This window comes from Elephas maximus, chromosome 4 (genome assembly GCF_024166365.1).
Source record: "Elephas maximus indicus isolate mEleMax1 chromosome 4, mEleMax1 primary haplotype, whole genome shotgun sequence".
Lineage (NCBI taxonomy): Eukaryota > Metazoa > Chordata > Mammalia > Proboscidea > Elephantidae > Elephas > Elephas maximus.
In genome coordinates this window covers 168,769,138-169,057,495 of record NC_064822.1, presented here as the reverse complement: position 1 = coordinate 169,057,495, position 288,358 = coordinate 168,769,138, and the positions used below count along the sequence as shown (strand labels likewise).

Sequence of the window (288,358 nt, the reverse complement as noted above, 5' to 3'; positions counted from 1 at the left end):
CAAATTCTCTAAACTTGTGTTTGTCTGTAAATATCTTAATTTCGCCTTCATATTTCAGAGAGAGTTTTTCTGGATATATGATCCTTGGCTGGCAGTTTTTCTCCTTCAGTGTTCTGTATATGTCGTCCCATTCCCTTCTTGCCTGCATGGTTTCTGCTGAGTAGTCAGAACATATTCTTATTGATTCTCCCTTGAAGGAAACCTTTCTTTTCTCCCTGGCTCCTTTTAAAATTTTCTGTTTATCTTTGGTTTTGGTGAGTTTGATGATAATATGTCTTGGTGTTTTTCTTTTTGGATCAATCTTAAATGGGGTTCGATGAGCATCTTGGATAGATATCCTTTCGTCTTTCATGATGTCAGGGAAGTTTTCTGTCAGGAGTTCTTCAACTATTTTCTCTGTGTTTTCTGTCCCCCCTCCCTGTTCTGGGACTCCAATCACCCGCAGGTTATCCTTCTTGATAGAGTCCCACATAATTCTTAGGGTTTCTTCATTTTTTTAAATTCTTTTATCTGATTTTTTTTCAGCTATGTTGGTGTTGATTCCCTGGTCCTCCAGATGTCCCAGTCTACATTCTAATTGCTCGAGTCTGCTCCTCTGACTTCCTAGTGCATTGTCTAATTCTGTTATTTTATTGTTAATCTTTTGGATTTCTACATGTTGTCTCTCTATGGATTCTTGCAACTTATTAATTTTTCCACTATGTTCTTGAATAATCTTTTTGAGTTCTTCAACAGTTTTATCAGTGTGTTCCTTGGCTTTTTCTGCAGTTATCCTAATTTCATTTGTGATATCATTAAGCATTCTGTAAATTAGTTTTTTATATTCTGTATCTGATAATTCCAAGATTGTATCTTCATTTGGGGAAGATTTTGATTCTTTTGTTTGGGGGGTTGGAGAAGCTGTCACGGTCTGCTTCTTTAAGTGGTTTGATATGGATTGTTGTCTCCGAGCCATCACTGGGAAACTAGTTTTTCCAGAAAATCCTCTAAAAAAAAAATGCAGTCAGATCCCTATCAGAGTTCTCCCTCTGGCTCAGGCTATTCAGATGTTAATGAAGCCGCCTGGGGAGGGTGGGGAAGGGATCAGAGAGATAGGAGAGTAGCACCTCAGAATATAGCCAGAGTTGCTTGTCTTGCTTGTAATGACTATTATATCTGAGATTCCCGAGGGTGCCTCGCCTACGTGTGCTGGCTGTGTGGAGATTGCCCCCGGGGGCTCTGGCCCGCTGGAGTCACGGTCAGATCCTCCGCTTCCAGCCCCACGCCCAGCGTCAAGGCTCCCCTACTGGGACGGTGCACTCTCGACTCCAAAGTCAGTCGCTGCCTCCCAGGGACTTCTTGTCCCTCCAGCCACGTGGCCGTGCCGCTCCCGAGAACCAGTTGGGCCTCCTCCCGGGGTTAGTTCAGATGGGTGGAGCAGCTCCCCGTGCTTGTGCCGTGACCGAGTGTCCTGGCTGGGACGCTGTTCTCCCCGCTCCAATACCAGTCGCTGCCTCCCGGGGACTTCTCCTACCGACTGCGTCCAACGCCGCCCGCGCGACCCGGCTGGGCCCCTTCCCGGGGTTAGTTCAGGGGGGTGGAGCAACTCTCCGTGTTTATGCCATACCTGCGTCCAGTCCAAATCCCTGCAGGACGGTTCCCCGGCTCGGACACTGCTCTTTCTGCTCCAAGACCAGTCACTGCCTCCCGGGGACTTCTCCTACCGGCTGCGTCCCACGCCGCCCATGGAACCGGCTGGTCCCCCTCCCGGGGTTAGTTCAGGGGGTGGAGCAGCTCTCTGTGCTTGTGCCGTACCTGACTGGTACGCTGGCTCCAGGCTCTGAAAACAATCGCTGCTTCCCCGTATTAGTTCGTTCTCCGTCTCTAAATCTGTGTTTGTTGTTCAGGGTTCGTAGATTGTTATGTATGTGATCGATTCACTTGTTTTTCCGAGTCTTTGTTGTAAGAGGGATCCGAGGTAGCGTCTGCCTAGTCCGCCATCTTGGCTCCGCCTCTGCATCCCACTTTGAAATGTGGCGTCTGGGGTCTTAAATGCTAACAAGCGGCCATCTAAGATGCAGCAATTGGTCTCAACCCACCTGGAGCAAAGGAAAATGAAGAACACCAAGGCCACACGACAACTAAGAGCCCAAGAGACAGAAAGGGCCACATGAACCAGAGACCTACATCATCCTGAGACCAGAAGAACTAGTTGGTGCCCGGCCACAATCGATGACTGCCCTGTCAGCACAACAGAGAACCCCTGAGGGAGCAGGAGATCAGTGGGATACAGACCCCAAATTCTCATAAAAAGACCAAACTTAATGGTCTGACTGAGACTGGAGGAATCCCGGCGGCCATGCTCCCCAGACCTTCAGTTGACACAGGACAGGAACCATCCCCGAAGACAACTCATCAGAAATGAAAGGGACTGGTTAGCGGGTGGGAGAGAGACGCTGATGAAGAGTGAGCTAATTATATCAGGTGGACACTTGAGAGTGTGTTGGCAACTCTTGTCTGGAGGGGGGATGGGAGGATAGAGAGAGAGGGAAGCCGGCAAAATTGTCAAGAAAGGAGAGACTGAAAGGGCTGACTCAAGAGGGGGAGAGCAAGTGGGAGTAGGGAGTGAGATGTATGTAAACTTATATGTGACAGACTGATTGGATTTGTAAACGTTCACTTGAAGCTTAATAAAAGTTATTAAAAAAAAAAAAGATACAGGGAATGCATTTTCCCCATGGGGATCAGTAAAAATATCAAAGTAAATCTTGGCTTTTTGATTCTGTTTTCACTGAAATTCTTTGATTTTAACATTCAATTGCCCAGCTTTCCTATAAAACATTTTAGGACATGGATATGATGTATTTAGGGAACTGTCAAAATGTAAATTGATGCCGTCATAGGTTTTTAGCAGTCAGTCCCTGTGAAGCAGTAAAAGCCATGTCCATGGCTTAGCTGTCAGAAACACCAACCAATACTCTGTTGTGTGCCTTGTAAACCTTAAAAGGCCTTGCAGCAGCTTTAAACATAACCCTATGGTCTTATAAAGTTCCTATATGATCTCCAAAGAAGTCAGGAGAATGGCGAGCTTCATCTCTACCCTCTAGGATTATCACAGAGCTTTCCCTTAGCGCTAGTCCTTATAAGGGTCCCAGAGCTGTTTATTGTTCCCTTATGTCCCCATCCACATTGGAAGAGTGTCTGGAGATCACCCACAATCTAGACAAGAGACATTTCCATATTTGGAGTTGGGGGGAACAATCTGAACATGGGTTTTAATTTGAAGAAATCTTCCCAATTGTGTACTTTCAATCTCATTCACAACTTGAACGTTGAAAGGAATTAATAGAAAAAGCAGTTCATGAGAATATGAAATGAATTAAGCTGTGTAAAGTGATCAGCAGAATGTCCAGTGTAGTCATACTAAGTGTTCATAAATGGCAGCAATTAGATATGATTGTATCATATCTCTATCATGCCACTTATTCCATGGTATTAAAATCTGACTGTGTCTCTCCCACTACCATACGTGAAGTTTGAGGTCAGAGAATTGATTTCTGTAGCATCGAAAATTAGTAAAGTGCCTAAAGCATATTAGTCACTCAGTTTATGCTTCCTGACTTGACCTGGTTCAGAAGACAGAACATTAGCTTCTGGTTCCCACTCTATCACTAGTTAGCTGTGAAATATTGTGCAACTTTGCTTAGCCTTACCAAGCCTCACTTGTGAGAAGAAGAAGTTGAATTTTATAGTCTCTAAAGGCCTGTTCCAGCTCTAAGATTCCATGGCTGTACTAAAGTAGTTTTGTTAAATTAAGGAAGATTATTCGGAACTGTTGGAGCCAAATTCCATTTCCCTTTGCCTGTCCTGACATTGTTCTCTACAATGATGAATTATCCAAGCTGATTTCCAACCAATCTAAACGATTGTTTTGCCATGATTAAGATTCCACCCCAGACTCTCAGTGTTTATTCCAACCCAGAAAATAGGTTAGAAGGTGGAGGTGGTTATGAATCAAATGTTACCTCTGTCATTTCTCCCTACTCTGCTTCCTAACAGACATGTATGGATCATGGAGGCTCAGGGCCTCAGTTCAGCAAATAATTGTTTAATTCAATCCAGCAACTAATTGTGGAGTGCCTACTGCTTACCAGGTACTGGTTAGATTCTACAAATACAGAGAAAAGTGAGAAAAATCAAAACCTATTATGAATGAGGAATGCTATCTGCAAGACTGATTCTTATTCACAGCCAAGTTGAACTTTTTTTTTTTTCCTTTTTTACAGATAAAGACAACTAGATGCAGAGATCCAGGGTCAGACTAGTTAAGTTATAAAATGAGTGCAACATCAGCAATACAGGTCTCCTGGGTTCCACATGAGCACATAGGTAAATAATTACCCCAGAGCCTGGAATTCAATAAATGTGATTTTCCTTTCCACCTTTGTTCAAGTTGACACCTAGAAGTCATTTTGGATTTCTCTCAAATTATCAAATCTGTCTTATTTACATTGCTAGAATTTAGCTGTTCTTTTCATTCCAGCATGAAACAATGGTAAAGTTTCTACTGTCTCTTTCCTTGTATTAACCTCTTAACTTTTTCCTATTGCCAGTCCTCCCTCACCAACCCATTCTCCTCACTGAAGCTAGAGAGGTGCTCCTAAAGCTCAGATTTGGCCATTCCCATTTCCACTGCCTTAAAGCAGAGATGGTGAGGAGATCACAGAGTCCAGAAATATTTTTAAAAAAGAAAAATTTTTTTGAGATACAGAATTCAGTAACTGGTGATTGAGTGCATCTAGAATGCAGGGGCACCAGTGATGGAGAAGAATGATTCAGTAATGATTTCCCATTTACTTCATTAAATGAATGGATGGTGGGGCCACCAAATGAAAAAAATAATAAAGAAGCAGGAGCAGGTTTGGTGGGAATGATGGTGTACTGAGTACCAGGCCTCACTTCCCAGACATTAGGATCTCATTCCCCTAGCTACTGGGAGTGTGGCTGCTGGGCTGCTGACGGCTCACAACTGAGACTTTCTCCAGGAATTGCCCTCAGCGATTGCACCAGTTCCTCTGCCTCAGCTCACACCTCTTCACAAATTAATGGAGAAGGAGGAGGAAAATGACAAACTAGGTCCATCGAAGGGCCAACTTAATTTGTAGGTGCAAGCCAAAAATGGCTTCTGCTGCATTATAGCCCCACCCAGAGATGGTCTTTTAAGATAGTGTAAAGGGAACATCTCTCAATAGAAAGAACTTCAGGTGGTGCATCTGTTCGTCTACTTTGTGTAGAAAGAGAGGTGGGTTGAGGAAAGGTTATTTATGGATTCAAGGACAGTGGTAAATGGTTTGTCTGGTTGGTCCAAAGTCTAGAAAGAGAAAATCTGGGAGATAAGGACAAGGGGGTCTGGATAAGAGGTATATCGATTAATGCATAAGAGTGAGCACAAAATGTGAATAATTTTGTATCATACCTTAAGGCCTACAGAGAGTACCCAAAGTAGAGGAGATACTAAACAACCAAGTAGACAGAATGACTCAAGCAGATGACAGCAGTTGTTGGCCATTCCAGTCATGGCACAATAGGCACAAGAAGAGAGCAGCCATGGTGGCAATATAGAAGCTAGGCGTAGGCCAATGTCATGGGCTTCCACTCTTCTAGGCTGATCTACCATCATTGCCAAATGTCCAACTACCTGTCAACAACAGAGACCAAACACTAAAGTTCAGTGTGGCACTATACCCTGAGGACAAGTTAGCCTTTTGGTGGCAGGTCAACTATACTGGAGTTCTTTCACATTGGAAGGGGAAGAAATTCATTTTGACTAGATTTGACACATATGCTAAGTATGGGTTTGTTTACTCCTCACCTCAGCCAGCACTGCTATCAAAGCGCTTAAAGAGTATTTGATCCAAGAACATGAGTTCTTCCTAACACCATATTGACCAAAATATCCCCTGTACAGTAGAGGAAGTGTGGCAGTGGGCACATGACCAGAGGATCCACTGGTTCTGTCACATACTGCACCACTCAGAAACCTCCAGTCTGATAAAGCAATTTTTTGAAAGGTGCAGCTGCGATACCATCTTGGAGATGATAATCTGTGATAACGAATCATCATTTTTCAGAACATAATGTCTACCCTAAATCAAAACAATTATATGGTCCTGGGTTTCCAATAGGTAGAATACATGGGTCTAGGAAACAAGAAGTGGAAGAAGGTAAAGTTACACTTAACATTATTCCTAATGACTTGCTTCAGGAATTTGTGCTTTCCAACCCTCCAATTCTAGACTCTTCAGATCTAGAGGTATTTGTTTCCGGAAGAAGAAAGCTCTCACCAGGGAACCTAGCATGAAACTCATTAAATGTTAAGTTATGGCTGCCTTCCAGTCACTTTAGGATCCTCATGCCAAGAGAATTTCAGGCAAGGAAAAGACTGTAGATAGGGAGAGCAGCCAAAGCCTGAGAAGGACATTATGACCAGAAGATCAGCCCCCTCAAAGAAGATGGTCTAAGTTACCCTACCAGGTAAAATTGGTAGACCAGCAAAATTGCTAAGGGAGGTGAATCCAGAATGGATAGTAGAGGAAGGGGGTAATAAATATCAGTTGTTGCCCCAAGACCAGTAGAATTGTGGGACTAGAAACAAATGTATGGTGAGCCAAGGAATGAATTAGAGGTGGGGAGATGGAGGTGGTGAATAAATATCAGGGATCAAAGATTCAAATGCTCACAGAGGCCACGTAGGCAAAGTCAATTAGCAAATTTGGATAGTTCATTCAATGAAAAATGTCCAGACCTACATGTGCCGGGCACTGTAAAAAACACTGAAATTTTCAGTAGTGATGTGAGAGGAGACAAACAAAAAATTAGAATTAAGAAAATCGAACAGAAATGGAACAAAGACTAAGTAGAAAAGTAGGGAAATTGATAGGGTGGTCAGGGAAGACTTCTATGAGGAGATAAAATGTAAACTAGTTACTGAATGATAAGAAGTCAACTATGGGAATATTTGGAGAAAGCATATTCCTGGCTTATCAGTCAGGATTCAACCAAAGAAACAGAACAGGTGGGATATATGTATTTTAAGAGATTTATTGGAAGGAATTGGCTTATGTGATTGCAGGTGCTGGCTAGGCAAGTTCAAAATCTGTAGGGCAGGCCATCAGGAAGGGCAGGCTAGAAACTCTCCAGAAGAAGCTGATGCTGCAGTCCACAGGCAGAATGTCGTGCTGCTTAGGGAAATCTCAGTTGTGTTCTTAAAGCCTTTCAACTGATTGGATCAGGCACATCCGATAATCCAGAATAGTCATCAACACTTAAAGTCAGCTTATTTTAGATGTTAATTGTATCTACAAAATATTTTCACAGTAATACCTAAACTCGTGTTTGGTTGAATAGAGGATACTATAGGCTAGCCACACTGACATATCAAACTGACTGTCACATAGGCCAAGGGAAAATAGCAAATGCGAACACTCTGAAGCAGGAATGATCTTGATGTATTTGAGTAACATATGACTGGAACAAAATTAATGAAGAAAAGGGTGGTAGAAGATGGCGTAGAAGAGCTAGACAGGATCTACTTGAGCTTTGGGCTAGTTGGCCAAGGTAAAGACCATGAGAAAGTACATCTTGAAAGCCAACTTTTCAGAAGACCACAGGGAAAGCACAAGAATAAATCATGCCGAAGATGATGGGAAGTGTTAATTACTGTAGCCAACTGAAGAGGACTTGTCTGACTGAAAGTGGACAGTTGCTGGTTAACATTAATTACTAATCTCCGCTTGAGAAAATGGTCCAATTTTCTCAATCTCCCCATTTCAAAAAAGGTAGAAATCTGGATTCTTAAATGAAATCTCCCAATTTCTAAGCAATGTCATTAAATTCTATTCTTGTTTTTTAAAATACTGTGGTGAAACACTGTGCTGGTCAAGCAACACATCTGAGGTTTCCAGTTTTCAACTCCTTGTTCTCAAGACTGCTCTGCCAGATTTACATGAAAAGGGGAGACCAGGTCTAGGAGCAGCTAGCAGAATGGGGCCTAGAAGGGTTTACTTTAGAAGGAGACAGGTTTGAGCATGTTTTCACACAAAGAAGAAGCCAGTAGAGAAAAGGACAGAAAGGAATAGGAAGCCAGGTTTAGCAAGGTCTCCGAAGGGGCAGGAAGGGATAGATCATGGGATTGAATAGGAACATTCACCTTAAATATGAGGAATCCCCACCCTCTAGAACAGGGATAGAGTCTCTGGTCGGTTCAAATACTTAATGTGCTGGACTGCTAACAGAAAAATTAGAGGTTTGAGTGCACCCAGAGGTGCTCAGGGAAAAGCCTGAAGACCTACTTCCAAAAAGTCATCCACTGAACATCCTATGGAGCACAGTTCTACTCTGACACACATGGAGTCGCCATGATTCTGAGTCAACTCAATAACAACTGGTTTGGTTTAGAACAGGGGTGGACAAACTACTGGTCCCAGGCCAAATCCAGCCCATTGCCTGATTTTGTATGCCCCAGAGCTAAGAATGGTCTTTACATGTTTTAATGGTTGAAAATGATCAAGAAGGAATAATACTTTGTGACACATGAAAATTATATAAAATTCAAGTTTCAGAATCCATAAATAATGTTTTATTTTGACACAGCCACAACCACTCATTTATGTATTGTCTGTGGCTACTTTCCTACAACAGCAGCAGAGTTGTGTCCCACAAAGCCTAAAGTGTTTACTATCTGGTTCTTTACAGAAAAGTTTGCCAACCTCTGCTGTAGAACAAAGGAAAGGAGATTAGGAAAGGTGTGGTCATATGTATTTGTTGATAGTATATAGAAACAAACAAGCAAACAGTTGGTGCCCAGTAGATTCAGACTCATGGCGACCTCATATGTGTCAGAATAGAACTGCGCTTCTTGGGGTTTCAATGACTGTTATCTTTCGGAAGTAGATTGCCAGACATTTCTTCCAAGGTCTTCTGCATGGATTCAAACCACCAACCTTTCAGTTAGTAGCGAAGCACTCAACCATTTGCATTACCCAGGGCTCCTAGAGTATGTAGAGTAGGAGAGAAATGGTAAATATGCACCTTGGTTGGGTTGCAGCAGCTGAGCCTTCTGAGAATCTCACAAACAAAAGTGTGTGAGGAAGGGGGTTCCCAGGAGGTCTGAAGGCAGCAGCAAGTCTCACATTACACAATAGCAGTGAAGGCCTCTTACTGCAGGGAAATGTGTGAAGGGGTTTGTGAAACAGTTATATGGGCCCAGAAGAAGCATAAATTTCTCAGAAATGTATCAGAAGGAAGCCTCAAAAAAAAAAAAAAGAAAAAAGCCTCCAGTTCACAAGCACTCTCTTTAGTTGTTTATACATCATGCCAGAAAAAAAAAACAAGGAGAAAACTATGATCTGGTCTCTTGATGAAGATCATGAGAAACAGTGTTTCTCAAGTGCTGCCCGAAGACTATAGGGATCAGAGTTTCTCAGGGGTGAGTGTTTAAAACGCACGTTCCTGTAATCCCTCCCAGGTTTACTGAATTGGGACTTCTGGGGCAGAGGACAGGAACATGTATTTTTAAGAAGTGCTTTGGGTGATTTTGATGTACATTAAGATTTGAGATTGACTTGTAGACCAACAAACAAAACAACAAATGGCAACGTTCAATCTTAATAAATTCTAATCAAACCTATTTGAATGTGTATATATGAGTTGAAAAATCCACTGATTAGGGGTATGTAGTACACTATGTTGTTGTTAGGTGCCATCAAGTCAGTTCCGGCTCATAGCAACCCTATGTACAACAGAATGAAACACTGCCCAGTCCTACACCAGCCTCACAATAATTGTTAGGCTTGAGCCCATTGTTGCAGCCACTGTGTCAATCCATCTTGTTGACAGTCTTCCTCTTTTTCTCTGACCCTCTACATAGTACACTGTAGCACTGTTTTAAAAGCTCTAGCCCACACTTCGGCAATCACTATATAGTTTGGTAGGGGTGGAAATGAATGCAGATGGAACAGCTGACCTGATTTAATTCATTAAAACAATCAAAAGGGTAGAACTACATCAGATGTATAGGAGCTATGAAATGTGAAATATTTTATTCCTTCATGAATGCCTACCAATATTTTTTTATTCTAAAATTCCATTCAAAACCATTTCATATATCTTAACTGTAAATACGTTTAAAAGCCCCCCAAAGATTCACTTTCAAATTGGCTACTCAATCTCCACACATGACAGAAATAGCTTTCTAATTATTCCATAATTACAATGATTCTTTGATGACAACTTTAAGATGGGGAAGGAAAGAAATGGTTATTTCTGCTTCTAAGTACATTGTTACTGTGATATCTAAGACGCAAAAGACATGACAATGCTCCTTTAAGTTGCTTAGAATTACAAAATGATTTCATGGTCAAATACAGTCCTGAAATTGTATATCTTTTGGTCAAAGTGTACAAAGTGTGCATGAAGGTATTAGGGCTTTGAACACTTTAAGGGGAAGTACAGTGTAAAAACAATACATTAATCTTCGGCCTCAGTGCAATTAACATTTTCTACTCAGTGAAGTCTTATTTTGCTCCATTAGACAGACAGTTGTTTTTAGTGGATGGTACAGAATAAAAAGTGATAGAAACCAGAGAATTGGCAAAGATAGGGCCAGGGGCAAAGAGTCTACAATGATTGATTAAAAGATATACTAAAAGAAACTAAAACTGACCTTCCTAATTTGATGAGCTTGGGTAAGTAGGACTTCTTAGTTGCACAACACTGGTTAGAATTTGACCTTAGCTAGGCAGTGGTTCTCAGAAAATGCTGTGACAAAGTCAATAGTCAAAGGTAAAAAGAAAGCATGTGCTGTGGACTGAGATTACAAAGGACAATTAAAGGCTGGCTGGTTGATTACTTTGGGTTAGCTGTGTTTACCTTGGTCATACTGAATCTCTGGTAAAAAAAAAAAAAAAGAAATAAAAGAATGAAATTTGTCTTTTCATGTATGGCCATAAAACTAATTGATGACAATAACAGGTAACCTCTATAACTTGCTTTGTGTGTGCCAGGCTCTGTGCTAAGGACTTTACATGGCCTGTGTTACTTATTTCTGCCTGAAATCTATGAGGTTAGTATTATTATTATATATCCTTTTTTTAATTTTTTTTATTTTCTGTCAGGTAAGAAATCAGAAGCTTAGAAAATTTAAGGAACTTGCCCAAAGTCATACTGGTGAATAATAGAAGAACTTAACTTTAAACTCATGTCTGTCTGACTCTAGAACTTGTTGGCCAGTGACTAGGCCAAGTGAGCATTGGGATACCTTGGAAATTCTCCGAAAGTTCTGAGAGTTAACATGAATCTTTTAACATTTAAGTCCTTCCCTCCAGTTTCCCATTCTATACTCCCACTAAATATCTACCAGAAGTTTCCTCTGATTTCCTGTTTAATAACTATAGGAAAATCTCACGTAACCAATATTCTTTTAGCCAGAACTATATTGATTTGCACCTCTGTGCTTCTCTAGATCTCTATAGTTCAGCACTGAGGATCTATCGATTCCCTTGAGTAATATAAAAGTATAATATCTTCCTTTAAGAATCTCACAAATGGCCATCTAAGGTGCATCAATTGGTCTCAACCCACCTGGATCAAAGGAGAATGAAGAACACCAAGGACACAAGGTAATTATGAGCCCAAGAAACAGAAAGAGCCACATAAACCAGAGACTACATCAACCTGAGACCAGAAGAACTAGATGGTGCCTGGCTACAACCCATGACTGCCCTGACAGGGAACACAACAGAGAACCCCTAAGGGAGCATGAGAGCAGTCAGGCAGACCCCAAATTCTCATTAAAAAAAAAAACAGGCTTAAGGGTTTGACTGAGACTAGAAGGACTCCAGTGGTCATGGACCCCAGACCTTCTGTTGGCCCAGGACAGGAACCACTCCCAAAGCCAACTCTTCAGACATGGATTGGACTGGACAATGGGATGGAGAGGGGTGCTGGTGAGGAGTGAGCTTCTTGAATCAGATGGACACTTGAGACTATGTTGGCATCTCCTGTCTGGAGGGGAGATGAGAGAGTAGAGGGGGTTACAGGCTGGCAGAATGGGCACAAAAAGAGAGAGTGGAGGGAGGGAGCAGGCTGTCTCATTAGGGAGAGAACAATTGGGAATATGCAGCAAGGTGTATATAAGTTTTTGCGTGAGAGACTGTCTTGATTTGTGAACTTCCACTTAAAGCACAATAAAAATTTTAAAAAATTAAAAAAAAAGAATCTCACAAATGTATTAGGAAGATAATTCCACAAGCAAAAAAAAAAAAAATGGAGAACAATATAAAAGAATTGTGCTCAGGAATTGAATTAATATATGGGTTGGTTAGTTCATGCATTGACACAACACATAGACATCCTAGTCAAAATGTAAGAGGAGACATCAAAAAGATATAGGTGAAATTTTAAAAAGAGAGAAATTTCAGTGGAACGGAAACACTAAGTAATAAACAGGCATATTGAGCTCAGGGGCTAGGAACAGGTAACAGAGGCCAGAAGTTAGGCTCCTGCTGGCTAATGGGGAGAAAAGAGGTCCATGTGAAATGAGGGACCTAAATCAGTCTTTCCTTTGTAAGAATAGTTTTAAATATATTGCTGATAACTGCTACTTAGTGCTGTAGTTTACAGGACACTGAGGTACAAAGGATGAGGGAGGACATAGACACAGCTTTACTGCCAGAAATGAACTAAGCCACTTAAGTTTGGTGACTGGATAGGTGAAGACCCTGATAACACCACAGAATAGAAACTCTGTACCTTTGCTATCAGACCTGCTTCTTAAAATTAGGGGCTGGGAAACAGATTGAGGCCACTCATAGGAAATGAACACATAGGGAGAGAAAGAGAAAGATAAAACATTCCCCACTCAAAATGATCCTGAAAATTAACATTTTAAAACACTTGAAATCTAATGATATGCAAGACAGCTTAGAAAAAGATTATAGGTTGACTTACTCAACATGCATTCCCAGCTTCTCTTTTACTTACCTTCTTCTACTATAGATGTTAGAAAAATAAATACTATCTTAGCCTCCCTTGCAGCTAGGGAAGGCCATTTGACACATCCCTGGACAAGGAGATAAAAGCAGAAGTTCTTGTGAAAGACTCCCTCATTTTCTAAATAAAAAGACAAATCCTCACTGGCAGAAAGTCCTTTTGACCTTAACCCTTTTTCATGTCTGGAGATACACATGATGTCTGGGGATACAAGGGTCTATCTTGTGAAAATGAGGGCAAAAGATGGTGCAGCAGAAAGACATAATGGAGCTGAGTTTTGGTGACATTATTGAGTAGCTGCATCCACCCTGTATTGCCTGCCTGGAAATCTCTTGGTATGAGAATAAAAATTCCTGTTGGTGAAAGCTGGAATTGATGAGGTTTTCTGTTACTTGAATTATTGGAACATGAATTGACTAAAGATAAAATGATTTTACAAATAAATCTGATAAAGCCTTTAAAATAATTATTTTAAGATGTATAAGGAGATAAATGAAAGAATAGCAATCATAAAAATAACAATAATTTATAAAACAGGATGAGCATAAATGAAATAAGAAAGGTGGATATGAAAAAAAAACAAATAGCTTGAAGATTAAAAAAACATTGAAATGAAATATTAAATAAATAGAAAGACAACTAGATCGGGCATAAGTGAAAAGAAGAAATAGTGAATAAAAGGACAATACAATGAATTTCCCCATAATGCAACACAAAAAAAGGTTTGTTTTTGTTTTTTAATGAAAGAGTACTTAAGAGGCATGGGTGAGAGATGGAGCTGCTCCCACAAACTTCTAAAGAGAGTTCTGGAATTTAAAAACTATGGAAATAACACAAAAAGCAACACATAAAATTTAAGAGCTGACAATTTTCTAGAACTGAACAACAATTGGCTAATTTTGTGAAAGGATTGAAAAGATCAAAGTATTGCCTCACAAAGAGGATTCTTTGAAGAGATTGTGTGGTTTATGGATCAACTCTTGGCAGAAATAGAGATGGGACTATTCAGGAAAGATCCGTGAAGAAGTCTCTTGTCTAATAGTCTGAATATCCATAATACACATGGGAGATCCATAATGGTTTTGAGAATGCGATATCAGTCAAAATATTGCCAGCTTGGACTGAAAGGGGTAGAAAGAAGATTAAAAGAAACAAGTCTGTCAGACTCTAAAAATTCTACACACAGAAAACAGGCTGATAAAACTACTCAGCTGCAAACATGTACTACTCTTCAAGAAAAAGGAAGGAAAATTCTGAGGACAGAGCCTTGGTACCAGAGGATGGAGCTGTGGGATAAGAGCAAGGGGCCATTGTACAGGCCCAGAGGGCAGAGCCATAAGCCACAGAGGACTATTCCAGACCTTGAAACCTAATGGAATGTACCCTGCTGGATTTCAAAATTGCTAGGGACTGATGTTCCCTTTGGAAACCCTGGTGGCATAGTGGTTAAGTGCTATGGCTGCTAACCAAGAGGTCGGCAGTTCAAATCTGCCAGGCTTTCCTTGAAAACTCTATGGGGCAGTTCTACTCTGTCCTATAGGGTAGCTATGAGTCAGAATAGACTCGACGGCAGTGGGTTTGGTTTGGTTTTGGATGTTCCCTTTATTGTCTCTATTTTTCACCCTTTTGAAATGGGAATGCCTAAAACTATTATTCTATAACTGTCCCACTGTTGCATTTGGGGAACAAATAACTTATTTTCTAGTTTTAAAGGTCCAAAGATGAAGTGGAATTTTGCTACAGGATGGATCATACCTAGAGTCCCACCCATACCTGATTTAGATGTCTTGTATCTACGGCCTTTCTTTAGCTTTGAGATTTTCTTTTTCCTGTACACTCTGCTGCATTAGCACAGACTTTAGATATACCACTTGGTATGTACTCAGCATGCAACATCACCATTTTTAGGAGGGGAGCTGAGAAATCTGCAGAGCTAACAAAAAGAATGCTGGGACTGTGCAGTACTTGAAAAGTATAAATGTTTGGTCAAAATATCAATATTCTCATTCATAATTTTCATATTCTAATTCTTTATTCTTATGTAAACAGAAAAAGCACAAACTATAGAAGAGAAAAATTGGTAAGTTGGACTCCATCTGAATTGAAAACTACTACTCCTCGAAAGACACCTTTAGGAAAATGAAAAGGCAAGCCACAGACTTGGAGAAAATATTTGTAAATCACATACACTACCAAAATCTGTTGGAAAAATATAAAGAACTCTTACAATTAATAATAAAAAAATAAACAATCCAATTAAGAATGGACAAAGGATTTTTAACAAACATTTCACAAAAGATGATGTATAAATGGCCAATAAGCAAATTAAAATATGCTCAATACTATTAGCCATTAAAGTAATGCAAATTAAAACCACAACAAAACGTACCAAAATAAAATTTAAAAGGCTAACAAACTTTTGGCAGGGATATGAAACAACTGGAACTTTCACAAATTACTGGAGGGAATGCAAAATGGTACGGCCACTTCTGAAAATAGTTTGGCAGACTCCTATAAAGTTAAAGTTACACTTACCTATAACCCAAGCTTCCACTTTTAGACATGAATCTCAAGCTATTATGCTGTGTGATAGAAGTCAGACACAAAAGAGAATATATTGTATGATTTCATTTTCATGAATCTTAGAGCAGGGATCAACAAACATTTTGATAATGGCTGAAAATTTTCTAGAATTGAAAGACATAAAATAAAATACATATCTCAATACATCTTGGGAACCTATAGACTTTCAAAAGCAAAGCAAATATATTAAAAGGTAAGAAAAGCAAGAAGATAGATTTTCTACAGATGAATGTGTTCTATAAGTAAGCTGAAAGAAAACTCATGAACACCAAAACTTTCTGAAGACAATAAAATAATGCTTTCAAGGTGATGTAGAAAATGAACTGTGAGGCTACAGATTTATGTTTAGCTAGTTTTATCAACAGTGTGGGTAAAATAAAGATATTTTTTATTTGTGAAAATTTAGAATATTTACTATTCACAGACCTTAACAGAAGTATTTACGTACTTTACCAAGCATGATGTCCTTCTACAGGAACTGATCCCTCCTGATAACATGTCCAAAGTGTGTGAGACGTAGCCTCGCTATCCTTGCTTCTAAGGAGCGTTCTGGTTGTACTTCTTCCAAGATAGATTTGTTCGTTCTTTGGGCAGTCCATGGTATATTCAATATTTGCCAACACCATAATTCAAAGGTGACTATTCTCCTTTGGTCTTCCTTATTCATTGTCCTGCTTTCAAATGTATATATATAAAAAAATTTAAGGCAGTTGAAAACACCATGGCTTAAGTCAGGCGCACCTTAGTCTTCAAGGTGACATCTTTGCTTTCCAACACTTTAAAAAGGTCTTTTGCAGCAGATTTGCCCAATGCAATGCATCTTTTGATTTCTCGACTGCTGTTTTTGTGGGTGTTGATTATGGATCCAAGTAAAATGAAATCTCTGATAACTTTAATCTTTTCTCCATTTATCATGTTGTTTGTTTATTGGTCCAGTTGTGAGAATTTTTGTTTTCTTTATGTTGAGGTGTAATTCATACTGAAGACTATAAAAAAAAATAGTCTTTGATATTCATTGGTAAGTGGTTCAAGTCTTCTTCACTTTCAGCAAGCAAGGCTGTGTCATCTGCATAACGCAGGTTGTTAATGAGTCTTCCTCCAATCTTGCTGCCCCATTCTTTTTCATATAGTCAAGCTTCTTGGATTACTTGCCCCAGCATACAGACTGAGTAAGTATGGTGAAAGGATACAAAGCTGACACACACCTTTTTGACTTTAAGCCAGGCAGCATCCTCTTGTTCTGTTCAAAAGACTGTCTCTTGATTTATGTACAGGTTCCTCATAAGCACAATTAAGTGTTCTCTAATTCCCACTCTTCACGATGTTATCCACCATTCATTACGATCCACAGTGTTGAATGCTTTGCATAGTCAATAAAACACAGGTAAACATCTTTCTGGTATTCTCTGCTTTCAGCCAGGATCCATCTGAATGAAATCCGTGTCCGCTTCTGAATCCGGCTTGAATATCTGGCAGTTTCCTGTCTATGCACTGCTGCAACCACTTTTGTACGATCTTCAGCAAAATTTTACTTACATGTAATAATAATGATATTGTTTGATAATTTTTGCATTCGGTTGGATCACTTTTATTTGAAACATGCATAAATACACATTTCTTCCAGTCAGTTGGCCAGGTAGCTGTCATCTAAATTTCTTGGTATAGACAACTGAGCACTTCCAGCACTGCATCCATTTGTTGAAACATCTCAATTGGTATTCTGTCAATTCCTGGAGCCTTGTTTTTCGCCAAAGTCTTGTGTTGTGCCGTGTTGTATTGTGGGATAAAGTAAGTGTTAAAAAATCTAGTAGAAATATTTTCTTCCAAATGGATAGCTATTTTTTTCCAGCACTGTACCTGCCGCTCCTTGGAAACCTTATGGGGAAGTTCTACTCTCTCCTATAGGTTGGCTAGGAGTCAGAATCAACTCAATGGCAACAGGTTTTTTTTTTTTTTTTCTGGTTTATTGAATAAATTATTATGTTTCACGTAAAACAAATATATGACCTTCATCAAATATTGAATTCCTATATAAGCTATTTATTTTGGACTCTCTACTATCTTCCCAGTAACCTATTTGCCTTTTCCTGAACCAGCACCATAATATTTTGATTGCAGTACCTCTATAATATGTTTTAAAATCTGTTTGGAAAATCCACACTTTTCTGTTTTTTTTTCCCAAAATTTTCATCGTCACTTTTACTGTTAAGCTCTGAACTGGGGCAACCTTTTCCTGTATTATTAAATATTTTAGGATTTTGGGCTTTGAGGGCCTTGTAATTTCAGTTACAATTATTCAACTCTGCCTTTGTATTGGAAAAAGTCATGGACAATACATAAATGAATGGGTGTTTTGTGTTCCAATAAAATTTTATTTATTAAAAAACAGGCAGTTGGCTGGATTTAGTTATCAGGTAGTAGTTTGCTTTCTCTAAATCATGCCTTATTTTCAATACTAACCTGGATTTGCCTTATTCCTTTTGGGTTCTGCCTTCTGGCTTTGTTACCGTAATTCCCTAAGTGTTCATTTTCCATATCTTTTCAAAATATCTCCCCACAGACTGGACAGCAACAACTTTGAAAGTCTGTGTATGGGACTTTCCTCTCCAGTTGAAAACAGGGACAGTCCCTCCTTTACCTTTATCATTCCAAATCTAATAAAAGTGTTTAGCACTAAGTAAACCAAAACCAAACCAAACTCATTGCTGTTGAGTAGATTCCAACTTACAGAGGCCCTATAGGACAGAGTAGAACTGCCCCATAGGTTTTCCTAGGAGTGGCTGGTGGATATAAATTGCTGATATTTTGGTTAGCAGTCAAACATTTAACCACTACACCACCAGGGCTCCTAGAACAGAGTAGGGCCTCAATGAACACTGTCAGAGAAAGATGGAAAGAGAAGAATCCAGAATCTGTTCTAACCCTCTTTTTGATACCATGGAAACATGTGGCTGAGATTTACATAGTAGGTTAGTGACAAAACACAGAGTCAGGTAAAAAGACAATTGCAGTGCAGAGAAATAAATGCTGGGTTGGAGTTAACACAGGAATTCTATGGAAGCTTTTGATTGGCTGGTGGAAGTTACAGAGAAGGTCATGCTTAAGCAGAGACCTAATGAATGAGCAGATATTAGCCATGCAAAGGGGAAATGGAGAAGGGAAAATGCTCCAGAGAGAAGGAAGGATTAGGGTTAGGCATGCATAAAGGTCTAGACATGAAAGAGCACATGGCAGTTACTGCAATAGTACAGTACTCCAGTAACCAAAAAAAAAAACCCAAACCTGTTGCCATCGAGTCGATTCTAATTCACAGCGACCCTATAGGACAGAGTTAAACTGCCCATAGGGTTTCCAAGGAGCGCCTGGTCGATTTGAACTGCTGACCTTTTGGTTAGCAGCCACAGCTTTTAACCACTATGCCACCAGAGTTTCCCAGTACTCCGGTAGGGGCTGGAATTTGGAGTGAGAGGCGGGATGAGATAGAAACAAGGGGTGTGGGGAGGGGGTAGATCAGGTGAGGAGAAAGGTAGGGAGCAATCTGTAACTTTAGTCTAGGATTGGGGGCAAAATCCTTTGAAACAGAAATTTTCCAGGCTAAGCATGAAAACCCTGGATGTAGTAATAAAGATGGTTGTATCTGAATGATACTAGAGCCTTGAGCAAAACGCGATTTACCTGAAGCAGGCGGATAGGAAGAAGTATTGGTGTTTGGAGCCAGAGGCAGAATGACCAGTCAGCCAGTCAAGAACATCTGCTCACAGCTGTAATGGGAACAAATGGAGGGAGGGACACACACACCCAGAAGCTAGCCTGCCAAACAGTCGTCAGTTTGGGATTCTCTTGTTCCTGCTCGTACTCTCCTGATCAAACACACAGCAGCAACACAATGTGCTCTTTGGGGCAGGGAAAGGTTTCAGCAGTTGGAAGGAGGGGCTGAACTGGAACATCTGCTCTGTAAAGCCACTTGAAAAGTAATCTTCTAATTGCTTGGGGAAAACATCTGGGCCGCATACCCCAGACCACCAGTGGTGCAGTAAGTGGAGAAAGATTGGGGGAAACAATGAGGAAGGAGGAAGAGTAGATGCAGGGTGAGCCCTAAGCTAGAGAGGAACAGTGTGTTTGGGGAGAGTGGTGTGGCCTCTCTGGAGAGGTCATGACCTTGGGGACTCTCTCACACAAGGACACAAGGCAGATGGAATTTTCAGAGCTTACTGAAAAAGCAAGGCTTTTGGAGTTTGGCATGTTTCTCACGTCTTATCGTCCATCTCCAAGTCCTTGGTGGTGCAAATGGTTAATGCACTTGGCTGCTAACCAAAAGATCGGAAGTTCAAGCCTACCCAGAGGTGCGTTTGAAGAAAGGCATGGCAATTTACTTATGAAAAATCAGCTATTGAAACCCCTATAGAGCACAGTTCTACTCTGACACACATGGGGTTGGTAGAGAGGTGTGAGGGGTGCAGTGTGAGGTGTGAGGGGTGCAGACCACACCAGGTGACACTGCCTGAGGGGTTGAAACCAAAATGACTGACTATAAAACATCCCTGCAGTTAGTTATAACAACAAAGACGTTTTTCGTAAGCCCAGCTTAAAAAAACATGTATCACTACCTACAAAGCTAAAACTCTATGCTAGTTTACTTTTTGAACCTTCTAATACGCTCTGGTCAGAGCTGTCATTATTATACAATTACAGTGATGCTTTCAATCACATGCTACAATCATGCACTGTTGTTTTCGTTTTTGCTGGTGTTTTTACAGTCATTGATTTTGTCAAATTTTCTGGTATTTTAGTTACAATATTGTGCTAATTCATATTTGTGGACCTATATCAATAACTTCTTTGAGAATGAAGTAGAAATTAAAGGAAAAGAAGGAGTGATATGCAAATATTATGATTTGTTTGTAATGTTAGTACAAAAAAACATTACTAAGGATTCTTTGTGGTCTGGTATGGGAGGAGGCCCATGGGGGGATGACATGAGTTACTGGGAGACACCAATCCTAGTGACGCCACTGCGTGGGGTTGCTGTGAGTCAGAATTCACTTGAAAGCAACTGGTATGGTGTGCTATTGTATCTTCTGTCTCCAGTCAAGCCATTCTTTTGGGGAAGTCAAGTTGCAATTACTCATGTTGAATTAGAACATTATAAGTTTTCTTCAATTCATCTACCAACAAGTATTTATTGAGTTTTTATCCTGCCTAAGACTCTGAGATTCTGAAGCAAATTAAGAGAAATAACTCTTAATAATTAAGAGTAGTAAAGAGTTTTTCAACCCTCAAAGAGCTGAGAGTTGAGGAAAGTAGCATATGAAGAAATATACTTACTTCATAGGATCATGTGACTAGTAAGGAGTCAATCCTGGGCTGGGCTATATTTTCTGGTTTTAACTCTGGCATTCTTTTTATTAGTTTGTGTCTTCTTCCCTACATAGAAGGGCAAACAACAACAAAAAAAGGCATTTCTTGTTGGACAGGTAAAACCACTATGCAGGGAATAACTAGGAAGACATGGCAAAGCTAAGTCTGGAACAAAGTGTTTGCTTCAAACAATGTGACCAACAGACAGTGAGAAAATAGAGAAGCCAATATGGAGAAGAAAAGGGAGGAAAGGTTCTTCTTAGGGAAAGGAACGTGGATGAAGGGGAGACAGGGCTGGTCTTTCCCTACATCTGAATAAGTTTTAGTTCAATCACATCTTTGTGCTCCCGTGTCTCATTCCTGGAGCTCCATGGTGAAACAACAAGGCACCTCTACGCATCTAAGGCCTCTTGCAATTGTAAGAAGTGAAGGCTATACCTGGGTGGTGCAAAAGGTTAAAGCTGCTAACCAAAAGGTTGGAGGTTCTAGTCCACTCACAGGCACAATCGACCGTTCGAAACCTTATGGAGCATAGCTCTACTCTGACACACATGGGGATGCCATTAGTCAGAATCGACTCCAGGATGAATGGTGGTTTTGTCTTCAGGGAGGGTTGGGAAATGCAATAGTCTAGCTGGACCCGATATTCCTCCTAACCAAATAGGATTTAGTGAGTAAAGAAGAGGGGAGGCGGTCATCTAAGTTATATCTATTGTTTCCATCCCATTTGGAACAAAGGAGAATGAAGAAAACCAAAGACACAGGGAAAAACATTAGCCCAAAGGACTAACGGACAACATGAACCACAGCCTCCACCAGCCTGAGCCCAGAAGAACTAGATGGTGCATGGCTACCACTACCGACTGCTCTGACAGGGATCACAATAGAGGGTCCCAGACACAGGAGGAGGAAAATATAGAACAAAATTCAAATTCACAAAAAAAGATCAGACTTACTGGTCTGACAGAGACTGGTGGAACCCCCTGAGACTATTGCCCCTGGACACCCTGCTAACTCAGAACTGAAGTCACTCCTGAAGCCCACTTTTGAGACAGACTAGACAGGCCTATAAAACAAACAATAACACACGTAAGGAACGCGATCCTTAGTTCAATCAAGTACACGAGACCAAATGCGCAACTCCTGCCCCAAAACAAGACAAGAAGGCAGGAAGGGACAGGAAAAATGGACAAATGGACACAGAGAACCCAGTGGAAAAGGGGAGGGTGCTGTCACATTGCAGGGATCACTACCAATGTCACAAAACAATTTATGTATAAATTTTTGAATGAGGAATTAATTTGTGATGTAAACTTTCACCTAAATCACAATAAAATTATTTTTTAAAAAATGAAGTAAGAGAAGAAGGGCTGTAAAAGAAAACCCTGGGGCAGGGAAAGGCAAAGAGATACGTTGTTGTTAGGTGCCATCCAGTCAGTTCTGACTCATAGCAACCCTATGTACAACAGAACAAAACTCTGCCTGGTCCAATGCCAACCTCACAACCATTGCTATGCTTGAGCCCATTGTTGTAGTCACTGTGTCCATCCATCTCATCAAGGGTCTTTCTCTTTTTCCCTGACCTTCTATTTTACCAAGTATGATGTTCTTCTCTAGGGACTGATCCCTCCTGATTACATGCCCAAAGTACATGAGACAAAGTCTCACCATCTTCACTCCTAAGTAGCATTCTGGCTGTACTTCCAAGACATGTTTTGTTCATTCTTTTGGCAGTTCATGTTGTATTCAATATCCTTCATGAACACCATAATTCAAAGGCATCAATTCTTCTTCAGTCTTCCTTATTCATTGTCCAGCTTTCCCATGCATATGAGGTGATTGAAAATACCATGGCTTGGGTCAGGCACACCTTAATCTTCAAAGTGCTATCTTTGCTTTTTAACACTTTAAAGAGGTCTTTTGCAACAGATTTGCCCAGAATGACACAACCTTTAATTTCTTGACTGCTGCTTCCATAGGCATTGATTATGGATTCAAGTAAAATGAAATCCTTGATAATTTCAATATTTTCTCCTTTTATTATGATGTTGCTTATTGCTCTAGTTGTAAGGATTTTTCTTTTACGTTGAGTTGTAATCCACACTGAAGGCTGTAGTCTTTGATATTCACCAATAAGTGCTCCAAGTCCTCTGTACATTCAGCAAGCATGATTGTATCATCTGCATATCGCAGGTTGTTATTGAGTCCTTCTCCAATCCTGATGCACCATTCTTCTTCATATAGTCCAGCTTCTTGGATTATTTGCTCAGCATACAGATTGAATAAGTGTGCTGAAAGGATACAACCTTGATGCACATCCTTTCTGATTTTAAACCCCTTTATTCTGTTCAAACAACTCCCTCTTGGTCTATGTACACGTTCCACAGGAGCACAGTTAAGTGTTCTGGAATTCCCAGTCTTTGCAATGTTATCCATAATTTGTTATGATTCACACAGTTGAATATTTTGCATGGTCAATAAAATACAGGTAAACATCTCTCTGGTATCCTCTGCTTTCAGCCAAGATCCATCTGACATCAGCAATGATATTCCTCATTCCACCTTCTCTTCTGAATCCAGCTTGAATTTCTGTCAGTTCCTATCGATGTACTGCTTCAATCGTTTTTGAGTTACATTCAGCATAATTTTACTTGCATATGATATTAATGATGTTGTTGTTAGGTGCCATCTAGTCGGTTCCAACTCATAGCAACTCTATGTATAACAAACCAAATCGTTGTTATGCTTGAATCCTTTGTTGCAGCCTTGGGTATTCAAGCTGCTTCGCTAGCCCAAAAACCCCTACCACACCCCTGGACCTATCAGCTCAGAGTCAATTCTACCTTCTCCATGGAGGCTTTTTAATTACACCAGGTATCCATGAATGCCCCTTACTTATAACCTGATAGGAAGACACATTGTTTGGTGCTGTCAAGTCAGTTCCAACTCATAGTGACCCTGTAACAACTGAACTAAATATTCTCTGATCCTGCGCCACCCTCATGATCGTTGTTATGCTTGAGCCCGTTGTTGCCTCCACAGTGTCAATGTATCTTGTTGAAGGTTTTCCTCTTTTTCTCTGACGCTCTACTTTACCAAGCATTATGTCTTTTTCTAGGGACAGGTCCCCCCTGATAACATGTCCAAAGTGTGTGAAACAAAGTCTCACCACCCTTGCTTCTAAGGGGCATTCTGGCTGTACTTCTTCCAAGATACATTTGTTTGTTCTTCTGGCAGTCCATGGTATATTCGATATTCTTCACCAAGCCCACAGTTTAAAGGCATCAATTCCTCAGTTGTCCTTATTCATTGTTCAGCTTTCTCATGCATGAGACGATTGAAAACATCATGGCTTGGGTCAGGCGCACCTTAGTCTTCAAGGTGACGTCTTTGCTTTCCAACACTTTAAAGAGGTCTTTTGCAGCAGATCTGCCCAGTGCCATGAGTCGTTTGATTTCTTGGCTGCTGCTTCCATGGGTGTTGATTGTGAATCCAAGTAAAATGAAATCCTCGACAACTTCAATCTTTTCTCCATTTATCATTTATGTTGCTTATTGGTACAGTTGTGAGGATTTTTGTTTTCCTTATGTTGAGGTGAAAGCCCTACGAAGGCTGTGGTCTTTGATCTTCATCAGTAAGTGCTTCAAGTCCTCTTCACTTCTAGCAAACAAGATTGTGTCATCTGCATAACACAGGTTGTTAATGAGTCTTCCTCCAATCCTGATGCCCTGTTCTTCTTCATATAGTCTGCATGGCACTTACTCATGCAGAGTCTTTTATGTGTTTTGTATTTCAATAACTAGACTGTAAATTCTAAAAAGACAGCACATTATATTTTTGTATCACCCGCTCTTGCTCCTTAGGACCAACAACAATACAATTCACATTAACGTTGCTCAGGGAAAACTTGTCGATCAATTCATTGATGTTAAGTGGAAAAGCACAGTTAAGATTCTCGACTGAAGAATTTTTAAACTACCTTTGACAGAACCAGAAATTAGCTTATTGAACAACTGTTCCAATTTTCTTTTCCCTTGTCTTCCTTTATAGCAAAGGCTGTAGCACATCCCAAATTCCCTCGAAGCTAGGGGAAGTCAAGTGAAAACTGTAGCCCATGAGATATAAGCAGAGGTCGATTTGAGATTCATGGGGAAGACTTTGATACAGATCTTTCCTCCTTTCTTCCTCTCTCCCCCTATCCTTGGCACCTTGGGAACATGAGTGCAACAGCTAGGCCATCTCGTAACCATGAAGAAAAGGCCAAGAGATTTGCAGAATCCTCAGCCTTGACAACTGGCTAGCAACCACCTACTTTGGATTTATTATGCAAGAAAAAAAATAATCACCAACTTGGTCAAGACACTGTTAACTGACTTTTCTGTTACAAACAAGCAACAGAGAGCAGGTGGTGGGTCAGTAAAATAATGGGCACCAGAGAGGTCCAAGGCAAAGCACAGCATGTTCTGGCCCATGAAAGGAACACATTGAAAGGGAATGTTGGGAACAGGCAAGCATGCATACTTGAACTTGTCTGACTAAAGGGTGGGACTTCTGCCTAGGCATGCACAGCTTCAAATAAGACACATTTGTAGCAGAGAGGGAGAAAAATTAGCAGAATTCAAGAGCAGGCTATGCCACGACCCAGGAAAACAGGCAGAGGCAGCTGGCACCTAGGGAGCAGAGGCCCACCACCAGAGATCAAGATTCTAGTTCTTGGGAGGCAATTGGCAAAAACCATACAAGGCCTACAGCAGTAGACAGGTTAGCAAGGGAGAGGCCCATACACAGGAACAAGATATGAATTCAGTTCTCAAGAGGATAGCACAAGCATGCCTCTTTACCTGAATTTAAATGAAACCAAAAAACCTGTTGCTATCAAGTTGATTCTGGCTCATAGTGACCCTATAGGACAGAGGAGAACTGCCCCACAGAGTTTCCAAGGAGCATCTGGTGGATTTAAACTGCCGACTTTTTGATTAGCAGCTGTAGCTCTTAACCACTACGCCACCAGGATTTCCTACCTGAATTTAACCCAATCCTAAAAACCTGTTGGATAGTTAATTCTTGAATAGTCCGTTATCATGAAAAATGGAGAAAAGTTTGAAGTTGTCAAAGAGTTCTTTTTACTTGGATCCACAATCAATGCCCATGGAAGCAGCAGTCAAGGAATCAAACGACATATTCCATTGGGCAAATCTGCTGCAAAAGACCTCTTATAAAGTGTTTTTTTAAAGAAAGCAAAGATGTCACCTTAAATACAAAGGTGCACTTGACACGAGCCATGGTATTTTCAACCACCTCATATGCATGTAAAAGCTGGACAATGAATAAGAAAGATTGAAGAAGAATTGATACCTTCAAGTTATGGTGTTTGCAAAGAATGTTGAATATGCCATGGACTGCTAGAGGAAAGAACAAAAGTGTCTTGGAAGAAGTACAGCCAGAATGTTCCTTAGAAGCAGGGATGGTGAGACTTCATCTCACATACTTTGGACAGACATGTTATCAGGAGGGATCAGTCCCTGGAGAAGGGCATCATGCTTGGTAAAGTAAATGGTCAGGGAAAAAGAGGAAAACATTCAATCAGATGGACCGACCCAGTGGCTTCAACAATGAGCTCAAGCATAACGATCGTGAACATGGTGCAGGACTAGGCAGTATTTTGTTCTGTTGTACATAGGATGACTATGAGTCAGAACCTACTCGACAGCGCTTAACAAAAACAGCCTTTCCTTCAGGGGTTCCTGGTAGTCCAATGGCTAAATGCCCGGCTGCAAACTGAAAGGTTAGCAGTTCAAACTCACCTACAGACCCCTCAGGGAAAGATCTGAGGATCTGCTTTGATAAAGATTACAGCCTAGGAAACCCTATGGGGCAATTCTACTTGTCACATTGGGTTGCTATGAGTCAAAATCAACTCTGCGGCACCTAACAACAATATCCCTTTCTTAAATAACATCCCCAAGCAATATCCCCAACTGTTACTAAACAACGGTATTGTAATCTATTAAGGATTTCTGTATAATATAAAGCAACTGGAATTTAATGATTTTTATTTCCTCACGCATCCAAAAAAATGTATGCATAGTAGATGAGGACAAACTTATGGCAAACGTATACACCTTTTTTGCATTCAGTCTCTCTCAAGATGCTTTATAACCTCCTTGCTTTCCTGAGTGAATTTTCCCTAGGCGTCTCAAGTTCACCGATTTTCTTTAGAGGCTTTTCTACTTTCTTAGTAGGCGTTAACACTTAATATGGGGAAGATGGCAGTGATAATGCATAACATGTTTGGATAATGGGATACAATTTTATAAGAAGAGCTGACACACAATTTCAACAAATTTGCTAGAGTCGCCGTAACCAAAAAAATACCATGAGTGTGTGGCTTTGAAGAACAAGAATTTATTCTCTCACAGTTTTATAGGCTGGAAGTTCAAATCAGAACATGGGCTGTAAGGGAGGAAACTTTCTTGTTGGTAGCCCCAGGGCATTCCTTGGCATTCTTTGCCTTCTAGAAGGATCTTCACATGGAGTCTGTCTCCCCCTGTATATATGTGTCTCTGTGTCTGTACTCCTTTTATAGAAGAAATTACATTTAGGGCCCACCCTATGCCAGTATGACCTCATTAACATTACAAAAGAAAACCTCTATTGCTAAACAGGACCACATTCACAAGTACAGGGGTTAGGACTCCAACATATATTGGGGCGGGGGAGCCACAATTAATTCCATAACAGACATGCCTTCACTTGTTATCACATGCAACCTAACATTTTCACTGGCATACTGTGATGCAATTGATTACTTTTGTGTGGCCTTTCCAGCCATAATATTATAATTCCCATCCATGTGACTGGGTGGGACTCTGCAGATATGATAATTGTGGCCCACCAAAGGGATTGGTCAGTTTTGCCATCCTGCTGGGCTTGAAATAAGCCACCTCAGAGGCAGGAGGGAGAAGAGCCCACCACCACCAAGGAAGGAGAGACCACCAAGAGAGACCCTGTCCTAGTCATCTAGTGCTGATATAACAGAAATACCACAAGTGGATGCCTTTAACAAAGAGAAATTTATTTCTTCACAGTAAAGTAGGCTAAAAGTCCAAATTCAGGATGTTAGCTCCAGGGGAAGGCTTTCTCTATCAGCTCTGGAGGAAGCTCCTTGTCTTCAATCTTCGCCTGGCCAAGGAGCTTCTCAGGAGCAGGAACCCCAGACCCAAAGGACATGCTCTGCTTCTGGTGCTGCTTTCTTGGTGGTATGAGGTCCCCAACTCTCTGCTTACTTCCCTTTCCTTTTATCTCTTGAAAGATAAAAGGTGGTGCAGGCCACACCAAAGGGAAACTCCCTTTACCTTAGATCAGGGAGGTGACCCGAGTAAGGGTGGTGTTACAATCCCACCCTAATTCTCTCAACATAAAATTACAATCACAAAATGCAGGACAACCACACAAACCCGGGAATGATGGCCTAACCAACTTGACACGTGTTTTTGGGGGACACAATTCAATCTATGACAGACCCACAGGAAAGGCTCACAGGAGGTGACAAAGTGTGCTTCCTGACCCACACAGCGAGAAAGCTGAGCGCCTTTCAGCAGAGACTGAGGGCCAGGGAGAGGGGTGCCTGTGAGTATGGCTGGGAAGAAACTGTCCTGTTGGACGAACTATATTCTCAAGTGTTCCTGAGCCTGAATTGTAACCTGTTACTTCCATAATAAACCCCATAATCATGAGTATGGTCTGTGAGTTCTGTGTGGCCATTGCAATGAGCAGAGAAGTAGAGTGCCATGGGAGGGATGGTTGGTGTCAGAGCTGGTAAAAATGGTGGAGAGGGGAGGCATGTTTGACCCCCACCTCATCAGAATCAACCTTGGGCTGTCGATCTTCATTCTTGTTCCCCTCGTGAAGTTAGGGGAGGTCAGACACTGCCCCCATTCTGTGGTTACACATATACATGCTGATGCTTCTTTTTTTTTTGTAAATATTTGGAAAGTGAGAGTTCAAATAGTGAGGAATTCCTGTACAAAAGAGAAGTAAGTCTTGGGGCAACAAGCTATGACATTTACAACTGTGATTTACAAGTTTTGAGTCCTTTTTATGGGCGAGACACATTAAAAACAGCAAAATCCTGCCATGACGCAGAGTATGACGTAGGGTCAAAGAATTTGTGACATGCAGACTTGCTTTATTTCATGGTCAGAAAGAGCCTATGCAGCCAATGGGAACTCCTGGGTCTGGGAGCTAATCCCCAAATAATCAAATGTGCATTATCCAGAGGTGAGTAATCATGAGCTTTTACTATGATGTAAACAAACTTTATTACCTCCATTTTACAGGTGAGAAAACTGAGGTCAGATAGTTTATAAACGGCCAGACCCTGGGTTTAAATTAAGATCTTCCAGGCCCTAAGCCTGTGTACTTAATGCCAGATTCCCCCTTGAGATTCTACATAATTCTAACTCCAAAGAGTTGATAAGAATGTGGGGCCTGGAGCACTGTCACTGCCAAATAGTAAATATTATAGACTTTCTGGGCCATATGGTCTCTATTGCAAATATTCAACTCTACCTTTGTACCCCAAAGCAGCCACAGACAATACATAAACAAATGGGCATAAGTTTGCCCCCGTAACAATAAATTTTCAAAAATGAGTGGAGGGACAGATTTGACCTGTGGGCTATTTGTTTACCAGCTCTCCTTCTAAGGGAAAAAAATTCTCTCTCATACCAATAAACATGTTTCAGGATCCTCAGACTTGAGTTTCAAAAATTCTAACAAGGAAACTTACTTTTGATTTGTCACTGATATAATGATTTCTCTTTTTATAACTGGTAAAATAGTTGTTTTCAAGGTTATCCTTGAATAGTCAGTTGCTGTCAAGTCAACTCTGACTCATAATGACCTAATTCACGTCAAAGGATGCTCCATAGGCTTTTCAATGGCTGATTTTTTTGAAAGTAGATTTCCAGACCTTTCTTCTGAGGTGCCTCTGAGGGGACTTGGACTGCCAACCTTTCAGATAACAGTTAAGCACATAAAACATTTGCACCGTTCAGGGACTCCCATCCTTGAATGAACAGAGCAATTAAAAACTATCTGTAACTCAAGGATTCCCTGAGTCCAATCTTGTCTCTGGAGAAATAGGAGGAAGGTACTTGGGGACACAGAAGACACAAAACTTGTTTGCGTCACTCTTGGGAGACATAAAGCTTGAGATCTCTACCAGAGAGTACAGCGTACTCATGGGAGGATGAAAGAAATTTTCATTTATTGTTTATAGTTTTCTTACTGCCCTCTCCTGTCCCTCAGTAATCACAGATGAGGAGTTCTATTATCACCAGATATTATATGCTAAGAAGGTCCTTTTAAAAGGGCCAGAAATTTGCATCCGAGGCAGGGGTAGGGAGTAAAAATCAAAATCTTACAGTGGTCGAACCTCAGCCTCACTCTTTACAATTGCCCCCTTACACTTTTTGTGTGCTTCTTGTCATTTCTGCTTGACTGCTAACCAAAAGGTCTGCAGTTTGAATCCACCAGCTGCTCCTTGGAAACCCTATCGGGGCAGTTCTACTCTGTCCTATAGGGTCACTATGAGTCAGAATCAACTCAAAGGCAGTGGGTTTGGTTTTCGGTTTTGTCATTCCTGCTAACACATACACTCGCCACTCAAGAGAGTAATAATGATATTCCTGCACCACCCCCTTCTGCAAATAGCTTTCAGGTTGTGGGAATCAGGCTCTGCCTGATTCCGGGCCTCTTATGCTCTCCATTCATTATGGCTAGATCCGCTTAACTCGTATCTTCATACTTAACTCTGTCCCAGCTTAGAAAATTTATTGTTCAACAAATGATAACTATCATTATAGGAATGCCTCCAATGCATTTAAGACTTTAAAATCCTTGTCTAGTAAAACAAGACTATCTCAATCATACTTTTCACTCCTTTTGGACTTCAAATTACACCACTCCCTTCCCAACCCTTCTCTTCTTCACACTCCCAAGCAATTTTGTGCTTAAGGCATTATTAATGTCATATCTTTCTTTGATCACAGCAGAACTTTTCATCATTCTGTGCCCTTGAGCAGGCTGTTTCAGGATATAATGTCCCTCCCAGCCCTTCCAACATTCTTCACTTGATCAACCCCTATGTATTCTTCAAGATACAGCTCATGCCTTGCTTCCTCTCTTAGGTCTTCCCTAGCTCCCCAAGCCAGAGGTGGCTACCACTTTTGGTGTTTCCAAAGCACTATATTCATACTCATATCCTAGCACTTTTGTATCATCTGTTTACTGTGAATTGCAAAGAATAGTTGTTATTGTTCGTTGCCATTGAGTTGGCTCCAGCTCACGGAGCCTTTATGTATAACAGAACACAAATTTGCCCAGTCCTGCACCATCCTCATGATCTTTGATGTGTTTGAGGCCACTGTTGTCACTATTGTCAATGCATCTTATTGAGGGTTTCCCTCCTTTTTACTGACCCTCTCCCAAAAAAATAGAGATGTGTCTCATTTGTCTCTGTTTTCTCCAGCTCCAGAAATGTCTGTTAATAGTGGGCAGTCGTAAAGATTATTTAATTGAATGAATGGATATTTAGATCGCTGGAACAGTGCTGATGTGGGAACTTCGTTAAACCAGTTGCCATTGAGCAAATTCCAACTCACAGAGATTCCATTAAGGTCCCAGAGATATTCATTGTAGAACTGACTCCTCAGACCGTTATTCAGAAGAATCATTTTATGTGGAAAGACAATCCAGGAACTCCAAGATCTTTCTTCGTTCATCCGTACATCTTTCACCCCTTTGGAGCTCTGATTAGACTAGGGATGCTCAGGACATACAATCCTGTCCTCCAAGAAAAATATTTCCTCAGCCTTTCATAGATTCCTCAAAGGCTAGTTCTTAATCCTTCTCAAGGACATTAAAGTGCTCTGAAAACAGACATCACATCCTTAATTAGTCAATTAATGTGCTCAGTATACTCACCTGAGGGAGCCACCACTCAAGCTGTGCTGTTCACATTTTCTCCCCCTAGTCCTCACTGAAGGAGCCCCGGTGGGCAGGGGCTAAGTGCTCAGTTGCTAATTGAAAGGTTGGCAGTTCAAACGCACCAGCCACCCTGTTGGAGAAAGATGTGGCAGTCCATTTCGTTAAAGATTACAGTTTTGGAAATCCTACGGGACAGTCCTACTCTGTCCTATAGGTTAGCTATGAGTCAGAATCAACTCAATGTCAACGGGTTAATCCCCACTGCTACGAGTGTGTATGTGTGTGTGTGTGTGTGTGTGTTTTGTCATTTGATAGCAGCTCTAAATTTCTAACTCCATAGGTCAAAACACAAAGATGAACGCTATGTACTCGAAGTAGTTCAACCATTCCTAGAGAGTTAGTAATCCCCCGCCCACTACAAAATAAAGCATTACTACATGCTTTTATTTTTAAATGTTTCTAACTCCTTGGCCAATCTAGTCTACCTCTTATGTAACCCAGCATTTATGAGGTGCCTAGCACCTTGGTACTCCAGTCACTCACAGAAATATTATATTTCTTCTCTCTCTTGCCAAAGAAACTGTATATCTACTACTAGTTTGGCATCACATATCCAAAATAATGAGCTCTTTACAGTCAGGCATCTATTCACATACTATTTCTAATCTGAACTCTTGTCTTAGGCTGGGTTCTCTAGAGGGGCAAGATCAGTGAGGTATATATGTATATACAAATATATAGAGAGAGAAAGATTTATTTCAAGGAAATGGCTCACACAATTGTGGAGTCTGGTGAGTTGCAAATCTATGGGTCAGGCATTGGGCTGGAGGCTTCTCCTGACTTACTTTGTTGCAGGGGCTGATGAATCCAAAATCAGCAGGTCAGACAGCAGGCTGCTAGCTCATGGGGCTGTAGGAGCTTGCGAATCCCAAAATCTGCAGGACAGGCAGCAAGCCGCTGGCTCACATCCCAAGAACCAGAGGTCAGATGATGGCAAACCGAATGCAGGACTGAGAGAGGGCAAGCTTTGCCAGAACATCCATATATATTGCATGCAGGTCAAACCTCCAAGGAAACTCCTCTTTCAACTGATTGGCTACTTGGATCAGATTACAAAATGGAGTATGATTACATAATATCTGCCAAACCACTGATAATCATGGCCTAGCCAAGTTGACACATAATCTTAACCATCACAACTCTCAAAGCTGCTCCCACAGAAGTGTCAAAAACATATGAAGAGGACAGGAAATGATAATGAAAAACAGACAGTTATACTTCTCATCTCTAAAATCTCATGATTAAGAGTTGATTCCAAATCCTGAGGTTCCTTAACAATGAAAAACTCATTAGAATGTTAGATTAATCAATTTGTAAAATGCATTTTCATTTGGCAACTCTTTGTGTCAGGCATGCTAAGGGCACCAGAGATATAAATTAAATGAGACATGGTGAAATCCTTGAGGAGTTTCCAGTCCAGTGGGGATAAAAGCCAAGTAAAGAGGCAGTGGTACAAACTGTTAATGTCCTTAGCTGCTAACCAAAAGATTGGCAGTTCAAGTTCACCTTCTGGGTTGAGCCTTGGAAGAAAGGCTTCATGATCTACTTCTGAAAAATCAATCATTGAAAATACTGTGGACCACAGTTCTACTTTGACATGCACAGTGTTGCCAAGAGTCCAAATCAACTTCACAGCAACTGGCACTGCCAGAAGAATGAAAAATCTGTCTTGAAGGAAAAAAAAAATACAGTCAAAATGCTCCTTAGAACCCAAAATGGCAAAACTTCATCTTGCTTATTTTGAACATGTCACCAGGACAGAACAATCCCTGGAGAAGGGCATCATGCTTGGTAAAGTAGAGGGTCAATGAAAAAAAGGAAGACCCTCAACAATATGAACTGACACAGTGACTGCAACAATGGATTCAAACATACTTACTATTGTGAGAATGGCACAGGACCAGGCAGCATTTCGTTCTGTTATACATAAGGTCACTATGAGTCAGAGACAACTCAATGGCACCTAACAACATCTATAATGACTGATGATATTAAGCATCATTTCATGTATTTATTTGTTACCTCCATATCTTTTTAGTGAAGCGTTTGTTCAAATATTTTGCCAATTTTTGTTAATTGGGTTTTTTTTTTCTTATTGTTGAACTTTGAAAGTTCTTTACACATTCTGGGCACAAGTACTTGTCTGGTATTAATTTATAAATATTCTTTCCAAATTGTGGCTTATCTTTTCATTCTTTTAACAGAGTCTGTAGAAGAACAAGTTGTAGAACTCTTTGCCTAACACAAGGTCACAAAAAAAATTTTTTTCCCCATGTATGCCAAAACTTTTGTAGTTTGAGGTTTTATGTTTGGGCCCACTTGAATTAATTTTTGTGTAAAATCAAAAATCCAATTAACCATATTTGTGTAAATCTATTTCTGGGTACTTTATTCTGTTCCACTAATCTGTATATCAATCCTTTCACCAATACCACACTGTCTTAATGTAACTTCAGAGTAAGTCTTGAAATCAGGTCATGTGAGTCCTCCACGTTTTTGCTTCTTTTTTTAAAATTGTTTTGGCTGTTCTATTTCCTTTGCTTTTCATATATACTTTAGAATCAGCTTGTCCATACCTATAAAGTTATTTTTCTCTAAATTTTTATGGGATTGTGGTCAATCTATAAGTCTATTTGGGGAGAAATAACATCTTAACAATATTGAGTCTTTCAGTCCATGAACATAGTATATCTCTCCAAGTATTAATAAAATTGAATTTGACTCCACCATTTTGTTATTTGTTTTCTGTTTCCCCATTCTGGTTTTTCTGTCCTGGATTTTTTATTATTTGAATATTTTTTATTATTTCATTTTAATTTCTCTATTGATTTTCTGGATATAATTCATTGCATTTTCTTTCTTTCCTTTTTTGTGGTTGCTGTAGAAATCACAATATCCATGCCTAATCTTCCAGTTTACACACCAACCACTAAGGCCAAAGATGAAGAAACTGAAGATTTTTACCAACTTCTGCATTCTGAAATTGATCGAACATGCAATCAGGATACATTGATAAATACTGGTGATTGGAATTTGAAAGTTAGAAACAAAAAAGAAGGATTGGTAGTTGAAAAATATGGCCTTGGTGATAGAAACGATGCTGGAGATCACATAATTGAATTTTGCAAGACCAACAATTTCTTCACTGTAAATACCTTTTTTCATCAACATAAACAGTGACTATACACGTGGACCTTGCCAGATAGAATACACAGAAATCAAATGGACTGCATCTGTGGAAAGAGATGATGGAAAAGCTCAATATCATCAGTCAGAACAAGGCCAGGGGCTGACTACAGATAGGGCCATCAACTACTCATACGCAAGTTCAAGGTAAAACTGAGGAAAATTAGAACAAATCCACAAAAGCCAAAGTACGACCTTGAGTATATCCTACCTGAATTTAGAGACCATCTCAAGAACAGATTTGACACGTTCAACACTAATGACCAAAGACCAAAGGAGCTGTGAAATGACAACAAGGACATCATACATCAGGAAAGGAAGAGGACATTTAAAAGACAGGAGAAAAAGAAAAGACCAAAATAAATGTCAGAAGAGACTCTGAAACTTGCTCTTGAACATCGAGTAGCTAAAACAAAAGGAAAAAATGATGAAGTAAAAGAGCTGAACACAAGATTTCATAGGGCAGCTTGAGAAGACAATGTAAATTATTATGATGAGGTGTGCAAAGAGCTGGAGATAGAAAACAAAAGGGAAGAACATGCTCAGCGTTTTTCAAGCTGAAAGAACTGAAGAAAAAATTCAAGCCTCGAGTTGCAATACTGAAGGATTCTATGGGGAAAATATTAAACGATGCAGTAAACATCAAAAGAAAATGGAAGGAATACACAGAGCCACTACACCAAAAAGAACTGGTCGACATTCAACCATTTCAGGAGGTAACATATGATCAGAAACTGATGGTACTGGAAGAAGTCCAAGCTGCACTTAAGGCATTGGTGAAAAACAAGGCTCTGAGAATTGACGGAATACTAATTGAGATGTTTCTACAAACAGATGCAGCGCAGAAAGTGCTCACTCATCTATGCCAAGAAATATAGAAGAGAGCTACCTGGCCAACCAACTGGAAGAGATCCATGTTTATGCCTATTCACAAGAAAGGTGATCCAACTGAGTGCAGAAATTATCGAACAATATGATTGATATCACATGAAAGCAAAATTTTGCTTGACAATCATTCAAAAATAGCTGCAGCAGTATATCGACAGGGAACAGCCAGAAATTCAAGCCAGACTTAGAAAAGGATGTGGAACCAGGGATATCATTGCTGATGTCAGATGGATCCTGGCTGAAAGCAGAGAATACCAGAAAGATGTTTACCTGTGTTTTATTGACTATGCAAAGGCATTCGACTGTGTGGATCATAACAAATTATGTATAACTTTGTGGTGAGTGGGAATTCTGGAACACTTAATTGTGCTCATGAGGGACCTGTACCTAGATCAAGAGGCAGTCATTCAAACAGAACAAAAGGATACTGCAAGGTTTAAAGTAAGGAAAGGTGTGCATCAGGGTTGTATCATGTCACCATACCTATTCAATCTGTATGCTGAGCAAATAATCCGAGAAACTGGACTACACAAAGAAGAATGGGGCATCAGGATTGGAGGAAGACTCATTAACAACCTTATGTAGATGACACAACCTTGCTTGCTGAAAGTGAAGAGGACTTGAGGTACTTATTGATGAAGATCAAAGACTACAGCCTTCAGTGTGAATTGCACTCAACATAAAGAAAACAAAAATCCTCACAACTGGACCAATAAGCAACATAATGATAAATGGAGAGGAGATTGAGGTTGTCAGGCATGTCATTTTACTTGGGTCCACAATCGACACCCATGGACGCAGCAGTCAAGAAATCAAAAGACACATTGCATTGGGCAAATCTGCTGCAAAAGATCTCTTTAAAGTGTTGAAAAGCAAAGATGTCACCTTGAAGACTAGGGTGCTCCTGACTCAAGCCATGGTGTTTTCAATAGCCTCACATGCATGCAAAAGCTGGACAATGAATAAGGAATACTGAAAAAGAATTGATGCTTTTAAATTTTGATGTTGGTGAAGAATATTGAATATCCCATTGACTGTCAAAAGAATGAACAAATCTGTCTTGGAAGTACAACCAGAACATCCTTAGAAGAAAGGATGGTGAGACTACGTCTCACATACTTTGGACATGTTATCAGGAGGGATCAGTCCCTGGAGAAGGACATCATGCTTGGTAAAGTAGAGGGTCAGTGAAAAAGAGGAAGATCGTCAATGAGATGGATTGACACATTGGTTTCAACAATGGGCTCAAGCATAGCAACAATTGTGAGGATGGCGCAGGACTCGGCAGAGTTTTGTTCTGTTGTGCATAGGGTTACTATGAGCTGGAACCGACACAATGGCACCTAACAACAACAAGACAACAATCTTTCAATGTATACTTAGAGTTAATATTTTACAACTTCAAGTAAAATATGCAAGCCTTAGAAACCAGGGCTTTGAACAAGTTTGGATAGGTTCAGTCACGGCTGATAAAGCAAAACTGGAACAGACCCGAATTTTTTATGATTTGGGTGAACCAGAACCATAATGGAATGGGAAAAAGTACAGGTCAAAGACCTAGAATAGGATACTCGAAAGAGGTATAGTGAGCCCTTTCAGGAGCTGATGTGTAAGATTGGATTATTTGCAGGACTGTGGAAAGTGACACACATTCAAAGTGGCATAGTCAGCTGCCATCTTTGAGCAGGGTAGCATTGTTTCTGAATCTGCCCAAAATCCAGCTATGCGACGCATCTGCTCCCCTTGTTTTCTTAGATGAAGATTAGGTTTTTAGCAGGGCTTCGACCCATAATTTTTCCGATTCCAGTTACCATTTCAGTTCGCCCAAATTTTAAAAATTCAGTTCTGTTCTAGTTTCACTTCCTCAGCCATGACTGAACCAGGAAGAACCAATTCAAAGCCCTGTTAGAAATCTACAGATCCTTTTACTGTTTTCACTTCACATTACAGTTGTCATATGTATAACACCTGCATACATTTAAACCCCACCTGACAATTACAATTTTTCCTATCAACAGTCACACAAATTTTTTAAGAATTTTAGATAAGAAAATATTATATTTACTCAGCTACTTACCATTTTTGTTGCTCTTTCTTCTTTCTTAAACTTTCAGCTTCCCTCTAGTATTTACTACAGCCTAAAGAACTCCCTTTAACATTTCTTTTAAAGTAGGGCTGCTCATGACAAATTCTCTGTGTCCCTTCGTTTGAGAATGTTTTTATTTATCTTTCATTCCTGAAGGATATTTTGACTGGGTATAAAATCCTAGGTGAAGCATTTTTTTCTTTCAGCCCTTTCAAGATGTATTCTACTGTCCTCTGGTCTCTGTGGTTTCTGATGCAAAATCAGTTGCTTGAATTTTTGTTCTAACTTTTTTTTTTAGCCAGTGAATTTTTAGGTGGTTTGTTACCTAACTATAGATAACTGGGACACCCTCAAACTCTCTGTTCCAGTCACGTTGAGCTTCTTTCAGTTCTTTGTAAGTCATGCATTCATTCTCTTTCTTCTGAGAATTTGCTCGTGTTGTTCCCTCTGTTTCTAACTTACCAAGCTGTATTGTAATAGCCTTTATACTGTTCTGTATAGCCAACAAGAGCTAATATTTATAAAGAAAAGAACAATGTCTATCATGTTCATTTTTTTCCCCCTCTGCTTCTTCAACTCTTTCTCTTTGGTTTTCTAAAATTCGATTATGATAAGTCTAAGTGTAGTTTTTTGGTATTTATCCTGATTGGCATTTTCTGAGATTTCTGGATCTGTGGTTTGGTGTCAACAATTTGGGAAAATTCTCAACCATTATTACTTCTAATATTTCCTATGTTCTTTTCTCTCTTTCTTCTCCTTCTGGTATTCCCATGATGTGTGTGTTACACCTTTTATAATTGTCCCACTGTTCTTGAATACTCTGTCCCAGTAATTTTTTTTTTCTTTTTTTCCCCCAGTCTTTCTTTCCCTTTGCTTTTCAGAAGTTTTTACTGATACATTTTTAAGCTCACTAATTCTTTCCTTGGTTGTATCCAGTCTACTGACGAGCCCATTAAAGGTATTCTTTTCACCTTAGAGTATGTTTGATATCTAGCATTTCCTTGTGATTCTTTCTTAGAGTTTACCTGTCTCCGCTTATATTACCCATCTGTTCTTGCATGTTGCCCACTTTCCCAGTTATATCTGTTAGCATATTATTCATAGTTATTTTAAATTCCCAGTCTCATTAATTCCCAAATCTCTGCCATATCTAAGTCCAGTTTTGATGCTTGTCTTGTCTCTTCAGACTGTGTTTTTTGTTTTTCTTTTATCATGCCTTGCAATTTTTGTTGAAAACCAGACATGATGTATCAAGTAAAAGAAACTGAGGTTTTATTCTACTTTAATTCCCTATAAAAACCCTGTTGGTGTTGAGGTGGGGGTAAGATGTGGGGGTAGAAGAAATCTTCTCTAATACTATGACTAGGTCTCAGTCTTTTAGTGAGCCTGTGCCCTTGGATTGTGACCTTCACAAGTATTTCTTGTCTTTTTTCTCTCTCTCTCTCTCTCCTTAGGTGAAACAAGAAGGCAAGAGGGGCTAGAGTTGAGTATTTCCCTTCCCTCATATCAAAGGTTAGACAGGAGTTGGAGAAGAGCATTTTCCTTCCTCCATGTCAGTTAGTCTCTGGTAAAATCCACACTGGTTAGGCTCTGGTAAAGTAGTTTCACTTGAGGGAAGTCAGTTGTTAAGAACACAGCACTATTTCAAACTTTACTTTTTCCCTTTCCCTTCCAAAAGCAAGAGGGGATATTTCTCCAAGTGAGGACCTGGTGAGGCTCTTGCAGGTAAAATTCATGTAAGTGTGGGAGTCTCCATAAAGCTGGGAATCCAGGAAATTTTATCTCTCAAGCTAGTCCATGCTCAGTCTCCAACAATTAGTCAATTACCCTTTAAATATTCCTACTGATACTGAGCTCAGTGGCTACAGTTTCTGCTCCCAATAAGCACTGATTTTTCTCTATAAGCCTATCTGTCTTTCTGATTTTGGGACAGGAGTTTGCCCTATGACTTCAATTCACTGCTGGATATAAAAAGAGTTGCTGATTTTCAGTTTTTCAGCTTTTTTCATGTTGTGAGGATAAGAGTGATGACTTCTAAGCTCTTTACATTCCAGACTGGAAACCAGAAGTCTATCTTGTTTGTTTTTGGTATCTTTGATGCTTAACACAATCCATGCCACATTGGTGGCAGTCAGTATATATTTTCAACTGCATAGCACCAAAACACTGAATTTTATTTATCATTTGTGTGTGTGTATTTCCTCTATACAATAAGCTTCTAAAGGACAGAGACCTTCAGCTTTTATTGATTCATCTCTAGATTCAGAAGCCCAAAAAATGGCAGATTCTCAATAAATACCATTTGACTGTGTGATTGTTGAAAAGAAAATATGCAGTGCAGAGTGATAACATCTCAAAACAGGTGCAGAGACACTACTTAGGGATACCCAGAACTCAATATCAGTGGAACATAAATTAAGGTAAGTGCAGAGAAATAAGGGCCAGGACCTTCTGGAAGCACTTCTCTATCAAGTGTTACAAAACTCACTAGATTTTAAAACGGGATTCAAAACTATGAATATATATGTTTAGTCTACTAATTTATCAAAGTGAAATTAATAATATGCAATGCTAGAAAGAGTATAGTGAAACAGCACTAGCCTTGGCATATTTGTGGAGATTTAAATTGCTATGTTTGTATCAGTAGTCTTTAAAAATATTTATACAATGCAAACCATAATTCTTTTTATGGGAATTGACTTCTAAATAAATAATGAGAAATATGGACAAGATTTATGTGCCTATGTTAGTTAAAATGCTAAAAAATATCAGAATCAGCCAAAATTATACACTGTTAAATTTTTGTTTGGGAAGAGAGAGAAATGGAGATGTGTTCATTATGTATTTGTATAAAACAGAGCATGAAAGAAAATATTCCAAAGTATTAACAGTGAGTAACTCTGAGTTTTTTTTTAACTCTGAGTGATGGAATTATGAGTGATTTGAATTGTCTTTTTTATACTTCTCTATGTTTTTCAAATTTTCAACCATTGGCATGCACTTTTCTTTAATCAGATGAAAACAATAAATGTAAAAAAAAAAAAAAAAAAGAACTGCAAACTAAGTTTGCAGCTGACCACAAGACCCATTATAAATAAACAAGCTGGAGCAAGCCGTTTCAAGAAAACAGACGTAATAACTGACAGGGTGGTGGGAAAGCATTCAAGCCAAAGGTCCTTCTCCTTCAGCAAAGTAAAGATTATGTTGCTAAAGACACCCTGGGAAAAAAGTGCAAGCATCAAGGAACACAAGAGTCCAAGACTTGTTGGAAGAAGAACATATAGGTTTACATCTGACCATTAAAAATGTCTTGGAAGAAACTTTAAAGCAAACAAATCCCAGTTCTCCAGTGGTCTAAGTGAACTGCCAATCCACAGCCAGAGCCAATTCAAGCTTTGGACCTTTAACTTGAAGGCTCTTAGTGGGAAAGGAATTGGAGAGCTAAGAGCTTAATTCATAGCCCACACCTCTTCATGTGTACTCTGCTTGGCCTGCACTGCACCAACGTCCTGGTTGGTTGATAGTTTCAGGCTGTTGATCTCCTTTTCCTAAGCCCTAATTGTACCTAGTCATCAGGACATTTAGGAAATGATGCAAGAGCTCTATCTCTCCATCCTTGTCTTTAATGTGTCTGGGAGGAACTAACATTTCTATACATTAAAATCTGGTACATAAAAGTCAATATTTTATTTCTTCTTGAGTCTATCCTTCAGTCTGACTATACCATGGACATACTTATTTCCAGCTACACTGTAGAAACTATGTCTTATATTCATCTGTATTTTCCCATGGTACCAAGCCTGGTTCTGGACAATATTGTATCCAGGTGATAGATGATGGTCAACAAATATCAATTGCTAGATTGATTCACTGATTGATGGTTTTTAATTTTTGACAGATAGGATAGTAAATAAGTTCATTTCACTGGAGTTGCCATTTCTCCTCCAATGGCTATCAGTGGACATCAAAAATCATTCAGAGAACTTTTTCAGAGATCCAGAAGATACCTCACAAAACTCCCCCAAATAATGCTGCAAGCAGATACTACCAGTGTATTGGCATAGGCTATTTGCCATATTGTCTACAGAATAAAGTCCAAGCTTCTTAAACTCCAACAATCTGACCAAATTATATCTCCCATTAGAGCACCACATGTCTCTTGCCTCCCTGTCCTTCCCCAAGAAATACCTATACTTTCATGCCTCTCAACCCCTAAGTTAAATCACTTCTTCCTGTTTTCTTCAATCAGTGGTTTGATTTTAGTTGAGTTATAGCCTTTATTTAATTGAGCCTTGGAATCTCAGCCTTACCACAATAGCATTAAGCTTTGAGAATTAAGATTCCTTTCTTTAAAACCAAAAGATTTTATGGACTCTCTCATAATAAAAATGTCAAGGACTATGTCTGTCTTACTCACTCGGTTAACTCCAGGACCCAAAACAATGCCTGCCCACATAGTAGGTACTTGGTAAATATTTATTAATTAATAACAAAACTCATTGCTGTCAAGTTGATTCTGACTCATGGCTACCTTATAGGATGGAGTAGAACTGCCCCATAGGGTTTCCAAGAAGTGGCTGGTGGATTCAAACTGCCGACCTTTTGGTTAGCAGCCAAGCTTTTAACCACATAAAAAAAACCACATAGTACCCATAAATTGAGATGTACATAATAACCAAAAGTGACTATGAATTTGATATTTTCCAGTGAATTTGCATTTCAGTAGTTACATCGAAACCTACATAAATTTTAAAGAAAAATAACTGTGTTTGAAATTACAATAAACTTTCTGTTTAGGGAGTTATGTGGTTATTAAAATACTTACCATAGTTAAGTTTTGTATGTTATTCAGAGGTTGCTAACATCCAAAGACTTTGAAGACCATAAAACAAACTTAATACTAAGCTTAGACTAAGTATAATTTCAATTTACTTAGATGATTCAAAAGGTATTTCATGACTAAGCAATACCCTAGAGCCATCATTATGCATCAATTGCCCTTTCCCAGCAATAATTGTTAATAGAAGTTTCTGGTAGTTAAATGCCAGATTAACAAGCTGTTCTTGCCTTTGGAGCCCATGAGTACACAGACTGCCAGCCCCAGGCTGAATGAAGTATTTCCTGATTCTACTGCTTTTAGAGTTTTCCCAGTAGAGTAACTCAGAGTCTAATTGCAGCTAGGGGAATTTTAATCAGTCTCCAACATGGCCAGTGTCTCCCCCCTCCTCCAGATATCAAGATGTTACTGATTTAGCATATTATATCTGTGTTGGATAGCAATAGATTATAATTCCAGGCTCTACACTGTGTAACTATGTGTGACCTTAAGAAAGTCATTTAACTTTTCTCTTGGGTTAATCTATCTCTTGTTTTTTCAACATCATTAAATTGTTTATTATTGAAATTATGATTATCATCATCATTATTATCATCATTCTCTTATCTTTTAGTAAGGATAATCATAGTACCTGCCTCATAGTATTGTTGCAAGAATTACACATACTGAAAACACTTGTAAGATAATAGGTGCTCAGATAGAATAGAACTATTGTTATTGTTATGGTGTGGCTCATTCTCTGTGTATCAATGAATTAAACTCCTGACCAAAAACATCATTCCCTGCTTATCTAGTGATACTTTCTTATTCACTCAATGTATTCATCATTTATTTTGAGTGTCTACTGTGCTGCAGTCTCTGAGTCAGGTGTCAGAAAAATAAAGACAAAAGAGACTTGGTATCTGCCCTCAAGGAGCTCACAGTCCAATGGAGGGAGACAGACACATAACCAGACAGTTATAAAACAATTCAGCATGTGCACAGCCACCAACGAAGACAAGGCTTGGTTGACCAGGATCAGGGAGAAATTTCTGGGGGAAATGACACCTGTGCAGTGTCTTAACAATAAGACAAGGAGGAAGAAAGGGATGATTAGCAGTTCCTGGGAAGAGGGCATTTCAGGTAGAAGGAACACTTGAACAAAAACACAGAGACAAAAGCATGGGTTTGTTTGGGGTGGACAGGGGCTTCACATGGTTTGGAATTGATGAAAGATAAAGTGCAAGGTAAGGAGTGGCAAGAGATGAGACTCAAGTAGTAGGTAGGGGCTAGATCTGACAGGAACTTTTGGATCGTGAGCCCCTGAAGACTTTAAAAGAGAATAGTTCATGGAAGAGCTGTTGGTGCATCCCACTGCATCACTGTCAGAGTTCTCCTGTCCTTTAGTAGGGTTCTCAGAACAGGGTAAGGTTAAACCAAGGCAGTTGCCCAAGGCAGGGAACATAGAAACCAGTCTGCTCCTGAGCTAATGAATACCCAGCAGTAAGTCTTTGGGAGTGGATTGAGTTTGGGTCAAAACTCCCAAGATTGGAGGGTTCCAGAAATACTCATTTAGGCCTGAACTGCCTCCTTTTTACCTCAGTCTGTAATCCCCAAAACTGGTCAGAAGTCCAGAAGACACCCCTTGCTTCATTGAAGGCCTGACCTTAGTCTAGCTATCTCATTTGTACTTAAAGGCCACCAGAACCTTCTTTGGGTTTAGGGCATGGTCTGTGGAAACCCGGGCCTCGGTGTTTACCAACTAGCAAGGGTGTTATACTCACAGGTGCCTCATAGGCCGTCGACTCATGGCTTGTAGTCTTATATTCCAAGAAGTTCAGTTTCCCCAGAACTCAGCCAACTTTGAACATAAATGTCCCAAAATCAGCAAATAAACGCTGTACTGTGGCCAAGTCAACAGCAGCTGCTTCTGAGAATATAATGGGGGTAAATAAGGGACACAGAATTCCTCTTTCTACAGGAATCTGGAATAAAAATGAATTAAAAGTCCACCTTCTGGTTTTTTATGATTAATAACCCTTAACAAAAAATATATGCACTCTGTGTTTATGCAGAGTAATATAGAGAATTGAGTTCCTAATCTAAATGATTTCAGCCAAAATGTTTTTTTTTAACATATACACCTAAAGTATTTGAATAATTGAGGAGAAATATCATTTATACTGTGTGTTATCTGGAATTCTATACTTCACTGGATTGTATAGACATAGTTTTGAGTTATATCCATCCCCAAAGTAAATACCAGAAATGCTGCTTTGAGAGGAAAGATTGACATTAGAAATGGGCTTCCTCAGAGATGTCCAAGATTTTTTTTTTTTTTTAACAACCTCAGAAAAATCAACAGGAAAGAAAAGGACGATATGAACTGCTTTAACTTGATTGTCATGCTTGAGTACATACAGACCTCGCTCCCCTCCCCACCAATTTCCACGGAGTAGAAACACACTCCCTCAAATTCAAAGCAGACTACCTGAATGATCACATTTAAATCTCATTTCATCTGGAAGAATGTGAGCAATGCACCTGCCAGGACATCAATAATGAATTTGGTCACTCGGGCCTATAGTAAAAAAGTCATCCAAAATAAAAAAAGAATGCAGTCTTTGAAGGTGGTCGTGATGGAGGCCATCACAGTACATTAGGGATTTCAGATGCATTTCTGTAGAAGCCAAGGCACAAAGGGATTTGAATTTTCAGAAAACAGATAATCCAACAACTGAGTGACATCAGCTCAAAGACTGTAAGGATGAAAGCCAGGATGTTAACCAGTCTCCTCCTCCTTCCCGGCGCCCCAGGTTAGTCATCCATCTCAATATTTAAGTCAAATTTCAAAGCATCAAGAACATGCATCATCGATGGACAGTTTTTCAGGCACTGGGGAGGTATCATGATGCTCCAATTATTTGATCTTCTTGGTTCCTTTCCACACTTAAGCTGCCCAAGTAATATACTCACTCACCCACCCAAAAATATACACACCAGACAAGACAAACTGCTGTAATTCATTTGAAGCTTGTGTATGGATTATACCAAAGTATAACTCTTTGTTTTGTTTTTGTTTTAACTCAAAGTCTGTAAGGAAAGTCAGATTGGACCTTTAAAGCCTGGCAGCTCTGCAGTTCTCTTCACCCCAAACTTCAGTACTACACTAAATACCATTAACTGATATTGTAATTGCCACCTGTGGTTATGTAGCTCCAACCATACTAGACGTTCCTGGAAAGCAATGTTCTACCCTTTGCTTATTTCCTCCATAGCAAAGTACTGGTTATGAAACCGGCTCAGTGAAAATTATATGTGAATTGATTGGTACACACAGAAACATGTCTGTTGGTTTATGACTGACCTGACCAGACAAGTCAATTAAAAAAGACAAAGCATTTAACAAGGCGTTTGTAACTAAGAAATTGGCATTTTGGGGGTAATTTCACATCTTCATTGAAGAAGAGTCTTGGTCCGGGGTCATTGTAGTTTTGAGCTCTCAATATGGCTCGTGGCACACTCTTAGATCACTATAGGAAGACGTAGAGTTCAGGTCTCAACTTCTAGGAAGTGAAAACAGGGGCCCTCTCAGTTCTAAGGGGCCAATTTATGTTTTCCATCTTTCACTTTGGCACAGTTCACCATGAGAGCACAAGTTTTGAAATTCCAAAAGAGGTCCACAGATTACCAAGCTAATCAACAAAGCAGAACTGGCTTTGGTATATATAAGAGGATACATCCCGGAGAATTTTACAAAACTCAAATATATGGAGTAAGCAGCTCTAGTGATTTCAAAGAGGCCAAGGGAAACAAACGAGCCTTTATTTGGGGTTATATAAAATGAGACCATGTCAGAGCCATAAATCACGGACCGAAACATTTCAAATCCAAGGTAAACCATAGCTAAATGTTCTTTGTCTGGATGGCCTGCCCTCCAAGAGATTTGAATTTACCCAAAGTCAAATAGAGACCAAGTTCAGAAGCAGGACTTGGAATACACCTCCTAATTCTCAGCTGGCAAACTACAGGTCCAAACTCAGACTATTACACCCAAGGCTAAAACAAGCATTGTATCAGAAATCTGTCAGCCTTAAGTAAAATGAAACAAGTTCAAGTAAAATGAAACAAGTTCATCGAAATCATAGAAATAGCATCTTCGAGCACTTCGGTATTGAAGTACTTGGAACCCTCACTTGGAAATGTGTAAAAGTCCTTACATGGAAAGAGGTTGCCAACCCAACAATGATATTGAGAAGTGACAGAATGGATTTGTGTACCGCTTTGTGGTTTACAAAGTGCTTTCACTTGTGGTATCTCATTTGCTCTTCACAGTCATTCTGCAAAGCATACAGAGCAGGTAATATCACTGCCGTGTATGGAGAACACCACGGCCAGAAGAGGTTAAGGGAATTTCTAGAATTTAATGGCTCAAAAGAAGCAGTGCTAAGACTAAGCCTATATTGCTCCTTTCAATGAGTAAATGCATGAGCACTGCTTCCACTGATTGGTGTGGGCCAATACATATAAGACAAAAGGATATAAAGGAAGGGTAAGAGAAAACTCCTGACTTGAGCAAACTTACAGCCTGGGTGAGAAGACAGGGCTGATGGCTGATACTGTTTTTCATGAAATATAAAAAGCTCTCAATTCTAAGATGCAGTGGTTTTGTTTTTGTTTTTAAGATGTTAAAATGTGAAAAAAACATGACTGATGGTGACCTGTAAGATGCCAAGAATTAAAGATGCATCCCATTTTCTGAAATGTTGAAATATGCAAAAAAGCAATTATATATCTCAGAATCCATGAACACCAGTAACACAAGATAATATTTTATATATGTTCACCTGAGAGGTAGCAATGTCTTCTTATTCTTTCAGATAAGAAAATAGCCTCAGAGAGGAACATGGCAAACTAGCTGGCACGTGGCAAAGTCAGGTTTCCAACCCAACCCCATAGGATTACTTGATATGACCTACAGAATATGATGACCTGGAGTGGTGAAAATGGAAAGGGAAGGGTGTGTGACATCTTCTGAGGTGTCTCTCATAGCATTGCCAAGGAATAGGTAAACCACCTATGGGTATGATGGAAACCATAGCTTAAGATACTCTTCAGAGAACTTTAAGCCAGGCAGACCTTCATGCTGAGTTGATGCATGAACACTGAACATAATCAAATGAAAATGGATTTATGGTAATAAGAGGAAATTGGATTTAATGTTGTGCCCAGATATCTTGTAGATATTGCCTGAGCTAGAAATGACAACTGCTACTGAAAAATAGAACAGAATTAAAAAAAAAAAAAAAGACTTTGGAAATTGTTCTTTCAAATGAAGCTCGCTGGTCTAGACAGAGCCTCTCAGTTCTATGACCCTCTGGGCTTCTCAGAAGAATCTCTCTCTTCTTGATATTCACTTTACAGAAGAGTTAAAAGAAGGAAGATGGATTCCCTGACTTTGCAAAGCTTCGAGATGGTGTGATTAGGAAAGACATATAGTCTGAGTGAATAGGAAGGGGATGAAGAGAGATTCTTTCCAGATTGAAGACAACTGATAATTCAAGTTACTCCCTTATTTTCCCTTAAATATATATTATCTATAAAAGCAGGCTTTACAAGACTATGTTCCAAGGAACTCATTTCATGGTCAAGTTTGGGAAATAAGTGTAGTATTCTCTCCCCAAAGGCTCACAATGCACGTCAGCATATTAAATGCACTGAGAAGTACTGCTGTGAGGATATCTGCTCCACTTTAACAGCTTTTAAAATGGCAGAAGAGGGATCACACCCGGCCCGTCTTTGAAGCTCATGGTCTTAACCATTCTGCTGTCTTGCCCCATTCTAAATAAATATTTTTAATCTCTTTCTTAAATTCGAAAAGCTTAAATAATACATTCAAAAAGGGAAGTCATAAAACAAACACATTCATGTGTCCAATGTCAGAAATAAACAAATGTTAGCATTTTGTCAAGATGGTTTATTTTTACATAAAACTAAGAAAACTGAAGTCCCATTGCTCCCCTTGTCAGTCTCCTGCCTTTCCCTCTCCCCAGAAACAAACAAAAGAAACAATTGTAATTAATTAGATATGTATCCTTATAGTTCACATTTTCTATTTTCTAACAACCAAAAAAAAAAAATTTTTTTTTTAACAACCATATTTTTTATAAACAATATACAGCATTTCACTCTTAAAATTTTTGTATAGATGCTATCATGCTGTATAGATCATTCTAAAATTTCTTTTTTTTTTTTTCACTCAGTATCATGTTGCTGGGCAATAACTTTTTAACAGTCGTATAGCATTTCATCATATGAAGAGAGCACTGTTTATTTATTTATTCTCCTAGAGATGGACAATAAGTTGCTTCCAACTTTTGCTGTCGCCAAACAGTGCTGCAATAAACATCCTTGCTCACGTGTCCTGGTGCACTCGTAGAGAGATTCCCTAGGGTATATACCTAGAAGCAGAGTTTCTGAGTCAGGAAGTTCATACATTTTCCATCTTAGAGGATAAGGCCAAATTACTCTCAAATGACTTTCTTGTTCTTACTCTATATAGTGCACACACTCTCCCAAAACACAAGAAGCCATGAAAGAAAGAACAGGGTTTTGAAAAAAGAGTCAGAAAACTTGAGTTCTAATGTTCTGGTTGTGTCCTTAACACAGTCTCCAAAAATTTCCTCAATTGTAAAATAGGAATGATAATACTTATGTAACCTTATTCCTTGGCATTTGGTGAAGAAACAAATAAAACTGTGATTGTGAGTGTGCTTTGCAAACTAGGAAGTGCTGAAGCATGTTAATTATTCTGTTAGTGATCGCACATATACATAAATCAGTCACCTTCATTTGTGAAATATTTGAGTGTCTACTATGTAACAGGCTGAGATATATGACTCAGTTCCCACTCAAAAGAGCTAGTAAGTCAGTGAGTATGTTGGTCTTTTTTTTTTTCCAAATTTTTAAGTGCCATGATGCTGGGAACTTTATAGGCAACTCCTAGTTGTTTATGATTCTAAAATTCACTTGTCAATTGGTTATTTGAAATTCAAAACAGATTTTTCAAAGGGACAGTATGATTAGATAGTCTGGGTCCAAGCTTGCCTATAAATTGTTTAAGGGGAAGAAAACCAACATACATGGAGTACCTGTTATATAGTAGAAATTGTGCTAAGTTATTTTGCGTGTGTTACATAATATGCTATTGCTAGGTGTCATTGAGTCAGTTCCGACTCATAGCGACCCTACGCAAAACAGAACGAAACACTGCCTGGTCCTCCACCATCTTTACAATCGTTGTTATGCTTGAGCTCATTGTTGCAGCCACTGTGTCAATATACCTCGTTGAGGGTCTTACTCTTTTCTGCTGACCCTCTACTTTACCAAGCATGATGTCCTTCTCCAGGGACAGATCCCTTCTGACAACATGTCCAAAGTATGTAAGACACAGTCTCACCATCCTTGCTTCTTCTAAGGAGCATTCTGGTTGTCCTTCTTCTAAGACGGATTTGTTCATTCTTTTGGCAGTCCACGGTATATTCAATATTCTTCACCAACACCACAATTCAAAGGCGTCAATTCTTCTCCTTCGGTCTTCCTTATTCATTGCTCAGCTTTCACATGCATATGAAGCGATTGAAAATACCATGGTTTGGGTCAGACGCACCTTAGTCTTCAAGGTGACTTCTTTGCTCTTCAACACCTTAAAGAGGTCCTTTGCAGCAGATTTACCCAACGCAATGCATCTCTTGATTTCTTGACTGCTGCTTTCATGGCTGTTTATTGTGGATCCAAGTAAAATGAAATCCTTGACAACTTCAATCTTTTCTCCATTTATCATGATATTGCTCATTGGTCCATTTGTGAGGATTTTTGTTTTCTTTATGTTGAGGTGTAACCCACACTGAAGGCTGTGGTCTTTGATCTTCCTTAGTAAGTGCTTCAAGTCCTTTTCACTTTCAGCAAGCAAGGTCGTGTCATCTGCATAATGCAGGTTGTTAATGAGTCTTCCTCCAATGCTGATGCGCTGTTCTTCATATAGTCCAGCTTCTCGTATTATTTGCTCAGCATATACAATATATTCTTATATAATTTACTATAATATACTCTTCCTAAAAACACTGTGATGTAAAATATCAATAATCTCATTTCATAGTTAGGGAACTTCAGGTACAGAGAAGTTAATTAACCCACCTAAAGTCACACAGCTAGAAAACAGCAGAGCCAGGATTTGAATGTAAGTTCGTCTTGCTACATGCTCTTTTCGCCATATGATTTTACCTTACATGCACATGCAATACCGCTTCACAACTTGCAACACTGAGTCTATGAGATAGAAATGCCAATAAGTGGCATAAAAGGTGGTGGTGGTACTCAGAGAATGTGTGTCAGAGCCATCTCAGTCTGCCACAAACTTGAGAGAAATATATGTGGCAACTCAGGATTTAGTGCTTTTTCCACCAATGGCCCCAAGAGCAGAAAGAACGAACTAGAAAGAGGAAAGATGTTTCTCTTATTTCCTCTGTGGCTAAGAGTTTCAGCCAACTGAGAAGTCAGGGGACAAAATCTGTGTGAGATTACTCTCATGTACGACACCAACTGTGAGTATGGGGAGTTCAATAATTTGCTAGAAGGACTCACAGAACTGACTAAAATCTGTTATTTATAGTCATGGTTTTTAATTTTTTTTTTTCTATTGGGAAAGAATACAAATTATGGCCAGCCAAGGGCAGAGTCCAGGAAAAGTACCAAATGTGAAGGTTCTGTCGTCTTCTCCCTGTAGAGTCATGGATGGTGTGACTTTTCCAGTATCAGTGTGCAACAACATGCAGAGAATATTGCTAACCAGGGAAGCTCACTGAAATCATGGTGCCCTGAGTCTTTTGGGGGCACTTCCTGTAGTCATGACTGACTGCTCATGTGACTGATCTCAGTTTTCAGCTCCTGTCTAGGACCCAAAGCCCTCATCCTAAACCACGTTGCTGCTGTGGCCCTGAAACATTTCGTTACTATCTGATTGGCCCAAGTTTCCCAGACAAACAAAGACACTCCTCTCAGCCATGACATTCCAAGAATTTAGAGATTACCTGCCAGAGATGAAGCCAAAGTTCAGACTTCTTTGGGGGCAAGTTTAAATTCTTTTAAACACAGAAACAGGACTGTTCCTCGGTCCTGTCACAGCAGAGTGGCCATTACTGTAATGACCAACATCTGCATAGCTCTCCACAGCTTACACACACAAGATATCTGTAAGACGTAGAAAGATGGAAGGGAACCTTTATGTTGATGGATGGAACCTTACAAACTATTTTACTACCCTTTTTTTTTTTTCAAATAGAATGCTCACAATTCAGAGTGTATGTCTATACTATACAAATGATTATAAAAATGAAGCTATGAGAGAACTATTGAAATCAAGCAGGAGACTAAATAAATCCCTTCAAGGGCAAAGTCCGTTTCTATTATACCCTATTGTTGTTAAGTGCTGTCGAGTCAGTTCCAACTCATAGTGACCCTATGTACCACAGAATGAAACACTGCCCAGTCCTCCACCATGCTCACAATCATTGTTATGCTTAAGCCCATTGTTGCAGCCACTCTGTCAATCCATCTCATTGAGGGTCTTCCTCTTTTTCGCTGACCCTCTACTCTATCAAGCATGATATCCTTCTCCGGGGACTGATTCCTCCTGATAACATGTCCAAAGTATATAAGATGAAGTCTCACCATCCTTGCTTCTAAATAACATTCTGGTTGTACTTCTTCCAAGACAGATTTGTTCATTCTTTTGGCAGTCCATGGTATATTTAATATTCTTTGCCAACACCACAGTTTACAGGCATCGATTCTTCTTTGAGCTTCCTTATCTATCGTCCAGCTTTCACATGCATATGATGCAATTGAAAATACCATGGCTTGGGTCAGGGGCAGCTTAGTCTTCAAGGTGACATCTTTGCTTTTCACCACTTTAAAGAGGTCTTTCGCAGCAAATTTGCCCAAAGCGATGCATCTCTTGATTTCTTGACTGCTGCTTCCATGGGTGTTCATTGCAAATCCAAATGAAATGAAATTCTTGACAACTTCAATCTTTTCTCTGTTTATCATGATATTCCTTATTGGTCTAGTTCAGAGAATTTATGTTTTCTTTGTGTTGAGATGTAATCCATATTGAAGGCTGTGGTCTTTGATCTTCATCAGTAAGTGCTTCAGGTCTGCTTTCAGAAAGCAAAGTTGTGTCATCTGCATAAAGCAGGTTGTTAATGAGTTTTCCTCCAATCCTGATGCTCCATTCTTCTTCATACAGTCCAGCCTTTTGGATTATCTGCTCAGCATACAGATTGAACAAGTATGGCAAAAGGATACAACCCTACTTTAAATCACGTAGAATCCTCTTGTTCTGTTCAAACAACTGCCTCTTGATCTATGTACAGATTCCTCATGAGCACAATTAAGTGTTCTGGAATTCCCACTCTCTGCAATGTTATCCATAATTAGTTATCCACATAGTCGAAAGCCTTTGCATAGTCAATAAAACATAGGTAAACATCTTTCTGGTATTCTCTGCTTTCAGCCAGGATCCATCTGACATCAGCAATGATATCCCTGGTTCATAAAATCTGAGAAGAATTTTAAATAGTTAAAGTCTTATTCAAAGTAGCATTAACCAATTAGAACAAATAATAGGAATAAATTCCCAGTTGACTTTAGCAACAAAACTACCTAGGAATAAAATTAACAGAAAAAGAAAATCTTAGGCCAAATGTCATTTATGAATACAGTATAGTTTTGATATTGTTAAGTTCACATTACAAAATAAGTTGGGTGATTTCCTACCTTTTCAAATGGTTTGGAAAAATTTACTTGAGGTAGGAATTATCTGTTCCTTGAAGGTTTGCTGGAACTGAACCATAAAGTTATCTGGGCCTGGTGCCTTTTCTTGGGAAAAATCTTCAACTTCTGTTTCCATTTCTTTATGTTTATTGGTCTATGTTGTTGAGCCCATTTTGATTATTTACACTTTTCTTAAAATATTCTCTTTATTTAGGCTTTAAATTTCCTTTAATTTCTCAGGCATTTTTGTTTATGGCTCCATTTTCATTTACATTCTGTTTATTTGTTTTGTTTCTTTTCTTATTGATTGTATTTTTTTTTTCTCTCTCTCCCGGTTGTTCATTTTATTGGATTTTTCAAAGAACCAGCTTTTGGTTTTGTTAATTTACTGTTTGGTATTTGTGCATTTTTCTAATTTATTAAATTTGGTTTTAGATGGCAGTGGGTTTGGTTGTGGTCCATTCTCTTTGCGTTTATTTTTTCCCAGCTTCCTGAATGGAAATATCATTTTGTTTTTAATCTTTTTGTTTTCTGATTAGCCATGTAAGTTTATAGATTTCCCTTTAAGTACCACTTTGATTAATAGCCTACATTTTTAAATTTTAATTCAATTTTAAATACTTTTTTATTTCCATCTCAGTGCCCATATGATCCATAAATTAAACTGAATTATTTTTGTTTGTTTTAAGTACCAGATATCTGGTCTTTGGGGAAGCTATAATTTTATTATTAACTTTTAATATTCTTTTTTTGTAGTTAGTGAACATGGCTTATACAGTATCAACTTTGATGAGGTTTTCCATCTGGCATTGTATCAGTTTTTTTGCATCAGTTTGACTAAAAGGTATATTTTTTCTATTAATTGAGTTTAGGGTTCTCTATCTGGTATTGGTTCACTCTTGTTAATTGTGTAATTCAAGCTGACTATTTACTCTATTACTAATACTTTTACACTAATTCCTATAATCTTATTTTATGTATTTCTCTTACAATGTCATTGCTTTATTTCTCTTGAACATTTGATTGGATTAAGAAAAACTTTTTTGTTCTATTTTCTCTCTAGTGCTTTTAAGTTATGCATTCTGTTTGTCTTTCCCAAGTGTTTACCCTTATCATTCAGCCTTCAAATGTATTATTTCTTTTTCCAAAAAAGTATAAACTTAATCAGTATTTATATTCTTCCCCATCCCAAACAATACAAGAAACTTAGCATGCAGTTACTTCTCTTAGCTACCCCCATCTCTAAACTCTCTAATGTAGTTTTAGTCAACAAATTGTTAATAATTTTTTTAAACAGATCTTTTTCTTTTCAATAGTAGTATTTAGACAGTTTTCTTTGTTCATCCTTGATGATTCTTGTATTCTACTATTTCTTTGGATTCATTTTTCTTCATGCTGAACTATATTATCTAACAGTTTTCCCTTTCACCCCTAAGAAGGGCCTTAGTTGATAAGCTCCTTGTGTCCTTGCTTACTTGAAAATGTCTTTATTTTATCCTTACTATTGAATGAAAGTTTGCCTGGGTATAGAATTCCAGATTCAGTATTATTTTTCCTCAAGAATTTTAAAATATTTCTCCTTGTGTTCTTGTTTCCAATGTTGCTGATGAAAAGGTATTTTTAAATGATGTTCATCCTCTGCAGGTGGTCTGACCTTTCTGGCAGTTTTAAGGAATTTTTTTTTTTTTTCTATCTTTCAACTTCTAAAGTTTACAACAATCTTTCTAAGTATAGTTTTCTTTTCTCTGAGTTGTCACTCGGTGGGCTCTTGAAATATTCTCTCTCTACAATTTTAATTATTCTGTCTTTATGATACTTCCATGAGGTTAATGTTTGGACTTTTGGGTCTAGTCTTCATGTCTCTTAACTCTTCTTTCCTCTTTTCCACCTCTTTTTTATTTCGTGCTGTATTTTAAAGTGAATTTCTCATGTAAGGTTTTTGGCTTTGTTATGGCTTGTATTGTGTCCCTAGATATATGTGTAGAACTCCTGGTCCTTGTATCTGTGGATGTGATCCTATGGGAAATAGGGTTTTTCTTTTGTTTTGTTAGTGATGTCATACCAGTGTAGGGTGGATCTTAAACTTGATCACTTGTGAGTTATAAAAACACCAAAATACACTCACACAGGGGAAGACAGACCTCATGTGAGGATTGTCTATAAGCCAAGAAACCAAGGACACCTAGGGCTATCAAGGAGGAAGAAATGGACACATCCAAGACCCTAATTTGGACCTTTCACCTTCAGAACTCTGAGAAAGTGAAATTCTGTTCTTTAAAGCCATCCACTTGAGGTATTTCTGCTACAGCAGCACTGGAAAACTAAGACAGCTCAGCCCAGCATGTTATTTACTGCATCTTAAGAGTTATTTTCTTTGTATATACACACACGAACAGATATATATACATATACACATACACACATACTTCCTCCCAAACTCTCTAACGTGATTTCTTTTACGGCTACTTGTTCCTGCTTTATAAACTCCTATTCTCTTTTTTTTGAAGATTCTTTGCCTATTCTTTTTTTTAATTTTTATTGTGCTTTAAGTGAAAGTTTACAAACCAAGTCAGTCTCTCATACAAAAACCTATATACACCTTGCTATATACTCCTAGTTGCTCTTCCTCTAATGAGACAGCACACTCCTTCCTGCCACTCTCTATTTTCGTGTCCATTTGGCCAGCTTCTGCCGCCCTGTGCCCTCTCATCTCTTCTCCAGACAGGAGCTGCCTATATAGTATTATGTGTCTACTTGATCAAAGGAGCTCACTCTTCACCAGTATCATTTCCTATCCCATAGTCCAGTCCAATCCCTGTCTGAAGAGTTGGCCTTGGGAATAGTTCCTGTCTTGGGCTAGCAGAAGGTCTAGGGACCATAACCTCTGGGGTCCTTCCAGTCTCAGTTGGGCCATTAAGTCTGGTATTTTTGCATATAAACTATTCTTATTTATTATTTATTCTTCCTTTATCTCCTAAAGGGTCTTATTTTTTTCTTAAGCCCTTTACTGATTGGTTTATTAACTCTATTTTCTAAAAAGAAAGATTTTTGCTTGCTCAGCTTGGTGTTACTCTTTTAAGGCGACTTGTTTCTCAAGGATTTAGTGCTGTTTTGGTTGTGAATTCATCTTTTGCAGCAGAGTCCTTATGATTGTTTGCTGAGTTGCAGTGTCTTCCATATGACTTGTGGCTTTCTAGGTTGGGCTCCTGCCCCTCAGTAGCTTATTGCAAAGTCAGCTTTAACTAATAGCTGGGATCTCCACTCTTCTTCCCACCCCCCCTGCCCCCGCACACCTTGAGTTGCCCTGTTGACCAATAAAAATTCTCTTTCCTGTTTTAAAATATAATTTTTTATTTATTACTATTTAAATATATCTTTTATCTCACTTTTCTAGCTTTGGTCTAAAGAGATAAGATTTCAATTTTATTTGTATTTACAATCTTCATCAAATCTAGTTCAATGTAATAGTATTTAGCTAGAAAATGTTTCTGACAGCTATATCTTTATTGCACGTCAAAAAATAATTATTAGTCACATGTAATACTTTTCCCTTGAATTTTGCTTTGATATTAATATTATAATCTCTCCTTTTCTTATTGAATTTGTAACATCTACCACTGCTCCAAGTTTTGCTTTTAACCTTTCAAAGTGTGTTAAGCGTGTTGCTTATAAAAGAAATAATTAGATTTTGTTTCTTGGTCCAATTTGAGTCTGGAAGCCCTGGTGGCATAGTGGTTAAGTGCTACAGCTGCTAGCCAAGAGGTCGGCAATTCAAATCCACCAGGCACTCCTTGGAAACTCTATGGAGCAGTTCTACTCTGTCCTATAAGGTTGCTATAGGTTGGAATCAACTCAATGGCAGTGGGTTTGGTTTTGGGTTTTGGATAGACTCAAATAACATAAATTTACCCATGAATGTTCTTAGTTAAGACTGATATATGTGATCATTTGCCACCTTGTAATACTTTTTTTAATACTGTATTATTTTGAAGGTTTCTTGCTATTAATTCCACAAATGGCTGCTAGTAGGATTTTCAAAAACATGCTTTTTTAACCAAGCTTTGTTTTGCTTAGGAACAAGAAAATAGCTTCTTAATTTTTTTATTCAGCACTTTTACTTCCTGTATTTAACTTTCTCCCACCGTATCATCAAGTCATGGTCTTTGTTATAATAATCTTGGATTTGAAATCTAGGTTATTTATAATATTGTTGTCCATTTTATATTTTTTTAATTAAAAAAATGAAACTTATATTGAATTTTATAACCATTTTTACAGTAATTTAGCCTTATCTACTTTTTATATTCACGGCTTCAATTCTTATGCCCAAAGCTTTTATATTGTTACTTCACCAGTTGTGTTCATTTGTTTTGCTTTTTTATCATTAGTTTAGAAAAGGCCTTCAAATACAAATTTTCAGGAAGGGTATATGATTAGTCTATTTTCTTGGTTTATACACACTGTCTCATTTACCACTGTATCTAAAATTCCTGGAACATAACATGGAGATATTTGTAGAATAAATTAAGTCGAAGAAAGTTTGATATCTTTCAATATTAAAAAGATAACTGGATTGGATATAGAATTCTTGATTTACAATTTTTTTTTTCTCCTCAAAACTCTGCAAACATAGGATTTTTTCTACAAAGAAGGATGCAGCTATATTTTCCCATTATTGCTTTTTCTACCTGGCATTTTAACGTGCTGTCCCTTCTCCTCGTAGTCCAAAAATCTTGCTTGGGTATAAGTGGGGTTCTATTTTCATTAATTTTGTTCTGGTATTATAGAGTGAGTCCTTTAAATTTCCAACATGCCTCACTTTATCCCAGTTAAGATTGTTTTGTCTTATACCATTAATGGATGATTTGGTTTCCATTTGTGTTGTTCTTTTTTTTCAGGAGAATAAATGATCAATCTTTCAATTTTAGTTGTCTGTTTTGACATCCACATCTTCCATCTTCTCTTTCAATTTTTAAATTTCTGTGATATTTTTCTGCATCTTAGAAGAACAGCTCACATTTATGTTTTAAACCATTTATTAGAGTTTGTAAGGAGCCCTGGTAGTGCAATGGTTAAGTGCTCAGCTGCTAACCGAAAGGTTGGTGTTCAAAACCTCCCAGTGGCTCTGTGGGAGAACAGACTGGCAATCTGCTCCTAGAAAGATTATAGAAAAGAAAACCCTGTGGGGCATTTCTACTCTGTCACATGGCATTGCTGTGAGTTGGAATCAAGTGAACGGTGGCTAACAACAACCATAACACTAGTTTGTATAACACTGATTATGCTCTCTACTGACTACAATGCGGATTTTAAGTTTGTTCTTGAATTTTAGTTTCCTTTCTTTATTTCATTATTTCCTTTTACATCTCATTCTATTTTCTTTACTTCCTTTTTTTTTTTCTTCAATCATGTCCTCTAGTATTTCATTGCATCCTGTTAATTTCATATTGGTACACTTCAATTTCTACCTGCTCTTTCTGAAGGATTTTTTCATTTATATCTTTGCACAGAAATGAGAATAATTCACTGGGGCAGTGGTACTAAAGTGTGGTCCACAAATTGGTGCAATCTGCAAACTCTTTGTAGGTCAGCAGCAAAACAAGTACACTTACCTCTAACCTGTTTATCAGTCCACAATGAGATAAGATAAACACTTAATTTCTGGACTTGTCTGGTGACAGCACTGATCTGGCCCACACTTTAGTGGTACTGCCCAAGGTGACTGCAGAGTTATAAGAGAGAAGGGAGCTAGGTCCCTCAGAGCTGCTTTCCCAAATTGGACCATGCTACCTCTAGACCATTATATGAGAAAGGAATAAACCTCTCTCCTTCGGGGTATCTCTTTTACAGCAGCTTTGCCTATATTTTAACTAATACGCTGCAATAGATCATTTTTAGGAACAAGTTCTTCCTTTGACTCTTCCAGTATTTTTTCCTTTCTCTTATTCTACAGTCTTTCCCCCCTATAAACCCTGTAAGTTGTTTATTTTTCCATCTTTAATCATGGAAAAGTGTTTTCAAACAGAGTTTGTCCACAGGTGTGTGGGTTGCCCTTGGGCTCATACTCTGTCGTGTGATTAAAAAAAAAAAAAAATTTTCTTTTAGCTGTACTCAGGCATGGGAGGGAGGATGATAGGAACGAGGGTAGGTCAATGTGCTTCATTCCATTTCATTCCCCAGTTTCTCGCACAATTTCACATAACTCACCTCTTTCCCTACATTCATTACCTCATTCTCTGATACTCTGAACTTGTATTTATTTAAAATTAATTCCTATCACCCGCTGTTATTAGGATTCTTTACTTCTGCATCTGCCTCTCCCCACTACACATACACACACACACAAACACATACAGTGAGGCTTTGCCTTTTGCCAGGACCTGTGTTGGATGAGGGAGGGGAGTGAATCTGTCAGGACCGCCCAGGAGACAAACAGTGAACACTGGGAGGGAGATAAAGCTTAGGGGTTGTTGGCCCTAAGTCAAACATCATTGAGAGTCTTAGTTTCTTTTCTATGGTCTTCACAACAGGATTTGGTGACTGATTGGATATTTTGGAGAAGGGAGAAAGAACATTATAGAATAATTTCAGGTTTCTAGCTTAAACGACTAGGCACATAGAAAGGGTGTTATTTATTGGAGGAAGGGTAGCTTAGCTGGAAAGAGTATGAGTTTGGTTACATATGAGATACTGTTGCAACATCCAAGCAGAAATTTATAATAGACAAGTGTTTGTACACTCAAGATCTTTGAACTGCGCTTATAGATTTTAAAGCCATCAGCACATGGATAGTAACAGAAATCACGAGGGTGAGTGCAGTGGTGTCACGAGAGTTGGTGTCACCCCATGCAGTAATGGTCTCACCCACCCCTGCTAATTACCACAATATTGTAGCTAAAACACCAGAAAATTGGACAAAATCAGTGACAATAAAGACACCAGGAACAAGGAAAAAAACAGCACATGCTTGCAGTGCAGGCAGAGGAAACCACGTGGCTTGAAGCGCCACCATAGCGAAGGAATAATGACAGCTCTGACCCAAGCATATTAGAAGGTTCGAAAAGTAAATCAGCATAGAGTGTTGGCCTTGTGGGTATATTGATACATGTAAGCTGTATAGAGAGTTATCGAAAAAGAAGACCCTTGATGAGATGAACTGACACAGTGGCTGCAGCAATGGGCTCAAACATGGCAAAGATTGTGAGGATGGTGCAGGACTGGGCAGGGTTTCCTTCTGTTGCACATAGGGTCACTATGAGTCAGAACCAGCTCGATGGTACCAAACAACAACGAATGAACTTGGCTTATGAAAAATTATTTCTGTTGTTATAACAAACTACAGGGATATTTTTTATAAAAAAAATAATAAATTTCTGCTGAAATACTGCACAAAAATTTTAGACAGTCATTTTGGTGTTGTCTCCTTTGACAGTGTCATCCAGTGCAGTCTGTACCCCCACACCCCTTTAGTGACACCACTGGATGAGTGGGACCACCTTGAGGGAATGTGAAGACTGAGAAAGAAGGTAGCCCAGGAAGAACCCTGAGGAAACCATTAAAGAGTCAAGTAAGAAAGGAGGAACAGGGAAAATGGACAACCAGAGAGAAACAAAAGCTATCAGGAGACTTTAGAGACAGAGTAGCCAAAGAAAGACACTGCTTTAAGAAAGAGGGACTAGCCCACAATGGCAAATGCCATTCAAAGATTAAGTCAAATAAGAATTGAAAACCAATCCTTTTGATTCTGGTATTAGGTTGACTATCAGCCTCAACTTCCGGCATTATTGAGTTGTTTTTTAAATCCTTTAATTTATATGTGTTTTTGTGGGAAATCAAGAAATGCTACAGTAGAAGCTATTCTCCAGCTAACTTTGAAAACAGAAGTCTACACTACTACTGGGTTTTTTGTTTTGCTTTGTTTAGTTTTTAGTATTCTTGCAATTCTTCTTTTATGGTCAAGGACCGTTTTGTTTCAAACAATAGTATCCAATTCAAATTAGGGTAAGCCAAAAGTGGAATGTTTTTAAAATAATACAAGTCCAATTCATAGAACCCGAAGTCAGGCAGTCTAATGAGGTCTCCTGGGAGACTGGAATGAGAAACTGGAATGGTGTCAGGGACCAAGATAGCTACTTTCTCTCTGTGTCTCTTTCCAGACCCTGTGGTCTCTTGTCTATGTTTTTCTTTGTGTATCTTGTTAATTCACTCCTCTCTGCCATGCACATGTCTGTTTCTCCATGGACAAGAAAGAAAATGGCCCCCAAGGCAGCATTGCATTTTCCTCTTTCAGCACCATCCGATCGTGGGTAGAATTTCTGCATCCGTATTCCAGTTGTCTAGGAGAGAAAGACTGATTGGTCAAGTTTGGATTAGGTGTCTGTCCCTGGTCCATCAACTGTGAGCTGGGCAAATCACCTGTCTTTTTTTCATTCTGAGAAGGGAGAGTATGAGAGCAGATGCTGAGAAGGAGACCTGGCCGGGTAAACTAAACAGGCTGCTGTATCTTCCTTATCTCACACCCAGCTCCCTTTTCTGCTGAACTTATTGTCTTCACTTTTCATCCTGCTGTATTTTCATTTCGGAATGTTCTCTTACCATGATTCTCTGCTCCTGTCTTTAAAAACCCCAGGTCTACTTGTATCTTATTAAAAATTCTTCTAGTTCTCATTAAAAAAATCATTTTTGAAGATAATGATCTTCAGCTTTCAAGCCTCAGAAATTTGTGCCTTTTTTTCTGCCATAACTTTCCATAGGCCTAGGGGGTTTTTCTTTTACATAGTATGTTTTCATATCGCACGGAGGTTTTGCTTTTCTCTAATAAAAGAAGGAAAGAGAGCTCTATAATTGATGTTTGCTACTGGAAGGATATGGAGCTTGCACTTGGCCTCACCCACTGAGGTCTTGCAAAAAATCCTTTCTCAAAGCACTACTGGGGCATGGGGAGGTGAGTTGATGTGAATAAGCTCTTGCCCAAACAGCAGTGCTTATTGGGCCTTCATATGGTGTTGCTCTAATGGTCTGAGAGATGAGTTTCCCCTGCCTGGCACCTTTTCTTTTATTCTCTAAACTAATCAAGCACAGATAAATTTACAGTCCCCAACATACTATTACAAGTTCCAGAAGATCACGGTCCTTAAGATACTTTTTCTGTAATTCGTCAGTTTTGCACAGAGTATAAAGTAGGTATTAACAATGATTTGAATTTGAATTTTCCTAAAATACAAATTTGATCATAGCAATGCCTAAAATCCTTTAATGGGTCTTTTTTCCTATATAGAAAGAATTCAAGTTTCTAAGCCTGTAATTGTTGTTAGGTGCCATTGAGTCAGTTTTGACTCGTAGAGTCTGTCTTGGTTATCTAGTGTTGCTATAATAGAAATACCAAAAGTGGATAGCTTTAACATGAGAAAGTAATTCTCCCACAGCCTAGTAGGCTAGAAGTCCAAATTCAGGGCATCAGCTCAAGGAGAAGGCTTTCTCTCTCTGTTGGCTCTGGAGGAATGTCCCTCTCATCAATCTTCCCCTGGACTAGGAGCTTCTCAGTTCAGGAAACCCAAGTCTGAAGAACACAGTCTGCTCCTGGTGCTGATTTCTTGGTGGTTTGAGGTCCCCTACTCTCTGCTTGCTTCCTTTCTTTTTACCTCCTGTAAGATAGAAGGCAGTGCAGGCCACACCCCAAGGAAATTCCCGTTACATTGGATCAGGGATGTGACCTAAGCAAGAGTGTTACATCCCACTCTAATCCTCTTCAGTGTAGTAATCCAATCTTGCCCCATTAACCACAGGCAGAGATTAGGATTTACAACATAAAGGAAAATTATATCAATCACAAAATGGAGGACAACCACACAATACCAGGAATCATGGCCTAACCAAGTTGACACATATTTTTGGAGGACAGAATTCAATCCATGACAGTGCCCCATGTACAACGGAATGAAACACTGCCCAGTCCCACACTGTCTTCACAATTGTTATGCTTGAGCCCACTGTTGCAGACACTGTGTCAATCCATCTAGTCAAGGATCTTCCTCTTTTTTGATGACCTTCTACCTTACCAAGCATGATGCAATTATAAGTCCTTAATAAATTGGTCCCTCACTCTCCCACTCTTAGAAGAGAAGCTCTGGCTACATCTCTGCACACATTCCAACCAGTCACACCAATCTACCTGCAATTCCACTGTGTGCAATTCACTCTCGACCTTCGACATTCTCTCTGTCTCTGTGTCATTCTCTCTGCCTTGAATCTTTCCTGCCTCACCCTTCTGTCTGCATGGTGAACTTTCACTCAGCCTGGCTCCTAGGCTCCATCATCACCTCCAACATCCGGGCAACTGTCCCTGACACCCAGACAGAATTAGACCCCCTGTCTTCTCTGCACCCACAGCACCAGCACCTCTATATGTCTCTATTAATGCACTTAATATGCCTAGTTAGAATCTTTTTTTAATGGAATGCTTCACAAATTTGCGAGTCATCCTTGCACAGGAGCCATCTTAATCTTCTCTGTATTGCTCCAGTTTTAGTACATGCGCTGCCAAAGTGAGCACCACTTTTTTTTTTTTTAAAACTCGTCTTTTTCCCCACTAGACTGGGAGCTCCTTGGAGACAAGGACCATGTGTTTTTCATCTCTGTGTACTTAGCACCTACCTAGTACTACGTAAAAACTCCATAAATGTTTGATGAATGAATCAATAAATGTCTACATATTTAACTTGCACACACAAAAGTAAAAACACCTAGGTTGATAGCAAAACTAAAACCATTAGTTAAATATTAACCAACTGGCAAGACAACTATTCAGTGTTACGTGATCATAATAATACATCTGGATACATAAACACTTGGCCTCTCTTAATTATGTGTTCAGAGACAGGGAGGTAAATAAAATGTTTATTTCCCCCCTTTGCCACATGAACTAAGAGAGTGAGAGAAAAAAAAAAAAAAAAGATCATTCTAGTAGCTTACAAGGGAAATGCTAAGTTTAGCATTTATTTTCTGATATTTTGTAGCTTACAAGTTGTTCTCACATCCCATGTAATCCATAAAACAATCCTGTGAGTTAATTAGGGTATCATTAGACCCATTATACAGATGTGGAAATAAAGGCTCAAAAGGTAAAATGATTTGCACAAATATCACTCCTTTTTTTTACTCTACCAAAAGGTGACAAAAGCAGCACTCAGAGTCAAATCTCCTGACTCCTCTGCTTAGATGGGGTGTTTATTTCATTTAACAATTGGTAGAGAAACTCAAACAACATATAAAATCAACAATTTGGTTCCTAGACAGTAACAATAGCAACAATTTATTTTGGTTAATAATTTACGTACTATTCATAACATTTCACATCCTTTAATTTGATTCATATAAGAGCTCTGTAAAGTATATTGGATTATTATTCTTATGCCTGTTTGTTGTTATTATGTTGTTAGGCGTCATCAAGTCAATTTCAACTCTTAGAGACCCCATGTGATAGAGCAGAAATGCCTGCATTGGGTTTTCTAGGCTGTAGTCTTTATGGGGGAGCCCTGGAGGTGCAGTGGTTAAGAGCTCAGGTTGCTAACCAAAAGGTTGGCAGTTCGAATCCACCAGCTGCTCCCTGGAAACCCTGCGGGTCAGTTCTACACTGTGCTATAGGATCGCTATGAGTTGGAATTGACGTGATGGCAACAGGTTTAATCTTTACAGGAGGAGATCACCAGGTCTTTCTCCCATTGAGCTGTTGAGTGAGTTCGAACCACCAACCTTTCGGTTAGCAGCCTAGCACTTAACTGCTGTGCCACCAGGTTTCCATTATGCCAGTCCAATGAGAGTTGGTGACTCTCTCCAGGTTATACTAAGTTAGCCCATGATGGACTTTCTGATCTTTTGCTCCGTCCAGTCCTCTTGGCATCCAATACCTTGACCAACATATTAGGAAGTTATGAATTCATATATTTCCCTCAATTGAACTTTAAGCCTGGGATTTGTATATTTCTACCTTTTTGTGTAAGCACGCACTCTCCCAATTTACATGCTCACTTCTGTGCTTGCACACACATAAACCACATGCAAATATACACATGAGTATGCATAATCACCCCTCATACACACAAACTTTATTTGGACACACACACACACACAATCTTTTGGTTACATGCCCATTACCCAACAGCAAGACACTATGGACACACAAAATGTACACATATTTCCTTCAATAATGTCTCTTCCTCTGCCCACACCCTATCCCAGACTCCTTTAACTACACATACACATGCACATCTGCTTGCACATAAGATGTCATTTCACAATGATCAAAAGCCATGTCAATTTTCAGTGCTGAATGTGCCTGGTATATTCTTTGTGACCCTAGCGGCTGAGAGTGCTGCTTGGGCAAAAGGGGAAGGAGAAATTTTAGACTCTGGAGTAGGGAGAACAATCAAAATGTATGATGAGAGACTTCTCAGTCAATAAAATCAAAGTTCAGAAAATAGTCCCAATCAAAGGTACCTACCTACACATCACCCCACTCAGAAGTCACAGTACTTTGGAAAATTTCTCCAATGAACTGAGCTTAGACATCCTTAGTGACCTATTTCACTCCAGAGAAAGTCTGCATGGAGTATTGGAGAGTGAAGACCTAAGTCTGAAGCCCAGATCTGCCTCTTTAACTCTCCTAGCCTTAGTTTCCTCACGTGTGAAAAAGGAGATGATAATACTCACCACTTGATGTTGTAATGAGGATTGAATTAAATGTCATAACATATAGAAAGTGCCTATCACAGTCTCTGACACATAGTAGGTTCTCAATTAATGATAGAACTAATGTTATCTTATATGTTAAATGAGATGGTATAAAAAGCCTAGTTGTATATGGAATATACAGGGGTGCTTTTACAAAGAAAAGGATTTCAAGTGAGTTCCTTATTGCAACATTAACAAAATTAGGTAGAAAATACAAAATTTAGATTCTCCGATAAAAACTGGTCAAGGATTTAGGAATCCTTTGCCTGCGGCTTTGATTTCCAAACAGCTAGAAGAAAGGATTCTTGCTTTGCAGAGTGAAGTTCAACTTAACCATGTAAGCTTTGCAAGAAAATCTCTGACTTTTCAGCAAAGATGACAGATGAGAACCAAGAATCTGGAGTTCTGAGTTGTTTTCTAAAAAGTTAATGACATGGAGTAAGGAAAGGATGGGGAAGTATCCACAAGGCAAATCTGAGAGTAACAACAAATAGCAGTGTTACTATAATCTCAGAATGTATTCTCTCAATAGATTTTATGTTGCCTGTAGAAAAATAAGAAAAAGTTGTTTCCAAAATCGATTAATAACTTGAATGACCTACACATCAAACCACCAGGCAGTGAGGTCTCTGTGGTAGCAGCAGAAGTAAATTGGGCTTGGAGTCAGATGCTTAAGAAACTCATTTAAGCCTCAGTTTCCCCATCTATAAAGTGGAGTTCATATTAATAATAATTCCACAGCTTTATGGTGAGAATGAAGGAGCCCTGGGGCACAGCATTTGAGTGTTCAGCTGCTAACTGAAAGGTCAGTGGTTCAAACCCACCGGCTGCTGCTCTGTGGGAGAAAGATGGGGCAGCCTGCTTCTGTAAAGATTTACAGCCTTGGAAACCCTATGGGGCTGTTCTACTTCACCCTATAGGGTCACTGTGAGTCAGAAACAATGCAATGGCAACAGGTTTTAGTTTGGACAGTAAGAAGGAAATGAAACATTGCCTGTAAAGTGCTGAGAACAGGCTTGGAACACCTAGTAAAAGGTAGCTGTTACTATTTTTATCTATCTCATAGGTTTGTTTTAAGGGAAAACAAATACACTGTAAAATATTATTTTTAGTTTTATAAAGTATATTTCCTATAAGCTACATGTATTGTAAGTGGGGAAGGAATTCCTAATTCAAATGTTCACTTTCATCCAAAGGGAACCTCTATTTAAAAAAAAAATTGTTTTGCATCTAAAAAATTAGAATGTAAGACATGCTCCTCCTTCTATCAACTCCCTTCCCTCATCCTCATAATCACCCAGTTGTGCTGCGCTTCACTGAGGAGAACCGCTCCCACCCTCGCTCCCACAGAATGTCAGAGTGAAACACGATTTTACCCAGAAACTGCTTACCAGCAATCTTGGCAAAAACATTTGTGCTCATCTGTCAGGCTTCTAGGCCAAACATGACCATCTTCCAAAGCCGTAATAAAACATGAAATAAACCTTTCCATAAAATCTTTAATAAAGCTGTAAAAGTTAAATAGCTCCTAAGAAGCAACCATATAAAAGCCTGTAGCCCAGCTCTCAATCATTAACTTTCATTAGGACTTGGAGGAAAACCCAAGCCATCCTTCTAAGCTGCACAACTTACAGTGTGGAATTGAATCAAGGGTATTGTTCCCAGGACATTCTATACTTTGAAGCCAAAGGGATTTCACAATGGTTGCATTGTATTTCTATGATGATCAGATTCCTCTCACTGAGGTAAAATTAATTTGAGAAGAGACTTATTGAAACCCTTGGAATTTTTACATTTGGTTCGAGAAAAAAAAGGATTTTTTTTTTTTTTTTTTTTTTGCTTTTGCTTATTTCCCTAAGTGTGATGATATCAAGGGGTGCACATTTGATTTTGGCTATCCAGTATTCCCTTCTCCTTCCTAACAACACCCAATTTCCTTTCACGGGGATTCCATGCCATTGAATGTTGGGATAAGGAGGAGGTTATCCAAAAACAAAACAGGGTCTACCTTCCTCAAGGCGAGGATAGGGCATGTGACCAAATTAGACCAATCAGACTTTGCCTCCCAGGTCTGTGAATCTTGATCAGAGTGATAGATAACAACGGGGTGAAGTAGGGAGTAAACAGTTGGAGCTCACTTGTTCTCTCATTTCACAGTGACATCCTGTCAGGACTGTTGAATACTTCCTGTGGCCCACTCCCCTTCTTGTTGTCAGCTGCTGTCCAGTCGGCCCTTGACTCATGGCAACCCCATGCACAACAGAACGAAATGCTGCCTGGTCTGTGCCATCCCCCTGATCAGTTGCAAATCAGACTGTTGTGATCCACAGGGTTTTTGTTGGCTGATTTTCAGAAGTAGATCACCAGGTCTTTCTTTCTAGTCTGTCTTAGTCTGGAAATTCTGCTGAAACTTGTTTAGCATCACAGTAATACACAAGCCTCCACTGACCTAAGGGTGGTGTCTGGGTATAAGGGCATGGCTGAGACTCCAACCCAGGTTTCCCATATAATGGCAAGAATTCTACCACTGAACCACTTTTCCCCTAGATCTACTCTAATTCCTCTCCCCAACAGAGTCTAATTCTCTAGCCCTTTCTTTGATTTTCTAAGTACCCTATATCCTTCTAACAAATTCCTTTTCTGCTCAGTTTCTCTAGAGTTGTTAAGTATTGCTTGCGCCCAAGAATCCTAATTGCTGCCAAGTATCAAGTAATAACTGTCATTGATTCCTATGTATTTGCAAGAAAATAAACACACTTGGTGCAGAAAAATACCACCAAAAGTAACAATTACATAATGATAATTTGCCCAACTCTCTATTCCCTCCATCAAAAAAATAAAATCCATCCAGGATTTATTTATTAGAAATTAAGTGTACAAGAAATGAAATCCAATGGGTGTCAAAATTACAGAAAGTATTGAACAAAAGAAGAAGAAAAAAAAAAAACCTCATATAAAACATTTAACTAAGAAGGTATAGACAAGAAGTTTCTATTTCATATAAAATGATTTCAAATCCCCTAATAACTGAGAACTTCATATAAATATTTACCTAATGGCCTGAAAGGCACCAAGGAGAAATGAAATCCCTGTCAGTTGAAGCCTTATAGATTACAGTTGGTGGCTCCAAATTGTTTGAGGTTAAGAGAATTTATGATCTATAAAAGACTAGTATTGTTAGCCATTGCATAAAACAACTACATCTCACAGGCTCCTTTTTACTAGGAGTAGTTCTCTGGAGCCAAAATGATATACAAAATGGAATGCCAGCCTCTATACTTTGTTGAAATCCCTTCGCCTCTCAGGCCAAGTTATCTTAAGTGAAAAATCAGCTAGAAACTTGGGAAGTAAATTGGTATTTAATACAATTCCACCGATCCTTTCCCTCTTTCCCCTGAATTCCTCCTCACTGAAAGAAGAAATATTAATTAAGAAGAAGGAGGAGGATTGGTCTGAATACATGTGTGATGTATTCAATCCCTGACAGCCCATATGCTCTGTGGACCTCGCCACTGAGCCTGATGGAGCACCAGGCTGGAGAGCAGCTTGAAGCCATCACTGCTGGATAATGGCTCCTGTCTTTTTAAAACTCTCGGAGGTTCACATTGTCAATTTCCTTCCAGTTTCCAGTGGTATGAGAGACACCGCCAGTATAAATCTTGTTGTCACAAAAGAACAAGTTATAGTATATATTCAACCACACACACACAAAAACTTTCAAATAACATTAACTTAAACCCACAAAACCAAGGAGAGTCAGAAGCTGAAACCCTGTCCTTAAGTCACCCCCATTGTGTTTAGATCTTGAAGAATAGCAAACTTATAATAGGGTAGCACCAGGGCTGCCTCTACACAATATTAAGACAATAAGGCAAATTTTTAAAAAGCAAAAAAGTTAACAAACAAAAACCTCCAAGTTCAAGTCTGGTTTCAAAGAGAATACAAATCTGTCTCCTTCTGTGATTTTTCATCTCACTGTGTGGACCTGGACCAGACACACTGTTCCAATCCCCACAGAGTACCCAATGGTGGAAGAAATAGGAAGATAAAGCCTGGGGCCATCTGGAGGTTTCTTCTCCAGCATCATGAGGTCTAAGCTAAAGTTTATATAAAACGAGTGTTACTATTTTTTGGCTTAACCATGTATATCCTCTTGTGGTTCATTCAAGAGTCAAGTTTTCATTCTTTTCCAGGGTCACTTGATCTAAATTGTTAGGATGCCTGGCTCTCCTTGGAAATCCATTCTGAAGAACTACAGCCACTGTAAAATCTGAGACAGGAATGCAGCTTGTGAGGCAGGAAAGCTTAGTGGTTAAAGGCCTGGACTATAAAGTCAGAGAGACCTGGGTTTTAAACTCAAACCAGTAAGCACTTACCAAGTGTGTGAACATCCACCTCACAAGGCTGCCATGAGAATTAAATGAGATATTTGTGAATCCCTTAGCACTGTGCCTGGTGATTGGTAAACTCTCAATAAATGTCACTTATATCTGTAAGCATCAAACATTTCCAAAGAGGAAAATCAGACACGGCCTCTTTAAGAGCAACACTGAATGATGCTGAAGTTTTCTAGATATGTAAAGAATTTGTTTTCATTTTATGAAAGCTAACTTTCACACAGGTCAAAGTTTCAAAAGTGAATCATTCATTCCACAAATATGTCAACTCTGTGCCCAGGCACTGGGGATTCAAAGATGAACAAGATAGAAAGGGTGCCTGCCCTCTAAAACGTGACAGTCTCAGGGGATACAGACACAGGAACAGGCAATTACAGCAAGGAGCCTGGTCAGGGTCCCATCTCTCCCACACACATCCGAATGCTGTCCCACCCCCACCAGAAACCACACCGGATGCCCCTCCCCATGTTCACATTTCCACTTCCTGCCAACCCAGGGAGAGACTTGAAATCTTTGGCCCTAGCCTTCCTGGGACGTAAGGGCTTCAAGAAGAGCAAACAGCTTCTATTCAACAACTGAGCCTTAAACTGGACCTTTCTGTACCTCTTTCCTTAGTGAGGCAGGGATGTTGTAGAGAAACAGGAGCCTTTGTGCCTGAGAGGGGACAGAAGGTGTTTCATGAGTGATGGAGGATGTTGATGCTCATTTCCAAAGAGTATGATGCCCAGTGAAATGGGCCATTGCTCTCAAAAGGCTTGCCTGATAAGGATATTGCCCAACATCACTCTTACTCCCTCAAGCACCCAGCCACACAGAAATACCAGCAATTGATTCAACAGGATATTTTCTTGGTTAAGTGAGCCAGCCAGGAGACTTCAAAGAATAGTGCCAGGAGCAAGATAATAGTAGCTTATATGTTATTGAGCACATACTATGTAACAGCCACTGTTCTAAGCACTTTATTAATGGGTTTAATACTCATTGCAACATCATTTATTTGTTTGCTGGGGCTTTTATAACAAATTACCACAAACTGGATGGTTTAAACAACAGAAATTTATTATCTCACAGTTCTGGAGGCTAGAACTGTGAAATCAGGTGTTGGCAGGGCCAGGCACCCTCTGAAGCCTGTAGGGAAGATTGCTCCTTGCCTCTTCCAACTTCTGGTGGTTGCTGGCAATCCATGGCATTCCCTGGCTTGTGGTTGCTTCACTCTAATCTCTGACCTCTATCATCACATGGCACCCTCTCTGTGTATGTCTTCTTATAAGGACATCAGTCACTGGATTAGGTCCCACCCTACTCCAGTATGATCTCATCCTAACTAAGTACACCTGCAAAAACCCTATTTCTAAATAAGGTCCCGTTGAATTTTCTGGGACACTAGTAAACCCAGTACAGAACACAGGTCCTAGTATACAGAGGGACCTCAAAAAATAATAATAAATAATTGCTGAGTGGATGAAGAAATGATTGAGTAAAGGCTCAGAGCCGACCTATACTTCCAGCCTCAGCTCCTGCTGCTTCTCTGCCTCTCACCCACCCTTACCACTCACTTGCATTTAGTGTTTTTTTCACTCTTAATGATCATATCTTGAATCTATGCATCTCTGTGACTTTGTTTATGCTGTGCCCTGAGCCAGGTGTATCCTAACTGCCCTTTAGGGTCCAACTCGCCCCTCACCTCCCCATTAGGTTCATTTAGACAATACATACACACACACACCCCTCACACTCAGAGATTGCTCCCACTCACAAGGTCTATTAGTTGCCTAGGGCTGCTGTAACACACTATCACAGACTGGGTGGCTTAAAACAACAGAAGTTTATTTTCTCATAGTTCTTGGCTATAGATGTCCAAATTCAAAGTATGAGCAGGGGCATGTTCCCTCTGAAGACTCTAGGAGAGAATCCTTCTTTGCTTCTTCCTAACTTCTGGTGGTTCCTGGCAATTCTTGGCATTCCTTGGTTTGTAGATGCATCACTCCAATCTCTGCCTCTGTCTTCACCTTGCTGTCTTCCTTCTGTGCCTCTCTGTCTTGGTGTCTCTTCTTCTTTTATAAGGACACTAGTTATATTGGATTATGGTTCACCCTAGTCCAGTATGACCTCATGTTAGCTTAACTAATTACATCTGCAAAGATGATATTTCCAAATAAGTTCATAATCACAGGTACCAGGGGTTAGGACTTGAACATATCTTTTCGGGGTATGCAATTTAATTGATAACATAAGGGTACCGCAGAACTTTGCAATGTCCACCAACATTATATTTAGTTTGCTCTAGTTCTATAGGTTTCTCCATAGACCTTCTCTTAAGTCCTTGGGAAAAATGACTGTGTCTTCTTCATTTTATATCACCAGTATCTAATGAAGCACTTATCAGAATGGACACTCAATAAACGGTTGCTGGATAAATGATTGGATGAAGATGCTAATGTCAGTGTGCATGTAAACACAGTTTTATTTCTACTTCAACTAAGACTTGACTATGCATATACAAATCCAGTTCTCAAATGATGAGTCAATTACTTGGCTTTCAAACCACCAAGCACAGATGTCACACAGCTAAGTGAAGGCTGAAGCCAAAGTTCAAAAACAAGACATCCAAGGGGCAACATTATTAAAATGCAGTGGAGGTCCCTGCCACTCCCCAAATTCCTATTTGTCTGTGTGATGGGTAAGTGAGGTGAAGAGATGAAGAAATCAACAGCGTGATCTCAGCATTGAGGACTGCTATTTACATAACTGACATTGTCTTATAGCTTTGCTTCTATCATATCTGGAGTTCATTTCAAAATTAATAAACCTATTTATTCACTTTCCAATTGATTTAATTATGGGACATAGCATGGCAAAGAGGTTAAGAGCATGGGCTTTGGAATTAGAGAAATCATACATGCCCTAGTGTCTCCCGTCTTTAATGTGTACGTATGACATGTATGAGAGAGATATGCATAGGGTCACTGTGAGTTGGAACTGACTCAATGGCACCTAACAACAACAACAACATGACATGTATGTGTGTATATGTATGTGCATGCATGTATATTCTTACCTTTACCCCATACCCATTGCCATCAAGTTGGTTCTGACTCATAGCAACCCTATAGGACAGAGTAGAACTACCCCATAGGGTTTCCAAAGAGCAGCTGATGGATTCAAATTGTCAACCTTTTGGTTAGCAGCTACACTCTTAACCACTGTGTCACCAGGGCTCCCCTTTACCCCATTTCCTCCTCTTTTTACCATATTATTTCATTTCTATGATTGCCTTCATAGCAAGACCTCTCTAAAGATTTATTCACATACTTGCTCCACTTCTCACCTCACATTCTCTACAATTCGATACTGAACCCCAATTAGGTTTCTGTCCCTTCACATTGAATTGGGTTATGTCTAGCTCAACACTGTCTTCCATATTGTCATCTCCCTGTACTTATCTTACTTGACCAGCCAGTGACAACACATACACACACACACATAAAACCACCCTACTTTTTGAAGCACTTCTCTCTCCTCTCGGGTACTGTTAACCCCATTTTCTCTTAGTTCCACCTCTCCCCCTACCATCTCCCAGCCTCCTTCTAAGCCTCCTTTATTGATTCTTCTTCCTCTACTTGACCTTGAAATCCTGGTGTATCCCAGGACTCAGGCCTGGCTTTCCGTGCCTTTCTATCTGTCTCTATGTCATTGGGTCCCATCCCATAGTCTTAATGTCATATGTATGCTTATGATTCCCAAGTGTATATCTTCTTTCCTGACTTTGTCCCTGGACTTCTAATTTTTATAGCTAACAGCTCTCTTGCCAGAGAAAGACAGTCTAGAATAGAGGGTAAGCATGGGCCCTATAGAGCCAGAGTCCCTGGGTTTGAATTCAAGTTCTGCCACCTATTTGCTTTGGAACTTTGGCAAATTTATTTTTTCAATTTTCTCATCTATAAGATGGGAATAATGTCTCATAGGCTTCTTTTAAAGATTATATGTAAGAAGACATATGTAAGCACACAGTAGACATTACTAGAACTAGCAGTAGGACTATCTTCTCCTTGGTTGTCTAAGAGGCATCTCAAAATGTTTCAAAAACTCTGGAATGATTCTTCTACTAAAACTCATTTCAACTGTAATCATTTCACATCTATATCATATTGATTTTACTTTCTTCATAAAATTTATCACTATCTGAAATTTCTTCTGTTTAATTGTTCATTGTCTTTCCCACCCCTAGCTAGAATGTAAGCTTCATGAGGGCAGGGCCATGTTTGTCTTGTTCACTGCCATAATTCTACCACCTTGAACAGTGCCTTGTATTGACACATAGTAGGTGCTCAATACACAGCTACTGAATGAATGAATGAACAATATGACTTTGATTTGGTACCTACATCCTGCACTTACTAGTTATGGGACATTAGGAAAATACTTAACCTTTATGAGTCTCAGCTTTTTTCACCTTTTAAATTGGGTAGTATGCCTCTTTATAGGGTTATGTGACCATTAAATGTGCCTAACATGTTTCGTACAGTGTATGGCCCACAATAAGGTTTTATTGAATGGTTACAAAATAATGAAAACAATTATTACCATGAATTACAGAGAAATCTTTAAGAGTAATTGGGATTTTAAGAAATGGAAATCCAGACATAGCCGGAAAAAAAAAAAATGTAGTAGATAGGATCATGAGTTTCAGAACTGAAAGGAACCTTTAAGAAGAAACTTTTCTATTCCTTTCATCTAAAGCTTTTCTAGCCCTTTCATGTCCAAACTGATGCCTGGAGAACTTAGGTGTTTTGTCCAAGATCACAGAGGTGACTAGAGCTAAAATTAGATTCCAGGTCCCCTAACTCCAAGTCCATTAAACACCACATATAACTCTACTTTTTCCCCAATTATTTTGATATAATAACCCTACATATTTAAATGTACCTTATACATAAACTTCAGATTGAATTTATTTTTATATAAGATTATATCATCACCATTTAAAAGTATTTCTGTAGCTGGCAAGATGTAAGCCATGTAATATATATGTCTCATATTTCTCTTTCCCTTTTTTTCTTCATTCATTTGTTGACCACCCACTATGTGTTTGACACTGCTTGATGTGGAAGACAACAAGTGTAAGACACAGTCCCAACTCAAGTTATTCTGGGCATACCTAGTGGGGAAGATATTTATTCATGTATTTGGTCAGTAAACAAACATATTTTGATCCTCTACTCTATAGGGTCGCTATGAGTTGGAATCGACTTGATGGCAACAGGTTTGGCTTTTTTTTTTTTTCTTTTTCTTTTTTTGGTTTCCTCTATGTCAGAGACCTTGCTAGGTTTCAGAAATGCAGTGCCGAGTTAGGGTGAAGCTAGGCTGTTGTAACAAAGATGGCCAAAATAAGCTAGTGGTTTAATTCAGATTGACGTCTATTTCTTTCTCGTGTAACAATATGAGGCGAGTGTTCAGGTTGGCGGGTAGCTCTACTCCTCTTGATCATTTGGGGACCCAAGTCCCTCCCTTACCTCCTGCCATCTCCTAGGGCATGTTGATCCTCTGTATGGTGATAACTGGGTCACATTGGGTTCCAGCTGGCAGAAACAGGAAAGAGAATTAAAGGGGCACCTATTCTTTCTGTCCATATTGGATTTGTAGAAATTTAATCATACGGCCACACATAACCACAAAAGAGTCTGGGTAATGTATGTGGCTGAGCAGCCCTGTGCCTGGATACAAAAGAGGAGAATGGGAGGAGGAAGAGCCAACATAGCACCTAGACAGATGCACTATGCTGTCCCTTTGCAGAAAAGACCTGAAAAACTAAGTAAAACAGATACGATCATTAATCCTGGAACCAGTGAAAGGATAAAGAACTAGAACAAACACCAAATGAGAGAAGAAACTCATAGAAAACAGAGAACAAGGAGAGATATGGTGTGGAGGTCCCCTGCCAATTAACATGGCACAGTGTTGCCATCTTGAAACACAGTTAGCCATGAATCCAAAAAGGGAATACAGGAAGACAATTTCACTGAGCTCCCAACAGGAGACAGAGCACCCAGTAACCAGAGAAACATACTTTCCTATTACTTACCCTTCTAGAGAGTTGAAGCAAGAGCCCCACTAACACAGCAGACCCCACAACCAGTGTCCACAATACAAGCTCTCCCCCAACTCCCAGCATGACTCACCCCCCCCCCACCATGCAGATGATTTTCCTTTCCTTTTCTTTCTTTCTCTCTCTCACTGAGTCCTGTATGCCACCTCCCTTCCCCACCAGCCCCTGGGTCCACCCCACCCAACTCGCTGGACTCCACGGCGCCACTACCTTTTTTCTTTTTCTGTTTGTTCCTTTACTTCATTCCTCCTACCTAGCCCCATTCGCCACCTCCCCACTTCCCACCCGTCCCCATCGTGCCGCTGCAGCTAGAGATCCACCAGCCCACCACCACTTCCGGTCCTCTCCACCCACATCCACCGGCTCCCACCGCACTACCATTTTTTTTTTTGTTTCTTTTCTTACTACCTCCCACTTAGCCCCATACATGGCCTCCTGCCCTTCCCACCTCTCCCCGTTCACACTACCATTTTTTTTCCTTCTTTTCTTTCTCCCTCCCACCCAGCCTCTTATGCCACCTCCCCCTTCCCACCAGTTTCCACAGCACTGCTGCAGATAGAGTGCCACTGGCACACCAGCTCACTGCAGCCCTGGGTCACCCCACCCCCACTCACCCGCCCTCAACATGCTGCCATTTTTTTCTGTTCTTTTTTCTTTTCGTTTCCTTCTCCCTCCCACCTACCCCCCAAATGCCATCTCTTCCCCCTTTCTGCCAATCCCTAGGCCTGCCCCAACCCCACCCACTGGCTCACAACACTACCCTTTTTCCTCCTTTTTTCTTTCTTTTTCTCTCTTTTCTTTCTCCCTCTCACTTAGTCCCTTACTCATTCTTCCCCCCACCTCACCCCAGTGACCCCTGTTGTGCTGCCATGGCTAGAGTGACCCTGAGGCTCAGGCCCACCACCACACCCGGCCTGCCCTGCCCCTCCCATCCCGCCACTTAACCAGTTGTTCAACAGTGGGAAGCAAGCCACTATCACTCCCCTTCTGACACCCTAGCCCATCGGGCAAGAGACTGTGAATGCTCCCACACAGCTGAACCAACAGCAGGAGGCACATAATGCCTTACCTGTCCACCCTTAACCACCTTGCCAAATTAGTGTACAGCCAAGTGGGGTTTCCCTGCCTGCTGCTGCCCTGCCCACTTGGGTACGGTGATCATGTCCATAGATGAGTAAACAGCAAAGCATGTCTGGCCCACCTGCCTTAAAACAAAAAAGCAGGACAAAACAAATGAGCATACAATCAATAAATAAAGATACTTGAATGTCTCAGAGACAGCTGACAATATCAAAACGTATAAGAAAGCAAGACAAGATGGCTCCAGCAAGTGACCAAAATAAGGAACCAGATAACCTTGCAGTAGAAGAAAAGGTGTTGGAACTACCTGATATGGAATTTAAAAGACTATTTATGGATTTCCAAGAGATTAGGAAAGAGATCAAGGAAAACACAGACAAAACCAAGGAAAAAACAGACAAAATCAAGGAAATCAGACAAAACCAATGAAAACATAGCCAAAATTAAGGAAAACACAAAGTACCAGAAGAATTCAGAAAAATAATACAAGAACAAAATTTCGAAAGAAGTAATTAGAAATAATGTAAAAACAGCAATTAGAAATCTAAAAGATAAGAAAATTTCAGAAATGAACAACTCAATAGGTTTTAGGAGCAAATTTGAAACAATGGAAGATACAATCAGCGAGATTGAAGACAAATCCATAGATGCCATTTGTTTGAGGGAAAATTAGAATAAAAAATGGAGAAAACCTAAGAATTATGTGGGACACAATCAAGAACAAAAAATTTGCACATGATAGGAGTTCCAGAACAGAGGGAGAAAATGGAAAACATAAAGAAGGTTGTTGAAGATTTGATGGCAGAAAACTTCCCAAATACCGTCAAAGATGAAAAGCTGACCGTCCAAGAAGCTTAACAAGCCCCATATAAGATAGATCCCAAAAGAAAGTCACTAAGACATATAATCACACTGCCAAAACCAAAGACAAGGAACCCTGAGAGCAGCTCAAGAAGAATGAAAAGTCACTTAAAAAGGTGAAGCAATAAGACTAAATTCTGATTACTTGGCAGAAATTATGCATGCAAGAAGGCAATGGGATGACATATATAAAATATTGAAACAAAATAACAGCCAACCAAGAATAATACATACTGCAAAATTCTGTCTCAAATACAATGCTGAAATTATGACATTCCAAGATGAACAGAAATTAAGGAAATTTGTAAAAAAAAAAAAAAAAAACTAAATAAAATGAGTCCTTCAGTTAGAGAACCAACAGCAGATAGCAACTGGAGTCTAGGATACAGGACTGCATCAATCAGATACTAATCTAGATAAAGAACTCTCAATATTAAAATAAAGCTAAAAGACTTAAAACAGAAACAGAGATGTTAATCTGTAAATGACGACAATGTCAAACCAATAAAGGGGGAATAAATGGTGGAGGTACAGAACTTTCAAAGGGAGAGGAAATCAAGGTGATATCAAGTAATAAAAGACTGGTTCAAACTTAGGAAGATAAAGGTAAATTTCAAGGCAACTACAAAGAAAGTTCACAAACCTATTCATCAAAATAAAAAAAGAAAGAAAACTTACTAAACATAATACCTTTAATAACAAAAGAAATAAGAAGGAAATCCACAAACAAAAGGAACTCAGCACAGGAAAGCAAGGTGAACAAAGAAAACGTCAATACCACAATAAAAAGCACAACAGTAAGACAATAAACTCATTCCTATTGATAATCGCACTGAACATAAATGGCTTAAATGCACCCATAAGATACACAGAGTGGCAGAATGAATGAAAAACATGACCCATCAATATCCTGCCTACAAGAGACATACCTTAGACACAAAGACATAAATATATTAAAAATCAAAGGATGGAAAAAACATGTCAAGCAAACAGTAACCTAAAAAGAGCAGGAGTGGCAATACTAATCTCAGATACAATAGACTTTAAGGCAAAATCCACCATAAAAGACAAGGAAAGATATTATATAATGATTAAATGGACAATCCACCAAGAAAACATAACCTTAATATATTTCTATGCACCCAATGACAGGGCTCCAAAATACATAAAACAAACTCAAACAGCAATGAAAAGGGAAATTGACGGTTCCACAATAATCGTAGGAGACTTCAACACACCATTCTCAGTAAAAGACAAAACAAATAGAAAGAAACTTATCAAAGATGCAGAAGATCTGAAGGCCTTTCTTAGTTATCTATTGCTGCTGTGATAGGAATACCACAAATGGATTGCTTTAACAAAGAGAAATTTATTTCCTCACAGTACAGTAGGCTTAAAGTCCAAATTCAGGGTGTCAGCTCCAGGGGAAGACTTTTTCTCCGTCAGCTCTGGAGGACGATCCTTGTCCTCAATCTTCCCCTGGTCGAGGAGCTTCTCAGCTGCAGAGATCCCGGGTCCAAAGGATGCACTCTGCTCCCAATGCTGCTTTTTGGTGGTATGAGGTCCCCCCTCTCTACTAGCTTTCCATTCCTTTTATCTATTGAGAGATAGATAAAAGGTGGTGCAGACCACACCCCAGGGAAACTCCCTTTACATTGGATCAGGGATGTGACCTGCTAAGGGCCTTACAATCCCACCCTAATCCTCTTTAACATAAAATTACAATCACAAAATGGAGGACAACCACAGAATACTGGGAATTATGGCCTAACCAAGTTGATACACACATTGGGGCCGGGGGGGGGACATAATTTAATCCATGACAAGGCCACGATCAACCAACTTGACTTCATAGATATATATAGAACACTACACCAAACAGTAGCAAAGTATACATTCTTTTCCAACGCACATGGAACGTTCTGCAGAATAGACCACATTTTAGTCCACAAAGCAACCCTCAATAAAATCCAAAACATCAAAATAATACAAAGCATTATGTCTGATCACAACACCATAAACATACAAATCAGTAACAGGAAGAGCAAGGAAAAAAATCAAATACATGGAAACTTACTTAAGAACAACTGGGTAATAGAAGAAATCAAAGAGGAAATCAATAAATTCCTGGAATCTAAGAAGATTGAAAACACATCATACATCTTTGGGAAACAGCAAAGGCAGTCTTCAGAGGTCAATTTATACCAATAAACAAACACATCAAAAAAGAAGAATGTGCCAAAATAAAAACGTTAGCCCTAAACTCAAACAAATACAAAGAGAGGAGTTAAGAAGCCCACAGCCACCAGAAGAAAGGAAAAAATAAAGATTAGAGCAGAAATAAATGAAAAAGGGAACAGAAAAACAATAGAAAGAATAGACAAGACCCAAAATTGGTTCTTTGAAAAGATCAACAAAATTGAAAAACCATTGGCTAAACTGACACACACACACAAAAAAGACAGAAAGAAATAGAAGAGGAAGCAAATAACTCAAATTAGAAATGAGATGGGAGAACTTACAATAGGCCCAACTGAAATACTGAAATACCATAACAGAATACTGTGAAAAGTCGTACTCCAACAAATTTGAGAACCAGGAGGAAATGAACAAATTTCCAGAGACACACTATCTACCTAAACTAACAGAAACTAAGAAAATTTGAGCAGACCCATAACAAGAGAAGAGACTGAAGAAGTAATTTAAACAACTCCCAACAACAACAAAAGCTGTGGCACAAAACGCTTCACTGGAGAATTCTACCAAACACTCAGAAAAGAGCTCACACTAATACTACTCTATTTCAGAGCATAGAAAAGGAAGGAATACTCCTGAATTCATTCTATGAAGCCAGCATAACCCTGATAACAAAGCCAGGCAAAGACACCACCAAAAAAAAAAAAAAAGAAAAGAAAATTACAGACCAATATCTTTCATGAATATAGATGCAAAAATTCTAGTCAATAGAATTTAGCATTGCATAAAAATAAAATAAAAACACCAAGACCAAGTGGGATTCATACCAGGTATGCAAGGATGGTTCAACATTAGAAAATCAATCAATATAATCCACCACACAAATAGAAGAATCACCCGATCATCACAGTCGATGCAGAAAAGGCATTTGATAAACTCCAATGCCCATTCCTGATAAAAACTCTCAATAAAATAGGAATAGAAGGGGAAATCCTCAAAATAATAAATGGCATCAATGGCGCAGTGATTAAGCATTTGGCTGCTAACCAAAAGTTCAGCAATTCAAATCCACCAGCTGCTCCTTGGAAACCTTATGGGGCAGTTCTACTCTGTCCTGTAGGGTTGCTATGAGTTGCAATAGACTCAATGGCAACAGGTTTTCTTTTGTCTTTTTGGCTTTTTTTTGTACAAAAGCAACAGCAAACATTCTCAACAGAGAAAGGCTGAAAGCATTCCCCCTGAGAACAGGAACAAGACAAGTCCCTTATCACCACTCATATTTAACGTTGTGCTGGAAGTCCTAGCTAGAGCAATATATCAAGAAAAAGAAATAAAGGCCATCCAAATTGGAAAGGAAGAAGTAAAACTATCCCTATTCACAGATGATATGATACTATACATAGAAAGCCTCAAAGATCCCACAAGAACACTCCTGGAACTAATAGAAAGATTCAGCAGAGTAGCGGGATACAAGATCAACATAAAAAAATCATTTGGATTCCTATACACCAACAAGAGAACTTCGAAACGGAAAACAGAACCATTTATAATAGCCCCTAAAAAGATATAATACTTAGGAATGAATCTAACCATGGATGCAAAAGACCTATACAAAGAAAACTAAAAAGCACTATTGCAAGAAACTGAAAGAGTCCTACGTGTAGAAAAACATACCATGCTCGTGGATAGGAAGATGCAACATTGTAAAAATGTAGATAATATCTAAAGCAATCTGCAGATATAATGCAATCTTATTCAAATGCCAACAGCATTCTCTAAGGAGATGGAAAAACTAATCACTACCTTTATATGGAAAGTAAAGAGATCCTGGATAAGCAAAGAATTATTGAAGAAAAGGAACAAGTAGGAGTCCTCGTACTACCTGATCTCAGAACCTACTACACAGTCACAATAGTCCAAACAGCCTGGTACTGGTACAATGACAGACACATAGACCAATGGAACAGAATTAAGAACACAGGCGAAAATCCATCCACCTATGGTCAGCTGAAGCCCTGGTGGCACAGTGGTTAAGCGTTCGGCTCCTAACCAAAAGTTCAGCAGTTCAAATCCACCAATGGCTCCTTAGAAACCCTATGGGAGAAGTTTCTACTCTGTCCTATAGAGCCAGTATGAGTTAGGCAGTTCAAATCTACCAGTGGCTCCTTAGAAACCTTATATGGCAGTTTTACTCTGTCCTATAAGGTCAGTATGAGTCAGAATCAACTCAACAGCAATAAGCTTGGTTTTTTGGTTTATGGTCATCTGATCTTTGACAAAGGACCCAAGTCCATTAAATGAGGAAAAGACAGTCTTTATAACAGAAGGTTTTGCCCAAACTGGACGTTCATCTGTAAAAAAAAAAAAAAATGAAACAGGACCCATACCTCACACCATACACAAAAACTAACTCAAAATGGATCAGAAGCCTAAAACTAAAGCCAAAAATTATAAAGATTATGGAAGAAAAAATAGGGACAATGCCAGGGGCCCTAATACACGGCATAAATACAATACAAACCATAATTAACAATGCACAAATGTCAGAAGATAAACTAGATAACCAGGAGCTCCTAAAAATCAAACACTTATGCTCATCAAAAGACTTCACCAAAACAGTAAAAAGAGAACCTACAGACTGGGGAAAAAATTTTTGCTACGACATATCTGACAAAGGTCTAATCTCTAAAATCTGTTAAATACTTCAACAACAAAAAGACAAATTACCTAATAAAAAAATGGGCAAAGGATATGAAGACATACTTCACCAAAGAAGACATTCAAGCAGCTAAACAGACACATGAGGAAATGCTCATGATCATTAACCATTAAAGAAATGCAAATAAAAACTGCAATTAGATACCGTCTCACTCTGACATTACTGACACTAATTAAAAAGAGAGAGAGAGATGTTGGATAGGTCGTGGGGAGATTGAAACTCTTATGTATTGCTGGAGGGAATGTAAAATGATACAACCACTATGGAAAAAGAATCATGCCTCCTGGAAAAGCTAGAAATAGAAATGCCAGAGGATCCAGCTATCCCACCCCTAGGAATACACCGCAGAGAAATAAAAGCTGTCACATGAATAGACATATGCACACCCATGTTCACTGAAGCATTATTCACAAAAGAAAAAAATGGAAACAACCTAAGTGCCCATTGACAGATGGATGGATAAACAAATTATGGTACATACACACAATGGAATACTATGCAACAATAAAGAACAACGGTGAATCTATGAAACATCTCACAACATGGATGAATCTGGAGGGCATTACTCTGAGTGAACTTAGTCAATCACAAAGGGACAAATATTTTATAAGACCACTATTATAAAAACTCGAGAGGTGGTGCTAACATGGTGCTATATACAGAAGCACCACAGCAAAGACCCAAAAAATTAAGTAAAACAGAGACAGGTGCCAATTCTGGAACCCTAAGCATCAAATGTAGAGATAAAGAACTCAGCCAAGCACAGAATGGAATAAGAAACTGACAGAGAATGGGAGCGAGGAGAGATACATGAGGAGGTCCCCTATCAGCTAACACAGCCCAGATTCGCCACCTGGGGCTTCTGTCAGAGATTGGTAGACAGGAGATACAGGAAAGCAGCTTCACAGAGCTCCCAGCAGGAGACAGAGCATGCAGTAACCAGCGATATATGCTTTCTCAACCCCCACCCTTCTTTCCCCCTTTCGGCCTCCATCACTTCCCACCTACTGCAATCTCCTGGCTGAGAGGCACCGGCTCTGGCTCCATACCACTGGGATTCACCCTGTCCACACTGGCTGGCTCCGTCAGTGCTATTTCTTTGTTGCTGGCGTTGCTTTTTTTCCTTCTTCTGATTTCTTCCCTGGCTCTCACCTCCTCCCCCTCCTTTCTCTTGAACACCTGGCTCCAGGTGCCATCTTTGCTTCTTGAAAGGCTGTGAAGTGCCACTCAGATAGGGAACTGCTTCCCCGATTCACACCACCATGCTGGTGGGATCCCTGGGTCCTCTTATTGGTTTTGTTCTGTTTGTTTGTTTTCTTTCTTTCGCAGGTTGGGAATCCCTTCTAGCTGGGCTGTATTGCGTGGCTTGGGATTCACTTTCCCGGTCTGCGCAGCGCACTGGTGGGATCCCTGGGGATGTTTCTTTTTTATTTTTTTTTCTCTTTTTTCGTTTTTATCTCTCTTCATTTCTCAGTTTCTTGTCTCACTATACTTACCTTCTTTTCCCGTCTCCTGAATACTTGGTGTTGTGTGACATCTCTGCCCCTTCTAGGCAGGCTGTATTCTGTGGCCTGGGAACCACTCCCCAGTCTTCGCAGCTGCATGGTGGGATCTCTGGGGTTTTTTTTTTTTTTTTTCATTTCTTTTCAATTTTTATTTATTTATTTATTTATTCTTTTTCTTTTTTCCTTTTATATTTCTCTATTTCTTGGTTTCTTGACTCTACACTCCACTGGCAAGTTCTCTTAGGACCCTTATTGTTTGTTTGTTTTGGCTCCAGTTTCTTTCTGCTCTCTCTCTTCTTTCCCATACCCATCCTAGCTCCACACATCACAAATTTTCCCCTCCTTCCTGCCTACCTGCACTGTGTGCTGAACATCACATCCCCAAGCAGCACAGGCATGGCCAACCAGAACATGCCCTGAACTAACTCCTGGTCTGATCTGTTTGTCAGCATTACTATGTGCACAAAGAACCCATTCCATTTCCTCCCCTTCAACTGGACCTGCCCTCCTACACCATAGCTGAGCAACTGCCCTGCCCATTGGACAAGGAGGTGAGAACTATCATGTCCACAGAAAAGCAAACAACAAAGAACTCACAGCCCACTTGCTCAGGCATAACCAAATAAAACAAAAAAAAAAAAGGATGAAACAAATAAATCTACAATCAGTAAACAAATAAAATAACTACTGAATGTCCCAAAGACAGCAGATGACATCAAAACATATTTAAAAAAACAAGACAGGATGGCTCCAGTAGGAAACCAAAATAAAACAACAGATGACTTTCCAGTAGAAGAAAAGGCACTAGAACTACCTGATAGGGAATTCAAATCTTTAATATTCAGACATATTCAAAAGTTGAAGCAAAAAGCAGACAAAAATGAGGAAAAAATAGACAAATTTATGGAAAATACAGACAAAAAATGGAAGATTTCAGGAAAATAATACAGGAACAAAATGCCAAAATAAACTCACAACTAGAATTCTTACAAAAACAATAATTAGAGATCCAAGAGATAAACAACAAGATTTCAGAAATGGATAGTGTCATAGAAGGGCTGAGGAGCAGGTTTGAAACGATAGAAGACAGGACCAGTGAAATAGAAGACAAACACTTGGATACAACTTTGTTTGAGGAAAAATCAGAAAAAAAAGAATGAAGAAACCCTAAGAATTATGTGGGATCAAAAGCAAAAATTTGTGAGTGATCAGAGTTCCAGAACAGGGAGAGAAAATGGAAAACACAGAGAGGATCATTAGAGAATTGCTGACAGAAAACTTCCCTAATATCATGAATGATGAAAAACTGACCATTCAAGAAGCTCAACGAACCCCAAAAGAAAATCACCAAGGTATATCATAATCACATTCACTAAAACCAAAGACAAAGAAAGAATCCTGAGAGCAGCTCAAGAAAAATGAAAAGTCACATACAGAAAAGAAACAAGACTAAGCTCTGACTATTTGGCAGAAACTGTGCAGGCAAGAAGGTAATGGGATGATATATATAAAACCTTGGAAGAAAAAAAATGCCAACCAAGAATAATATATCCTGCAAAACTCTTGTTCAAATATAGTGGTGAAATTAGGACATTTCCAGATAAACAGAAATTAAGGGAATAAGTACAAACCAAACCAAATTTACAAGAATTATTAAAGGGAGTCTTTCAGTTTGAGAACAAACAACACCAGACCACAACCTGAAGCTAAGACATGAGATTGTATCAGCCGGATACTAACCTAGGAAATGAATTCTCAGGGACTATCTAAAACCAAAAAAATTACAACCAGGATTCAGAGAGGTTAATCTGTAAATGACAATAACATCACAACAATAAAAGAGGGGATAAACAGTGCAGGCATAGAACTTCCTAATGAAGAGGAAGGCGAGGCGATTCCAAGTAATAATAGACTGGTTCAAACATAGGAAGATAAGGGTAAATTTTGAGGTAACCACAAAGAAAGTTAACAAACCTACTCATCAAAATAGCGTCAGTAAGTCTCATTAAGAACAAAATCTACAAAAACAAAAGAAAAGAAAAAAAAAGTCACAAACAAAAGGAATTCAGCACAGGAGAGAAAGAGGAACAAAGAAAATGTCAGTACCACAATAAAAAGCACTACAAAATGACAGCAATAAACTCATACCTATCAATATTTACACAGAATGTAAATGGCCTAAATGCACCCATAAAGAGACAGAGAGTGACAGAATGGATTATAAAAAAACAGGACTCATCAATATTCTGTCTACAAGAGACACATCTTAGAAACAAAGATGTAAATTTATTGAAAATCAAAGGTAGAAAAAAATATACCAGGCAAATAGCAACTAAAAAAGAGCAGGAGTGGCAATACTACCCTCAGATAAAATAGATTTTAAAGCAAAATCCACCATAAAAGACAAAGGAGGTCACTATATAATGATTAAAGAGACAATCCACCTTGAACACATAACCATAATAAATAGCTACGCAGCCAATGACAGGGTTCCAAAATACATAAAACAAACTCTCACAGCACTGAAAAGAGAAATTGACAGTTTGACAATAATAGTAGGAGACTTTAATACATCACTCTTGGAAAAGGACAGAACACCTAGAATGAAACTCAGCAATGATACAGAAGAGCTAAAGGGCTCAATCAGTCAACTTGACCTCATAGACGTATATAGAACACTCCACCCAGCAGCAGCAAAGTACACATTCTTTTCCAATGCATATGAATCATTCTTCAGAATAGACCACATCTTAGGCCACAGAGCAACCCTCAACAAAATCCAAAACATTGAGGTAAAACAAAGTATCTTCTCTGACCACAATGCCATCAAGGTAGAAATTAACTACAGGAAAAGCAAGGGAAAAAAATTGATTACATGGAAACTGAATAATGCCCTGCATAAAAACTACTGGGTAATAGAAGAAATCAAAGAGAAAATCAGTAAATTCCTAGAATCAAAGAAGAGTGAAAATACATCATACCAAAACCTTTGGGAAAAAGCAAAGGCAGTCCTCAGAGGTCAATTTATAACAATAGATGCACACATCAAAAAAGAAGAAAGGGACAAAATAAAAGCATTAGCTGCACAACTCAAACAAAGAGAAAGAGAACAGCAAAAAAGCCCACAGCCACCAGAAGAAAGGAAATAATAAAGATCAGAGCAGAAATAAATGATATAGAGAATAGAAAAACAATAGAAATAAAAGGATCATAACAGAGTATTATGAAAAACTATACTTCAATAAATTTGAACACCTAGAGGAAATGGACAAATTTCTAGAAACACTCTACCTGCATAAACTAACACAAAATGATGTTGAAAATATGAACAGACCCATAACAAGAGAAGAGACTGAAAAGGTAGTAAAAGAACTCCCAACAAAATAAAAGCTCTGGCCCAGAGGCTTCACTGGAGAATTCTACCAAACATTCAGAGAAGAGCTTACACCAGTACTATTAAAATTGTCTCAGAACATAGAAAAGGAAGTGAACTAAATTCATTCTATGAAGCCAGCATAACCCTGATACCAACACCAGGCAAAGACACTACAAAAAAAGAAAATTACAGACCAATATCTCTCATGAGTATAGATGCAAAAATTCTCAACAAAATTCTAGCCAATAGAATTCAGCATCATATCAAAAAAATAATACATCACCATCAAGGAAGATTCATACTAGGTATGCAAGGATGGTTCAACATTAGAAAATCAATCAACATAATCCATCACATAAATTAAAGGAAAAGAATCACATGATCATCTCAATCAACAAAGAAAAGGCATTTGACAAAGTCCAACACCCATTCCTGATAAGAATTCTCAATAAAATATGTATAGAAGGGAAATTTCTCAGCATAATAAAGGGTATCTATGCAAAACCAACACCCAGTATCATTCTTAATGGAGAGAGGCAGAAAACATTCCCCTTGTAAACAGGGACAAGACAAGAATGACCTTTATCACAACTCCTATTTAACATTGTGCTGGAAGTCCTAGCTAGAGTAATAAGACAAGATAAAGAACTAAAGGGCATCCAAAATGGTAATGAAGAAGTTAAACTATCTCTATTTGTGGATGATATGATACTATACATAGAAAACCTAAAAGACTCCACGAGAAAACTGTGGAACTAACAGAAAGATTCAGTAGAGTAGCAGAAGACAAGATACACACACAAAAATCAGTTGGATTCCTATACACCGATAAAGGGAATGATGAAAAGGAAATCAGGAAAACCATACCATTTATAATAGCCCCTAAAAAAATAAAATACTCAGGAATAATTCTAACCAGGGATGTAAAAGACCTGTACAAAGAAAAATACAAAACACTACTGCAAGAAACCAAAAGAGATCTACATAATGGAAAAACATACCATGCTCATGAATAGCTAGACTCAACATTGTGAAAATGACAATTCTACCCAAAACAATTTACAAATACAATGCAAACCCAATCCAAACACCAACAACATTCTTTAAGGAGATGGAAAAACTAATCATTAACTTTATAAGGAAAGGAAAGAAGCCCAGGTTAAGTAAAGCACTATTGAAGAAGAATATAGTAGGAGGACTTACACTACCTGATCTCAGAACCTACTATACAGCTACAGTAGTCAAAACAGCCTGGTACTGGTACAACAACACATACATTTGACCAATGGAAGAGAATTGAGAACTCAGCTGTAAATCCATCCTCCTACGGTCACCTGATATTGGACAAGGGCCCAAAGTCCATCAAACTGGGAAAAGACAGTCTTTTCAACAAATGGTGCTGGCAAAACTGGATGTCCATCTGCAAAAAAAAAAAAAAAAAAATGAAACAGGACTGATACCTCACACCATATGCGAAAACAAATTCAAAATGGATCAAAGATCTAAATACAAAGCCAAAAAGGGTAAAGTTCATAGAAGAAAAAATAAGATCAATGCTAGAGGCCTAATACATGGCATTAACAGGATACGAACCATAACCAACAACACACAAACTCCAGAAGATAAGCTAGATAACTGAGATCTTCTAAAATTAAACATTTATGCTCATCAAAAGAATTCATCGAAAGAGTAAAAAAGAGGACCTACAGACTGGAAAAAAATTGGGGGCTATTACAAATCAGACAAAGGCCTAGTCTTTAAAATCTGTAGGAAAATCCAACACTTCTACAACAAAAAGACAATCCAATTAAAAAATGGGCAAAGGAAATGAACAGACCCTTCACCAAAGAAGACATTCACGCAGCCAACAGACACATGAGGAAATGCTCACGATCACTAACCATTAGAGAAATGCAAATCAAAACCACAGTGAGGTACCAACTCCTCACCCGGCATTACCGGCACAAAAAAGAAAAAAAGAACAGGAAATAAATGTTGGAGAGATTGCGGGGAGATCGGAACTCTTATGAACTGCTGGTGGGAATGCAAAATGATACGACCATTTTAGAAAATCATATGGTATTTCCTTAGAAACCTAGAAACAGAAATACCATATGATCCAGCAATCCCACTCCTAGGAATATACTCTACAGAAATAAGAGTTGTCAGATGAAAAGACATAGGTACATTTATGTTCTTTGCAGCATTGTTCACAACAGCAAAAGGATGGAAACAACCTAGATGCCCAACAACAGATGAATGGATAAACAAGCTATGGTGCATATACACAATAGAGTATTATGCAACAATAAAGAACAATGATGAATCTGTGAAGCATCTCATAGGTGAATCTGGAGGGCATTATGCTGAGTGAAATAAGTTAATCACGAAATGACAAATATTGTATGTGATCACTACTGTAAAAACTCATGAAAAGGTTTACACACAAATAGAAACAATCTTGACGGTTACGAGGGAGAGGAAGGGTGGGGATGGAACAACACTAAATAGACTATAGATAAGTGGTAACTTTGGTGTAAGACAGTACACAACACTGGGGAAGTCAGCACAGCCGTAGTGGAATAGACACATCCAAAGGCCCACCGAATTGCTGGGCTGAGGGCTGTGGGGACCATGGTCTCCAGGACCATCTAACTCAATTGGTATAACGTAATTTATAAAGAAAACGTCCTCTACTTAAGTGAGTAACGTCTGCGATCTTAAAAGCCTGTGAGAGGTCTTCTAATATACTCCACTGCTCTCACCCCTTCACAAGCAAAGGAGAATGAAGAAAACTAAAGATACAACTACGACCGCTTCCAAAAGATTCAGTCCAGTACAATTAGTTGGTGCCCAGCTACCACCACTGACTGCTCTGACAGGGATCACAATAGAGGGTCCTGGACAGAGCTGGAAAAAAATGTAGAACAAAATTCTAACTCACAAAAAAAGACCAGACTTACTGGCCTGACGGAGACTGGAGAAACCCTGAGAGTATGGCTCCTGGACACCCTTTTCGCTCAGTAATGGAGTCACTCCCTAGGTTCACTCTTCAGTCAAAGATTAGACAGGCCCATAAAACAAAATGAGACTAAAGGGTCACACCAGCCCAGGGGCAAGGGCTAGAAGGCAGGAGGGGAGAGAAAACCTGGTAATAGGGAACCCAAGATGGAGAAGGGAGAGTGTTGATGTCATGGGGTTGTTAACCAATGTCATAAAACAATATGTGTGCTAACTGTTTAATGAGAAATTAGTTTGTTCTGTAAACCACTGAAGGTACAATAGAAAAAAAAAGAAAAGGTTTATACACAGAAAAAAAGCAATCTTTAATGGTTATGAGGGAGGAGAGGGATGGAGAGGGAAAATTACTAACTAACTAGATAGTAAAAAGAGTGTTAACTTCAGTGAAGGGAAAGACAACATACAATATAGGGACAGTTGGCACAAATTAACCAAGGCAAAGTCACAGAAACTTCCTAGACACATCCAAACACCTTGAGCAACTGAGTTACTGCAGCAGAGGACTGGGGACCATGGTTTATGGGGACATGCAGGTCAACTGGAATAACATACTTCATAAAGAAAATGTTCTACATCCTACTTTGACGAGTAGCATCTGGAGTCTTAAAAGCTTGCACACAGCCAACGTCTTTTGGTCCCATCCCGTCCAGAGCAAAGGAGAATGAAAAAAAAACAAAGACACAAGGAAGATATTAGTCCAAAACACTAATGGACCACACGAACCACAGCCTTCACCAGCCTCAGCCCAGAAGAACTAGACAGTACTAGGTTATTGCCACTGACCACTCTGACAGGAATCACAATAGAGATTCCCAGACACAGTGGGAGAAAAATGTAGAACAAAATTCATAAAAAGATGACCAGACTTACTGGTCTGACAGAGACTGGAGGAACCTCCGAGACTATGGCCCCCAGGCACCCTGCTAACTCAGAACTGGAGCCACTCCCTAAGTTGACCTTTCAACCAAAGATTAGGCTTATAAAACAAACAGTAACACACATAAGGAACAAGCTTTTTAGTTCAGTCAAGTATACAAGACCAAATGGGTAACACCTGCCCAAAAGCAAAGATGAGAAGGCAGGAAGGGACAGGAAAACTGGACCAACGGACACAGGGAACCTAAGGTAGAAACGAGGAGAGTGATAACATACTGCAGGGATTGAAACCAATGTGACGAAATAATTTCTGTATAAATTTTTTAACAAGAAGATAATTTCCGCTGTAAACTTTCACCTAAAGCACAATAAAATTAAAAAACAAAACAAAACATATTCATCACTGTGCTAGGATGAGTCCAGACAATGCACAAGGCTGCACCAGGAGTGGGCACCCTGTTTGGGGCCCTGAAAGCACCTTGGACTGAAGCAGGTACTTCACTAGAAACTGTGCCAGCCAGGTGGGGAAATTATCAGAAAGCCTTAATGGACAAGGGTTGCATGCTCCAAGGCCCAGGTTAGTTCCATGTTAGTTGTCACCTCCAAGGATATCTATGACCTACCATTGATGGTCCTCTGCCAGTTGTTACTGCACAACGCCAAGGGAAGTGAGCATGGTCAAAGCCCTCAGGTCATTGGTCGGCAGGTGCATTTCCTCATCCCAGTTCTATCATGAACTTCATTCTTGAAACAAAGCAAACAAACAAATAAATAAAAGAGGAGAATGGGCTTGGATGAACAGGTAAAAGTCTTGGCCTCAGTGAAGAAAACCATACCATATCCCAGTCTTTATGCGCTCCCAATCTAGACGGAAAATTATCAAATCCTTTATGGTATATTTCATGGAGGAAAAGTACCTGGGTCCATGCAAGTGTAGAATGGGGAACCGAACTGGGCATGGCCAGAGCAACTGAGGCAGAAGCAACAGCCCACGGAAAGCCCTGGCAACAGACAGAAAGGGGCAGTTTAGGAGCTGAGGACCTGGAGCCAGGCTACTGTGTTTGAGTCTTAGTTCCAGCACTTGAAAAAACAAAATTGCTATCCAGTTGATTCTGACTCATGGTACCCCAAGTGAGTCAAAGTAGAATTGTGTTCCATAGGATTTTCGATGGCTGATTTTTCAGAATTAGATTACCAGGCCTTTCTTCCAAGGTGCCTCTGGGTAGACTAGAACCTCCAACCTTTTGGTTAGCAGCTGAGCGTGTTAACTGTTTGCACCACCCCGGGACTCCCAGCACACTAGTACGGCCCTGAAACCCAGGTCTGATGTTGGATAGATACCATTGTAATTGTAATGTTTTCTAACCATAGCGATAAGAAGAAAGTAACTATTTTATGAACTCATGTTTGAAGTACAGAAGTATTTGATTGACTGAAAGGGCATCTTTGTTTCAGGAAAGTGAGAGTGAGGACATTTCTTTAGGAAGTGAAAAATATTCCTACATGTTTAATACACGCATGAAGTGCCCAGGTCTAAGACTACAATTTAAGAGTAAGGTTGTCAGATAAGATAAGGGATACCAGCTAAGTGTGAATTTCTAATAAAAAAAAAAAAAGAAGAATTTTTTTTTTTTTACATGGGACATACTTACACTAAAAAAAAACTATTTGTCATTTTTTTAATTAAAATTTAACTGGGCCTCCTGTATTTTTATTTGCTAAATGCAGCCACCTTACTTAAAAGTCTATCAGAAAATAAATCTGTCTTCTTATTCATTTGTTTTACCTGTCTTGGTGCTGAGATATTTGAATTTGCAACCCTTGTGGAGGTGCAGGAAAAGGGAAAGAAAAAGCCTTAGAGACCAGGAACTGTCAGAGGGCATTTGGCAGAGGCTACAGAAAAGCCATCTCCTTAAATATAGATGGTAAAGGCTCTATTTATAATCTGGACACGGACATAGAGTAAGTGCAGAGGAAAAGAATGAGGATTCTTTTCAGTGGGGACCTGGATAGCCAGAGGGAATGATTTCTGCATGAAAACATCAGAGACCGTAAGTACGGGATCAGCAGAAGGTGGACAATTACAGGAAAAAACAAATCTGAACCAGAACAGGACAGAGGCAATTCCCTAAGCCACACCTGATGAAAGATTTCAGCAAATTCTTATGAGGAACAGTAAAAAATTAATACTGCAATGTAGTCTCTCTGGTTGCTTATGATTATATTTGTGCTCATTGTTAAGTAAACTAGTTATGATCCCCACTCCAAAGACCATGTTCATTGGTTCTCAATTAATCCTCAGTTAAAGAATCACTTTGGAAGAAGGATTCTAGATACGTATCTGGGCTGGATGTGTCTGGGTTCTACCTGAGGACTCTAGTCGAGACTTGGGCTCCCGGAGTAGGTAATATTTGAGAAGCAGTGCCCCGAACAGAACGCTGATTAAGAAGCTGATTTCTGTCTCGCATTAAGGAATGGGAATGTGAGGGTAAGAACAGGAGCATCCCTGCCATCCAGTGACCTACATTGAGTGGGTAAAGAAGGAAGCTTGAATAAATTGTTACAATACAGTGTGTTAAGTCTGTGATTCACTAGAAAAGGATACCGTGTTTGGTAGAGAGTCAGGAAAAGCTAGGGAAACCCTCAATGAGATGGATTGAAACAATTGCCACAACGATGGATTCAAATATACCAACGATCATGAAGATGGTGCAGTACCAGTACCAGACAACATTTCATTCAGTTATAACAAGGTCACCGTGAGTAGGAGCCGACCTGACTGCAACTAACGACAATAATAAGTCTGTGATCAAGGTGAGTGCTGGATGTTACAAGGAAGGGAAATCTGTTTGGGATTTTCTGGGAAGACTTCCTTAAACAAGTAACACCTGAACAGAGTCTTGATGGATAAATAGAAGTTAATCAAATGAGGAAGGGGTACATTCCAGGCAGGGAGGCTGTTATTAGCAAACCCAGAGACAGGGAGAGCCAGGGCACAGCCTAGAAGGCACTTAATTGGCTGCCAAGTGCCCAGCAGGGAGAGCTGAGAGATCAGGCTGGAGAAACAAATAAAAGCAGGTTACCAAGACCTTGTATGCAATGTTATAGAGCTCAGAATTTCTTATGTAACAAGAAGCCACCAAAGCATTTTAAGTATGAGAGTGAGTGATGAGGCTTAGTTTGAATTTTAACTGGACAGTAAGGAAGGAGTCCACCACCTGCCAGTTTATTCTACTGTGGCGACTTGCATGTTGCTATGAATGTAGAAACTATGCCACCAGCATTTCAAATACCAGCAGGGTCATCAGGAGCTTCTAGACTAAGACAGACTAGGAAGAAGGGCCTGGTGATCTGCTTCCAAAAATTATCCAATGAAAACTCTATGGACCACAACAGGATACTGTCCAACAAAGTGCTAGAAGATGATCCCCCGAGGTTGGAAGTTACTCAGCATACACAGTGGCCACAATGGACTTGAGTATATCAATGATTGTGAAGATGGCACAGGACTGGGCAACATTTTTTTATGTTGTACACGGGGACACCATGAGTCAGAGCTGACTCAAAGGAACTAACAACAACAAAGACAGAGTAGTGGTGCCAGGGAAACCATTTATGAGGTTATCACAAGGGTCAATGTGAGGGGTGACCAGGGCTCAAACCAGAACAGTGTGAAAAGGAAAGGGAAAGAATAGGTGGATTTAATACATAATTAGGAGATAAAACCAATAGGAAGTGATGACTGATTGAATGAGGGAATATGAGGAGTCTTGGATGAGATTAAGAAGCCAAGGATGACTTCCAGCTTGAATGATTAGGTAATGCCAACTAAAATAGGGAATACCAGAGAGGATAGAAGATGAATTTGGCCTTGGGCGTACCAAGTTTCAAATGCCTGTGGAATATCCAGATGGAGAGTATACAGGAGGCAGGGTTGTTTGAAAGGCCTTCAAACGCCGGGGCACTCTTATTTCTGGAAGCCCCATCCTACATCACAGCAAGCATACTAAAATTCACCCATATCCCACATTAAATATAGCTTTTTTTTCATAATAGAAAATTAAGAAGATTCTTATAATTTTGCTTTTTGAAATTATCTACAACTCATTTAATTTTTGATTGGTTATGATTTTTTCAATTGTCTGCAAAATTGACCTTTTTAAAATATGTTCACTTTTGTAATGAAATTGGCATAATATTATGTTTTTAATAGCATTTATTAATTTTGTTTTCACATATTGAAGTGAGAACCTTTTTTTATTTAGGTCTCAGAAGTGTTGCTAGGCCCTTGAGAAGCTCACAGGCCACAGGCACCAAGCCCATCATTCCTAATATAAACTGCCTTGAGAGCAGGCAGTCAGACATATAAGTCAGCTGCTTAGAAAAGACAGACTTTTGCAAGGTAAAAATAGATAAATTCTAGGTAAATCTACGAGTAAATTGCTTAGGGAAAACATAAATTTAAACGAGAACACCAACTTCTAAGGGGAGGTTGGAGGAAAGAGAATTTCACACAGGAAATGGTAAAGATGGCAAGAAAAGTAGGAAGAGAATGAGACCAGACAGCCAAGGGAGCAGGGAAGCTCACAAATTGGTAATTCAAGCAATATGTCCAATGAAGGCAAAAGCCCATCCAATAAAACAAGGACTGAATGTCTCTGAAAGATTGGGTTAGTGATCTCACTAGGTTGGGGAGGCTATAGTTGAGGTCAAAGGGAGCATCGCCAGGGACTAACTAAAAAAGGTCAAAGGGAGCATCGCCAGGGACTAACTAGTTGCTGTTAATTCTGACTCACGGCAATCCCACAAATGTCAGAGTAGAACTGTGCTCCATGGGGTTTTCAATAGCTGATTTTTCCAAAGTGTATCACCCGGCCTTTCTTCCAAGGCACTTCTGGGTAGACTAAAACTTTACTTCATCCTATCAGTTAGCAGCTAAACATGTTAACTGTTTGTACTACCCAGGAACTTATCACCAGGGACAGAGGTAAATACAGGCGGTTGAGGAACAACAGGGAGGTGAGAAAGTAGAAGCAGTGGCTGTAGAAATTTAAGTGCTATAGGACAAAGAGAGATAGGGCAATATTTGGGGCAAGACATAGCAGAAACGAAGGTGTTCATGAATAAGAAAGACCTGAGCACTTTTCTGAGAGAAGGAGAAATCTCCATGAGAGGTGTAAACATTAAAGTTAATAGATAAAAGGGTGAACTTGTTGGAATGATGGCCTGAAAGAGTAGAAAGGTATGGAGCAAGAGACCTGATCAGGGTCCCCCCTTAAATGGCTAGAAGGATGTCTTTTATCTTGGGAATATGGTGTAAAGATGTACTAATTTGTCTGGACTTTAGCATATGCTAAATCGTACCATTATTTCTCTATGTCTGAATGAATTCTGTTCAGCAACAGTACTGTACTGCCCAGAAAATACTCAGACCACAAAAAAAAAAAAAAAAATAGGACTTAACCTAGCACTTTGCACTTTGTTCCACTCCTAGTAGAAAACAGACCTTTTACAGTTAAGGGCCCTAAGAGATTTTGTGGAAAGTTCTCTATCTTTTTGTTTTAAAAGAACAAATTGCCAGTACCTATATTTCTGTTTTCCAAAGACATAATAATGGCACAGATTCTCCACATTCCAAGAGCAACAGCAGCTCTTTCCACTAATTCACACCGTTAGAAAAGAGAAGAGGTGGAAAAAGAGGAAGGGGTATCATCTAAAATAAATTGAATTCACCTTCCTAATCAGTTACGTATCAAGCATCTGAAAGTTTATCCAAACCCTGATTGGCCCTATTTATAGCATTCACTCATTCAACAAACATGCATGGAGTCACTTCCACTAGCCAGGAGCCATAATCAGCATTAATGCTTTAGGTTCCCATGGGAAGTAACAAATTTTGGATGAACACTATTCAATATATAAAACGGTTATCTCCTTTTTGCCCTTAAATGCTTCCTTGCAATCTCAAGGGGTGTCCCACTGGTCCACAGCTCTACAGTTTGATGAACAACTCTCAGCTGATCCTATTCCAAGTTTATCCTCCCAGCCTCAGAGCATATACAGGTAAAGTTCACTTTGAAAGACTCAGGTTGGCTCTGGGATGGGAGTGGTTTGGAATTGGTTCTGTGTTGTGAGCTGCAGAAGATAAGAAATGAGCAGACTGACATGATCTTATATCTGTTGTTATGTACCACAAAGTCGGGTTCAACTCATAGCAACCCTATGTACAACAGAAAAAACACTGTCCTGTCCTGCACTATCCTCATAATTGTTGCTATATTACAGTACATTGTTACAGCCACTGTGTCACTTCATCTCGTTGAGGGTCTTCCTCTTTTTTGCTGACACTCTACCAAGCTCCAGGGACTGGTCTCTCCTGACTACATGTTCAGAGTAAGTGAGTGGCAGTCTTGCCATCCTTGCTTCTAAGGAGCATTCTGGCATACTTCTTTCAAGACATTTGTTCATTCTTTGGCAGTCCATAGTATATTCAATATTCTTTGCCAACGCCATAATTCGAATGCATCAATTCTTCTTCAATCTTCCTTACTCATTGTCTGGCTTTTGCACGCGTATGAGGCAATTGAATACACCATGGCCTGGGGCAGGCACACCTTAGTCCTCAAAGTTACATCTTTGCTTTTTAACACTTTAAAGAGATATTTTACAGAAGTTTTGCCAAATGCAATGCGTCTTTTGATTTCTTGATGGTTGCTTCCATGCATGTTCATTGTGGATCCAAATAAAATGAAATCCTTGAAAATGTCAATCTTTTCTCCATTTATCATGATGTTGCTTATTGGTCCCCACTTGTGTCTGTCAGCTTGTCATCCTGTGGGGACTTATGTGTTGCTGTGATGCTAGAAGCTATGCCACCAGTATTCAGGTATCAGCAGGGTCACCATGGAGGACAGTTTTCAGTTGAGCTTCCAGACTAAGACAGACTAGGAAGAAGGACCTGGCAGTCTACTTCTGAAAAGAAATTAGCAAGTAAAAACCTTATGAATAGCAGCAGAACATTGTCTGATATAGTGCCAGAAGATGAGCCTCCCAGGTTGGAAGGCACTCAAAAGATGACTGAGGAAGAGCTGCCTTCTCAAAGTAGAGTCCACCTCAATGATGTGGATGGAGTAAAGCTTTCAGGACCATCATTTGCAGATGTGGCACAATTCAAAATGAGAAGAAATAGCTGCAAACATCCATTAATAATAGGAACATGAATGTATGAAGTATGAATCTAGGAAAATTGGAAATCATCAGAAATGAAATGGAACCCATAAACATTGATATCCCAGGCATTAGTGAGCTCAAATGGACTGGTATTGGCCATTTTGGTTTGGACAATCATATAGTCTACTACCCCGGGAATGACAACTCGAAAAGGAAGGGTGTTGCATTCATCATTAAAAAGAACGTTTCAAGATCTATCCTGAAGTACAACGCTGTCAGTGATAGGATAATATCCATACACCTATAAGGAAGACCAGTTAATACGACTATTATTCAAATTTATGCACCAACCACTAAGGCCAAAGATGAAGAAACTGAAGATTTTTATCAGCTTCTGCAGTCTGAAATTGATTGAACATGCAATCAGGATACATTGATAATTACTGGTAATTGGAATGTGAAAGTTGGAAACACAGAAGAAGGATCGGTAGTTGGAAAATATGGCCTGGGTGATAGAAACAACGCCAGAGATCGAATGATAGAATTTTACAAGACCGATGACTTCTTCATTGTAAATACCTTTTTTCGGTAACGTAAAGGGCAAACACACACATGGACCTCACCAGATGAAACACACAGGAATCAAATCAACTACATCTGCGGAAAGACAATGGAAAAGCTTAATATCATCATTCAGAATAAGGCCAGGGCCCGACTGTGGAACAGACCATGATATGAAAGTTCAACCCAAAACTGGAGAAAATCAGAGCAAGTCCATGAGAGCCAAAACGTGACCGTGAGTATATCCCACCTGAATTTAGAGATCATCTCAAGAATAGATTTTACGCGTTGAACACTAATGACAGAAGACCAGACAAGTTGTGGAATGACATCAGGACATCATACACGAAGAAAGCAAAAGGCCATTGAAAAGACAGGTAAGAAAGAAAAGACTGAGATGGATGTCAGAAGAGACTCTGAAACTTGCTTTTGAATGTTGAACTGCTAAAGCAAAAGGAAGAAACAACGAAATAAAGTAACTGAACAGAAGATTTCAAAGGGCAGCTCAAGAAGACAAAGCATTATGATGACATGTGCAAAGAGCTGGAGATAGAAAACCAAAAAGGAAGAACACATGTGACATTTCTCAAGCTGAAAGAACTGAAGAAAAAATTCAAGTCTTGAGTTGCAATAGTGAAGGATTCTATGGGGAAAATATTAAACGATGCAGGAAGCCTCAAAAGAAGATAGAAGGAATATACAGAGTCATTATACCAAAAATAATTAGTTGACGTTCAACCATTTCAAGAGGTAGCATATGATCAGGCACCGAAGGAAGTCCAAGCTGCACTGAAGGCATTGGCGGAAAACAAGTCTCCAGGAATTGATGGAATATCAATTGAGATGTTTCCACAAACAGATACAGCGCTGGAAGTGCTCACTCATCTATGCCAAGAAATATGGAAGACAGCTTCCTGGCCAATTGACTGGAAGAGATCCATATTTATGCCTATTCCCGAGAAAGGTGATCCAACCGAATGTGGAAATTATAGACAATATCATTAATATCACACGCAAGCAAAATTTTGCTGAAGATCATTCAAAAACGACTGCAGCAGTATATCGACAGGGAACTGCCAGAAATTCAGGCTGGATTCGGAAGAGGACTTGGAACCAGGAATATCATTGCTGATGTCAGATGGATCCTGGCTGAAATCAGAGAATACCAGCAAGATGCTTACCTGTGCTTTATTCACTATGCAAAGGCATTTGACTGTGTGGATCGTAACAAATCATGGATAACATTGCAAAGAATGGGAATTCCAGAACACTTAATTGTGCTCTTGAGGAACCTGACATACATCAAGAGGCAGTTGTCCCGACAGAACAAGGGGGGATACTGATTGGTTTAAATTCAGGAAAGGTGTGCATCAGGGTTGTGTTCTTTCACCATACCTATTCAATCGGTATGCTGAGCAGGTAATCCGAGAAGCTCTACTATATGAAGAAGAACAGGGCATCAGGATTGGAGGAAGACTCATTAATAACCTGCATTATGCAGATGACAAAACCTTGCTTTGCTAAAGTGAAGAGGACTTGAAGCACTTACTAATGAAGATCAAAGACCACAGCCTTCAGTGCAGATTACACCTCAACATAAAGATAACAAAAGTCCTCACAACCGGCCCAATAAGCAACGTCACGATAAAAGGAGAAAAGATTGAAGTTGTCAAGGATTTCATTTTACTTGGATCCACAATCAACAGCCATGGAAGCAGCAGTCAAGAAATCAAAAGACACATTGCATTGGGTAAATGTGCTGCAAAGGACCTCTTGAAAGTGTTGAAAAGCAAAGATGTCACCTTGAAGACTAAGGTGCGCCTGACCCAAGCCGTGGTATTTTCAATTGCATCATATGCATGTGAAAGCTAGACAATGAATAAGGAAGACTGAAGAAGAATTGATGCCTTTGAATTGTGGTGTTGGTGAAGAATATTGAATATACTACGGACTGCCAAAAGAACTAACAAATCTGTCTTGGAAGAATTATAACCAGAATGCTCCTTAGAAGCAAGGATGGCAAGACTGCATCTTACATACTTTGGACATGTCGTCAGGAGGGATCAGTCCCTGGAGAAGGACATCATTCTTGGTAAAGAGCAGGGTCAGTGGAAAAGAGGAAGATCCTCGACGAGGTGGATTGACACAGTAGCTGCAATGATGAGCTCAAGCATAACAATGATTGTAAGGCCGGCACAGAACTGGGCAGTGTTTCATTCTGTTGTGCATAGGGTCGCTGTGAGTTGGAACCGACTCAACAGCACCTAACAACAACAATAGTCCAGTTGTGAGGATTTTTGTTGTCTTTGTATTAATGTGTAATCCACACTGAAGGCTGTAGTTTTTGGTGTTTGTCAGTAAGTGCTTCAAGCCCTCTTCAGTTTCAGCAAGCAAGGTTGTGTCATCTGCATATCCCAGGTTGTTAGTCTTCCTCCAATCCTAATAGCCCATTCTTCTTCACACAGTCCAACTTCTCAGGTTATTTGCCCAGCATACAGATTGAAGAAGTTATGGTGAAAGGATACAACCCTGACACACACCGTTCCTGATTGTAAACCATGCAGTATCCCCTTGTTCTATTTGAACAATTGTCTCTTAGTCTATGCACAGGTTCTACATGAGCACTATTAAGAGTTCTGGAATTCCCATTCTTCGTAATGTTATCTGTAATTTGTTATGCTCCACACAGTCGAATGCCTTTGCATAGTGAATAAAGCACAGGTAAGCATCTTGCTGGTATTCTGTGCTTTAAGCCAAGATTCATCTGTCATCAGCAATGATATCCCTCATTCAATGTCCTCTTCTGAATCTGTCTAGAATTTCTGGTAGTTCCCTGTTGATGTACTGTTGCAATCGTTTTTGAGTTATCTTCACATAATTTTACTTACATGTGATATTAATGATATTGTTTGATAATTTCTGCATTCATTTAGGCCATCTTTCGTTGGGAGGGGCATAAATATGAATCTCTTTCAGTCGGTTGGCCAGGTAGCTGTCTTTCCAAATTTCTTGGCATAGACAAGTAAGCACTTCCAGAATTTTATCCGTTTGTTGAAACATCTCAGTATTTCAATTCCTGGAGCCTTATTTTTCACCAATGCCTTCAGTGCTGCTTTGACTTCTTCTTTCAATACCATCAGTTCTTGATAATATGCTACTGTGATGGTTAAGATAGTGTGTGAACTTTGCTGGGCCATGATTCTCAATGTTTATGTGTGATCACCCCACTCTTAGTCACCTAGTGCTGCTATAACAGAAATACCAAAAGTGGATGGCTTTAACAAAGAAAAATTTATTCTCTCACAGTCTAATAGGCTCCAAGTCCAATTTCAGTGCTTCAGCTCCAGGGGAAGGCTTTCTCTGTCAGCTCTGGAGGAAGATCCTTGTGAAGCATCAGTCTTCCCTTGGTCTGGAAACATCTCAGTGCAGGAACCTCAGGTCCAAAGGACCCTGCACTGCTTTCTTGTTGGTATGAGGTTCCCATGTCTCTCTGTTCACTTCTGTCTTTTCTATCTCAAAAGAGATTGGCTTAAGATACTACCTAATCTTGCAGACCTCATCGGTATAACTGCCACTAATCGATTTTATTACATCATAGTCATAGGATTTACAACATTTAGGGAAATCACATCAGAAGATAAAATGGTAGACAGTCATATAATCATACAAGGGAATTAAGACCTAGCGAAGTTATCTTAGCAGCTTATCTGCTAATCTTGGGATTCATCGATCTTCACAGCCTGTGAACAAGAGCCCTGCTCTCCAACCTACTGATCTTGGGTTCGCCAGCCCCTTCGGCTAGATGAATTAGGAGAAGCTTCTATCCCGACTCATGGACTTGGGACGTTCCAGCCTCTACAACTGCATGATTGATAAAAATCTCTCTCTCAATCTACCTACCTACCTACCTACCTACCTACCTACCTACCTACCTACCTACCTACCTACCTACCTACCTACCTACCTACCTATCTACCTATCTATCTATCTATCTAGCTATCTATCTAGCTATCTAGCTAGCTATCTAGCTAGCTATCTAGCTAGCTATCTAGCTAGCTATCTAGCTAGCTATCTAGCTAGCTATCTATATACATATATTTATGGTGGTATTGTCATTAGGTGCAGTTGAGTCAGTTCCAACTCAGTGACCCTATGTAAAAAGCCGGATCCCGCACCATTCTCATGATCTTTGTTATATTTGAGTCCCTTGTTGCAGCTACTGTGTCAATACATTTCCTTGAGGGCCTTCCTCTTTTTCTGTGACCCTCTATTTACCAAGGATGATGACTTTCTCCAGGAACTGGTCCTCCTAAAAGCATCTCCAAAGTATGTGACATGAAGTCTCACCATATTGCTTCAAAGGAGTATTCTGGCTGTATTTCTTCCAAGACAGATTTGTTCATTCTTTTGGCAGTCCATGGTATATTTCAATATTCTTCACCGGCACCATAACTGAAAGGCATCAATTCTTCTTCAGCCTTCCTTATTCACTGCCTAGCTCTCACATGCTTATGAGGCAATTGAAAACACCATGGCTTGGGTTAGGCACACCTTAGTCCTTAAAGTGACATCTTTGCTTTTTAATACTTTGAAGAGGTCTTTTACAGCAGATTTGTGAAATGCTGTGCGTCATTTGATTTCTCGACTGCTCCTTCCATGGGTGTTAATTGTGGATCCAAGTAAAATAAAATCCTTGACAACTTCAGTTTTTTCTCCATTTATCTTGATGTTGCTTATTAGGCCAGTAGTGAGATTTTTTTTTTTCCTTTATGTTGAGGTGTAACTCATACTGAAGGCTGTAGTCTTTGATCTTCATCAATAACAGCTTCAAGTCATCTTCACTTTCAGCAAGCAAGGTTGTGTCATGTGCATATACACAGGTTGTTAATGAATCTTCCTCCAGTCCTAATGCCCTGTTCTTATTCATATAGCCTAGATTCTCAGATTATTTGCTAAGCATACAGACTGAATAAATATGGTGAAATGATACAACTCTGACCCACAATTTTCCTAACCTTAAACCACACAGTATCCCCTTGTTCTGTTCGAAAGACTGCCTCTTGGTGTATGTACAGGTTCCTTGTGAGCACAATTAAGTGTTCTGGAATTCCCATTCTTCGAAATGTTATACATCATTTGTTATGATCCACACAGTTCAATGCCTTTGCATAGACAATAAAACACAGGTAAATATCTTTTGGGTATTCTCTGCTCTCAGCCAGGATGTATCTGGCATCAGCAATGACATCCCTAGTTCCACATCCTTTTCTGAATCTGGCTTGAATTTCCGGCAGTTTCCTGTTGATATGTTGCTGCAGCTGCTTTGAATGATCTTCAGCAAAATTTTACTTGCGTGAGATGTTAATGATATTGTTCTATAATTTCTGCATTCAGTTGGATCACCCTTCTTTGGATTAGGTGTAAATATGGATCTCTTCCAGTCAGCTGGCCCAGTAGCTGTCTTCCAAATTTCTTGGCATAGATGAGTGAGCACTTCCAGTGCTGCATCTCTTTGTGGAAGCATCTCAATTGGTATTCCGTCAATTCCTGAAGCCTTATTTTTCACTGATGTCTTCAGTGCAGCTTGTACTTCTTCCTTCAGTACCATCAGTTCCTGGTCATTTGCTACCTCCTGAAATGACTGAACATTGACCAGTTCTTTTTGGTACAGTGACTCTGTGTATTCCTTCCATCTTCTTTTGATGTTTCCTGCGTCGATCAGTATTTTGTGCATAAAATCCTTTAGTATTGCAACATGAGCATTGAATTTTTTCTTCAGTTCTTTCAGTTTGAGAAATGATGAGCATGTGCATCCTTTTTGGTTTTCTATCTGCAGCTCTGCACGTGTCGTTATAATATTTTACTTCATCTTCTCGAGCTGCCTTTTGAAATCTTCTGTTCAGCTCTTTTACTTTATCATTTCTTCTGTTCCCTTAAGCTACCTGACATTTAAAAAACAAGTTTCAGAGTCTCTTCTGACATCCGTTTTGGTCTTTCTATCTTTTTAATGACCTCTTGCTTTCTTCATATATTATGTCCTGGATGTCACTCCACGTTTCATCTGCCTTCAGCCATTAGTGTTCAATGCATCAAATCTATTCTTGAGATGGTCTCTAAATTCAGGTGCGATATACTCAAAGTTGTACTTTGGCTCTTGTAGACTTGTTCTAATTTTCTTCAGTTTCAACTTGAACTTGAGTATGAGCAATTGATGGTCTGTTCTGTAGTCGGCCCCTGGCCTTGTTCTGACTGATAATATTGAGCTTTTCCATCACTTCTGCTATCACTGACAGCATTGTATTTCAGGATAGATTTTGAAATGTTCTTTTGACGATGAATGTGATACGTCATTTTCAGCATAGTAGAACATATGATTGATTCAAAATCTTCTCACTAATGCCCAGAATATCAGTCTCCAAGCATTCCATTTCATTGTTGACAACTTCCAATTTTCCACCACTCATCTGTCAGTTTGTCATTGTTGTGGATTGAACTGTGTCCCCAAAAAATGTTTTGTAAATCCTAACCTCTATTCCTGTGTTTACAGTGCCCTTTAGGAGTGGGTTTTCTTTGTTATATTGAGTCAGCATTAGTGTAGGATGTATCTTGAGTCAATCTCTTTTGAGATATAAAAGAGATTAAACAAGGAAGCAGAGCAGAGACAGGGAAAGACAGATGCCAAGCCACATGAAGATCACCAAGAAGCAAAGGAACACTGGGCCTACAGACGCTGAAAAAAGACAAGGACCTTCCCCTAGAGCTGAGAAAAAGAAAGCCTTCCCCTAGAGCTGGCACCCTGAATTGTAACTTCTAGCCTCCTAGACTGTGAGAGGTGTGTGTCAAGGTTGTATCCTTTCACCATACTTATTCATTCTGTATGTTGAGCACATAACCTGAGAAGCTGAACTATATGAAGAGGAACACCACATCAGGATTGGTGGAAGACTCATTAACAATCTGCAACACGCAGACGACACAACCTTGCTTGCTGAAAGTGAAGAGAATTTGAAGCACTTACTGAGGAAGATCAAAGACTACAGCTTTCAGTATGGATTACACGTCAACATAAAGAAAACAAAAATCCTCACAACTGGACCAATAAACTACATCATGATAAATGGAGAAAAGGTTGAAGTTGTCAAGGATTTCATTTTACTTGGATCCACAATCAACACCTATAGAAGCATTAGTCAAGAAATCAAATAATGCATTGCATTCGGCAAATTTGCTGCAAAAGACCTTTAAATTGTTAAAAAGCAAAGATGTCACCTTGAAGACCAAAGCACACCTGACTCAAGCCAGGGTGTTTTCAATCGCTTCATACGCATGCGAAAGCTGGGCGATGAATAAGGAAGATGGAGGAAGGACTGATGCCTTTGAATTACCACGTCGATGAAGAATATTGAGTATGTCATGGGCTGCCAAAAGAATGTACAAATCTGTCTTGGAAGAAGTACAGCCAGATGGTCCTTAAAAGCAAGTATGACGAGACTACATCTCACCTACTTTGGACATGTTGTCAGGAGGGATCAATCCCTGTAAAAGGCCATAATGCTTAGTAAAGTAGAGGCTCAGTGAAAAAGAGGAAAAACCTCAACAAGTTGGGTTGACAGAGTAGCTGCAACAATGGACTCGAGCAAAGCAACAATCATGAAGAAGGCACAGGACTGCGCAGTCTTTCATTCTGTTGTACTTAGGGTCACTATGAGTCAGAACTGACTGGATGGCAGCTAATAGCAACAACAACAATACAGACTTTGAGAGACTAAATTTCTGTTTCTAAAAGCCATCCACTTGTGCTATTTCTGTTATAGCAGCGCTAGATAACTAAAACAGAATCTGGTACTGGAAGAGTTGGTGCTGCTCTAACAGACACCTAAAATGTGGAAGCAGTTTTGGAATTTGGAAATAGGTAGAGGCTGAAAGAGTTTTAAGGTGTCTAATAGTAAAAGCCTAGATTTCCTTGAAGAGACTATTGGTAGAGTTATGGACATCAAAGGCAATTCTGGTGAGGGCTCAGAAGGAAGTGAGGAGGGCGATAGAGATAGTCTCTACCATTTTAGGGAATACATATGGCACCAGCAACAGAATGTTGCTAGAAATGTGGGTGTTAAAATGATGAACATGTGACTGGACAATGCAGGGAGGGCAATGGTTTTTATGCAGTGGCAAAGAACTTATCTGAATTATGTTCAAATATTTGGTGGAAGATAGAACTTGCAAGTGATGAACTTGGATATCTGGTTGATAAGATTTCTAAGTAAGATCTTAAAGAGGCCCCCATGGTTTCGTCTGCTGTTCACAATAAAGTGCAAGAGGAAAGACATAGACTTAAAAATGAACTGTGCAAAATGAAAACAAAACTTAAAGATTTGAAAAATTCTATTGTACAAACTAAGGACACATGTCCTAGAATTTTCACCAAGGACATGGTTACACAATCTTTTGTTAAAGAGACTGATGGATCTAACCAAGTACCCCTGCAGGATACTCATCAGCTTAGACCGAAGGTGACAGAAAAAAACAGAAGGAAAGAAAGAATTCCTCTTGGAGTTCTACAGGAAGGAAATAGGCCAAAGGAGCTACACTTGTTGTCTTCCAAGAAAAGGTCCATCCCTGGAGCAGCTCAGAGATCAACAGAACTGTTAGAAGGAGCATGGCAAGCAAGGCCTTCTCAATTTCAAAGTGTGGGGCCACTTTCTCCTGGATCTTAAAGGGTGGGGCCACAGCCTCCTAAGTTTCAAGAGTCAGATCTTTGCTAACTCAGTTCTGGAGTGTGGGGCTACCATTACAGTGGGTTGGAGGGATGGGGCGACTTATCAAAGCAGGGGGTGGGGCATGAATGCCATGCCCAAGGGGCAGAACAACGGGACTTGCCAGAGCCAATGAGGTAGGAGTTGCCACTCAGATAGACCAAGAGAATGGGGCTGCCTAAAGCCAAGGGAGCTTCCACCCAGAATCAAGAAAGCATGTCCAACACCCAGTCTGGAGGGCAGGGCTATCATCCAGATGGTCCCAAAAAACAGAGGATTATTTTCAAGACTTGGGAGCTAATGTAATTTGTTCAGCTAGGTTTTGGACATGCTTGGTACCTGTTATCCCTTCTTTCCCTCTAATTTTTCCCATTTGTAATGGAAAACTCTACTTTGTGCCTGTTCCACCATTGTAATTTGGAAACAGATAACTTGTATTCTAGATTTTACAGGCTCACGGATTAAGAGGAATTTTGCCCCAAGATGGAATAAACCTAAAGTCTCATCCATATTTGATTTAGATGATTTAGAAGATGAGATTTCGGACTTAGAATTGATTTAAGACTTTTGGGACGATGTGATGGAGTGAATGTGTTTTGCAGGTAACAAGGACATGGATTTTTGGTAGTCAAAGCGTAGAATACTACAGACTGAATTGTGTCCCCCCAAAATATGTGTTGTAAATTCTAACCTCTATACCTGTGGTTATAATCCCATTTGAAAATGGTTGTCTTTGTTATGTTAATGAGGCAGATTTAATGTAGGGTGTATCTTTATTCAATCTCTTTTGAGATATAAAAGAGATTAAACAAGGGAGCAGAGCAGAGAGAGGGGAAGATTGATTCCAAGCCACATGAAGATCACCATGGAGCAAAGGGACACTGGGCCTACAGATGCTGAAAAGAGACAAGGTCCTTACCCAGAGCTGTCCAATGCAATACGTAGTTTGATTTCTTGACTGCTGCTTCCATGGGTGTTGATTGTGGATCCAAATAAAATGAAATACTTGACAACTTCAATCTTTTCTCTGTTTATCACTATGTCACTTATTAGTCCAGTTGTGAGGATTTTTGTTTTCTTTATGTTGAGGTGCAACACCTACTGAAGGCTGTAGTCTTTGATCTTCATCAGTAAACACTTCAAGTCCTCTTCATTTTCAGCAAGCAAGGTTGTCATCTGTATATAGCAGGTTATTAATGACTCCGTCCAATCCTGATGCCCCATTCTTCTTCATGCAGTCCAGCTTCTCACATTATTTGCTCAGCATACAGATTGAATAAATTATGGTGAAAGATACAACCCTGACACACACCTTTCCTGACTGTAAACCATGCATATTCCTTGTTCTAATATGATCTTATATTAGCTAGGAAAATTCTAAGTAACTATTCCCAAAGAGAAGTAGTAATAGTATTTTTTTTCTCCTCTATTGGACTTACATAACTTGTAAAATAACAGGCTGCCATTTTAGAATAGTTGGTATTGGCATGCTGTTATCCTGAAAATTACATGAAACTATTCTTTTTAGAAAACTTTACTTCAGGTTTTAGGTTAAAATTTGATGCCAAACACAGATGAGTAGTTGGTTTACACAATTATCGCCTTTTTCTCAGAAGTAAGGGCAAAACCTCAAAACATGTCACAGCAAAAAATCTATTTCTGTCACTGGCAAACAATTGAATGGCATCCATGAAACTCTGGAAATTAATATCCCCCAGGAAAGTCTATTTGACGAAAGTCACAAGGAAGTTATTAACTAGAGTTAAGTCACTGACTCACTGACAAGAGATATTATTAATGATCTCATCAAAATTTCAAGTTCATTTAACTATCACATTGCAAGCCTTATTATTGACGACTCAAAGAATATTAAATTATTCTGCAGTAGTTACTTGGCTAGAGATCAAATGAAAAAAGATGACAAGCTTAAGTTCTAGGTAATGCCGTAATTCTCTGGGCTTCACACAATTAAAAAAAGTTAGAATTATTGGCCTTTCTGTTTCTCCCCAAATCTAGTGATTGTTAATACAGTTGGTTTCTTTTAATTGTTAATTGTTCCCTGTTACTCTTCCAAATGCTGACGCAGGAAGGATAAAAGTCAGAAAAATCCTCCAAACTGTAGTTTTCCAAAGCAGTTCAGGAAGCTCAGTTTATTTTCAGATTGAAAGAGACACTTTCAAGTACACAGGGTCTTTAATTGCCATCCCTCAAAGACGTTTTCCATAAGGAAAAGAGGAATTCTCTGTCCTACTCAATTCTCTGTCTTTTAAGATCTTGATCCAACTTTCAGGTTTACATAAGTTTATCTGGTTACCTAGGACAAAGACTCTTCATTTCAAAGCCCCTAGTTTAACAAATATTTATTGCATTCCTATGATGCACTCAGCTAGGAGCTAGAGATACAAAGATAAATGTGAGATGGCCCTGACTTTTAAGGAGATCCATGAATAAAAACAGGCCATTCAGCACAATGTCTTGTGGATTGAATTGTGTCCCCCCAAAAGATATGTTGAAGTCCCAATTCCAGGTACCTGCAAATGCGACCTTATTTGGAAATAGGGTCTTTACAGATGTAATTAAGTTAAGATGATGTCAGATTGGATTAGGGTGGGTCCTAAATCCAATGACTGGTGTTCTGATAAATAAAGGAGAGGAGACAGAGAGAAGGCCTGTGAAGATGGAAGCAGAGATTAGAGTGATACAGCCATAAGCCAGGAATGCCAAGGATTGCTGACAACCAGCAAAAGCTAGGAAAAGGCAAGGACGGATCCTTCCCTAGAGCTTTCAGAGGGAGCATGGCCCTGCTGGCACCTTCATTTCAGACTTACAGCCTCCAGATAACTGTGAGACAATAAATTTCTCTTGTTTTAAGCTACCCCATTTGTAGTGCTTCGTTATGGCAATACTGGGAAATAAATACACTATGCAATAAGGATGATAAAAGTGGCATGCTAGGAAGCAGAGGGGAGAGGAGCACACAACCCAGCATGGAAGCTATGGAGGCACAGTGCAAGAAAGCTTCCTGAAGGCATGACACCTAGGCTGAGTCTTGAAGAATGTGTACAAATTAAGAAGGTAAGAAAGAAGGAAGGAAACTTGCATTCTCTCAATATGTACAACGGGCAGATGTTTTACACAAAGTTTTCCATGAAATGCATTCAACAACCCTGGGGAAAGGTATTATGATTCTCTATTTTTAGATGAGAAAACAGGCTGAAAGAAAATAAATAAAGTCAGACAACTTCCAAGTGGCAGACTTGAAAGTTCAAGTTTATGTCAGAATTGCTGTAGTTTACCATCTCTGTTGTTAAGTCCCCCGTACTTGCTCCCTGGGTCTGCTGTTCTAATCTATGAAGAACTTTTAGACAATCCCTCTACACATGCAGACCTGGAGAACCACTTACTCTAGTTTTGTCTCAACCACTGTTTGGCGGGACCACTGTGAATAGCCATTCCACATCAAGTGTTTTCTAAGACAGAAGACTCCCTACCCCTCTCTTCCATAATGTATGGCATTCAATGCACCTACCTCATCCTTTGCCACTTTATTTAATGCCTCCTTTGATAACTGAGTCATTAATTTGTGATGACATATAGGATTTTTTTCCCTTTGAGCAGCTGATGAGAGGATTCTTTTCAGAATATCCATCCTTAACAGTGAAAGCTCTTGAGAAGTCACCTTGAGATAGTTGAGTCCCTGTAGAACATACATATCAACTGAAACATCAGAGAATGAGGCTTCACAAATTCAAGTGAGACAAGGAGAATGGAAGAATGGAAGAGGAGAGGGAGAGGAAAATGAAGGGGAATGTAAGTGAGATAGGCAAGTGAAACACATCCAGTGATACGACTTTACTGTGACCCTCCAAATCTCCAGCAAATTCTCTTTCACACTAAACACTAGGTGAGGTTACTGGACTTCTTACAACCAGTGAAGACACAGCTTCTGTGTGCAGAAGCTGGAGCAGAAGGTAGTCCACCTACAATATCCTTGCAGCACATGTTCCCAAGAAAAAGAAAGAATACCTTTATTGAGCCTGGGTAGCTCAGTTGGTAGAGCATCATCAGACTTTTAATCTGAGTCTTCAGGGTCCAAGTCCCCGTTCAGGTGTTATCCTCATTTTGGAAACTCTGGTGGCATAGTGGTTAAGAGCTATGGCTGCTAACCAAAATGTCGGCAGTTCGAATCCACCAGGTGCTCCTTGGAAACCCTGTGGGGCAGTTGTACTCTGTGCTATAGGGTCGCTATAGGGTTGCTATGAGTCAGAATCGACTCGATGGCAATGGGTTTGGTTTGGTTTGACCTTTACTGGTATGACAATAAAAACACAGGGGAGATCTCTGATTGGTCTGTCTTGAGTCATGTGATCATCACTGGATGAATTAAAGTGATTGCAGTCCCACACTGTTTTAGTTTAAACATGCAGTAGCATCACACACATGAAGCCACAAATAAGTCACAATAGGTATTCTCACTCCTTTCCCTTCTCAATTAACTAGGATGTAAGTTAGAAACTTTTGAATATCTCATTTGGAAGTCAAAGGAGAGAGGAAGCACTGGGAGACAAGACTAGGTTTAAGAGCCCACCCCATGAAGAACAGGCTTACTGGTCCAGGTCCAGTCTCACCTCCCCAAGGAACTTTACAAGGACTTCTCAGTTGTCATTGATGCATCTTCGTCATCTTTGCATCTCCTAGAGAGCTTGCCATGGTAGCCTGTCTTTAGCAGACACTCCAAAAGCATTGGCTGAATTTCACTGGCAAATGTAGGAGAGAAGGGGCACAAAAGGGGAGAGAAGGAGAGGGGAGAAAGCCAGTAGGAAGTAGAGAAAGCAGAAAGAAAGAAAAGGAAGAAGGGGAGTACAGTGTGGTAGTTAAGAGCCCATACCCTGAAGTCAAATATCCAGATGTACAAATCCCAGGACTGCCATTATCTCTGAGAACACAGACTAGATACTGAACTCTCTAAACCTTAGTTTCCTCATCATGTAACAACATAACAATACTTTCCTTACCGAGTCTCGTGAATATTAAATGCAACAATGAGTGTTAAGCTCTTTAGCCCAGTTTCTCTTATGTGGCATTCATTTGTGAGTTGAAAATGACTCAATAGCACCTAATAACAGCAATAACATTTTATTTTACCCCCAATATTACTGTTGGGGATGAGTTTATAAGGAGGGGCAAAGCAAAGCCCCCACAAGAGCCTCAGAGGCTGTGAACAGCTAGCTCTCTGAAGACATTCAAAACGCGTACTGGAAAAAAAAGTCTACAACCAAAAAACTTAGGCCATTTCTAGAACGAAATCCAAACCAAACCTTCTTGAAGGTCATAACGTGTTCTGAGGTTTCATTCCACTATTTTTCACTTATACAGTCCTCAGTTCTGCCAGGGCTGAGCTAGGATTTGAGCTCAACATAGCCAAATACCACAAGGGGAAAAAAGCCCAAGCCCTTTGCCCTGAATGTATTTCCAGCCCAACAGAGAACTGAAAGCCTTGGAAAGTTCGAGATCATCAGCTCCCCCAGCAGCCACCACTGCAGAGTAGCTTGAGAACATCATACTGTGGGCCTCAGGATGCTGATCACAACCTTCAGCTTCCTCTGTTATCTCCATGGCCTCAGGTACAGGACAGATTCCCAGCAATCCCTGGGCTCCAGCTTCTCTCTGGTGACCCAACCACAAGCTTGGTGAGAAAGGAAGGCTGCCAGAAGTGGATAAATTGACAGATTTTTCCAGAGAGTATCTTCCCTTCGGCAGGGCCAGTGTAGTCAAAGAGCCAATCCATGTACACTTTGTTTATGGAAAAGAATTCCTCAGGATTCAGTACACCCTACACGCAATAATTTACTTCTTGTAAATGTAACTGTATGAAAGGTGAATGTGATGGGTCAGTTCAGAAACTAAGATACCTGCTTACAGAGAGAGGAGGCAGGGAGAGGAACATAGAGGGGAGAGGGAGAAAAGGTAGGAAGAGACAGAAACAGAGAGACAGAGGATGCTGAAATAGAGGAAAAGAGATACTGAGATCAGAATACTGACATCTATTGAAGTGAAATGGTATACAATGTGCTTGCATTCATTCCACTGACCCTCACAGGCTCCCTTGAAAATGTAGAGAGTGGCTGCAGAAGAATGGGCTTGGAAGACAGCCTTTCTGCACTCAAGATGAGAGAAAGGACAGATGAACTAGAGGCAGAAATCTCTCATTATGGGTAACAGCCATTGGTTAAATCAATGTTTGAATCACTAATGAAATCGTGTCAGTGAGAGAGAGAGAGAGAGAGAGAGAATTTTCCTGAGGGAGGGAGTCTAATGCTTCCCTTATGTGTTAGGCACTATAACTTAGTGGTTTAAGAGCACAGGTTCTTAACAAAAACAAATCTCAATTTAAATCCCAGCTCTATCACTTACTGGCTGTGTGATTTTGAGAAAGCTATGGAGTCCCTGGGTTGTACAAGTGGTTAATGCAACTGGTATTTAACCTCACTTTTCCAGAAGTGAATCTGGATAAACTAGAACCTACTGATAAGAGAAGGGACATCATGCTTGGTTGAGTAGAGGGTCAGCGAAAAGAGGAAGATCCTCAATGAGGTGAACTGACACAGTGGCTGCAACAACGGACTCAAACATAGCAAAGATTGTGAGGATGGCCCAGGACCGGACAGTGTTTCATTCTGTTGTGCATAGGGTCACTGTGAGTCAGGACTGACTTGACAACACCTAACAACAACAATACTGATAAGGATTAAATGCCATAACAGAGCATAACATGGTCCTTGTACATAGTAATCAAATAACCAAATCAAACCCACTGCCATCAAGTCGATTCCAACTCATAGCAACCTGTAGGACAGAGTAGAACAGCCCCGTAGGGTTTCCAAGGCTACAGACCTTTACACAAGCAGACTGCCACAGCTTTCTCCTGTGGAGTGGCTGGTGGGTTCGAACAGCTGACCTTTCAGTTAGCAGCTGAGTGCTTAACAACTGCCCCACCAGAGCTTCAATTATTCAATAAATAACTATAATGATGTAATTATTGACAATATTATTCTCAAAGAGTCTATGACTCTAAAAAAGTTATGAACTACTGATCTGGATAGTTGCAATGTAAATTCCAGTCCTAGTAGTGTGTGTATCTTTTTATCCCAAGTTCTCTACCTGCTCTAAGCACAGTGTATTTCCCACTAACTGAGGGGATGGAGAAGATAAAAACTGAATGCTCCTCCCCTCTCTCATCTTCCACATTCCACTCCCTACTCAATACCTCCACAAACATATGCATACCGTTGACCAAGTTCAGTGATTTCACAAAACATTTGTTGCATGTCCGTGCTAAGCTCTGGGAATTAAAAGGATAAGGAAGAACCCTAGAATGAGGTGGGATCAGGACAAGAGCATGACAGCTGTGGCCAAAGGAAGTGGTTCTCAAACTTCAACAGGCACTAAATTCATCGGGAGAGTTTGTTAAAACAGAGATCACTGGGACCAGTCCCCAGTGTCCCTGATCCAGTTGGTCTGAGTGGGCTTCCTAGATGTTGCTCCAGTTTGGGGACCACCCATGGAGAGCCAGTTGTCTAAGGAATAAGACAACTGTCTAAGGATTAAGATTAGTAATGGAACTGGGAGCCACCATAACAGATTTGGATAGGGCTGAGGTCAGAATCCTCTGCGATTCCATCCTAGATGATCGATTGTCCCTTGGGCTCTTGAAACACTAAGAAAGAAGGACAAAGCTAGCCAACATTTTTAATATGACTGTTTCTCTCAGCACTCAGCCTGGAAGCCCTTCCAGAGGACTGGACTGTCTTAAACTTCTTAAGGCCCTTCCCTGCTTCTAACATCAGATTTTTGCACACAGTTGATGTTCAGTTAATATTCATTGATTGAATCAGAGGAGCGACCTACCTACAAACAGAGTCCAAAAAAGCAAAATGCAATCCCTAAACAAATATTTATGGAACAGTAACTTTGTACAGAGTCCCTGGGTGGTGCAAATGGTCAGCATAAATGGTTAACGCACTTGGCTGCCAATCAAAAAGTTGGAGGTTCAAGACCATCCAGAGACATCTCAGAAGAAAGGCTTAGCAATCACCTTCCAAAAAATAGGCCATTGAAAACCCTAGGGAGCACAGTTCTACTCTGACACACATGGAGTTGCCATTAATCGGTGTTGACAACAACTGGTAACTTTGTATAGGCAATTTCAAAGGGATTTAACTTCAGCTATTATTTATCAGTCTTCAATTTCTTCATCTTTGGCCTTAGTGGATGGTGCTTAAATTTGAATAACAGTTGTATTAACTGGTCTTCCTTGTAGGCATATGGATATTATCCTATCACTTACAGCATTGGACTTCAGGATAGAACACGATATGTTCTTTTTAACAATGAACGCGACATCATTCCTCTTCTATTTGTCATCCCCAGAATAATACAGCATATATATGATTATCCAATTCAAAAAGGCTAATACCAGTTCATTTCAGTTCACTACTACCTAGGATATTGATCTTTAAGTATTCCATTTCATTTCTGACAACTTCCAATTTTCCCAGATTCATACTACTTATATTCCACATTCCAATTCTTAATGGATGTTTGAGTCATACCACATCAGGCATTGGAGTAAAACAAGGGTCAAGGAATTGACGGAATACCAATTAAGATGTTTCAACAAATGGATGTAACACTGGAAGTGCTCGTTCATCTCTGACAAGAAATTTGGAAGACAGCTACCTGGTCAACTGACTGGAAGAGATCCATATACATGCCTCTTCCAAAGAAAGGAGATCCTACAGATTGCAGAGATTATTGAGCAATATCATTATTATCACACTCAAGTAAAATTTTGCTGAAGATAATTCAAAAACAGTTGCAGCAATACATTGACAGGTAACTGCCAGAAATTCAAGCTGGATTCAGAAGAGGACATAGAATAAAGGATATCACTGATGATGTCAGAGGGATCTTGGCTGAAAGCAGAGAATACCAGAAAGATGTTTAACTGTGTTTTATTGACTCTGCAAAGGCATTCAGCTCTGTGGATAGTAACAAATTATGGATGACACTGTGAAGAATGGGAATTCCAGAACACTTAATTGGGCTCATGCAGAGCCTGTACATAGACCAAGAGGCAGTTATTCAGGAAAGGTGTGTGTCATGGTTTTTTCCTTTCACCATACTTATTCAATGTGTATGCTGAGCAAATAACCCAAGAAGCTGGACTATATGAACAATAATGGGGGCATCAGGATTGGAGGAAGACTCATTAACGACCTGCAATATGCAGATGACACAACCTGCTTGCTGAAAGTGAAGAAGACTTGAAGTATTTACTGATGAAGACCAAAGACTACAGCCTTCAGTATGGATTACACTTCAGCATAAAGAAAACAAAAATCCTTACAACTTCCTGTTGCCATCGAGTCGATTTCGACTCATAGCGACCCTGTAGGACAGGGTAGAACTGTCCCATAGGGCTTCCGAGGAGCCCCTGGTGGATTTGACTACAAAAATCAATAAGCAACATCATGATAAACAGAGAAAAGATTGAAGTTGTCAAGGATTTCATTTTACTTGAATCCACAATCAACACCCATGGAAGCAGCAGTCAAGAAATCAAAAGATGCGTTGCATTGGGCATATCTGCTGTAAAAGACCTCTTTAAAGTGTTAAAAAAAAAAAAAAAACCAAAGATGTCACTTTGAGGACTAAAGTGCACCTGACTCAAGCCACGGTATTTTCAATTGCCTTATATGCATGTGATAGCTGGACAATGAATAAGGAAGACCAAAGAAGAATTGATGCCTTTAAATTATGGTGTTGGTGGAGAATACTGCCAAAAGAATGAACAAATCTGTCTTGGAAGAAGTAAGCCAGAATGCTCCTTAGAGATGGGGATGTCAAGACTTCGTCTCACATACTTTGTACATGTTATTAGGAGGGACCAGTTCCTGGAGAAGGATATCATGCTTGGAAAAATAGAGAGCAGAAAAGAGTAAGTCTCTCAAGGGGATGGACTGACACAGTGGCTACAACAATGGGCTCAAACATAGCAATGATTGTGAGGATGGCACTGGACTGGTGTTTTCTTCTGTTCTACATAATGCCATTATGAGTTGGAACTGACTTGACAGCACCTAACAACATTATTTATCAATTATTATCATTACTACTGTGCATAAGAATGTAGCACAGTGTTTAACACATAATGAATTTTCAATGAATGTAACTCCCCTCCCACCACTCAAGCACTATTCCAACTTTCGTTGTCCTATTCCAGGCTCCTAGTCCTTTCCACCTCCTTGGGCAAATGACTTTTGTTACTCTTTTTAGAAATTATTATGAAAGTTCTCAGTTTTCTGCTCTCCCTCTCAAAACTACAAATGTACCCATATCTCTAAACATTCATATCTTCTTCCCTCCTGTTTTAATGGGAGAAATGTCCTTCTAAGGCTAATTCTTCTACCTGTTCTTTGTTTACCCCTCCCTTTGGTCGACACAGGGACTTAGGTCCATCAATCATGCCCCTCTTTCTTCTAATCTTTCGCCTCTTCCTCTCTTCTGTTCCCCTCAGTTCACAGAATAAGCCCATTCAAGTCTCTCCCGATCTTAAAAATTAAGCAAACGAGCCAACAAAATACTCTCTCTACCCTATCTATCCCTATCTAGTTCCTGCTCTACTTGTCTCCCTCCCTCCCAGGCAAATTCTTGGAAATCTAGGCCACCCCTTGCTGATTTCATTTCCTCCATTCCTCACCCACAGCAGTCTGGCTTCCAGCCACCTCTCCACTCACTCAGCTCTCGTCAAGGTCACGTCGACCTCTGTATTTACAGATCCAATGGTAGCCCCACAGACCTTACCTTACTTGACCTCCCTAATGCATTTGGCAAGTAAGGATGACTCCCTCCTTGAAACTCCCTCTTCCATTGGCTCTACCCCTGTTTCCAACTGTCTCCCACATATTTCTGCTCAATGTCCTATGAGTACTGCAAACTCAAAGTGCCAAAATGGAACTCTTTGTTTTTCTCTCCAAACTAAGCTATCCTCTTCTGTATCCTATTCTTGAAAATGGTACCACGGTTCACTAACTCACCCAAACCAGAAACTTTGAAATCATCCTCAACTTTTTCTTTCTTTGCCTTCCATATACAATCGTTCACTAAGTCCTATTGCCTGTCTTCCCTCAAATTCTTTGAAATTCATCTGTGTCTCTTCTTTTCCATCATTGCTACCTTTTTTTTTCAGGATACCACAACATTCACCTGATTATTTTCATGGTAGAAACATCTCTAGCCTCTCATCACACAAAGCAATCTGCCACAGAGAAGATAAAAATAAAGCACAGTGGTTAAGGGGACAGACAGCCTGGGTTCAAATTTAGGCCCAGCCCTTTAGCAACTGTGTGCCCTTTAGCAAGCTATTTGTTTTCTCTGTGCCTTAGTTTCCTGAGCTGTAAAGTGGGGACGATAACAATGGTAACCTCCCTCATAGGATTCGTGTGATATTGCATGACTCTGAAGTGCTTAGGATAGTGCCTGGCGAACAGTAGATGTTCATTAAGCGTTAGTTGTTTTGATGATGATGATGCCAAAGTAAATTTAAAATAACTAAACTAGATCACTCCCATCGTTAAAATAAATTCATTCTACAACATGGCAGACAAGGTCCTCTGTGGTATGTTCCATACTTGCTTATTCCAGCTTATCTTTTATGGCCCACCCTCCTCCCAAGTTCTAGACTCCAGTCATATAGTGCAAACCATGCACTCTTAAAACATTGTTTACTTTGTACATGATGTCTCTGTTCCCGGTGCACTCTTACCACTCTAATACACCACGTAAGCTCTTATTCATCCTTCAAATTCCCTTTATCACTGTGAAGTCTTTCCTGACTATTTTCTACCACCTTCAAACATAAAAAAAAATCACTGCTTTCTATATAATATTTTTTTCAGGATATCACAACATTCACCTGATTATTTCAATAGTAGAAATATCTCCAGCCTCTCACCACACCAAACAATCTGCCATAGAGAAGATGAAGATGTACCTTGCATATGTTTGTATGCAAAACACACACACTCACATTCAGCATGCCATAATGCATTTGTGTATTTATGTTTGTTTTTCCTTCTAGAATATAAATTATTAAGGACAAAAACTATCTTACTCATCTCATTGTAGACAGAACCTGGCAGGTAATGGGCACTTATACTGACAAGATTAACGCCTTATATTCCTGTGTGCCTTACAATTTTTTTTTAATGGGTTGGGTTATTTGTAGCAGATAGTTTCCAAAGATGACCACCATCGATTTCTTCCCTCCTTGCACGTGCATGCTGCTCTGTCTATCAAGAGGTGGAGATTATTTCCTCTTCTCTTGAATCTAGGCTGGTCTTTTGTCTGCTTTGACCAAAAGAATGTGGTTGAAGTGATCTTTTGGGACTTTCAAGCCTAGGCCTTAGGAGGACTAGCAACATCTTCTTCCTCCCTTTTAAAACTCAGCCATTATATAAGAAGTCCAACCACTATGAGACTACCATGCTTCAAGGAAGCCCAAGCTAGCCATATTAAGAGGTCATATGGGAGGCGGGTTGCGGGGAGGGGAAGGAATCATGCCCACCCAGTTCTTAGCTAATCCAGCTGTCCTCATTGAAGAATCAGACATGTTAGTAATGAAGCCATCTTGGGAGCTCCAACCCCAGCAGACATGATGTGGAGTAGAAGAATTACCCAGTGAACCCAGTTCGGACTGTAGAATCGTAAGAAATAATAAATTGTTCTTGCTTTAAGCCAGTCATTTTTGGAGTGCTTTGTTATGCAGCACTACACCACTAGAAAATATCATTACCCATTTGTAATGAAATAAATTTTGCCCCCCCAAAATATGTGTCAACTTGGTTAGGCCATGTATGGTTGTCCTCCGTTTTGTGATTTTCCTATGTGTTATAAATCATAATCTCTGCCTGTGGTTAAAAGAATTAGGGTGGGATGTAGCACTCTTGCTCAGGTCACCTCCCTGATGCAGTGTAAAGGGGGTTTCCCTGGGCTGTGGCCTGCACCACCTTTTATCTTACAAGAGATAAAAGGAAACGAAAGCAAGCAAAAAGTTGGAGAACTCATACCACGGAGAAAGCAGTGCCGGGAGCAGAGGGCATCCTTTGGACCTGAGGTTCCTGTGCTGAGCTGCACCCAGACCAAGGGAAGACTGATGCATCACAAGGACATTCCTCCAGAGTTGACAGGGAAAGAAAGCCTTCCCCTGGAGCTGATGCACTGAATTTGGACTTGTAGCCTACTCGACTGTGAGAAAATAAACTTCTCTTTGTTAAAGCCATCCACTTGTGGTATTTCTGTTACAGCAGCACTAGATGACTAAGACAATTTGGTACTGAGAGAGAGGCTGCTGCTCTAACAGATACCTAAAATGTGGAAGTGGTTTTGAAACTGTGAATGGACAGAGAACCAGCAGCAACAAAGAATCCATAGTGGCAGAGAAGCAGCAGCAGCAGAGAACCAGAAACAGCAGAACCAGGAGACCAGTGTGAGACAGCACTGGAGCCGATCCACAGAGCAAGAGAGCTGGGTACCTGTGCACAGGAGGTTTCCTGGCAGAGTGGGGTGCCTCCAGGTACCTATCGGTGGAGCTACAGAGCTTTGGAACACTTGCCCCAGCAGGGCAGGTGTGGGCATGAGACCCCAGAGCCAAGAGGCTAAGAAACCAGGAAACAGAAGCTGAAGAGACAAGGAACACAGGAAGGCCAGCTGCCACAGTTTCAAAAGGGGTAGCCATGACCTCAGGGGTTTCAAAGGGTGAAGCCATGGCCTCTGCTATTTCTAAGGGTGGAGCCACCACTCAGATGGACTAGAAGAATTTGCCCCTAAAGCCAAGGGAGCAGAGTTGCTGTCCCAGTGGGCCTGGAAGGTAGAGCTGAAGCCCAGGGCTGAGGGGCCTCCACTCCGAATCTGGAGAGTGTGGCTAACACCTAGAGGCTGGAGGGCAAGGCTATTATGTAAATGGTCTCAGAGAACGGAGGATTATTTTCAAAGTCTTGAGGGCTAATGTAATGTGTTCTGCTGACTTGCTTGGTGCCTGTTATGCCTTCTTTCCTTCCAGTTTCTCCCATTTGTAATGGAAATGTCTAGCTTCTGCCTGCCTGTTCTAACATTGTACTTTGGAAGCAGATAATTTATATTCTAGATTGCACAGATGAGGAGAAATTTTTTAATTTTGGACTTGGAGTTAAGATTTTTGCTATGATATGATGGGATGAATATGTTTTGCATATTGAAAGAATGTGATCTTTTGGGCACCAAAGGATGGAATGTCATGGATTGAATTATGTCCCCCCAAAACTATGTATATTAACTTGGTTAGGCCATGATTCGCAGTATTCTGCGGTTGTCCTCCATTTTGTGATTGTAATTTTATGTTAAAAAGGATTAGGGTGGGATTGTAATACCTTACCAGGTCACATCCCTGATCCAATACAAAGGAAGTTTCCCTGGGGTGTGGCCTGCACTACCTTTTATCTCTCAAAAGATTAAAGAAAAGGGAAGCAAGCAGAGAGTTGGGGACCTCATACCATCAAGAAAGCAGCACCAAGAGCAGAGCATGTCCTTTGGACCTGAGGTCCCTGTACCTGAGAAGCTCCTCCACCAGGGGAAAATGAGGACAAGGACTTTCCTCTAGAGCCAAAAGAAAGAGAAAACCTTCCCCTGGAGCTGACACCTGAATTTGGACTTTTAGCCTACTTTACTGTGAGGAAATAAATTTCTCTTTGTTAAAGCCATCCACTTGTGGTATTTCTGTTATAGCAGCACTGGATGACTAAGACACCATTCTCTCATTTACTCCTCACAGTGACCCTCTGAGGTAAGGTTTGAAAAGATGGGAATGATGGAGGACAGGGCCAGATTAAGGCATGTGAGGGCCCTAAACACTGATAATCTGGGGTGCCCCTTCCTTTGGTTACTCACGTATTCGAACAGGATATGTGAGTTAGATATATACGTGTATACATGTGTGTATGTGTATATATATGTGTGTGTGTGTATGTATATATGTGTATATCTATGTGTGTCTTAGATATCCATGGTGTAACTTCTTTTTAAATGCAACTATAATACTAGCAATTGAACGTAGAAGTAACGTATGCTTTTCAGAGGAATGAGATGAACTGCATTATAAAATTTTAGCGGATGTGGGGTACTAAGATTTTTACTATATACCACATTTTCCATAAAAAAGAATATTCCACATATTCTACAATGAAAAAAATGTGTCAATGAACCTAGTTGTTTCAACAATAAATGTAAAATTCTGTTGATCTCCCACAATGAAAAATTGGCTTTCCAAAATTTTGCTTCAGATGGTTCATACTTCAATTTTGATGCTTATTTCATAATAAATGGTATAATTATAAATGAGCAAATGAAAAGATGTCATAAGAGAAAATTTAGTTCAGAAAACAAATATTATAAATTACTGTACTTTATTTTAGATAAACCTTCCATCTCTATTATAATTAGAAACATTTCTTTCCATTCCTTACTCTTACAAATTCTTCAGTGATTTTGTCACAATTAAGCTGCCAAACAATAGCTACATCTGTACATAATAAAGATAATGAATTGAGTCTTTCTCGAATCATTATTGTATGTTCACTTTTCCTTGTGTCCTGTCTGTTTGGCATGTGTGGGTCTTTGCTTGGACAACTGGTGCTTCTGCTTTGTCAATGCCCTAAGTACATGCTTATCTTGATTATTGGGGAATCAGTCCCTGGTGGAGGAAGTACAGTAGAGAACATAATCAAAGATGTAGTGATTTGAATAGAAATATGTTAGAAAGCACTGAATGCCAGACTGATGAAGTACAGTAGAGAACACAATCAGAGATGTAGTGATTTGTATAGAAATAGGTTAGAAAGCACTGAATGCCAGACTGAGAATTTTCACGCTGGTCCAACGCAAGCCTCATTCTAGATCCAATGACAGCAGAGTAGTTTCATTCAAATTCTGGGGTATTAGCATAGTTCCTTCCCTCTCTTTCCCCTCATGTAATACTGCAGAATGTTCCTACCACTTGCAATCATGATAACAATGAGTCCATAGGGCTCTGAATGACTGCCAGGATCTTAACCGTTCCAATTCCACTACCCTGACCAAAACTGATCAGGCTTTGTCTTGGAAACACAGTAGACATGCCCACTAGTAAAATGAGATTCAATGAAGGTATAAGACTCTGACTCATCAGATTTGTTTCTTCTCCTCTTTCAATGGGTAGAGTAGCTTTTGTTTATTGATGATCATGTACCAGGCACTATTCTAAGCACAAAATTAACTCAATTAATCTTCACAGCAACGTGTGAGGTAAGTACAAGCATTATCCCCATTTTATGAATGAGGAAACTGAGGCACAAAGAGATCAAATGACTTATCCAATCTCTACCAGCTATGCAGTGGAAAATGTGAGAATCAGATCTAGGCTGTCTGGCTCCAGAGACCATACACTTAACTGCTCCACCACACATTCTCAAAGGATAAAGGAAGAGGGTTAGACAAAGATCAGATAAATTGGCAGAAGGTTCATCCACCATGGAACAAGGCAGGAACCTAGGGAGAGGTGCATAAATATTTGTCCCTACACTCACCTGTTCTAGTTCTCTCGATCTATTAGACTTAACAACCACGATCTTATGGACTATCAGGAGAGGCTGTCTTCTTTTCATCATCATCACCACCACTATCACGACCACTGCCACCCAGGAAGAAGACCTTAGCCATGTTTCAGAGCTGTTCTCCTTCCTCCTTCAGGTAGGATAACCAAACTGTCCCATTTTGCCCTAGGTTTTTCCAGTTTTAGCACAGAAAGTCCCATATCCCAGAACTCCCCCAGTCCCAGGAAAAATGGGACCATTGTTCACTCTGCCTTCAGGATACCTACCACTGTTTATATCCTTTCCTGAATCTCTGGAATGAGTGGTTCATATGTTGCCCTAGGAGTCTCTGTGTTGGAAAGAGACTTTTATTACCTCCAAGGCCAATTGTCTCATAGGCCAAAGAATCATTCTCTATTCTATTTCCCATCTCCAATTATGCCCAGCCACATGGTCTGGTAGAGCTTGCCAGAGGTTATACAATGAACCCAACTAATACAATGAAGCCTATTCCAAAGTTACATAACACAAACTCCCCCTAATTATTCCATTCCCAGTGAAATAAAAGGCCAAAAGTGAAACCCCAAATGAAATCCCTTTTTAAAATGCAAAGTACAAAAAATTAAATACATAAAAGCAAAAATTTTCTCCTTCCCAATTTTTTTTTTATCTGCTCAGCCTCCACCAGAAAGGTCTCTCTCAGATGGCATTGAGTTTCTTTGACATCTCCTGAACTCTCGACCTAAAGAATTGATAACGTTCTTCCACTTCCTAAGATACACAGTTTTGGCTCTGCCATCCCCCACCCATCAACTCCACCCTCCCCTCCCCCTCAAAAACACAAGCAAATCTACAAGTAGCTGTTATGGCATAGCACAGTGATCGCCTCAGAATCCACCACATAGGTAAATCAGACCTACAATGTTGTTGTCAGTTGTGAACCACCACAGAGATGTGGTGCTATCTCGGAGAAGGGAGTTGAAAGATAAAATAAATGGGCCAATACAGGGACTGGAAATACAGTTCTCATCCAGTCCAATAAAAGATGGAAGGAATAGTCTTGAACTCTTCAAATTCCAGTATTCAGGTGGATGATTTTACTTGTTTCCTGTCTTTGGAAGTTATCTTAGCAATCTAGTGCTGCTGTAACAGAAATACCACAAGCGGATGGCTTTAGCAAAGAGAAATTTATTCTCTCACAGTCTAGGAGACCCAGATGTCCGAATTTAGGGTTCCAACTCCAGGGAAGGCTTTCTCTCTCTATCAGCTTTGGGGAAAGGTCCTTGTCATCAATCTTCCCCAGGTGAGGAGCTTCTCAGTGCAGGGACCCTGGATCCAAAGGACACACTATTCTCCTGGATCTCGTTTCTTGGTTTTATGAGGTTCTCTGTCTCTCTGCTTGCTTCTCTCTTTTATATCTCAAAAGAGATTGACTTAAGACACAAATTAATTTTGTAGATTGAGTCCTGCCTCCTTAACATAACTGCCTCTAATACCGACTCATTAACATCACAGAGGTAAGATTTATAACATATAGGAAAATCACATCAGATGACAAAATGGCAGACAATCACACAATACTGGGAATCATGGACTAGCCAAGTTGACACACATTTTGGGGGGGGACACAGTTCAATCCATAACAGAAGTCCATAAAATTTCTCCCTATATTTGAACTCGTTTCAGTGAGTTTCTATTCCTTGCAGCAAGGAACCTGGACTGAAACACCATTCTTAAGATATTACTACCATTAGGGAAGGTACTTTTCAGTACACCAAAGATCCCATTCATTTGATTCCCTGAATATCATCTTACACAGACCAAAGAAGTTATCAATAAAGCATACATTAAATACAGTGGTAAAATGAGTTCTGAGAATATAACCCAGCAGATAAGAAGCATGGACAGAATTTTTTAAAATTTAATGGCCAGATTGCATTTTTACTTATTTATCAACTTTTTAAAATATTAACACTGTGGAGTCTATAATGACATTTCTATTTTAGGGAGAAGCTTCCACAGACATGTATCATGGTAGGATTTAAGATTTATGAAATTCCAGGGTGCTCAGAAATATATCTGCCCAGAAATAAAGCCCTTACTATGATTCCCAAACTGCAAACCTGTAGAGTAGATGACTACATAAACGATGGATCAAAGGACATGAGCTGTCTCTTTAAATCAAAATAAAACCCTAAGCCCTTGAAGAATGACAGTGAAGAGAGAATATCCATATTAGAATCAGGGTAGGAAAGGTGAAGCTTATAAATATGATACTTGTAAAGCTCATGGTCCTCACGAAATTCTCCCACTAAGAACCGTTGCCACCACTGTGTTGGCCTAAGTGGGTAGAGAGCAGTGTGTCTCCCCCGTTCCACATTCTGGCTCAAATGTGGATACATGAGCCTTCCTTTAATAGTCTGCACTACAGCTTGAGACCAAGCTGGAATGTTTAAACAAGACTTTTATAAAAGTTCAGGAATAACAAAAGGAGAGAAACTGCAGATGTAAGCTGGATCTCTCTCTATCCCTTTGTTCTAGAAGAAATTCCCTTAAACTACCTCCTACACTCTACTCCATCACCAATTACAGTGGCCTGGGAAAGTCCAGAAATGTGTCAGGGCCCTTCTGCCCCAGGTGTCCTGTCCACAAATGCTGCTTCTGCCTCCTTATTGAATCAAGTAGCACACAGAAACCAGCATCTATTGACATTCCCCAAAAGGGATTGTGTGTATGCACACGCACGGTACCATTCTATCTAGGTTCTACTAAAGATTTTATAAGGGAGCCTTGGGAAGGAAAGGACTTATCACATATACCAAACAACTGAAAAAATCCCTTCCTGAACATTTGTTATCTCAAAGCCTCTTCCCACTTTGGAGCTACCAGGCATCTCTCCTTCCTGCCCTTCTCCTTAGCATTGCTCAGTCTCCTCAGCTCTTCTCTCATTCCCCGTTCTTTCTTGTGGTCCTTTCACATCTCTACCGTCTTAGGAGCCACACATGTTCCTTTCCTGTCTTATGTACATATGTTTATCAACCATCTTCTGCTACTTAAACATGCCCTTGGGATCTCACCTCCCACCTCTAGAAATTTATCAAAGGGTTTCTTCCACATAGATACAATATATTTCCAAGAATAATTATGCTGAATAAGACTTTCTCCACTTCGTATAGAAATAAACATTGAAAATGTATAAAATTAAAGAATCTATTTTACAAATATTATCTGCCCTTCAGGGTCATAGACCTCATTCTATCCAAGCTCACAGCCTGTCTTTATGTGGTGGGCACAATCTATACTCAAGGGAGTGCAACGGGAACAAAGCTTAAGACCCACTTTTTAGTTTTAGGTTTCTGAAGATCCACCCATTATCCATTGGAATGACTCAGAGAATGATCTCTCCTTTCTGAGAAACCCATGTCTTTTCAAGTGGACATGACTTTACCCAGGATCCTACACATCATCACATGGTAGCTCAAACATCAGGACCAGCTTCATGAGCATGTAACCTATGCAACTGCACAGAGCCTCCAGCTCAGGAGGGCTCCATTGTAAGGGGGTTAATGGAACATTAAACCCACGATGATTTAATGTACTCTTGTTACCATTTTGAAATTCTTGATAATCATTGAAACAAAGTCTCCCCCATTTTCATTTTGCACTGGGCCCCACCAATTATGTACCAGCCCTGTCCAACCTTCCTATGAGAGATATATACACACACACACACACACACACACACACACAACAGGGTGTGAGTCTTGTCCTTACAGTGGCCTTAGATACAGAGGCAGAGATTATCTTATAGTCATTAAATACAAATCTTCTACAGATGAGAAAATGAAAACCCAGAGATGTGAAGTAAATGATCCCAATTCTTTCAGCTCATTGGTGGACGACTCACCACCCTGCACAATTGCAGGGATCCAGCAGTCATAATATATTATAGATTTAAGGGTCACCATTCTACTTGAAATAGGTCTCCAATCCTCCCCCTTGTGTCACCCTACCTCCGAAGGTAGCACTTCCTACCTTCTGAAGCCTTTCTTCCCTGTTTCCACTAGGAATGTCCACTTGGGCAAAGAAAAGGCAACACTGTAAGAGGAAGTCTTCAGGAACAGGTGTCTGGAGAAGTGAGAGGTTTCTAAATGGTGAAAGAAACTAGAAATTTATTTTTAAAAAAAGGCTCAGAGAACATTTTTTGTTACAAATTAAATTTCATGATGCTGGCAGGAAGATGAAAACACTAGAAAGGCAAGGCTGGGGTGGGTGGCTGACAGCTGTAGGCAGCTGGAGTGGAGAGAAAGAATAGGGAAACCATTAAAGCACAGCAGTGGGAAAAGGACCTGGAAATAATGAATGTAAAACCCTACTGAGGAGCGAGGTGACACAATTAGAGACACATAATGGGCCCGTAACACAGTTACTTAGTGCCTTTATTCTCTGCTAAAGGGATTTTAATTTGCTACTAAGGATTTTGATGTGCTAACATGTGCTGCCTGAGGAAGGGAACACACTGTTCAAATCTCAAGGTCATTGGAGCTGGGTTCTGAGGCTTCTCCAAACAGGGCATATCTGAGCCCACCTCTAACAGAACTGAGTCAAGCCCTGTCTCAGAGAGCAATCCTCCTGTGTCCATGTGCAGTCATTGCCTGGCCCTTATGAATGCTGGTGACAGGAATTCTCTTTCTACTGGAAGATTAAAAGGAAAAAAACAAAACATTACAAACTACAACCCAGATTAAAGCTCAGCCCCAGGGGGTAGTATCAGATGGGAAATATGAATTTTGTGAGAAAGCATCTGAACATTTGCAGTAAATTTGAAAACAGAACCATCTGTTACATAATCGGATCCAGTAGACTCCACACTTTGTACCACCAGCTGCTGTCAAATAGGAGATTATGAAACCTTGTAATAAATGCTCCACTAAGTCTGCTTTCTTTTTTCAGGGTTAACACCAGGCAAAGCTGCAAGGCTTTAAGGTTGACATTTTTAAGTCCTTTCATATAAGCATTTCTTTCAGGTATATGTGCTCCTTTCAATTCTGTCATCCATTGTTGAGAGAGAAGCAACCCCAAGCCTGGGATGTGAGCTTAGAAGACGGATTTAAGAAGTGCCTCACAGCTCTTCTTCTCTTTATTTAGTTTAAATTCTGACTTCCTCTCCCTTCGCCTCTGCCTCACCATCCATCTTCTGTGCTCTGCCCCTGATAGCCCAGCACGGTGGAATTATCTCAGAAATGACATCGAAGGATAAATAACAGCCAGAATTGGAGTGGATGTAGGACCAACACTCCGGGATATTTTTTTTCCTTTCTTGTCCTGGTGGTACAATGGCTAAGTGCTCAGCTGCTAACCAAAAGACTGGCAGTCCCAGAGGCTCCGTGGGAGAAAGGCCTGGTAATGTGCTCCCATGAAAATTACAGCCTAGAAGATCCTATCGGGCAGTTCTACTCTGTCACATGGGGTCACTATGAGCAGAACGTGGACTCGAGGGCACCTAACAACAGGCTTTGCTCAGTGAGCCTACCCATGGAGGGTCAGTTAATGGGTGGTCTCAGTGGAAAGGCAGAGGAAAAGAAATTGGGACATTTTTCCAACTTCTATTCCACAACTTTTCTAATTTCTTTGACCATCTCTAGCTCTCTGTGTTTTAAAAACTCTCGATGCTTACTTTGACAACTGAGCTCTTTCTGGATGTGGATAAATACAAGGTCCTTGATGATTCAAGGCGCCCTAGTGGCACAGTGGTTAAGCGTTTAGTGCCAACCGAAATGCCAGCGGTTCAAACCCACTAGCCACTCAGAGGGAGAAAGGCGTAGCAGTCTGTTTCCGTAAAGATTACAGCCTTGGAAGCCCTATGGGGTAGTTCTACTCTGTCCTGTAGGGTCGCTTTGAGTCAGAACAGACTCAACAGCAGTAGGTTTGATTTGGTTCTTTTTGGTGATTCAAGTCTCACAAGAGAAAAGTCTATGAGAATCTGGAGTGACAAGTTTGACTCAAGAATTTCCTTCTATCTGGTCAAAACCTAGGAGTCTTTCTCAGCTCTCTTTCTCTCATTCCCCACATCTAATCCATCAGCAAGTCCTTTTCCTTCCATCCCCAAAACATATCCCAAACTTCACTCCCTCTGGTGCCACTTTACCCAATGCTCATCCCTTCTCACCTGAATGACTCCCCCAGCCTCCTACCTGGTCTTACCCTGCCTGCTCTTGCCCCATCTCCATCTTATCTATTAAAAGCTTAAATCAGATGATGTTGTCCTCCTGTTCAAACTTTCCAATGGCTCCCAGTGCACCTAGAATAAAGGCAAACTTCATACCACATCCTAGATGATCAGGCCCATGTAGCCTCATTAATTATCATTTTCCTCCTCACTCATAACACCATAAAAACAGCGACCAGGCTGATTCCTAACTAGGGGCTCTGCACCGGTTATTTCTCTGCCTATGATGTTTTCCTGGGTCTCCCCTAACTTCTTCCTTCTAATCAGTCAGGCTTCAGCCTATTGTCACCTCCCAGAGAGGCCTGCCCTGACCACCCATCTAAAGTGCCCACTGCCTCCCACTCCCCAAGTCACTCTGCTCAGCACCCTGGTTGTTTCCTGCACAGTACTCAATACTACTTGAAATTAGATCACTTATTTATTTGATTATTTCCTTGTTTATTGGCAGACCTCCCTCACTAGAAGGCAACCGCATTGAGATCTGGGAATATTTCTGAAATATTCACTGTTGTGCTTAGGCCAGTGCTTTAAAAAATGCTTATGAGTTGTATGAATCCCTGTCTTGGTTTGTCACAAGGAGATCTAGGACTAATACATTCTTAATACATCCTACCTCTTTTCAAGGCCTAAAGTTTGGTGATTTCAGAGCATTATTTAAAAGTGTGGGTCAAACTGGACTAAATCAAGAGCTAAGAAGTTTCCTGAACACAACCACAGAGTAGCAGGGGTGGAGGTCTAGGGACCACGGTTTCCAGGGACATCTGGGTCGACTGGCATAACAAAGTGTATTAAGAAAATGTTCTGCATCCCACTTGGTGAGTAACATCTGGGGTCTTAAAAGTTAGCAAGCAGCTATCTAAGATGCATCAACCCACCTGCAGCAAAGGAGAATGAAGAATACCAAAGACAGAAGGAAAATATTAGCCCAAGAGACAAAAAGGGCCACATAAACCAGAGGCTCCATCAGCCTGAGACCAGAAGAACTAGATGGTGAGTGGTTACCACCAATGACCGTCCTGACAGGGAACACAACAGAGAGTCCCAGATGGTACAGGAGAAAAGTGGGGTGCAGAATTAAAGTTCTAGTAAAAGGAGCAGACTTAGTGGTCTGATCAGACTGGAGAAACCCCAGAAGACATGGCCTCTGGACTCCTTGTTAACCCAGAACTACAGCCATTCCCAAAGCGAACTCTTCAGAGAAAGATTAGACTGGACTATAAGACATAAGATGATACTTATGAAGAGTGTGCTTCTAAGTTCAAGTAGATACACGAAACTGAATGGGCAGCTCCTGTCTGGAGGTGGGATGAGAAGGCAGAAAGGGATAGGAGCTGGTTGAATGGACACAGGAAACCTGAGGTGGAAAGGGGGAGTGTGCTGCCACATTATAGGGCTAGCAACTAGGGTCACATAACAATGTGTGTATAAATTTTTGTATGAGAAACTAATTTGAGCTCTAAACTTTCATTTAAAGCACAATAAAAAAAAAGTGTGGGTCAGTATATTGCTTTTGTTCAACAATTACACACATGCTTTTCAATAGAATTGATTTGCCTGGATCATACATGTGCTTCCTATAAGAGCATTTTCCCACTGACGTGTACTTGGGATCATAATAACCAATCCTGTGCTTGTGGAGTACATCGAACCATTTCCAAAGCGCATCCATCCAACAACTTTACTCCACCCCTTTCATAGTAGACATACAAAATCAGCAGCAGAGGACTGCTCCCATTCCAACAGCGGGGAAACTGAAGGCTACTGACATTAGTGGACTTCCCATTGGGAGTCAGAGACAGACAGGAAACTTCAGCCCAAGCCTTCTGGCTTCCCACTCTACAGGCTGACTCTCATTATCTCATTTGATGCTCACAATATCCCTGGGAGGTCAGAAGGGCAGGATGGTAATCCCTGTGACATTCCAGTGAAGTCTTCACATTACACATATGTGTGCCAACCCTGGCTGGGAAACCAAGAAACAGGATTACAAGGAGCTCTGTTAATGCCGCACAAGTAGCAGGATTGGATCATCCAAGCTGTTTCCCTGTGTGCAGCACAGTCAAAGGATGGACAGATACTGTCTCCAGCACCACCTACCCTAGTGCCCAAGCCACAACCTTCAGGGTCTCTCTGACTCCTCTCTTTCCTTTATAACAGTCCACCAATCTACCCACAAGTAAGGCCAACTCTACCTCCAATACCTCACCACCTCTTCTCTTGCTCCTCCATTCATCCCTAGTCATGATCTAAACTTCCTGGGTTCAGATCTCTGCTCTACCACTTACTAAGTGGTACCTAACCTTGGCAGATTATTTAACCTCTCTCTGTCCAGTTTCTTAATCTTTAAAGCAAGAGTAGTAAATGCAACTGACCTCAAAAGAGTGGTGTGAGAACTAAATCTGTCAGTGTATATAAAGTACTTGAATAGGGCGCAGAGGGAGTGCCACGGAGTTATGGGCTGTAATTGTTAGCATTTTATTTTTTCTAGGTCTTTGCTAACTCTCCTCTGAATTGCTGTTTTAGCCTCCAAACCAGACCCCCAAAATTCTGTCTTTCCCACCCCCCTCCAATCCATTCTCTACCCGGAAGTCAGAGATCAGAGCAGATCAGAGCTATCTTTCTAATACACAACTCTGATTGCGGTGCATTCCCTGCTTGAGAGCCCTTAGTGATTTCTATCTCACAAAAAATAAAGGTTCAATTCCTTAGCATGTCAAGCAAGACCCGTTCTGCCCCAGAATCTACCCTCCAGCCACGTTGAACGGCAACTCTTCATCCATAAGCATGATAAATCCTTTTACACATCGCAGATTTCTTATTTTTTGTCTCTGGTGCTTGAAATGGATTCCCCTCTGCTTTTGCTTGGAGAGCTTCTACCCACATTTCAGGCCTCCGTTTGAATGTCACCACCTCTGTAAATTCTTCAGTCAGTAACCAACAGAAAGTGGTACTCCACCCTACTACTTTCCATAGAAACCTGACATTTGTCTTCATTGATACAATTGTTGGATAGCCTTCTCTTCCTCAGCACTTGGCACCAGGTGTGGCACGTTTTAGGTGCTCAAGGGCACATTGCTAGATGACCTATTTACTCTTTTCCTAGCCTCAGAGATATGGCTGTGACTGAAGACCAGCTAAGAAGTCATGTTCAATGTTAACATTGTGATTCACCAAACATTAGACACACCATTAACTTTCCTGCCTGCCTTACTGCATCAGCTTTTATTGCATTAATCAGAGGTATTTCAAAAACTGAAAAAGAAATGATTAACCATGTCCTGCACCTGAACCCTTAATTCCTCCAAAGCCAGGCATGGTCCCTTTGCAGTGAATGACCCCAGTCTACACAAGCCAGAAACTCAGGCATCATCCTTGGTTCTTACCTCAGGCCCACAACCAAGTCACCAGCAAATGTTGTATTTTAATGCAAATAACACACACCTCAATTGCTCCCTCCCCACATCAAGGTGTTTTTGTAAGCTTGCTACACTAATTTTTTTTTTATAGCAACATGTAAAAAATTAGCCTATTGGCACTTATGAAAATACCTCATGGGGGAAGGGAGCAGTTGGTAAACAAACATAGAAGGCACACATTATTATTATTTTTTTTTTATCCCTTTTGCTTCCTATGTATATCTCATATGCCTCCAATTTTCTTCCTCTCTGCAACCACTACACTAGTCTGGGCCGCCATCTCTCACCTGGACAATTGCCACTGCCCTTAACTGGCCTCTCTCTTCCACTGCTGCTCCATTCATCACACAGCAGCCAGAGTGAGCTTCTTAACACATAAAGTGGACTATGTCACTCCTTGTCTTGGAGCACTCAATGGCTTTTCACTTTGGATGAAATTCAGCCACTTTACTCTGACCAACAAGGCCAAAATCTGGCCCATATATCCCTCTTCCACTTCATCTTGTGCCATTCTTTGCTTTGTTCACTTGACTACATCCTTACTGGTTTTCAGGCATGTTCTAGAAGATGCTAAGCACTTTCCCACCCCAGGACATTTACACTTGGTGTTCCTGCTATCTTAAACTTTACTCTTCAATTCCTTTACTCTTCAGTTCCTCTGGTCTCAGTGCAAACAGCAGCCTTCCCTGTCTGCCTTATCTGAGACAGGTCACCCACATCCATTATTGCCCCCTTCATCCCCAAGTTATTTCCTTCACAGCGTGTGCTAAGGAAACACTACAGAAACAGTTTTACATTGGAGAGACAGTAAGCCTAAAAATAAAGAAAATAATCACTGTGGCAGACATGGTAAAAGGGACATTAAGATTCTTGAAGTCCTTTTTTCCAGCCGAGAAAGGGGATTGACTAAAAGCAGGCATTAGAACAAGTTCAGGGCACTTTCCCTGCATCATGCCCCCCTCCTACCCCATCCTGGTCACAGCGCTCTGCAAAATCAACTCACACTTCCCACAGCAGGAAGAGGAAAGTGCACAGGCTCCATCACCAGGGAATGCAAGTTCAAGTTTGGCTGCTTCCTTGCTGGATAACATTGAGCAAAAGCTACCTTACTACTCTGAATCCCTGCTTCCTCATTGGTAAAATGAGTGTGAGGATATTACTCACTTTGCAGATGATGTGAGGATGACAGATGGTGTGTCTAAAGCAGCACTTGATGGGTGTTAAAAAAAAAAAAATCCGAACTCACAAAAAAAGAGCAACGGAGAGAGTGAAGGTATCTGCTGTCCTAGGTAGTTAACAGGACTGGGTCGCTCTGGCCTCAAACACCAGACGGTTTCATACCCAGAGTGCCCTTCGAGAGATTTGTGCTTCTCTGCTGCCCTTGCTGGGCCCCTCAGGCCACGGTGCCCTTAACTTCTGACACATACAGACTCTCCACAGACTGGTGGTCATGCTGCCCTGCCCTGCAAACCCATCTGCCCAGGATCATAGACATGTCAGGGGAAAGCCACTCTGACTTGATCTCAGGCGCAACCTGACACTGGTGTTCTTTTACCAGCCAGCACAGGAAACATGTGGGATGAATTAACAAACCAACCAGGAAAGCAATTGCGGAGGGACTTTGATTGAATCTCAGACAACGGGCCTGTTGGGTGGGCCACCTCTGTCCAGCACTGCCAGGGCTTCTCAGGTACACCCAAGGTCCCCCTAACCCCATGTTGTTTCCTCTTGGACAACCTCAGGCCTAGGGATGTGGAAGAGCTGGGATTGGAACCCAGGCAGACCGGCTCAAAACTAAGGAACTAATGGTGGCAAGAGAGAGCGAATAGTGGACAAGACAAACACGGTTAGGACCTCACAGGAACAGCAGACTCAGAGATTAGATCCACAATTGCAGGTCAGGAACACTAGGGAGCAAAGAGAGAAGGATAGTAAAGCCCTATAGTTCATATTTAAAGTCCATGCAAGTTAAGGCTAGGGAGACGGTTCCCAGCCTAGGAACAAAATACTTGTCACTATAAATGCCTGACTACACTTGTGTGCATTTCTTCTCCTACCTCCCCTGGCCCACAGTTCAGTCTTTGCCCCCACAAGTTAAGCAGTTGCCTCTTTCCAGTCACATATTTCCCAGGGGGCATTAGAACTGAGTCCCACATCTGCTACTACTCTACCCTCCTTCCATCAGCCAAAGCATCCTGGATTTACAGCATAAATTTCTCTCTTCCAATAGCATCCTTGACTGAGGGCCCTTTTTCCATGTAGGCATCCTATGCCTTGCCATGTACTAACCAACCTGAAAAGTATGATCTGCACTGGCAGGCATCTACCAGGCACTTAACCACACTTGACATGGAACACCCTTCTCCTTTTTGCAGTTGTTATTGTTAGATGCCGTTGAGTTGGTTCCAACTCATAGTGACAACAAAACCAAACACTGCCTGGTCTCATGCCATCCTAACAATTGTTGCTATGGTTGAGCCCATGGTTGCAGCCACTGTGCCAATCCATCTCGTCACGGGTCTTCCTCTTTTTTGCTGACCCCCTACCAAACATGACGTCCTTCTCTAAGGACTGGTCCTTCCTGATAATATATCCAAAGTAAGACATAGTCTTACCATTCTTGCTTCCAAGGAGCATCTTGGTTTTACTTCTTCTAAGATAGATTAGTTGATTCTTCTGGCAGTCCATGGTATATTCAATATTCCTTGCCAACCCTATAATTCAAAGGCATCAATTCTTCTTTGGTCTTCCTTATTCATTGTCCAGATTTGCATACGTATGAAGCAACTGAAAATATCATGGCTTGGTCAGGCACACCTTAATTCCCCAAGTGGCATCTTTGCTTTTCAACACTTTAAAGAGGTCTTTTGCAGCAGATTTGCCCAATATAATACATCATTTGATTTCTTGACTGCTGCTGCCACGGGCTTTGATTGTGGATTCTTTCATAGTACATGGTGCAAAGGGCTGGTTAAGGACCCAGGAGAACGAGCAATGTGGCCCCCGTATCTAACAAGAAAGTCCCTGGGTGGTGCAAACAGTTAAAGTGTTTGGCTGATAATTCAAAGGTTGGAGGTTCAAGTCTACCTGGAAGTACCTCAGAAGAAAGGTCTGCTGATCTACTTCTGAAAAAAAAGCCAATGAAAACCCTATGGAGCAGACTTCTACTCTGACATACATGGGGTCACCAGTGAGTGGGAGTCGACTTCAGGGCAGCTGGTTCAACTGATATCTAACAAGGCACTGGAAACAGGAAATAAGAAGAGATACAGATAGATAGTTCTAACTGGAGGCTGCTGTTTTAAGGCTACCTGGCAAACAGCTGGTGTTTTTGTGACATCTTGCTGCTTTCAATCAACTCAAAGGAATTTCTCTCCTCCTTGGAAAGAAATATTTAAGATAGTCTAAGGGGGTGTTATGGATTAAATTGTGCCCTCTCCCCCCAAATGTGTTGGGATTCTAAACCCTATACCTATGGATGTAATTCTGTTTGGAAATAAGGTTTTCTTCGCTATGTTACTCATACCTGAGAAGGGTAGATTGTAAATCAAACCACTTTGAGTTATAAAAAGGGCAGATTAGACACAGAGCTACCCACACACGGAGGAAGACAGACACCATGTGGGACTGTTTACAAGCAAAGGAACCAAGGAAGCCCAAGACTACCTACAAGGAAGGAATCAACATGGCCGAGACGCTGGTTTGGAATTTTAGCCTCCAGAGCTGTGAGGAAATGAATTTCTGTTCTTTAAAGCTACCCATGTGCAGTACTTGTGTTACAGCAGCACTAGGAAGATGGGGAAGATGGGAGGCAAAAAGGAATGTTAAGTACCACGTGAACTGAAAGGGAGGCTTGGATGACGTTTGGAAATTTCAGTATGATTACTGCCACTGCTTTCCCGAGTCCCACTCCCTTTTCCCTGTCCAAGCATGCTTCTCGCATTTTCCTCAACTCCACCAGATTCCCTCTGAAGGTGATGCTGCTCAGCACGGCCATCTTCGTGGTCTTGTCACTGTGATTGATGGCCGCCATCATCCGCCCTCCTCGGGGGCTTCCAATCTGGACGCAGTTAATCAGGTTGCACTAATGCGGGAGAAGGAACAAGTCCAGGAGAGTTGGCTGGCCGGCTGCACCACCTCCAGGGTCACGGCTAGCTAATTAACACTGTGCTGTGTGAAGTACAAAGGCAGCAGGCCCCATTTTAGGAAGGACTCCAGAAGGAGGCAGCCAGGGGCTCAAACCCACGGCCATGAAAGGTGGATTTTCGGTCCTACAGGGCTTCCTGTCTTTCATCTTTCCCTCTCGGTATACCCAGTTCACCTCCTTTCCTAACCATAGGAGGTGGTCAGACCACCAGCGATATTCTTCTAGGCGGTATAGGCACCCGCTTTTGCAAATTCAGGTCTGAATTAGGAATTGAATGCTTTTCCAGGGTTCAGATGTTTCAGGAAATCTCTGTTCTTTTCATGGAAAACACTTCATGTGATTGTTCTTTCCATTTTTCTAAGGAAAGTTATTCCCCTTTAGAAGGAGGGAAATAATGTGGGAAAATGGAAGAAATGCAGGGTTTGGAGTCAAACCTCCAGTAACTTAAACCCCTCCTATGTACTTGCCATGTGGGGCTGTGTGGCCCTGGGTGGCCACTTAGCTCATTCTACCTTAGTTTCCCCATGTGACAGTGAACAGTCTTGCTTGTGTGGTAGGATTGAAGATATATTTATATTAAAATTTGTCCTTACATGTATGTATATAAAACATATATATACACAAATACCTGTGTGTATAAATGTATGTATATATGGGGCCCTGGTAGTGCAGTGGTAAACAGCTCCGCAGCTAACCAAATGGTCGGCAGTTCAAATCCACCAACTGCATCCTCCCTGGAAACCCTATGGGGGCAGTTCTACCTGTCCTATATAGTTCCTATGAGTTGGAATCAACTCAATGGCAATAGGTTTGGTGTATATATATATATATATATGTATGTATGTGTGTGTATATATATGATGTTAGGTGCCATCGACACACCTACTCCTCACTTATTGACTATCTCTGTTATCTGACATTTTGCATTTATGGCAATAGTAAAAAATCTACTATCCAACTATTTTGTGTATTAACAACATACATCTGGCAGTAAAAAATGCCCAGGTACAAGGCAAGAGTAAAGCTGGCTGTGATGGTTAAGGCTATGTGTCAACTTGTCTGGGCTATGATTCTCAGTGGTTTGGCAGTTATGTAATGATGTATAGTTTGACAGTTATGTAATGATGTAGTTTGGCACTTATGTCATGATATAATTTGGAAGTTATGTAATGATGTAGTCATCTTTCATTTTGTGATCTGATGTGGTCATCCTCCATTTTCACATATCACCAATTTTCACCTAACAACCTGGTCTTTGGAGCCTAACCATGTCAATAAGTGAGGAGTGTGTATGTGTGTGTGTGTGTGTGTGTGTGTGTGTAAAACCAGTAGCCATTGAGTCTATTCTGACTCATGGTGACCCCATGTGTGTCAGAGTAGATCTGTGCTCCAGAGGGTTCCAACATTTCAGATAGCAGTGAGCATGTTAACTGTTCGCAATACCCAGGGACTCTATTTATATATACCTATCTATATCTATCTACATATACATATGTGCACATCTACAATTATATTTTTTCTATAAGTGCTTAAATGTGATCAATTCAGACACACTACTTTTTTTAAGAGCAATCATATTTTGAAAACTTGGTATCTCCCTTCCTCTCTCCGTAACCTATATAATCCCTGTGAGCTATTATTTATCCTTCCATAATTTTCTTCCTGCTTATATAATCATACTCATACTCATATACATTTGGGAAGTTGCAAAGGCCCTTATGAAAGTGGAATATTGTGTATACTTTTCTCTTGGCTTTCTCATTCAACATTTCCTCATGGAGTTCCCTCCAAATCAATGGGGTAAAGTTTAAAGTCAGTCTTTGTAATGGCTTAATTTGTGGTTGGACTGCACTATAATTTATTCAACAGTCCCCTTTTGGTGGGCATTTGGCTTTCCTGTTCTCCATGTGGCAGCCTGAGTGAGGCTCATAGTTTGTGACTGCTCAGCTCAGTGCCCTCTGAGGCAGCCTATCTTACTCAAAATCAAATCCAAAGGCCTCGCAGTGTTCTGGAAGACCCTAGATAATCTGCTCCTCAACCCTGTTTCCTCTCTTTTCTTAACCCCCACTTCTTTGTCTTGGCAGCAGGAGTTTGAACCAGCTCATTGCAGTTCAAACCCCTGCTGAGAATTTGCATTTCCAGTCCAGATATGCTGAATCAGAATCTACATTTTAACAAGATCCGCAGAGTTAATGTTTAAAAGGGAGGTTTTTCCACAGCATGTGCAGTTTTATGAGCCATTCTGTCATCAACATCAGGGAAATGAGCTTAGGGAGAACATGGAATTCCCACAGGTTCACTCTTGGATGGGAACTCTACTCAAGCTAGCGTGGGTGGCTACATCATTGTCAGGGGGTGATCCTGGAGAAAGACCTAGTAGAGGCCTGTGTCCAAATTAGTGAGCGTCCTGCCCAGCTGTATTAAAAGGATGCAGGGCTGCTCCTTTGGGCCTGGCTCAGCATCACCTCAACAACCTCCAGCCTGGGTCCAAAACACCAGGCACTAAAGGCACCAGTGGGAGGGTGGAGCCAACGGACTCACCAGCAAACAGGCTGTCACCCAGCGCTCTCAAATGAAACTGCCTGGATTGTAATCCTGGCCCTCCTACTTGCTACCTGTTAACTTCTCTACCTCAGTGTCTTTCTCTGTAAAATGGGCTTAATAACACCACTGACTACATAGTTGCTGTGAGGATTGAATAAAAGAAAGGATGGGAAAGGCTCAACCCAGTACCTGGCATATAGCAAACAATGACAAGAAGTTAGAAGAATAGATGTGTGTTTGGGGTACTAAGGGAGCACAGAACATGATGAGCTTTGTAGGGAACAAAGGTAGCAAAGTGAAGCGTGGGTGGCTGCAGTAAATTGTATTATCTGCCTCGCCTCACTGGGGAGAATTATACTTAGTGCTCCATGGAAGCAGATTTGACTAAGTAACTTTCTTTTTGGCCAATGCCATGAGTTACCTTAGAACAGAAGCTTTAAGGGTCAGTGTGTAGTCTACCATGCCCTCTTTTTCATGCCTCTGCCATCATGGAAGCATGTTTTCAGATGGAGCCTCCATCAGACTAGGTCCCTGAACTAGTATGATGAGCAGAGTCCCTTTGCTGATTTGCAATTGCCATGTCATGTGTATGACAAATACACTTCATAGTTTCAAACAACTAAGATCTAGAATTTCTCATTGCTGCAGCATAACCTGGCCTAACCTGACTGATACCAGGGCCAAGACAGGCTTCCTGGAAGAGATGTGAACTTAGTTTAATCTTATAAGTTAAAGAGGAGTCAGTCAAGCAAAGAAAGTAGTGAAGCTATTCCTGGCAGAGAATAACTTGTTCAAAAAGTCCCTGAGGTGTGAGGCAGCATGCAATTTGCAAGCTAGAAGCACCTTGGTATTGCTGGAGCATCAGATCAAGGAGGAGAATGTCACAAATGTCTGATGGGTGAGTAGGAGAGCCCCACTGTGCTAAGGTGCTCACACTTTGTGCTGCATATCATTGGGAACAACTCCCAGAAACCAAGCCAGACCTTGGGGAGATGCTTTAGCCAAAGTCCTCTTCCCATCAGGGTTCACAGTTCAGTGACACATTCTTTTCACAGTGCCTAATAGAGGGTCCCTCTACCCGATGTCAGTTTCTATACTGTGCTGGCTTGTGTGTTGCTGTGATGCTGAAGTTATGCCATCAGTATTTCAAATACCAGCAGGGCCACCTTTGGTGGACAGGTTTCAGTGGAACATCTAGAATAAGACAGACTAGGAAGAAAGGCCTGGTGACTGACGTCAAAAATTAGCCAATGAAAACCCAATGGATCAGAACAGAACATTATCCTACAGGACTCAAACATACCAACGGTTCTGAAGATGGTACAAGACCAAGCAATGTTTCATTCTATTATATGTGGAGTCACCATGAGTTGGAGCCAACTCGACAGCAGCTAACAAAAACAAGTAGAGGGTTCTGTAACAATAACTGTCTCTGAAACCCTCAGTGGCTCCTTCTTTGCCAAAATATAAACTCAAACACTTCCATCTGGCATGCCAAAACCTACGTAAATAGGTCCAACTTATCCCCTTGCTTAGCAACATGAATCCCCCACCGTGGCCACGATGGTTTACTTTACCTGTTTGTGCAATCCCTAGTTTTCAACCTTTGTTCATGTCTTTCTCTCCAACTTGTATTGATCTCCTTCCCCTTCCAATTTATCAAAGTCCTTATGGAAAGTCCCAGGCGTTTGAGAGATTAGAGTCCTGGTCCTGGTTAGTTGAATGGCACTAGCTGGAACCTTGCTACCAACTTTAGAAAAAAAAAAAATGTCTTAACCACTCTAGTTCCTATCAGTAAAATGAATGTTATTGGACCAGGTGCCCTCTTAGGTGTCTTTCAGATATAACACTTAGGACTTTAAGTCCCAATACAGACAAAATAATTTCTCCTACCTCTAACTCCTTTTCTCCTCATTGTGTGCACATTAAGATGCTGCCTTATGTTACTAAGTTGAAGTGCTTCTCCCACCTTTTCCCTCTTCCTGAGCCCTTCCCTCTTGCCCATAGAATTTGCAATGTTTGATGCATTCATAGTCTCTGGAATGTTGAGTACAGCTTCTTCAGGAGAACCTCCTTTCTCTAAGCCTCATGTTTCCATGTGGAGAGGCCTCCGGTAGTGTAACATTCCTGGTCTTTCTTTGTTCTCCCAGTCGTTTCTACCCTGGGGTGGGGGAATGATTAATTTGATGCTTGTTTGGAAATAAGGAAGAGGATATTGGTCCCTTTGAATGGTTCTTTCCTGAATGCCATTAGATCCGGGGTCTCTCCCTGTGGAGGAGGCCTGTGCTTGTCCATCACTACCTGTAACTATCGGTATTACTTAAGATTAAGTCTGGCTGAAAATGGTAGGAAACCTAAAATATCTGGTGTTTATGTAAGAATTATTCTTTATGTAAATGAAATCCAGATGTAAGCAGTTCAAGGCTAATAGAATACTTCATAACTATCAGATAAAGAGGTTTTTGTCATATTGTCCCACTATCGTAAACATGTAGGTATTACCTCATGGTCTAAGATGGCTTCTTGAGTTCCAGACATTGCATCCACCTTCCAGCCAGCAGGTTAAAGGAAAGGGATAAAGAAGAGTTCTCTCTAAGGGTATTTCCTAGTAGTTGCACATGCAGTTTAAACTCCACTTGCCAAATTTAGTCATATGGCCGTACCTAATGACAAAGGAGTCTGGGAAATATGGTCTTTATTCTGGGTGACCATGTACCCCACTAAAAATTGGGGATTTTATTACTAAGGAAAAAGATAGGCTGGACATGGGGGGGTGGTAACCAGAAATCTTGGCTACACTAATTCATAAAGCAAATCTTATTAGCCCACTTGGCTATGTTCTAGAACCTCATTCTGCAAGCAGCTTATCAGTAATGAAAGAGAAATTTGGATCTTTTTGGCCTGCCTCTTGTGTGAGTCTCTCAATATTCTCACTCGCAGAAGGAAAAGGGATTAATTTATTGAAATCCGAAAACCTTCAGCATATCTCAGTAACTGTCATTATGAAAAACGGGAAAAAGAAAACCATACCACTACTCAGGTCTACTAGCATGAAAACAAAATGATACACTGGTGTTTTCATGGAAGTTGTCATGAGCCCATGAATTGGCTGGCATATGGATTTTGTGGTTCCTATTAAATAAATGGGTATCTTTAGGTGGTACAAATGGTTAACACTTGGCTGCTAACTGAAAGGTTGATGGTTCAAGTCCACCCAAAGGCACCTCAGAAGAAAGGCCTGGTAATCTACTTCTGAAAAATCAGCTATCGAAAACGCTATGAAGCACAGCTCTACTCTGACATACCTGAAGTCTCCATGAATTGGTATCAACTCAACAGCAGCTGGGGGGCGGGGGGGGGGGAATCAAATAAATCATTGGATATGGTAAAGTTAATTTATCTCTCTCAATTTTGTGCTGGAAACAAGGTACTAATACACCCTAGAAACACAATCTGTCCCTCCTCCTGATTTAAAAAAAAAAAAAAAAAAAACCTGAAATAATTACAGAAAATGTGAATACGAAAATATGAACATTTTTCTACATAAGATAAGGAGCCTATAAGAATACCATATAACAATACTGAGAGATTACTCCAAAGGAAGATAAGTGGAAAGACATGGTCTTCTTATTCTTATCCATCCAATTCTAAACTCAAAGAACGATGTTAGCCGTATATTCCCAATAAGCATAATACACAAACACTTAAGTGTGCAGTGATTTTAGTATTAGTATTAAGGTGAAGCCAACCTAGTACTGCGTTACCGTGAATTTTTTTTACAATAAGAAATTCATCTATTTTGTAGTCCAACAAAGCTATCCATCACTCTCATTTAAGGGCACATGTTATTCACAAGAGAGCATTACTGCTGACAAAATACATTTGAATAAGTAAGATTCCTTCTCTTAATCACAGAATGATTCATGTCACGCACACTTCATTTTTGACTCATAAAGTACGTTGTAACAGCCTTTGTAAGACTTATAATTATTGGGGCTATTTTTGGGCTGCTATTCACTGCTTTTTCCTAGCCTCTCTGCATTAATAACCAGTTTTTTCCTCTTCATTATTTAGCACCCAACCAAATAAAACTGGTGTCAGCCAATCACAATCTTGAATGATGACTCATTTGTATTCAAGAGCTTAAAAACATTGAGTCCTTATCAACAAAAATAAATCCTGCTGCTACACATTGAGCTAGGCCAGGGGATACAGTGGAAAATAAGATGTGGTTCCTGCTCTGGCTCTTTTGCTGAAAATTTAAGCGTCAGTTTACACAGCCATTAAGATCCTTTCCAGCACTCAGATTCAATTTTAATACAAAGTAGTTACTGCAATTGACTCTGCAGCTTACAGGCTGCCTTCATTTGTATTTGCCTCATTTGATCTGGACAACAATCTCAAGAGAGAGGTATCTTCATTATTCCACATTTAACAGATGGGGAAACCAAGACTCAGGTTTAAAAAGTAGCCCACACAACTTTAATTTCTATTTTTATTGTGGCAAAAATATATATAACACAACATTCACCAATTCAACATCTTTTTCATCTGTACAATTCAGTGACACCGATGACGACTTTAACTTTTAACATCAAAATTGTTTTTTAAATCACTCCTTACATTCCTCAGTCCTAGGGTTTTTTCCAGAAGGTCTGAATTTATAAAAAGTATGGAGTGTTTTCAAAGATTGGTGCCTGAATTTCCTACGTAAGAATATTGTGGGATGCTTGTTAAACAGAAAGACTCCTGGGTTCCGCCCTAGACCAACTGAGTCTGAATCCCAGAAGGGTCCCAGAAAAGTGGCAGTTTAACAAGCTCCCCAGATGATTCTCCAGCTCACTAAAGTTTGAGGTCTACCAGGGTAGGCCCTCCACAGGCAAGGAAGAAAGGATAGAACACAGGGCTTCAAACTGGTTCTTCCTGGTACAGTCACAGCTGAGGAAGTAAAATCAGAACAGATCCAAATTTTTAAAATTTAGGTGAACTGGAACCACAACTGGAAGAGGAAAAATTACAGGTGGAACCTCTGCTAGAAACTTAATCACCTTATTAGAAAACAAGGGCAGCACACACGTTGCATAGCAACCAAATCTCTTCCCCAGAGGATTTTGAGCAGTCGGAAACGTTGGTGTCCCACTCAAAGATGACAGCCGACTACACAGCTTTGAATGTGTGTCACTCTCTACAGTCCTGCCAATAATCCAATCGCCTGCATCAGGCTCCTGAAAGGGCTCACTATGCCTTTTCTGAGTTTCCCATTCGAGGGCTTCTACCCATAGTTTTTCCCATCCTGGTTATTGCTCCAGATCACCCAAATTTTAAAAATTCAGGTCTGTTCTGGTTTTGCTTCATCAGCCATGGCTGACCCAGTTCAAACCAGTTCAAATCCCTAGTAGAACATTCCAGGCAGAACGAAGTACACATGCCAAAGCTTGGAGTTATGGATGTTCATGGCAAACTCAGAATCAGCAACAAAGATTATCCATTGCTTCAATTTCTAGATGATGTCATACGTTAGCCACCAAGTTAAAAATCTTACAGGGAGGAACTGAAATGCTTTCAGAGCCCCACTGCCCTGATTCTGTGCCACATCTTCAGCAGCTTGGCAGTGAGGCATAGACTGCAGCAGCTGGAAGTTCAAGAGTCTGGTTCTTTGAAACCAGGGACACTTAACTTAATCCCAGATACAATCTGCTGCCTGCTGCAAAGATCTGCTTTTCTTTCTCTGGGAGGAGATTTTTCTCGCTTAGTTAAATCCAGGTCCTAAACAAACTATGCAAGGTAATAATTGGAGTGATGGACTAGAAGCCAGGGAACTCAGGTTCAAATCTTGTCTCGGCCACCATGCTCATTTTATTCCTTTGTTTGCGAGTCAGAGCTAGCTTAAACTAATCAAACCCAAAACCAAACCCACTGCCATCGAGGTGATTCTGACTGATAGTGACCCCATAGGGTTTCCAAAGCTGTAAATCTTTACAGAAGCAGACTACCACATACTTCTCCCATGGAAGCACTGGTGGTTTCAAACCACCAACCTTTCAGTTAGCAGTCAAGCACTTTAAGACTGCACTAACTGGGATCTATAATAAGGACACAGGGACACATCTCAAAGATTCTGAAGACAGATCCAGGCTTCTGGAAAGACTACACTTTCTCAATTATTCTTCTCTACCTCGCTCAACACACCTGTTCATTTTTCTTTCCTTTGTCAGAGTAGCTTTTTTGGGTGCTTGATTTATGGGATGGAACATGGCTGCCCCACTTCTCCCAGGAATATCAGGCATTAGTGGTTCAGTGGTAAAATTCTCACCTTCCTTGTGGGAGACCCACGTTCAATTCCCCTCCAATGCTCAGCCACCGCCCATCTATCAATGGAAGTTTGCATGTTGCTATGATGCTGAACAGGTTTCAGCACAGCTTCCAGACTCAGATGGACTAGGAAGAAAGGCTTGGCTATATACTTCTGGTGAAAACCCTGTAAATCGCAGTGGTCTTTTCTCCAACCAATCATAGCAATGGTATAGGATCAGGCAGCGTTTGGCCCCTTTGTGCTTGGGGTCTTCATGAGTCAGGGACCTATTCAATGGCAGCTAAAAACAAAGGCGAGTTTACCTGCATTAGGCCCTATTCTAAGCCCTTCATAAGTATTATTTTGCTTAATCACCACAACAATTCTTTGTAATAAGGATGCCATGACTGTCACCTTTATACAAATGAGGAAACTGAAACACAGAGAAATTAAGTAACTTGCCTGAGGACACAAAGCCAGTTATGTGATGGCCTTTAGGCAGGCTGAACTCCGAGCCTATAGATTTGAGTCCTGCCTCATAGTCTTTCATTCATCACCACCACCAATTGTCATCAAGCCAACTTCAACTCATGGCAACCTCACGCATGTCAGAGTAGAACTGTGCGCTATACGGTTTTCAGTGGCTGTTTTTGTTTTGTTTTGTTTTTTAAGTAGATCACCAAGCGTTTTTTTCTAAGGTGCCTGTGGGCGGATCGAACCCTTGACCTTTTGGATAGCAACCAAGTGCATTAACCATTTGCACCACCCAAGGATCCCATATACTCTTTCATGCCACACATAAAAGCTTAATGGCTGTCTGTCGGCCTAATTTCATATTTCAAAGTAGACCCCAGTTGTCCTAGTTATGACCAGTGACTGGGGTTGTAGAGTACAAACAAAACTGAGTGGGCTGTTAGCACCAAAGCTAAGTTCTAGGGAAGCCCCCTGCAGTCCCTGTCAAAGTGCCCTCCACAGTTGCTAATCCAGCCAAGTGATTCCTACCAGTTCCTTCCCATCTTTGGGTTTCAGTTCTTCTACCATAAAATGAAGGGGCTGATCCTGCTCAGTGTTTCCAGAGTGTGTGCTGGGAAACATTGCTTCCATGAGCTGCTGTATACATAAAGAGCTCTGGGGTCTAATAAGTTTGAGACATGCTATTTCCTCAATGCCCTTCTTGGACATTCACAATGAAATCCTGTGTATTAAAGAGTCTGAAAAGTCCCGTTGTGAGGACAACTGTTTAACTTTAACACAGCATTTCCCAAATACATTTGACCATGGAAGCTCTCCCCTACCCTTTGTGTAGACACTGAGCCTCCTATTTTGCAGGAACTAAAGAAGCGTTCAAACAGGAATGCTATCAACTTCCTGCCACAAACTCTGTAAGTCCACTTGCCTTTTACATCTCTCGTTCTTCTCTCTGGTTACAAAAGCAAAGGTGCCTCTTCTTTCTACAGCTCATGTGTCTAAATTCCATTCCCTCCTGCCTTTTTAATAGCCTTGTACTATCCATTTCCATTTCTCTCTCTCCTGCATTTTCAAAACTCTGTCCCCTTTCCCAACTCCCCACTAACCATTTAAACATGGTCAAGTGTCTCTCATCCTAAAGAAAAACTCCTCCTTGTTTTCACTTCTCCCTCCAGCTATCCTCTCCTCCCTGCTTCCCTTCACAGTCAAATTTCTCCAAGGGGAATTGACTCTATGTTCCACATCTTCTCCTCCCATGCGTTGCTCAAGCCTCTCCAACTCAGCTTCTGACCCCAATACTCACCACCTCCAAAACAGTGCTTGCTGGAGTCACCAGTGACCTCCAAGTCACTACATCTAAAGGATAATATTTTAGTCCTTACCTTCCATCTCCTTTCAACAGCATATAGTACTGCTGGTCCACTCCTCCTTCTCAAAATGCTTTCCTCTCTTGGTTTAAGGAACACAACCCTCTCCTGGAACCCCTCCTACTCCTCCTAATCCCTCCTACTTTTTCCGAGGCTCATTCTTTTCTATCCAACCTTTAAATGTCAGAGTCTCTCAAGATGAGCTCTCGTCATACCCATGGCTCCAATTACTCTCTCCAGCCCAGTATTCTTCCCTGAACAATGTACCTTTATCTCTCGCTGCCTACTTGACATTTTTACTTGGATGTCTCACATGGGCCTCAAACTCAACATATCCAGGAAATGATCTTCCCTCTACAATTTGATTTGTCACCAGTATTTCTCATCTCAGGAAAGGCAATACCATCCATTGAACTGAACAAACCGAGAAACCTATGAGTCATCCTTGATATCTCCCTTTTCTTACCCCCATATGTACTTCAGTGCCAGGGTCTACCTAGTTTAACTTCTAAATAGCACTCAAATCAACCCATGTTCTCTCTCTGTCTACTTTTACCACCCCAGGTGAAACTGACATCATCTGTCACCTGCTCCACTGCAAGAACTGGCCCCTCGGCTCCCCACCTAGACTGCTCCTATCCTTTCTTTATAGAGCCCCTAAAATTATCCTCTACTTAAAACCCTTTGGTTGGCATATATCCAAAAGAATTGAAAACAGGTACTCAAATACATCTACAGGCGTGTTTATAGCAGCACTGTTCACAATAGCCAAAAGGTGAAAACAACCCAGATGCCCATCAGTGGATGACTGGATAAACAAATCATGGCATATACATACAATGGAATATTATTCAGCCAAAAAAAAAAAATGATGTACTGATACATGCTAGGGTAAACCTCAAAAGCATTATGAGAAGTGAAAGAAGACAGACACAAAAGGTCACATATTGTATGATTCAGTTTATATATATGACATAGCCAGAATAAGTAAATCCACAGACAGAAAGCAGATTGGTGGTTGCCAGGGGCTGGGAAGAGGGGAGAACAGCAAGCAACTGCTTAATGGGTGTGGGCTTCCCTTTTGGGGTACTGAAAATGCTTAGGAACTAGATAGAAGTGGTGGTTGTACACCACCATGAATGTACTAAATGCCACTGGATTGTACACTTTAAAGTGGTTAATTTTATGTTATGTCAATTTAACCTCAATTAAAAAAAAAGCCATTGTTAGTTTTCTGGTGCTTTTAGGATAAAAACTGTAATCCTTAATATGGTCTGCAAGACGTCCTCCCAGCCTAGCCTCTGTGCACATTCCCCCTCACTCTTGGTACTGTCCCACATGGACTCTCATTTAGCTCCCCGAGGGTGCCACTCTTCTTGTATCTCCAGCCCTTATGCATGCTGTCTGTTTTCCTGGTGTGTCTTTCTTTCTCTTCTTCGCCTAGCTAATTCCTACTTCTTTCTCAGAGCTCAGTTCAAATGTCCCTCTTCTTTGGAGATTCCTCTCTAGACCAGCAATTTGTTCCCACAGTTATACCCTCATAACCCCTTATATCACTTATCAAAAGTGAAATAAAACAATTAATGGTGGGATTGTTTAATATCTGCCTTCCTCACTACAATAACGTCCTTGATTGAAAAGGTAACATTTTTTTTTCTATTGTATCATTGGTGCCTAGCAGAACACCCCACCCAGAGTAGCCACTGATGAATGGTCACATCATGGCACACACTTGGGCAATGACATGGTGATTTAGTCCCCGATATCCATTCTACCCCCAGATGACTGGTCTAAGCCAGTAGTTCTAAAATGAGGGTGATTTTGCCTAATGCATAAAGGTCAAACATTTTATAATTCACAGGGCAGCTCTCGTGACAAAGAATTATCTGACCCAAAATGCCAATATTGCCAAGGTTGAAAAACCTGGTCTAAGCTAATCATTTCATCCTCCTTGCTAATGATTGTTTTAAATTCTCAGGCTAAAGACGATCAGCTCAGTGCATTCACCTGGCCATTCTTTTGGGTCCAGGGGTGAGCACACACACTAAATTGGCTCAGTAGGACTGCAGAGAAGGACTTTTCATTCCATAGTTGGAGGAGAGGTTCTCTCTCTCTCTCTCTTTTTTTTTTTTTTCTCTCTCTCTCTTCTTCCCTCATTGCTTGGAAACAAGAAAGCATGTTGCCCTACTTGCTGCTGACAAACACCTGTGACCACATGAGGAAACCAGTCTAAGGACACACAATTCATACACCAAGGTTGATAGAGCAGAGAGATGGAGACAGCCTGGACTTTATGGCATTGTTGAGCTAATGGATCAGCAAAGCTTGAAGTCCACCTTACTGCTGGAGTTCTCAATACATGAGATAATAAATGTCCTAGTTACAGAATTTAGTTTGAATCATGTTCTGTTACTTGAGGTACTATCAAATTGATCTGCGCGATTCCCTTCAGTCCTCATATGCAATGAGTTTATGATTCTAAACTCATTGTCTAAGATCTTTCCAGCCCTAGACACCGTCATTGGAAAGGCGAATAAATCCATGGAATTCTGGTAGGAGAGTGTAGAGTCCCTGGGTGGTGCAGGTAGTTAAGTGCTTGGCTACTCACTGAAAGGTTAGTGGTTTAAATCCACCCAAGGGCACCTTGGAAGAAAGATCTGGTGATCTACTTCTGTAAAGGTCACAGCTGTTGAAAACCCTATAGATCACAGTTCTGCTCTGAGAAACATGGGGTCGCCAGGAGTCAGGATCAATTTGACAGCAACTAGTTTGGTTTTTTCAATTTGGTAGGAAAGAGCAAGGGACACTGCATTTTAATCAAGTTCCCTTCTTTTCTTGTTTACCACTTGGGCCACTCCACATTTTCCATTCTTTTCAGATCTATCTGAAATATATTCAGGACATGACGAAAGGGAGACTATTTATTCTACTAAGATGATGACAGGTGTGTTTGTGACCCCATCAACCTTGCCTTCTGCCTGTTCCTCTGGCTCCAGTCCCGAGCAGCTGTTCTTTTTCTCCTTCTGATGAACTGGACAGTCAGGAGCCATCCATCCGCCGTGCATCATCGTCCATCACAGCCCCAACCATGGGACCAGGGAGAACAGCCCATGAGACAGCTGCTGCTGTCACTTGACATGACCACTAGGTACTGTCTTTGGGACAAACTAGCTGAAATGCTGAATTCTGTGTTAGGGCAGGACTTGGATAGCACCAGTCATAGCTAGGATTTATTGAGTCCATATGGTTACCAGTATTTAACACTGTTACTAGTACCCAGCAGTATTTAACAGATAAAACGGGTAAAATCTTATCTCATCGAACACAGCCACCCCATGACGGAGACACTATCATTCACCCCATTTCCAGATGATGTAATAGGCCATAGAGAGGTTAAACAATCTGCCAAAGGCCACACAGCTGGTAAGCAAAGACTCTTTTGGCTGGAGCATAGAGAATAAAGGGAGAGTAGATAAAGCCCCTGTGATTTAGGTTGTTTTAATGTCTTTTTTTTTTTTTTAAATAAAAACAAAAAATAGATACACAAGATAAGATAACCAAGCAGTGCAGAGAGTTATAAACTGAAAAGCAAACATCTCCCTCACCCTGTCATCCTTTTCTAGCTGTCCCATCCAGCTCCATGGAGGTAAAAAAAGAACAAAAAACAAGCTCGTTATCAGCAAGTAATTCCAACTCATGGTGACTCTTTGTGTTACAGAGTAGAACTGCTCCACAGGGTTATCTTGGCTATAAGCTTGATGGAAGCAGATCGCCAGGCCTTTCTTCTGCCTTGCCACCTGTTGGGTTTGAACAGCCAACCTTAGGTTAGTAGCCTAGTGCGAACCTTTTCCGCTACCCAGGGACCTTATCCAAGGAGGTAACCAATGCTAAAAAGGTTTTGGAAGATCTGTGCAGAAATTCTCTATGCATATGCATAGAAGAAGTTCGTGCCACTAAACCATCTTTTCCTACTTCTCTCCCCCGTTCAGAGTAACACTCTCTTGACACGAATCGTCCTTTGCCTTTTTCCTGTGTCATTCTCACCCCTCTTCCCCTCCCCAGGCCTCTTTGCCCCTTCCCAGAGGGCAGGAACTGCTTGTTTCTGACTTCTGCACAGTCATCACGGGTAAAACCACAGGATAAGAGTTCAGTCACCAGCATCTTGTGATGAAAGAGGGAAAAAAAAGCCCTGAAAAGCACAGGTTTCCTGAACAGTCTTTCCTGCCTCCCTGTTGGGCAGCTCTCCCTTTCTGGTGTCTGAATTGTCACCGTAAATTCACACACTCTGCCTAGTTGCTGAAATGTCAGGGTGAACCCTCAGCTGGACAGTTAAGTAAACATACAAGGTCTCTGGCAAAGAGGGACATTCCCAAGGATCTGTGCTCTTCTCGAGATCCCAAGAGAAGATAGTCCCAGGTGTTAATTTGGGGTCCCACCTTTTGTTCTGCTTTCATCACATGCTGGTTTTTTTGTTTTGTTTTGTTTAAGTTAAAGTTAAGAAATAGCCTTTCAAACAGAGCCTTCTGGAAGCATTAGCTCTGCTTGCTGTCTCTGGAAATGGCACACATTCCCACCCATAGCTAATCTTAGCTTATTCTCCATCTCTCAATAGCATCGGTCAAAATACTGCTAATACTTATTCCTTAGAAAATTATATGGAACCAAGGCAAAGTTATAGAAGCTTCATAGACACATCCAAACTCCCTGAGGGACCAAGTTACTAGGCTGAGGGCTGGGGACCATGGTCTCGGGGTTCATCTAGCTCAATTGGCATAACATAGTTTATAAAGAAAATGTTTTACACCCTACTTCAGTGAGCAGCATCTGGGTGTTAAAAGCTAAGATATAGCTACTGGTCTCACCCTGTCTGGAACAAAGAAGAATGAAGAAAACCAAAGACACAAAGGAAATATTAGTCCAAAGGACTAATGGACCACAGCTACCACAGCATCCACCAGACTGAGTCCAGAACAACCAGATGGTACCCGGCTACTACCGCTGATGCTCTGACAGGGATCACAATAGAGGGTCCCAGATAGAATGGAAGAAAAATGCATAACAAAATTCACACTTACACACACACACAAAAGGACCAGACTTACTGGCCTGATCTGGCATAGACTAGAGAAACCCTGAGAGTATGGCCCCCAGACACCCTTTTAATGGTACCAAAGTCACTTCTGAAGTTCATTCTTCAGCCAAAGATTAGATAGGCCTGTAAAACAAACAATAACACACATATTTCAACGATGTATACAAGACTAAATGAGCACACCAGCCCAGAAATAAAGAAGAGAAGGCAGGAAGAAGGGACAGGAAAACTGGACAAATGGAAATGGGAAACCCCAGGGTTGGGAAAGGGAGAAAGTGTTGACACATCATGGGGTTGGCAACCAATGTTACAAAACAATTTGTGTATTAATTGTTTAATGAGAAACTAATTTGCTCTGTAAACTTCGCCTATAAAAAAAGCACATTAAAAAAAAAGAAAGAAAGAAAACTATATGGCAATTTGGCAGAGGGCACTGGGTATCTCTGGGACCCATATCAATGCTGTTCACATTTGAGGAAGAAGCTCAAGTCAATAGAGAGCTCAGAGCCCACACCCGGAGGACTCCGTGACATTGGTGATTGGACAGTGACTTTGAGAGGCACCTAGTCCAGAAGGAAAAGACCAGCTGATACAAAACAAAAATAAATTAAAAGATACCTCATGATTATATACGTATCATCAGCCCTTGATCCACCCTTTGATTTTGGACCAGGTAACTAAGGTTCTTCATTCCAAGAAAAGGCATAAAATATATGGATCTAATCTTGTTTCGATTGTGAGGATGGTACAGGACTAGGCAGTGTTTGGTTCTGTTGTACATAGGGTCCCTATGAGTCAGAATCGATTCAACAGCACCTAGCAACAATAATCTTGTTTTAGACATTGCTCTATCTCTCTTTCAATGTCCATCACCTCCATCTTGTTGCCATTTACCACTTAAGTCATACTCCAACCTCCAGCTACCGCCACCACCCCCCAGACAAGGCATCAGGTACTCTTTGGTTACAGCACACCTGGGTTGATATCCTAAATTCTATATCATATGCAAGACTAGAGTAGAAGTTTTGAATCTCAGGATACCTTCCATTGATTTATAATGTCTGCCTAGTGAGCCTTGACCAGGTTCAAAAGGAAAGAATCATGTTTCTGACCTGGGTGCATAACTGGAGAGTTAGATTGCTATGTATTTGCCAAGATTGGCAAATCCCTTCTTTCCTACCAAATTGACTTGATGTTTATCACTCCTGGAGCACTGGATTAGGTTCATTCCTTTATTCATTCTACACATATGTATTGAGTACCTACCCTGTGCCTGGCACTATTGTTAGGACTTGAATACACTTGAGTTGTATTAGTGAACGATACAGATGAAGACCTTTGCCCTTGTGCAGTTTATATTCTATGGGGAATTGAAGAGTGGGATGACAGTGAAGGTGGAGACAGAAAGTAAACAATAAACATGATAAATAAGTAAATTATATAATACAAGAAGTATAAGCATGTCCTAGGCAGTATTTGTACATATTTGCAGTATTTGTGAATATCTGTATGATTTTTAATTTAACCACTGTTATGTATTTTTATTTTCTAAATCTCGCAACCCGATGCTTCTACAACTCACTCCAGCTGAGTGAAAGAAAAAGATGTTCCCCTTCACTAAAGGGTTAGGATCATTTATTCTATCACTACATGGAAGATTTATTTGCAGTGCAAGTTTAGAGTATTTGTTTTCTGCCGATCTGTTTGAAATGAATGCCCTGTGCATATTCTGTCCAAATTCCAACCCAGAGACAGGAGAGAAGGGAAATACGTGAAGCTGTTTACACTCCACATTTAGTTGACTGAATCAGTGGAAAGATTCCATTTCTCACTAATGATTATGAAAATCTGTCCTTTCTCAACATACCAAAAGTGAAACAGAGTTAAATACCAGCAGCCATATACTGAGATTGCAAATGGCTGCCTATCACTCCTCAGTTCTTAGAAGGACCATATCTTTTATTGTCAATTTAATTAAGGGCTTTGGCTTCAACATAAAACTTGTGTTCAAGGGGCTTTCATTTTCCCTTTGATAAACGGGCATAATTCACTTTTCTTTAATGTTATTCCAAAGAGTGTTGTGTTACAATGCAGTTTTTGTGATGCCCCAAAAATATTTTTGAAACTGTTCTTATCTTTCGAGGCTCTTGCTAACAGCCACCACAATACCCTCTTGGGCATAAGTGTGCCTGTCTAGCAAAGGCTCAAGAACCATGTTGATAACCTCTACGATTTGGATCCCCTGGTTGGGAAGGAGACAAGGTTATGTGTTAAGTTCTTTTCCATAAAAGGCTTTATCAAATCGCTGAAAGACAGCATATTGGGTCACTAGTTACAGATTCATTTTCAGTCAGCATTTTGTGAGCGCCTACTTTGTGCCAGGTGGTTCCTCTACTAATTTTTCTCATCCTTGACTATACATTGGAATCACCCAATGAGGCATTGGTGGTTCAGTGGTAGAATCTTTGCCTTCCATGCGGGTCCAATTCCAGCCAATGCACCTCAGGTGCACCCACCATTGTCTGTCAGTGGAGGCTTGTGTTGTTATGATGCTGGATAAGTTTCAGCAGAACTTCCGGACTAAGATGGACTTGGAGGAAAGTCCTGGTGATCTGCTTTCAAAAATCAGCCAACACAAACCCTGTGGGTCACAAGAGTACTATCTGTACCCGGTCATGGGGATGGTGCAGGACCTGGCAGCATTACGTTCTGTTGCACATGGGGTCACCATGAGTTGGGTCTGATTCTATGGCAGCTAACAACAATAGGGAGTTCCCCCCCCCCGCCCAAATATTACCCCCTGGGACCCACTTTCATAGATTCTGGCTCAATTGCTTTAGGGTGGGGCCTGAGCATTAGTACTTTAATTGTTCTAAGGTGGAGGCAGTGATAAGGACCACTGATATACACAATTTTGTGTATTTTTCTCACACCACAAGGATACCTGTATAACATATGAGAGGGTCATGACCTTACCCTCAAGCCTGGGCCTACCTTATGCTCAATTTCATATCATGACAGCTCATGTTACTAGGGGGGCTGCAGTAGAATTCTTTTTTAAATTGAGACCCCTAAAAAGAATATAAATACTCAGAGCATCTCAGAAAACAAAATTCAATATACCAAAACATGATAGATATTTTTTAAGTGTCCATTATAAATTTTTAACATGCACAAAAGTAGAAAGAACTGTATAATGAACCCCCGTTAGCCATCACCTGCCTTCAACAATTATATACATTTTCTCGATTTTGTTTCCTCTGTGCCCTTCATGTTCAACACCATTTCCTTGTTTTATTAGATGATTTTAAAGGAAATCCTGGGAATCTTATCATTTACCTGTAACAACAGGATTCACAGCATTTACTTTGTGTCAAGTGGTTTTATCACAATTTATCTCTAACACCTGAGGCCTTTTTTTTTTTATTTATTTAGTAAAGCCATGTCATTAACACTCTTACCAAAACTGATAAAAATTCCTTAATATCATCCATACACCACCCATCTGTCAGTCTGTTGTACTGTAGCAGCTTGCGTGTTGTTATGATGCTGGAAGCTATGCCATCAGTATTTCAAATACCAGCAGGGTCGCTCATGGTAGACTGGTTTCAGTGGATCTTCCAGACTAAGACAGACTAGGAAGAAAGGCCTAGCAATCCACTTAAAAAAATTAGCCAGTGAAAACCCTACAGATCACAACAGAATAGTGTCTGATATAGTGTTGCAAGATGAGTCCCCCAGGTTGGAAGGCTCTCAGGATATACAATGACCACAACAATGAACTCAAGCATACCAAAGTTTGTGAAGCTAGTGCAGAACAAGGCAACGTTTCATTCTGTTGTACATGGGGTTGCCATGAGTCAAAGCTCATTTGACACCAGCTAACAATAATACCAATATCGTCTCATACCCAGTGTGTGTTCATGTTTCTTTAATTATCTGAAAAATTCTTTTTATATTCAGTTTGTTTGAATGAAGATTCAGACAAAGTTCGACATTGCTTTTGGTTGAAACATCTTTCAAGTTTTTTTTTTTTTATTTAATCTAATAGGCCCCCACCCAAACCCTGGCTCTTTTCTGTATCATTCATTTGTTGAAGAAACCAGGTCTTTTGTCCTGTGGAATTGCCCACATTAAGATTTGGCTGATTGCATTCTTTCTCCCCATGAAACATTCAACATGTTACTCCATCCTCATTATTTCCTGTAAACTGGAGGGTAGACCTAGGGGCTTGACTAGACCCTTGGTCAATTTTTTTTTTTTTTCAAGAAAACTTCACAGGTCATGCAATATCTGCCATATTGTACCATTCAGGGAGCATATAATGTCTGTCTGTCCTACTCTTAGTGATATTAAAATTGCTCAGGTGGTGTCAGCCTGATTCATCCATTTATATATAGACTTCCCCACCAACTTCTATGTGATAGAATTTCAAAACTGAAAGAAGTCTGGGGCATCAGCTACTCTGAGTTTATGGCCCCTGTCCCAGTTTTTCCTCATCTGTTCAAAGGAAGAAACAGGCCTAGAGAAATCAATGACATGTTCAACATCATTCGCTTATCAACTGGTATTTATCAAGCTGCCACTCCTGGGAGCACCTGAGACTTTTCCATGTCAAGTTTCATTGCCCCTCCACATACTTCCAGGTGGTTTAGTAGTAGGCTACTAAAACTGATGAGACTTCAAGCTTCAAGAGGGCAGAGATCCTATCTGTTTGTTCCCTGTTGAACTCCCTGGACAGAGCACAGTTTCTGGCACTGAGAAGGGGCTGATAAATATATATTATGTAAAAGAATGAATTAATTAAATGAATAAGTGATGAATTAATTTAATTAAAGTGTGTGTGAACTTTTGGGGTACTTCTCAAAACATGTGTTTCTCCATCTCCTTTATACCAAAAATCAAGCTAGTTGCCATCAAGTCAATTCTGACTCATGACAACCCCATGTGTGTCAAAGTAGAACTGTGCTTCATAGGGTTTTCGGTGGCCAATTTTTCAGAAGCAAATTGCAAGGTATTTCTTCTAAGGTACTTCTGGTGAACTTGAACCTCTGACTTTTTGGTTAGCAGCAGGGTAGGCTAACTGTTGGCACCACCCGGGAATTCCATTTCCTTTACAGTCTTCATGAAAGACATACCCAAATAGCTCTCAATAAATTCTGTCCAGGATTCCATCTCAATATGAATTTTAGATTTTGTTAAGAGTAGGATTCCTCGCTGACTGCCTTTTCTAGGAGATTTCTCAAAGAGTCAAGACCTGATTTTGAGTTCCCCAAAGGGCTGAGAAGTTGCCCATCTACAATTCCCAGAAAGCAGTCAAAATGAAATTTTAAAGTGAAATCTGATTACCACTGAAAATTCTACAATATCTTTCCATTGTGCTTAGAATAAAGCCCAAACTTCTTAGTGGGGCCTACAAGACCCTACCCATGCTACCTGGTTCCCATATCTTATGACTCATCTCCTCCTGTCTCTCCTCCCACACTGGCCTCCTTTCATTTCTCTGATCCAGAACATGCTAACCCGTCTTTCCTCTGCCTGGCCTGCTCCTCCTCAGCTTTTTATGGAGCTGGTTTATCCCCTTCCTGCAGTTCTCTAATCAACTGTCCTAGGACTATTCTGTTTAAAATGGGCCTCCCCCAGTTACTGTCTAGTCCACCACCCTATGTATTTACTTCACAGCACTAGCACCATATAATCTTTCTCCTGCATTAGGATAGAAGCTCCACAAAGACAATTTATCTATCTTATCTACTGCTCTATTTTCAACAACTACCACGGTACCTGGTTCAGAAAAGGAGCTGAATATATATTGGGTGAATGAATCAAGGCAAACTTTCAAAAACTTGTGAATTTAGTATGCCTGAGCCCATACATCAGCCTATTTACTCCTATACCCTGGTATCCCTGCTACTCAACCACTACCCCAATATGCAGCTAAGCCTCTTGACACACTACAGCTCATCTTGCCCCAGACTCTAGAACAATCACCTTAGGAAAAGTTAAAAGAGCCCAAATCCCTTTAGGTCTCTAGATTTCTCATCCAGTTCAATACTAGACTTGCTCCCACTGTGGGCCCTACATCTAACTTCTGAGGCTGTAGCTTATTCCTAAATCTAAATATCTTGCCTTGTTCTGGCATACCTTGCCCTCTTCCTTGTTTCTCTCATTCTCCCCCAACCCTAGGGATTAGAGTCCTGGTCCTTATCCCAATCCTCATGACAGGCGCCATGCTGCATGCTGACCTGGTTGGACTCCTCTGGATCTTCCCCCACACCTCTGTCAATGTTACTCCCATTTCCCCCTTCCCCAACCTTTGTCCAAGGCAGCCAACAATTGAATGGTGGACTATGCAAAATGCTATTACATCAATAGCAAACGAAACTTGGCCTTGACCCTCCTTTACAGAAGGTGGAAATGCTGTCTATAAGATTTTTTTTAATTGAGGTGAAATTCACATAACATAAAACTAACCATTTTAAAAGTGAACAATTCAGTGAAATTCAGTATATTCACAATGTGATGCAACAATAACCGTTATCTATTTCCAAAATTTTTTCTAAAATGTTTGGGTTTAGCAATGGAAAGAATGGTTTCGCCATCAAGTGAAGAGGAGAAAGCGGTATGCGGTGCAGTTTTAGAGAAGAAGATCAAAAGTGCCCAAAAAGAAGACGTTCATCAGGAAGAGGAAATGGGTCATTTCCCTCATAAATCTTCAAAGTAGAAAGAAGCTCCAGCGTTCTAGATTTAAACTATTAGGGTGAGCCACATGAAATTACTCGTATGATACCTTATCAAACCAAAAAGTTCATACCATTCAGCCTATCACATCTCCTCAGCCTGCCTCTCCCACCCAGAAACGGCCCACAAAACCTCTGTCAGCTATTTTGAACTGATTTGGAGTGAAGAGAAAATAGAGACCATAATTAAAGGGTGAAGGCTGGGACCAAACAACTCTGTGGAGGAGAAATCCCAACCAAGCCCTTCCTCATTGCTTAGGTCACTTGAAATCAAGGATGAGAGGGGCATATAGGCCACTTATTCACACCCTCAACAAAAATGCTTTCAGGTCCTACTATGCTCCAGGCAGTATGCTGTTAACCTAAAATTATATTTTTGCTTTAGGTTTAATCCCAGCCTTTTTTCTTCTCTTCTGAGAAAGCCTGTGTTTAATAACAGAAATGGCACTGGTTTAGAGTCAGAAAAACCAGGGCCTGTTCTTAATTAGCCGCATGATCATGGGGGAACTTACAGACTTTCTCTGAATTCTCAGTTTCCTCATTGGTAAAATGGGTACAAAAAATGCCCAGGCTACATTACTTAAGGATGAAATTAATTGATTCATATGGCAAGTTCACTCACTACAAGCAAGTCCCCTTTGCTCCTTTTTTCATAAATCCTTCATTTATTCTCAGGAGTCCCTGGGTCATTCAAATGGTTAACACACTTGGCTGCTAACTGAAAGTTGAAGTTTCAAGTCTACCCAGAGGTACCTTGGAAGAAAGGCCTGGTGATATACTTTCAAAAACTCAGTCATTGAAAAGCCTATGGAGCAGAATTCTATTCTGACACACATGTGGTAACCATGAGTTAGAATCAACTTGACTGCAACTGATTTTTAGTTATTTATTCCCAGGTTTTCTAAGGGCAGCCATGGCCATCGGCTTAAATGTATTTGTTCAGGTTAGAGCATACACTTATATTACATGGGATACGAGTCTGGGGTAAGGTTCATAATCACCAGGTTAAGAATCCCTGATGTATGTTTAGGCACTCTAATACTCATTGGATGACTCTGACCCCAAATGACCAATGTCACTGCTTACTTTTCTGTTCTATTTTCAGATGTATGATAAACACCTCATTATCAAAGAACAACATTAGCATTCTGCTGTCACAATGGACTTTGCCACTGCCCAACGCCCTGGGTCAATGTGATCACTGGCCACAGCTGATTGTTGGCAGAGCTGCAAGAAGGAGTCACTTTCATATCCTGCTAATGGGTGTGTAAATGGAGACTACTTTTTAGAAGACAATTTGGCGATCCACATTAAAAACCCTTAAATTCTACAACTTCTGTACCCTAGGAATGCACCTCTAAGAACATCTGGTAAGAAAGTAATCAGAATTCAAAATATCTGGTAAAAAATTAATGCATTAGATCTATGTTTATATAGGAAACACTGATGGCATAGTAGTTAAGAGCTACAGCTGCTAACCAAAAGATCGGCAGTTCGAATCCACCAGGTGTTCCTTGGAAATCCTATGGGGCAATTCTACTCTGTCCTATAGGGTCACTATGAGTTGGAATCAACTCAGTGGCAACAGGTTTGGTTTTATTCATTTATTTACTTTGGTTTTATGCTTATATAAACCTGGGGGAAACCCTAACATCTAGCCAGAGAAATTTAGTTAAATTAAGTATTACTATCCACAAAATAAAACCAAAAAAATAAAAGAAAACAAAAATCCTCACAACTGGACCAATAAGCAACATCATGATAAATGGAGAAAAGATTGAAGCTGTCAAGGATTTCCTTTTACTTGGATCCACAATCAACACCCACGGAAGCAGCAGTCAAGAAATCAAAAGTCAAGGTTTGCATTGGGCAAATCTGCTGCAAAGGACCTCTTTAAAATGTTGAAAAGCAAGGGTGTTACCTTGAAGATTAAAGTGCGCCTGACCCAAGCCACGGTATTTTCGATTGCATCATATTCATGCAAAAGCTGGACAATGAATAAAGAAGACCGAAGAAGAACTGACGCCTTTGAATTGTGGTGTTGGTGAAGAATATTAAATATACCACCGGCTGCCAAAAAAAGCAACAAATCTGTCTTGGAAGAAGTACAACCAGAATGCTCCTTAGAAGCAAGGATGGCGAGACTGCATCTTACATACTTTGAGCATGTTGTCAGTAGGGATCAGTCCCTGGAGAAGGACATCATTCCTGGCAAAGTACAGGGGTCAGTGTACAAGAGGAAGACCCTCAATGAGAAGGATTGAGGCAGTGGCTGCAACAACGGGCTCAAGCATAACAACGACCGTGATCATGATACAGGAGCAGGCAGTGTTTCATTCTGTGGTACATAGGGTCACTATGAGTCAGAACTGACTAGACGGCACCTAACAACAACAACCTCCACAAAATGGAATGTAATAAGGCCACTGGAAATCTTATTATGAAATGAGAAAGTTTATCTATTGCTAAGTGAATAAAGCTGATTATAAAACAGCATGGTAATATTTTTACCTTTTTTTTTTTTCCAGATACACCAAAAGTTTAACAGTAGCTGTGTTGACATAGAGAGTTTATTGGTGACTTTTGTCCTGTTCCCGCCCCCCCAAATATTCTGAAATCTGCATAAGTTACTTACTTATAACACTTTCAAAATTAGGGAGGGAAGTGGATACATCTTTTTGTTTTCTAAGTAATTAACTCAAAAACAACTTTAAATATTTCCCCACAGCAGGAGAACAGGGACGTCTGGGAATGATGGGACATGACCTGCTTGCCAAATGGCCATTGTCACATCATGGCTGGGAAAGATCTAAGGATCAACCTTGTTTCTAGTTCCCTGTTCTGTATTGGTAGACATTTAAAGGAAGTCACTGTGAGTTCTCCAGGCTGCATGTAAAAGATTATGACCAATTGCATTCAATTTGGTGCAGAATACAATGGAATGTCAGGGTAAGAAGAGATCTCAGAAAGTATTTTGTTTTCCTCTCCCCTTTCTCAGAGGAGGCATTCAGCTCAGAGGAGCCAAGTGATTTATCTTAGGCTGCAGAGCTTGTCATGCCCTCATGTATGGTGCCAAGTAGCAAGGACATCCGGGTCCGTGTAATGAATGGGGAGAGATTATCACCGATGCAGAGGAAGAGGACCCTTCACAGAACATACCATTTTGGAACAAGGCGGGTTATAAAAACACAGTTAACAAAGCGAGACAAACTGTGTTCGCCAGCATTCCTCTCTAGAACACAGTGTTTTCTTCAAGGAATATTGTGATAAGCTTACTTGAAGTAGAAGCTGAGCCTTGGGGCCATGAAGTGCTTGGTGCTAAAGCTTCAAGAAGGGGGACACAAGACAAGAGAATTATATTTGTTTCTGAAAGGTGGAGGGATAAAGAAGAAAGTAATGGAAGGGGAGAGATAGAAGCATGGACCTGTATAAAATTTGATTAAAAACTTCCCAAAAACACTTCAGATCTTAACAGAGTAGCTTAAATAACCCATTTATGACCACGGGGACATAGGGTTGCCCACCAGAATTTTCTGCCTGTCAGATTTGCTCTGCTTTCCCACTGACAATACTTGTTGCTGCAAGGCAGGGGCCTTTTTGACAGTTTGAAACTGAAAAAAATGGGAGTATGCCACAAATTACTGTTTTTATAAGGTATTGTATGAAGTGTGTGCATTTTGGGTAGGAAAAATAAAAATTTTGAAAAATTGTGAAAATTTTATTTTGGGACACCTATGTCCCAGTGGACTCTCAGGATAGATTTAGTGGAACAAGGTATGTTCCTCTGAACTCTAAGGGAAGGCTTGTATGTGGAGGTAAGAAAAAAAAAATCCATACTACCTACCAAAAATTCAGGTACACTCAATGATTCAGCATGCTCCCATTAATGAAAACAAATGGTATCAACAAAAAATTCAAAGCAGACAATAATTGGATCTTGAAATGGGGTAATGAAATGTTGGTGGGTAGATCATTTTTTACGAGACCCGTGAAATAAATAGCTGAGTTCTGTGTCCAAGTTGGAACAACAAATAGGCTAATCAACTCATCCAGGTTTCCTGAGACTCTCCCAGTTTTAGCACTGCTAGTCCCATGACTCAAAGACCACAGCCTTCAGTATGGATTGCAAAGATATCACCTTGAAGACTAAGGTGCACCTGACCCAACCCATGGTGTTTTCAGTCACCTCATATGTACGTGAAAGATGGTCAGTGAATAAGGAAGGCAGAAGAAGAATCGACACCTTTGAACTGTGGTGTTGGCAAAGAATACTGAATATATCATAGTCTGCCAAAGGAACAAACAAATCTGTCTTGGAAGAAGTACAACTAGAATGCTCCTTGGAATCAAGAATGATAAGACTGTGTCTCACATTCTTCGGGCGTGTTATCAGGAGGGATCAGTCCCTGAAGAAGGACATCGTGCTTGGTAAAGTAGAGGGTCAGTGAAAGAGAGAAAGATCCTCAATGAGATGGACTGACACGGTGGCTGCAATGATGGGCTCAAGAATGACAAAGATTGTGAGGATGGCACAGGATTGGGCAGTGTTTCTTTCTGTTGTACATAGAACTGCTTTGAGACAGAGCTGACTTGACAGCACCTAACAACATCAACAACAGACCTATGTCCCAGGAAGCCCTTCAGTCATCATAGGGCAATGTGTACAGTTACATGAGTTGAAGTGACATAAGGCCTCTAGGTTATGAAATACATTTTTAAAACTCCAAGAGACTGTTAAGTTTTGCAAAACATTAAGTTTTGCAACAGGTTAAATGAGAAAAATGGGGATGAGAACATCTCTTCGCACATCCAAAGAATCTATAATTTTTTCAAAAGCTTCTTCTTAGGGTATAACAATGCTTTTAAAGTATTTATAAATGTGAGAGCCTTGATTAGAAAACTTCTTTCTTGGCATTCTTTAGTCAGAGGAGCGGGAATTAAATTTCCGCCCTGTCAATTGGGCAACTTACCAAACCTGTGTGATGTATGTGGAAATCGTAACTTTCTATAAATAAAACCAAAAGTCCATATGTGTAGTGAAAAATATAACTGTAGCACTACAGGTTGTCCTTGATTTACCATGTATTCTAGTTATGACGAGCTGCATTTACAACCATCTTTTTTTTTTTAACATGTTATCATTAGTAATATGTACTACATACAAAGCTGCAGGTTGTAATTTAATGATATTATCATTCTCAGATGTTCAAAGACAAAGATCGGATTTATAAAAATACTGAAAATAAAAGGCAATAGTAGTGCAAACAGAAACGCTGGTAGTGTAGTAGTGAAGTGCTATGGCTGCTAACCAAAACGTTGGCAGTTTGAATCCACCAGCTGTGCTCCTTGGAAACTCTATGGGGCAGTTCTTGTCCCCTGTCCTACAGGGTTGCTATGAGTCAGAATCGATTGGATGGCAATGGGTTTGGTTTTTTATTTTTCTAAATAGTGAAAACTAAATTAAAAAAAAAAAAAGAGGTATTCAATCTATGTCAGAACCAAAGTACAATGAAATTGTCAAATCAGAACCCCATCGTAAGTCAGGGATTACCTGTATTTCAAAGTACTAAGGTCTAAACGGGAGTTCTGGCAGCAGAACCAAAAGTTGGCAGTTCGAATCCACCAGCCTAAATTAGTTCATGTATGTAACGATGCCTTTACAAGTGTTAGTTTATCTTTGGCTGGCTAGGGCTATTGTTTGTATTTCTATTCCATTTTCAATTCCCCTCAAATATACTAATATCGAAGGAAGAAGGAGAGTGAAGGTAGTTTGATGATCACAGTGCTGGGCCAAAAGCTGCTCCCTACACCATAGAACTTTTCCTCTCCCAAATTTCTCAGTTTTTCTTTCCTTGTCCCTCCAATTCTCTAAAACTCCAGAATGAGGATTTGGGTTACTGCTACCCATACTCCTCCTGCTTCAGAAATGTTGACTCGGGACACAAAATCAGGCCGAGTGGTGGGAGACATGCCTTCCTTTTGGTCTTTCCATTAGAACTCTCGTGGGTTTGGCATAGCACTCATGACAACCTTTCTCATGGTGTCTTTGTGAACTCATGGCAAGATGGAATAAGTGACAGATGATGGAAAAATGTGATTTGAACAATAATACTGCTCATTAACTCCCTAAATAGGAGTTAGAAGGATCAGGTTCTAGTGAGTAGATAACAATGGTTCTCAACACTGAATGAGCATCCAGATTACCAAGGAAACTTATTAAAAATGCAAATGCCCACAAGAGAAAGATTAGTCCAAAGGTCAAATGGACCACATCTACCACAGCCTCCACCAGACTGAGTCCAGTACAACCAGATGATGCCAGGCTACCACCACTGACTGCTCTGACAGGGATCGCGATAGAGGGTCCTAGACAGAGCTGATAAAAATATAGAATAAAATTCTAACTCAAAAAAAAAAAAAAAAAAGACCAGACTTGCTGGCCTGACAGAGACTGGAGAAATCCTGAGAGTACGGCCCAGGACACCCTTTCAGCTCAGTAATGAGGCACTCCTGAAGTTCACCCTTCAGTCAAAAATTGAACAGGCCCATGGAACAAAACAAGACTAAAAGGGTACACCAGCGCTGGGGCAGAGACTGGAAGATGGGAACAGGAAAGCTGGTAATAGGGAACCCAGGGTTGAGAAGGGAAAGTGTTGACATGTTGTGGGGTTGTTAACCAATGTTGTACAACAATGTGTGTACTAACTGTTTGATGAGAAACTAGTTCGTTCTGTAACCCTTCATCTAAAGTTCAATTAAAAAAAAAAAAGTAAATGCCTGGGAACCCTTACAGACACCTCAATCTGCGGGTCTACATTTTTAGAAGGCACCTAGCCAAAACAATGGACTCAAACAGACTAGTGATTGTGAAGATGGTGCAGCATAAGGCAACATTTCCTTCTATTATACTTAAGGTCAACATGAGCAGGAGCTGCCTTGACAGCAACTAACAACAACAGAACAGCAATATATTTAATTGTCTCTTCGGGTGATTCTGACGCACAGCCAGGGTTGAGAACCTTGAGTAAATCGTATGTATGGTGCAATGGGTCTCAGACTTGCTGGTTCTGATACAAGTGGAATGCAGACCACACTTCACTTTGAGAAAGGCTGCTGCAGTAGTTAAGAGCCAGGCTCAAGACCCAGAAAGACTTGAGTTGGAATTCCAGCTCTACCCCTTCCTAACCTACATAAAAGAACAACTCACTTAAGCTCAGTTTCACTGTCCTCAGGCACAAATTGGGAAAGAGTTTGTAAAATGTTTAGCAGCACACACAAGGCACACAGTAAATAGTCAAAAATGGTCATTACTCTAGCTCTAATTACATGGTGTTGGGCAAGTCACTTAACCCTCAGTGAGCCTCAGCTTTTTGGCCATAGAATAGAATGCACTCAAGAAGGCCATCTCTAAAGTCCCTCTCTGTTCTAATACCTATGATAGAGCAGGATGTAAAACTTTTTATTCCTAAGGGCCAGGTAGTAAATATCTTAGCCTTTGCAAGCCATACAGCCTCTGTTGCAACTACTCAACTCTGCTGTTACAAAGTGAAAGCAGTCATAGACAATTCATAAATGAATATGTTTGTATTTCAATAAAACTTTATTAACAAAAACAGAGAGTGGACTGGATTTGACCCTGGGCTGTAGTTTGCAGACCTATGATGTAAAATATAAAAGATGAAGAAGGTAGATTCTCTCCACCCTGTGCTACTCAAAAAGACTGCAGTTGTATGTCTTCTCCCAGGTACCATACTCTTAGAAAACCCTGAGGCACAGAGAAGTTAAGTAATATGCCTGCGGTAGTTTTTCTTTTTCAGATATGACCAAAGCAATATCTCCCATCACACATGCTCTTCGTAAAATGTGTCTTTGACACTCCTTTTGTCAAGAGGCAGGGTGTGTGTTTCTTCCCTTTGACTCTGAACGAACTTATGACAATAGAAGAAGTGTTACTATGTGACTTTCAAGGCAAAGTCATAAACGATGATACAGGTTTCACCCGGTTCTCTTGGGACACTTGCCTTTGTAACCTGTACACCATTCTGTGAGGAAGCCCAAGCCACCATATAGAGGAACTGACAACCAGAACCAGATTGCCAGGCATGTAAACGAGCCATCTTGGAAATGGATCGTCGAACTCTAGATGAACCACCCCAGCAGGGTGGAGTAGAGGCAAGATGTTCTCCCTGAGCTCCACCTAAGTTGAAGATTCATGAACCAAATAAATGATTGGTTTAATATTAAGCCATTATTTTGGGGGTAGTTTCTTACGGAGCACAGTCCCTGGGTGGTACAAATAGTTAATGTTCTCACGGCTAACCAAAAGGTTTGTGGCTCAAGTTCACCCAAAGGAACCTCGGAAGAAAGTCCTGGCACTCTTCTTCCTAAAAATAAGCCATCAAATACCCTGTGGAGCAGTTCTACTCTGACACACATGGAGTTTCCATGAGTGGGAATCAACTCAATGGCAAATGATACTAGTCATGGAACGATAGATAACTGAAAGAAATTTTGGTACCGAGAATAAAATGTTGCCATGAAGAAAAAAAAAAGTAAAATGTGGCATTATTTTTGGGATCAGCCAATGTGAAGAAGTCTAAATGCCTTGAGGAGAGTTTAGTGAAAACCTAAACGGCCTCAAGGAGGCTATCAGAAAGGGAAGTTGTTATTGGAAGCTGAAGAAAAGGGTTCTCATGTTATCTAGTGGCAGAAAATTTGCCCGTTCAGTCAACTAAGATAACATGGCAAATAGGAAATGTACCTAATGAACTTGATGAGTTAGCTAAGGGAATTTTCAGACAGATTATTAGAAGTGCCACCTTCTTCCTTCTCACTGCCTATGAGAAAATGTGAGAGAAGACAGATGAGCTAAAGAATAAATTGTTACAAATGAGACAGGATGGGCCAGGTTTGAAAATAAAACTTTCTCATTTCCAGCCTCTCCAAAATTCTTACATCTCTAAATGGCTTCATGACAAAGATAACATCCAGGTTGTGACTGTAAATCCCTTTGTTAAGAAATATTTCAGGTGATATCTCAGAGAACCTTCAAGCAGAAAAAAAAGCCCATCTAAGGATTTGAAGGGCATATCTTACAGATTCTCACCATTTAAATAATACAGCCTCAAAATTTTTTAAGGATGATGCTCTTCTGAAGCCTCATAGAAGGCCAAAGATAGAGAAGAGCCTATCTCAAATAGGTCTGTGGGTATGATTACTGTCTAACGGGTAAACATCAATACACTTCATAGAAAACCCACAAACTTTCTAAGATATTCTGGAAGAAGCCCTGCCAATGTGGACCAAAAAGGGACAGACAACACAAAATTAAAATAGGCATTTGGACTGGAATGTGGACTGAGAAAATTACTTAGCTCTAAACATGGGCTAAAGTTTACAGGTTAAAGTTTACAGGAGAGGAAGAATAATTCAGAGGATGGAACCAAAAATCAGAAGACAGAGCCAAAAGCCTGAAAACCATTCTCAGGCAGTAGGGTGAGCCCTAATCAAGGAACTAATAACACATGTCTAGCTGGATTTCAGAATTGTTATGGATCCAGGACAGTTGTGTGTTTCTTATTTCTCTCTCTTTGACTAGAAATGCATACAGGGGTTATTCTATGCCTGTCCCATCTTTATACGTTGGTTATGAAGAGAACAGATAAATTTCTCTCTAGTCACAGGTCTTCAGATTGGTACTCAAGTAACTGCATCTAATGCCATAATGGTATGAGACTGGGGGGTTTGGAAAGAGGAGGTGAGTATGTTTTGCATAAAGGAGGGATGTGAATTATTGTGGCCAGAAAGCTTATTGTGGCAACTTTTATTTTCAAAAAATAGTCATAACAATAGCCCTGATCTCATGTGCTCTTCTTACAAAGTGACCTGATACTCCTTCATGGAAATGGAAAGTCTATGCTTTCTCCTCTTGAATCCGGGTGAACTTATGACTGTGACAGAAGTGATGCCCTATGACTTCTATGACTAGGTCACAAAATGCTTGTCCTTGGAATCCAGTCACCACACTGTAAGCCCAAGCCAACTTGTGAAAAGGTCCATGTGGAAAATAACACAGCCAGCACCCAATTGCCAGCCATGTCAGTGAGCCATCTTGGAAGAGAACCTTCCAGTCTTAAATGAGCCTCTCCAGCTCATATCACAGCTGTCCCCACTGACCCCAACCCAAAATGTCAATTTGTTACCTTTTTGTTAAGTTATTGTTATTTTTTAAGCCAAAAGTTTCAGAGTGGTTTGTCACACAGAAATAGATAATAGGGACACTTACAACATGGTGGAGCTCACATTTGAACATAGGCATTCTGACTCCACAGTCTATATCTGTAGTGGATATAGTGCTATGCTCCCCAGATCCCCCTTCAAGACTGAAAGACTTATTTAGCTCTCAGGCTTCTATAGTAATTGCCCTGGCTGAAGAGAGCCATCTTGCCCAAGGTGATGATCCCTTTACAAAGACTGGTTGATACAGGTTATAAAATCTAGGCTTCCTATCCCATCTTGGGACAACTCTGAAAGGCTATCCTAACTTCAGAGGTCTCTGTGGGGTCAGCTGAGGCCTTGTTGTGACTGCATCACAGCCCAACTTCTCTCTTTGCCCAGTCTGCTTCTTTCACTTCCTCCACAGGTGTTGATCCTAAGAGACTGCCCTCAAAAACCTCTTGCATGCAAATCTCCATTTCAGAGTCTTCTTCCTGGGAAACTCAAGTTGCAACAATATTCTTAAACAACAATTGAAGTAGTCAGGGTGGAATGGTGTATCTACAGAGGTGGCAAGCCAGAGGCATTCAAGCAGAGGCACTTGATGGTGACAGGGTGGAAGGAAGTTAACCTATGTTAGCAACATTCACTGAATGCCTACTGCATGTTGAGAATGTAAAGACAAAAGACTGTCTTTGTCCAGAGAACACTCGATGGCACTAGGTTCTGGGTTGGAATACGGAAGAACATAAGAAATATATATGGACCAATAGGCATTGCTGAAAACACAAAAGGATAGGAAATGGTAAATGACGCAACTAATAAGCTTGGCAGGGGATGGACCATAAAGGGTTTTGAGTACCCTGGTAGGTGGAATGTATCTTATTATAGGAAAATAGGATTCTGCTGAAGAATTTCAAGAAACTGATCATCAGGGTTATATCCACATTCTAGAAAGATTATTATGGCCACATTTTCAAAGATGATTTTAAAAGTGGCAAGACTAGAGACAGGGAGAGTATTTAGAAGGCTGTCGCAATAATCAAGATGAGAAACTATGATCTTGTTTATTATTATTCAATGGCGCCAATGAATAGAAATGGGGATTCTGTACCTCTCCCCCACCCTCTGCCAAAAATTATTAACCTTGGTTTTCTAAGCTAAATGTGGCTGCCTCCACTGATTAAATTGAGCAATTAGCTAACAAACCCTCTCTTCCACAGAGAGGCAGAGAAAGCAGAAGGAACAGCAGCAGTTCAACAGTTTCGTAAGGGCGAATTAGTTCCTCTATTCCCCAGCACTCCAGAAAAAGGGCCAGTTCCTCAAAATGAAGATCTATGTTAATTACACACTTCTGTGACATACTGTTCTCCAGCCAAATGCTCAGACTTCCAGGGCACCCCCAAGAACTGCCTTCCCTGCCCAAGAGTGTCGTGACTACTTGAGGGACTTCCTTCCAGGATGAGAGCATTTCTGCTGGCAACATATTATCAGAAACATCTAGTCCGGCATGGATTATAACTTATTTGTTGTTTGCATTTGTCTTAAAAACATTCGTCAGCCACCATTTCTTTGGATTGCAGGAAAGCAGAGACCTGTGAAAAATACAACGAGGAAAGAAACCTGGAGGAAGTTACTTTCCTGATTGGCTTGGAAAGGAACGATCCCAACATCAGGGCATCTGAGAGCTCCAGAAAATTGCTGAAACCCTTTAGGATTCAATTCCCTTGGAATTAGAAGGTGAATGATGGAGTTGGTGGAAACGTTTTTGTTTTTTGTTTGTTTTTTTAACTAAAATCTAAACACATGCACACTTTACCACTTCATTTAAATTTTTAATTTCTTAAAATAGGTTATACATGGACATTTTTTAAGATATATATATAGACAGTACAACAGATTATTGTTAAAAAAAAAAAAAAAAACAACTCTTTCACCCCTTTCTACCTCTTCTCCCATGCCCAATTTCAATGCCAGAGGAATCACTGTTTCCATGTATTAAAACACACACACACATACATACATACATATACATAAATTATTTACACATATGGTAGAATACTATTCCAACCATTATGCATCTCACTTTTAAAAACTTAATAATATATGTTAAATATATTTCCATATCAATACTTATAGATCTCTTTATTTTCTTAACACTCACATAGGATTCCAGTATATGGATGTACCATAATTTACTTAACAAGTCTGTGATGGTTAAGATTGTGTGTCAACTTGGATGGGCCGTGGTTCTCAGTGTTTCGGCAGGCAAATAATGTTGTGATCACTTCCATGTTGAGATTTGATATGTGATCACCCCCATGATGGGATCTGCTGTAAGTAGCCAATCAGTTGAAAGGGAGTTTCCTTGAGTGTGTGGCCTGCACTGAATATAAGTGGACATTCTGACAAAACTGAGGGCTTTTTACTCGTGCTGAATCCTGCAGCTGGCTTCTGTTTGTCTGACCTCCAGTTCTTGAGACTTGAGTTAGCAGGTTATCTGCGGTCTTGCCTGCCAGTCTTGGGATTTGTTGATCTTCACAGCCTGTGAGCAAGAGCCCTGCTCTCTGACATGCCTATCTTGTGTTTGCCAGCCCCTGGGGCTACATGAATCAGGACAAGCCTCCAGCCCAACCCACGGACTTGGTACGTCCCAGCCTCTAAAACTGTGTGGGCCATTTCTTTGATATAAATCTCTACATATATGTATATTTATACACTTCACTGGTTTTGCTTCTCTAGAGAACCCAGCCTAAGACAAAGTCCTCTACGGATGGACATTGAGATTGTGCCCAATCTTTTCCTACTACAAATAGTTCTTCAATAGAATATCCTTGTATGTGTGTGTGTGTGTATGCATTTAACTAGTACATAAATCTATAGAAATGGAATTACTGCATGGTACGGTATGGGCATTTAAAACTTTGAAAGACACTGCCAAATAAGCCCTGTAGCTCTACTCTTGATGCTCTACCACATCCCTTCCACAGTCACTCATGGCTTTGTACCACAAGCATCTGCACCTCTCTGCCTGACATATTTCCTCAGCTGTAGAGGTGTGCCTTGTTTACCCTCAGGGCAGGTCAGAAATGCTGGTGAGTTAATATCTCTAGTAGTCCTCAGGCAATAAAAATATGAATTGCTGTATAAATACCTCAGCTTTTTCACCTTTTGGTAGGGAATAACACTATACAATGTCTTTCAAAGGCTTACCTAGTGGGGTTAAGCCTCAGTTGTCCACAATGGTGACTCTCTCATATAATGAGCCCTTTTATTGGCTTCCTTCCTTTCCCTCTCTCACTTCCCTACTCTTTTACCAGTGTTATGAGGGATCACCTCCCAAGCAAACTATTGTTGGGTGCTGTCGAGTCTGTTCTGTCTCATAGAGACCCTATGTACAACAGAACGAAACAATGCCCAGTCCTGCTCCATCTTTACAATCATTGTCATGTTTGAGCCCATTGTTGAAGCCACTGTGTCAACCCATATTGTCAAGGGTTTTCCTCTTTTTCACTGACCCTCTACTTTACCAAGCATGATGTTCTTGTCCAGGGATTGGTCCCTCCTAATAACATGTCCAAAGTATGTGAGAGGAAGTGTCACCATCCTCACTTCTAAGGAGCATTCTGATTGTACTTCTTCCAAGACAGATTTGTTTGTTCTTCTGGCAGTCCATTAGTATATTCAATATTCTTTGCCAACACCATGATTCAAAGGCATCAATTTTTCTTCGATCTTCCTTATTCATTGTCTAGCTTTCCCACAAATATGAGCAATTGAAAATACCATGGCTTGGGCTAGGTGCACCTTAGTCCTCAAAGTTACATCTTTGCTTTTAAATGCTTTAAAGAGGTCTTTTGTAGCAGATTTGCCCAATGCAATATATTGTTTGACTTTTGACTGCTACATCCATGGCCTTTGATTGTAGATACAAGTAAAATGGAATTCTTGACAACTTCAATATTTTCTCCAATTTTGTCACGAGTTGCTTATTGGTCCAGTTGTGAGGATTTTTGTTTTCTTTATGTTGAGATGTAATCCATACTGAAGGCTGTAGTCTTTGATGTTCATCAGTAAATACTTCAAGTTCTCTTCTCTTTCAGCAACCAAGGCTGTGTCATTTGCATATCACAATTTGCTAACAAGTCTTCCTCCAATTCTGAAGGCATGTTCTTCTTCATATAGTCCAGCTTCTTAGATTATTTGCTTAGCATACAGATTGAATTAGTATGGTGAAAGGATACAACCCTGACACTCATCTTTCCTGATTTTAAAGCTCACAGTATCCCTTTGTTCTGTTTGAACAGCTGCCTGTTTGTCTATGTATAGATCCTACATGAGCACAATTAAGTGTTCTGGAATTCCCATTCATTGCAATGTTATCCATAATTTGTTTTGAATCACACAGTCCAATGTCTTTGCATAGTCAATAAGACACAGGTTGACATCTTTCTGGTATTCTCTGCTCTCAGCCAAAATCCAGTAATGATATTCCTCATTCCATGTCCTCTTCTGAATTCAGCTTGAATTTTGGAAAAAAGAAGACGTATGAGTAGTCGGAAAATACAGCCTTAGTGACAGAAACAACACCAAAGATCACATGACAGAATTTTGCAAGACCGAGAACTTATTCATTTGAAATACCTTTTTTCTACAATATAAATTGTAAATAAACACGTGAACCCCACCAGATAGAATACACAGGTATAAAATCAACTACAATCATGGAAAGAGATGATAGAGAAGATCACATATCATCAGTCAGAACTAGGCGAGGGGCTGACTGTGGAATGGATCATCAATTTCTCATATACAAGTTCAAGTTGAAACTGAAGAAAATTAAAACAAGTCCACAAGAGCCAAAGTACGCCCTTGAGTATATCCCACCTGAATTTAAAGACCGTCTCAAGAATAGATTTGACACACTGAACGCTAATGACCAAAGACTAGATGAGTTGTGGGATGACATCAAGGACATCATATAGTAAAAAAGCAAAAGATCATTAAAAAGACAGAAAATTTTTAAAAAGACCAAAATGGATGTCAGAAGAGACTCTAAAACTTGCTCCTGGACATAAATTAGCTAAAGAAAATGGAAGAAATGATGAAGTAAAAGAACTGAACAGAAGATTTCAAAGGGCAGCTCAAAAAAATGAAGCAAAGTATTTTGATGAAATGTGCAAAGACCTGGAGTTATAAAATCAAAAGGGAAGAATGTGCTTGGCATTTCTCAAGCTGAAAGAACTGAAGAAAAAATTCAAACCTTGAGTTGCAATATTGACAGAATTCTATGAGCAAAATATTGAATGATGCACAAAGCAACAAAAGAAGATGGAAGGAATACATAGAATCACCGTAACAAAAAGAATTGGTCAATGTTCAACCATTTCAGAAGGTAGCATGTGATCAAGAGCCCATGGTACTGAAGGCAGAAGTCCAAGCTGCACTTTGCTGAAAAACAAGGCTATGGGAATTGGCAAAATACCAATTGAGGTGCTTTCATCAAACGAATACAATGCTGGAAGTGCTCACAGGTCTATGTTAAGAAATTTAGAAGATAGCTACCTAGCCAACCAACTGAAAGAGATCCATATTTTTGCCCATTTCAAAGAAGGGTGATCCAACAGAATGTGGAAATTATTGAACAATATCATCAGTATCACACGCAAGTAAAATTTTGCTAAAGGTACGTCAAAAATGGTTGCAGCACTACATAAACAGGGAACTGCCATAAATCCAGTTTCAAGTAAACAATTTGCACTCCAGTCTTTATCTCAGGGTCTACTTCTGAGACAATCCACCTTAAAAAGTACCCTACAAAAAGATTATAACAGTTTGCACTTCTTTCAACAATGTCTGTTGCCCCATCCCTACATCTATTCCATTCCTATCCCAACTCATCTTCAGTTTTATTATTTATTCATTTATTTGTTCATTTATTCCACAGATACCTGTTGAATATTTTCTATGTGTCAGGCACCATGCTAGCCCCTGAGTACAATACAGGGCACTGTAGATAAAACACACTATCTCCATTACCTGCAATCTCTCTCCCTCTAAATTGACACCAAAATTTTTTTTAAAGAAGGGCAAGTCCTGTGTCATTCCAGAATTGGAGCATAAGCATTTAAAATACATAATCTCAACTTTAGCAACACACTAGTGAGTGATCCGTAAGCAGCAACAAGACTGATTTATCAAATCCATTCCAGGTTTGCTAAGTGGTGAGTTTGAAGAAAACAGAAGATGTTGAACCCTTGAAGTCAGTCAAGGGGACCTGGGGCAGAAGATATATCTTCAGAGATTTCACATGTTGATCTGATCCAGGACAAAAAGAAACAATGTACCAAGCAACTTTGTCGTAAGGTTACAGATGTTCTACTTTCGTGATTTATGAACATGTTTTTTGTTTTTCACACTGTCTGTTTTTGTAGTAAAGAGCTTTATTCCCGGAGCACTCATTAATGAAGGTATTACTGTTCTCAAAAGAACAAGAATAAAAGTCACTGTATCCTGGATAAATTCCACTATCTGCCTTCTCTGCTCCTAACCCAGGGCTGCTGAGCTCTGCTGAGGCGGAGTTCTTCCAGTCTGTAGCCATGGACTCCAACCTCAGGTGGCCCTTGGTGCTCTGAATAAAATTTGTACTTGTTCATGGTCAACTCTCTCCTATTCTTCTCAGCAGTTATCTGAAACTTTCCACTTCTTTAATCCTCTTGCTATTCTACTCTCTTCCTTGCTGTAAACACATCAGCCTGTTTTCTATTGTACGGGAAAAACTGGGCAATTCTAAACGTGGGTTCCTCTATCCACAAACTTCTCCACATCTGCCTCCAACTCTTGCTCTCCACTACTGACTTCTCATGGATGGCCCCTCCACCTGTGGACCTCACCAATTTCCATTGGTCCCCTCAGCTCTTCAACTCATCACTCTAGCACTCTAGGGGTGGCTGTCCTGCATCTTCAGCTTCTCAAGTCTTCACCACAGCCTTTTGTCTTCACAGATAAAAATGCCCAGATCTCTCCCATATTTAAATAAAGAAGCTTTCCCTGTAACTCCTTCTAGTTGACTCCCTCTCTCTCTTTTCTTTGATAGCTTAAAGTCTTAAAAGAGACATCTGTCCTTTCTGCCTCCACTTCTACTCCCAATCATTCTTTAACTTGCTGCATCTTCTTCCACCTGCATGACATAAACACTGTTCTCATTTTCCACATTTTCAAGTACAACAAAAGTTTTTCAAATCTCACCTGATTCAAAATCTCAACGGTAGTACCCAGACCAGCAGAACCAGCACGTGGATACTTCTTAGACATTTAAATTCTCAGGTCCCACCCCAGTGCTGGAAGTGTTCACTTGTCTATGCCAAGAGATTTGGAAGACAGCTATCTGGCCAATTGACTGGAAAAGATCCATATTTATGCTTATTCCAAAGAAAGGTGATCCAAATGAACATGGAAATTATTGAAAAATATCATTAATATCAAATACAAGTAAAATTTTGTTGAAGATCATTCAAAAATGGTTGCAACAGTACATGAACAGGGAACTGCCAGAAATTCAAGCTGGATTCAGACAAAGATGTGGAACAAGGGCTATCATTGCTGATGTTAGATGGATCCTGGCTTAAAGCAGAGGATACCAGAAAAAGATGTTTACCTGTGTTTTATTCACTATGCAAAGGCATTTGACTGTGTGGATCATAAAAAATTGTGGATAACACTACGAAGAGTGGGAATTCCAGAACACTTAATTGTGTTTATGAGGAACCTGTGCATAGACCAAAAGGTAGTCATTTGAACAGAACAAGGGGATATCGCATGGCTTAAAGTCAGGAAAGGTGTACATTAGGGTTGTAACCTTTCATCATACTTATTCAATCTGTATTCAGAGAAGCTGTGCTATAGAAAGAAGAATGCAGCATCAGGGTTGGAGGAAGACTCATTAACAGCATGTGATATACAGATGACAAAACCTTTCTTGCTAAAAGTGAAGAGAATTTGAAGCACTTACTGAAGATCAAAGGCTAAAAGATTTAAAAGCCTTCGGTATGGATTATACCTCAACATAAAGAAAACAAAAATCCTCACAACTGGACCAATAAGCAACATCATGATAAATGGAGAAAAGATTGAAGTTGTCAAGGATTTCATTTTACTTGGCTCCGCAATCAATGCCCATGAAGCAGCAGTCAAGAAATCAAAAGACGCGTTGCATTGGGCAAATCTGCTGCAAAAGACCTCTTTGGAGTGTTTAAAAGCAAAAATGTCACTTTGAGGACTACGGTTTGTCTGACCCAAGCCATGGTGTTTTCAACTGCCTCTTTTACTTGGAAAAGCTGGTCAATGTATAATGAAACCTGAAGAAGAATTGACGCCTTTGAATTACAGTGTTGGTGAAGAATGTTGAATATACCATGTACTGCCAGAAGAACGAACAAATCTATCTGGGAAGAAGTACAGCCAGGATGCTCCTTAGAAGTGAGAATGGTGAGACTACATCTCACATACTTTGGACATGTTATCAGGAGGGATCTGTACCTAGAGAATGACATCATGCTTGGTAAAGAAGAGGGTCAGGCAAAAAGAGAAAGACCTCCAACAAGATGGATTGACACAATGGCTGCAACAATGGGCTCAAGCATAACAACAGTTGTGAAGATGGTTCAGGACTAGGCAGTGTTTCCTTCTGTTGTACATAGGGTCACTATGAGTCGGAACTGACCCCACAGGCCTAACGACAACCCCGAACCTGCTGAATCAGAAACTCTGGGAGTTGGGCCCAACCAGATGTGTTTTAACATGCCCTTCAGGTGTTTCTGATGCACAGTTTGAGTATGAGTTTGACATCGTTAACCTCTTCCTTTTTGAAACTCTTTCTTCACTTGGTTTCTGTGAACTGGTCTTACAAGTTCTTGTCTTACCTCTCTATCTTCTATCTGTCCTTTTTTTGTTTTCTTCTTCATCTCCTGAATATGGCTATTCCTGATGCTATGCTCTATTACTATCTGTTATGTCCCTGAGACTACATCCACTCTCGTCATTTTGGTTATAACCTGAATTATTCAGGGCTCTCTGGTAATAAGTGGCAGAAAATAAAATTCAACCAACATAAGCCAATTTAAGCAAAAAGTATAACTTATTTGTTCATGTACTATGCTTGGCTGGATCCAGGATCTTAAATAATGTCATCAAGATTAGGCATTATTCTCTTTGTCTCTCCACTCTGCTTCCCTCTGAGTTGGTTTTGTTTCCAGGCCAGGTTCCTCTGTGTGGTAGCCCCTGGAAGATCCAAAAGTACATCCTAATAGTTCTAGGCCCATATTGGTTTATGTTATCATCCTCGCAATCATTGTTGCCAAGGGAATAAAATATAATGACTTGCTTAAACCTGAGTCACATAATAATTCTTGGAGGTAGCAGTGAGGTCAACCTTACCTAAACCGACACTCATTTATTTAATGTATATGGAGCATTTATTATCTTCCAAGTACTGTTCTTGGTTCTGGTAAAACAGATTCAATGTCAAAGTCCCCAGACTCATGGAGCAAACATTCCAGAGGTAGATACAGACAATGAACAGATAAATATATAACGCCAGGTAATGGTAAGTTTAATAAGGATAAAAGGATGAAAATGATGAGGCTGCTGAAAGCAGAGAGAAATAACTTCCCAGAGAATATCAAGATACTGTTAACAGAAAGATAAATGGATTCTAGGTGGGCAAAAACAATAGATACCCACATAATTCCCAGGTGTACATCTTTAACCATTATTTGTATATTGGACCTTGTCACTTAATGTAGAAATTGAAATGTGGCCAGTTGAAATTAGCATACTCCCTTAAGTTTTATTTGAGTTTAATTTTCTTTTTTAAAAAATGATTTTCATATCTACTAGGGTTTAGTATCTTCTCTCTACTCCCAATTCTCAGTGACAATAAATAACAATGGGTAGTAGGCTGGAAGCCATAAACTTAAGAATGAAGAGAAGCTATAGAGACTAGTTTTGAGAAGTATGAGGTAGGAAGCTTGTTGGAGAAGGATGGAAAGGGGAGCGAAGGGAGAGAAATAACCTTTCTAAGAAGCCTCCCACAATGAAGTCCTCTGGGTAAAATCTTAGATTTATAAATGGCTTCATTTGTGCATTTCTTCTAGTTTTCATCTCCAATTCATGATGTAAGAAAAGTTTCTTATCCAATTGCCCAAGCCTAATTTTGATCAATCATCAAGTCCTGACAATTCTGTCTCATAAATGTTTATTAAAATTGTCTTCTGATTTCCATTTTTTTGACCACTTCTTTAGCTCCTGGCCTCATCATTTAACTAAACCTCTTGTCTGAGTTCTATCTTGTATCCTTCCTTCTAGTCTTGCACCCCCATCCAATATTTTCCACATTATTTATGGAGTGTCTTGGATTTCTACGTAGTGCTGAATGCTGACTTGACATTTGCGTTAAAAAAAAAAAAAAAAATCTAGTGAGCAAGGCCACTTGGCTTCATTGCATGTTTCCTCCAGCCACTTTCAACTGCTTAGTTGCAGGCATAGAGTTGACAGAGATTCAGAGTCGGGAGTTTGCCTGACAAATATGATGGAAGAAGAGATGGACAAGGTATGCATGCACAAAACCCAAACCCAGTGCCATCAAGTCGATTCCAACTCATAGCAACCTGATAAGACAGAATAGAACTGCCCCATAGAGTTTCCAAGGAGTGCCTGGTGGATTCAAACTGCTGTCCCTTTGGTTAGCAGTTGTAGCACTTAACCACTATGCCATCAGGGTTTCCATACACAAAGGGATACACATACACAAAGGGGTAGATTAAAAGGGCAGGTCATGGAATCTAAAATGGGTAGAGAGAGAAGTGAGGGTATGAGAGGGATAGTGGACTGGGAAACATGGTAATATCAGTGGATTGGAGGTCCCAATGGGGGCAAAGAATGGCTAAAGTAGATTACTAAAAGAAGTGTTTATCTGGAAAAAGAAAGTGGTGTACCTGGTGTGGGATACTTGAAAAAGAAACTTGGAGGTGAACAAAGCCTAGAGTATGACTATGGGGGGTGGACATCTGAGTTAGGGTGGAGGAACAGATCATTGGTGGCAAGGAGATCAAGGAGCTGAGAGTCCATGTTGTTGGATGGAGTGTTTACATGGATGCTGAAGTCCTCAAGAATGGTGAAAAGAATAGTGGTGGAAAGAAAGGCAGTATTCAGACAACAAATTTTCAGCGAAAGAAAGGGAGGAAGGCAGTAGAAAATAGTAAAATGGGGGGGAGAGAAGGTGGTATATTCTGATAGTATGTGCTTCAAAGAAACTGGAGGTGGATTGGATTAGAGAAAAGGGAGCAAAGAGCATCTGAAAGCAGCCCTAGGGTAGAATAGAAAGACATCTATTCATTACCCCCAGACCTTATACTACCTGAAATACAAAAGGAAAAAAATAAACAGTTCCCACAGAGGGGATGGGCAAAATCACTTTTCTCAAGAGGTGAGTGGGTTTCAGGTAGAGCAAAAAGCAGAAGCAGATGTTCAAAGAAGAGAAAGAAATGGAGGGTTTTGCTGATGACATGCCGTAAGTCCCAGATGGCACAGTAGAAGGGTTTGGGAGAGGGATATGGAAGACAAAATCAAGTTAAGAGATGTGCAGAACAATATGGAGCATGATGAGATGTGACATGGAATTTAAGGAGGGCTTTTTTTTTTTTTTTAACAAGCATGACGGGATTAGTCCATGCGGTCTTCTGTTGTTGTTAGGTGCCGTTGAGATCGTTCCAACTCATAGCTACCCTATAGGACAGAGGAGAACTGCCCCATAGGGTTTCCAAGGAGCAGCTGGTGGATTTGAACTGCTGACCTTTTGGTTAGCAGCTGAGCTATTAACCACTCACTATGCCACCAGGGCTCCATGTGGTCTTTAGAAGGAAGTAAATAACCAGTTCTGGCTGTTGTCTCGTTTTGTGATACTGGTCTCTTCAGCAGTTTTCAGTGATGAATTTGGAAGTATTGGAAGGCAGAGTTAAAAATCCTGAGAACTTCTTTTAGCCTTGTGTAGAAGCCCAAAGCAATTCCTATTAAGCACTGGATGAACCTTAACCTTTAGAGAGACTGTATTTTAAGAAACGCTTTTTGACTTACGTACAAGGAGGGAAGGGATTTTGAGCCTCTGTATCTTGCCTCCACTGGCCCACCTTTATGTGTGCTCCCCACTTTACTTCAGCTAATCATCTAGAGGGTGAAGATGGCAGAACAAAGACTACAGTTGCAACTCTCCCATCATCAAATCTTCAAAATCAAACACAAACTCAAAGGTCAGGGATATCTTTTGAACATATCCCTCTATATCTCAGCTAGAAAATATGTCAGAAAGATCAATGTGGCTATTTGTGGTTTGAATTAAATTTCAGGACCATCTACCTGAAATTCTTTTGGGTAACCATTTAGGCTGAATATTGAGATTTGGTGCCCACTGTGGATTGATGACAAGGATAGTAAATTTTACAGTAGTTCATATTTCCTAAATAGATTTGGAAACATTCAAATCAGCTTGAAACAGGTCACCTTGACCTTGATCCAACTGCTTCACCAAGAAGAGGCCAGCAGGAAAGTCTGTATACAGATAATACAATAGTGATGGATTCCAAATTGTAGAACTTTATAGGTTAGTGGTATGTGCAAAATATATATAAACATCTCTCATACTAATAACATCTACTATTTTTTAGTACTTTTTGTGTGCTCAAAATTGATACTTCAATTTTACAGGCAAGACAATTCAGAGAGAATGTGTAACTTGTCTAAGGTCACACAAGTAGTGAGTGATGCTTCTGGGATTTAAATCCGGCTCTGTGACAATTATTTTGGGGACAGTTATCTACTCTTTGAAGCTTGGCCTATTCTCCCAAAAATCTGATTCTAAACTTCTCATCTCTTAGTGTTGCCTCTTTTCTGAGGGGTAGAAATCTAGAAGAAATGCTTTTCTCAGGCTGGTGCCCATCGATGTGTCCAAGAATCCATCTGATTTATCATTTGCCTTTTCCATAAAGTGCCACATTAGTGAACATAGGTAACAAAAATGCCCATTTCTTCCTTCTTGTTCCCATGCCCAGTTGGGCTCACTGCGATTCATTATTCTGTACATTATCCCTCATCAGATCTGCCTTTCTCCATTTCAATGAGATACTAAATGAATAGGCAGTTGGACCCAAGATGGCCTCTAATGTCCTTTCTAATTCTAAAATTCCATGAGTCTATCAACACTGTCCTTCTGAAACTCATCTTGAAATATAGAATAGTAAGCACTGGTAGCAGATTTGTGCTTTTGTTGCCCAACTCAGCAAAAACATACGTTGCGTAGTAATTATTTTAAATGTTACATTTGCATTTCCCTAGTTTCTTTTAGAAAGGAACCCTGAAGGCACAATAGTTAAGCACTTGGCTGTTAACAGAAAGGTCAGCAGTTCAAATCCACTAGAGCCACTCCACTGGAGAAAGATGTGGCAGTTTGCTTCCCTAAAGGATTTATAGCCTTGGAAACCCTATGCGGCAGTTCGGCCCTATTTTATAGTGTCACTATGAGTCAGAATCAACTTGAAGGCAACAAGTTTGACTTTTAAGGAACCCTGGTGGTGCGGTGGTTAAGTGTTCAGCTGCTAACCAAAAGATTGGTCGTCCCAACCCACAAGCCACTCCACAGGAGAAAGATGTGGCAGTCTTCTTCTGTAAAGGTTACAGCCTTGAAAACCCTATGAGGCAGTTCTACTCTGTCCTATAGGGTCACTATGAGTCAGAATCAACTCGATGGCAAGGGGTTTAGTTTCTTCTGTGATATCAAGTAACAAGGTTTGTTCATGAAGAAGGAAGATGGTCATGGTTTACTGTACTTGCAGTCCTAATTTCCAAGTACTCAGTACTAAAATGAAAAGATGATGTTGGTGGCTTGTCTTAGAGGAGAGGATAGGTGTGCATTTGTCAAGTAACTGGTGTTCTTCAAGATTTCTACAGATTGACTATTTTAGTCACTGTCTTGGCAATTTACCAGTTGAAATTTATCTCCTGCTATTTCTGATTTTACATTATTTTTCTCAAATAGCCAACTATCCATCTACTTCTAACATAATTTTGGTACAGTTCTATAAAATAATTAAATTATTCTCAGCCAATAGACTATAGAATTGACACCTTTGTATTGTGGTGTTGGAGAATATGGAATATACCATGGACTGCCAAAAGAATGAACAAATCTGTCTTGGAAGAAGTACAACCAGAATGCTCCTTAGAAGCAAAGATGGCAAGGCTATGTCTCACATACTTTGGACATGTTGTCAGTAGGGATGAGTCCCTGGAGAAGGGCATCATGCTTGGTAAAGTGGGGTGTCAGCAAAAAAGAGGAAGAGCCTCAATGACATGGATTGACACAGCGGCTGCAACAATGGGCTTACGCATAACAACGATTGTAAAGACAGCACAGGACTGGGCATTGTTTCATTCTGTTGTACATAGGGTCACTGTGACTTGTAACTGACTTGATGGCACCTAACAACAACAGTGATAATAGACTAAAGGAGCCCCGATGGCATAATGGTTAAGAGCTTGGCTGCTAACCAAAGGATTGGCAATTTGAATTCACCAACCTCTCCTTGGAAACTCTATCAGGCAGTTCTACTCTGTCCTATAGGGTTGCTATGAGTTGGAATCAACTGAACAGCAACAGGTTTTTTTTTTGTTTTGGTATTTTAATAGACTAAAATTATCATAGTTATAATTCAGTTATACAAGCAACAGTACTTAATTCACCAATGATTTGTGTTCTAAATGTTTATAGACTTCAAGAAAACAGTTGCCTAGAAACTGAGGTCTAGGGACATTAATCTGCTTGCTAGGTAATTGGCTGTGAGGCCGCTGTAAAATTCACAGCTCCTTACTTTAATTTTCATTCTACTGTACCTACTTCTAAGAGGTACTTCCTTTTTCTAAGGAAAATATTTTATTTCTATTCTGCTGGAATAACACCTTTAGGAGTCCTAAGCATTGTTAAAACTGGAGTCCCCTGCCCTCCACAGCAGTAATTTAAAAATAATTAAAGTGAGTGAGAAAAAAACTCTTTGCTGTGAGTCGATTCTGACTCATAACGACCCTATAGGACATAGCAGCACTGCCCCATAGGGTTTCCCAAGAGCAGTTGGTGGACCTGAACTGCTGATCTTTTGGTTTGTAGCCAAGTTCTTAACCACGTGGCACCGGAAAAAGTTCAACAAAATAATCCTGGTTGTAAAAGGGAAGGAGAGAAATAAGGTGGCAGCTAAATGGAGAAGTGGAATTAAGATGGGAGAAATGGCAGCATATTTATGTACTGATGGGAATGATGGAGGAGAGAGAGCCAACTGAGGATGTGGTGAGGGGAATTTCTGGAGTGATATTTTTGAGTGGGCAAGAGTGAATGAAAGTGGAGCATTGGCTTCAGGTAGGAGCATGGACTTTTCCTTGTAGTAATGGAAGTAAGTCTATGTGGGCACAAAAACGGGTGGGGTGGGGTGAGGAGGTGAGTATGATGGTGGGAGCTTGTGGAAGGTCTCTTCTGACTGCTTCTTTATTTTCCAAGAAACATGAGGTAAGGTCTTCAATTAAGAGTGAAGGTGGTGGTGAAGGTGTTGGAGAATTTAGGAAAAGAAAAGGTCTGAAACAGTCATCTACGAGAGGAGGTGAGTGAAGAGCCAAGGCAAATGGAGTATGATTGCCAGGCAGGATCAAGGGCCTATTCTTCTCTCTCTGCCCCGGCACAGCAATAATCTCTTTGTGTTGTATCATTTAGAAATTGATCATATATTCAGTTTAATACTCCTTGGTTTTATCACCTCTAATATTTTTGTGTCAATGTCTCTTCAACATGATAGCAACCTCCTGAAGGTCACAGATCATGCCTTGTACTTCTGTGTGGCCCAACAGTATCTACCAAATTGGCTGGGTGCATGGTGGGGTTCCATAAACACCAACTTCACTAAATTAAAACCTCGAGTGCTACATCTTTAGGGTCAGAAACTGGCCTGGCATAGCAGAACTCACAATCCTGATGCCAGCATGGAAAGAGAATGTGGTTCAGCAGAGTTGGTTTTGAGCTCCTTGGCCTTTTTGGCTTGCTCCAACTCATGATTACAAGGGCACTGACTAAGATGCAACCATCCACACTGGAGAGGTGTCTGCCCCCTGTAGACTTCAGACTACAGAGGTCACTTTGGAAGATTTGCCATGTGTTTATTGTAATGTCGCCAAGCAGGCATGATGAAAGCTTACCTGGTCTATGGCAAATACAGTACAATTTTTATCTGTAGTGTATAGATGAGTTAGCTGAGATTTATCCTTAATCCATTTGCTTGCTCATTTTTCAAGAACATTTGGGTATTTCTTTCCCACCTCTGTGCTTTCAATTTATAGAAACTACAATTTCAACTAAAGAGAACATTAGATTTGGCTTATACTTCTCAGCTTATTCTGCCAGCTAAGAGGTTTAAGGAAACCTTAGATTTAAAATTTTTTTTTTATTTAAACCATGATTACTGTAACAGGTAATTTTCACACATTCACTTGGGTTTGGGGGGGGGGACTGCCTCTAGAATCTTATATTTCTAATTTTATTTCGACTTTAAATTATCTACCATCTCTCAAGTCCAGTCCACCTCCTATGTGAATTAAAAAAGAAAGACTTTGTGTTCATGTTATTTCATTAAAGCCCACAGCATCAACTATCCCTTTATGTTTCTAGGAGAACTTTCTTCAGAGCTGCTCAATGCCATAATTAATTAATCCAGGCACTGGGAAGAAGAATACAGGTGCTAGAGTGCTATATTTCCAGAAATATGCAGATGAGAAATCAACCAATACAATGGGGAAAAAAGATAGAGATAAAATAAAAAATGGTTCCTTCTGCCTCACCTGGGTCATCTTTGGGTCAATTCCATCTCATCTCTGAGTTAACTCTCACTACACTAGGGTATTTGACTATACCAGTAGTTATCCTATTTTATTTTCCCCATTGTGGTTAATGCTTAGAACCTTTTGAAATTATCTTTTTTTTTTTTTTGCATGTTTATTTTCTGACACACAGACATGTAAGCTCTGTGAAGGCAGGGACTTCGTCTTGTTCGCTAGTGTATTCTCAGAATCTGAAATGGTGCCTGGCACATAGGAGAGTTCAATCTGTTGAATGAGTAAATTAATGCAGAAATGAATGAGCGATCCAAATGCCCATTCCTCATCCATGCTGTTTTGTTCAAAATGCTTGTGCTGAGCTTTCCAGCTCAGCGCAGAACTCTGTAGGACAAAGGTGGGTAATTGAGTAAAGTCCCCCCTCAAGGAATACAGCAATTTCCAGTAGGATGCATAGCTCAGTTTGTAATTATACACCAATTAGTATGATTATTTAATTAATGACTGCCTCTCTGCACTAACATTACCCTGGGTGACACAACAGTTTGCCCTCAGCTGGTAACTGAAAGGTTAGCGGTTTGAACTTATCCAGCAGTGCCTCAGAAGGAGAGCTTTGGGGATCTGCTTCTAGAAAGATTACACCAAGCAATCCCTACAGGGCGATTCTATGCTGTAACACATGGGGTCACCATGAGTTGGGATCGACTAGAAGACACAATTTCCTCCAGTAAACAGTAAGTTCCATAAGAGGATACACGGTGTGTGGTTTTACTTATCATTGTACTTCTACACTTAACATGTTGTCTACCCCACTCAATAATTATTTTATGAATGAAGTAATAAATAAATATATGCATAAATGTATACTTATATGCATACAAGAGGACAAAGCATGAACAAAGTGATATGGGAGTTCAGATGGATAAGCCACACTTCTAGTGGTGGTGGGAGGGAGGTTGGGGTGGCTGCAGGAATGGAAGGAAGATTGGGGAAGGATAAAAAACCAAAAAACTGAACCCATCGCTGTCGAGTCGATTCTGACTTGTAGCGACCCTATACAACAGAGTAGAACTGCTCCATTGGGTTTTCAAGGAGTGCCTGGTGGATTCAAACTGCCAACCTTTGGGTTAGCAGCCAAACTCTTAACCACTACGCCACCAGGGTTTCCTTGGGGAAGGATAGGTGGTAAAGAAATGAACTGGATTTTTCAACTAAAGGAGTTCCTGGGTGGTGCAAACAGTTAACTCACTTGGCCGCCAACCAAAAGGTTGGAGCTTTGAGTCCACCTAGAGGTGCCTCAGAAGAAAGGCTTGGTGATCTACTTCCAAAAAATGAGCCATTGGAAATCCTATGGCTCTCAGTTCTGCTGTGACACATGTGGGTTTGCCATGAGTTGGAATCTACTCAGTGGCAACCGGTTTCTGGTTTTTCAATCACAAGGGCAGAGTGAGGGGTAGAGGTGAGAAGCCTTTAGCCGGAGCTAAAGGCACAAAAGGGACAAACATTTAGTGTGTGGTAAGTGGTCCAATTGGGCTAGAGAGACAGATGAAGTTATGTAACACAAGGTATGTTTGCAAGGGTCTGTTCAGGCTGAATTGTAAATGGCTTGGGAGTTACATTGATTCCATGATATAGCCAATGAAAAGGCTCGTAAGATTCTACACATTCCCTCCAGGATAAAAAAGTATTTTGAAGTCATTTCTACAGTCTAAAAGCCTAAATACCTTTTAAGGGGGCTCGTTAAAAGTTGCGTAACTATTCTTTTTTTAATGAGACTTTTAAATGTAAGCAACACAAGAAATAAAACTGCCTTTTTCTGATGTTGCAGGCACTGAACGGTCTGATTTTACAAGCTCAGTGATGCAGTCAATCTCATCTACATCTGCATTTACTTTCCATGACATAGACCTTTCTGATGGAGCACTGACGGTACAATGGGTAAGAGCTGGGCTGCTAACCAAAAGGTCAGCAGTTCAAATCCACCAGCCGCTCCTTGGAAGCCCTATGGGGCAGTTCTACTCTGATCTGTAGGGTCGCTATGAGTTGGAACTGACTCGACGACACGTAACAACAACACAATGGACTTTTCTGGTAAAGGCTCAGTTTGACAGCAGAAATGAACATGGTTTTGTGAGGCTGAAGTGGGAAAAGAAAGAGCTCAGATAGAAGGTCTAGTAGTATTCCCTTTGCTTGCTCTTCCTTCCTTCCTTTTTCCCTTCTTTTTCTTTCTTTCTCCCTTTCTCTCTCTCTCTCTCCCCACCACTTTTATATTTTTGCTTTGTTTTGTACACATACACGTACTTAACTGGAACTATGGGATTTAGCATTATAATTCCAAGCATATCAGATTTCAAATGCGTCTCTGTCTCAATTACTAAAATCAGACTTCCTGGAAAAGAAGAAAGCCTCCACTTTGCTCCCAGCGAATGACTGGGACATAATGAACATCTGGAATGTATACTCGGCTTCTTTACGTGATTACTGATCGACCCAATCCCATTGCGTTCTTCCAGGACTATAAAAACGTGTTAACATGGTTACATCACACACTTCAGCTGGTTTGTATAAGGCATGATTTTGCCACATGACATTTATTTAAGAAAGTAAATAATAGCTCCATTCAAAGTGATGGTGTAGCACTCAGGGCACCCACGTGAACCCAGCCCTGGCATTTCCTGCCCATTTTTCTGGAGTTAACCAAATTGTTTGACACTGAGCTATGTAAACTTATTTTCCAGGCAGCAGAATTTAATACTTCCAAGAGAATGAAGTTTTCTCTAGTTTTGGATGACCCCAGCTTCAGTGTGGGTGATTAGGGTTGCCCCAATTTATGAGCTGCGTCTTCTAGTCTTGCGTTTCAGTAATAGAGTTCCCCTCACCAAGATAAATCCATCTTTTATACAAGGACACGGGGCTGGGTTTGGCACACTTGGGACAGGAGAGCCCCTAAAGTGTTTCCAAAAGGCTCAATGGATATCCTTATGGAACCATTTAAAAGCTGCAAAAATGCAAATGTATCACCACTGGTGCTAAATGCTGCCGACTACTATTGCCTAGTTGTTTCCAACTACACTTAGCGTCAGTTCTCGGCTCTTCCCGCCCACTGAAAAGATTCCCTTCAGTCCCCGGGAGCTTTGGTTTTTATGTTTTGTTTGTTTAATGTTTTGTCCTAAGAGTTGGTTGAGTTTGGATCAGAAGAATTTCTTGCCCCACTGAGTCTGTCCACAGGGGCAGTACCTGGTGAATTATCCATGATTTGAAAATATGTGCTTTATCTGCAGAATCCACAAGAGTGAGTGGTCTGGAAAAGTCCTGATGTTGGAAGACTTGTCCTAGGTGGCCTCTTGGGAAAAGCAGATGCCCTCACTAGTAGCCCCAGGCACTCTTCAAACTTTGCAAATGCTACAATTGCCTCTGGATATCTCTTGCTTTCCAAAGCAGTGGAGTGAGTTTAACAATCTTGGCACCTTGCAGAGAAGCTTGCCAGCCCATGATGTGGGATTGCTACCTTGATAGGAACCCAAGCTGGGAAGGAGCCTGCCAGTTGGTTTGGCAGTGCTCAGGCCCCAGCAAGATCCAAATCTGAAGTCACCATTTTCCTTGTGAAGAATCGGGGATATGAAGCCAGAGGGCAGTTGATTAAAGGGAACTAGTTCAACTAGCACTCATCAGCCAGGAAAACGGGGGAAAAAACTCGCAAAGAATAGCTGCGAGAAAAAGGCCAAAATACTAGCCAGTGAGCACACAATCTGGTCTAACTATCCTACCTTGAATGGCAGGAAAGTCAATGAGACACCAGGAAGTGTCCCTAATCCATCATGAGCCCCATTTGAGAACTGCCCCATCGCCCATTGCCTTCGAGTCGATTCCGACTCATAGCGACCCTATAGAACAGAGTAGAACGGCCCCATAGAGAACTGCCAAACAGGTAAATCAATAGTTCTCTGAGCACTTCCAAGCTGTACTGATTCTAGGGCAGGCTGAGAGGGATTTGCTTCGCTACCTATCCTAGGCCAATCTGTGGATGCTTCTCTAACCTTAAGAAATTGTAGATACCAAGGATTGAGCGTATCCTAGACCCTAGGACTCTAGCAAGTAAAGCACTCACTGTCATTGAATCTAAAATGTTTAGGCCTTTAGGTCTTATCAGAACAAAGTTTATCCAAATCAGGGCGGATTTAGTAGACAGATGTTTGGCATTGTGAATTGCTTTACCATAAATGCCCACATGTAAAGTTCTAGTAAAACTACTCCAGGAAATCAGTCCTTTGTTCTTACTGTAATTGGAAGGGTATAAGTGGCTTCCATCTGAGGCAGGCTTTGCCTGAACTTCTAGATTAGAGTCTTCTTGCTTCGAAAGAATCATTGTCTGTTTATGCTGCTCTGGGTACTTATTATGTTTTATTAGAGGCAGCATGGTATAGTGAAAATTCTGTGGGGACTTGTTTTCTTTTCCATGCATTATGAGGCAGTAGCTCAGACTGGAAGTGGTGGAAATGATGAACAGTCAGCATAATCTTTCTTCACTAGCTTCCCCCAAAATGCTGCATACATGGCTGCAACCAGGCCCCATCCTAGGTGCTGATCTCTACAGTTTTCAGGCTTGGCTATTACAGTTATTCTAAAATCATTTTTTAAATTAACTATCCTTTTATTGAGCACTAATAACTGTACAATCTTATACTGTGGGGAATGTAGGATTTTATAAGAAAACATTGAAGGAGTTCATCCATCTACTAGACCATGTACAGTAAAACAACCTGAATTTGAATCCTGGCTCTGTAATTTATTAGCCATGTCACATTGAGGAAATCATTTAACTTCTCTTAGCTCAATTATTCTTTCATTTATCCAACAAATATTTTGGAGACTATAGTATGTTGAGATGGAGGTGAGAGTGAAGTATCTGTTTCATTGAGGTATGTGAGAATTAAATGAGATCATTAAAATAATATGAAATAAAGGATTGCATATAGTAGGTGATCAATAATGGCAGTTGTGAACATTTTGATCAAAGATTTTATAGAAGAATTTTGATCAAAAAGGGAAGAGCAGAATAGAATTTCAAATTCTCATGGAATCCAGACTTTTTGGAGCCATTGAAGCTGTATAAATCTCTGAAACTATTGCCCTGAGATAATCTTTAAACCTTAAACCAAAAATATAACCTGAAGTCTTATTTAAACCAAACAGTAGTTTAGTTAATAGTATTGTGGTCTTTTAATGAACTACCTATATAGGATCAAATTGACAACAGCAACTTGAAAGGTTAGGTAGGAAGCTTAGGGGACAGTGGGTTTATGCTAATGGGGGAGGAACAATTCAGAAAAGGAGGGTAAAAATGGTTGCACAACTTGAAAAATGTTATCAATGTCACTGAATTGAACATGTAGAAATTGTTGAATTGGTGTATATTCTGCTGTGTATATTTTCAACAATAACAAAAATAAATTATTAAAAATGGCAGTTGTTATCATTATTAGTTAACAAATACTTATTGAGCACCTGTTAAACACCTTTCTGGTATTCTCTGCGTTCCAGCCAGGATCGATCCGACATCAGCAGTGATGCCCTTGGTCCCGTTTTTCTAGCACTGTATCAGACAATGTTCTGCTGCTATTCATAAGGTTTTCAGTGGCTAATTCTTTTCAGAAGTAGACCATCAGGTACTTCCTCCTAGTCTGTCTTAGTCTGGAAGCTCAGCTGAAACCTGTCTGCCTGGGGTGACCCTGCTGATATTTGAATATCGGTGGCATAGCTTCCAGCATCACAGCAACACACAAGCCCCCATGGTACAGCAAACTGATAGATGCGTGGGAGTAAATACTAAGGATAGTTAGCACATATAGTACCTATCAGTGTGGCACAACAGTTAAGCACTCAGCTGCTAACCAAAAGCTTTGTGGTTCAAACCCACCCAGTGGCTCCATGAATGAAAGATCTAGAGCTCTGCCCTCGTAAAGATTACGGCCAAGAAAACCCTATACAGCAGTTCTACTCTATCACCTGGGGTCCCTATGAGTCGAAATTGACTCGACAACGCCTCACAGAAATAATGGTATGTTTAACAACTCTTTTGGGAGACTTTTCCTGACTATAAAAGTAATACCTGTTCAACATAGGAAAAAAAAAATAGGAGGTGCAGAAAACATTAAGAAGAAAGTTAAAATCACTTGACACCCTGCTCCCCAAATGGAACACAGTCTCAGGGGAAGAAACATCTGGGAGGCCTCTCTCAACATTTTGCCAAAAGGCGGAATTTTGTCCCACACCTACCCTCTGAAGTCTGAAATTTTTTTCCATTGTAAAAAAAACGGCAAATTTTCTGAGAAGGGAATGAAAGCACTACTTATTATCCATAGAAATTCAGACATGTGTTTAGGTGTATGTTTGTGTGTATGTGCTTGAGTGTGGTGTGTGTGTGTTCTGTACATACTTGTCCCCTTTCGTGGCAGGAAAAAAACATATTCTAGTTCTTGCCAATCACCGCAGTCATCAATGAGCAGCATCTCAGTAAAACATTAATGACACAGCCAAAGCAAGTATCCTGTGATTTTCCCATTGGCAAGGATTGGGACAGGTAAGTGCAGGAGGCTTAAAAAAAGGGGAGGTTTAAGAAAAAATGCATGAGAAGAAAACATAGAATTGAAAAATGCAATTCATTAACTTGGATTTTTGTTTTGTTTTTTGCAACTGGGAAAAGACTATTATCATTGCACAGTTTTCATGTCCTGTGAATGCGTCTTCCGAGGACCACCAGGTTTAAATATTTGTTTTCAGCTCGGAGAAAAGTGGAGGCCTTCATCAAGGTGTTTTGAAAAGGAGCAAAGCCTGCCGTAGCTATTTCTTAGTGTCTGTAACATGTGCCATGGCACGCCTTTGTTCCTTGCTCAAGGGTCTGTGCTGGGCAGAGGATGAGGTACTGTCTCCAAGGGTACAGGCTTACCGGGTGGGTCATTACCAATGGTTTCCCTAGATGCTGTTTCTACCCCTCAGTTGATTACTTAAAATTCTATTAATGCAGAAAACCCCAACAGGGAACAGCCTGAAAAGCTCCCTAGCACTGACCCACAAAGAAGAGGTGAAGGCTGGAGGCTGTGTGCCTATCCTGTTCTGGAAGAGCACAATACAGCTACCTTCATTGACCCACATGAAAAGTGCGATGCTCTGAGGAACCAGTTTTCCCAGGAAGTTCAGGGATTGCCAGAAACAAGAACTTTTTGCTTCAACGCTTATTGTGAACAATCTTTATCAAGTGCAATCATTTCATTTTTCCATTACAATATAGATAGATAGGTAACAGGTAGGTAGGTAGGTAGACAGATAGATGCTGCTGTTGTTAGGTGCCATCAAGTCGGTTCCCACTCATAGCAACCCTATAGGACAATGTAGAACTGCCCCATAAGGCTTCCAAGGAGCATTTGGTGGATTTGAACTGCTGATCTTTTGATTAGCAGCCAAGCTCTTAACCAATACACCACCAGGGCTCTGACAGATAGATCAAAAAAAAAAAAAAACAGAGAGATAGCTGCCCATAAATCAACTCCAACTCACAGTGACATTACGTACATCAGAACAAAAAATTGCCTGGTCCTGCGTCATCCTCATGTTTGTCCACATTTTTCAGTCCATCATTGCAGCTATTATACCAGTCCATCTCACTTAGGGTCTCCCTTCCTTGCTGTCAACTCCACCAAACACGACGACCTCTTTCAGTGACTGATCCTTCCTAATGGCACATCCAAAGCAAGCAGGTTGTACAATGTTCTGCTGTGACCCATAGTTTTCTTTGGCTGATTTTCTGAAGTAGATGTCTAGGCCTTTCTTCCTAGTCTGTCTCAGGCTGGACACTCTGCCAAAACTTGTCCACCATAGGTGGCCCTGCTGGTATTTGAAATACTGATGGCATAGCTTCCAACATCACATCAAGCTACTACAGTAAGACAAATTGACAGATGGGTAGTGGAAAATCTATTTACCAAAGTATAAATACTACAATTGAATCTTTCAGCATGGAATATCTGGCAAGACCATTGTGTGATCGATCTGCACCTCAGTCCTTCTTACCCTGAACTGCTCAAATTGTTTGTAATGTAATCCAGCTCTGTCACTGCATATCTACCTTGAGGCACTATGCCATTCTCAGGGTTAATCATGGATTCAATTTACACACAAATCTTCATGTACAAGAGAAACATGGAATTAAGACTTGTTTTCCAGCCCTCTAGCTCTGTGAATTGCTGCAAAAAGACCTCTTTGAAGTGTTACAAAGCAAAGATGTCACTTTGAGGACTAAGGTGCGCTTGAACCAACCTTGATATTTTTAATCGCCTCATATGCATACAAAAGCTAGACAATGAATAAGAAAGACTGAAGAAGAATTGATGTCTTTGAATTATGGTGCTGGCGAAGAACATTGAATATATCATGGATTGACAGAAGAATGAACAAATCTATCCTGGAAGAAGTACAACCAAAGTACTCTTTAGAAGTGAGTACATGTTATGAAGAAGGACCGGTCCCTGGAGAAGGACATCATTGCTTGGTAAAGTAGAGGGTCAGCAAAAAAGAGGAAGACCCCCCTGGACTAAATGGATTGACACAGTGGCTGCAATAATGGGCTCAAATATAGCTATGATGGTGAGGATGGCACAGGACCGGATAGTGTTTCATTCTGTTGTACAGAGGGTAGCTATGAGTCAGAATCTACTCAACCGCACCTAACAACAAGTTATGTGAATGGAGTTCCTGGATGGTGCAAAGAGTTAATATACTTGGCTGCTAACTGAAAAGTTGGAGGTTGGAGGCCTTGGAAGAAAGGCCTGGTAATCTGAAAAATCAGCCATTGAAAACCCTATAGATCACAGTTCTACTCTGAAATCACAGTTCTACTTGGAATTGACTCAATGGCAAGTGGTTTTAGCTATGGAAGAAGGCTACTGATGAGGGAGAATAAAGGGGCTCCACAGCGAAGAAGGAGCCCTGGTGGTGCAACAGTTAAGTGCTTGGCGGCTAACTGAAAGGTTGGCAATTCGAATCCACCAGTGGCTCCATGGGAGGAAGACCTGCTGATCTGCTCCCCTAAGGATTACAGCTTAGAAAACCCCATGGAGCAGTTCTACTCTGTCACACGGGCTCACTATGAGTCAGAATCAACTCAATGGCACCCAACAACGATATTATTACATAAAAAATAGTTTTTTTAAATCGACATTTTTGAGACTTCCAACCAAAACCAAACCTGTTGTCATTGAGTCAATTCTGATTCATAGCAACCCTATAAGACAGAGCAAAAGTGCTGCAGGGGGTTCCAAGGCTGTAATCCTTACAGAACAGACTGCCACATCTTTCTCCCACGGAGCAGCTGGTGTGTTCAAAACGCTGACCTTTCTTTCAGTTAGCAGACAAGTGCTTAACCACTGTGCCACCAGGGTTCATTTTCTGAGACTTAGATACATATTTTTTTTAAACTGAACGTTAAAATATCTATTTTAAAACCAGCATCATTTGCTCTAAGTAGAAGGTATGCTTAAAAACAAAACAGTATTATTAAATTCTGGATAAAAACGGCTGCCTGCAAAATTTTGGGCTGGCAATGGGCTTTCTTTTTCTTATAAAGGGAGATTAGCAAGTGATAGAGAGGCATTGAAGACATACTAGTATCAAACTGAGACTTTCTACTGGTAAATCGAGAAGGAGAAAAAGAACTGAAAATGGTCCCGCCTCTGTCCTATGTGATTCTTCAATGCCATGTCTTAGATCATCAGTCCTACAGTTCACACTCTGAACACTGATGTGGCAGGAAGAGGGCAAAACAGACAGGGAGACCTCGCGTGAATCCCATTTCCCATCACCTAAATTTTTTTCAAGGAGCCCTGGTGATGCAGTGGTGAAGTGATTGGGTACTAACTGAAAGGGCGGTGGTTTGACCCCACCAGCTGCTCTGTGGGAGAGAGATGTGGCAGTCTGCTTCTGTAAAGGTTTATAGCCTTGCAAACCCTATGGGGCAGTTCTACTCTGTTTCAGAGGGTCACTGTGACTCGGAATCAACTTGGCGGCAACGGGTTTGGCTTTTTGGTTTAAATTTGTTTTTTGGTTTTTTTTTTTTTTTAAGTCATTTCTCCACCCCCCCCCAGTCACATTTTTTTCTCATCTGTAAAATGAAGACGTTGTTCACTTCACATCCCCTTTATTTTCCAGACTTTCATTCATTCACAAAACGTTTGAGCCCATACCAGGATTTAAGCAGGGCTACTGGAAACCCTGGTGGCGTAGTGGTTAAGTGCTACGGCTGCTAACCAAGAGGTCAGCAGTTCAAATCCGCCAGGCTCTCCTTGGAAACTCTATGGGACTCTGTCCTATAGGGTCACTATGAGTCGGAATCGACTCCACGGCACTGGGTTTGGTTTTTTTGGTTTATGACCAAGATATCCTTGTCCTCATGAAACTTACAATCTTTCTTTCCTCTCTTAGCACCTTCCCGTTTTTAAACTACAATGAATCAAATACCTAATTTATTTATTTCAAGATGCTGGATAAAACTAAAGGTAAGAGTAGCTTGAAGTACATTTGAGTCTAGAGCTTTTCAAATGCCCCACCCCCAGACTTCACACGTTAATTGCAGTGGCAGTTTCCCAGAAGCCCACTAGAGGGCGCGCACATTTTTCTATTCCACAAGAAAGAGTGTTTGTGGGCACTACCCCTGAAGTTTGGAACTGAGTCTCCTTTCCCCACTTTCTACTCAACTTAAGGCAAGGGTGGTAAGCCCCGAGGCGCTCTCAGTCCCACAGCCCACCTTCACCCATACAGCGGTTTCTCATCTGCCATAACGAAGAATTCTTTTCCTCACAAAACCTCAACAGTTCTGTTTTCTCTTTCCAGCATTTGCCGTTTAAACATTTTAGAAGACACAAGATCCAAGTTTGATGTTGAAAAGAAGATGAGGGGATTTCTCTTGCCTATTACTGTTTTTCCTAGCTGTGAGGGAAAGGCTCTTGTAAGGATTTTGAGCAGCTCCTTCTAGCTAAAGACGATCTTTCTGAGCAGTTCACAGCATTCTTCTGAGATCTTTTGGAGCTGACTTCAGTCCCCTTGCTCTGCAGCATTTTGTTTTGAGGTCCAGCCTTTTCCTTGGAGCTTTAAGTCCTGAATTGATGAGCCCTTGATCTTGACTTCTCAGAATACACTCTCAGACCAACTCTCCCCACAAACAATGAGCCAAGAAAAACATCCAACAGTGTCCCCAATTTCTTTCCCTGGTGGGTTGCCCCAGAACCAAAGATCTCACCCTTTGTTTGGTTCCAAAGACCCCTTACCTCAAAATATCCTTTCCAGGCTTTTCTTGGCAGTCAGAAAAGACATTAATGAAATAAATTGTAAATATGCCTTATTGCACACAGATATGAAATTACCTTTTGGATGAGTGCTTCTCCAGCTAACACAGAAAAGACCGAGAATGTGGCTTTGAGCAAAATGAGGGAGCACCGGCCCCTGCCTAGCCCTTTCGGTGAACTTGCCCTTTAAGGAAGCGAGCACCTTTTTTTTTCATCTTAAGAGAGGTGTAAAGAAGTCTTCAGAGGCTGAGGCTTTATGCAAATATGCTACTCAAGAAGAAGGCTTTAGGCGAGAGTTATTTATATCCAATAGGCATTATACATGCAAAAGGTGAAACTGTGAATCTCTGAATTTCCAGGAGTGGATGTTCTCATGATGAGCACCTCCTTGCAGTTTGCTATTTTGGTGCCACACAATCCCCATATCTAACTGTCAGGCTCCTCCAGGCAGGAAACTATATAATCATTCAGTGATTTTAGATTGACCCTGTATGTTTCTCTTAAATGGGACTTTATGACCTGGACTTTCCTTGGGGATTAGATTTACTACCACTCTGGAATCCCTAGTTAATAGGTGCATTCATTTCTTTTTCTCCTAAACAGGTACAGCACTCAGCCATTAAGAGGAAATCATATGGTACATTTATTGCCCTTTCTTTTTCATATTGACTCTTGGAATTAGCAAAGAAAATGGCTATTTCCCTAGGAATTATTGCCCTGCTCTGTTGCTGGCTCGCCCTACCCAGAAATATAGACTATTCTCCAAATTGAAGTATACAATAATCACTTCAGGAAATTGCTTTCACTATTGGAAACCGATAGCTCACATCGGAATGTTTCCACAGCACAGCTGATGACAATTATGACTCCCTGAAATTTCAGTTCTATTTGATTGTAACATAAAAACTGGGACATAAATTAAAACCCAATTATCATTTCAGGGTAATTGGGGTTATAAAACCAAGAGACTGTGAGTCAGTGTGTCGATATAGCCGGAGAACAGTGTCTGATGGAACGGCATGTGTTCTGCCTCCCAAAGGAAGCTCTCCTGTGAAATGGCTAGGGATAAGGTGATCTGTGCACCCTCCGTGCCAAGGGAGTGCACCAGACTGGGTTACAGACTTGGAGAAATGTAGTGAGCTTCTAGGGTATCTTGGGAGGATTAAGATAAGCTAAATCTGCAATGGGGAGGGGGTGAAGCATAGTAGTAGCCTTCACCTGTTGAGATGCCTGGTGGTAGAATAAGGCAGTCAGTGCCAAGACTCCTGCCTGTACCTGCACTTGGAAATAAAGGAGTTTTCTCACCTGGGAAACAGGTGAGCCGCTCTTCGGTTCCATATAATCTATATCATCAACGTCCCTGTGAGGAGGACCTTGTTTTTCATAAAGGGCATGATCTGAAAAAGCTGCATTAAAAAAAAAAGGATCTTTGGTAAATCAAGTCCTAAGTCAAGTGCACATGGGGAGCTTGTTAAAGGAAGCCTTGGGTTGTTCTTTAAGTACGGAGACCACGCACACACCTATAGATGCCTGAAGGGCCACCTCTTGATGGTGCTTATTTGCACACAAGTCCTCTGCTGGCCAAATCGTGTGCATTGAAATCTTCCCAACCTTTTACCAAAAAGCCCTTCATGACGCGACCCCTCCCCTGTTCTGGATTTACAGAAGGGTTTCACTTTCTTGTCTTTCCAGAGAATAGGTCGCTGCCCACCCCCTTCCACCGCCCCCCCGCCCCCATGCCTTGTTCATATTTTTTAAAGAGCACAGGATAGCAATGTTTTCCTCCCTGTCTCTGCCGCTCTCTGAGAGCTCCCATTGGGTACTGACTGTATTCCATTCCTCTCTGTTTCTCTAGGGATACATGCAGTTGGGCACACAGTAGGTGTTGATTAAATGGGTCTGAATACAGTGAACGATTGAAATGGTATCATCCCCGATTCCTAACTTTTATTTCTGGAAGGTAAACATGTAACACACAGAAAACTTGACCAAACCCCACCCCTTTCAAAACCTACCAGGTTTGCTTTTGAGGGCAGCCACTTCTGTAAACAAATTTCTGGCCACAAGATAACGTAAAGAGCCAGACTGGGGATTGCAGCAGACCTCTCTTTCCAGGTGCTGTGTAGCTTCAGTGAGTCCCCTGGGACCCAGGAGACAGAAATGCGAGCTCAGGAGTATTCCGACTCTCCCTGGGAAACCAGGCCTAGAGAGAGATCTCAGGAAAGTGTTATGTCAGATCTGGGCTTCTATTTCCCAGTCCAATTTCTTATCTACTACCTCACAAAACCGAAGAGAAATTGTTACAGATTGTATAGACAAAAGATCAGAATGTGATTCTCAATGGCAAAGGCAAGTATACATTATAAATAGCAAGACAGCTGGCTTGGACCATGCTGCAGGCCACTCACCCGGTTGAGGGATTTGGATGACATCAGAACCCTTGAGAGGGTATTGCTAGCCAGCTGCTGGTTATTTAGATACACAAAAATTGGAGAGAGAAAACACAGACACACACATACAGGTTCAAGTTATGCAGAGCAATATGAACAACGAGAAAACGGCTTGCCCCTCAGGTGCCCTTCCCCTGGGAGATGACAGGCTGCCTGGTAGAGGAAGGAAGAAAAAAAATTGTATTTTATTTTTCCAGTTAGCTTTACAGCTCAGTAAAGTCTTTGCCTAGTCGTGGGCAAAAAGCATGAGACAATATTCTAAAGGAAGCCAATGGCGAGGCTGCCTGCCCCCGTTGTAAGTTCTAAGAAATGAGATCATTCCCTTGACTTGGCAGCTGGGACAAGGGATCACCCCAGCTCTGTCTTCCAATCTCGTCTACCCCGGTCACTGCAGGGTTAAAATTTGGGGGTTTGCTTGAGGTAGGGTTTGCCTCTTCATTTCTTTATTTTTCAATTGTGCGTTTGCTCTGGAATATAAAATTGCTCACCCCTCCCCCGTGTATGTTCCTTTAACGCCGTGAAGGTGTATTCACAGATGTATCTTCATGCCCAGTAAAAAGTTAAATCAGAGACGAGAGCCTTATTTTCTATGGCAGAATAAGTATTTTAATGTCTGCTAACCCTGTCACTAACACACATTCTTTTAAGGGAAAAAAATGCTTCTGTGCTCTAGTTTTAAAATGCAAAGGTATGATGTTATTTGTCACCATGCCCAAAAAAGTCCTTACTCGATAACTTTGCCAGAAGAGGGAGAGAGAGAGAAGGCAACTGTTCCCCCAGCTGTTTCCTGTCTACAGTGTCTGTGTTTTGTAGATAAATGTGAGGATTTTCTCTAAATCCCTCTTCTGTTTGCTAAATCTCACTGTCACTGCTAAATTCAGAGCAGATAGAGCCTGCGCAATGGAATAAAGTCCTCAAAATTGAAATGTGACATTGCTCTCAACATCTTCCATCTCTCTGGATTTCTTTTTTGCCTCATTATTCCTGCTAACCAATTCATTTCCAGACTTTGCACTTCAGAAGCCATGGGAAAAATCAGCAGTCTTCCAACCCAATTATTTAAGTGCTGCTTTTGTGATTTCTTGAAGGTAAATATTTCTTACTCTTTGAAGTCATTGGGGAATTTTATTGAAATTGTGTACTGTTTGCTGCTGCCTAGAAATGTGATTCACTTTAGAATTTTCATTGTTTCGGAACTGGGAGTTATTTATAAATTGCTGAATATGCAATTCTGTGGGATCTGAAAAACAGCTTCGGGAGATGGATGCATTTCCACAGAAATCCGTATGACTAGAACTATGGCAAGGTACTTACGCTAAATCCCCCACTTATGCAGGGCTTCAGTGGTGTCATTATGGAAGATTCCTGTAAATCCTGTCTATGGTTAAGGGCTATAGAACATGGATATGAACTTTTGGAATTTTTTTTTCTCTTTTGCAGGTGCAGATGTTTTATTTTTAAGACCATGTTTGTGTGTGTATGTGTGTTGTGTGTGTGTGTGTGTGTGTAACTTGTCAGGACTTTATTTACAAGGCACGCCAGATATGAAGAGTTGCATTTGAGATGATGTTAAAGCTTTTAAATATGATCTTTGGAGCTAAGGTCCCGGAACTCTCTGCACTTTTGCCCAGAGAGTCAAAGTTAGAGGGAAATTTAATGTGCCCTTCTGAAAAGAAAAAGAACTCCTTGACAACTCTTGCTGACCTGGCTTATTCGTCTGATTTAAACAAATGCATACCGTTGATGGAAAGCGGAAAGTTTCGAGCAGCTGCCTGTCCAATTTGACTCTTTGGAAGAGGACGTTCGTGGGCAAAGTTTTGCCTTGGGATTGCGGGTTGTAAAACTCTGATTTTATGCTCAGTGTTGTAAAGTCTCTGTAGGTAAATTTGGCTGCCGTTGTCAGTGCACTGACTTCTGGTTTCCAATCGCTGGCCCTAGTTCAAGTTTCCATTCTCAGCAAAATTATATCCTTCAAGACGTGTGTTTTTTCAATTTGCAAGCACTTTTAAGCAGCTGTCACTGACTCCGCTGCTGCAATTGCTTGCGGGCTCAATTCATAAAACGTCCCTGCCGCTTAAAGCAGCATTCATCCGCTGCTTTCAAACACTCCACCACTAGGACTTTGCTTGGTCAAGTAAGAGGCTTGAGAGTTAAGGATAGATACTCCCTTGTCAGCCAGGCACCTGACTAGGCTGTCCTTGAGATTCCAAGACACATTTGCCACCTTGCTTTAAATGAATTCAGTATACATATCTACTACCGTGTCCCGCAGCTGGGGTATTTTCCTCCCTAATTAGATGATCACAAAAGAGGTTGTGGAGAGTTATCTCTGCATTTAATTACAAGGTGGGGAAACTGGGTCCAAATGAATTTTTCATTCTGGGTCTGCTGAACTTTTCAGAAGTGGAGCTAGCAATCAATCCTTACTTTTCACTGTGCTCGAAGCAGGAAGTGGTTTGGGGGAGCTGCAGGGTCTTTCAATTGTAATTTCAATGAGTCAAGGTGTCCTGCCTAGAGGCAGCAGAACTCACAGACTGATTGTACTCTGAGTCTCAAGATATTTCCTACTGCGTGGGGGAGTCAGAGGGAAGAGGACAAGACAGAGGGCTGGAGCTTGGATCACTATCTGGGCAGATGTAATAGACACAATGGGAAATCGGTGGCTCGATTGGGGGAAATGATTGACTCAAATCCCAGCTGTGCAATTTGTTCATTGTTTGAATGGACAAAAGGCAGTTTACCCAGGCTCCTAGCATACCTGCCTGGGTGTCCAAATGTAACTAGATGCTTTCCCAAACCACACCCACAGAGCAGCACACGTTTTTAAGTCCTCAGTTTTCTATTCACATCAGTCTCATAATACCCACCCTGACCTGCTGTAAAAGACCTGGAACAAACAAAAATGGGTACACCTACAGTGAGTATTTTCTTATGACTATCACCATCAAATTTTAGGGCATTTTCACTGTAGCCCAGACATCTGGAGGCAATTGATGTACCATTTATTTAAGACAAAAAGAAAGCTTTTTTTAAAATTTGGATTTGTGAATGATTTTTGAGAAAGTATTCTGGAATTTTTTTTCTACTTCCTTCTTTTCTATCATATCTTTCCTTTCTCTCTCTTCGTTTTCTTTTGTGTTTGGCAAAATAAAAGGGCAAGGAAATTATGAACATATGGGGCCAATTGTTTCAAACTTTTAACTCCGAAACAAGTTCATTACTGTTTTCCCTTTTGAGAACATAACGTGATAAATTCTCTGGTTCTCTGTGGGTGTACTGGACTGGTTCCCTGAACTAAAGGAAAATGCATTAGAGGTTCTATCTTGTCCTAGAACTAAAGAGCTGATATTTATCTGAGAACATAATGAGCAGAAAAAAAAAAAAAAAAAATGTGAAAAAAGCTTAGGTTCTTAAATGCTGGAGATTCATAGGTATTCCTGGGCCTAAATGGGTTAGACCAGAAATACCTATTAAAAATATAGTTTTGACATCTAACGAAGTTCTCAATTCACAGAAGCTATGAGTTGAATGACTTTTCCACCCTGGATTTCATGAGAACTGAAGAACTAGAAGGCATTTATAATTGCAGGCATTTGGTATTCAGCATTACTATAAACTCAACAGAGAAAGGAGGGGTAGAGAAATTGGATTGGCAAAATAACAGACATTCTAGAATTAACCCATTGCCAGAATGTGGGGGGCGGGGTGGTTATCCTATAAGATCAATTGCAGGTTTGCTCTTTTGAGAAGGGCAATGAAAGCCCATTTGTTGAGGTTTCTATGGGAAATACTGAAGGGAAAAAAAACCCACTACTTCTTTTACAACTAAGAGAAATGAGGGCTGGCTGATATCTTGTTTCTAGCAGACCCAGTAGCTTTGGCTGGGGGGCGGGGTGGTGGAGAGTTTCCATGTAGAGGTCTACCGAGAAAATGGAAAACCTGTTCAGTTGGGCTCTCATTTTCTCTTTTATTTCATTTCCATTATTCATGATAATTTGCAAATAGAGGGCGCCTTTCATCTTCAACTGTTTTACAAGGATTAACTAAATATTTATGTTGTGTTAACGAGAGTCAGGGGTTTGAATCTCCCCCCCACCCCACTCCCCCCCACCAATTGCAGGGATGAAGGTCTGGCCACAAAAACAGAAATTTTAATTAAAACAGTTGAACAAGCCTTGCCACTGATGCAGAGCGTTAAGTTGAAAGTTCGCAGTGTGCGAGGTGGGTGGTCAGAAAATAAATTTCTGAGTCAGCTTCTTCAAAAGTGATAATGTTGGATGGACCTGCCACTATTACCAAAAGAAAAAAAAAAAAAAAAAAGAACCGTTGCCATCGAGTTGATCCTGACTCATAGCAAACTTATAGGACAGGGTAGAACTGCCCCATAGGGTTTCTAAGGAGTGGCTGGTAGATTTGAACTGCCAACCCTGGTTAGCAGCCTTAGCTCTTAAGCATTATGCCACCAGGGCCTCTATTATTAAAAAAGCCTCTTTTTGAAACTATAGATTCCAGCCTAACTCCATGACCCTTTTAATAGGGTCCCTTGCCTACCATCCCGCCAGTTGCTCTTCCAAAGTCGTTGAAAGCAGACACATCTGAAAGAGGCAAGGCTACTTCCCTTGGACGGCCTCCTGGAGGAAGCCACTCTTTTGTGCCACAAGTAACAATATGAAAAACTTAATGATCACCTTATCGTCCTCTACAGAAGGAGGACATAGACTGGAACCACAAGAACCCTGCTTCTGGCAGGGCTGCAACTGGCTGCCTATCATGGGCTAAAGCACACCCAAGGGGTCCCTGGGTATACTGTGCTACAAAATGGATACAGTGACACAAAAGTCCCTCCAAGAAATGAAGTCAGAATTCCTGTGACAAATTTAAAAAAAAAAAAAAAAGCTCTTGCAGGTTTTGAGCTCAGTGTGTACGCATAAGAAAAAAAAAAAAAAAAAAAACTCGTTGCTATCGAGTGGATCCCGACTTATAGTGACCCTACAGGACAGAGTAGAATTGCCCCATAGAGTTTCCAAGGAGTGCCTGGTGGATTTGAACTGCTGACCTTTTGGTTAGCAGCCATAGCCCTTAACCACTATGCCACCAGGGTTTCCTAGAAGGCACTTGATATACATGTGTTGATTTGATATTGGACTTAACAAAAGGGGCTTTAGAATGTAGGAGTAGCAGTCTGCTTAGGATGAGTCAATCTCATTCCTAAATCCTCATGTTCTTCCTGTTTCTGGGTTTGTTTTTCCTTCCACTTGTGGTTGTATTAACTGCCGATATACGCCAGGTAAGAAATCACTCTCTCTCAATCGCTTCTCTCTCTCTCCTTTTTTTCTCTCTCCCTCTCTCTCTTTTAGCCACATTAAGTTTAATCAGTAGCTGGAGAATATGTTCTGGTTAATTTACTATCCTGGTCAATAATGGATCATATGCCATCTGTGGTTAGCCCATTTTTTAAGAATTTAAATTAATAAAATGTATTTGGCTCCAAATCTATGCTAAACCCAATTTAATGTTTGTTGATTCAGAAAGTTCCATCAGACTCTCAGAGTGCTATGGACTCTTCATTGTAATAACAGCATTCATCATTTATGTAAAAATGCTCTCAGATATTTTATCTCATTTAATTGTAATAGGAACCCATAGAGAAAGTTACAGTAACTCCATTTCTTCCCCAAAGGCAGCTGAGGTTCACGGAGGACTTCTCCAAGGTTCCGAAGTAGCAAAGGGACTCAGACACAGCTTGTTTGATGCCAAGATATGCTCGGTCCATGACCCCCAGCGGCTTCTCCTGTACTTTGTTGTGCTTCTGTGGGGGTGGTTCTGACTAACGGCAATAATGGAATACTGGGGGAAATTGCACCCTGGGTGCCACGAACGGTTTGTGCTTGACTGCTAACCTAAAGATTGGTGGTTCAAACCAACTCAGAGTTGCTGTGGAAAAAAGGCCGGTAATCTGCTTCCATCAAGATTGCAGCCGAGAAAACTCTATGGAGCAGTTACACTCTGTAACACTATGGTTGCCATAAATCGGAATGGACTAGATGGCAGCTTTTGGGGGGAGGGGGAATGCGGCCCTGTCCCACCCCCGCCCCCCTTGCAAGAACACAGAGGAAACGTGACCCTCCTTCTGTCTCTCCGCAGGTGAAGGTGCACATCATGTCCTCCTCGCACCTCTTCTACCTGGCCCTGTGCTTGCTCACCTTCACCAGCTCCGCCACAGCGGGGCCGGAGACGCTCTGCGGGGCTGAGTTGGTGGATGCTCTTCAGTTCGTGTGTGGAGACAGGGGCTTTTATTTCAGTAAGTAGCCCTCCCCCTCACTGCTCTCCTAAAGTCTGAAGTGTATGGCTCTGTGGATTTACAACCACAGAGAGTATGAGTGAGTGACTGAACGACTGCCCGTGGCTGGCAGCCAACCTCAGCATTGCGTTCCTCACCTTAGAGTAAGCGCAGTGCTTCAGTGGTGCTTTGGCAGGTTCCGCAGACTTAGGTTGGAATTTTCCTCCTTAAGAATTTGGCTTTTAACTGCTTCCTGCTGAACTTTCCTTCAACAATTAAGGTCTACCCTTGCTATCCCACTCCTTTCAATACCACCAAGTCAACTCCGACTCATAGGTACCCTATAGGACAGAGTGGAACTGCTCCACAGAGTTTCCAACGAGCTGCTGGCAGATTTGAATTGCCTACCTTTTGGTTAGCAGCTGAGCTCTTAACCTCTGAGCCACCAGAGCCCCTACTTTTCAAGGAAAGGACAGGACAGATGAGCCCTGGGGTATTGAGGTTTTGCGTTTTGAGACCTATAGGTGCACATACAAACATATGGAAGCATGAAGTCCTGTTTTAAGTGCTATGTGCTTCAGGGTTCAATAGTAAGACTCTCCAGTCACGTGGACTTGGTAAAAGAACTAAGGAGGTATGTTTCAGATGTCTCCATACAACATGAAATCACCAAGAACTGCCAGAAGATGAACCTCACTCACAGGCATGTTTGCAAATACCCAGGCTCTCTCTAAATGCAAACTGTACTAATTTGCCCTTTATGCAAATTGACCTTGCATTTTTTTGTTTGTTTGTGATTACTCTCCTTTGCCATAGCTCTTCTCTGGGAGTCTCCAGGGATATTTAGATCTGGAAAAGGTCTTTGACAAGTACAGGGCCACTTATCCCGTAAGTGGGTCTCAGGTGATTTAAAAGTACACAGCAATAAAAAGTAGACAGCGAAGTCAATGCTTGCAAATAATAAACATAAACAAAAGTCAGTGTTGCCTAAGGGAACTGATCACCTAAAGAATCTACCTCAAGTGCGTCTGTCTCATTGTATATTACAGGGCAATGAAAGATTTAAAGCCAGGTGCTCATTCTGTATACTTCTTTGGAATTTTAGAATCTTGGAAACTGATGGCTCTCAGTGAGCATGAATCATCCTTAAAGGTTCATATTGCTCAAGTGAGGACAGGTTACCTCAGCTACCCACTAGGCTTTGAATAGCTTCTGTGATGACTCACACATTTCAAGTCTGTCTCAGCTTCTTCCCAGATGTCGGCTTCTCTTTAGGCAGGTGTTGTGCTTTGTGTGCGTGTGTGTGTCTGGAGGCCCTGTGTATAGTGGTCTCACAATCAGTAGGGGAGATGAGAAGAAAAAGGCTGGTAGGAGACTAATGATTTCTACTCACTGTGGATTTGGCAACAAATAGTTTTTAAATGACTAGTGACAGAGAGTAGGACATGCTTTCTACCATTTGAACGGTTATATTCCCACTCTGCTTCCAGCCAATGCTTTAATTGAGTGAATTTATCCAGTTCTCTGTTACAGTGTAGATGAATGAGTTCATCAGGTGGGTGCTTTTAGAATAGCAGACTTGTCTTACCTCTAAAATAACCTGCAGAAGGCAAACATCCAACATCAACATCAACCAACAATGGGTTGTAATTATTCTATGTTTTGCTGCAACTGATCCACATCTTAAAAATATGAATAAGTGGTTCTCACTTTACTTTGCCCAAGAGGATGTTATATTGCCTGATAACCCATTTGCACAATTTTCTTTGATCCAGTTCACTAGGTAATTGCCAAACCTATAAGCATCCTCTGTTATGATGTTCAACATGCCATGTTCTAGGATACCCATGTATGGTGGATGGGGACTGGATCGTTCTATGCCTGTGATATCTGCATTAGTTGATGAAAAATGAGAATGTAAAGAATGATTTGGTCCTAAGTAACTGTATGATACTTGATTAGATTATATATATTAGCACAGTCACTTGAGAATATTGGACACCTATGGTGAAAACCAATTTTAAGGCATGGAAAAAGTTCTTTTATTCTGTTACTACAATGATCAATTTGTTGCAAATGTTTTTTAATTCTACCTTAATAACATGGAGGGCAAGATTATACAAGACAACTCTTGATCTTTAGTGTATGACTTTGGATACAAAGTGGTTTTGTAAATTCTAGAGGATTATGTATCATTACTGTCAGCATTGTCATGGAGTATATGTTTCATATGTTCTGTCTTAGAGAATTCCATGATTTATGTTAATCTCTTGCCTGACATAGATCCTCATGACCAAAAGTATTCTTTTTTAACTTTCTAGTCAACTGGACAGTCCTCTTTTTCTAACTTATCCCCTTTGAATTCTTTAATTCGAAACAACTATAGAACGCCTGTCTATTGTGTGTAAGGCATTGTACCTGGCATGAATGAGACGCCTAGAAAGATTGAGCTTGTGTTGAAGAAACTCACACCCTAGTTAGGAGGTAAAAACACGCACAGAAGTATTATGAAGTGTGATAAGAGAAAAATAACCATGGGAAAATAGATTATAGTTCTTTATGCTTTTCCTGAGTTTTTGGGGGGAGAATTTTTTAATCACTTGCCTTTACCAGGTTCTACTCTCCCAAGAATAATGCCCTCTCAACTGGCTTCTTGATGCCAAAGCTCATATTTATTCACTTTTGAATACCAATGTATAGCCTAATGCCTGACATAGTAGCTGTCCATGTTTAATTGGTGAATTGAATTGAATGGAATCTAAATGAATCTAGTTGAATCCAATTAAATTGAATGTATTACATGATCGGGACCTTAGTCAAAATGACCATCAAGAGTTAGGTTTTGTCCACTACTTTGGATAATTCTCACCTCAGGTTTACCCAGTTATTTGATGAAACTATTTCTTCTGCTTAACTGAATACAGTGTATACTGACAAGGACTTAGAGGCTGCATTTGGTCATCCCTAAGCTACACTGATGGTCTGCTTTGTGTCTGAGCCAATTATTCTTACAGGCATTAGCTGTTGTCAACAAATTTTATTGAGTTTCCTTTTCATCCCCTGAGATTTATTGTGTGTGGAGAAGTCAGCTCTAAGCATTTGCAGTCTCTGAAATATTCTTCAGAGGAAAACGGTCTTCTCCACCTCCACCTCATATCAGCTGGCTCTTGTTTTTTTGTTGTTGTTGTTCTTTCTTTCTTCTTTTTTTTTTACTGTTATTTTCAAAGTTTTATTGTGGCTGTGCCTTTTATGTTAAGCTGCTTCAAATCCATTTTGGAAGTTAGCCTGGATTTTTCTTCTTTTTTAAATAATGGAAGACAGTTTCTCATCTTAGTTTGAAAGTCAAGCATCTAAAAGAAACATACCTCTGTAAGTGTATCATTTTTGTCCATCCACAATATTTAGTAAGGAGAGTTTTTAACCCTATTAGAAACAGAGGTGTTTTGAGTAAAAGTTATGTAATGCTTGTTTTGTACTGATTGAGCCAATGTGAATGGGCTCGTATTTTCCTACAAGCCCTAGAACACAGTAGAAGCAACCTTCTGGATTATTTGTTCTGTGAACTTCTTCCCAGCGTAAGTGGAACAGTTCATCTATAATTAATGCAGCTTCCCCAGACATTTTATGAAATGAAAGTTCCAATGAAGAGCTAATTACCCATTCTTCCTTATGCATCATAGTAATAGAGCCTATCAACCAGCCTTGTACTCTCATAGTTCTGTGAGAAAAATGGTGGCATAATGGATGTGAAAGCACATTGGGGAAGAGCTAGCTATTATCTGACCAAATTGATGGAGTCTTCATAGAGCACAGCTTGTTATAACCTCATTTTGTATGAAACCCAGCAAGAGGAAAAGAGCTTCAAGTGAAATACAAGTTAAGCTTGCCACAGATAAAATTTTTGACAGCCCTGGTGATTAACCATTTTAACATGCTGTTTAGGAGCTGAGGGAATTTCTCTCCTTGGATCTAGTTAAGAAATTGATGGACAACCAGCCATTTTGGATGGTTTTAATTAAGAGCAGCCAAAAGAAAGAGAGTTTCTGGGGTCCTTTTTAGTTTTAAGAGTCTATAAACAGACCCTTAAATAAACTGTATATGCTCTACCTCCACAGTCTGGGGAAAAAGGAGAAGTAAATCAATTAGAAAAAATGCTGGATATCCTTTGGGCTGTTCCAGATTTATAGCTTTTGTAAAACATGCTTCCAATGCATAGTTATTAAGAACAGGTCTGAATAAACAAATGGCATTCTTTATGTGTTAAAATACACTATTTTTTATAGCACTTAAGTGAAACTTTGCAATTAACTTTCATTGTTATTGATTGCAATGACCTTCCTAGAGCTAGGTTATTATTATTAATTCAGACTCCTTTCATTTGAAATATAGTGCTCAGTAAACTGCTCCCAGACCTGTCATTCATTAGCCTTATTGCTTTGGCAGGCATTTAAACTTCCTGGACTGAAATGTTCTTGTCTATAAAATGAGAGGATTTTGTAAAAGTAAACGATCTTTTCTAACTTTAGCAGACTCGTATTCTAGATTGTAATTAAAGATTTGGTGCTATTCAAGTAAAGAAAACTTTAAGTAGTGACCAAAGAACACTTAGTTTCCTTTGCCTTCTTTACACAGTTTGTTGGTTCACAAAGACAAGAGGTTCCACAAAAAGAACTTCAAGAAAGAAGACCCAGCTTCTTTGTTTTGTTTTAAGCTGGGCTTCAACTCCCCAGGGATGGAATAGAAGCTCATACATAACCAAATACATGCTACATGCAGATCATCTGGCCAACGGAGCACATGCCTCCAGAAAGCAGGCCTCCATGTTTCTTTGCTAGGAAGGACCAGCTGACGGCTCTCATCTTCGTTTTCTCTCTCTTGGATGTGAGGACAAATGAGTAGGTCAGTTTTTAGTTGGACTTTATTAAATTAGAAAGGATGAATAAGAGCCTGTAGACCTCTAAACCTTGACCAAAAGTCTTTTTCAACCTATGAGCCTTGACTTTCCTGAGATCAAAGAAGAAACTGCAATTTGGGATATTCAAAGACATGCTCACTCCCTTCAAGACCATCTCCCTAATGGAGAATTATGAAAAGCAAGTGAGTGAAGGGTTCAAGACCAAAAGTTTGGCTTCATTGCCAGACATCCCAGGTTTGAATCCTGGCTCAGCAACTTACTTGGTGGGAAACCTTGAGAAAATTACTTAACCTCTTCATTCCTCAATTTCTTCATCTGTAAAATGGGACCTACCTCACAGAGCTGGTGTTAAGTTAAATGAGTTAATATATTAGGATTTATTAATTTAGAATACTGCCTGATACACAGTAAACACCATATACATATTAGCTATTACACTTATTTATTCCCTTCTGAGATCACTTGCAGAATCTGTTGCAAAAGGTGAGGTACCTGAACAGCCCAATTAACTATATACTCATTTCCTCTCCTTGGGAGCAGCTGATATAACCCATTTTTAGTAGTAACAATTATGTAGTTATATTAGTAACATGAACAAGAAGGAAGTCTTATGTTTGTCTAGTATAAATTACATTTTCAAAATCAGTTGTATTGATTCTTCCACTTTGTCTTTACCCCAGTCTTGGTGGGCAAAGATCATGCTTCATTGAGCAAATGAGAAATGTGAGACACTGTGACTTACTTAATTGGGTGGGTCCAGAAACATGGGCAAGGTCTCTTGTCTCCCAGATGTGTGTTCATTCAACCATCGGCGTTGTTTAGAGACCCAAAGTGTTCCAGGGGAAGAGAGATGCTTCCAAAATCCCAGTCCTCTTTGGGGAGATAAGGAGCTAGAACTCCTGGGTGACTCAGTTGATGCTGAGTACTTCCTAGAAAGGAGGTATGAGGGAGATATCCATGAACCTAGATGTTACCTTCTTGAAAATTTGAGGAAACTCTAGTAGAATTTCCTCAGGGTGGACGAGAAAAGTCTTCTTTGGTTAGAGGCTGCTGCTGTCCGAGAGCCTTCCCAGTCTGGATTCTTGGACCCTACTCAGACAGAACATTGCTGTAGCTCACCTATGGACACCATGATGTGCAGTATGACCTGGAGTAGCCTCTCATCTGGCAGACTTCAGAGTCCTCTGCCAGCAAACCTAAAGTGTTTAATTTCTTGCAGCTGTTAGTTGTGTTGATTTTTCTCAAAGATCTATTAAGGAAGGATTATTTATTTTAGCCAGGATCTTCCTTGGAGCACTATGAGAAAGATGGTAAAGGGGAGGTAGTCACAAGGCCCTATAATCCAGACAGGGAACAAAGCAGGGACACATTTTCCCCACCTGACAGTGAAGAGAGCTGTGGGAGCAGCCAGATGTTTGGATTCAAGGCTTCCACCCGCACAGCTATCACTCAACCAGTTGACTGAAGACCACTGGCACTGGAATATCTCATATCTTCACCAGTTGGTAGGGTAGACATTTTGGATCCAAGAGAGAGTTTGGCCATTCTGCAAGCTCTATGGGCCTCTACATATTTTGTCCAGACATCATATGCCATACAAGCCTCCTTTAGAGCCTCTGTTAGAGCCAGCCTCATCTCTCCAGCAGCCTCCGTTCTAATTTCACAGCCCACAATGAAGAATCTGACACACTGAGAACAGGCGCATGGTCTCTCCCAAGGCAATTCCTCATTGTTCTCCATGATGGGCTGCAAAGCTTTGCTCTTTTAGGCAGCCAGACGTCTTTGACAACCATAGTGGCAAAAAAATCATTTTTGCACTGAGCTGCTGCCCTGGCAGAGTTCCATCCTACACCTCTCTGTGAAACATCAGTGAGCTCTTAGATCCCAAGAAATTACTTTTGGTTGCCTGGAAAGTTCAAATCTCCAGGACTTATTAGCTGTTAGACTAAGGAGATGACAACGCAGCATTTTGTTTGTCATTATCTATATGCGAGATCATGCTTAAAACATAGCAAAGAGCTGTTATTTGACATGCAATTCCTTAACTGCAGTGAATTGTATGCCTTTTTAACGCATTGTTTAGTCTCGCGTTGGCTAAAGCCACTTAAAGAAGCACTTGGCAAGCTCTGGCTTTTCATTCTTGGCATAGCTGCCCCTCTTACTTTTTCACTGAACCTTAAATACCAAGAAAAACCCTTCACTTACTTTACATCTGGCATATTGCCTTGTGCAATTGGCCAGAACCTTTGCACATGGCCCTCTGCATTTGTCCTAAGGTAATTAATGGCTTCGCAATATTTGATCAACAGCAGCATGGACACAAAGAGAAATTGTGCAACCAGCGGGGACCACACGGTTTTTTTTAATTAAAACCTTTTGCATTAAATGTTCAGACTTTCCATAGGAATAACTGGTCCCATGCAAAAGAAAGCATGTTGCAGGCTCTGGGAAGCCACCCAAGAACTTGATTATTAATTAAGTATACATTACGTTACTATCTCCCTGTTAAAATTATCTGATTGTTCAAAGGAAGTAAAATTGTGGATAGCTACAAGCTTGGAAGACCTTGAAAAATTAAATAGCCAAAAGCTTAATGTTTAAGATGAGGAGTCTGAAACTCAAAGAAAAGTAACATGTCCAAGGCCACACAGCTAATTAGTGGCAGAGGTAGAAGGAGATACTGTTGAATCTGTTTTCTGATTCTAGTGCAGTGTTCTTCCATTTAGCAGTAATTAACCACTTTTATGTCAAAAAAAAAAAAAATTTTTTTTATGTCAAAGTTGGAAACCCTAGTGGCATAGCAGTTAAGTGCTAGGGCTGCTAACCAAAACGTTGGTGGTTCAAAGCTACCAGGCACTCCCTGGAAACTCTATGGGGCAATTCTACTCTGTCCTATAGAGTTGCTATGAGTTGGAATTGACTCGACGGCAATGGGTTTTGGGGTTTCTTTTGGTATGTCAAAGTTGGAGTCCCTGAGTGGAGTGGTGCAAAAGATTAACATGCTTTCCTGATAACCAAAAGTTTGGAGGTTTGAGTCTACCAAGAGGTGCCTTGGAAGAAAATCCTGACCATCTACTTTCAGAAAAATCAGTCATTTAAAACCCTATGGAGTACAGCTCTGCTCTAACACACATGGGGTTGCCATGAGTTGGAATCTACTGGATGGCAACTGGGTTTTTTTTTTGCTTTGTTTTATTTCATGAGGAGCTCCAATGGAGCTTACTCACATGAACATAGATCTCCTTGGCACTTTTATTCCAATAAGCTCACCTAAGCCTTAAGTTAATGATTTCACTTCCTTTGCTGTAGAAATTTACACCCACTAGAGTGATTCCCTGCCTGTCTCCTATAAGGTGCACAAAGCTTTCAGATGTGCTTCAGGCATTCCAAGTCCACTTACGGGCATAATTTAGACTATTATTTTATATTATATTATTCTGACTCTTTGGTCACTCTCTCCAATGTCAACTTGGGTAGAACTGCTTTGGAATGACTTAGCAAAGCTGTGCTCCTGGAAAATCTGAAATAGTCTGATGAGTTGTTGGACCAGTTTTTTTTTTTTTTTTTTTTTTTGCTGGAGATTTCTCTGATAGCCCCAGGCCAAAAGAAATTTACACCTGATTTTTTTGCAGACTTCCAAGCAAATACTCTATGAATCTCTTCTGACTTTCTTCTTTCATCTGCGGTCTTTATGAAGTCCTAAGAAGGCTGTTTGAAGGGGTCTTTTTAAACTTTGAATAAATGTCAATCACAGAGCCAATTCTGTGACTATTGCTGGGAAGATGGGACTAACTCTGTGCCTTTTACCCTGATGAGACGGGTCTTTCATCAGAGGCAAGTGATTAAGAAAGTCTTCGCTAAGCCAGCCCATATGCACCAACTAGTGATAGTCTATGAAACTGGGGAAGGGAGCATCAGGAGTTAGAATTCTGGATTAAACTGATTTGGTGACACTGTAAATTTGAGCTTACTCTTGCCTCCCTTCCTTCCTTTTGACACGATTTTTAAATCTTGCTTCTTCCTCATACTCCCCACTCAACTTCCCCAACAGTGCCATTGGCCCTAGGGCTTCTCAACCTCAGCGCAGTTGATATTTTCAGGTGGATGATTTTTTGTTGGGAGGAGGTAAGGTGGGGGGGCCTGCCCAAATAATTTAAAAATGTTTAGCAGCATAGCTGGCGTCTACCCACTAGATGCCAGTAGTACCCCTCTCTCAATCATGACAATCAGAAATGGCTCCAAGCATTGCTAAATGTTGCCTAGGGATTAAAATCACCCCTGGTCGAGAACCACTAGACTAGAGAAATCACTAGAAAGGAAGTGACTAGAGAGATGGGAAAGCCGCCAGTGCAAGCAACACACTAATTATCAGTCACTGCTAGTCAGGAGTCTGTGGCCCATCACCTGGAGTAAGCAATGGGAAGAGTCACTGTGATTTTGAAAGCTTTTCTTTGAAAACAGAAAGCTCTTCCCATAGACTATTTAAAAGTTATTTGCTGGCCCTCCCTTTGACCATGGAGTTATGAAACTCATTTTATTTCAGTAAGGGCACACAGAAATGGTCTAGAGCAAAAATATGTGCTTAAAAGTTTGAGTGTGACCACCTGGAGCAAATGAAAATGAAGCTGGTTATCTCTGACCTCAACATTTGTGGCCATTCCGCCTCGGTCCCATAAGAAGTGAGCTTTCAATTCCTCACAAGTGAAAAGGCCTGTTTCATAGGTAGTGACCAGAGTTTTTCTCCTCTCATGTTTTTCCTATCTGAGTATCATCACAGTCATTGCTCAGAAACCCCCCTACCAAAAAGCAAAAGAGATTAATGAAATACTACTTTGGAAGCCAGAAGTTCCAAGTTTGGGTCCCACCCAGCTCCCTTGCTTAACAGATCTGTGACCTTCGAGAAGTAACTTAATGTTCCTGTGTCTTACGTTGCTCATCAGTAAAATGGGACTAAAAAATATACTTCAGAGTTGTTTCAAGGCTAAGATATGGAAGGGCTTTAAAAACTGAAAGGACTTTCCAAGTATAAGTCGCTATTAATAGATTGAATTAGATAGGATCATTTACCTGTTGCCAGTCACAGCCACAAATTAGTTCAATGGTTCAACTTCAACACTACCTTCTGCAATAGTTATAATCTAGAAGAGTTAATTTGGCAGTCTTATCTTCTCAACCTTAGTAGTTAAAAACAAAAGCCTGTTGGTATTTCCCCACTCTTATATCACTTGCATTTAGAACATCTCCCAAGAGTTAAATAATGGATCTTCAGAATGCTCATTTAATATCACCTTTTTTTTGTTTCCTTTCACTTGGAGGAAGCAAGAAAGAGATGGGGCCTATCACTTTAACACACTAAGCTTGCTTACGAAGTTTGTCCCCCACAAGGTGGTTAGGTAGTCACTGAGGTATCACGTGTAGGCAAAACATTTCCAGTCTCCCAAGTCAGCTGTTGGTGATTTCTGCTTAGCCTCAAAAAGAAGTGTTCAGCAAAGGGAATGTCCTCACTAATCAGAAAAGTATCTTTGTACTCTCAGGTTGTCTATCTAACTGCTTCTTTATCACAGGCTGACTTAGGGGAATTGATTTTTTTTTTTTTTTTTTTGAACATGGTGTTGATGAAATAAAAATTGTGAGCTGGGTTGTTTTGTCTGGGTTTATCATCATATGGGCCAGGGACCATGTGATTTTTCTATTCCAAAGACCCCACACTCAAAGACTCTCAGAGACTTAATATTTGACGTAGCAAAGTCACTTTTGAACCACACACTCAAATACTGGCTATTGTTGCCATGAATTCCATCCTCTCTGTTTTACTTTGAGCTCCTTTGGAAGTTGTCGTTCCAGCTGTTAAACTTCCTTGAAAACAGAGACTAAGTGTTTAAGTTTTTTGTTTTTTGTTCTTTTTCTGTCCTTCATAGCATCCAGTGTTGAGTACTTAATAAAACTCTTTGACTCGATCTTTAAAAAAAAAAAAGATCCCCAAAGCTATTTCCTCCTATGAGTCCCTAGAATATAGCCTGTAACTTTCCATTTGCTAGTTCTACCATTGCGAATGTGAGATTAAAGATATCAGAGTAAAAAAAAAAAAAAAAGAAGGCAATCTGAGGTGTCACTTCTTGGAACCTCCTTCACTACTGCCCTCACTGACAACAACTCCTAGTCCAACAGAGAGATAATTCTAGCCATAGGGAGTTTTCAAGGCTACCACAAGAGCAATGAGCCCTGGTGGCACAGTGGTAAGATGCCTGGCTGCTAAGCAAAAGGTCAGCAGTTCAAACCCACCAGCCACTCCATGGGAGAAAGGTGTGGCAGTCTGCTTCTATAAAGATTTACAGCCTTGGAAACCCTATGGGGAAGTTCTACTCTGTCCTACAGGGTTGCTATGAGTCAGGATCAACCCGACAGCAATGGGTTTGGTTTTGAGTCACCAAAGGTGCTATCACAAATGGGTTCCACCTGTGGAAGTAGTTTTGCGACCAGAACCTCCACTCAGCCCCTCTCTTACATTCTAGCCAAAGTACTTACAATAAAAGGAGTAGTGGTAGTTAAGGCCCCATGACAAACAGTACAGCCCCGGCAGATAAGCCCCAACGCAGATATAACAGGTGGAGTACCAGTCCTTACAGCATACTACAGGTAACTTCTATCGGCCAAAGCAGAACTGAAGAATTGGAAAGGTAGAAAGAACCACAGGTCAAACTGGTCCAGTGCTCTCACCTCCCAAATGAAGGAACCGAGATCCACTGGTATACATGAGATCACAAAGCATGCTAGTAGGAAAGCCAGGCCTAGAATTCAGTCTCCTCACTCTCAGTCTGGAGCTCTTTGCACAGCTGGACATTTTAAACTTAACCTTGATAAACTCACATGAAATTAATACTAATAACCACAGTTTATAAAGTCAAAGTGAACTGCTATGTCAAGTGATTTTTGTGTAACATATCCTTGGGTGGATTAACCAGGAAGCGTGATAAGCACGAGCTTCCATGTGCTTACTAATCTGTAGTACACAATTTCATGTGTTTTTCACCACATCTCTGAAACCCATGTGAAATTGTACACAACAGATTAGCAAGTAAACACAATTAAGCCTGTGTGTACCTTGTTTATTGGGTAATCTGTCCCTGAATAAATCAGAAGATTCTTTGAAATTTCAAGCCGTTAACCATTTATAAAAACTTTTTACAATTGCTTCCACCCATTGGATAACATCATCAAGTCCCTTTGTTCAAAATTTGATCAAACTGACTGTATGGCTATGGATCTTCCTAGACCCTAGTAGTCTGGTAAATTGGAGGCTTTAAATAAAAAAAAAAAAAAAAGGAAAGAGCTAGTTTCTTTGAAGAGTTAATTTGAATCTGAAGTCATGTCAGCTGGTTGACTAGCTTATACATTCGGAATTGCTTGCTAACTCAGAAGCTACCTAAAAAAAAGATATTGTCAATGCATTATCTCTGTCTCCCCACATTCCTGACTTGCTAGTCTTCCATAAAGGTCTTCCATGAAGAAGCTTAAATTTTCCTACGTCTTTTGAGTTTTATGTTTCTTTCCATTAAAGTTTCCAACCGTTCATAGACATATTTAGTTTGGCAGAGGGGAGTGGTGACTCATGGAATGAAGAAATTTGAAAGCAAAGCTACTGAAAATGGATCTAATTTCTTTTTGGGGTAATTTGGGAGCGAGCAATCGATAATTTGTCTAATTTTTCCTGGTTTCATCAGCTGCCACACTGCCAAATATTTGTTCTGTATGGATGCTTGTTATCCCTGAAATATATAACAAATTTCAGCCGCAACTATATCTAATATGGTCAACGGGTAAGACTATTGTTGGCTCATTTTCTCATTGTTTTTGGCTGAACACCCTCAATCAATGGCTATTGAGTGAAAAAACAGGATCATATTGAAACCATTTTCAGCATGTTCCTTCCTATGGATCCAACCATTTCACTGTTTGTCAAGCACAGCAAATGTTCTCTATTAAAGGGATGACTGTGTTTTCGGCATAGACGCAACTGTCAGTTAATTGCATTCACCTTATAAGTCCACTCTCCCAATTTGGTGTAGAGATGTTTTTGGCTCTCCAAGGATTCCTTTTTTTTCTACCAATTTTTGCCTCCCACTATGGAACAGATATTTGGGGATAGGTTCTGAGAAGATCAATGGCACACTCATATAATAGGCATGTCAGGCTTACCTTAAGATAGTATGTGGGCCCTGAGTCATATGAAGTATAAGTCTTGAGAAAGGAATTAGTGCCACAAATCTGGCTGGCATTTCTGTAGATTACTAGTGCTTTGCATGTAATATGGAAATCCCTTCTACTGGAGAAGGTAGACGAAGGTGAAGAAACATTGTACCAAAGCACCATGACGTGTAAGCTAAAGACACACAGAAGGACTGCTCTGACAGGTTCTTGAAAGTGAAGCACAGGCCACTTAGAGTCTTAAAGTCATTTAATGGGTGGCTGGCTTATACAACTGATTTTGATGCCCACCTCCCCCCCATCCACAACAATAACAGCAATAATATAGAACAGAGAGGTGTATCTGTTAGAAGAAACCAGACTTGATGGGTGGCCATAGAAAGTGTTTTGTGGCAAGACAACACTTCTTGTTTATAATGGGCAAATTTGGCTTGATATGCAAATGTTCTAAGGGGCACATGTCACTGTTGCCTAGCAAAAATTCGGCTTAGTTTGTGAAGATGACCTAGAATCTTGCTATGCAAAGCCACCTGAGAGCTTGTTAGAAAATCAGAATCATTAAAATTTGATCATTACATCTACATTAAGTCATTTAAATCCTTAAATCTGCAGAATCCAGACCAATTAAGTCAAAATTTGCATTTTAAGCAGATGTCCAGGGGATTTGTATGGAAAGTAGCATTTCAGGAGCCCTCATCTAGGGACTGAAAGGAAATAACAGGTATTTATCAATTGGCGGCTCTCAACTGCTAAGACAGAAAACACAAGATAGAGCTGAATTTTCATTGAAGATTTGAAAAACTTGGTTGGGGCCAAACTGCTTATAGTCATTAACAATGTATGTGTTGACTGAACTCCATCAAGTACAGATTCCCCAAAGTTGATGGAGCTTTTCCTCAGAGGAAGTATAGAACTGCTCCAAGGATAACCCCATGGCCTGACCTTCTGTGAACTGGAAATTGGAACTCCTAATTGCTGTGGCTGCAATTTCCAAACCCATCACTGGGGCCAGGAACTGAGCTCCAGCCCTTAAGATCTTGCCAGATTCTTATTCAATAGCTACATTTTTCAAGAACAGCCAAACAAGCCTCCTTAAAAGAAAAAAAAATTCTAATTGCATCGAGTGAACAAATGTGTGTTTTACTCAGATCAGATTGCTTCTTTTGTCATGCTTAGCTAGGTTCTAATATTATTTCTTATAAGCAGGGGTCTATCTGTGGAAAATAGCGCCTATGGCAATTAGTTTTAATTTGCTGAATGATCTCTCATAGCTGGCGATGGAAAGGCGATGGCCAATAGAAAATGCTTATTAGCGCCCCTTCTCAAGCGGTGCCTAGGGCACGCGCCCTACCTGCCATACCTTAGGTACACTCCTATTTATGAGTCTGAGTTGATTAGTTCCATTAGTATTCCTATTGGGATGTAAGAGAAATGGTTTAAAGCTGAGAAAAGTGTGTTTCCGTAACCTATCAGAAGATTTAAAACAGCTTTTCAAAAAGACACAGCTGGCTTCCCAGTTGACAGCCTTCACTAGACTCTGTCCTGGAATTCAAGAGCTTCCTCAGCCTAAGCATATTATTGAAGTTCCAAGAGTCCTTTGGTAGCTCAAACAGTTAACCTCTTGGCTACTAACCACAAAGCTGATGGTTCAAATCCACCCAGGTATGCTTTGGAAGAAAGGATATCTACTTCCGAAAGATCATAGCCATTGAAAACCCTATGGAATGAATTTCTACTGCTAAGTCTATGGGTCCTCATGAGTTGAAAGTGACTTGATGGCAGCTGGTTTGGATTTTTGTTGTTGTTGTGTAGGAGTGGCTGGGTGGAACAGTTAACTTGCTCAGCTGCTAACCAAAAGGTTGGAGGTTCCAGTCCATCTAGAGGTGCCTTGGAAGAAAGACCTGGTGATCTAATTCCAAAAAAAGAAAAATCAGCCATTGAAAACCCTATGGACCACAGTTCTACTGTGCCGAACATGGGGTCACCATAAGTTGGAATTAACTCACTGTCACCTGGTTTAGGTATCTGAAAGGCATGGCTTTCTCAGAAGAATGTTACCCCACAGCAGAATGGGAGAGTGAGATAGAGAGGATCAGTTTGTAACTTCTATTCCCTGAAAAGACACTAGGAAAAAGGGAGGGTTTTGAATTGGAGTCTTAGGAAATTGTGAGTTTACTCAGAGTTCTGCCGCTAAATAACTTGGTAAGTGTTTTGCTTAGTCCCTAGGGTCTGAAAACCCTTTTCCATTAGAACAGTGATATTCTGTAAGATGAACCAAGGCATTCCACCTCTGAAATGGGATCATTGTGATCTCTTTTCCCAATTTTCCAGGGGAAAAAAATAAGCCATATATATAGTGTTCACATTTTTTTCCCATACATTTTCCTTGAATTCCTTTATTCATTTATATACCTATCTGGCCTTAACAAATATTGGCATATATTACCCCTGCTCCAGATATGAAAGATCTCTTTGAATTTTAACCACACACCTTTCTGTTTTAATCAATTCAACAACTTTAAGCACCTGCCCCCTCTTGACTATATTCAAATCTAGGATGAGGCAGTATTGCACATAGCCCACAATTATATATTTATTTCATTTAAACTTAATCCAACAATATTTTAATCCAACTATATCCCTGATTCCTTGGCATTCTCCCCCTTGAAATAATGTTGACAGGATAACCTCTAAGATCTTTTCCAAAACTAACACCTAATATTGTTTCATGGCAATCTCTAAAATCCTTTAAGAAATCCAGCTGGATGTGAACCTCATCGTTTGTTTCTTTGTTAGCATCCTTCTTTCATTACTTTTACTTCGTGTTGTAGTAAAACGTATGGAAGTAAAATTACAGCGTTAATCAATTTAATTGTAGAATCATCAGCTGGGCACCTGCTCTGGGTTAAGCAACGCACAAGGGGAGGATGACGCCATGCCTTCAGAAAGGTTTCACTCTAGTGCGCGAGGACCAATTAAATATCAACCCTACACCCCCGGTGCTTGAGTCAGATGGGAATAATTCTCCCTGTATTATTCCTATCCTCCGTTTACTGAGTGCCTTTTGGTTAGCCAGACGCTAATGACAGCCCCTACCTTCAGGAAGTTAATAATACTCTATAACAGATGTCACAGAATGGTGCTATTCCCCACTCCTACCCCGGCTGAATCCAGCCCACATACATGTTTTGTTTGGTACACATAATATATTTTTGGAATTATAAAAATCAAGACATTTTAAATACAAACTCAGATTAACAACTTCTCTTGAAAAGCTGGATGGTGAGACAATGCCAGGCCTACACTCCTGAGCGGCGGCTATCAGCTGGAGGATTTTGGGTGGGATACATGCCACTCCAACACATGGCAGTGTCTTGCAGACTTGCTTTATTCATTTATATACCTATCTAGCCTTAACAAATATTGACGTATATTACCCCTGCTCCAGATATGAAAGATCTTTTTGAATTTTATCCACACACCTTTCTGTTTTAATCAATTCAACATGCATTTATTGAGTGTAATTTTTTTTTTATACTACCACCTAGCCACTAGGCTAGCCACTGCTGATTGGTATGAATAAGATACAAACCTTATCTTTAAAGAATTCCATACAAAACAAAAACCAAACCCACTGCTATCGAGTCGATTCTGACTCATAGCAACCCTACAGAACAGAGTAGAACTGCCCCCATAAATCTTCCAAGGAAGAGCTGGTGGATTTGAACTGCCCACTTTTTGGTTGGCAGCCAAACACTTAACCACTGGGCCACCAGGGCTGCATAAGAACTCCATAGTTTCTCTCAAACATAGCAAGGGTACAACTCAGCTAGAATTAAAAAGATGATCAAGTCCTCCTGGTGAAGGAAGAACCCAGATCTGAAAAAAGTGAATATGCAATAATTTAGAGATCATCGAAGGTATATTTCTTCAAGAGCAAGTGGAGTTTTTGGCCAGTGACCTTGCAAAGCAGGAGAGGCCAGATTCCCAGCCAATGCAGTGGACAGGTTACACAATCACCCACGGTGTTTAGGACAGTGGAGACCATCAAACCAGCTCTTCAGGCGAAGGGTGTTGTAGCACTGTAGTTTGTTTTGCACCAAGATCCAGAACAGCTGTTACCAATTCACTGGACGATTACACGTGTCCCTCCTTCCATTCCCATCACTGTTTAGGTACTCCTCGTCGCTCACCAAAACTATTGCAACAGCCTTCTCAGTGATCACTCTGTGTCCAATCTTGCTTGACACCAGCCATCCCACCCATGAGATTAATCTTTCTGAAGCACAGTTCTAATCACTTTATCCCTTTTCTAAACAATTTCCAGTGACTCCCCATGGCTAAGTAAATTGAGTCCAAATTCTCTAATTTGACAGCAAGGCATTTTACGTAAGGCTCCTATCTGGCTTTCCGGTTGTATTTCCTAATATTTCCCTACAGCAGTGCTCACAAACTTCCTGTCTCTAGGTTTTATTCGGTCCTCAGAAGGGTTTTGTTTGGAAAATACAGGATTTTTATAAACATTTGAGTTATCTGCAAATATTTACAAAATGGCTTTTCCCTTTAGATTTGCACATGCTTTCCGCTTTACCCAAGTCCCCACCACTCTCTGCTGTATGATTCCAGATCATGCTACTCCTTTACTTGCTTGGCCCTGGTAGGCTTTTGGATTTACAGCTGTCCTCTACATATTATAACATCTAACCTAGATGATGTTCTACCCCATATTTTTTCTTTCCTGGGCTTTCCTCATATTCTTCGCACAAATTTTTTACCATATTTCAGCTCTCTCTTTCCTCTGAATAACAATAATATTACTCCTACAGAACTTATACTCTGTTCTATAGCTTATGAGTTATTTATTTACTAATTTATTTTATAAGTGTCCTGACCTTATACCATCTGGTTGACTCTAAGCTCCATATAGGTAACGACTGTGTGTTATAATCTCTGTAAGGTCTCAAATAGTCCCTTCTACGCAGTACAGTCAGTGTGTTCCTGGCTTTAAGTTATTCATTCTCCCTTGGCCTTACAGGCCTATATTAGTTGTGTATGCCCCTAAGAAGGCGGTAACTCACTAGAAATGCAGACAGCACTAAGTCGGAAGGCCCCCCTGGGTTTTTTTTTTTAGCATTTTCAAGTAGAGAGTGAGAAATACTGTATCTAAAGGCAACTACTGCGGGATTTTAGGTAAACAGAACATGATCCTTTTGGTTGGAAGCTGTCTGTGATCTCCAAATTAAAGCACTACTGCATGCCTCACAAGGAACATTGGAAAATCCTTTAGTGTGCTCGACTTGTGTTAGTATTACAGGAGTCAGTCTATTCCTGGGGCCCAGCTAAGACAGTGAATTGAGCCAATGCCAGGGAGAGCACACAGATACCCTGGAAAAAAAAAAATGTAAGAAAAAGGGTTCTGTACACTACACTCAAATGTGCCCATTTCCAAAGTTACTGAGTGCCCACAAAGGAGCTTTCATGCCTGTTTGCCCTGGCAGAAAGACTGTCAACGAGTCATGAGGTTACAGTCAAATCTCATTAGCTCCAGAAATGGATCCAACTCAATGGACTTTGATCCAAATAATCAGTCGTAAATGTGGACCAAAGAGAAGAAAGTTACTCTTTTAAAATGTAATTCAACTCAGCAACGTTTAATGTAACCAGCATATTGATAGGAATCAAGAGAAGGCTGAAAAAAAGAGGATGCAGCCAATATTTACGAGCATCTACCACATTCCCAAGGTATAATGTAAGCACCCACCTTAAGGTACATTCAGTCTGGTTAAGAAAGCAACTCTTACCATCTGTAGGAATAAGCAGCAAAGTGAACATACGGCGTTAAATCAAACTCATTGCCGTCAAGTTAGCACAGCATTTAAGTGTAAATGATTATGAATAAAATTGGTGTTTTTTACCTGATTCCCCGACATGGCAGATCTCTACACGTGTTTATTGAATTTCCAAGTGAATAACAAGAATTTTCATTCTCTTCTCCCTACACACAATCTTGTGAAGTTTTTACTGATGTTTAAAAGTAAGATGGAATTTGTCACCTTCATGCGCCCTCTGTCTGCCTGGGTCCTTGGCTGCATAGAGGTACGGATGCGCTCTGTTGCCTGAGAGAGGCCAGAAATACTGTGTGAACAAGCTGCTTTGACTTCGAATTGATGGAAAGCTCATGAAAGAATCCTTCCCCTTGTGAAGTTTCCAGGCCAGTCTTTCCAACTCAAGTTCAGTGAGGCATCCAAATTCTATGTAGAGTCATGAGGTTCCCTTCCCACCTGACCGTCTGTGTCACACAGTGCAGCTAGTATCTGACGTGGAGAACATGACATTATTGACTCCTTTTCCTCCAGCACAAGGATTCCTTGCAACAGAGATTTTTCTGAGTTAAAAAGAAATCCAGCCGTGAGTGTCTAGTTGAACAATATTTATTTCGCTACCCAAGACATAACACTGGGTATCAGAACAAGCTCCAAATACAAGGTGAGGAGATTTAGAGACACTGAGGTATCTTGGCTTTGCTAGTTATAAGTTGGGTGTCTTTGGGCAATTCTGTCATTTGTAAAACGGGCACAATAAGCCCAACTCTGCCTAACAAAAGGGTTGTGTGTGTGTGTGTGTGTGTGTGAGAGAGAGAGAGAGAGAGAAAGAAAATTGGGTATTTTGAAACGATACCTGTGAAATCATCACAAAATTCCCAAGAAATCAAGGCCAGTTATAGATTTCTAGAGAGAATTCAAGTGTTGTCAGAATTAAAGAGGGCTACAACCAGAGTAGATTCTGAAGTTGCAAGTGGGCTAGCCAAGATGACAACCATGCATCTTCCTCTAGAGCTTGGGAACTACCACTCCTTTGTGGGTCATGTATGATTTCTGTGGACTGGAATTAGAAGGGCAAAAGTAGGAGTACCGTTATTACTTGGTCTATTAATGGCTTCCCACATTCCACCATCCCGTGTGTAGGGATAAGAGGTTAATCAAACACATCTCTCGGGCAACAGAAATGATCAAGGTTGCCCCCAGAACACAGCTGCTTCAAAAAGTAGGCTTTGTTTCAGGAAAAATCTCCCACAGAGAAACACGAATGCCAAAGAGAACTATAAATAGGACTATCATTTATGTCAATTATAAATAGATGTGTTCCCTTTTGATTAGAAGATTAATGTTAGCTGAAAGTCTGTAGTTGAACAGAAATGAAAGAAAAACTTCTGACAAAATATTATTACATGCTAACAGTCACATTTGATACCTTTCCTCCCTGAGGTATTTTCTCTGATTTTCCCTAAATGAAGACTTACTTCTCATTTGAGTTCAGAATTCAGTTTAGTTCTTGAAGTACTTTTGTTCATCTCTTATCAGTTCCTTAAAACCTCCCATTACGTTCAAGATTACATAGCACACACGTGTGTGCACAGACACACATATACATAGATACACACAATTTTTTTACATAAAAAAATTGAATATCAGTGTTAGGAATTCAATATGGGGTAAAACTTTCTCGTAAGATGCTCCCAAGGTGGCCACTGTGTCCTATCCCAAAAGTTCTCCTTTTCATGAAGGAGATTCTTTGCTGAATTACTGTGTGCATGTGTACCTGTTAGTAAACATATCTTAGCAATGACCACAATGACCAAAGAGATGAAACAAAAGATAAGTAGAGGAAGGGCCACATCCCATAGGCTGTTGCTACTAAGCACTTGTCAGATATGGGGCCACTTTCCTTTCATTCTGGAGGAACCATTCTCCAGAGGGATCCCAACTTTTTAGGTCTGGTTAGCTGACTACTTGTCCTCTGCTCCTATTCATGACTCATTTCTACCAGAACCAGTGACAGAAAGTCAGCTTCCCATCCAAGCAGTCTTCTAGGTTCATCCTGGGACAAGGGGTAGCAGATGGAGCAGCAGGGTGTCTTAGTCCTGTACTATGCACAATAGAACGTGTGCCTCCTGCCTACTAAGATTGTGGAATGGGAAATCTTACCTGAGTCTGTCTACCCACCTTGTTTCATGGAGGCTCTTGGTTCCAGCTTACCCAGACCCAGCCTTACCCATTTCTGTTGAGTGAATCTCAACTCGTAGAGGCCCTTTAGGACAGAGTAAAACGGCCCCATAGGGTTTCCAAGGCTGTAAATCTTTATGGAAGTAGACTGCCACATCTTTCTTTCACCTGAGTAGCAGCTGGTGGGTTCAAACCACAAGATTTCAGTTAGCAACCTAGCACTTAACTGTGCCACCAGAGCTCCTCATAGACCCAGCCTTAGAAGGGGGCTTTAGGTAGAGGGGAGTCCCTGGGTGGTACAAGTGGTTAAGTGCAAAGCTACTAACCAAAAGGTTAACAGTTCAAGGCCACTCAGAAGCACCTTGGAAGAAAATCCTGGTGATCTACTTCTGAAAGATCAGCCACTGCAAGCCCCCTGGAGCACAGTTCTGCTCTGACACACAGTGTAGCCATGAGCCAGAGTCGACCGGACAGCAACTGGTTTTTGTTTTGTTTTTTTTTAGGTAGAGAGGACGGAGAAGAGAAGGCAGATCAGGGCTCCAAACCAGTTCCTCCAGGTTCAGTCATGGCTGAGGAAGCAAAACCGGAACAGACCCAGTTTATTAAAAATTGGGTGAACAAGAATGGTAACTGGGATGGGAAAATTTACAGGTTGAAGTCCTGCTAGAAACCTAATCTACTTCTTAGAAAACAAGGGCAGGGTATGCACTGTCTAGCAATCAAATCTCTGGCTCCTTGGATTTTGAGCAGAACCGGAAACAGTGGTGCCCGCTTAAAGACAGTGACTGACCATGAGGCCTTATGTGTTTTGCTCTCTACAGTCCTGCCAGTAACCCAGTCTCCCTTATCAGGCTCCTGAAAGGGCTTATGATGCCTCATCTGAATCTCCATTCCAGGGCTTCAATCCTTAATTCTTCCCATTCCAGTTACCATTCCGGAGCACCCGAATTGTAAAAATTTGGGTCTGTTCTGGTTTTGCTTTGTCAGCCATGACTAAACCGGCTCTAACTGGTTTTAAGCCCTTAGGCAGATGCAATGAGTAGGGACCCTCTTGGGAAACTCTTCCCCCACTTTAAATTCCCTGTTCTGGACTCAATGTGAGATGTTTTAAAATGAACTTAGCTTGTCAACTGGAAATTCACTGCCTGACCCAGGATTCGGGGGAGATTTCTGGAAAAGCATTAATCAGGGGTTTGGAAAGTCTGGGTCCCAACACATAAGAAGTGTATTGAAAATGTTTGAAGATATAAAATTCTTAGAACCGTTGGACAGGTTTCTGTGTGTGACCTTTCTCTTCCAAGTGGCGTTGCTCAACACCCCAGCTCCCCTCAGAAGGCTGACATCATGCTGTTGTGCAACTCACAGCCATAGCAATGTCACTCTGCTAACTGCACATGCTGTGCGTTCAACTACTGAGAAGCCAAGCAGCTTTAGGTTTTGAGTCAGAAGTTCTGAGCAGGATCATTCTCATGAAATCTGAGCCCCTGGTTCTTCTAAAAAGTCAAAACACATTTGGATCTTGCAAATGGAGGATGTCAGAGCCAATATTTTCCACTTTAATCAAAACCCAGGAATGGCATGGTGGGTGGCTGAGGCCATGTCATCCTTCCTCCCCTTCCCTTCCCCCATATGGCCTGCCAAGATTCTCCAGACTTAAGAGAGCTGAAGTGAGAAAGAAGGTCTGGTCCTGCATGTTCAGCGCTGAACCTCTCTGCCGAGCCCTGCCCTGACGGTAGGCTCTGACACAGTGTAATATGGAGACACAAGCCCGGGGTCAACAATTCATCTCCCAGGTTTATAGGTAAACAACAAATAGGAAAGGCATCTTCTTTTTACTCAGGCCCTGTATTTATTTGGGGTTCTATCCAATGGTCTGACTTTATATCCAGTGCTGGTCTCTGACTCACTTGACCCCCTGATGGAGAATCTTCCATCCATACTGGATCGCTCCTCTGGCTTGAGCTGTGAAACGATTTTCAAAACTGAGCCCTCTATTTATTCTTAAATAGCCTGGCCTAGAATGTTCTTGGGAGCTTTGTGAAGGAGCACTGAGTACTGGCTGATTCGCAAAGGTGGCAGCAGCCTTTAGCTTGGTTAAGTCAAACATTGGCACATGCAGGTGACCACCTGATGTTAACATTTATCTTGTTCCTTCTGTGTTGCTTTCATCTTTCAGAGAAGTCTAGGAATAGCAGAGAGATTAATCTGCCCTTCCCCCTGATGCACGCACTCCTCATCCAGGGAGAAGGAAGGGAAAACGCTGTCAATTCCCCAGACCTCGTGAATCGCTACGGAGGGAAAATAGCAGTGTTGGTTAATGGCAAGTTTCAGAAAGCTTGCCACGATGCTTCCAAAAGCTTGCCACAATATCTGTGAAGTGTAATGAAGGCACTCGTGCTTGTCTGGAAGTCAAAGCTTGTGTTTAGGCCTTGAATGGGTAAGATTTTGATAGATGGAGAAATCCTAGGCACAGAAGCCAACCTAATGGAAAAGCGCATAGATGGCAAAGTATGGGTACATGTTTGCGGGTTCCATGAGACATGGAGCCTCTTGCTGGGTAATGTAGTAGTGGAGAGTAGTGTAAGATAAGCCCAAAAAGATAGTAGTGCAAGACAAGTCCAACATTTATATAATAGCTAGCACTTTCCGAGCTCTTATGTGCATGGTGCTATTCTAAGCACTTACATGTATTAGCTCGTTTGATCCTAACAACAACCCTGAGAAGTAGGTACTATCATTATCCGCACTCTACAAATGAGGCCACTGGACACAACATACTCTGGAAAGATGTTAAACAAGCATATGATATGGCCTACAATTCTCTAATTGATGAGACCATGCTAGCACAGTTTGAGCCATTATTGGTCTGCAAGGTTAAGCGCTGAGTGGCATCAGTAAGTGCACAGATATGTAGTGGAAGTTCTGCACACAGAAAAAGACCTCGCATGCATAATGGCACATCCTCTAAGTGTGACAAAGTCAAGGTTATAAATCAGACAGCCAACACCAGAACCCATATTCCTAACCTTTACAGTATACTGCTTCTAGCATGCTTTTAGTTTTTGGTTTTTCTTCTATACCCTTTTCCCTAGCTGTGGAAATGCTGTTACCCCTAAGGCCAAGCTCAAATATTTATTTTTCTTTAGTAAGGTCTCATCCAACTCCATCAACAAGAATTTACCTTTTCCTACTCTTTTTTTTTTTACTCTAGGCTCCTCTTTACTTGTATCTACAGTCATTTTCCTAACCTTGTATATGAGTCAGTTATGTGTTCACTTGGGAAATTCTTGAGACCAGAATTGATGTCATAATCCTCTTTATATCCTCAGAAACTGGAACAGTGCTTGGTATGTACAAGGTACTCAATTAACATTACCTGAATTGAGTTGAACATCAGAGTCCACTAGTTGGCGCCTAAAGAAGTGTCCTCTCATCCTATCATACCTTTTTAAGATCATCTTTCCAAATTAAAAACAAAACAACAAAGAAACGATTAGCTCCACAGGGAGCTTTCCCACTCCTGAAAACTGACAACCCATAAAAACAGTTTGGACAAGGGCAATGTGAACAATCCCAGGCCACAGACCAAGAACACCGTTCCAAGTTTAGGCCTGCTTGACTGCAAAAGAATGCTAATGGTATCAGCACTCCTAAAGGCAAGAAATGTGGCCACACGTGGATGATGTATCTCAAGAAGAGCTGTGGGGTTCTGGAATTTCTGAGAAGGCTCCCTTCATCCTAATAAAGTTCCCAGCTTCTCGATCTCAAACCCCAGCTCCCTGCAGAAGACTCAAAAACACCCAATTTAATTAAAACCGCTTCTTTTCACATTGAAGTCACAGATTTTCACAGGGTGCAACGTGTTGCTAACCCAGCAGTTTCCAGACGAGACAGCTCAGCAAGGCAGGTGCTGTTCTCTTTTTAGGGCCAATGTCCTTAAATTGCTTTGCTGCTTAGATGTCTCTGGGGGCCAAATTGCTCTGGAAGATTCCAGCCCAAGCTTGCCCTCTTTTACCCAACTCTTATCTGACCTGGAAGTTTTCATTCTCCCATAGGTGACATTAGCCACTATGAAGAGAACATCTTCTCTTTTTAAAAGTATACTTTTAATATCTGTCGTTCATTCTCTCCAAACTCAGAGAGCCAATAACAACAGTAAGCACAGCACAACACACTGGGAGAATGTCAAACAAGTATGTGATATAGCTGACAGTTATAATTGGTGAGATCAGCCTAGCAGAGATTGAGCCATTAGGTCTGCAAGGTTGAGCACTAAAATGGGACAGATATTTACTGAGCATCTATTATGTGCCAGGCACATATGACCCAAGACCCTTCTTCTGAAAATCTGTACCGGGAGCCGGGGATATTGTACTGAACTGAACTTTCAGGGATCCCCTAGGTGCTTACAGTTTACCCATAAAGGTGCAGATCCAATGCTTAGGGAGATCAAGGAAGGGAGAGGCCCTTATCCACTGGAATCATCAGAGAAAAGAGCTATACAGTGTATTTCCCAAGCTATTTTTCCTTCCCAACTGTTGGAATATCTTTCTCATCATTTTCCCATCTTTTTCTTTTCACCTTTTTTTCTTCTTAGCACCTTCCACAGCATGCGTTGTGGAGCACCTGCTGATAGAGCAACTCGTTTAAATCCTTTCTGGCAAGCAAGTCCCACTATTAGCTTCAGTTTGGGCTCTTGGTCTTTCCTGTTCTTATCCCAGCCAACCAAGGGAGGCACATATATTGTGTGACTTGTGTGACTTGTTGGTCTCCATCTGACTCATTGTTTTTCTATGTTTTCCTATACACATTGAAGCATTCCAGGTACACTGGAGTCTCTTGTCCTGGAAAAGCCCACAATTCCTAAGGTGTTATGAATAGGAAACCAAAAAATGTCCACAGGCCTATATCTTGGCACCTTGATCTCGAGTTTCTAGAAGCTCTGGCTTCCTGAAAGTTCATTACACACTCAAGTAAACAAACAAAATAGAGATAAGAAAAAAAAATTAAATCATGCTCAAGTTACTTGTTTGAGAAATACTGAATTATCTCGTGGAAAGGTGAGCAATGGTCTCTGATCCTCGAAGATCAGTGCATACAGAAATCACAGGTTGTGATACAACTTCACTGACAAAATCAAGCCCTACCTATGAGCCAAGTGGTCTACCTAGAAGAGTTCTGAGAATAGATAATCTGGTCTAGGGGTGGGGAACGATTATTCAAATTCCAGATATGGAACTGTGACTCACTAGATATGGCATTAGAGTGTATATTTTGACATTTACTTATTTTCTCACCAGAAGTCTTTCTAATTTTCCAAAATACTTCTTGCTCTCCTCTTCTACCATCAGACTAACCTACTATTTCAAGTTCCTCCCTAAATATTAAAGAAAGAATTTGCCTCTGAAGCCTCTTTCAAGGCTGAGCCTCTGTGACTGTATATCCTTTGGCCCCAGATCCTGACTACAATTAACAGAGGTTTAGGAGAAAATGACTTAAGACCCTTCTTCTGAAAATCTGTGCAAGATATTATTGGAGGAATTGGAAAGAAAGAAAAAAAAATTAGATGCATAAATGGAAGGATTGAGGACTGACAAACAGCACACAAACATTGAGAAAACAAAATTTAAAATAGCAAGAGACCTTCTTTCAGTGTACCTGATGAGTTTGAGGAGCCCCGGTGGCATAGTGGTTAAGAGCTCAGCTGCTAACCAATAGGTTGGCAGTTCAAATCCACCAGCAGCTCCTTGGAAACCCTATGGAGCAGTTCTACTCTGTCCTATAGGGTCACTATGAGTCAGAAGCAACTTAACAGCACCTAACAAAAACAAGTTTGAAAGAAGAAAGGCAAACGTCTACATCTTCTGTATTATCAACACAGGGAGGTAATAACCATAATCTCCAAATTAGATGGCACATAGCCTTAGCCTACAATTGGGCAAATGGGGGTGCAAAGGAGATTGAGGAGTCCAAAAGAGTGGTGTTTTATCAGGTCTTATTTAGTCTTACAGCAATTAGAAGTCCATTTGTCCTCAGGAGAAGCATTGCATGGTGACCGGGTTTTGGTTCCTGAGTGACAGCTACTGGGGCCATGAGAGTAAGAGAAGGTTCAGAGAGGAAGCCAAAAAGTGGGGGCAAAAGGCAAATACAGTTCCTGTCACATCCAGAATAGTTCATTTAACTCTTTGTGCTACCCTCTTACTCTTTGTAATGAAACGATTGTTGTGAGAGTTGTGGAACAGTAAGGAGATCTTTAGCTTTGAGCAGTAAATGAGTAAATTTGGCAAGGAAAGCACAAAATTTAGTGAAGGAAGGAGTGATAAGGGTAATAATATAAAAACCCTGCTTCCTTCTTTGAAAGACCTACTCTGTGAAAATCCACACTGATAAAATACATATTCTCTGAATGAATTTTCTCAATTCAGAAGAATCTATAATTTTGATAAGATGCTTTTTATGTCTTTATCTCATGCCCTCACATTTGACATGATTGAGCACTTACTCCAAAGACGTTCTCCATCTCTTCACTCTACTGGATGAGATGAAATAGGAGAATCCACAAGGTGGGGTTCTTTGGAGGTCTCCATGACCACCCACTTTTGTGCCCCATTTCTGGCAAGTGGATATAACATGATAAGACTCAGAAACCCTAGGTAGTCCAGAGGGTAAGAGTTTCTGTCAAGACCAGTGGTAGAGAAGCCACAGAATTTTAGGGTTGGAAAAGACCTTTGAACTCATAGAATCCCCCTACTGAGAAGGTACCCTTCTTCAACATCCTGACAGAGGCCTCTGCTGAAATTCCCCTAACAGAGAACATCTCTACTGCCACCCCTGTTCTGGAAACCTACAGCCTTACCAATGGGGTGCTACATCAATCCATGAAACTCCCATCTCTCATGAGTGGTAACTCAGAGCAGGGCTCCTTCTCTGAAACTTCATTGTCTCTTGTACCTTCTAAGGCATTTCACCTTATTGTGCTTTGTATTATAGTTATTTGTTGGTAATCTCATTCCCCTGCTGAATCATTAACTCCTTGAAGGCTACACATTGCCTTACTCATTCCTTTTCTCATACTCCACAGTACCTAGGACAGTGCCTTAAATATGGCAGAAAACCAATGGTTTTGTTTGCATTTTAAATTGAGTTATTTTTAAATTGAATTGCAGCCTAGTTTTTCAGGAAGACTGTCTAGATTTGATATGATTTTGCAGATCAGAAATAAATTTATTGAATGATTTTATGAATTACTTAATCAGTGAATGACTGCTCATCGAAGGAGCAGTCAATTCCTCTGTGAATTGAGGCAGTATTGGGAGAATGTTTTATTCCTCTGACACTAACTCTCCTTTTTTCAGTCTAGAATCTATGATACAAAGGTGTCATCATCACTGTTAATCCAACACTGATATAACCTGAACTTTTGCTCTGTGTAATCACAGATCTTGGGGTGTTTCCTAGAGTAGTCCCTTGACAAAACTCTTACATAGGCTATATGTAAATTAGACTTATTCTCTCCATGCTGTTAAGAGCAGGGGAGGCCCTGACTCCACCGGGTCCCTTCCATCTTAGCCCCTCATCCTCCACAGCAGCACCCTACCAAGCCTGCCTCTGCCTCTGGCATCTCAAACTTCCCTATTCTGTGCCTCCTTCTGCTCCATTTACGCACTCTGGGTAATCTATTACCTTCCTTCCCAGAAACTTTTACTAATATATCCTAATATATTAATCCAATGGAATAAATCTGTAATGGGAACATTTGAGGCACCAGTTACCAGCCAGTGACCTGTTACTTCGTTCACTCAAGAAGAGGTTATCATTAAGAGACTCAGCAAGTAAGAGACCCAAATTATTATTATTATTATTTTTTAAACAAGATGGAAGTTTATTTCTCTCTCATGTAAAAATCCCTAGGTAGATAGTTCAGGGACTGCTACAGCAGCTCTTTTCCACAAGATTCTCAGGTACCCAGGCTCCTTCCAGCTTTCCGCTTCACCATCCTTACATTGTGGTCCTCATCCACATAGCCCTGATAGCTGCTGGAACACCAACTTTACACCTGTGTTCCAGCCAACAGGAAGATAAAAAGAGCAAAGAGTACATGCTGGTTGTCTTTTAAAGAAGAATCCCAGAAGCTGTCATGTGACACTTTAACTTATATTCCATTGTCTAGAATTTGAGTACATGTGACACTTTAACTTATATTCCATTGTCTAGAATTAAGCAGTCCTGATGGCGCAGTGGTTAAAGCACTTGGCTGCTAACCGAAAGGTCAGTGGTTTGAATCCACCAGTCTCTCCTGAGATAAAGATGTGGCAATCTGCTTCTGTAAAGATTTAAAGCCTTGGAAACTCCATGGGGAAGTTCTACTCTGTTCTACAGAGTTGTTATGAGTCAGAATGGACTCCATGGCAATGGGCTTGGTTTGGTTTTTGGCCACCTTGGCTGCAAGGGAGGCTGGGAAATGTAGTCAGCTGAAAATGGGGGTTTCCATTATTATGGAGGGAGAGAGAATGAATATTGGTCAGCAACTAGGGATCTCTGCCAGAGGGCCATCCCAGAGCTCAGAGCCCTTCAAGCCATATCACTTAGGAGCCTGCCTATGCACTGCAAAAAAAAAGCTGATCTAGTGCCAGCCAGATTCAGATGCCAGTCGTAGCAGCATTGCTTAACAATCTGTGTGATGTCTGAGCAATTTCCCTTGCTGTCAAAAACTGAACTAACAACTCCATCATAATTTGCTATAGGATGACACGAGATGACTGGCGGTGCCTAGGACAGTGCCTGGCACATAGTAGATGCTCAGGCAATGTTTATCGTTATTATTATCATTACTATAAAACTGGCTCTGCTCCAAGCTTTAGACCAACTTGGGCATGAAAACATTAACAAAGCTTATGGCGGCTGTGCTTCTTTCTTGAGCAATTTCATTCCCTATCCATTAGCCAGATGTGTTAGAACAAATGACTGGCTGCTCAAGAGAGTATCTTTATCCTCAGTTGCCCTTTCCTTTCTGTCGTTGTTGGATGGTGTTGAACAAGACAGAAGCAATTAACAAACTTCTCAGCACCATGTGAGATGACAATTAGGATCAGTAGAGCTCAAAAAAGGGTCTAAAATGACGGAGGTTGAGGTAGTGAGTCTTTTAGAATACAAAGAACATTCACTCTCACTTCGTCCCATGTATCAGGTCAAGCAAACTAATGTGGGAAGTCACTCTGAAAAAGGATAGAAAAAATATTACTTTTTTGGCACTGTCCACAATGCCATGTTACTTGAGTTAATAGGTGTTATTGTTAGGTGCCATCAAGTCGGCTCCAACTCATAGTGACCTTGTGTATAACAGAACTAAATGTTGCCCAGTCCTGTGCCATCCTCATGATCACTGGTATGTTGGAATCCATTGTTGTTCTTGTCTGCCTTTGGGTTAATTCTGATTAGTAGCCACCCTATATGACAGAGTAGAACTGCCCCATAGGTTTTCCTAGGCTGTAATCTTTATGGGAGTAGATCGCCAGGTCTTTTCTTACCGCACAGAGGCTGATGAGTTCAAACCACTGACCTTTTGATTAGCAGCCAAGGGCTTAACTGTTGTGCCACCAGGGCTCCTATAGCTTGATGTACTGGGTTTCCCATTGTTTCATACTAAGTTCCTCTTGGAAAATGCAGGGGGCAGAAAACTATAGACACCAAGATGAATGAGAATAGAGAAACAAAGGCCCTTGAAAACAGAACTTGGGCCATTGGTACATCTTGTTTAGTTTGAAGCTAAGGAGGGGGGGGACATTATTTACAAAACCCATGACCCAGTACATTCAATGGTAGTTACGTTTACAGTGTGGTTTTCAACAGACATATAGGAGTTGTTACATATGAGGTCCCATGGGGCTCGATGAAGAATAAAGCAGTTTCTACTGCAGTAACAAAGCTGGCTTTGATTTCAGATGCTTGATTCTTTTGTTCGTAACCACTTGTAGAGTTGCATGGGAAAGTCACTTCCACTTTTAATCTTATAGCTTTGTTGTTGTTAGGTGCTGTTGAGCCGGTTCTGACTCATAGTGACCCTATGTACAACACAACAAAACACTGCCTGGTTCTGCACCGTCCTCACGATCATTGTTATGCTTGAGCCCATTGTTACAGACACAGTGTCAGTCCATCTCATTGAGGGTCCTCCTCTTTTTTGCTGATCCTCTACTTCACCAAGCATCATGTCTCTAGGGACTGGTCCCTCCTGATGACATGTCCAAAGTATGCAAGATGTAACCTCACCATGCTTGCTTCTAAGGAGCATTCTGGCTGTACTTCTTCCAAAATAGATTTGTTCATTCTTCTGGAAGACCATGGTATATTAAATATTCGTTGCCACCCCATAATTCAAATGCATTAATTCTTCTTCAGTCTTTCTTATTCATTGTCCAGTATATTAGCTATTAAGCAATAATGCGTTTCTGTCAATTTGTCCCCTTTGATATACAATCTTTCCTACCCCTGAGCCCCTCCTTTGGCTTCTGTCTAGGTGGGAAGTTTCTTCTTAAGTTGAAAAGCAGTTTAGTAGAATGATTTAGTCCTCAGGCAGACCTCAATTTGAAACTTGATTTGGCTACTTAATAAGTGGGTATCCTTTAGATAAATTAATAAGTTTTTTTCTAAGTATCAATGTTTTCAAGTGTAAAATTGGAATACTGTCATGTATAGTATTGCTGTAAGAGTTAAATGAGACAGTATGTATGAAAACCAGATGTCCCAAGCCGCCCAGTCTCCTTGGATCACAATTTTCTCCAGTATCTACATAAAATATCTTTTGACCCCATTTCACATTCCATGGGGGTTCCATGCTCTGCCCAAGAGCTGTGATGGTTTGGGACACTGTACATCTCCCAAGTTAGTCCATACCACAGTCTGCTTTCCAACTAATGCCTGTTCTGTCATCGTTCTTGACTCCTACAATTGCCATTCACTATCACCTGCCCTCTTTGCTCTAATATGGTATAAAAGATGAATCAAGGGTAGGAAAAAAAACTGGAGGCAGGAGAGTCATGAGTACCTGGAATCTTGCAGGAGCCGTAGGAATGGGTAGGAATAGGAAAACCTGAGTTATGATAAAGGAATTAAGAGAAAAGGAGTAGAAAGTGGTCAAAGATGGTTCCAAAATTTGGAGTCTGGGTAAGTAAGAGGACAAAGGTACAGACATGGGCAAATCCACAGGAGAATTTGACTTCAGTTAACTTTGGCCAATGACAAAGACATTGACTTTGGTTTTGTAGGTACTGGATGACAGTGGAGCATTCAGAAGGCAATTCCCAGCAGTCGTTAATGGACCTGAGCAAAGCTTAGAGAGAGGGCAGTCCAGAGGAGTCGGTTTGGAAGTTCCCTTCTACAAGTGATAGCTGAAGCACCCCTTCAATATTAAAATTTAATTTTAAAAAGAAAAAGATCTTCGTTCTTAGTCTCAAAGAGGCTAAGTACTACCAAGTTAAACTACAAATGATCTTGCAGAATATTCATCCCTTTAGTTGACCACTGATTTTCTGCTCATTATTATTATTATTGTAACTAAAATTTACAGTCGCAGAATTATAAAGAATTGGAATAAGACTTAAAAATTTCCTGGTCCAAATCCCTCACTTATGCATGGGGAAATTGACCCTCTAGATAGTATGGGTCACCTATCCTTGCTCACTCCAGCTGAATAACCCTGCCAGGTATCCATAACCTACTATTAGAACTTCTGCTATTCTTTGCTCATTTTTTTAACCTGCAATTCAGATACCCAAGATTGGTTTTTAGACATTCATCTGCATTAAAAATATTCCCTCCAACTGAAGTATGAGCCCAGGAGGTAAGGAGAAAGTGTGGAACAAGGAGCCAGATGGCCTGGATTATAGCCCCAGCTCTGGAAAGAACTAGCTACATGCCCTGGAGACAGTCATTGCATCTTTCAAGTCTCAGTTTCTTCATTTAAGCAGCAAGGGGATTGGTGTGGATTAGCTCTGAAAGGGCTTGCAGCTCTCACATTCCATGATTCTTGGAGGAATCTACTGTCTCCAACTGACTCCACGTCTTCTAATCCCACACAAGATGGAGAGCAGGCCCATTCCAGAATTTGGGGAGGCTTGTCAGGACAAAAGTTGGCCTTTTCTCTGTGGGGGCTGGAGAAGGGAAGCAGCTGAAGCAACACTATCAGTTTCCTTCCCATTCAGAAGGGAACAATTGAGCTCCTCCCAGGGGAAACCATTCGAATTCTGACAGTGTGGGGTCTGTCTTATGCCGGGAATGTGGGATTACTGTGGAATGGGGGCGCTTAGTGGCCATGATTCTGAACACAGAATCAAAGATGGAAGTAAAGCCAAGAGGTTCTTAGGTCCAGTCCCCTGCCTCTATCTAAGCCTTCCAAGGCAGATGGTTGTCATCCTACGTTTAAAGATCTCCAGGGTAGCAATTGCTCAGCTTCCCACAGCGCCCTGGGTCAGTGTGTTTCCCCCTTAAAATCAAAAGTTCTTCCCGATGTTTAAGTGGAAACACTTTCAGTGTAGCATGGGTCTGTTTACCCTTGTCCAGGCCTCAGTAGAGATGAAGAAAAATAGTCTGTGTGATAATAACCCTTCTTATACCTGATGGTGGTGATTAAGTCAACTTCGGCCTTTTCTTTTTTGGGCTAAGTCTTAATTTCATTTTCCACCCAGTTAATCATTTTTCTACTCCTATCTGGATCCTTTCCAGCTTCTCCAAATGAGGCTTAAAATAGTAGAATGAAATTTGAGTTCCCACTCTAATTAAAATCTCAGCATTGCCAAGTTTTGTGGAAGGATTACTCTCTAGGCTTTCATTTCATAATTCTCTGCATACACCAGCCTCACATTACAGTTTTGTTGTAGTACTATCTTGCTCGCATAGGGCTCACAGCTATTTTGCTGTAGTACTCGTATCTGCCAGTTGGAGCACGTTTTTGACCATTTTAAATATCTTCTTGTCTTTAATGACCCCCTTTCTAAATTGTTAAAGGTCACTTCAAATTCCAGTCCAAACCTCTAATATGTGAAGATACTTTCCAACTTGGTACAATCTGAAAAACATTTTTTTTTTTCTATTTCAAACATTGAGCAAGGAATCTCAATCTTATATCAGTTCTAGAAAAGTCTGACTATCATTCATTTCTCCCAACACCCGGGAGCGTGGTTTGAGCATGAAAAACAACACAGACTACCAGCCCCTATTCATTTATTCAACAAATCCTATGGTGCGCCAATAATAGGCACTGGAAACACAGCAATGAACAAATCACAGTTTATCCAATCGTTAATGTGTCCATACACGTATAAGAAATGTATCCATCAAACATTTACTCTGCGCAGTCCCGTTCTGGGGCCATAGCAGTGAACAGGACATATAAGGCTCTTGCGTCCATGGATCTCAGACTCCAACACGGGGGCAAGGGAGTAGGAAGACAAAGTACAAGTCAACCAACAAATAATCAGGACCATACTAACTTGTGATAAGTGTTTTGAAAGAAACAATAGGGTGTCAGACTTCAAAGTGGTGGCTACTTTAGATGGGATGGATAGAAAAGGTCTCCCTGAGGAGGATACTCTCAAAACCTTAGAGCTTAGTAGGTTCTGCTCTTCTGAATCAGTCTCCTTTCATAAACCAACCTTGTTCATGTTCTTTTCTCCCAGTCCCAGAGCTCATTTTGCTGGGATGTTAATGGTTGACAATGCATTTGCTCCTCAGTTAATTACTTATGTTTCCCAAGATTTCTGTCATGGTCTTTAATCCAAAGAACTGATAAACAGGAGGAATTTCATGATACAGGAGCCTAAATTCCTTAGGAAGTTCATAGCTATTCCTTGAAAACCAGGGTCCCGTGGCCCGTTAAGTGAGGGGAGAGCACACTTGCACACCATCAAATAGATTCCTTCACAGCAGAACTTCTGACAACTGAATAGGCTAGTGAATCTTAAGAATACCCAAAATAGGATGCCATTTGCAGCTGTTTCCTAAGCTTTTGCATGGAGCATCTTGAAGAACATTCTCTGGTGAGTGCTAGCCTGAGGAGATAACTGAGATCCTTTGGTGTTTTTGGACATTGGATATGATTCCAGTCATAAGCAGCCAATGCATAGACCAGCCCTGGTTGTTTTGGAAAACCAAACCAAAAACCAAATCCACTGCCGTCGAGTCGATTCTGACTCATAGCGACCCTAGAGGACAGAGTAGAACTGCCCCATAGAGTTTCCAAGGAGCACCTGGCAGATTTGAATTGCTGACCCTTTGGTTAGCAGCCATAGCACTTAACCACTACACCACCAGGGTTTTGGAAAAGTATAATAAACAGAAGCCTGCCATGGAAGATAGGGCATCCTGTTCCTGACTTTGCCTCCGCTTCTCTGCGAGCTTGGTTCTGTCTCTCTCTAGCTTCCAAGGAGCCTTTGAAGAATCATTTGGGAGTCTGCATTTCCTCTCTCCAGGAAAATCCATATGCATGTATAATTAATTGCACACCACGTCAGAGGGTTCGCGAACCTTGTACCAAAACTCACCCATAGGCCCCAAAATTTTAAAAAAATGGAACTGGAAGATCTTTAAGACCCTGTCCCATGCTAAAATTCTACTAAATTTCTGCTATTGGTTCATGTTGATCTTTTGGTCCATGTTTTTGATTGGCCCATGGGTTTCTTGTGCCCAAACCAAGTGTTCTACATTCTCCCAAGATTCCTTCAGTTTTGGTGGAGTGTTCTATACACAAGGAATACTTAATACATACCCCTGTGCCTATGGCTAGCTGCCTCCAAAGAGAGTCCTATCATGACTTCTGTATGAGAAACAACTAGAGAAGGTAGGGAAGACTCCTTACACAGAGGTGTCAGTCAGCCCTGGGGATACCCAGTTGGCTTCAGAATTAGCAAATGAAATCATTTTCCCTCTGATCTTTTCCAGAAATAGATCTGTGAAGAAGGCGCACAGTGTAATGACCTAGTGAGGCAATGGGAAGGAAGTGACTAGAAAGGGAATCATTAAAAACTCAACTTTTTCTTTAAATGGAAATGGAAACAGGGACTTGGAGGAAGGTTATAATTGTCAAGCCAGCAGTGGCCCCTGCTTTCCCTCCCGGTGCTCTCAATATGGATTTCCTGCCCTGCGGGACACCATTTGATTTAAAGCTATGGGTAAAGTACTATGGGAGCCTCACACAAATGCTCCTGAGAAGGGCTCAGGAAAGAAATAGAGCATCGTTTGCCCTCTTCCTGCCATTCGTGTATTGAAGCAGTTGGATTAATTAACCCTCTTCACTCAGTGGGATTGATCCAAACATTTGCTTGAGAAATTCTGATGATTATGTGTTGCCTGACTGACAAATAACAAATTATAATTTTTCTTTTGCAAAACTGAATATCCTCTGGCTTATATGACCACCTTGGTTCTATATGCAATCACTGGTGATGTATTACCCTTCAGTTCTCCTTTGCTGTGAGTTTCAAATGATCCGTGAAAGGGTGTTTTGATGATGTGACCCTGAAAGTGTGCTGAGGACCCAGCCCACATTTTGGCTTCTCTGTATTACCCTAGGAGGTCATAAAGGGGAAGGCATAGAAAAGGCAGAAGATTGGGGATCTCAGGAATCTGTCCTTTGAGCTAAGTTTTACAGTTGAGCAGATTGGTTTGAATCCCACCTGACAATTTTGCAAGCTTAAAAATAAATTGAACCCGGTACTTGGGAAAGGCAGCTTTCAATATCAGAGGTCGTCCTTGTGTTTCTAGCTTTCCGTTTGGCTAGGGAATTGGTTAAGGCACTAATTTCCTTCCCTGCAACCTGGCATGTTGTCTTCAGGTGCTAGCTGGAATTCAGAATGACGTGAACTGCACAAATAAAAAATACAGGGAAGGGAAAAAGGTCAACATGTGTTTTTCATTTCAGTTCATTTTCTGACTTTGGAGGGTCATGATTTTTTTTTTTTTTTTTTTCCTTATTGCAAGAAAACTGATTCTGCTACCAGACTAACATATGGATACCTCTACTAGGCAGTTATCAAAAGAGGTAACGATGCCTTTCTGGGGTTTTTGAAGTGTAAGTCTTTCCCAGGACTCCAGTCCTCACTGGGCTTTCCTTCTCTCGAGTGCTATAGGGCTTAAGCATATATTACATACACGCGTCAGAAGTGTAATCACAGAATCAGCAGCATCAGTGGGAACTTGTTAAAAATGCAAATTCTTGGGTCCCACCCCCAGACTACTGAATTGGGAACTCTGGGGGTGGGGCCCAGCCATTTGTGTTTTATAATTCCTATGATTATCATACAGGTTCAAATTTGAGAACCACTGGTATGTATCACAGGGCCCTGGTGATGCAGCATTTAAGAGCTCATGCTGCTAACCAAAAGGTTGGCAGTTTGAATCCACCATATGGAGCAGTTCTACTCTGTCCTAAAGGGCTGCTATGAGTTGGAATTGACTCCATGGCAACGGGTTTGGTTTTTGGTTGGGCTTGGTATGCATCATTGTGTAACCATCACCCCACGATGTGTTAGTCATGTTGGGCACTGGCTGTTTCAGAAATCTACCTGAAATTAATCCACTCATGGGGACTGGGGGCAGGTATGTGGGTGGAGCCCTGGTGGTGCAGTGGTTAAGAGCTTGGCTGCTAACCAGAAGGTTGGCAGTTCGAATCCATCAGCTGTTCCTTGGAACCCTGTGAGGCAGTTCTGCTCTATCCTGTAGGGTTGGTGTGAGTTGAAATCGACTTGACGGCAATGGGTTTGGTTTTGGTTTTTTAGTATGTGAGTGGAGCGGACTTACCACGTGAAACTAAAGGAACTTCCAGATTCATAAGTCACTTAAACTCTCAGTTTCCTCATCTATAAAACGGAAATAATTCCATCTGCCTCATAGAGTTGTTGAAATGCCTGAAGGATAGAATGTGTGTGAAAGTGATTTGTGAACTGTCAGGCACTCTCTGGAATTAGCCTATCGGTAATGCCAGTGTGCCTCATGAACTGCAGGCTCCCGGAGGGTGGGGACTGTGTCTACTTTGTCCTCATCTCTATTCCAAGCACTGAGGCCAGTCCCAGGTGCATAGTTGGCACCCACTGACTCTTTGTTGAATAATAATATTAACTAACATCCAGCAAGTGCCTACTCATGCAGTCATCACAAGCACCCCGTGAGGTGGGTACTTTTTGCATCCCCGTTTTCAGGACAGACCTGAGAGGTTAAGTAATTTACCCATGGCCACGTAGCAAGAAGTGGTAGAGCCAGGATTTAAACTCACGCAAACTGGTGCCAGAGCCTGTGCTCTAACCATTGCACCAACCAGCCACACAATTAATTACTTGATGATGATTCTAATGATGATGTGAGATGAGATTGTGTGGGTGCTGACTCTGTGCCACACACTGTTCTAAGCATTCTGTGTGTCTTAACACACAACAAGAGAGGAAGCGGAGAAACTGGTTTCTTCTGTCCAATGTAAAAATGTCTTCACATTGCTTCTGTGTACTGTTTGTGTACCTTGACCTACCAAACTAATCAATGAGCATCTCTGAAGTACGCGATGGGTGCCCAGTGCTGTGCTTCTAAACACAGATTCAGAGGTGTAACATGGGTGCAGCCTGTGCCTTCAAGATGCTTGAAATCATGTTGGGGAAATGGGCCAGCCTTCACAGAATGGAATATAAAGACTCAAACATCAACAAATAGCTCTGTGCTGGGCAATTGTCATTCAGCTGTTGAGTTCAGCATTCCTGCATTAGTTTCCTTTAGGATTATCATGGTAAATGAGGTTATAGAGCAGATGGTGACCTGTTATCCCATATTTGTCTGTTTTGTTCACTTCACATCCCCAGTGTTGAGAACGGTGTCCGGAACACAGTGCCAGTTACCAGCTGCTGTTGGGTCAATTTCAACTCATGGCCATACCATGTGTGTCAGAGTAGAACTGTGTTCCAGAGGGTTTTCAATGGCTGGTTTTTCAGAAGTAGGTTGCCAAGCCTTTCTTTTGAGGTGCCAGTGGGTGGACCCAAACCTCTAACCGAGGTTAGCAGTTGAGTGCATTAACCATTTGCACTGCCCAGAGACTCCATAGAACAAAATAAGTGCTCAGTAAATAATTGTGACTTAACGAGTATAAGCAGGAGAGGACTAATGTGGCGGAAGAGGGGAAATGCGGTCAGCCAGGTTTTGGACTGGCTGGAGCGGCAGGTTGTCAGAGATACTACAGTCTGAAAGAAGGCTGAGAACACTGAACTGGGTAGGAGTGAGGTTCTCTAGAGAGCATCTGGGTTCAGAAAAAGCATGGGAGCAGAGCCTTTATAGTTTAGGATGCAAACTCCCCCACACCATACCCTGGGGTGTGGGGCTGCCATGGCAGCTGTGTTCCTCGAGCCTCCCCCTAACCTCCTCATAGAGAAGAAACCTCACAGATACTTGGTGGTTTTGAAAGTTGAAAACCAGGGTCTCTTGTCATCCATTTCGTTTTCCTTGTTTTTTCTTCTGCTTAGCCAACCTTAGGGTGCCAAGCCCAAGTCTTGATTACACCCCATGTTTCCTTCAGAGGAAACTGCGCCAGTAACTGAAAACAGAAATAGGTTCTTTTATTCTAATTCACAGTTTGCAGGTAAGATTCCTGTTTGTGCTCAACCTTGGCTGTCTCTTTTCTAATCCTGGGAGAAAAATCTGGATCTAATTTTTCTGCTTTGTTGATTAAATTCCTTCTGGTCCTTCTGCAAAATTGTGGGCTTTCATCAAAATAGGTTTGTCTGATAATACCCTTTGACTTGGTAATTCCATTCTGGGGAATTTATTCTTATAAATGATTTAAAAGGAATAGAAAATTATGTGTACAAAGAAAGCTATTGCTGCACTGATTAAAATAATGATAAAACTGGAAATAGCCTAAGTGTCTAATAATAGGAGAATGGTGAAAGAAAGAAATGATGGCAAACCCGTTCAAAAAAATATTATACAGACTTTGGAATTATGAAGACTATGTAGCAATGTGGAAAATGCTTGTAATACAATGTTAAGTGAGAGAAGCACAATGTTTCATGAAATCTAGACTGTGACTATATGTCAAATGATGTGTGCATATAGATGAGAACTCAAAAAAAAAAATAGAGAAATGAAGATGATGTGATTTGTTGGGCTACTAGGCTTATGGATAAAATTGCTTTATTTCAATTTCTGTTAGAGTTGTTACAGCTTTGTGCAATTCCGGGGATTGGAAGCAGGATGGTCTGGCCACATTACAGAGGTAACTGTCCCTTCCAGAACTGGGAAGAGTCACAGTGTACTGGGTGAGATGTGAGCATCCAATACCCAACCGAGCCCTAAGCTGCAGGATTGCACAGACTGCTCTCTCTCTCAAGGGCAAAAGCCACACATGATATTCCTTCTGGCATTCTCCAGCATACTTAGGAAAAAACTCTATCTACTGCATATTCTCAGACTTGGGAGTTGGTGGGCTGACTTTGATGACTTCATCCCTATCCTTCATGAATATTAGCATCACGGTGCCTTTAAGAATCCCAGTCATAGTATGAACTTCAAAGTTTTTGCTCACCAGGGAATTTTCCTACTTTCAAGGAGCCCCTGTTGAGGTGGACTAGCTCTGCAACTTACTAGCTGTATGATTTGGGTCCAGTTACTTAACCTTCCTAAGCCTCAGTTTCCTCATATGTATAATGGTTATAGTAATAGTGCCTAGCCCCATGTGGCTACTGTAAGGATGTAAATGAGATAAGGCATAAAAAGTAATATTTACTCAATAGCTTAATAGAAAGCACTCAAAAAAGGGAAAGTATTGGTAGTGTGGAGTCCCTGGGTGGTACAAACATTGAATGGACTCGGCTGCTAACTGAAAGTTTGGAGGTTCATGTCCACCCAAAGAGGCACCTCAGAAGAAAGGTCTGGTGATCTCCTTCCAAAATACCAGCCACTGAAAACCCTATGAAATACAGTTCTACTCTGACACACATGGGCCCACCGTGAGTCAGAATTGACTTGATAGCAACTGGTTGGTCGGTTGTTATCAGTAGTGTGTTATTTCAAAGGCTCCCATTTTTCTAAATCTCAAAGAAATAAGTTTAAATATTAAATGAATGGAGGAATGAAATGCCCCCCTTTCAATTCCACAAGAAACTCATGTTTAAAGGAAAAATTTCCAAACTCACTTGATGACATTTTTAGGTCTCCTTCTCCTTTACTTACTAGTCAGTATGCTGTAGGTTTGAGTCTTCACAAGTGTTTTTGCTTGCATGGAGGCCTTTTTGCGACAACTGTGTTTAAATCATGTCAGGGAGCTTAACTAAGCTTCAAACCAGGTAGCATGGTTTGCACAGTAACTCTGACATTTGGAGAAATGGGTAATTTCAGGCCATATAGAATGCTAGGAGAAAGGGACAGTGTTGGTGATGTCACAGATGAGTAACCCAGATGGGGGCATGAGAAGACTGGGAAGCCAAGAGCCACAGCCAAGGACCAGAGAGGAATTTGGTTTGAAAGAAGAGTGTTAAGACATCAACAGCCTGGAAAGAGAAGTACAGGGTGATTTGTGGCCTGTTGAATACCAGGAAAAAAGACGTGGCAAAAGAAGACTGATGTTCTCAAGAATGCAAGGAATTTATGGCGCTTCATAGTCTGACTGCAGGAAATGCCTACCCAGGGCAGATCTCAATGGGCTATGGAAGGATTAGTTCAACAAGAAGGTATGGGAAGACTGGGACTTCACACATGACCTTTACCAGAGAATCTTCTTGAACCAGAAGTGAAGAAGAAGAATAAGGAGGAGGACAAGGAAGAGAAGTTGCTTGAGGAAAAAAAAAAGTAAGTCAGCAAGTCTTTAGAAGTAGATTAAAATGTTCCTGAACCAACAGCCCCCTTTTTCCTAGAATTCTTTTCTTTAAAAGCCATCTTCGGTTACTTTATCTCACAGTTCAGGAATTAGGATGTATGGAGCTCTCTCACATTCTCTTATTTGCACCTTTTACTACTCAGGATCAAAAGTTTACTTCTCTTCTACCATCCCTATAATATAGAAGCTGCTACAGGACCTTGAGGGCCATTCCTCTCATCAAACTGTTGTTGTTGTTAGTTGCTGTCAAATTGGCTCCGAATCTTGGTGATCCCATGTACAACAAAACAAAACACTTCCCAGTCCTGTGCCATCTTCACCATGGTTTGTATGCTCAAGTTTATTGTTGTATCCACTGTGTATTTCGAGTGCCTTCCAACCTAGGGGGCTCATCTTCCAGCACTATATTGGACAATACTCTGTTATGATCCATGTGGTTTTCATTGGATGATTTTCAGAAGTAGATCATCAGGCTGGGAAGAGAGAAAGGAGGCTTCCCTGCTGAAAGACCATCAGAAGAGAGCATTTAGCCCCTCAACTCAGGTCTTCACTTCCTGCCAGAGATAGGACAGAGCTAATTATATACACCCACCACTTGTCCGTCAGTTTGTGATACTGCAGCTACTTATCTGTTGTGCCACCAGTATTACAAATACCAGCAATGTCACACATGGTAGACATGTTTCAACAGAGCTTCCAGACTAAGACAGACTACAAAGAAAGGCTTAGAAATCCACTTAGGAAAATTAGCTAATGCAAACCCTCTGGATCACAACGGAGTATTGTCTAATACAGTGCTGGGTTATGCGCCTCCTGGGTTGACAAGCACTCAAAATACACAGTGGACATGCCAATGGACTCAAGCGTACCAATGATCATGAAGATGGCGCAGGACTGGGCAACATTTTGTTCTCTTGTACACGGGGTCACCATGAGTCGGAGCTGACTCAAAGTCAACTAACAGCAAAGTAGACGCACAGGTATTAGCATAAACAATGCCTCCTGGCAGTCTTCCCAAGCCCAGATCTGAGCCAAAAGAGAGCAGAGAGAAGGCACGTGTCAAGGGAATTAAAATGGTCCACAGGCAGTTGCCCTTCCCTAGTGTCACTACACCAAAGGAGCCTCCTTATCTATATGTCACATTAGGCCTCCTACTGCTTGTTCCCAATGAGGCCAACTGATTCTGAACCATGATCCAAAAAAAAAAAAAAAACCAACTACCACCGAGTCGATTCCAACTCATAGTGACCCTATAGGACAGGGTAGAACTGCCCCATAGGGCTTCCAAGGCTGTAATCTTTACCGAAACAGACTACCACATCTTTCTCCCACAGCGCAGCTGGTGGGTTCAAACCGCTGGCCTCTCCTTAGCAGCCAACCGCTTTAACCACTGCCCCACCAGGACACCATGATAGGCTGTATGATACATTGAAAAATGACTCCTGGACCACCCCACTCTAGCCCTCAGGAAGGAAATTCACAGAAGTGAATGATGGCCTAGAAGGCCAAGAGGCCGCTGCCTCAGAGTAGAGTCCCAGGACAGAGTGATGTGGTCCTTCACAGTGTTTGGGTGTGTGAGGAAAAAATTAAAAAGAGTTCAATTTCTCCAGCCAGTATCGCAAACTGAAAATATTTTTCGTTGCTGAATTTGTCAGAAAATCAGAGATTTTTCTTGATGGATAATGAAATTTGCTAAAAAGCTTTTAATGAGTCAGTGTGGGGATGCAGGCACAATATCAGTCCCAAATGAAATACGATGAGAACATGATTTAGCTCAGAGACAAGCTACAACGTAACCATACCTCTCTCTTTCCCCTTATTCATAGTTCACTTCTTCAATTCAGGAAAATAATATTCAGTGTAAGGAGTCAGAGAAGTGTGGTGGCTAAAAGCTAAAAGGCTCAACGATTGCCAGAAGATTACTAAGAAACCTTTTCTCTTAACCCTGAGTTTGCTCTCATGTCCAAAGATATACGAAATTCTAAAATATAATAATTCAAGGAAAGAACTTAAAGTCTCTTGGTCATGCTTAAGCAATCAAATGTTAAAAGGAAAGGGAGAAAAATTACAGCAGCAAAATTCCACGGAAAGAAAAGAAATAAAGGATGGTCTGATGAGTCCAGGTTTGACCTGAATGTTCCTGAAATATTACAATTTCACTCTAAATGAACCGTTAAGCTTCATTCTCATTCTACATACTCGCTCGGACCTTTGATCAATAACACTTCAACTTGCTTGAGAACTCCATGTACGGATTTTAAAAGTTTTAATACTTTTAACACTAAATTGTTTTACCAAAAAGGGGGGGGGGGGTGGCATTTAGAAAACTACATTTGTAATCGTTATCTTCTGTTTTTATCCTCCGGGAGGGCATTGGGTACCAATGACACAGAAGATGGCTTGTCTGGGAGCCTATTCAGATTCTTAGAGATGAGATAATATGTAGTTGTGGCTGGAATTTTCCAGACAAAATATGCATTTGTCCCACTGAAAGGAAATGAATATCCTGCAGAGGAGTTATATACCATTGACAGACACCAAGGAAATTGGTAAAACTAAATGTTAGCATACGTCAAGCACTAGTAAAAGTAAGGGATCCTAGTCAACGATCTGAACAACCCTTCTAGGACAGAAGAGTCCCTGGGTGGTGTAGATGGTTAATGCGGTTGGCTGCTAACCGAATGGTTAGAGGCTCAAGTCCACCCACAGGCACCTTTAGAAGAAAGGCCTGGCAATCTACTTCTGAAAAACCAGCCACTGAAAACCTTCTACAGGTCTACTCTGACACATGCAGGGCTGCCCTAAGTCAGAATCGGCTCGATGGCAACTGTTTTCCCCCACTCTCTGCCCCAGGACAGAGAGACACTTACTCATCTTTCAAAGACACAGCTCTGTGAAGAGTAGTGATAAAAGGCCATGCCTGCAGATCTCCAGAAAGATTCTTCTGACACTAACTCTCATGTCCAATAGCCACCAGAAGTAAGGGCCAGCTCTCCTCCTTAAAGCCTTTAGGAGCCTGGTTTTCAGAATGTATTTTTATCCTTTCCTACTGTCTCAACAGCTCCACCAAAGACTCTTAAGACCTCTTTTTCAGCTTCCTTCTAATTCACACCTGTATCCTACTGCTGCAATTCCCATACATGATCTTGTCTCCTGGTGTCTTGAAAATAATACTAGAAGCCAGCCCTGGCTCCTCTATGTGAACGCACAAGTCCCCCAAACTCTCAAGCCCTCTTCCATACTGGGTACTTTCTGCCATCAAGATCAACACTGATGCTTGGTTTCCTTAGATCAGGCCTATAAATCTTGTTTTTATCTAAAATGAAATCTTAAAAAGAGGAAACTCCTGGTTCCCCCCTCAAACTTCTCCTCACTGTTACATTTCCCTGTTATTGAGGAGAAGCACTGATGCACTATACCTGCATAATTGATTAAACACTGGGTGGCATAACCATCCAAATGATCTTTAGATTCATATTGTTAGAAGGGGCACTTGATAGGATTCAGTACTTTAGTTGTCTACGCAAGAAAACAGAATCTCAGAGAGTCTGCAGACTTGTGAGTTCACACAAAGGAGCCAGGGATGGCATCCAGTGTTGTTTTCAATATACCATATTGCCTTCTTTTTCTTCCCCCTCTGCGTATGGCACTGTACTAGGTGCTGTAGAAAACACTCCCCAGGAGCCTTCGACCCAAAAACAACAGCTTCGACACACCGGCATGAAAGGGACATTACACACAACCCACTGGCATTCAAGTGCACGCCATGCAGTTATTAATATCATGTAGTGCCCTACCCCTCTCCCTCCTCCCACCCTCCCTGTGTTCAATATGTCACTGACTCTGGCTGCTTCCTTCTCTGCGATAGTGCCAAGGGCAGTCTGTTACTGCAGAGGCTGCCTTCCAACAGTTCACTCCCTGATGCAGGTCCAGGTGCCTTTCCTTACAGGGCCTCCACCTCCCAGCACTCTCCCTTCAGACAAGCCAGACTTCCCTGGCAGCCGTCACCCCTTCAACTACCATCCTGACCCTGTCACACCCACCCCTGGGAAAATCTCCAGATGTACCCCAAGCAAAAAAGCAGAGGCCCGAGTGAGGAGACCAATTGGGAGCAGGGCCCCTGAGAAAGCAGGGCAGGTGCCAAATTGCAAAGAAAAGAGAAATGATAGACTTTGGAGTGAAACCAAAAATAAAGAGAAAGTGTTTTAATACCGCTTTGGCTGATTCATCTCTCTGTGGCACCAGAAAGAAGGACATTACCCTCTTCTATTCATGAATGCCTTATGTTTTGCCTACAAGGCCTCTCTTCTCACATCTAAAAAAGTAAACTAACAATAACAGTGTGTAAGTGTAAGAGATAATGCTGGTGGCATGGCTACAATCTCCAGGTTGGAGCCAGACTCAGCTTACAATTTTCGTCACAGTCTTTCCCAACAAAATGAGATAACTGAGGTCCACGTACATGATTCCTCAACATCCCTTCTTTTTCTTTCTCTTGATATCTGTTTTAATCTAATTCAGGTGGGGGTCCAAGATGGAGTAGTGATTAAGTGGGCCTGGTGACACCGTATACTAAAAAAAAAAATAGGTGACTGCTTATTCCCAAAACATGGTTAGCAGGAGAGGGAGCCACAGTTTGCAGTCCTTCCAGGGAGGGAACTCAAGTCTAATTCCTAGCCTACCATAAACTCTGCAAGGCATGAGCTTATGCCCCAAAGTTTATCAGTGAGTAAGAGGAGCACCGATGGCTGTCAATAGCAGGAGAGGAAGGACGGCAATAGAAAGAAAGAAAAGATAGAAGTGGGGCATGGAGTAAAGAGAGAGATGAGAAATACATATGCTGGGTGAAAGTGATTGGAAACCTGCTCTGACCATGTATTTCCATTTTTTCTTTTTCATTGTGGTAAACATATGTAATAAAACATTTACTATTTCAACATTCTTCACGTGTACAATTCAGTGACATTAATTATGTCTATTATGTTGTTCAACCATCATTATCCATTTCCAAATCTTTCTATCACCCTTATCAGATGCTCAGCGTTCCTAAGCAATAAGTTCCCCCTTTTACCCCAGCACCTGGTAACCACTAACTTTTGTCTCTATGCAATTGCCTATTCTAGATATCTTCTATAAGTGAGATCATACAATATTTGCCCTTTGGTGACTGACTTATTTCACTGGGCATAATGTTTTCAAGGTTCATCCATGTCGTAGCATGTATCAGGACTTCATTTCTCTTTATGGCTGAATAATATTCCATTGTATGTGTTTCTCTCTCACCTACCCTATGTCTTGCAGCACTGTTTTGAAATAAGTAGATAGATGCTAAGACTTAAAAATCAATGATTTTAGCCAGGGGATTATTTGGGAGAAATCGAAGGTAATAATGGGTGAAGATAACCCCATATAACTTTGACTTGCTTTACTTGATTAGAGTATCCATTCTCATAGAGTGTCCATCCTGGCTTAAAACTACTTGTGACACTCAGTAGAACATAAAGTTTTATTTTCTTTCAGGGGAACAGTTATATATTTATTTTAATGGAGTATAGCCCTCCATTTAGAAAAGTCATCTTCTTCAACCCAACTTTGGAAAAGTAAAGAAGGAAGAGGACACCTGCCCAGCTAGCGAGATCAGCCAACTCAGCTCCACAGTAATAATAATTATAATAAACTCAACCAGTTGCTGTCCAGTGCTATTTATGGAGACCCCATGTGTGTCAGAGTAGAACTGTGCTCCATAGTGTTTTCAGTGGCTGATTTTTTGGAAGTAGATCAGGCCTTTCTTCTGAGGCACCTTTGGGTAGACTCAAACCTTCAACCATTTGGTTGGCAGCTGAGCACGTTAACTGTTTGCACTACCCCAGAACTCCGGTAATTAGAATAACCTAAAACAAACCAAACTGATTGCCATCAAGTCGATTCTGACTCACAGCAACCCTATAGGGACAGATTAGAACTGCCCCATAGGGTTTCCAAGGAGCAGCTGGTAGATTAGAACTGCTGACCTTTTGGTTAGCAGCCTGAGCCACCAGGGTTCCAATAATTATAATAGTTAATATTCATTTAGAGTTTACCCTGTACCAGTCACTGTGCAAAACACTTTACCTACATTCTCACTTAATCTTCACAACAGGCCTGGGAAGTATTCTGATTACCCCCATTTTATACATGAGGATCTGAGGCTTAGAAGGTTTGGTCCTTGTCCAGTGTGCACGGTGAATAAATGGCAGAATCCAGGTCTACCTGACTCCAAAACCTGTGCTTTTAGCCACTCCACACACTGCCTCCTTCGTTGAGATGACAGATGTCACAGGCAGATCATACTCACATCCTACAATATATTCTAAATAATAGAAACTCCGTAACTAGAAATGGTAGCTAACTTATATAGCAGGCTGCACTGAAATAATTTTAGACATGAAAATGACCTCTTGGCATTTGTGTATCTTTTACCTTAGACATTGATAAAGCAAACCCTTCCCTTAGGATGACATTTCTGTCCAGCAAAGCATTTCTCTTGCCAAAGTATAATTTTGTTGGCTGCATCCATCTCTTCCAAGCCCTGGAATCACACCTAAACTAGTAAATTGTGCTGTCCTGGCAAGATGCTCCCCATCTAGAGCACTGTATCAGACCGAAGTAATGCATCACTTTGCTTCCCTCTCTGTCTGCCCATTTCTCCGGAGTCCTAAAACAGCAATGTGTCTGCTCTGGATCTCCAGTTGTGCCTGCCACCCAGGCCTTGTGTTTAGCTCCCTGGCCTTGGAAACAGAGGTGGGCTGAAACGCCTGCCCTTGAGTTGAGGCTTTTGAAAGAATGGAGGGTCTAGAGAAAGAAGCAGCACCATAGAGCTGGGATTCATTCCCATTAGACCCAGAGAGACACAAACATTGACTTGATTGGGTAACGGGAAGACTTTGGTCTTTTGGGTTATAGGGATTAATAGCTGAGAAAAAGTTGCTGAGTAGTGGGGGTGGTGACAGATCAAACAGGGCCATGATTCCTAGAAAAAAATGATCATCCAATGGAGAGGTAATGGGACCAGCAAACACTGGCAATTAAAAATTAACACAGGCCAAAAGTGAAATCAATGCCTAAATTTGATAGGCTTTCAAGAAAAGTTTATGACATGCAGTTCATAGAAAAGAGAACGTTTTTTCAATGTTCACTTTTAAAAATGCCAAAGGTCGATTCTACTTGGAAAGATCCTTCCCCAGAAAAGCAGAAATACAGGGGATTCTCTATCAATACATAAAGGCAGGCAATATAGATATATTTCAGAAAAACTTTTTTTTTTTAATGATACTAATTTCAAAATGGTTCGACATCAGGTTTGATATTGATGATAATTCACTTAATCCCCCTAATATGTTTGGTTACACACGTTGTTCCAAATGCGTGATGGTGTGGCCAGTTTACTGTAGTAAAACCTCCCTTCCATATCTTTACTAAGTAGATGACTGTATATACCCCAATAATTATTTTAATTCAAGTGTGATTTTTATTTAAAAAAAAAAATTTTAAGGCAAAACATTGACTCACCAAGAAGCTTTAAATTAAATGAAAATCCTGTGAACTCAAGAAATATCATCCATTCAATGTATTTTAGGTCTGCATAATAGGCTTATTATGGTTTTCTTTATACTAGAAATTCACAAAAAGTGTTCAGTTTTTCACATAAAGCCATCAAATTTGGAGGAAATATTGGGAAATGATTCTCCCTTTTCCACAAATGAAAATAGCAATTAATATGCTAAAATGGAGACAATTTTAAGATTACTCACATTTTATCCAAGTTTCCTACTAGTATTCCACAGAATATTGAATATACCATGGACTGCCAGAAGAACAAACAAATCTGCCTTGGAAGAAGTACAGCCAGAATGCTCCTTAGAAGCAAGGACAGTGAGACTTCGTCTTACATAGTTCGATCATGTTATCAGGAGGGACCAGTCTCTGGAGAAGGACATCATGCTTGGTAAAGGGAGGGTCAGCTAAAAAGAGGAAGACCCTCAACAAGATGGACCGACACAGTGGCTACAACAATGGGCTCAAACACAGCAACGATTGTGAGGATGGCACAGGACCAGGCAGTGTTTTGTTCTGTTGTACATAGGGTCGCTAAGAGTCAAAACTGACTTGACGGCACCTAGCAAAAACATCCCACAGAAAAATATTTTAACTGAATAAATTTTTGTTCAGTAAGGTGGTCCACAGAGCAATGTTGCCCTAAGAAACTAATCATTCCAAGTTATTCTAAATTGTCAACATTTCTAGAGGTTTTGGATAGATAGTTGGTATAAGAAATATAATTTCCTGGCATCTATAGATTTTAACTGTAATATTTAATTGTATAATCAGTTAATCAAAAGTTAAATGCAAATTAGTTTCTTATTATCTAATCCCATGCATATTATCGATCAGAACCATAATTGAGAATTGTCTAGAAATAGCCCCCAAAATCCCATCTGAATTGTCTTTCTTTTTTCCTGCTTTCAAAAAATTATCCATTTTAGAACTTCCTCCTGCTAGCAATTTCTAGAGAAAAATTTTATGTTGAGAACGCAAAGAGTAACACGTGTTTGTCTTTAGACTGGCTATGTCCCTATTTGGAAAAAAAAAAAGTGTTAGTTATTTTGCTATTTAAATACTTATTCTTCAAATTAACTTTTCCTCTTTGCAATGATAGAAATAAAATAGATAAAGTAAAGCTCTCTCAGTAGGCAAGAGAACCATCAGAAGAAACCATAGCCCAGTACAGGTCCCAACTGCATTTCCAGAAACCTAAAAGAAATACAAGTTTATGTAACACTGGGGGAAACCTTGGTGGCGTAGTGGTTAAGTGCTGTGGTTGCTAACCGAAAGGTCAGCAGTTCGAATCCACCAGGTGCTCCTTGGAAATTTTATGGGGCAGTTCTACTCTGTTCTATAGGGTGGCTGTGAATTGGAATCGCCTCAATGGCAAAGGGTTTGGTTTTTTTCTTTCTTTTTTTTTTTGATAGTGGAGGTGGTACTGTTTTATCAGTAATGAACAACCATAGCTCTTTGCTATAGAATTGATGACCCCACTTAAATCTCAGCATCACACAGTCCTCTTCAGAGATGGAAGGAAGTGAGTTGCTTGCATCCATGATAAAATGTGAGACTCAGCTAACTGGTGTGGTTTTGATGATGCCACAATTCTGCCCAAAACGCTTGTAACTAGCAAGTTTGCCCTGAAGATTATTGAATTACTCCACTGACCGTGCATTATTTAAGGGGAAGTGCTGTTCTTATAGAAGCCAGCTGTTTAACCATTGGAATTCTGTCTGTTGGCCAATTTCAAGAAACAGCAGTTCATTGTGACTAAACATTATGTCAACTGGTAGGGGAGTCAAGGTCTAAGTTAGGTGGTAGCAAACTTATCTGCTAAGCAATCTTTAGCCTTCATGCTATGAAAACTCTGGAGAAAAACTATTGACAAAATATTTGTTTTTTTCAGTGTTATGATTTTGTCAGCAAGAAAAATTCTGTAAAATACATGTCTGTTCACTCTAATGGTTGAGTGAGTATATAGATGCATCATAATACCAATATGGCAGAACTCTTAGACTGTACCTGTTGTCGGAAGGTCTATCTCAGTCACTTACCTTTTGTTGTTGCATCAAGGAAGGACAACGACAACAAAAAATGTTTGGAGCATCATAGGGAACTCTGATAAAGAGAAAACAAATCTTCACCTTCTAAGCTATGGAGCCCCTGGGTGGTGCAAATGGGTAATGCTCAGCTACTAACCAAAAGGTTTTTGGTTCAGGTCTACCCAGAAGCAACTCGGAAGAAAGGTCTGTCTATCTACTTCCAAAAAATCAGTCACCGACAACCTTATGGAGTATAGTTCTGCTCTCATACACAGGGGGTCTCCATGAGTTAGAATCAACTTGATGGCAACTGATAAGCTAGAAAATATTTGAACTTCTTTCTGAAAGACAATGCTGCATATTTCCAATCATACTGAATATTTGGCCCAGATGAGCTTTTGCCTCCATATCTTTATGTGTTATAGAATCTTAGGATTAGTAAGGACCTTACCAGTCATCTACTATTCAATACAGGAATCTGCTCCTAGGTCCTCTGAGAGGTGTTCATGTAGCCTTTACCTGTTTTCAGTAATGGGGAATCCATTACCTTTCAAGAAAGCCCATCCCATTTTTAACCCTTTTGAGTTCAAATTGTTAAAAACTTTTTTCTTTTATCAAGCCAATATTTGTATTCTATTCACCTACTGGTTATGATTCTGTCCACTGGGACAGAATCACATAGTGCCTGATAAGGAGTTTTTAAAGGCAAATATGGAACAATTGGTTACAGCTCATTTAAGAATTAATCATACTGACAACTGTTTCCATTCAGAGGTCATTAGAAATATCTATTTTTCTTAAAACTGATACAGGAGCTAATTGTTTTATTGCCTTTGTAGCAAACCACATCATATCAAGTCTCCAGCTTTAGCCCATAACAGTAAATATCTCTATTTCAGTTCTGGAAAAAGAAGCAATAGAAAGCATTTGAAGATAAAGGACAAGCCTTTGACCCTCAACTGTGGCCTCTCAATTGGTGAAAAACAGCTTTTTTTTTTTTTTTTAATGTCTTGATGTAGGACCAGAATTCAAGTCTATAGGACACTTCAAAAGATGAATTAAACTTCAAAAGTCAATAGGTAAAACTTGTTATATTCAGATATTCCCAATGAAGTACAATGAGTCAATTGTAGACATTATGAATAGACAAAGAAAAACATCTCTCTAGGACTGTGGCAGCTAGAGATAGTTACAGCCAAAGCAAAATCCAAGTCTGTATGTCGCTATTTCAACTGCATTTAAAAAACAGATGTGGACTTCAGATGAACCTCCTTTATGGAACATTACAGAAAAGTCCTAATTCTCCATTCCTAAACTCATCAGTCTGTGGACTGAAAGGCAGAACTATCTTTATAGTCTGAGCCATGTCAAACTCTGAGCTCACCTACAAGGGGTAACAAACCACATTCCTGATGTGTGCTATTATTTTTTGTTGTACTGGTGATTACTCTCCATCTCACAAGAGGAAAAACTCTGGTGAGTTTCATAACTGTTGATAGTCATAAGAAGAGAATTATAGCAACACACAGAAATGTTCTCTGCCATCCCAAGGTGAAGGTGGTACTTCCTCCAGTAGCAGGCAAGGAGCTCCAGCACCTGTACCAAAAAAAAAAAAAAAAAAAAACCCAGTGTCGTCGAGCCAATTCCAACTCATAGCAACCCTATAGCACCTGTAGGGTATACAAAAAGCAGGATTGAGTGCAAGATGCTTGAAATGGGTCCTGGAATCCCAAAGCCCATCTCTCTCCACCTACAAGCCATAAGCAAGCATTTTGAAATCAGTTGTTTCTAAGTTAGCCAAGTTTGAAACTTTCTGGAACCATTCCCATCATCCCACACCCAACTACCAAACTGCTATCACATAACCAACAAGCAAATCCCAATCATGTCCCGTTAAGAAATTTATAGCCTCAACAAAGAGCAATCATCACCTATGTTTGACTATGGGGACAGTTACCACGTTCTAGGCCAAGTAGCCGGCTCCTCCATCCCTACCCTAAGAGAAAAACCAAAGCATATCAACTGTTCTTTACTAGCTGACCCCTTTGGCCTCTTGAAATAGCCACTTAGTAGGAAGTATGTAGAGGTCCTTTGTGGATTACAAAGAAACCATGTAAGCCATTTGTGTTTTTCTTCTAATTCACAGTCCCATGGAAAGATTATAAAAACAAACAAACAAAAAAAATTCTTTATAGAACTCAGGGGACCAGCCTTGTCTTGGCTTGCCAGGGTCCAGCTGGTGAACAGAAGCCGAGAGACCTCTTCTGTACTAAGTTGATCCTCCAACTGCAAGAGAAAGCACTGCTGAGGCTCCAACTGGGGCCAGCTGTCTGGTTCCTCCCCACCCCCACAACTAGGAGGAGACCATAGGGTTTGCTCTAAGCCCAGAGAGACCACAAATGAATCCTCACTGAGTTACTACCTCCAGCTGCCCTAAGAATGACAGTAAGCCTGCCTTACAGAGGAAGCATCCAGCAGGCTGCTGTGCCAAGCATCAGGAAAGCATTTGGGTTCTTAGAGAATGCCATGAACGACTGATGCTTTGAGCAGCAAGGCAGCCACAGGAAGCTGGTCTCAGTGACTGACGGCCAAGCTAGTTTGGTAGCAGGCCATTACCATAGGTCTGAACTCCCCCAACTAAGGAGTTCAAAATGTAGATGGGTATTTTGACTTTCAAAGTCCCATCCTGAACTGTGGTGTCATCGTGATGTGAAAGACTTTTTATTTAAAATATAATAGATTCTTCTGTGTTAGGAATTGAGGTGGAAAATACATCAGATTTATTGCATTCTTCTGTCTCAGTAGTTCACAAAAGTTCTCCCATGAGGCCTGGGCATCATTAGAGAAGACCCACCCAGCCCAAGACCCCTCAGGGAGGTGAGGAAGATGAGAGAAGGCAGAGATACAGACCTCCTGCCCTTGCCTCAGCCAGATCAACTTGACTTTTGTCTGTTCTCAATGTTGGTTTTTATAAAAGTTTTGGTTTAGTAAAAAGTTATGACAAAAAGTTTATGACTAACTCAGGTATATTTTTAGTTCCATATAAGCTTGTTTTGTCCTCTCTTTTAATTCCAGATCCAGGAAAAGTGTGTGCAAAACAAAACAAAATCAAACCAAACCCAAACCTACTTACCAAATGGAGAGGTCTAACTGACTTGCAAATATCAAAAGAAATTTGATTCATGGTGTTCCCTCCAAGCTATCAGAATCACATGAAAGATGGAAATTGAGTTCATTCTGTTTCAGTCTAGGAATTATTCCATAAGAAAATAAAATCGATTATTCTGACCTCTCTGAGGATGTGGGAGAAAGAGCATTACCACATTGGTATTGTCATCAGCTCTAAGTTCCAAGGCTACTGGAGGCAATTGATTGTGACACCACCATTCCTTCAAAGGCCATAGTAGACCCTGGAAAGGGGTGCTCAGAGGGTGGAAACCAACATTTATTTAGGATCTCCTATGTGTCAGGAAGGAAACCCTTGTGGCGTGGTGGTTAAGTGCTACAGCTGCTAACCAAAGGGTTGGCAGTTTGAATCCACCAGGCGCTCCTTGGAAACTCCATGGGGCAGTTCTACTGTGTCTATAAGGTTGGTATGAGTCGGAATCAACTCAGCGGCAATGGGTTTGGTTGGTTTAGATGTGTCAGGGGCTGTGCTAAGCACTTTTCATTCATAATTTCACTGAATCCTCAAACAGTTCTTGCAAGGAAAATGTGATTGACCCATGACACGAATTGGTAAAGTGAAACTCAGAAAGCTTAAGTGTTTTAAAGAGGCAAACAACAGGTCTCCTGGGCTCTATGAGGTACTTGGGCTTTGCAGCAAGTTAATGTGAGTTTGAATTCTGGCTTCACCACTTAGTGTATGAATGACCTTGAGCAAGTCATGCCCGACTCTGAATCTCAGTTTCCACATTTGCTTAATCAAATCAGGAGTCCTTTTCAGGTTTGAAACCTCTCTGATGCTCAATCTGATTTTACAGTAGAAGCAGTTAAGCAAAAAAGTGAACATTTGAGCTGTCCTGCATATAAAAAGATTAAGGGAACTTAATGCTAAAAAGAGTAGTCCCTGGGTGGCGCAAATGGTTAAGCACTTGACTTCCAGCTGAAAGGTTGACAGTTCGAACCCACCCAGAGGCAGCTCAGAAGACAGGCCTGACAATCTGCTTCCGAAAGGTCACAGCCTTGAAAACTCTATGGAGCAGTTCTACTCTGCATACATGAGGTCAGCACGAATCAAGATAGATTTGAAGGCAACTAAAACAACACCAACAATGCTAAAAAGATTAAGAGGTCTTAGCACATGATCTTCTTTTAATTAATATTCCTGGCCACCTGCCTACTAATTCAACAGATAGGGAATTGCTAGGATTGGGCATAGACAAGCTTCTTGGCTACAAGCTGCTAAGGAATTGGTGAAATTAGCACAAATGCAGTACGTGGTGAATGAGTTAGTGTTTATGAGTGTGATGCAAACTCCAGGAGACATAATGGATTCCAGAAGGATCTGTGTGGTTTGAGATTGTTGGGGAAGCATCAAGAAGAGGTCGAGACATTGGAGAATGTGTAGGTTGAGGAGATGTGGGGAGAGGAAAGATGTCAGGAGCTGCTGGGGGGAAGACTGTGAGGATATCAGACTCCCCTCTTAAGCCAGGCCACTCTGCATTTGATTTGTACAGACAAGCCCACAGGGTACGGCTCCAGCAGTCGGCGGGCACCTCAGACAGGCATCGTGGATGAGTGCTGCTTCCGGAGCTGCGATCTGAGGAGGCTGGAGATGTACTGCGCACCCCTCAAGCCCTCCAAGTCAGCTCGCTCCGTCCGTGCCCAGCGCCACACTGACATGCCCAAGGCTCAGAAGGTAAGCCAGCCTGGGTGGGATCCAGCCATCCTTGAGTGATCTCCTTGAGTGGGGATGGGCCAAGCAGAAATTATGTGCCGTAGTCTCCTAGTTTAGAGTTCCTGGGTGGTGGGAATGGTTCCCATGCTTGGCTTCTAACCAAAAGGTTGGTGGCTTGAGTCCACCCACAGGTGCCTCGGAAGAAAGGACTGGTGATCTACTTTCAAAAAATCAGCCATTGAAAACCCTATGGAGCACAATTCTACCCTGACACACACAGGGCCACCATATGTTGGAGTCAACTCGACAGCAACTGGTAGTCACCTAGTTTACAGGTCAAGAAAGCTCCATTCCCATCTTAGATGTTCATCCCTTTGATCCTTTGGCATTGCAAGTTCTCTCCCCACTGCTCTGGATGATCCCGAAGACGGGGTAGAGAGCAGTGATTAAACCACTGGCAGCAGACAAGACTGAAGTCACCACTCACCGGCTGCAAGCCCTTGGGCAAATAACCCAACCGATCCAAGCCTCAGTTCCCTCAGGAAGACGGAGATAATCAGGATGTCTACCACACCAGATCGTTGTAGAAATGAAGTCAGTCAATGCACATGTGATGCTTTTCATGTGCCTGCACCAAGTTGTGTTGAATAAGTGTTAACGTCTGTCATTATTACTGTTATTAATAACAAGACGTGTAACCTTTTGAACTCTGGGATTTTGTGATGGTGCAAAGTGAAAAAACACTCTAAAATGGGAGCTATTTGAAATTCACATTCAGTGGCAAATATAACTTTTTTTAGATGTTAAAAATAGAAATTTCTGTTCGGCTCTAAGAGCACCTAGAAAATTCTAAGGATCAAAATCGGCAGGTGTCTTTTCCTAAAGCTAGACTTTGAACAAAGCTTAGAGGTACTGTTCATGCACATTAGCCACTTGACGAATTTTTGTTGAATGAGTGAATGAATGAATGACCAAATGAATACGAGCAATTAACTAAAATTTTAGTTCATTCATGATTAGAATGAGAACTAAAAAAAAAGGTGAAGGAGGAAAAAGTAAAACCAGGATGAGTAGAGAAATAAACAGCTCTCATTTAGTTCTCCTCAGAGATTCTTAAAAATGCCAGCGTGTGGTTTTCACCTTTGGAGCCAAAACTAACATTGCGCAGGAAGCATGAGATGAGAGACCAAGTTCACAATGACACCTTGGCTGCTTCCTGGTCCTAAACTGCAGCCAAGGCTGAAGGAGGGCTGTGGGTTTCCCAGAGGTGCGTTCCTGGACAGCCACCCTGGGAACCAGAAAGAACAAAGTAGCCAGTGGGGGAGTCAGGGAGCACATACCTCAGAAGTAACTTTTAGGTGAATGTGTCAGGAAACTGCTTGAGGGGGTGAAGGCAGGTTAATTCTTTCTCTTCCAAATTGACCTAGTTCCTCTTGATGTGGGCGGGTGTCAGAGATGAGTCCCAAAGATCGGCAATGTTGGGTCCTGGGACTGAGGTACAGACACATCTCCCGCGCTGATGCTCCATCCCTCACACCATATGGAGCCCAAACTCAGAGGTTCTGTCTTCAGGGACACTGCAGGAACTGCCTGTTCTCAATACAATTATTTTTGTAATGTTTACAGCATCGGCCCCCATCTACCAACAAGAAAGCAATGAAGTCTCAGAGGAGAAGGAAAGGTAGGCCAATGAAACACCCAGGAGGGAGGCAGAATGAGGGGGCAGAAGCATGTCAGCAGATCAGAGGACAGAACAAAGAGCAGAGAAGGAAGGCTGGAAGTAGAAACTCTGAACACAGAGGCCAAAGAGGAAAATGGACGCAAGAAGTAGTACGCAGACAGAGGCAAGGGCAATGAGAGAGAAACAGACAGCAGAAAAGAAAGCAGGAAACGCCATAGAGGAAATGAAGACACATGGCCTGGTGGAGCGAGATAACACATGATGGAAGGAAGAGGAGTAAACATGCTGTAGAATGTAGCTATAAACAGTGGAGAAAATGGAAAAGAAAAATGTAATACCCAAGAAAGTCCAAAGAAACCACAGTGCCAAGAATGAAAAAAGAAATAAAAGAAGGAAACATGACACAACACCACTCCTCAAAAAAAATTTTTTAATAAGAGTAAAAAAAAATGTAAGATAAAAAATCAAGGCATTGATATGCATTTCTTAAAAATTTTATATGAATCTATTATAGAAGAATTGCCCATGTCAATATAAGTCCAGAGTTAAATATTAGCCTAAAATTCTCTGCAAGACTGAATTGTGTCATAGAAGTTCCCAGATTTCCTTTCCTGCAGTGCAACTGGAGGCTGCATTTCTTAGTCAAGTCCAGATTTGGGGCCAAAGGACATCCAGTATTTGCTTAGTGGCCTTTGAGGCCTGTGAGGTAACCTGTGAGAGACAGTCACTGACCTTTGTTGTTTTTTTTTTTGCACTTTGGAATTCTGATGTCTGACTGCTGCCTTCTGATTCTACCTCCTAGAAATCTCTCTTTCTCTCATGAGTGCGCACGTGTACACACACACACACACACACACACACACCTCTAGATGTCTAGATCTCAAAGCCTGTGAGCTTCTGCTCCATAAAAACCTTGTTGTGGTTAGGTACTGTCGAGTCGGTTCCAACTCATGGCAACCCCATGTACAACATAACAAAACATTGCCTGGTCCTCTGCCATCCTCACAATCGTTGCTATGCTTGAGCCCATTGTTGCAGCCACTGTGTCATTCATCTCTTTGAGGATCATCTTTTTCACTGACCCTCCACTTTACCAAGCATGATGTCCTTCTCCAGGGACTGATCCCTCCTGATAACACGTCCAAAGCATGTGAGACATAGTCTCGCCATCCTTGCTTCTAAAAAGCATAAAAACATTAGGACCATGTTATGTTACAGGAGTCCCTGGATGGTATAAACAGTTAATGCACTCAGCTGCAAATCAAAAGGCTGGAGGTTTGAGTCCATCCAGAGGTACCTTGGAAGAAAGGCCTGACAATCTACTTCCAAAAATTCAGCCATTGACAACCCTATGGAGCACGGTGCTACTCTAATATACATGGATTCATTATGAGTTGGAATCAACTCAATAGCAATTGGTTATGTTATGTTAGAGCTTGAGGAGGACTCAGAAATCATTTGGTTTAATCCCTTATTTTAAAGATAACAGTGAAACCTAGAAATGAGAAATAATTTGCTTGGGTCCTAAGCTGCTCTCCTTATGGTCAGCAAAGAACAGCACATAATCGACATGGACTAAAAAAGATTTCCAAAGTTAAAAAATAGGGCAGAAATGGCCCCGTGAAGTCCCCCACTAGTTTAATATTCTTCCCCCAAAAGGAAGAGGGTGAATGTGAACAAGGGTGCTGGATTTTCCTGAGAGTAAAGAAAAGCTAAGTAGAATCACAGAATTTAGGTCTTAGAGATCATCTCATTCAACTCCTTTACTTAATCAGTGGGGTTAGTATCTTCCTAGATAATGAATCAAAAAGTATTCAAGAACATCCAAATTGTCACCTATGAGACTGAGAGAAGGTGCAGGAAAGAAGTGCTCAGCCAAGCAAATGCTGACATGTGACGATGACTACACTGACCAGTGAAGCATTTCATTCACGTAGCCTACTTTGAAGATGTCATGGTATAAAGGGGCCTTCTTTCTGCCTGTTCCTTCATGCCCCTGCCCTGCCTTCTACTTTAGCATCATCCTTCCTTCCTCCATAGTTCACTGAAAATTCAAGATTCCTGGAATACAATGCAGATGCCCAAGGCTCAACCCAGTAGGAAAAGGCCCAATTAGAAGCATATCAAAACCACAGTTGGGAACCAAGCCACTGCCACATAGATTTGCAAAGTGGATCCTGGTTTATCAGGATTAATGAAAGCAAGGCTGTTGCCTGAGCCCACGTGGCCAGCCACCTGGAGACAGTGAGTCTTAGAACTCAGGAGACAGGAGCCAGGAGCCATTGAGTTCTCCTGCTAAGACATCCCTGCTTTGAGACCAGCCTCAGGCTCAGGCCAATACCTACTGTGACCATCACTTGAGAGTAGCCTGCAAACACAGATGCCTCTTCAAGGGACCACAGTTCAGCAGAAGAATTAAGAGTTCAGGACCATGGAAATGTCCCTTGCAGAGTTATCCCTTCCCTCTTTCGTTGATGACTGAGTAAATGTCAATTATAACTCAAGGCTTTGGGTAAACTATAATTCTTGATTTGCTTTAGCTGTCGTCAGAAAACATCCAGTCTTCCCCAGCCTATAATTATACCCTACGAGAAACTTAATTCCAAGAAGAACTACAAGGCTTTTAATGAAAAAAAATTAAAAAGCACCAGAACTTTCCACTTAAAAAATGCTTAACTCCCAGATTATGCATTAAAGCACACTTCTTTCGGAATGGATTAAAGCAAGCACCTTGGAGGCCTATATATGATTTCTTAATAATATGAACTAGAAAGCAGGAAGTATTTATTACTGTTTTTCCATCTCCTCCTTTCTGGTATCAATACCTAAGCACCTGATGATATATGGCACATAGTGCTGGATGGATGGATAGACAAACAAATGAAAAAGGCAGAAAAACAGACCCTGAAAATAAATTGTATTTCTGAGATGAAATGATTCCTCTCACCCCACAAAGGATAGTGAGGCAAGTGGAAAGTTAAAAAAGAAAGGCGGAGAAGCTGAGTTTAACACAAATTTTGCAGGTTTGGGATTTCCTTTTCTAGCCTAAACTGAAATTGTTTGAACAACTACTCCCACAGGTGGCAACTGGCTGAGTACTTTAAATGTTATGTACCTATTACCCAGTCACCCAGTGCCGTTGAGTCGATTTTGACGCATAGCAACCCTATTAATGTACCTATTAGTCCTCTCAATTCCTTCTTGAAGTAAGCAAAATAATAATCATTATTTAAAATTCCACTGTTTCCATTTCAATGCTTAGGCCAAATTTATGATTGAGTGTGAAACTATTGCAAATATGTAAGGAATCATGATCCTTAAATAAAATTGTTGCAAAACAGTTTTTATTGAGCACCTACAATGTGCAAGCCTCCATACTAGTTATCAAGGACAGTTATAAAGATTCAAGAGTCAATAAAACATAGTCATTAAGAGTACAGAATCAGACTGCCTGGGCTCAAATTCTGTCTCTGTCACTTACCAGCTGTGTGGCCTTGGGAAAGTCATGTAACATTCCTGCGCCTCAGTTTCCTCATCTGTTGAGTGGGGGTAAAAATTGATAGAGTTGTTATGAGGACTTGAGATAATATACATATAAATGTACGCATGTGTATGTGTGTGTAAGCAAATACATATTTTAGTGCTTACAATGGTACCTGGCACATAGTAAGTACTATTAAAGTATTAGCTAATATTATTTTACCTAGTTCCAAAAAGAGAGCCATCTGAAAAAGAAATAGACCTCCTCAAGTAGAAATGAGTTTCCTATCACCAAAAACTTCAAGCCCCAGCTTGCCAACACTGCGGTGATGTAGTAATATGGATTTAAGCATATGGTAGGAGAAGAAGAACACTAGATGACCTAAAACCCCTTCCAATCCAGAGACTCCCTGGTTCTATGATGAACTCCAACGTAAATGATAGCTCAGTTCTCCCACATGAAGAATCGTTAACTTTTATTTCGTTAACTAGAATGAACTCTCGGAAAACCACTATTTTTCTCAACCAATTAAAATCAAATGTAGTATGTGTTTTCATTTCATGGTGCCTGGGGAAAATTTAATTGTAGCATGAACTCCAGCTCTTGCTAGTTTTAAGTAAAACTGCCAAAATAAATAGAAACGTGGGATATTTCCGGGCTCACGCAGCTTCCGGGACACTTCAGTTTCTAGGGCTGCCGATTCAGTGCCTTTCACAAGCATTTGATCTTCTTTCAAACATCTCTTGAAAACAAACAAAACCTCATACAGCTCCAAATGTGTGTATTGTTAGGATGTAAGGGTGGAGAAGGAGGGAAAGAAATGGGCTCTCAAAGAGCAAAACCCTTTTTCCTCCTCCATCTTAAGGCCACACCACACCTCCCTCAAGGGGAATCAATGTTTTCTTAGGTAATAAAGGTTGCAGTTTCTGAAGCCCATGAGCATCCAAGGGGGAGGATGAGATCTACTCTCTTTACTTGCCTGTAAGTAGGGAGTAAGGCCTTTTTCAATTAAATAACACGGTGCTGACTTTTAACCCAAGGACAGAGTTGGTACCCTGAGGTTAAAGTGGAAGCCTTGGGTAGCAATGAAAAGATGAATAATTTTAAATGAAGCAGAACCCCCTTTTATGAGGTTTAGAATATCCACTTTAGAATTTCTCAGTCCATATACTCACCTTGTTCCTGGATGATATAAATGATTAATGCATTCAGCTCCTGATCAAAAGGTTTGAGTCCACCCAGAGGCAGCTCGAAAGAAAAGTCTGACAATTCACTTCTGAAAAACTAGCCACTGAACACCCTACAGAGTACAGTTCTACTCTGACACATAGGGGGTCGCCATGAGTTGGAACTGACTTGACGACAACTGGAACTGGATGCCCAACCTCAACGCTTAAAGCCCGGTTACTGCTTCCTTTGAAAAGCAGTAATATTTATTGCCCTAAGTAAAACAAATCTACTTTTTAAAAAGGAGTAGCTCCTGCAAAGCCAAAATCAGCTTCCCCATCCTCAGGAGTCCGACTGAAAGCTGAGACTGTTTCCCTGGTACCCACATAATCTGGGTCCTTCTTTAATGGGATACCTTAATGCCTTTAGTACTACCTCATTTCTATTCAGCAACCAAAAGACATGATTTAAAGACGTAAACTTAAGTTTTAACCTCAAGAAGAGGGAAATGGACATTAAAAACAGCAGCAAATGATGACAGACTGAAACAATGGGTCCAGGGGTCCATGTCAGGTACTTCTACAGAGCAGCTTAGAAAGGTCTTGCCCATGCTAGGCACTCAGTTATACCTTCAATGAGGTATTGCTAGATGAGTAACAGAAGCCAGAAAACATTTTGGAGAATTCCCATCTCTATTTTATTAACTAATACGGTTATGGTTTTAAGAACCATTGGTCAAAAAACTAATTCTTTTGAAAAAGGGCAGATTTGATAGACATAAAAAATACTAAAGGTACATCCAACTGATTTTCATTCTAAATGTCTTTGTGGTGACTAAGAATCTGCAATTAACTACAAGAACCCAGTTTTAGGTAGATGTTTACTTGGGAGAAGTATTTTCTTTTTCCTTTCTCTCTCTGTCTTTCTCTTCTTCTTCTGTCTCTCTTTTTCTGTGTATGTAGTTTTGTGTTCGAGCATTGTTGCACCCAGTGGGGACTTGGGGTGAATGACTTTCTGTAATTATAGGTAAATACTCTTTCCTGGCTTTTTCTTTCAGTGAAGGTAAATTCCTCTATAAAAACTAATAATGGCTGAGGAGAAACTGCACAATTTCCTTGTCTTCTCAAAGGCCTAGGTTCTAGTCCTAAATTAAATACTACTCAACAAATAAAAGGAACATTGTTGGATGGGCAGATAGACTTCAGCTTTCTTTCTATTGTATCTTCTGAAGGTTCAGGGGTTTCAATCACATCTTATCTGGTCTTCAGAGAGGCACATGCTACAAAAACAGTAACTTTCACATAGAACCAATTTGCAACTTTAGAAATCTCCAGGAATAATTCTGGACCTAGCACAGTCCAGGCTCAGTGAATCCATCAGTCTTCCTTCCGTCATCCCGGACCCTACATCTATTAGAAATTCAGGATTATGGGCAAAAATCATCAAATGCCTCTTGCACCTCTTTCCCCTTTCTTAACCATAAACTTTTAACTTCTTCTATTCACTCTGGGATCCCTGGTAGCATAGTGGTTAAGAGCTATGGCTGCTAACCAAAAGGTCAGCAGTTCAAGTACACCCAGGCGCTCCTTGGGAACTCTATGAGGCGGTTCTACTCTGTCATATAGGGCTGCTATGAGTCAGAATCGACTCAATGGCAGTGGGTTTGATTTTTTGTTTTTCTATTCATTCTGGCATACACTTTCACCCCCTTTGGGCCAGATAAAGGAATAAACATTTATTTACTGTCCTCCTTAGTCTCTCTAACTGGCAAGGTCAGAATTTCCAAAGGCAAGTGGGATGTTAACAGCAAAACCTTCAAAAGATTGAGCATCATGGCAACTCTTCTCTCTGGTAAAATAGCTCCAAATTTTCCAATCAGAGACCAAGAATTTTTACATCAAGCTCATGCTGGCCAAATGGCCCAGGCTTCCAAGCTAGGATTCATATGCCAAATGTTTCACAAAACTCTGTGTAAAATGTGTAAACGTTCCCATGGAGCTTTCTGTCTGGCTAAAACCAAGAGGTTAAGTAATCAAAGGCCAACCAGCAGTGCCATCCATGAAAATACAATGTGCTATTTTCATACCTGTCAATAACAATTATGGCAAGACAAAAATTCCAATGATTAGGAGCAACATCCTGGCAAGTCGAGGGTTGGGTACAGATTCCTCATCAGTTGACAACTGTAGCTTTGGGAACATGTAGTTATGATGCCCGTGTGGTATGTCGAAGAGTTCATGGGGCGTTGCAGGACTAGAAGAGATGGAAGGTATGAATCAATCAATAAGTTACAGCATGATAATTGGTATTTTATCAGTATTGGTTGACCTAGGTCACTGTTGAATGCCCTGGTTTCTCTCTCTGTAAATAATGACATTTTTTTTTCCTTCTTCCAGGACAGAAGTATAGGTACTTTTGGCACAACATGGCAATTCTGATTTTTTAAAACTGTATACATGCATGAATTGTTATTGCGCCATGTTTTCTGCCTTGGAAAAGCACTGGCTGGCACCCTGCATGTTTACTTTTATAAGCTGAGGGCTCCCATCAACCTCAAACAGATGCAAATCACTTAAACTTGTCATAGTGTTATTTTGTTCATCCTAAAAGTTCAGAAGAGCCTTCCAAACTTCCAAAATTTCTCTAAATTCAGTGAGGAGGAAAATTCAGAACACAGCATTTGAATGTTCTGCCCAGATTTGTCACACACACATGAAGAATGAGTGGAAGAGGGCAACACCCTTTCCTACTAACCCTGTGAACTCATCACTGTTGTGATGAAACTACACCAAAAGCTAAAACCCTGGGCTTACATATCCCCCCAGGATGCATATAAATTACTGCACACACTAGCTGAAGTTCTCTAGCATAAACTGTATATCACATGAAACAACGGCATTTTGGAGGCTTAAGAGTAATCCAGTCCAGTTTTTAGGTAAGAATGTGCTGAATCTTTTGCACATATCAGTGAAATTGCTAGAATCTGGTGTTTTACTTTTTTAAATACCACGACATTTAAACCTTTCAGCAATTCCAAAATCAACTCACTCTGGGAAAGATAGTGCACTTAAACTTTTCTTATTTAAAAATGTAACACAAACACAAACAGCTAACTAAACAAGCTGCCCATAAAATCAACAGTCTAAGCAGCCCTGAACCCTAAAGTATTTTACAACATCCTTCAAGACTACTAAAGTCAACACAGATATCTCTTGCCAGCAAGGGAAAGTACCCTTCAGCAGTTTCTTTCTTTCTTTCTTTCTCCTTTCCCCCTCTCCTCCAGGCTTCCAAACCATGTTGGTAGTGATTACTTACATCACCAGCAGGAATATTTGAAATAGAGTCAGATGGTATTCTAAAGAGTAAGAAAGTTGCTAAGTGAGGATAATCTTCAAATAATGATGAGGCAAATACATGTTTCCTGGTTCCTGGGGATTTGCCAGGGATGCACCAACCAGTTGCCACTGAGTTAAGTCAACTATGCCTTCAAATTGGTTTTAAATGGTTCAGCCATGGCCGAGGGAAATAAGGCAGGGCTTCAAATCGATTCAAAGTGGTTCAGTCATGGCCCACAGGAACAAGGGCAGCATACTCGTTGTGTAGCAACCACATCTCTTGTGTGTCAGCTTTTGACCTGAGTAGGAAACAGGCAGCAGTGCCCCACTCGAAGATGGCTGCCACTCGTACCACTTTGAATGTGCGTTGCTCTCCACAGTCCTGCCAGTAATCCAATCTCCTGCATCAGGAAACTTTCCGGAGTCTGACGCAGGAGACTGGATTATTGGCAGGACTGTGGAGAGCGGCACACATTCAAAACAGCTTGGTAGGCCACAATCTTTGAGCAGGATACTACTGCCTGTTCCCTACTCAGGTCAAAAGCCAATGCATAACAGATTTGGTTGCTATGTAAACGTATACTGCCCTTGTTTCTGTCAGCCATGACTGAACTGTTTAAAACCGGTTCAAAGCCCTGAAGTTGACTCCGACTCTTAGCAATCCCATGAGTATCAGAGTAGAACTGTGTTCCATAGGGCTTTCAGTGGCTGATTTGGGGGACATAGGTCACCAGGCCTTTCTCCCAAGGTGCCTTTCATTGGACTCAAACTATCAACCTTTTGGTTAGCAGCCAAGCGTGTTAACCATTTGCACCACATACTCACCAATCACTAGGAAAAGAAGCTATACTTCCACTATCCTAGCACTCAAGGAAGCTCTGAACACCCAGGAGGTAGCTACTCTTACCCTGCACTGGTCTAGAAAAGGAGCAACCCCATACGTGGGAAGCGTATTAGCAATAGAAAGTATTAAAAAAAAAAAAAAGGCAATAATAATTGCTGATATTTATTAAGCACTTGCCTTGTGGTAAAGGTTATAGTGAATCATTTTATTTAATCTTTACCATAATCCTGTGGGGTAGATGCTATAATTATGTCCATTCAGGTGAGAAAACTTCAAATGAGCCAGGCTGCCTGTCTTGCCAAGGTCTTGCTTCTAGCAAGTGGTAGAATTCAGAACCCAGACCCAAGAAGGACTCCAGTTTATTGACCATGCACTGCTCTCTCTCCTGCATTTCTTAATTGATATTTAGTGTACCACAACTCACCACTTGTAAGCTTTGAGGCAGGAGGGACCTCTGTGCTATTTGTCCTCGTACAGAGCACAGCAGGAAGTAGGTAGCCATGCAGCAGTGCTTGCTGTTGACCTGAACTCTATTGTACCACTCCTGCAGGAAACTTAAATTAATTTAAAAAGTATTTCCTGGCTTGGATACAGAGCTAAAGGAAACATGCTACCTGCTCTCAAGGAACTTACTCCTTAGTGGGGAGACAAACACGTACACAATTGAATCTATGGCATGTCCGTGCTCTTAACAAAGGTAAAACTAGAGTAGACTCTGACAGCGCAGAAGCCATAACAGATTGACGTTGCTAACATCGGCCTCACTACATGAATCTAAATCAAGTGCCCTTGAAACCGTAGGCTCCCTTGCACACAATTCTCGAAATCTCTCTGTGGCAGGTAAATGTGAAAGGCTCAGCATATTCAATCATAACAACACTATGAGTTGGGGGTGCCGCTACCCCGCCCTTTCTCCGAGGAAACTGAGATAGAACATAGTGATTGCCAAGGTCAAACAACCATGTGTGGGAGCTGGGACCCAGTCCAGGAGTGTAAGTTCAGATCCTCCAAAAAGCAGAAGAGATGGGGTTAAATGAGCAAGGATCTGGTTAGGGGAAATGCCTGTGTGAAAGGAAGTAGTAGAGGATCTGGGAAGACTCAGCAAGCCGTCAGACCACAATGCAAGTCTGACCCCAAGTGAGGGGAAGGGGGAGACAGGGCTGGGTAGAAATGTCCTAGACTGCCATACCTAAGGAACACTCAGCAAAGCTATCAGAGAGTCCTTGAGCCAAAGTTGGCTAATAAAGGAGTTCCAGGTTTCTAAGGAATGGGTCTGCCTTAGGGCTGCCCCCACACTCAGTCAATGGCTTGGGTGAGGGGCCCAGCTTGAGTCATCCAACTATGGCCAGAGAAGAGGGTCATATTGAAAAAAAAAGACCACTAACACATTAATCACATCAAAGGAGGATGAGGCAGTTTCCAGAAAAAGCAAGAGACTGGGCAGACCAACACTGTGTCCAGTAAATGCACACTTGCTACTCGTTGCTAAAGGGGCAGCCACGCACATGAGGAGCAAGGGTCTCTCAAAATGTGCACCTTGTGTTTTGATTTTAAAAGTCACATCCCAAAGGGCTGAGTGGATCCCATGACACTCACTCTACATGGCTCCCAGAGATGAAAGGCTGACTTAACCTGGAATTTGAACTTGTGATTCCCTGAAGTACAGGGACATCAAAGTTGATATTGAGACATCTAAATTGTCCTCTGCCATGTCACGTGTCTCCAGAATAAACTAGCAATATAACTACAGCACATCCTTTTCAACAAGTAAAAAGCTGGTATCTGGACCATCTGGCCAATGATATAGCTGCTCTTTTTTTCCCTCCGTTTTGGCCTTTTGGGGAGAAATTCAATACTGAGTTAAGACTTTATGCTGTGCAATAGGCTGCTAATATTCAATGCTGGACAGTATTTTCCCAGGATTTTTTATAAGGTGTCGAGTTTTTCCTAGACTTCATATCACATAATACTTAACTTGTTTGGAGTGGGTGGAGATGGAAACATAGCCTATTGAAAACATCGCTGCTTCCTCCCTGAAATTTAAAGAGCTTATTATCGTTCCCTTTTAGATTCTGTGTCTCAGGCAAAATCTCATAAAGATAGGCACAGAAAAAAAGAAGAGGTTGTAATATTCAGGGGTTTAGCTTTTGCATGAAGATGGTACGGGAGCAGCCAATGCTTCATTCTGTACATAAGGTCGGCAGGTGTTGGAGCCAACTTGATGGCAACTAAAAACAGTTTTTGCTAATTGAATACTGTGCTACTAGCCCTCTATCAGCAATTACACAAATGGGTTCAGCTTACACCTATGGTAAGGGTGGGCAGCCACCTTCCTAGTCCAGACTCTTCTGTCTGTCCCTAGGGCATGGCCTTACCCTCTAAATCAGCATTAACCAACATCTGGGGTCATGGGCAGCTCGGGGCATTATCGACTACTGCTACTGGGAAGAACGTTGGAGCTGGAAGCACCAAGTATTGTTTTGTATCTTGGGAAGTCAGTATAGCAGAATGACTGATAGTGGGCTCCAGAATCAGAAAGAGTGAGTCAAAATCCCAACCACTGTCACATCTTCATTTTAAGAAATAAAGCAATTTGTTTAACCTTTCTAAACTTCAGATTCCTTAAAGCTAAAATGGGCAATATACTATACTCATCCCCAAAGTTTGTTATGAGTATTAAATTTAAAAATACATGCAATTAATATGCATGATATAATCGCAGCATATAATAACCGTTCGAGCGATATGAACTCTAATTATTTCAGTCCTATAGCTATCGCTTTGTTCCCATGTGATCCCCAGCAAGTCATTAAACCTTAGAAACCCTCAGCTTGCAGAATGAGGCTGATATGAATAATGTCTATTTCACAAGGTTTTGTGAGGGATTGGTGAGATCGTTTTGTAAAATATCAAGCACCCTGCAAATGTTAAGCAAGATTATTATTATTATTGCCATTGTTATTAGCCTTCAGTGATCTTCTTAGTCAAAAAGTTTGTGGGCAGCTTTCCAAAGGAAAGCTTGGAGCAAGGATAACAGCCAAGAAATAACGGGAGAATGTTAATTGCCTCTTCAGGGTCTTTCCTAGCTTCCTAATTATCTGTGCATGGTACACAGTGGGTATAATATACATCACAAATTAAGCCCTTCTCAAACTTATTCCCTAGTGAGTTGTTTAACTCTTCCTTTCAGAAGGGTAAATTTCCTCAACCCACCCCAGTGATCTGGAGGACTGAGATCTATGTATTTTTTTAATAATCTTACCTTGTCTGGTGTCAACAGGAAACAGTATTTACTCACTACTGTTTTCCTTTCAAAAATCTGTCTAGTTGCATGCTAGAAACAGTTTCAGCTGGTTTGTTTGTCTTGGACAAGCTGCTGAAGTGAAAAGTTTTTGCTTGGCTGAACGTGGGACAGTTTCATAACCCTTCAAGAAGTGCATTGAAGGTGGGTGCCAGCTCTGACGGCTGCTTCTAACATGCCTCCGCTTGCAGCCCACTGTCAGGGGTGGTCAGCATGATTTAATTAAGGCAATGTGTGAAGCAACAGATGCAATGGAGACCAAGTCCCTGAGTGCTTTTGTTTTGTCACTGTCATTGTCTGCAACAAAGAAGTCACATGTGAGAGCCTGGGAAGAGAGCCAAATACAAACCAGATGACATCCCAGCTGGTTTTGAATGGCCTCCACCGTATACATGTGTGCATGGGAGCCATGCTGTTTGGAGCAGACTTGGCTTTACTCAAGGGAGTTTCTGCCCATAGTTTTGTTGTGATGCTGAGACAGACCCAGAAAAAATAGAGGATCTCTCTGCTCAGACTTCACACTTAACACCTTCTGCTTTGATAAAAAAGAAAAAGAATCTCACTATTGGAAAAAAAAAGCTAAGATCTATAGGTTGGCTAGTCTAACGAATTCAGCAAGGGAAATAGACAATAACTGAATGTTTCCTTCTAGAACATTCAAGTTAATTCAACTTAAGATGAAGCCTGGGGATTATACACCTCATGTAGCTTTCTTTTGATTTGTTACCTTTAATTCTTGAGCATTTTCCTGGTTTGGGGGTTATCCAGATTCTTAGAAATCTTTTTCTGAGCTTATGTTCCTCTTAAACAGAATAGAAGGTAAAACTCATATTACTGTATTTTGCATCCTGTTAGTTTTTTTGTTTTTAGTTAGCTTGATTAGTAGTTTGGCAGAGAAGTGATATTCTTTATTATAGCTGTTTTGGGGCTTGAAAGAGCCATTAAGAAGTGAACAGAAATGTTTCAAGAAGCTTGGGAACATGAGTGATTCTACTCTCTACTGCCTTATGTCTTTCTTTCATTTTTTCTAGAGAACTCCTGCAAGAAAGAATAAGATGTAAAATTAGAAAGACAAATTTATTGGTGTCTTAACAAGTAATGCTGTGTACAGCAACAAATACATGCAAAGTGGACTTGGTAAAATGATATTTGGGGGGAAAGCACCAGAATTCTAAACACATGGTATTTCAAGCTATCCTATACAAACGTCCAGTGTTGTCCCACCAGCTTGTAGCAGTCACCACTGAGCTAGATTTTTTTTTATATAATTTTTATTGTGCTTTAAGTGAAAGTTTACAAATCAAGTCAGTCTCTCACACAAAAACTTATATACACCTTGCTACATACTCCCAATTACACTTCCCCTAATGAGACAGCCTGCTCCCTCCCTCCAATCTCTCTTTTCGTATCCATTTCGCCAGCTTCTAACCCCCTTTACCCTCTCATCTCCCCTCCAGGTGAGCTAGGTATTTTAATAAACATTTTTACACAATGATGTCCTCTCCCTTCTCTTCAGTCAGCATACCATATTGACCACCCACTCAAAGTGCTAACCAATTTTCATGAAGGATTTAGTGATAACTTTAATGTCCCAGGTGGAGCTGAAAATCATGTGTTGGAGAGATTGCCAAATAATGATGGGCCCATAGTGTTATTTCCAGGGAGTGGAAATTGATTTTCCTTCATCCTCAGCATTAAAACCTCTCACTCTCTCTGGCTTGGGCCTCAGGTTTGAGTGCTTTCTGGGGTCTGTTAGCTCCTAACAATATTGTGATTGTGTGAGGTGGTCACCACCTTAGCCAAAAGGAAGAGTTTGGGAATTCCAGCCACTGTGGTGGGAAACCTTATTGTCAGTCTTGATGGAAACATTTTCTGGGGGAGAAGGGTACTGTGGCTCCTTGCACTTCACTCTATACCAACAGTTGTCCACTCCATCCTTCCAGAGCTCTGGCTAGAGGTGAAACCAATAGAGGAAGCACTGTAAGTTTATGCATATAAATGCCACACCTCCCTTGATTTTGTTTCAAATATCCCTTATTTGTGTAAATTTTTCTATTTAAATACTACTTTTAAAAGGATAAAATAATAATTATAGGAAAAGCATAATGATAATTCTCCAGATCATCACAGGACCCCTCATACTCATCCATTCATTTATTGAATTCATTCTACAAATATTTATTGAGCACCTGCAATATCCTGGGCACTGTCCTAGACACTGGAAACCCTGGTGGCATAGTGGTTAAGAGCTACAGCTGCTAACCAAAAGGTCAGCAGTTCAATTCCACCAGGTGCTCCTTGGAAACCCTGTGGGGCAATTGCACTCTGTCCTGTAGAGTCACTATGAGTTGGAATGGACTCAACGGCAACAGGTTTGGTTTTTGTTTTGGCTCTACACACCAGGGCCGTAACAGTGGACAGAAAAGTCCCTGCTCTCATAGAGTCTATATTCTAAACAAAACTCAAAAATCCTTGAAATATTATTGCTGCTTTTTTTTTTTCCCAACATTACTTCTTGTTGAGTGATTAGTAGCATCAAAGCAAGAAGCTCAAGGTTTTTAGTCCAGGGATGGTTACTTTGCAATAGAGGTGAAGTAAGAAGAATAACAAATACATAATAACAGTAGTAACTAGTACCTATGTAGCGCTTACCAGGGGCCAGGCCTATTGTAAGTGACTTTACATACATTAATTATTTAATACTTAATCTTACAAGGTAGATACTATCATTATCCTATTTTTATAGCTGAAGAAACTGAGGCACAAAGAGATTGTCACTTATTCAAGTTTACATTCTAGAAAATTGAAGTTAGAATTTGAACCCAGCTTACTATACTATATCATACCCCCCAAAAAAGTCTGTGATTTTACATATTTCTAAATCAATTACAAAACATCCCAGTCATCTATTTCTAAAACTCTGCTTCTCTCCAGATGAAAAAAAAGGAAAAAAGAAAAACCTCTGTGCTGCAAAATTAAAAGAGAGCAAACTGCAATGAAACAACCAAGTATGACCTCGGAATGTTTTCTGATTTTTTTTGTTTTTCCTCACTAGGAAAAGGTGTTACAGGAGAGAAGACTGAATTTTCAGGATGCCCTTCCTATCAGTGAATTAGCGACAGCAGTGGAGAAGTAGGAAAATGCATCTCTGTGTGACTGTAAAGCTATCTGTGGTACCCGTGTAACCACGGGTACATAGAAGTAGCCTGGGTGAGGTGGGGCCAAAAGACCTATTTACGATCTTCTCAGAAACCCTAGGGCCTGAGGCTGAGATCCAACGTTAAAAATAGATGGATACATCAAATTCATCAAATTAATGTCATTTTTTTCTCCCTTGCTTATAGGAAGTACATTTGAAGAACACAAGTAGAGGGAGTGCAGGAAACAAGAACTACAGAATGTAGGAAGACTCTCTCGAGGAGTGAAGAATGACATGCCACCGGCGGAATCCTTTGCTCTGCATAAGTTACCTGTTAAACATTGGAAGATCTGCCAAAAAAATATATTTGATAACATTTCAAAAGATGGGCATTCCCCCCAATGAAATACGCAAGTAAACATTCCAACGTTGTCTTTAGGAGTGATTGTTAAAAGCTTTGCACCTTGCAGCTATGGCCCTGGAATTGGTAGATTGCTGTTGATCCTTTATCAATGATATTCTATAGAGAAATATAGATATATAGATATATATCTTAGTCCCTGCCTCTCAAGAGCCACAAATGCATGGGTGTTTTATAGATCCAGTTGCACTAAATTTGTCTCTCTATCTTGGCTGTTGGAGCCATCCATTAGCAGCCTTGTCTAAGTAGTTTTATTAATTTTTTTTTCTTATTTGCACTTCTTTCTACGCAACACAGGCTCTTTGTTTTACAGTGTGTGATAACCTTGTTTGTCTATCCCCATTGCCCCTCCATCACATCTATATTTGCCGAATTTGGCCTCCTCAATAGCAGCAGCAAGCAGCAAGTAGCACGTTCACTTTTAACCCACAAGATTCCATCTGTGGCATTTGTAGCAAATATAAGTTGGATGCATTTATTTTAGACACAAAGCTTTATTTTTCCACATCTTGCTAAAAAATAAAAATAAAAACTGCAAATAGTTGCAACTTCAAGGCCAATCATTTTTAGGCGCATGTTTTAAGTTTAGAAAGTCTCAAACTCTCAATGTTTTAAGTATAGAAAGTCTCAAACTCTCAATGTTTTAAGTATAGAAAGTCTCAAACTCTCAATGGTTCTTTCGAATGATGAGTTAGTGTGCAACCTAATTCGTAACTTCTCTTTTTTTATTTTTTCCATATAGAGCAGTATGTAAATTTAGCATATCAATAATACAGAATATATCAAACAGTATGTAAAACTCTGTTTTTTTGTTTTGTTTTGTTTTGTTTTTTTAGTACAATGGTGCTATTTTGTAGTTTGTTATATGAAAGAATCTGGCCAAAACAGTAAAAGGTGAAAGCAAAACAAAAGATGAAGCCTGGAGCCAAAGATCACACTAAGAGGAAGGGCACTGAAAAACTCATCCATTTGGGAAAGAAAGCAAAGTACCCCCAATTATGCCTTCCAAGAGGAACTTAAGACACAAAAGTCCACCAATATAAATTTGATTGGCGAGTCCAGAGAGGTAGCCGTGAGTGGAAAAAGCATAAGGCTAGGAATTTTAATAGTCCTGGTTTCTTTTTCTCACTGAAGAAACAAACATCTACTGGCTCTGCCACGGACTCACCACTGTGTGACCTTGGGCAAGTCACTTCACCTCTCTGTGCCTCAGTTTCCTCATCTGCAAAATGGGGGCAATATGTCATCTACCTACCTCACAGGGGTGGTATGAGGATTAAAAAGATAATGCTCCAGATTTTTATACTGGGTTGCTCTGAGGATGCAATGTCAGAACCCGTGAGTTGCTGGGATGCAAGGAATTCTATAAACAACCCTTTCCCAGTATAGCTAGAGAACTGATTAACCAAATGCACCTGACATCTCAATTCTTGTCAATAAAACTCTCCAAACAACTCAATAGCTTTTCAAACACTTCGAATTAAGTTAGAAACATCTGATGTACATTTTGATTTTGAACTCTGCATTAGATTTATGAATACAAAGGTAAGTAAAACAACGAGCAAGAAAGAAAAAGACAAAGGAGAAAAAATTACGAGATTTCTACCAGTGTAAGGGTGATTAAATTACTCCATTTGCTAGAACTCACTGACTCTTCAAGGCAGTTACTATCTATCTAGTAATACCTCTTTTAATATTATAAATGATAACTCTCTTCATTTTGAAAAACGTATTTATTTCTTCTGTTTAGGCAGTATAAGAAAAATGGCCCTGCATTTTAAATATTGAAATAATACCTAATAAAAAGTCACAAAGTTACTTTCCTTAATGAATTTTACTCTTAACCTTGGGCATGTGTGTGTGTAGTGTGTAGTGTGTGTGTGTGTGTGTGTGTGTGTGTGTGTGTGTATCAGATATATATATATATATATATACTTTTTGTTAAAATATGCTAGACTAGAGTTGCTATTTGAGAGGCAATCATTCCTTTATAATCAGAAAGTTTCCCACAAGTCTGCTTAGGAGAGTGGCCAGCTCTCTGTGGGTGTGTCTTAACCATTCAACTAAATATTGCTATGGAGAATTTCCAATGATGAGGATAGGCCCACACTAGCTTAGACTAGGTTTCCCATCTATGGATTTTCTTATTAGAACAATAAGTCACCCAGCATTCAGCTCTTTTGATCTGAACACTTTGGTGAAAAACACCTAGGTTTGATTACATCATGCAAACTTTATCCTTTATATTCTTGGAAAGCTTATATGAAAAACCAAAATAACAACATCTTCAGTTTTCCTCCCACTGGGTCATCTCAAAGTTCAGAGGCCAGAGAGGAGACTTCCTGGATCTCTGAATATACACAAAAGGAAGGCTCTCTTGCTCAGTCAACAAGTACGTTAACTCTCTCAGTCTACGGCATGAATTGAATTGAGCACCTCAGGTATGCTGAGCAAGGTTCTGACCACTATGGACAGATATACGAGAAACTAAACATGTCAGTTTTGCCCTCCTCCTGTTTTCCAGACATAAGTTTTATGGAGTGAGATGCTGGGCTGCCCTTCCCAAGATGGTACTTCTGACTTTCTTGTGCCCTGTGTGTACCTTTTAAAATTACCGACTCCCAGGAGAACTTTACAGGCAGAATTCTGCCAACTTAGGAGTTTCCTGACAAGATGGATATGGTAATTCTAAGAGTAGCTATGACTTATTTTATTCTCTTAATTCTATTCCCAGCCCCAAATCTCCCAATGAGGAAAGCTTAAACATGCAAAGCCATGTTTTCTTTCTTAACTTTGTTCAACACATGACTCCCTCCTACCATTGCCATCAAGTCAATTCTGACTCATAGTGACCATATAGGACGAAGAAAAACTACCCCCACAGGGTTCCCAAGGAGCGGCTGGCAGATCTGAACTGCCGACCTTTTAGTTAGCAGCAGAGCTCTTAACCACTGCACCCTCTCTCCTATTGGCTCATAAATCAACTAACTACTACACTAACCCACTGTTTATTTTCAAAGGAATAAACTAGAAGATAAATTGATGTAAACTCTGAAAGTCAGTTGATCACTATATACTACAAGGGAATGACTCAGAATTGATACAAGGGAGCACCTAAAATTTCCCAACTCAAAACTTTATAAGCTTTGCTTTAGAGTTTTATTGCTCCAGAATTTAAAAATGGGACAATTTCAAGATCTTTATGAAAGAGGTGTAAATATTGGTAGGAATGAGCTTTCAGTGGGTAGGCTAATGTCCAATTTATACCTAGGTCTAATTTCTGTTCCCATCTTCCCAAAGAGTATAATAGTATTATGCTACTAGTATTATATAAACGAATAGTATTATTTGAACGTTAGGATCTACCCTCCTAGAGATAAAGAAAAGCTTTCTCAACAGCCACCCTACACACACACACACACACACACACACACACACGCTCATCCTAAGTGTACAATGGTATACAGAGAAGAAACAAAATCACTTAATCTTAAAAAACAAAAATAAAAAAACTAGCCTCCCTCAAGAATTATCCCCCTCCTTGGCAAATGCGTGTTTGTGTAAATGAAACGATGTCATACACTGTGGCTCCAGGGTTTCTGTTACTAGTTTCCACACTTGGGAAAAGTCTTGGAGTGAAAGACGTAGCACATTTTGCTTTCCCATTTATTGTTTGGCCAGCTATGCCAATGTGGTGCTATTGTTTCTTTAAGAAAGTACTTGACTAAAAAAAGAAAAAAGAAAAAAAAAGAAAGCATAGACATATTTTTTTAAAGTATGAAACAACAATCCTATAGCTAGATGGCTTAATAAAATAGCATTAGGTCTGGTCACCACCATCTTTCAACTTTTGATCACTCACAAGTAAACGTACCGTTCACACCAAATTGTGAGTTTGGGGGTGCAGGGGCAGGAGATGGGAATGTTTAAAAGTTCGAAGGCTCCATTATTTTGCTGGCTCTCAAATGCAGCAAAATAAGCGATGTATTATCCAATGTAAACACCTTAATCAAGAGCATATGGTATAAATAGGGAGAAAACAAACAAACAAAAAAAAGGTCTTATAGGCAAATGGCAGAACCGAAGAATGATTAAGTTACTTATTGATTTTTGTGCTCTGTGCTCTAAAAACAAATATTCAGCGCATGGAGAAAATAAAAACAAAGAGAAAAAAAAAATACATAGATTCACCTGCTGAAAACAGCTGCTGCCACACACCCTTGGGTGGTTCTCTGGCATTTACTGGTTCATAAAATATACCCTCCCTTCACCTGAACATCTCAAAGAGCAGTGGCTCTCATAAAAAAACAATCACTGATCTCATTAGGAAGTGTTGGGATGTATTTCCTTGTGAGATGGGGGCTATCTACTGATAAGGAGAGAGAAGAACTGATGAGAAATTGTTGAAAGAGATGGCTAATAATCTGTGAAGATTTTTTGGTTTTTGTTCTTATTTTTGTTTTTTTACTTTATACAGTTTTAATGAATATCTTAATGTTCAAACATGACTTGGTTCTTTTCTTTTTTTTTTATATTGGAATGAGGGATGATAAGTTAAACCCACATAGACTCCTTAAAACTATAGGTTAGGTAGAAATGTATGTTTGACTTGTTGTTGAAGCTATAATCAGACTATTTAAAGTGTTTCACTATTTTTAATCTTAAAAGAGTGTACTAATTTATTAGAGACAGAACCTGTTTGGCTCTCTTCATAAGAAAGGGCGTCCCCACTCAAATCATATGGGCTTTCCCATCAGTGCTTTCAAAAGTCCTATCAGATTTGTGCTATGTCATCATTTATTTTAAAATGGAAGAATTGTGATTCTTTATTCACCTCCCCTGTGATGAGCATAAAGTCCAGAATCTGAGGGGGCAGAAACAAGAGGAAAATTTTGTTGATTCTTTGTTTGTTTGTTTGTCTGTTTGTGTATTTGTTTGTTTTCAGTGCTAGTGTTTAATCCTATAGTACATATTTGCTTATTGCTATTTTAATATTCTAAAAGACTTTCCTGATAGGTGTTAGAACCTGATACATATATATCTTTTTTGTGTGATTTCTATTTAAAAGTAAAGGAGATAAGAAGCCTGTCTGAAGCTTTAAGTGCATATGGTACAGGATAAAGATACCAATTTAAATAACCTAGTCCTACCTGGAACAATACTTTTTTTTTCTTTTCCTTAAAGAAATCCCTGATAGATGAGACAGAGGGCCCAGAGGATTTTTGC

General features: G+C 40.6%; 1 protein-coding gene, 1 long non-coding RNA gene and 1 other non-coding gene across 7 annotated transcripts; 1 reads left to right on the top strand and 2 right to left on the bottom strand.

The window, feature by feature from the left end:
* Positions 1-64,276: 64,276 nt before the first annotated feature.
* LOC126076650 (U6 spliceosomal RNA) lies at positions 64,277-64,383 on the bottom strand. Its single transcript, XR_007517575.1, has one exon. It is a non-coding gene; the product is annotated as a U6 spliceosomal RNA (small nuclear RNA).
* Positions 64,384-90,035: 25,652 nt separating this feature from the next.
* Positions 90,036-202,006, bottom strand: LOC126075943 (uncharacterized). Of its 2 annotated transcripts, none has more exons than XR_007517358.1 (3): positions 201,911-202,006; positions 93,321-93,441; positions 90,036-90,220 (listed from the first exon to the last, which is right to left on the bottom strand). It is a non-coding gene; the product is annotated as an uncharacterized LOC126075943 (long non-coding RNA). The 2 variants fall into 2 exon arrangements; XR_007517359.1 differs by lacking the exon at positions 201,911-202,006 and adding an exon at positions 150,324-150,364.
* Positions 202,007-203,803: 1,797 nt separating this feature from the next.
* On the top strand, positions 203,804-286,575 carry IGF1 (insulin like growth factor 1). Of its 4 annotated transcripts, none has more exons than XM_049884202.1 (5): positions 203,804-204,143; positions 209,200-209,356; positions 265,603-265,784; positions 267,390-267,444; positions 282,917-286,575. In XM_049884202.1, exons 1-5 carry the CDS (start codon positions 204,081-204,083, stop codon positions 282,940-282,942), a joined length of 483 nt encoding a protein of 160 aa, XP_049740159.1. In that variant the 5' UTR covers positions 203,804-204,080; the 3' UTR covers positions 282,943-286,575. The 4 variants fall into 4 exon arrangements, with proteins under 4 accessions (XP_049740159.1, XP_049740161.1, XP_049740160.1 ...); XM_049884205.1 differs by lacking the exon at positions 203,804-204,143 and adding an exon at positions 204,208-205,972; XM_049884204.1 differs by lacking the exons at positions 267,390-267,444; positions 282,917-286,575 and adding an exon at positions 265,955-267,108 and having other exon boundaries at positions 203,805-204,143.
* The last annotated feature ends 1,783 nt before the right edge of the window (positions 286,576-288,358 follow it).

What these genes read in the sequence shown, in the direction of transcription:
- IGF1 (XM_049884202.1), top strand. Translation starts at nt 204,081, where the DNA reads ATGGGAAAAATCAGCAGTCTTCCAACCCAATTATTTAAGTGCTGCTTT. An exon ending in GCTTTTGTGATTTCTTGAAG is followed by an intron (nt 204,144 to 209,199) that starts GTAAATATTTCT and finishes GTCTCTCCGCAG; the next exon opens with GTGAAGGTGCACATCATGTC. An exon ending in AGACAGGGGCTTTTATTTCA is followed by an intron (nt 209,357 to 265,602) that starts GTAAGTAGCCCT and finishes TGATTTGTACAG; the next exon opens with ACAAGCCCACAGGGTACGGC.